Source organism: Vicugna pacos, chromosome 21, assembly GCF_048564905.1.
Source record: "Vicugna pacos chromosome 21, VicPac4, whole genome shotgun sequence".
Taxonomy (NCBI): Eukaryota; Metazoa; Chordata; class Mammalia; order Artiodactyla; family Camelidae; genus Vicugna; species Vicugna pacos.
Window position 1 is genome coordinate 2946449 of NC_133007.1, and position 260256 is coordinate 3206704.

The following is a 260256-nucleotide window of genomic DNA, read 5'->3' on the forward strand; positions in this document are numbered from 1 at the left end:
TGTTTCTACAAACAGATAAATAACTATTATTTGATTTTCAGCATACTGCCTTTCTTTCAAGGAACTTAGGGAAACGTGTTCACATACAACCTGTGTAAAATAGGAACAATTTATGTCCTTTCAGCTGTGAACACCAATCACCATAGGCATTTGCAAATTTGCATGAGATGGAAAACAATTTCAAGGCAGTCAACTAAACCAATAAAAATTACACATGCATCACAGCACTGGGAGAGGGATAAAAGTGTGACTTGACAAAAGGGAATCACTCTGTACATCCCTCTGGCTGACTGGTGCTGGTGCCCTGAACCCAATTATCTGTCTGTAGGCAAATGACAGTGTAGACTGATTTGCTAATTCAGCTTTCAATAGGAAATGCAGGTGTCCAGGGATGCAGTACTATAAAGAAATGTTCTGAGTCTGGGAAATAGGTCACCTGCCTGCTGCTTTGTGCCACATCATAACTGCTAACTGGACACAATTTGGCCTGCTTTCAACAGTTGATTTCATGGTAACAGAAATTGTTTTCATGTGTACCTTTTTTTTTTTCCAAATGTAAAAGGCTTATAAAATATCTATTGCTTTTGAAATCTAATCAAGCAGCCATTCAGGTTTAAAATAAAATGACCAATTTCAAGGCAGGAAAATAAAAGACTAAATACTTTGAGGGGAGTGGCCAAGGCAAGCTGACTAAGAAGACCCTGCCCTGACCTGCTCCCACTGGCACAACAAAGTAACAACTAATTGCAGGGCAACTATTGATGAAAATGATCTGCAGAATAGCCGGAAGGATTTTCCATCCTTAAAGATATAAGTAAGGAACCACAATGAGGCAGGTAAGAGGAGCAGAAATGTGATATAGTTAAGACTCACAGCGGCAGGTAGTCGACTCACAAACAGGAGGATAATCACAGTTTCAGAGGTTCGACCCCAGGAGAAAGGAGTCCAAACCCCACACCTGGCAGCCTAGCCCAGGGATCCTGAGCTGGGGAGACGAGCCCCCCATGCCTGGCTTTGAAGGACAGCAAAACCTACAGATACATACAGTATATAAGGACAGCAGAACTTGCACACAGGAGAACTAGAGCCTTATAAGAGACAGACTTCACTCTTAAAGGGCGCCTGCAAACTCTCACATACCACATTCGAAAGGAGCCTGGGTCAGACACATGTGCTGATCTTGGAGAGACTCGAGAAAGGTAGGAGGTACCTGAGACTCCCCCTGGGGACACAGATGGTGGCAGGAGCCATTTCTGAGAGCTTATTCTGCCACGAGAACAGTGATGCTGAGAAGCTCTATTTTGGAGCCATTGTCTGGCTTTGGTATCAGGGTGATGGTGGCTTCATAGACTGAGTTTGGGAGTATCCCCTCTGATTCAATCTTTTGGAAGTGTTTGAAAATGACTGGTACAAGCTCTTCCTTGTATGTTTGATAGAACTCCCCAGCGAAGCCATCTGGCCCTGGACTTCTGTTTGCAGGAAGGTTTTTATTGCTGATTCTATTTCATGTCCAGTGATTGATCTGTTCAAATGATATTTTTCTTCTTGATTCAATTTCGGTGGACTGTATGTTTCTAGAAAATTGTCCATTTCTTTTAAGTTATCCAACTTATTGCCATATAGTTGTTCATGCTATTCTCTTATGATTTTTTGTATTTCTGTGGTGGTGTTTGTAATTTCTCCATTTTTCTTCTCTTATTTTGTTTATTTGTGTCCTTTTCCTTTCTTCTTGGTGAGCCTGGGCAGAGATTTGTCAATTTTGTTTACTCTTTCAAAAAAGCAGCTTTTGGTTTGATTGCTTTTTTTCTGTTCTTTTAAACTTTTTTTTCATGAGTTATAGTCATTTTACAATGTTGTGTCAAATTCCAGTGTAGAGTACAAGTTTTCAGTTATACATGAACATATGTATATTCATTGTCACTTTTTTTCACTGTGAGCTACCACAAGATCTTTTATATATTTCCCTGTGCTATAAAGTATAATCTTGTTCATCTATTCTGCATATGCCTGTCAATATCTACAAATTTTGAACTCCCAGTCTGTCCCTTCCCATGCCCCTCCCCCTTGGCAACCACAAGTTTGTATTCTATGTCTATCAGTCTGTTTCTGTTTTGTATTTATGTTCATTTTTTTCTTTTTTTAGATTCCACTACTTCAAAAAGATGCCTGTACCACAATTGTTCATAGCAGCACTATTTACAACAGCCAAGACATGGAAACAGCCTAAATGTCCATCAACAGATGACTGGATAAAGAAGATGTGGTATATTTATACAATGGAACACTAGTTTTCTGTTGTTTTAAATCTCTACTTATGTGAGCTGGAGCAGCAGAGGCAGGTTGACTGGGACCTCATAGGCCAGAGTGAAGAGTGTGGATTTAAGTCTAGGGAAACTGACAAGCCACTGGAGACTTTTATGCTAAGGAAGTATAATAATCTGACTTCTGTATTTAGAGCATTGACTGCTTTTGGAAAATTGATTTTGGTGGAGGGGAATACCAAGAATGGAAGCAAGACCACCATTTTGAGAAGCTGTTACATCAATCATGCAGGAGATCTGGTGGATGTGAGCTGTGAAGATAGAAAGAAGTGAATGAATCTGAGATCCATGTTGCCAGTAGAGCTGACTGGACTGGCTGCCTGTGAATATGACAGGGGGTGATGGGGCAGAGGCATCAGAGATGTCTCCTCGGTGTTCAGACTGAGTGATGTAGGAAAAGGGAAATGTTTTTTAACTGAAGCAGAAAGGAGGGGAAGGCATAAATTAGGAGTTCAGGATTAACAGATACAAACTATTTTACATAAAAGACTTAAACAGCAAGGTCCTCCTGTATAACACAGGGAACTATATTCAGTATCTTGTAATAACCTGTAATAAAAAGAGGGAGATCTATTAATTAAGATGTGCAGACAGGTTTTAGTAACTGGGGATGATGTGAATGGAGCATTACTTCTCTTTGGGGTTTGGTAGATTAGAACTGTGAGACATCCAGATAGTTATATCAAGCAGACAGGCAAGCAACTCTCTTAACCTAACTTAGTCCCAAAGAACATTTAAGGTCTACTTCAGTGCAATACTTTCATTTTATTGCTACTAAAAAACAAAAACAAAACAAAAATATTGCCTTTATCATAATCCCTAGTTTCTATCAATTTCTTATTTTGGCACTGATCTAAAACATTTCAGTAGTGATATTTTAAATATGAGAGCAGGACTGGAGACTAAGGAGCCAACTGTAGACTTGACAATTAAGGTTTCAGTGTGGGTTGTTGGACTAGAGTAGGTTCCACTCTCATCCTCAGACCTGTAACTATAACTTCATGACACTGGCCTGATCCAAAGTGACCGCTCCCCGGGGACCTCTCTCTAGCAGAAGTTGAAGCATTTATTCTCTAAAAAGAAAGCAAAGTTTTCCCTCTCAGTTGGTAGAACACATTTTTTTAAGCTTCCAGTATTTAACTCATGTGCTTCCAATGCAGGAAAATACGTAATGTATTAACTAAGCAAGGTGTTAGCCTTTAAAGAAGCCTAGAATTTAGCTGTAATGGAGATCGCTGAACACTGCAGAGCGTCTACCATAGCAAACACTATGTGGGTGTTATGTAAACGGAGCACAGATGTGGCAGCATTTATCCTCCCACTTGTCCAAGAGTGTTAGTCAGTAAAGGATGAAACATCTGAGCTGTATCTTGAAGTAAGAATAGGAGTTTCTACAGAAGGAAAAGCAGAGGAATGGTAAGCTGAGTAACAGGAATGAAGTATGAGCAAAAGGAAGTGCAAGTGAAAATAAATTGACTTTTGCTTAATGGAGAGTCATTGTTGGAAAGGCACAAATGCTGCTTGAAAGAGTACATGGAGATGAGATTGAAACAATCATTAGGCTACCTTGTGAAAGATATTTGGATTGTGGATAATAAGAATAATATGAGAGTAACACAATCATATTTGGGTTTTACAAAGAAAACTTTGTTTCTTCATTTACAATGCAATAAAGTAGAGGAAAAGGCAAGATTTCAAAAAGAGTTGAATGAAATGTCTCACGACAGTAACAGTACACACCATGGACTGAATATTTGTTCTCCATGAAAACAAATTCATACATTGAATTCCTAACACCCAAGGCCTTTGGGAAGTGATTAGACCATGATGGTGGATTCGTCAAAAATGGGATTAAGTGCCATTATAATGGGACCTCCAGGGCGATCCACACCTCTTCCTTCCCATGAGGAGACAGCCAGAAGGCACTCCGGACCAGAAAGCAGGCTCTTGCAGACACTGTATCTGCTGCCACCTTGATCTTGAACTTTCTAGTCCCTAGAATCGTGAAAAATAAATGTCTGTTATTTATAAGCCACTCAGTCCACGGTATTTTGTCATAGCAGCCCAAATGGACTAAGGCAGAGAGATTGAAGAGACCAGGACAGAACTGCTAGAAAGTCCACAAAACTAGAATTTCCACAATAATGTGATTTGTTTTTGTGAATGTTTTAGGTGAAGGAGAGAGAAGTGTCTGAGATGATTCTGAGTCTCTCTTCTTGTGCGGCTGAGCGAATTGTGGTGTTTCTTAACTGAAGAAGGAAAGTCAGTTTGATGAGGGGTTAGTGGTATTACAGGGAGAATTCAGCATTTGGAAAACCAGTAAGCAGATAGGAACACAGCAGATAAATAAGGAGTAAAACCAAAGCTCACGTCAGATCACGGAAAGTCATCAGCAAATCCCAGAAGGTGGCAATGCTGGACTTAAAGAAGTCACCGTGAATATATCATATTGAGAAGGGACCCACGCATAAGCTCTGGGGAGCCTGGACTTTCTAGGGATGGGCAGAGGAAGCCAGAGCGAACCAAAGAGAAGGGCTTGTCAGAGACACCATGGAGAAAAGACAAGGCCAGCCAAGAGGAGAGGTGGTGAGAACAAGAAAGAGCTAGGAACTGACCGCAAAGTAAAGCTTCTGTGAGTAAACTTACTAGATCTATTTTTCTTTTCTCATTTTAATATATTTTCATTTGAGAATTTCCATTTATCCCTGTGTTCTTTCTTTTGCTACAATTCCATGTGTATTTTTCAAAATCCTGAAAAAAATCAATCTCCTTTCTATTCTTGTTACGTGTAAAATAAAACTCCAATAGTAATAAAATCAATGAAACCACATGAAAGAAAAAAATAGGACTGAAAATAGAATAGAATAAAAACACCTATAATTTATTTTTTATAATACTGAGAAAAAATACACGTATATATCCCAAAGATTTCAAGTCATAATTTTTACATCCAAATGACACTTTTTAACCTTCTCTGGGGGCTCCACATATAAATTAGACATCAAAATATAGTGATGGTTTATTTGGAGAGCAGTATTATGTGTAGGGTAATTCAGTCATTTCTACATATTTATTGATCAGGGATGGTTTGCTATAAGGGCGAAAAGACAACCTGAGCCTAGACGAAATTCTCCATTTCCTGGGAATCGGTTAATCATAGCACATGACTAGGTGGTCTGTTGCTGAGAGCTAAAGATCTGGAGTTTTCTGGAAAGGAAAAAATATTGCAATAAACTACAAAGAGGAAAACTTTATGTAACATGTAAATTTGAAAGTGTTGAATTGTTGTGTTTGTCTGTTGAAATAAACTAAACTAAGGAAATGGAGTAAATGATTGTGTTGGTAAGAGTCCTAACTTTTAAATAACTGATTGATGCTATTCCCAGGCCCTGGGTGAGTAATTAGCAATCCTTCTGCAGTGAGAAACAAACAAAAAAATACGACTATGTAATCATGAATTTGTGTAACCTCCTATGGTGCAGATAAATGATTTGTAACATCCCAGAAAAGCAGGACTTAAAGTAAAACATGAGCCCCAACAGGTTGGGGATATTTACAAATAAGGCAACTACCCACAGTTAAGTTGGTGTTATTTCAATGCTTTACTGAAGGGCATCAGGGCTTCTGGAATGATGCCTTGCCTTTTTTTCCATAGGCACCTGGTTTCATGTCAGGTTGCACTTTTAGCTGTAAAATAGGAATGATAATTTTGATATTTTCACAAGATTTTTGTAAGAAATAAGTCAGAGAGTAATTTGAAGGCTGTCATAAACAGCAAAGCATGTAGGTAGAGTTTTAATGTTTACTTCCTTTGTTCCAGATATTACTTGACTCTCAGTAAATAGAGCTAAGCCTAATCCTCAAAAATATCTCAAAATTTCACTGCATCTCAAAAGATAAGACATATGAAAATGAAAAGGACATGGATACTTTCTCTATTATTTAGGTTTTGTTTGTTCCTCATAACAGCCACCACCACACACCACCCCCGCCCCCATCAGTGATTGCTGCTTTTCTAATACAAGGGGAAGGTACAGGAGAGTACAGGAAAATTCTCATTGATTTTTATATCCACAAGTCCTCAGCTTAATTTCCTGGCCCAATTAAATGCTGTGTATTCATTTGTCCAGACATATTCATTTACATAGTTTCCATTAAATGTCAGACACTATCCAATCACTACTGGGGATGCAGTAGTGATTGGATAGAAAAAGTTCCAAATCCTAACAGAGTGTACATGCTGGTGGGGATACCAGGGAATCCAAAAGTACAACATATGCTATATCCTGGTCAGGTACATGCAAGGAAGTGTTTGGAGGTTCACAGACATCTGGTCAGGGATCACCTCTCTGGGGGTGTAGTAACTTGAGCAGAGACCTGAATAAAGTTGAAGGAAGTAGCTATGAGAAGATGTAGGGAAATTGCATCCCAGACAGAAGGACCAGTATATGCAACATGCCTCAGGCATGAAATGGAGTGTTGAATTTGAAGAAAAGCAAGAAAGTCCGTAAGATTTGAGTAAGATGAGCAGGGGAATGGTAGAAGAGAAGAGAGTGAGGAACGTGGACCACTGTGGACCTTAGTATAGACTTTGAATCTGAGAGACCAAAGGCTAAATGAATAGAGGGAAGAATGAAAGTAATGACTGCTGAGAAGAAAAACCAGAGTAAGAGAGGTCACCGAACAATAAATGTCCCCAATATGGGACATACATGTAGGCATGGGCTTGAATTCTTAACCTGTGTTAGTGCTTAAGGACCAACGGACCACATAGTAATCGCATGCACAGTCTCTTGCCTGGTCTCATGATAGATTCGCCGACACACAGTTTCAGTCTGGGTCTTTGTGGAACAGAGTGTTTGGAGTGGTGACATGCTAACTTTCCCATTGGAACACTATTTGTCTCTTCTCATGTTGGGATTTGAAATAATGAGAGAATACAGGGAAGCCTGCATAGTGGTTAAATTATCTCCCTACTTACCTTCATTGACATAATCATATCTGGTGTAATTGGTCCTGTTTAATGATCCCATTTAATAATTCCACTTAAAATCTTGAGGATAATTTCCAAATAATATAAAATAAAGAGAAACAGCATTACTAAGCACACTGGAGGACATGCTCATATTATAAAATCAATTGGCTTGATCTCAAATGTAGGAACATGGGATGGAGGAGGCAGCTTTGTAAGTGTATGGCCACAAAGATAACATATATAACTGTTTGATAGAAGAAAACACAGGAGAGGAAGCAAGAACAAAAAGATAACAGTGGATATAAATTTAAATGTAACTCTGACAGTTGTGAAAATGAACAATGAGTTGTAGCAGGAAGAATATGGATTTTGCCAGATAATATTCTAACATAGATCAAAGAGCTTTTGAATTTATCAAGGGAAGGCCCTAAGTATAAGCTTTTTAAAGAAATAGTTTGTTCTTCTGAATCACAATGGTATCTTCCCAATAGCCCTCCACGTAGTCTCTCCCGTGTCCTACTAATTTACCTATGAAGGCAAACACACACACACACACACACACACACACACACACGACAAAGGATACAGAATGCCTGGAAACTGAGCGATAACTATACTAGCCAGTGTCTAGTTAGAAACACGGAAACTACACCAGGGAATTCTAAGTGAATTTAAAATGGGGAACTGACTACAAAGATACTAGAGGGATCAGTGGATAATAATGGAACTCCAAGGAAACCAGAGATAATGCTTTCACAAATATTCCTATTCTTAAGGATGGGGACCCAGGGCAGAGGAGTCATTATGAATCTTAAAGCGCAGAGGAGCCCCACAGAGTAAGTAGTCAGACCTCCCAGGAGAGGGTGTGTGTAGTTACCTCTGGTACCTCTGAGGACTCCTCCTGTTTTCATATATAAATAGGACAGCAGTTGGTAAGGAAATCTGCAAAATGCAATTTGCAAAGCCCCAAAACTACTATCCTAGAGAAAAGTCTAGAAAACTGACTTTGGATCTGAGAAGGACCAGACAAAAAATTGGAAAACAATCTATTGGCATAATCTAAGAGAAATTTTAATGGAATAAAACTGTTAGAAACTATAGGTCTTAATTTATGAATAAGAACAAAAAAATAAAGGTCCTGTCTGACTGTCCCAGTATGCCTAGTTACAAGATATTTATAGACAGACAAGGCTATCTTTATATATTTTATAACTTTAAGTCTCACCAAAATATTCTTACATTTAACCACATCCATGTAGGTGCAGAAACTACCAGGATTCAGAGGGACAGGAAAAAAGACTGTGGTTTGCTGTTAAGAACTGTGTCCTGGAAAACACAGACACACACGTCTGTTAGAAAAGCAGGCAAGAATAGCCCCAATAGCGATTCAAATTCAGGGTTGTGATCTTCTTGTGTGTGTTCCAAGACACAAAACCATAGGGTCTGGAAGAAGACAGGTCCTACTCAGTATACAAGAACTACACTTAGGTGAGTGCTTGGCTTCCCAGAAACCTGGACTGGGAGCACTGAATGTTAATTCTCCCTCTTGTCTGTATGGCAATAGGCCCAGGCATCACTCAGTGGAAACTCAGAGTAGGTTAAAATACCATCCCAAGGGCAGGCTTGGGCTAAGGTCAAGCCATGATGGATCTTGGTGTCTAATTTATGGACAAGTAAACACCATGTTTATTAAAAAGCAACCTGGTCTATTAAAAGGCAACCTGGTCATGATGACTCACAGAGGGAAAATATTCCATGACAGATGAATAAAAATATCAATAAACATTTGAGATGAAACAGGTACGAAGAGAGAAAGGCTGGAGATGAAGTTATATTACGATGACATTAAAATGGAGATGGGCTATTTTAAGAGGCATGTGGATAATTTGAGCAGTATACTAAGATTCAGCTTACATGGTGTGTAATAGGACGATGATTGGAAAAGAAAGAACATGGATGGAGAAGGCAAGAATCACAGGTGTTTTTCAAGAAGAAGCAAAAATAATTGAAAGGAAAGAAATGTTTAAATAATACTTTTCTTTAAGAAGAAAATGGAAAGCCCCTGGAATCTATATAACACAATTTAAAATTTTACTTACAGCTAAAGAAATCTTAGAACCTTTTGGCCTACTCTTTTGTATTTTATGATCTTTCTTATGGAATAGTCCCTTATCACATGTGACTATTTAAATTTTAATTAGCTATAATTAAATAAAGTTAAAAGTTAACTTCTTCAGTCTGGGAAACCACATTTCAATTGCTCAGCAACCACCTGTGGCTAGTGAACACTGAACCTTACAGCATAGATGTGGAGCATTGCCAAAAGTTCCATCTGCCAGTGTTGTCCCAGAAAAATCACTGTTAGGAAATAAGTGCTGGTCTTGAAGACTGATGCAAAAGGAGTGTTATCTTAGTAATACACAAAGAGGAAACTAACTCATACTATATTCAATCATATTATGCAGCTTAAATGGATGATATCACACCCAGATGCATTCAGAACCATTTAAAACTATGATTTGGAAGAAACTTCCATTAAATTAGAAAATACTCCTACAATAACGTGTAAAATCTAAATATTTGGGATCCTCCCAACTTGGGAAAGTAAACATGGGCTCATATGCATATTTGAAGTAGTTTTAATATGTAGTGTGAATGCTAGTTATCTCTTAGTGGTAGGATAATCCAGTATTTCTCTTCTCAGACTTTCTCATTTGTCCTGATACACAAGTTATTTATGGTCAGACAGGTTACTTTACAGTTAGAAATATACCCTCAATTAAAACAAGATGAGCCTACATACGTACATAACGCAAATAAAGTGAACAGAAATTCTGAATTTATTTAAAATAGTGCTTTGAAAGGCAGAGACTGCTGTCCACGGAACAGTGGTGCTGAAGGAGCCTGAGGATGGTCTCCACCTGCACACCTGCTGCTGCTCTGCAGGCGGCTTTCAGCTCACGCACCACAGTGGCTTCAGGGCTCTTTCCTGAGTATCTGTATTGGAGTTGTTTTTTTGGGGGGGATAATTAAGTTCATTTATTTATTTTTACTGGAAGTACTGGAGATTGAGCCCAGGGCCTTGCACATGCTAGGAATGCACTCTACCACTGAGCTATACCCTCCCCCTGCATTGGAGTTCTGAGAATAATATTCCCTTGTTTTTGAAATAATTTGAATTCAAGTCCCTGCAACCAGTATTCCTACATCAGTGTAGTAATCTAAGGTAGAATTACATATCCAGCATCTATCTATCTATCTGTCTATATGTGTAGTAAAATGTTCACAATTATTAAACTATGGATAAGAGGCCAAGATGATATGTTTAATATTTTAGCTTATGTTTCTATATTTATGTTTTAGATTATACAGTAAGTTATTGTGAGGTTTGTATAAAATAATTTTATACAAATGGAGTGTGTGCATCTCTTCACATATACTCATATAATGAATATCACTCATAAATGAATATTTTCTTAGTATCAATGTAAACATATCACAGAATGTTAATTTGCATAAATGTATAAAAATGCTGCAAAATAATGCTATAAACTGATTATCACTATATAAAATCAATATAGACAAATTATTAAAGATACCCAATAGGTCAACATAAATAACGCTGTGTGAATTTCAAAACACTGTGATGTTAGTATGACTTTGTCATAGTGGTGAAGGCACTCTTTCGCATGAGCGTATTTTGAGTGAAAAACAATGCACAGTTTTAGAAGTGAAATAAGTACATGGTATGAACAAACTTCATAAAATCCAATATAGATAAATAACCAAAACCTTTAAAACTATTACATGGTCAGTACTCAATAGTACCTAGTGTATAGATAATGCAAAAGCATATTCTCTTAAACTGTAATACTTTATTTAGCTCTAAAATATCCTATGATCCTAACATGTATATTAATTATGAATATCAAAATGTATTTTTGAGAATTTCTTTTTGGTGACATTTTTACAGCCTATATATTCTGGCAAGTAAAGATCAAGATCATTTTCTTATTTATCTAAGATGAAACACATATATCTCAAAATTAGTGGAATCTTTATTTGAATAAAAGTTACAGTTAAATGTGAATTGCTGGATCATGTTAATCAGTCAATCAACCAATCAGTCTAGAGTTTATCGAGCAAATGACCCTCAGTAATGATGATTAAGACTTATGGTCCATTAAGCAGGACCAGGTGAGGAAGGCAATCAAAATGCCAGATTTATTTATTTATTTATTTATTTATTTATTTATTTATTTATTCATTCATTCATTCATTCATTTATTTTTATTTAACATTTTTTATTGTTATATTCATTTTACAAGGTTGTGTCAATTTCCCATGCTGAGCACAATTTTTCAGTTATACATGAACATACATATATTCATTGTCACATCTTTTTTCACTGTGCGCTACCACAAAATCTTGTATATATTTCCCTGTGCTATACAGTATAATCTTGTTCATGTATTCTGCATATGCCTGTCAGTATCTACAAATTTTGAACTCCCAGTCTGTCCCTTCCCATCCCCCTCCCACTTGGCAACCACAAGATTGTATTCTATGTCTATGAGTCTGCTTATGTTTTGTATTTATGTTCTTTTTTTTTTTAGATTCCACATAAGAGTGATTTCATATGGTATTTTTCTTTCTCTTTCTGACTTACTTGACTTAGGATAACATTCTCCCAAAATGTCTTAATATTGCATCTAATTAGAAGAATGGTGGATGATCTGGGGTCCACCTTCAACAAAATATTATGCTCCTGGGGAATAAATAAATCTTATGAAATTGTCAGCTAGAATCCAACTTAGATGTATCATTTGAAGCAGACCACTTAATTTATTGTTTTTATGTGTATAAATTTAGGACTGTATCAATTGTAAACAGTTATCCAAATCTAATATCTATGCTCACTTCATTCCATGAAGTCAAGGACATCACAGACAGCAATCCCTCTTTCAAAGAAAAGTGGTAAATCTAAAATGCTGAAAATTGTATTATCACTTTTAATACTGTATTCAATCTTTCAGTGTAAAAATTGCCACACATAATATGAGAGTGTATGTGTGTGTGTGTGTGTGTGTGTGTATCCTCCATGTGTTTAAAAGCATGAATCACTATTAATGGAATCATTCTATCAGCTTGCCACATCCTCCTCTAATTGCTCACTTTCGGTGGTGATCAAAGCAGACCTGGGACCAGGTGAGGTAGTGGACTGCAGCAGTAGCAAAAGAAGGGAGCTCCTTTAGTAAGGACAGTTCTAGAAGGCATTTCTGAGGTGATAGTTCTGTTGACATGTAAGTAACTGATGAGCAAAAAAAAAGTCATGGAAATGGTCATATGAAAAGCCTTGTAGGTCAAAAGGACAGGAAGACAAAAAATCTTCATGTCTAAGGGAGAGAAGGGCAGACAGAGAAATAGATCTGAGCTGGAAAGAGAAGCCAAGGAAATAACACAGAGTCTTCTGGGCTGCGATAGATCATCTATATGCCTCACTAAGGGTGCTGAGATACCACTAGGTTAATAACATTATCTGATTTAAATACATACCCGACATACTCTGACTCCTATGTGGAGGATGGAGAGTAGAGGAAAGACTGAAGACATGGAGATCAACTATGAGATAGTTTTCATTGTCTCAGTTGAGAGATGTTAGTAACCTCAGCAGTGGAAGAGACGGCTAAATTGGAGACTAAAGAATAGCGTGAGAATAAATTTTAAAGTAAGCTGGGTTTGCTGGGGGTGTGTGTGTGTGGGAGCCGAGTGAGAGGACAGCATCAAGGAATATCCTTTATTTTTTCCTTCTGTTTTCAGGTGGAATCAATATATACTTACTATCAGAAGGGACATGAGCACAAGTAGGTAAAAGGATAGTGGTGGCAGATTTGTGGCATCGAGTGTCTAATTGATCTGAAAAACTTATGCTGTTAGAGATATCAAATGAGGTGTGAGATTGGCTTTTAAAGAAATCAATGGTAGAAACATTCATTTTTAATTATTGCCATGTAGATGATATAAGACATTTGATACCCACAATTCTCCTCTCCTTCCCTGATTCTCTCATATTTCACTGAAGTAAGAATATAACTTTGAAATGTATTATTTTGGGTTTGGGCATTCGACTTGCTTTACCAAACAAAATATGGCTGGAAGAGACAGTCCTGAGCTTAGGTCTTAAGAGGCTTCCAAGTATTTCCAGCTAACTTTTTGTGCTTCTATCACTGGCCACGAGAAGATGTCTGGGCATTGGTTGGTTCTGAAATGAAAAATACATTGGCTAACCCTGAAACCAATCCTTATCCTGAAGGCATAACCACCCCAGTCACTCTGGAAGTCTGTGAGCGAGACAAATGTTTATAGTTCGAAGTCATAGAGTTTCAAGGATTGCAGTTTTACAGTAATATATCATTAAAATTGATGGCATATAAACTGGAAATTCAAATAAGATCTTCTAGGCTAGAGTTTAGAGGGAAAATAGAAGAAGAATCAGGATGAGGGCATCTTTTTGAGGTCTGGTAGTGCTGCAGAAATATGTGTTACAGTTCAGTTGTGACAGCAACCTGGATCTGGGCGAGACCAAGCAGCACTAGGACTTGGAGAACTCAGGTTTATCACTCCAGTGGGCCCAGAGGAGTTAACACTCCAAGCTCTGGACCCCTTCTGTAGGTTTACACAAGCTTTTATAGGCTGCCAGTTTACACTCTGCAACATCATATGCAAATAAAGTATAACAAAAGTCGGCCAACTAGGAACAAGATATGGAGAAACAGACCAATCAGGAGGGAGAGAAATAACCAATCAGGAGTGATGGAAATAACCAATCAGGAGTGAGGGAAATAACCAATCAAGAGTGAGCTCAGGGAATCAATAGAATTTTAGGGGTAAGTAAGCCTTTTCAGAGGCAAAAAGTGAGAAAAGAGCTTCCCTGTCAGGGAACCAGATGGTGCTGGCAGGAGAGTAGTGGCCCTGCCTGGGGGTCCCGCTGGTCTTTTTATAGGGCTTCCCGCCTCAGCAGAAGAGAAAGAACTAGCAGAATTTTTTTTAAAGAAGCGTCAGGGATGTAAAAATATGCCTTGATAGAAATTAAGTTAACCTTTTTTCCAAGAAGTAAAGTAGGACGCTTGTAGAGAATGCCAATGAGCAGCAGAGAAATATGAGGACACAGAAGTGTTCACCTCTTTGATTATGACCTCAGTGAATCTTAATTTATGCAGAAAATGGATGTCCAACTTTGCACAAATTGAAGCATATAAAATATTCTAGGGGATTCATAATTTTCAAGAAAATTAGTGTGATATTTATTAAGAAATAAAGCTCTATGGAGTATATCTCTATGTATAAAAATGGAATACACATATAGGAAGCATGGGTTCATGAGAATCCATCAGACTTGATGATGATCCAAATTAAAAGGAGATTTCAGTTGTTCGTAGAGTATAAAGAAGCCGTGCAGAATATGCCCCAGCTTAAGCTGTATTTGTGAGTAGGACATCGTAGAGGGTTTGAAGTCTGCCTGGCAGAGGGATGGGGTCTTAGCAGCTGAAAGAAAATTGATGATTGTACTTTCTTCCACTAAGTTTAGAGAAAATTTTTTTTTCAAAATAAGAAATCTGGCTTTTGACAGGTATTTTTAAGTCTTCCGTGAGATTTACAGTGCACTGTGGAAGGATGGTGCTTTAATTTTAAAAGTGTCACACAAATCCAAGATTAGAAACTGTGACAAAACAGTCCTCCATCGTTCATTCAGCAAGTTTATCAAGCACCTACCACATACTACTAGGCAGCGGGGGCAAATTGCAAACATAAATGAATACAACATTTAGCACCAATTAACCAAGCTAAAATATGAACAAAGTGAAAATATAATGATGGTGAAAGAAATCATATTTAAGTGGTTTGAAGAATAAGAGATAGGCAAGGAAAAAAGACAGAAATTTTAGACAGTAATTTGAATGTTTCTCTCTGAGCAAGAAAAGATTTACAGGGAGCTAATATAGAAAAGGGAATTGTTTGCAAGTTTGCTTGTATTATATACTGGCAGAAAATTTCAACATGATTAAAAGCTGTTAGAAAGGATCAAATTGTTGGAGAAAAGTCAGTCCTATGGAAGAGAAAATGAATTATTAATAAACAAAGTTGCAGAGGAATAGCATCAGAATCCAACACCTTCAGGGAGATTAGACTGATGATGGAGAAGGACGGCGCGTGAGTTTGACCAGAGGAGATGTGTAGGAGGGTGCAGATGTAGACATTCTACTCATAGCTTGATGGGAAGAAGAGGAAACAACACATGGACAATGACTTCCTCTCTTTTTAAGATCGGGGCAGGGTGGCAGAGCAGAAATTAGAAAGGTAAAGAAAAGTGAATAAACTTATTGCAGAAACTGACAAAAAAACCCTGAGTAGACTAGTATGGTATCTGAATATTCTATAGGGTCTACTTTATATTGGGAATCATAGGTTTATTGTAAGATAATTCTACTTTATTCTGAAATAATAGTTTAAGGTAACAGCCCAATTGAAGGCAGAGTGAACAGTAGGATTTTGCTGGAGAACAGTGGCACATCCATAAATTGTCAAGGAGTCTTAGAGGAGTGCTCTAAAAATCATTAACCATAATGTCTAAGTCATAAGGCGAAATGAGAATAAAGGAAAAGTTGACGAGTTGGTGGGAAGTATGGGGGTCAATGAACTATGCAAGGAGAATATTTGTACAATAGCCACTTGAGTAATAAAGGGTGGAACACATCACAGGCTACTTGCAGTTTAAACACTTGTTCTTCTCATAACACAACAGGAGCAATCTAAAGATAGATTAAGTGATCAAGTTCTTAAGAGAATGAGTCATGGTTTTTGCATTTGTTTTACTATCATATAATTTTCTCTGAGATTAATTACACTGTGTTCCTGTATTTTGTTCCATATCTGGACAGATTTTAAATCCAAAGGAAAAAAAATTAATAATTGGTGAATATCAAAGCAATGAGTCATTTACATGGATTTAGCAACCATGTAATAAGATAAATGTATTAATGCAATTAGTCATGTTTTCTTCCAAAAGACTATTTCAATAGAGTATCATGAGTTGTAATACCTCTTTCTAAATTAAATACTGGTTACTGATCTCCATCTCTTAAAAACATTTTTGAGATATCAAAATATATTATTTTGGTTAAAGGTAACTGTCAATGCAAAATTTATTTTCATGGCTCTAACTACAGGGATCCCTTAGAGTTGAGTGGTAAGCCTACCTTCCATGTGGAGTGAGGACTTTTTCACACACCCGGAGTTACAATGTTAACAGTTATGTTCCTTTGAGTCATATATATATATATATATATATATATATATATATATATATATATATATATATATATATATATATATATATATATATATTTTAAGAACATAAGGCCTGGAATTTGAATATCCATCATTTATATAACTAAAAATATAAAAATCTGCAGTAGCAATATGTGTGTCCAAGCTATCATTGTTTTTGAAAAATAGTTTTTTATTATTGTGTAGGTCAGTGGCTTAACTCTTGCAAATGATGTTTCACTTATACTGGAAATATTGAAGGAAATAAAAAATATATATATATATATATATTTCATAGAGAAAACTTTTTAAAGTTTCACTTCAAAACTGCCTCCATGTACGTGTATGTGTGTGTAGTGTGTGTATTCAGACACAAATTATATAAATATGTATTTAATACACATAGACTCATGCATATGTGTATATACCAAATGTTTTAAATATTCAGAAAACAAAAAAGAAGTGATCCCTTAAAACTAAATAAGACAAACCCAAGAAAACAAACAAAACCAGCTCATTTTAATGAAGTCCAATGGCTAAAAGAGTTTAATTCTAAAACTGGCCTATGTAAAGTAAATTGATCCTTGTGCTGTTTCTCAAAGGGGAGAATCGTAGGGTGACACCTCACCTGATTACTGAAAAACATTGCCTTGTTTTGGCAGATAAAATTACCACGTGGGCTCAAGCCCAAAGAAGTGCATGAGTGTCATACATTCAACTGTTTCTGCTTTGACCCTGAATATACAGAAGGATGAATAACAAAGGATGAATTTGTTATTAAGCTGTGAGAAAATTTTATGTACAGTCCCATTTTTCTCCTGCAGTGTTGCTTTATAATTAGACTTAACAATAAAACACTGGTTAATATCTCCTTTGCAGAAAGAGATTACCTCCTTTGGAGGACCCCAGTCACCAAGTATATTTATGATTTTTAGGGGGAAGGGGAACCTGTGAGGTGGCTCAATGTCTGGAGTTGAGGTCGGCACCTGAGAGGCAGAATGTAGAAGCTGGAACTGGGGAGACTGTGTTTGGGGTGGGAGAGCCCTAGTCAGAGAGGCCTGAGTGGAAATGTGGGAGATCAGGAAGGGATGGTGGGGGGGTCTCCCCTGGGTTGCCAAGACCTGCCTTGCACCCATACCCTAGGTCTGCACCCCCGGTCACCAGCAGTTCAGTCCTGGTGCAGAAGTTGGCTTCAGAGGCCAGGAACACGGCGGCAGCCCCCACCTCACCTGGTGGCCCCTGTGGCCCAGGCGCTGGGCCGGTGAGCCCTCTCGGACTGTGGCAGCGGGATCCGGTGTGCAGACTGCCAGCTCTTCCCACAGTGGGGTCCCGATCCTCCCCGGGGAGACGCAGTTGCCACGGACGGCATATCGACTCCGATCCAGGGCCGAGGCTTTGGTCATGGCTGTTACTGCCCCCTTGGTGGCCACGTAGAGAAATAGAGGCTGGATCCTGAAAGCCCGGCCAAGCCTGGGGCCCCTGTCCCGTCTTCCCTGGGGACCCAGGAGTCTACGACTCCAGCTCAACCCCTCAGAGACACCAGTGTCACAATCCCAGACAGAAAGCTATTTATGATTTCATAAAGTCCTTAGTTAGCAAAGAATTGGAAGCTAGCCATTTGATTTAAAGATAAAAGGCGTTATTAAATCAAGAGGAGTCATAAAATGCAAGCGGAAATATGATTAGTACCAAAATGCTGCAGATAAAGAACACAAAGGTTTCTCTCGAGAGTGAGCTGGGAAACACATGCAAACACGTCAGTAAGCCCCATCTTTACGGTAAAGCTGCGAGGCAATGTGCAGGGGTTTAATTACTTATAAAAACGCTCTGTATTCACTTCAGCTTTGTCTATAAAATATACGATGTAAGTAAAGAAGCAGCTCTGTAGAAAATATGGGAAATTACACTGTTTTTCAACTTTTCTCTTTTCAGAGGTTCCAACAGAAATATCCCCAATCAGATATAAATCTGTGTGTGTGTGTGTGTGCGGGTTTCTGTGTGTGTGTATATCTGTCTGTCTGTGTGTGTCTGTGTGCATCAGAACATGATTTAAACTACCAGGACTGTGAACATGAACATAATAACCTGAAAGAAAATACCTAACTATATTAAATTACTACAGATCATAAAACTGTAAGACAAAATTCTTCGATTTTCCATAATTGAGGTAATATAAAAACAGCAGATTTTTTTGAGTTGGCAGAATGGGTGATGATTTAAATATTTTACTGGTTTTTGTTAATTTTTTGTTTTATTCCAATCTGTGTATTTACATTTTCATTCATCTAGTCTTTAAATCTAATACACTATTTACAAGCCAGTTACTATACTAAAATCTGAGTATAAAGTCATGAAAATGTTATATCGTTTACAAGTGTTACATGCAGACTACATTGGCTTTTATTATATAGTATAAGAATGCTAAAATATTTTATTTAATATTCTTTGACAGATCCATAATACTTGATGAGGATCCTTTAATGTACTATATAATTTGCTGCTGTATTTTTAAGTATTTATTATTTGTATATGGATCCCTATAATAATAAGAGCTTAAAACAAAAATGCACCATTTAAACAATGTTTATATGTAATTATGTGTGGAAGTATTTTTGAGATAAAAATACATAGAGTTAATAAACATTCATAATTATTAATAAAATATTATACAATTTATGCATAGTTATACCTAATCAATGTTTATGCCATCAAAAGGACATATCAGTGATCATTCATTCAAAGAAAGGCTTATCCAAAAATACCCAGACAGAAACATCCAAAGTAATTTTCATCAAATATCTAGTCACTATGGCCCAGCCAATATGATGTTTAAAATTAACCACCAGAAAAAATACGAAAGAAAATTCAAATCTAGGAATGAAAGTAAACTATTAATTTACTCCAAATGAAAGTATCAATCTTTACTATAATCCTTTTTATAAAAAATTAGACACAAGTCATTAGATCAGAAAAGATGACTACTAGTATAATAAATCCAGGCGGTATTTCTTTTTTTTTTCTTTTAATGGTGAGTTAACAGGTACTCTTTTATTGGATAACTTCCCCCTTCAGTTCCCCACTATGACTGCTTATTTCTCTTTTTCACGTCTGTCAGTCATACTCAAACTAGCAATTTGATTCAAGTTAAACAATTTTCCTTTGAATCCAGGAAATAAATGCAAAGTCATTATTCTCTCACCCTATGTTTTCATTTACTCTAAGAATTCAGAAACAATCATTGGGATAAACTATGTTATCTTCAAAAGACTCCTCTGTTCAGTCTTCCCTTAACCACACACAGCTTGTACTACCATTTTATTATTTAACATGCATGACAGAATGGTTTGACTTGCCCCTTTCATTTGATGTATGACTTTTCTGAGTACCTGTGTCGACTCTCTGGGTAAAATCTTGATAAACTGAAAGTCAGCTGAGCATAAGGAAGCATATATTTTGAGGTCAAACAAATGTATTAACTCTCTTATAAGAAAATGCAATAAAAACAAAAATAACAGGAAATCCTTAAAGGATTTTCCGCTGTAGAAGCCAAAGGTAAATTACCTATGAATTACATGGATTTGATGTTTTAAATTAAAAGGAAAAAAACAGAAACAAAAACAAAAAAACACGGCTCCAAACACTGTTTTGTGGAGTTTTTTGTTGCTGTGGTCCTGGTACATTTATAGTCAAATTACACTCTAGTAAAGGAAATATGATATTAAAAATTAATCGTTAGGACCTCCAACTAGCTCGAAAGCTCACTAAGATCTCATGACTGAATACTTTAGCTAACAAAACACACTGAGTTTCTTAGTTAATACAAAAAATCCTTCGTTCAATAGCCTTTTGACAGATAGGGCATTCACTCATTCGATCCCCACAGAGCTGGCACGTTCCATGGCCACAGAGGAAAATCATATTCTTCAGATGATCCAAACATACAGAGCACATTGTCTACTCTTTTATGTCCTGTAACTGCTGCTGTAGCTTCTGCACGTCTGCGTTGACGTTGGTGTAATCCTTATCCTTCTGTAACTCGGGGATATTCCCACTTGAGATGTCATCAGTGGCATCCTCTGAACTTTTCCCTCCGCAGCACATGATGAAGGGCACTCTTCGCTCAACCACCTCCTGACACTGTACACACTTCTTCCTCAGGCTGGCACAGTTCTCACGAGCACACATGTGTCCACACGGCTGAAAAAGAACAGCTACTTTCTTGTTGGAGCACACACATTCTTCAATCTTTGTCCTGGACTGAACTTGTTCTTGACTTATGGAGAACATAAAGAATAGGCAGCAATATGTCCACATGGGCCAAAAAGAGTATCTCTCCTCACATCTGAGCACACATACACTCCTCTAAGGTTTCAGAATCATTACTGACCATAGAAGGACTTCGGGAGCCCACCTGACCACTAACATTTTTTTTATAACACTTTGCCAGTGCTTTGCACAGACTCAGATCAGGACAGAGATCCAGTGGAGACTGACCCTTCTTATTTCGAATCCTAAGGTCAGCACCAATGGCAGCCAAGAAACAGGCAATTGATGCTGCACTCTTCTTCTTGGCCCCCTGGGTAACAAGTCCCATTATTAATGTGTTTTTGGGCGGCTCCCAGGCAGCATCGACCTTCCCCACATCTTGCATATCCTGAAGCCCACGTAGCTGAGACAAAGTGTGATGCCTCAGGGCTTCATGCAAAGAAGTATCCCCATCCTCATCCTGAACATCTAACTTGGCATCTGCATGGACCAAAAGCCTCACAATCTGGGTGTGCTGTTGCTCAACAGCAAGAGGGAGGGCAGTCTGCTGGCTCACGTTCTGAACACCCAGGTTTGCGTTACCCTGATGTACCAACAGTTCTGCCACTTCTATGTGATTATTAAGGGCAGCCAGATGCAGGGCAGTATAACCATCATCTTTCTTCTCATCCACAATCCATGGACTTGGTAATTTCTATAGTAAAACACACATAGCACTGGGATTTCCTCTTGGGGCAGCATGGTGCAAAGCATTAAATCCATCATTATTTGTAATGGTAACATCTGCTCCAGCTTTCAGAAGAGCTGCAAGATATCATCATTTTTCTTACTGATTGCATCATGCAGAGGGGTATCACCTTCGGAATCCTGAAGCCTGGGATGACAGCCAAAGTCCAGCAGAGTCTTCACCACCTGCAGGTGAACTTTACTGACAGCAGAATGAAGTGATGCCTGTTGGCACTTGTTTTGAGCATTCAGATCAGCGCTGCCTCAGGGCAGTACTTTTGTGAAAGCGCCTTAGTCTCCAAAAGCTACATGGTGAATGGCTCTATCTCCATCTTTATCCTCTGCTTTTACATCCACATTTTGCTTCAAAAGTAACTTTGAAATATCAACATGTCCATTCTGACTAGCAGCTTGCATATCTGTGTGACCAGCACACTGTCCATTTACATCCACATCTGGTCTTTTTGTCAAACCTTCCACTTTAGCAACATCTCTACGGGCAGTACCCTTAACTAATTCTTCACTGAGGTCACCAGATTCTTGGGTTTCAAGTAATTTCTTCAAGAGTTCAGAGAGTCTTTCACCAGACGCATTGCTACTGGCTGCTGCTGCACGTGCCACCTTGGAAACTGCAGCTGGATTATATGTCTGAGATGTTGCACCAGCTTCCACCTTTAAATCGCTGTCTGAAAAAATCTGTTGTACTTGGCCAGCTTCACCTCAAGTTGGGAGCATAGCTTCAGCCCATTCTCTGTGTCCTCTTTGCAGAAGTTTAATTCTCTCCAGGTCATAACAAACTTGTACCAGGTCACCAACTTGAAACTGCAAGGTGCCTCCTTCTGCACCCTGAGCAGCATCCCCACTTTGGACAATGTTCACTTCAGTGAGAACAGCGGGCTTGAAGGTCCACCTGTTGCCACTTGGATACTGCACAACAATGTCATGGTCTTCATCAATGCCACAGACAGTTGCATTTGTAGTTAAAGTCTCAAACGTGCATCAGTCCACCCTCCATAACCGTGCTGCAAAGACTGTACAATTTCTAGGCCAAAATCTCTATCGACCAGGTCACCAACCTGCAATCCACCAGGATTCCTGTGCCACGCTGCTCACCTAGCACAAGGCAGTGATCTCTCTAGAAAGAACCTCCTCTGGCATCCAGGACACACTTCAGATCAGACACGCCTTCAAAGCCAACTCTGTAAAGTTTCTTAGCACCATCATCCCAAGAATGCAGGCCATGCTGTGCGGGTTCATGCGCTCCAGTCATGGATTTCTGTTACCTTTCCCCCCGTCCCTTCCCTCCATCCTGATCTTCCCACTGCCAGTCCACTTCTCGCACAATTCTGGCACCTGCAAAGATCCCTCTGCCTGTAATCTTCCTAGATTTCCTATGAGACTCCAAATACCTGCTCTCAGACTCAGATATTCCTTATAATAAAAAAATACAACTAAGAGAAAAAGCATCATTGTTCAAAATATAGTAAGATACTATTATAGCATACGAATTAACAAATAACAGAAATATAAAAAGGCCTCTCAAATCAGAATTCCCAGAATTTGAGCTCATAGGCTGTGGCAGCAGGAAGCAGCAAAAATGGCTGGATGGCCCGTCTGGAGGGGCACTGCTGGTAGGCAGGTTCTTTACCACCAGTAGGACCCCTGTCTGTGTGGCACTGTCCCTGTGATGCCACCCATTGGCCGGGCCACTTGCACTCAGTCACCTTCCAAATGCCCTCCTGCCCTGCTGGCGCAGGCTGGCCAGTCACCCGTCTCCACTTTGCGGTGGACAGTAAATATGTCCTGGAGACCACAGCACATGGGTGGTGACATTCCTCTACCTTTCTGTAGATGCATAGCCTCCCACAGACACCGCCCTCGTTCCTGTTTGCAAGCTGTGCCTCACCATCCGATGCTCTCCTTCCTGAGCATGACCCCCCAACACACACTCCTAGTGCAGGAGGCCCGGGAACAGCTCGTGTGTGTGCTGACTCCGAGTGCACCTGTCACATGTATTCTGCGCACAGGATTCAGGCACAGGTGACCAGGAGCTTGGGGGGTCAGCCTCCCTCTGGGGGGTCCTGGTGGAGCCGGGGATGGCTGCTGACCGCTGCATTAGGTGTCTGTTAGGTGACAACAGGACCCTCACCTGTTGGGGACAGAAAGCCTCCTCTCCCTCTTCTTGGTCTTAGCTTTGCTGTCACCTTGGGGGAGCTCCTCAAGGGAAACTCTTGGCAGTCATATGCTTTGACTCTCTGATTTCTGTTTAATAGCCTGCTTTATTATGGTTTCAGGTTAGGTGGAGAGTAGGAGGTGCAGGAACTCATGCTCATCTTCTGCTCTGAGGTGAAGGCACCAGTCGGGGGAGCCCTCCCCTGTTTGTGGGCCCCAGACTCGGGAAGGGCGCCGTGTGCTTGACCATCTGTGGATGCACGGTGGGGCTTTGGGAGTTCTGTCACCCCTGTGATGCTGAAGTAAATTTTCCTCCACATTGGGTTCTCCTGGAGAGTGGATGGGCCGTGTGTGGTGTCTGGTGTCATCACCTCTCTAAAGCAGCTGGTGACCCAGCAGCACGTTCAGGGCCACTGCTCAGAACTTTGTCTGGGGCTCTGGGGACACTGGTGCCATCCCTTCCTCCTGCCTCCTGCCCTGTTTGCACAGGAAGTGCCTTCTTTCTACCTGTGCAGGGACGGCTGTCAGGCCATCAGTGCTGGAAAGCATAGGCCACGTTCAAGTTTGCCTTGGTTTGCGCGTGTCCACATTGAAATTAGTCAAAAGGAAGTAAATTGAAGATTCAGTTCCTCAGCCACATTCCAAGGACTTGATCACCACAGGTGGCCGGTGGCTACCTCGGTGGACAGCAAAGAACATTTCCACCAGCCCCGAGACTCCATTTACACTAAGTGACAAATATGTGCCTTGTTTTCAGCACTGATTTCTTTATCCATCTTTTGCTGTGAGATAAACTACCTAATGTGACCTTCTCTCTTTGTTCTGATCTTTAGAAGTATGTGACCTGATGCACGCAGCCCCTTTCCAGAACATCTTGCCAAGAGTCCACATGAAAGGTGAACCAGTGTCCTCTGACCAGGGTGGGGAGGCACATCTGTGCGGCCAGAGGATTCAAGGTGTTTTGTTTTGAGTTTAGTGCCTGTTCATTGGGATAATGGGTAATTTAATATTGTTAACTGAGTATTGAATCACTGAAGCATTTAGGGCTGAAATGATTTCTTGGATGTGTGTCAGAAAAGCTTGGGTAGGGGGAGACGGTACAGCTCAGTGGTAGAGCATGTGCCTCGCCTACACAAGGTCCTGGCTTCAATCCCCAGTATCTCCATTAAAATAAATAAGCCTCATTTCCCCCACCCCCCCAAAAAAACCCCAGAATTGCATAGAAGCAGGGATGTTGAGTATCTGTCCAACAAGAGTGGCAGGAGCTCATGATCCTTGCAGCAGACAGGCCCAGAGGGTTCACTGTCCTATGCTCAGCTTTTGATTACTTTGGATTTTTCAATACATTGTTGGTTGGATTTGCATTTCACTAATTATTAGCGAAGTTGAGCATTTTTCATGTGCAGTTTAAAAAATAGTGACAATAACATGTACTGGTGACGTAATAGAAAAGAACAAATCTGACTCCACGTTAGATCTGTTCCTTTTCCTTTAAGCCTGTGCCCTGTTTTCCAGCTTAGCCTTGCCAGCTCTGCACCTTTTGGGAAACGATGTTGCCTTTAGCCTGAAATAGACAGGAGAGCCTGTTCTCCGCGCTCTGGCCTTTTAAGCTGTCAGCACTTCTGCACTCCTGTAACAACAAGCTGCAGACTAGAAAGTAACATTTGTTTTGTTGGAGGTATTGCAGGAGCACCATGACCTGGCGCACGTGGACAGCTGCAGGAACAAAGAATTCCTACAGCAAGAAGTTTACAACAACTAACACGCACCCCATCCTTTTTTTTTTTTTTTTTGGTATAGAATGAGCCTGTATTCTGACTGGGGAAGGATGGTTCTCCAAGGCATTAGTCGGCCATCCTCTCAGTCGCTGGCTTTCCAAATAAAGTTGCCATTCTTTGCCCCAACACCTCATCTTTTGATTTATTGGCCTGTCGTGCAGTGAGCAGAGTTTGGACTCGGTAACAGTTTCGCACATACCGCAAAGCAATCAGTTATACATATAAATACTTATATATTTCTTCTCTTCAGATTTTTCTCCATTATATGTCATTATAAGAAATTGAATATCATTCTTTGTGCTCTACAGTAGGACCTTGTTGTTTATTGTATATAGAGTCATGTGTATCTGTTAACCCCAAACTCCTAATTTATCCCTCCCCCGCCCTGTGCCCTTTGGGAACCATAGTTCATTTTCTGCGTGCAGTAAGCATTTTTAGAAGCAGATTCCGGTGAGTTATAGACAATGTACATTTAAAATTCTGGTAGATATTGCCAAATGGCTTTTCAAAAAAGACCGTGCAACTTCACACACCCAACCAACAACATTTGGGGGGAGTGCCTTGCCGACTCGGTACATTATCAACCATTTTTCTTTTTTGACAATCTGAGAGGACAGATTCTCACTGTTGCTTTAATTTGCTTTCCTTTTGTTAGGATTGAGGCTGGGTATCTCTCTGCCTCCCCCTCCCAGAACACACAGACATCCTTGTTCCTTGGAAAATACACACACGGAAAAAGCAAATTTCTACTGTATAACACAGGGAACTATATTCAACATCTGGTAGTAACCTATAATGAAAAAGAATATGAAAAGGAATATATGTATGTACATGTATGAATGAAACATTAGGCTGTGCACCAGAAATTGACACATTATAACTGACTGTACTTCAATTAAATTTTTTTAATTAAAAAAAGAAAATACACATACAGAAACGTGCACAAAACTTTATTTTACGTGTGTGTGCGTGTGTGCGTGTGCGCGCGTGCATGCACACACATTACTGAATAGATACCAAGAAAACACTTGGGCAACCATCACTCAGGTCAAGAAACAGAACACGGAATGTGACCAGCTCCCCAAAGCACACCCTGCCCCCAAGCTCCTCTCTGATCATAAGCCCCTCCCTCCCGCAGAGGTAACCACTATCTTGTGGTCACACCCAAATAATACAGTCTATTTTGGCCTATATTTGAATTCTCTGTGGATGGAATCACGTTACACACGTCCTTTTGCCCCGTGTTGTGTTTGTGAGATTCATGCCCTGTTGTATGGTGATCGGGTGTCATTTCACACGATTAAAAATCATTTCAAATTCTCTCTATACTGGGGGCTGGGGGTCTTCTGTCTCCCTTCAGTGTCTCATGGGTGTTGTAAAATCTCCCCACATTTCTAGGGAGAAAGATTAAGAAGGTGGGAAGGGGGCTGGGAATTGGGAAGAAGCTGAGGCTCGGAGAAGCCACACAGCCAGCAGGTGCCAGCCCAGATTCACATCCACGACTGTCTGATACCAGAGTCCAGGCTCACTGCCCCATCCCAAAGAGATGAAGCAGCTCCACACAGACCAAGGGCGTCCAGGGTGATCTGCGCTCTGTACAGGGCACACCCCAGACAGCGAGGGCTGTAGGGATGAAGAAGAGAGTTCAGGGAAGGCTTCCTGGAGGGGGCAGCAGTTGACCTTTGCTCTGACCCTTCTTCCTCCCCAAGGCCCCTGCGCCCCTAGCCCAGGGTGGGGGGCTCCAGATGCTCTCACCTCTGGGCAGTGTCTTCTCGGAAATGACTTGTCTGCCTGGCCCCAGATGGGACCTGAGACAGGCTAGAAGGTGGAGGCCATGGGCCTGTGCTGGGCCCCTGGGAACCCTGTCGTGACTCACCCTCTGCCCTCCCCTTGCAGACACAGCCCTGGACTGCGACCTGTGCCGTGAAGTCAGGCAGGACAGGGGCTTTGTGGACAAGGCAGGGGATCTCTGGCTGGGTCCGGAAAGGGGGATGGGGTTTGGAGCTGCTCCAGGCTGGGTTGAGAGGGAAGAGGTCCCTCAGGTGTATCCCTGCCTCCCAGCTGATGCCGAGGTCTGGGCGGGGGGGAGGGGCCAAAGAGGAACCAGGCATGCCTGGGGGCCTTTCACTGGGAGAAAGACCATCGCCAAGAACTTTCAGTCACACAGGTGCCCAAACCTTCCTTTGAAGGGAAAAGTCCTTCTGGATTGTCAGTCTAGATTGGGGGTCAGCAAACATTTTATGCAAGAGCAAGCTAGTAAATATTTGAGGCTTTGGAGCCATACTGTCTCCGCTGCAGTTACTTGGTTCTGCCACTGTAGGATGAGAGAGCTGCAGGCAACACGGAAACAAAGGGATGTGACAGTGTTCCAATACAACTCCACTTAGAAAAAGGCAGTGGCTGAGCCAAATGTGGCCCTTGGGCAGTAGTATGTCATGCCCCTTACCTAGGTGAAAAGGGAAACGTACCAAGGATGAAACTACGAGCTTTGGGCTGGACTGTGGTGGCACTTGGAGCATTGGGAGCTCAGGGAAGAAGGGTCAGGATGGGTTTTGTGAGCAAGGACTCACTTGAAGTCCACTTGAGCTGGGCTCCAGGGCGATGCCAGAAGGACGACATTCCAGGTGCGGGGACAGCAAGGAACAAGGCCTGGAGGGAGGACTGGATCTTGCAGTCAGGGAGTTGCCTAGGGAAAGAGGAAGTTGCCTGGAGACGTAACACGGACATCCATGAAAGCCAGCCATGTAGTTGGACTTGACGGTGTGGGCACTAGGGAGCCACTTCCACTTCTTGAGCAGGAGCAGACCTATCCTCAGAGGGTGGGGTGAAGGTGAACAGATGGGGTTCAGAGGCTGGCCAGGGGGACACTGAGGAGGGGTGCTGGTTGGTCTGGGACCCCACCACCAGCTCTGCTTTGTCATTGGCAGCAGAAGTGGGTCTGGGGGCTTGGTGGGTGTGCAGCCATCCTGCTGGTGATCTGTCACAGGGACAATCTGAACTGTGATGACCGGGATAACTGAGCAGCACGTGCACTGCCTGCAAGGTGAAGGGGGCGATGGGGCAGCTTGTGTTCCTGGATTTTCAGCATCACTGCTCAGCTACCCTGCAGGGATTCTGACCCACATGGGTGGCTCTGAAGGCAGAACTCATGGCCAGAGTTTCAGCTCCTGATACTCTGTGATGTTCCTTCAAACCTGCCTCAGACTGGCAGCTGGCCCTCCCCAACATCCCCAGTGCCACCGGGCACACACACCAGGGCAGAGCTCTGGACATGAGCTGACTCCCCTTTCTCCCCCTCTAGGAGAGTAGAGAATGCTGACATGACTTGAGCGCCTACTGTGAGCCGGGCCCTTTCCTAGAAGTCCCTGACCATTCAAGCTGGAGGGCAGCATCTCCTCACTTCAGAGGTGAGGCTGCTGAGGCCCCTGGAGGTAATCCGCCAGTCTGCAGCAGATCCAAGCTTTCCTATTCCAGCACCAAATCCAGCCTCCTCCCCGAGTGCTCTACGTTCCTTGGCCCTAAGTATCACAGGGACTGAGGAGGGTGGTCGGGGGGTGTCCTCAGTTCCTTCCCCCCACTTTTGGCCAAGATCCAAGCAATTGCCTGCGACGAACATCATTGCTGGGGCTTGGCACATGGGGTCTAATAACCACAGGATTTAGGGGCTCCCAGGACTGAGGGGCGTGCGGCCCCTACAAGATCCTGAACCTTCTGGCTGAGATGAGGACATCAGAGCCAGAGAGCTGAGGGACCCACAGCAGGAGGGAATGTCCGTGTGGAGAGCCGGGGGACAAAGGGGCTTTGCTGCAACTGCCTGGAATTGCTTTCTCATCACCCGCATCTTCAGCCTCACCTCCAGCACGTACTGGGTGCCTGCTGTGGGCCAGGCACCATGACAGGCATGTCACGTGGTTCTTTCATTCTCATAGCCTGAAATTAACCCTTTGGAAACGTCATCATCCCCACTCTATAGCAAAGGAAACTGAGGCCCAGTGAGAACAGCAACTGAATTCCAGGGACGTGCCCACCTGGTGGGTTCTGAATCCCAGCGCAGGCTGCCTGACTCCTGAGCTCTGCACTGACTCCCTCTGCTAACAGGAGCTGGGGGTCCGTGGGCAGCTCCTGTGGGATCAGTCTTCTATGTGGATTGTTTCAGAGCTCCATGCCCATCCTCTGAGGTGGGGACCTGTGTGGTCCCCATTTTGCAGGTGAGGAAACTGAGGCAGATCAGAAAGGTGAAGGGACTTGGCCAAGGTCACAGAATCTAAATTTCCTGGGCGCAAGTTAAGGCTTATCTGAATCCCACCGTGAAAAGAGAATCCCTGAAGCCTGCCCCATCCGAACCCCTCATCTCATGGCTGGCGAAATGGAGCCCCAAAGGGGAGCAGAGGCTCACCCAGACCCCACAGTGGTCGTCGGCAGCAACGGGACGCAGGTCTCCATGGAGTCCCTCACAGATAGTTTCCATTTTACAGATGGGGCAATTGAGGCGTGGGAAAATAAATGGCACAGAGAAGGCTAAAGGAAGAGTCAGGGTGGTAAACCCAACTTTAGCGCACAGAGCTTCCCGAGACCCCCCCTCCCCTCCCTGCCAGATCCCCCAAGACCTGTTTGGGGGCAGGGCTCTCGGCTTCAGCCGGCTTGACCCTGGGCCCGTCTCTCTACAAGTTCAGATTTTCTGCCATTCCAGCCCTGAGCCCCTGCCCCTGGCCTCTGCTGTGCTCTGCCTCACCTGTGTTGTTAAGTTGGGGGGTCTCGGCCAAGGGCGGTGTGAAATTGGTGCTGTATGCCTTAAACTTGTAATACACTGCTGCATGTCAACTCTCTCTCAATAAAACTGGAAGAAATAATTTGCGACTTGGGAGACACAGATTTGGGTAAAACTGAGTGTTTCAAGGACGGGAGTCAGGGGCTTATGAAGACAAAAAGCCAAGAGGCTGTCAAAAGCTGCCTGATGAGAATTGTGACTGACACTGACGTGAGCCACTCAGGAAAAGTGTGTCCTTAAGGAATCACAGCTTATTTCAGGGCGGGGCTTAGTAAGTAGCTGAAGTTTCTGGCAGGTGTTCCGGATGACTTCATTAGGGCAATAAATGCTCACGGGGCCGGATTCTCTGCAGGCTGAGAGGTGCGTACGTCACACCTCCTTCGTGAGCCCTCTCGAGCAATGCAGACTCCAGTTTTGTTCTTCTTTCACAAAGGCGGTCTTCTGCTGCCGGGAGCAGTGACCCCAGCTCAGCCTGGAGGACATCCAGGTGAGCTTCAGCTCACTGGCTAGTGCTGGAGAAAGAGCGGCGTTTGCCATCAATCTCTTCCCTGCAGGCGCAGCAGCTCCCACGCCAGCTGTGAAAGAGCACAGCTACCCGTGCTCAGGCTTGTGCTGGGGTGGGGGCGGGGAGCGGCCCTCCACCCTTCTAGGCTCATCTGGCTGGTCTAAGAATTAACCTGACATGAGGTAGACCAACAGGAGAAAAATAAAGATTGAGTAACACGTATACTTCCTGTGCGTACCCATGGGAGACAGCCAGGGTAAACTGAGTGAACTCACCAAGAAGGCTGAAGCCCTCACCTTCAACATCCTCTTCAGCTAAAGACTAAAGAGGAAGCTGCAGGCAGCAGTCAGCTACAGAGGTCAGTTACACGGAGTGCCCGGAGGAATGAGAAGTTCAGTTAGACAAGGGCCGTAAAGGTGTCACTTTGGTTTAGACGTGGGAGTCGTCAGTGACTCGCTGCGTGGGAATGGTGGAAGGGAAGACACACCAGAGTGGGTGGGGACAAACTGCTGGCGGGGAAGCAGGCAAATCCTTCAGGAAGTTTGTCGTCAGAAGGAAGACTGCCTGGTTCATGTGAGAGGGAAGAAACAGAGGGAGGTGTTTACAGAGAGGGAAATTTGAAATCATCACTGCGAAGGAAGAAGATGGAAATTAACTAAATAAAAGTAGCAGGATCGCTGGGCGGTGTGTGACTTTCTTCAGCAGCACTTAGATGCCTGGGGGGATGTGAGGGGAAGAGTGATAATCAGTCTGTTGTGTAGTTGGGAGTTTTGCCAAGTAAGACAGAAAAAAGAATAAAGGATCTAAGTAGGAGTTATTAAAAATTCAGCTCCTGGAAATTGTTGAGAAGGAGAGTATTTCCTTTACTGTCTTACATTCAGTGATTGGGAACCTGCAAATTAAATTGACTAAAGCAGATTACTGTGAGGAAAAAATTATGTATGAATACATGCAAGAGGTTCACAAAGCAATGTGATTTGAAGGGGTGGCTAGAACCGGGGCCTTATATACAATTTAATAAGTGACAGGAAAAAGGCATTTTTCTGAAAAACAAATGACTTCTTGGTGACAGGGGAGAGAAAGGGCACTCATGGTAGAACAAGTGACACTTAGGGAGATAGATGAACGCCTTAGGAGAACGTATGGGAGAGATGGCAGGTTTGTGACAATGTCCGCTTGAGTCTGGTGCTCGGAACTTGTCTCTAATTTTAAGACTGTTTCCAAAAAGGAAATAAGTAAGATGAAAAGCCTGAGGCAGATTTCGTTTCTCCACGAGGAAACATCTGTGAAATCAGTGTTTAAGGTAACATATAGAAAGCCTGATGGCACTGTAACGATTGTTGTGATCCATCAGAACACTGAAACAGCCACAGCAGATCCAAACGCTGTCCGTCTAAATCTTTAGGTCTACAGACAGCGATTGACGCTGGAAAACTCAAAAAGCTATCAATCAACACGGCTCAGTATCAACGACAAGTTTGGTGGGTGGTTGGGTGCTGTTTAAACAGCTGGCATCCGGACTCAGTTTGAGGATGTAATACTCCAAAGTCCTGGGTTTTGTTCCCAAAATCTCCTTAAAAGTCAATGAGATGCAGAGAAACGTGGTTTAAAATACTACATCAATTTTAATCATGCACATATAATACAAGAATATTTTCCTTTAATAAACAGTGTCAGTATCTTACATAATGGGAAGTAACTAAAGTGTTAGGCAAACACCCCAGCAGGTGAATGTTTACTATTTGTCTTGCAGATCATATACTTTTTCTTCAAAATCTCCACATATTCTTCACGTGCTTTTGAAACCAGATCTGGACTTAGACTTGACTCGTCCATCGAGCCTACAAGAGAGTCTGTAGGACTTAGATACAAGTTCAGTAATAGCTGGAAAGAAAATGAAAGAATTAGATTCTTTACTTAAAATACTTCATAGGTAACTAAATGTCAGTTTATTTTTTAAGAAAAGCTGAGACTCTTCTAAGTTTTAAAGAAGAATGAAAAATACCTACATACGATTACAACACAAAACACAAGATTACTACTCTAGACTTTGCCCAGGGCTGCACGTTGAATTAACTGCTCTCGTGGCTAAGGATCAGAGCGCCTGGTTTTCTCACTTTTCATTCATTTACTCAGCAGCCACGTGCTAAGGCACTGTGACAAGCACTGGAATCACAAGATGAAGATGACAGAGTCCACCCTGAAAGATCATGTACCGTAAACTGGCAGAATAGATGAACAGGCAATTTCGGTACAGAGACATAAATGCCATGACAGGTATGAAAGAGGGCACAGTTGGAACACTCAGAAGGGACGTCCAGCTTTGTGTCAATACTGTCCCCCTTTGGTGGCTGTGATGTGTAAGCAGAGACCTGAAGGAGGAGGAGAAAGTGTGGGAGGCAGAGGCAAGAAGCAAACACGAAGAGCAGAGGCAGGAAGGGCGTCCATGGAGCTGGACGCAGTCTGACCAGTGGCTGGAGCAAAGGGGCAGAGCAGGGGAGTAAAGAGATACGGCTGAAGACTTTGGCAAGAGCCAAATCGATGTGGATGTTTTTCTTCCAAGCTAAGGAATTTGTCATTTTTCCTGAGGGCAAAAGGTTAACCACTGACAAAGTGAATGACAGGAAATTAATTGTCATCCACCAGGGGACAGCTACATGAACTGTGATTGCTTGAGTCTGGGTTTTTGGCCTCAGTCACTACCAAACTCGAGAAGCTGATAACCTCCATGCTTTGTGAGAACAGGTCCGTGTGCAGATGACAGGCCCACGGGGACAGCAGAAGAGGAAGGGCACAGCCAGAAATAGAGAGGGAACACAGACTTCGTGAGATTTTTTTTAAAGCTATGGATCATGACGAGTAAGTGAGGAATAAGTACACTTATCATTATGAATGAAATTATGCTTTCACATTTTTCATCAGATATGTGTAAGAAAATAATTTAACATACTATCTGTTATGCAAACAATAGAAAGAGGTGCCATTTACTGTTTACAGTGTATTTCGGACATCCGTGTCTAGATTTAATTCAGAAATGCTGGCAACATACCTTCTTTTAATTCTCTATCTGTATTATTCTCCAACTTCTTCCGCATCTGAAATAAGTCAAATATTATTTTTAATGCTTAAGTTAAACAAGAGACACTATCATAGGAATGACAGCTAGCTTATGAAATGTGGCCTTTAAGTAAGCACTTTTAGAGACTTGACCTAACTTGGGGATTGCTTAAATAGAAAAAATAATCACAGGAATAAAATAAATTCCTACTTACTTTGATTTTAGATAATAGAGAACATAACGTATGTAAGGCTATTTAGATTCCCCTGATGGAAAGCACAGTAAACACTGCCCTGTCGGATACACATAATCTCAAGAGGGCGATGCCCGATCTTACTAGCACAAAGAGTTTAAACAATTCAAGTCATGTTCTACACTGAATGAATGCATTACTTTGCAGTTCTCAGAAAAACTGCCCTTTATAAGAGTTTAGTTTTTTTTAACGTTAATGGATTTTTCCTTAAAATGAGCTTTCCATTCCTGCACTTTAAGAAAACTGAAATTTTAAGGTCTGTTCTTGCTAATGTTTTTAGCACAGAATCGTAGATGCATAAAATGAAGAAAAGGGTTCTGTTATAATAATGTCAAGTGAAAATTCTACTGGCAAACAAGTTTAGCAAATGTATTTTGCTCTCTGTATATAACTAAAGTATTTATATCAGAAAATCTACTTGAAGAAAAGAAAAGGAGAGACTAGTGCCAGTTTCAAAAGTTGGTTTCTGATTCACAACTTCCTTGTGTCAGAAATACATAAAACAATTCGTAATTCTTTAACTGTAACTTTGGTTCCGTTCTAGAAATTAGGGCCAACTTTTTGAAACTTGACTTAATTAGTTACGTATTTAATTACGAAATGTGTGGGGACATTTCAAACGACAAGTGTCCCCACCTAGAGTGTTTTCTTTAAAAATTCTTATAAAAGTCACCCGCTCACTAAACAGGCTCTAAACTAGTACACCAGACATAATAAACACTGTGGTGAGTAACAATGACACGAGAGCCGAGGCCTTTGTAAATGTTAGGTGCAAAGACAAACTTTGGGGCTACCATTTGCCAGTATTTTCAGAGCCTGTTTTCCGTCACACTGTCTGACAAGAGCATTCTAGAGAGGCCTTCTGCCATCAACAACGTGACAACAGTGCCAGGTGGGTCCCGTGAAGTGAAAAACGCCGAACAGATGAAGGGAGAAGACTTTGCTGAAATAAATTCATATAACCGTTAGTAAACACTATGCAAAATGTAGATCGCACTTTCACATGAGCTGAATGTACGAGTACTATCTTTTCCTCTGCAAAGCTATGTTCCTACATAGGTACTTCTGGGACCTTTATGTTTATTTCTAGGTGAGGACCCCCATGTCCAGATGGTGGAAGTGGTCTGAAGTCCAACATTAATAAGGAGAAGGCACCTGCAGCTTTACTTAAACTTTTCCATTTAACAAAAGCACAGAAAGGTGAGAAAACTATACACCGGAAGACAATGTATCAGCAAGCTTTAACTCTAATGACTTTTAATTAGGAGGATTCTCTCATAACTGGCAGTTTGCAGACTACGTCCCATAGAAATGGACGGTCCCACTGGGGACACTGCAGGATTGAGGTCAAAACCGAGGTCACAGGCTGGAAGATAATGCTGCCCTCTCTTTCTGGGATCAATTTGATAGCAACACACTTGCCACACACATATATACATACACGTTCATTTCCAAAGTGAATATATTTTCAGATTATTGATACTTCTCAGTTAAAATTTGGTACATTCTTATTTTAAATCTTATAAAAATAAGCACAATTCCAGAAATGTAATAGAATCAAGTCATTTAACCGCTTTGATTCATCATCCTGTTGTAAACAGGTTAACGTATGAAGGAAATGACACGTGTCAGTTTGTAACTATTAAATACATGTGTTTTGCTGCAGAGAAAAGAAATGAGAAAGAATTTGTTGATCAAGGAGCTAAAGAATTAAGTACAGAGAAAAAAGTGAATGAAAGAAAAAGAACTGGAAGAAGTCGAGTGATTGGCTTTCAAAAGATAACACGCTTCCTCATCTGTCCATTCAGACAAAATGACATGAGGGCAGGAGGGAGTCCACAGCGAAGAGAGCTGATACCAGAAACAAGGTTACTGAACTCTGCCTCTGCCTTATGAGAAGTGAGCTTAACTACTGCCATAGTTTGATTAGAATTAAAATTCAGAGTGGATGTGCCCTGCGCCTTGGAAGCCTACTTTTAAAAGAAACGTGGCCAGGTTCTGCTGAGACGCAGTGCTGTGTCATGTAAAAGGTTAAAGTCTTAGGAATGTTAATCGTTTTAGCTCTGGTGCACTGGTATAATCCCATTTAGAAAAAGGGCCGCTAAACCGAATGGACATTTGAGAAATGTAAAAGTTACTTAAATAAATCATTAGAAAATGTTTGAAAGGGTCAGTAATACACCAAAAGTCCAAAATCAATGAGTATAAAATTTAGTCTTCCTATTTAAAATAGATTTGAAGGACATTTATTAACTATTGTGGCCATGCTTCATGTTAGGCGCACCAACACTTAAAAACTCTTGAACATAAAAAAAATCTTTAAAACAGAGAAATTTTGTCTGTTATAATATTGTCTGGAATCCATTTTTAAGTTTTCAGTTCTCAGAAAAAAATTCTATGTGCAAGAAAATCAAACGGTGATGTATTTATCTGCTCAGGCTAATTTTAACTTTTTGTATTTTATAGTAATATAATTAAACAACACAATTGAGTAAAACTGTAAAATTGCTTCTGACATGTAGGACAAAACATCCCAGAAATCAACTAGGATGTGAAATCTGAGGGTAAAAATTAACAAAACAGATACGGGGGTCCATCCGTTACCGCTACAACGATGTCACGTGACAAGGCTGTTCTTCATGCAGCAGTAAGAGAGGCAATAAACCCAAGTGTTATGAACTGGAAAAAAACTTGCTTCGACAACCAGCACGACTGAAATCACAGACTTAGAGCAATACTTCCGTCAAGTTAGAAAAAAACTGCCGAGTAAGCTGGAACTTCACAGTAGGAACAGTCCAAAATGTTAAAACCTTGCACATAAAGGAGAACGTTAAATTCGATCCCAATGCCATTTTTAACATTTTGCTTTCTAGAGCCATAGCTGAAAGGCTGTTGTTTTGTTAAGCCCCATGCAAAAACCCATCCCTTCCTGTCATTTTAAACAGTATGTTCACACCTCTCATAGCATTACTTCATGTTTTCCCAGCAGAAATAATTACAGCCCTAGCAATTCCACAAGGCACCTTCTTTCTCTAAGTCTAAGAAATCTCTAAGCAGTAACTGTACAGTAACTCCTGTGAGGCGCCCGGCAGCGCTGAGGGAGACGTGTCTCTGCGCCCGGACAGAGCGGGGCTCGTTAACCTCCCTGCTAAACCTAGCATGATTCGGCACCATGGCCCCACAAAAGAACTACGTGTACCTCGGAACTACAACACCGAGTTTAAAATAAACAATTTTCCAGTGTATCTAGAAGTACTGAAAAATAAGACACTTCTTTCCCCCAAAAACATTAAAGGAGAAAACTGTCCTCAGGAGCTTTCTCTTGCATTGCTTTTGCACTCACACTCTTCCACCGTCATCCTGTAAAGTGACCCACTGTCGATTTTTTGGTGATAACTCAGGAAAACGTTTCGAGTTTGCATCATGCTTAGCCACTGACAGAAGTGTTAGCCATGCATTTTTTTTTTTAACACCACGCACTCCGGTTTCATGACTCTGAAGCACTTAGACTCAATTTACCCACAACACTGTCTACGAAACCTGAGCTTTTTTCTTCTTTGATTTATTATGACATGAAGCGAAGTGAGAAGAAACAGGTTGAGACCTCACTTAACAAGGGCCAGTGCTACCCTTCTCTGCATCAAGAAGATCATGAAAACACCATCAAACCATAAATCAACGCACACCGCTTTAAATGGCTATTTAAAAAACGATACACAAGGAAAACTGGGTGTAATTTAAAGACTCCCTATCGTTACCACCTCGGTATTCCTGCAGGTGAGGGTAAGACAGAGACATAAGTGAACTTCATTTTAAAAATTTATGTATTTGCTTTACTTGACTACATATTTAGAAATGTTCTACAATTGCTCAGTAAGACATTTTATAACAATTAAAGTAACAATGCTATCAGTAAATTAGCAGTTAAAGATGTACTCTTACAGAAGAAAATGATAAAAATTTTAAACTTCAAAACAGAACTTAATGTTTTTAGTGTTACAAGTTTACTGAATTCATAAAAAGAATTTATCTTGGATTCCTTTAAATGAAAACCATCTGCATGTTGTTAAGTAGCTCAATGCCAATGATTTACTTATGCTTAGGGGTAGAAAAACTGGGGTGCAGCAAAACTTGAAAATTACTATGAACCAATGCCAAACCGAAATCAATCAGAAACCAAGCCAAACATTGGAAAGTGGATCTCTAGTTATTTGGCACTAATACTTAACTTCTAAAACAGAATTTAAAATGGAGCTTTTTAAGGAATTTAAAATTTGTCAGTTGAGCTGCATTTATTGAATAAAGTTAATGACAGGCTTCTCTTGAAAGTTACAAGTCCAGGGACTTTAAAAAATTATAAAATTTCTGTCTTCTTTCTTTAATAGCACAATTAATAATGGCTTTTACTTAGTATGCATAAGTCAAATAAACAACTCAGAATTTCATCAACTTAACAACAAGAATTGTATCAGAAATCTGAAACCCAAGGGAAAAAAGATAATATAACTAAGCCTGAACAGAGCGCTCATGCTAGTTGAAGGGTCTGAAAAATTCCTGAAGCTCCTCCTTCGAGTAGGACGACTCCTGGGCTCCATGCTAGTACTAGCAGCAGAAGGCGGTCCGTCAACAGGCCGTACGGGAACAGAGCCGAGGAGGGAGCGCTGGTGCTGCTGCTCCAGCTGAAGCTCAGTGCTCACCGCTACCAGCCTCTCATAAGCCCTGCGAGGATCGCAAAGCACACGTTTCATTCATTTCACTTTCCTCCTAAGTGGTGTGTATTTCTAAAGTTGCTATAATAGTAAAAAGATTGTCCCATTAAACTGTGTTTTAACACTAAAAATATGTCAGCGAAGACCTACTGTAAACAGTTCCAGTTTAAAACTGTCCTAAAGAAGGACGTATGTGCCTGGGGGGGCCTTAGCTAACAAGCACTTCAAAGTGGGAAGAGTCAGAGATGGAGACGCCCCCACAGAGGATCCCCGCTGCCTTCTGCACCGGCTGCGTCTAGACATACTCACCCTCAGTAAACCAGTTTAGAAATAAAAAATAAACCATCCCTCAGAGCCATTTTCAAGCATTTGCTTTCACCCCCTCCCCTTATATACACATTTCACGCATTACCTGGGAGAAATTAAGCATGCAGCACTGAGGAACAGTTTAGAGCCACCACCTCTGTGGGGCACCAGGCGGCAGAGTCGATGATGGGAAAGAACTACGACAGCGCTAGGGGCAATTTCAAGTGTCCCCCCATTTCCCAAAGCTCACTTGGTGACTTCACTTCTACCAGAGGCCTACATCAGCAGCTGTTTCCCATAACCAAAAAAATCTCAAGCGGATTTTCACTTTTATGAAAAAAAAAAAGCAAAAAGCCAGAATAGCGCTGGGTGTTTGTTTTAGCCCGAGCCATCAGAGGGGCAAGGAGCACCCCGAGCAGCGAGAGCGGCCCCACCGAGCTCCTTCCCCAGAACCACACTCAGTATCCCGGCATCACGCCGCCACGGCTTTGGACTGTGTCTGTGAGCGCCTGGGCTTCATGCATGTTTATTTTATGCATCCACCAGCAAGATGTGTCCTAAGGTAACTGCCCCTTTGCTTCACACCGACAACTTTCACAGGAACGCTCTACTTTCAGATAGCGGGGAGACCTGTAGCTTGTAACACTGCTACTCAGGCACCGGAGGTGGGACCCGCCCTTTCAGTCTTCCACACACCCCCTCGGGCAGGCCACCATATTCTTCTTAGCCACTTTGTGAACCACTATACTGCCCTTCACCCCGATGTTAATTTCTGTTTCCCAAGCATGCCTTTACGTAGCGGAGACAAACTTAGAAGGGTACAGTACTTCGTCTCAGGGTGCCCACGAGCGGTGATACCAAATATCACAATCAAGAAAGTAAATTCACCAAACACCAGCATGGGGCCCCTTGGGTTTAAGTCGTACTCTTCCAAAACACAGTTAATTTTAAACTCAGTAACATTTCTATATATGACAATTCCAGCTAAATTTTTGTGAGAATATGGCTGTCTAAATTACAGAGTTTGCAAAACCCCTAGCTTAAAGACTAGATCAGGTTAAATATATGCAAATATAAAAAATAAAGTCATGTAAAAGCAACAAAAGGCAGGGAGATGCAAACTGCTCTGGACTGACATTTTAAAGGAGAGTTCATTTACTAACATCATGTCCCAAAATCACACTATCTAGTTAGCTCTCACTTGCTACTCACCTCAAGAACCTGGCTCAATAAAAATCATGCCTTAGAAGCAAATTAATGACCTAAATTATTTTCTATAATTCTATGTTTTGACTTACGAGGTGAGTTGACTTGCCAATGACATTCTATTTTCTAGCTCTTCCAGGTATAGTCGTTTGTATTTTTCCCATTTTTTTTTTCATTAGAATCAAACTGAAAAGTTTTACTTTTCAGTTCAGGTTCCAGATCTTTAACTGTGTTCCATTTGACTTACTGAAGCACGTTTATACTCTCTTAACAAGTTTTCTTGTGATGCCGCTTGTACCTAAAGCAAATTAAAAGGATACAGTTCTAAAAATAATTATAACCTGAGTAATTACAGTATATTTGTTCCCCTTAGTTTTGAGCCAATGATTGAGAGAGCAATTTTAAGTGTGGGGAAAAAAAAGCTGTACATTAAAATACTTATCATCAATGTCAAGTGAATTAAATCTGAATTATGAAATTAAAGTTGAATCACTCTTATATTAGTACTCAGATAATGTGATAGTTCAAAAAATAATAGGATCAATTTAAAATTTTAAAAATTGAACAATATAACCTAAGAGTAATCCAAGAGTGTGGTACAATATTTAAATCACAATATATTCTTTTCCTCCTAGTAGTCTTGACTTACACCAATTGCTCTTAAAAATGATTCTCTAGTGAGTATTGTTCTGAAAGATCAATTTAGTAACAGTAATGATGGAAACTGTATTATTCCAAGGGAGTAACAAATGTGGCCTTCCTTCCAGAAATCTACAAAACAAACTGCTATATGGGAAGTAGAGGAAACACATAACATGTACATATCCGAACTGTAATTCTCAGCGAAGTCAGTTGGAGCACGTTACAGATCAATGCTTCACCTGTAAAAACTGGCTGAGTTCTTTCAGTGTTTCTACTACATCCTGTCTTTCTCACTTTTCAGTCTCCCGTTTGTACTGCTCCACTTGACTGCGCTCCACTGTGTTCATTTCGAGGTGACATCTGAGGTTTACTGCTTCTTCCTCCAATTTCTTCTCCTCTAGCGTTTCACATTTCTTTTGCATCTCTTTCACAGATATAACTCCTTTAGAAGAAGTTGAGTTTCTGCACTCAGAGAGAGAAGCACAGAAGATGTAGATTCCACTTTTGCTGGAAGATCAGCATTCTGCATGAAAAACATAAAATTGTTTGGTAATGAGGTTAGCAGACTGAGAAAAGCATAACTCTAGCCCAGCATCAAAGGCTGAAATAAATTCAGTTACAATAAAATGGTATAACTACCTTGTGGAATGGAGAAACTCAAATTACTCAGAAAATCAAGAAAAAAGTTCAAACCACCAAGAGTCACAAAAATATACTGTTTACTGTCATCATCTTTGTTATACATTTGTACTTGACTTTACACTCTAATGTTTCTCTAATTGTTTCATGTCTTTCCTACATAAAATGCCTATAAGGCACCTCTTAGCAGAAAGTCTCTTACCCCTTCCTCCCCCAAGCCTTAACTCCATGATGTTTAAAGTTTTAGGGAGATCACATTGAGTTACTTAGGGCTGAATTAATAAATGCCTCCCAAAACAAGACTTTGAAAAACAGATTAACTGCAATTAATACATCTTACAAATATGGATTTGGATTCCAATGCCACAAGCCTTTCTCTGAACTACAAATATTTTATGCTAGTTTGAATTGCATTCCGAGGAGCAATGAATGATTCACAGAGTTAAGGAGAAATCCATCTCCTAGTGTAGTGGTTTAGTAAGATGACCCATACACTTTTCTAAACAAACAAAAAAGCCTTCATTCTTGTCATCCTTTGTGGCTCTCCACAAAACAAGAGAACATACTCAACAAAAACAAAACTTGCTGGAATTTCAGTGACACTGACTTGGGAAGAATTGCTTTCCTTCAGATAGAAGGATTATTTGGTGAGACAAGGCAGGTGGATGCGGTGGTTGTAAAACATCTCTACAGATTCCTTGACATTTCCCCTGTGAAATTCCCTCCCCTGAAATACGTGCTGGCCTCAGTCAACTGGTTTCTAGGGGACAGAATGTGGGGGCACTGCTGTGTGATTTCTAAGGCTAAATGGCTTCTGACTTTCACTCCATAGGGATGCTCACCCTTAGAACCCAGCCACCACGTTGTGAATGAAGCCCAGGCCACCTACTGAGACTTTGTACAACGCAGCTGTCCCAGCTGATGACCCCAGGGAATGTCCTTAACCAAAGCCAGCTCCAACTTCCAGACATGAGCATGAACAAGCCTTTAGATTATTCTAGTGCCCGCTTGATGCCAAGTGGAGAAGAAATGAGCTGGCTCCACTGAGTCATATCTAAACACAGATTTGGGAACTAAGCAAATGCTGTTTTGAGTCACCAGGTTTTGAGGCAGTTTATTATATAAATTATTAGCAATAAATAACTGGCACAGATATTGATATTAAAAATGGGGCACAGCCATTAAAAAAGAACTCAAAATGTGGGGATGCCCTTTGCACCTGGAGGTAGGTGAAACCTGAACAGATGTAGAGAAGAGTAAGAGTGAAAACCCAAAGTGTCCACGAGACTGTGAGTGGAAGCCTGAGGGCCCTTGAAGGGCTGAGAGTGAAGGCTTCTAGGCCAGGGAAGGAAATGACACTGAAACCAGAGGAAACGGGACTCTTGCTACCGAACAGCTGAAAGTAAAACTGATGAGACAGAGAAGCTAAAACAAATAAACAAAAAGATTATGGAATATAAAGGAACCAGGACTCACTGGGTTCAAGTATCTGTATCCCACTGAAAGCATCTCCACATGCCCAATTGTCACATAATTGGTAAGCAGAGAAATGGCTTCCGGGCTAAGATCAAATGTAGGGTGCTGCCAGGAAAACAGTCTAAAGATGAAGCCAAGACTTTGTTAAGACCTTGGAAAGATTTAAGGCGCTGCCTCAAATTCCTTGAAAGATCTTAAAAGCATAAGAATTTCAAAGGCATGTTCCCACAACAGCTTCACAGGAAGCCCAAGGTGAAGAGTTTATCTCAAAAAGACATGAGAGTAGCTTTTCCAATGGCATGAGCCCCAATAAAATTCACAGGAAACTCAAAGTTTTAAAGAGAACCGTGGTAGCAAAAATACTGCTTGCTAGCTTGGACTGAAAGAGACAGAGACAGTGCAAAACGGCAAGAGGCACTTTGGGTTTTTCTTAGAAGGTCTACGAGGAGGAAGCTGGCTGGAGAGAACTGCTCATGAAAGGGACAGAACAAAGAGCTCAGAGAGGGCAGCGAAGGAGAACCCCTCCCAGGGCTAGGACTAAGTCCTAATCAAAGAGCCGGCAGCATCAGGCTGCATTTCAGAACTGCTACGGACCAGTGTGCCTCCCATCTTCCATCTGTGAGTGAGGGAGTCCTTAGCAGTTTAGCAGAATGTTGGGTGTGTGGTGGCAAATAACCTGTGTCTCCTTCTCCTCAAGCCTCAGCACTGACAGGAGTGTACCCAAGGGGCTGTACTCCAGAAACCATGCCCAGGAACCTCAGCCCCACCTGGACCTGATGAAAACCTTTGGACGGGAGCCTGAGCCTAACACCACAGTGACCGAGACCTGCTCTGGAACTGAGTAGGGATAAGTGGATTTCTCGTATGGAAGCAGTAAGAAAACATTGTGGCTAGTGAGAAGATTATGCTGGTTTTTGAATGTCTCCATAAATTTTCAAAATTAATTCCATAAAAAAGGTACAATACGGGCCAACCTTAAGCGACCTGCTCCTAGTGAACAGAAACAGTGAAAGTGGCACCGAGTGAACTGCAGGGCTAGGTTTGAAAAGGCAATTCAGCTTCTGCCTTGCTCTTAACCCTGGAACTTAGTCTCAGGTGGGTAAGCTCAGGCCACAAAGACAGCTTAGGTGTTCCAGGGCAGGTGGTCCACCTGCCTGCCCCACCGAAGCCACAGCCCACCGCCAACATCAACCATCAGACATCAATGGATGAACCTTCGAGTGATTCCAGCCGCCCGCCTTCGAGCTGCCCCACCTGAAGCTGAGAGGAATAGAGGCCGGCTGTCTCGGCCACACTTTTCCTAAGTGTAGGTTGTGAACAAAATAAATGCTTATTGAAGCCACTGAACTTTGGGGAGTTTGTTAGGCAAAAACAGAAAAACAGATGAAAAAAGATAGTAAGAAATGTAACTTGAGTATAGTAGAAACTGGTCTCCTATAAACTGGAACGTAACAAACGTTGAGATGAACTTATTAGTGACAAAGTGCTGATGAGAAGAAGCAGATAGCTGAAAGAAAGACCTCAGAACTAGTGAGAAGATACTTTAGAGTTCCCTCCAATGACAATTTCTTACAAATAGGCATGCATTTCACAATTTCCCCTCAACTTTGAGGATCAGGAAGACTGGTAAGCAAGGAGACATAGGATTTGAAGTCTAATAATCGAAAAACAACTAGAAATAGTCAGTTTACCAAAATCAGCCTTTTTACCCTCATTCCAAGAGACAGGCAGGTTTGAGAACTTATCAATCTAGCACTCACTCTTCATTTTCCCTTCCTCAGAGAGAAAATAAAATATTATGGAACCATAGATGTAGTGTCCTTTGGCAGTATTCAAGTACAATTTTTTCCTTTACCTTAAAAGCTTGTTTGTAAGGGAAGGTAAGACTGTCTCAGCTTTATGTTGTAGCACAATGCTTCTCCGTATCACACAGATTGGCTTTGACCTTTTGAAATTCAAATTACTGATCTGTTATCTGTTTCTGGTAAACTGACTGAATATTATTTAATTTTTAACAGCTGTACTCTTGAATAATTTTCCTTAGATGGGATGAAATATTTATTTGATTAATTATGCATTAAGCTATAGAATACAGCTAGGCATCTCTCTTTTTGAGGAAAAGGAGGTAGACACAGGGAGCTGAGAAGGCAGGATCTACACCAAGAACAAGATCGGCACCAGTGTTACACACAAGAACCAAGCCAAAAGAGGACTTCATCGTGAATCACAAGATGATGGATTAGAGAGGCTTCCAAAGAGGAAGGTTGAATTAATCTTCTCCAGATTTAATCTTTTGCCTCTTGATAGTGAAATCTATGGATGAGTCTATGAATTATAATGAATGCAACAGATCTGAGTCAGCAGATCCCGTGACCATGATTTGATGGAAACTGGAGTGAAGTGGGAGGCACTGGGTGAGAAACTAAAGGTCTGAATGAGGGGTGGAAGGAATGGACTTTATCTTCGCAAGCCTACTTTCTGTCATGTCACAGAGTCAGCAAGGCATAAGCTGGCCACAGGCCCCTTCAGGACGCAGCAGATCTCCACAGAAGTGGAGTTGCAGACGTTCCACGACACTGACTTTTTATTACTACGTAAAACAACTGGTAATATGCAAGATGACTCGGAAAGAGTTCTCGTAACACCTGAATTGGTACTGGCATAGGACATAGATCGATGCACCACCACTGAGAATCTAAAAGAAACCCTCACATTTACGGTCAATTGATTTTCAGTACGAGTGTCAAATAACTGAATGAGACAATAATAGTCTTTTTAACAAATGGTACTGGGACAACTGGATATTCACATGCAAAAGAACAAAATTCGACCTCCACCTCATACAATATATATAAAATTAACTCAAAATGAAAGAGCTAAAACTACACAATTCTTAGAAGAAAACACAGATAGGACAATAAAAGACAGAAATAGATTAACTGAACCACATCAATGTTAAAAACTTCTACTCTTCAAAAGACACCATCAAGGAGGTAAGAAGGCAAGCTCCTGAACAGGAGGAAATACTTGAAAATCCTACATCTGATCAAAGACTTGCACCCAGGATACAAAAAGAACTCTGACAATTCAATCGTCAAAAGATAATCCAATTTCAAAATGGGCAAAACCCTGAACAGACAGGTCTTCAAAGAAGATACACAAATAGATAAGAAGCACATGAAAAGACCCCCAACATTCTTAGTCATCAGAAAAATGCAAAGCAAAACCACAATGAGATGCCAGTGCACACCTACCAGGAGAGCTGATGACCAGTCTCGTGACAGGAATGCATAGAAATTAGGAGAATTACACACTTTGGGTAAAAACGTTAAATGGTGCAGCCACTCTGGAAAACAGTATGGCAGTTCCTCAAAAGGTTAAACAGAGTTACCGTATGACCCATACGACAGCATTTCCATTCTTAAGTATGTTCCCCAAAGAAATGAAAACATGTTTACACCAAAACTCGGACAGAAATGTTCACAGCAGCATTATCAACAATAGCCAAAAAGCAGAGGCAACCCAAAGGTCCATCAACTGATGGATGGATAACGGGTTTAGCCCCACAACTGAGTAATGTTCGACAATAAACAGAAATGGAAATACTGACAAGCGCTGTAACATGGATGAACCTTGAAGACGTTTTGTCAAATGGAAAAAGCTAATCATGAAGGACCACACAGCATGTGATTTCATTCATGGGGAACACCCAGAAAAGGCACATCTATAGAGACAGAAGTCAGACTGGTGGTTGCCGGGGGCTGGGGGTGATGGCTGAGGGATGCAGGCTTTCTTTTCAGGGGATGGGAATGTTCTAAAATTGACTGTGGTGACAGCTGCACATCTCTGAATATACTAGGAGATACTAACTATGCATCCTAAACGGGTGACTTATATGATACGTGAATTTTTTTTTTTTTTTTTTTTGGTGGAGGGAAGTAATTAGGTTTTAAGTATTTATTTTTAGAGGAGGCACAGGGAATTGAACCCAGGACCTTGTGTATGGTAAGCATGCACTCTACCACTTGAGTTATGCAATCCCCCCTATAATATGTGAATTGTATCTCAATAAAGTAAAAAAAAAAAATCCAAAGGCATGATCTAGAAAATTTTCTTACTTCTCTATTTTGAGTGTACAGACATGATCTGCACTTCTCCGTGCTTTGACAACATGTCTAAAATGAAGAGAAAAAGAAGGCAATGCCTAACTTCAACTGGTTTGTATAATGACCTTTCTGCACAAGTTACTCTGAAATCCACGAAATAAATACACACAGATTCTATATCCATTCACAAAAGTGAAGACGAGACATGACAATTTTCTGGAACATGCCATGAAACAGTATCCTCTGATTTTATCTAGCTTGCCTCATTGTGGTGAGAGGTCACTAAAAAATACTGTTTAATAGGAAAAAAAAGTTAACTTCTGTGAGGAAAGATGTATAATTTTCAACTTCTCTAAGGGTAAATATTGTAAGAAAAAATATACAAAGAAATGGCAGCATGAAAGTCAAAGTTTAAGAAACAAGTGCATCATAAAGATAATAAAAGTTGCAATTATAATGAAGATACGAAAGAAAGCTACAACACTCTGCACTGTACATTCATGGCTGACGTGCTCAATTTCATACATACTGGATTCGCAGTTGGATGTGATTTCCTCTCTACATCCCGTCTCTTGTTTTCTGAATTAGTCGGATGATGTGCTGTCACCTCCAGGGAAGCTTCCAACATGGACACTTTCTTTCGGGTGTCAGTCAGTTCTTGTTGAAGCTGTCTCATATGGGCCTAAAAAGATAACTCTGTTACTGATTTTTAAGTCACCTTACCATTAAGTTACATTAATAATATATAACTCCAACATATGGACTTTGAGAAGTATACCCACAGACATCAATTCGCCTCCTTTTCCTCATAGGCACACATTCCTGTTTACTGAACTTTATTTAAGACACAGAAGGCATGACCCTCCTGCCTTACTGACAGTAAGTTAACTGAGACAATGGAGGCAGCCCCACCAGCCACTCCCTGCCCCTCCCAGGAAGTGGCCGAGCTTTACCCCCACTGAAGCCTCAAACAGAAACGGGGGTGTGGGTGGGATGAGTGGTGGTAAGTTCTCCCTCTTTCTCATTAGAGGCTTAAGTTCAGAGTTCTTCACATATTCAATCTGGTGTTTAAATCCTTCCAATAGACTCCTATCTCACAGTACAAACGAGGTTATCCCAATGGCCTTTGGGGACCCGAGACAACCTGGTCTCCCCTGCCTCCTGGACTGCAGCTCCTACAGCTCCCCCCACCCCCTCCCACGCACTCCCTTCCTGCCACTCAGAACTCTGGCTGCTCCTCCTCAGTCTGAAAATGGGACCCCACTGCCAAACTCATACATCACAGAGCGCTCCAGTTCCTCTGTACTGGACAAACTTAGAGCAAATGACAGTAACTGAGCCTTGCAATGAGAACTGTGAGCAAATTGTCTGAAAAAATATTCAAAGTAAATTATAAATAGAACAGGGGGACTAAGTCAAACACAGTTTTGCTGAAATTTACATTTGCCCCAAATTATGACTGAATGAAAAGTAGATGCTTTTAAGGAGTGAAGAGGTCAGAACAATACATGATTTGAGATGGAAATATTTCTAAATTTAATTCCAATTGACATGAATAAAAATGAAATTATATCAACTAAATTACAAGTATGTGAAAAGCTACTGAGCGAAAAGTACTGCAAGATACAGCATTTACACATCAGTTCATCTGGGAAATCTGGATTTGACTGTCAAGATAATCCACACAATTGAATCTTTTCTCTTTCTTTTTTCTTTTACTTTTTTTTGTTCACACAACTTAATCCTAATTTCAAAATACTCATTTTAGGTCTGAGCATTTCATTTATCTGCTTCATCACGATACTAAAATGTGGTGACATTAAAATGATTTGGGCACTTTAAGAGTAAATTACTAGGACCTGCCTGTATCTGTCAACAACTTCTAGCTTAATCTCTTAGAATTTCAGGTGACACGGCATCTTTTCTCAAAGCAAAGCACCTCTCAGGCCTAACTTTTGTTTGCTGGATACAAGATATGCTTTTAGGCTGCTTTGCAGTGTATATACTTATAGCCCACACATTTTTTATATTCAACTAGTTTCAATGTTTAGCTTTCATCAGATACTACTTTGAATTTTCTTTGAGGAAGTACTCCTTCTGGGTACTTACTTTCATTTCTGCTCTGTCAGTTTCATACTGAGACAGTCTGTCTTTCAAACATTCGTATTCACTGATTAATTCCTTGTTTCCTTCCTCCAGCATCAGAACTCGTTTGCTCATGGCTTCAAGTTTTCCCATGTGATCAGGAAATGGCTCTGGGATATTAAGTATTGTCTTTTTACTTCTGGCTTCATTCTGAGCAACTTCCAGTTGCTGTCGAAGCAACATGTTTTCACTTTGTAGCTCATATACTCTCTTTTCCAAGAATGCCTGCTTTCCAATGTATCTGTTGACTTTCCCTTGTTTGCTCTGAGACAAGGGTTCAGTTTCCTTGTTTGAACGCTGGGCTTGGCCTCCGTCTCTATGCACACATTGTAATACCAACGTCATCGGTCCAAGAGCATCTCTCCTGGGATGGAGCTCAATTTCTTGGCCACGGAATTGACGTTCAGCTTCAGGAAGTTGCTGAGGAAGCACCTCGCTGCTACCTTTTGGGTCAGACAGCTCAAAATCCATTGTGTCCTGTAAGTGAAACCCCTCATCTCTTACTCTCTGAACTGTACGCAATAAACTGACATATCATAATTTCCTTTGAAGTGAAAGACTAATCTCTAAGTTTACACAACAAAAAGTTTGCAATAACTGGGTATCCAACTGGAAAAACTGAAGGTGGATACAAATCTCAAACTTTAAACAAGCAGAAATCCCCAAAAGTTCCAAAATTTAATTAAAGACAGTGAATCCATGAAAAGTAAAACAGAAACCACAAAACGATGTTTAAGAAGCTCAGAACTGGAAAGGCCTTTCTTTCTCTGAAATACAACAAACCCAAAAGGCTTAAAATAAAAAATGAATAAATCTGACTATACTTAAAAGTTATATCTGACATCTAACCTTTACAGCTACCCCCAAAGTAAGTGCCTTAGTTCTGTATATATTGGGACAGGTTAAATTTCCTAAAATTTTTTTTCCTGAGAATATTCCATAAATATTCTCCCTTTCTAACATTTTTAGAGTGAGTTATGAGAATTACATCTACGGATAAGTGATAAATCTAAGCACTGTACTAAGCACGTCTACAAACATCAGTTAACTCATTTAGCTGTGACAATTCCGGAATAAAGGGTTAAAAACACAAGCAAGCTGCAGGGTTTTCCCCAGGGCTTCTGACTCTCACCAAACCAAAGCTACTTCTCTAGGATAAATATATAAACACAAGAGAAGCCTTCTATTACCCTAATGGTGAATACACTAAAGGTAAAGAAGGTCAAATTTACAGAGCTCTTCTTAGAAAACCAGGGGACTATTTGCTTCTGCAATAATTTTTACTTCTTCTTCATGCTGTTTATAACAGTAATGGATGTGAAACAGCAGGGAAATACAGTGAACTGTTCTATTAAAAATAAAATACTGATCAATAAATTATCACTAAGTACAGATTATGGCATATCTATCACTATATTCAAAAGCTCCTTGTACTGAAATCAGATACCCCATGGAGCAGAGCGTTACTTTTATCACACGCAGGAGAATGACACCCAAACTACAGTTTCTGAACTGGCTATACTTTTCCCTCCATACCATCAGTGGAAATGATAAAGTAACCTCTCCATTCGTCTATCAAAGGAGTGAGATCACTGCCAGAAACTAGAATGCCTGCCGTTAGTAGCAACAGTTTTGAAATAATGGAAAGTTCATCGATTCCTATGGACAATATTAACAGCCCCTCCTTGGATGAGGCCATTGTGAATGTTACTACGTCACTGTTGCCGGCAAATGGATTTGAATTCAAAACATTGCTTTCTCCAATGGGCCAGAAATGAAACCTCCAGAAAATACATTTACATACATAGGCTTTTAAAACCCTCTATACTCTCTGTACCTACAGTATTGGTTTTTAAACTACGTTAAGTATACAAATTCATACACACACACGTTTGAAGATGACTAAAGAAAATACCTCGGCATTCACTTTCTTATTAGACTTTTCTGTCTCCTTTTGTTGGGAAAGACGATGGGCCAGGATTTCATCTTGTATTACTCTGGCATTCTGCTCTCGAGAAAGTTGTCTCTGAGCATCATTTCGCTCTTCTGAAACCTGGAGACATAGTTGATTAGGTTTTGGGTTTTATACTATGAAAAAAAGTCCAAAAAAAGCTTAGGAGGGGAATCTTTAAAAAAAAAAAATTTTAAACCTGTTAAAAAGAAGCAGCCTTTCTAAGCACAGGGATCTCTAATGCACAGAAATAACTCAAATTCTAATATACATGACAGCTAAATTCATCACAGAGCAAAAACACAAGGAATGTAATATTGTGAAAGAAAAAGTTTTTTCACACTTTTTAAATTGAGTTATAGTCATTTTACAATGTTGTGTCAAATTCCAGTGTAGAGCACAATTTTTCAGTTTTACATGAACATATATATATTCATTGTTAACTTTTTTGTTGTCAGCTACCACAAGATCTTATATATATTTCCCTGTGCTATACAGTATAATCTTGTTTATCTATTCTGCATATGCCTGTCAGTATCTACAAATTTTGAAATCCCAGTGAAAGAAAATTTCTTTATAAGGCATTTAACCAGTTCCATCATAGTCTCAAGGCAACTTAGGCTGGATTTTAACTTCAAAAAGCCAAAATTCACACATGGATTTGAATTAGACTTGTTATTTTGTTGAATGGACCAAAACCGTCAATCCTTATGTTAATGATTAAGCTCTATTTAACTTCCATTCCTTCATTCAGAAAAGACACAGAGCATCTGTTAGATGCCGAGAACACCAAGAAATTAGTAAGTTAAGCTCTAAATGTCATGGTTCATATTTAGAATGAGATAACTTTTATTTGTTTTAAATGAAAATAATAGATTAAGTCAAAAGAATATTATAAATAATATTGATGAAACAGTGTTAGAGATACGAAATTTTCACATTAAGACTAATTTACCTGATTTGGTTTATTCCTTATGCTCTTCAGTTCGCATTCTAGTGCTCGGGCAGTGATTTCGAGTTGTTGGTTCACGGAAACTTGCTCATTGTATTGTTTCTCTTTTCTTTTTAAATCATCCTTAGATTTTTCATATAATATATAAGCATTTTTCTTCTTCTTTGTTTCTTGTTCTAATGTGAATCTGCAGTGAAACATGCTTACCTTAAAATTTATTTTGTTAGAAAATAAAAAGTTCATTTTATGATATGGTTCTTCACATGCTGATTTATTACCCTAATGGCGTTTCTATGTTCTCAACTTTTTTTTCATTTCTGAGTCTCACATTTTAAATTCCTCACTTCAATCTCTGCGTAAAGATAGATCTATACACACACACACACACACACACACACACACACACACACACACAAACACAATTTGAAAAGTAGCAATGAAAAGACATAATGCTACTGAGTTTCAGTCAAGAGTAACTCTGGTCAATAGTGTAGGAAAGGAATTTTGCAATTATTCAGTAAGGTTTGAATTGAAAATTACCCTTTTTTCCACACATAGTCATAAATTACTCCCTCCTTCAGTGGGACAGAGAATTGAGTTACTAGTTAAAAGAGAAGCTGCTATTTAGAAACAAGTTTGAAAGCTCACGAGAGAGAAAATTTCAACTTCCTGAAGTATTCCAGGGACTCCTACATGACCTCCAGCGGAAGGTGACATCCGCAGGCGTCTTTCCCAGAGCACAGACCTGCTAACAAGCATCATCCAAGGCGAGGCTGGGGAGCCTACTCCCTGATGCCCTACACTTTGTTTCTTCTTTTGCAACACTTTGAACTTACCTTGTTGAGTATTATTTATTTAGTAAATCATTTTTAAATCCCTTTTGGCACAAGGCAGGATCCATAGTAAGTAATTAAAAAATAAAGAGCAATCCGTGCTTTCAGCATAGACCTTTGAACTAATCTTCTCTCTGTATGAGAGAGATGCTGAATAAACTAACTAGTGATCACTTTCCACTTTACTTTTTAGTCCATCCGTTCGTATGTTAAGAATCAAACTGCAGAAATTTTTTTTAAAGTTTCTGCCTTGAGAAAAATGGTCATTTCATAATTCTGCAAGTGGGAATGTAAAGTAATACAAACTTTCTGGAGGACAATTGAGAGCTAAGGATCAAAGATTTTTTTTAAAAGAAATATAGAATGAGGAGATATATATATATTGCTATATATATATATATTGCTATATATATATATTGCTGTGTTATTTCCAAGAGTCTCAAATTCCACAATATTAATGAAATTTTCTCCCCTGTAAAATCCCAAAAGGTAAGTTAGCAATTATAAGACTTCTCCTGTATACCTACAGTATTAAAGTAAATATAAAGAGTTCAAATATTTCTTTAAAACCAAGAAATTCAGTACCTCATGCGGCAGAGCTCTCGTTCCCGCTCCACATTTTCAAGTTTTAACTGTGATTTTGCTTCTCTTGCTTTCAGCAGCTCTGTGTGTAGCCAGTTCACCTTATTTTCCATTTCTTTAATTTTTCCTCTAAGTAGTGCACAGTCAGATTCTTTAAGTTCTATTGATCTGAATGAATGAACTGGATCCTGAATTTTCAATAACCTATCAGAATCTGCATTAGGAAGAAAACAAAAATAGAAACAAAATACATGAATAATTTTTGTGTATAAAGGACCGCACTTTCACATTCATTCATCCATACATTGAACAAATGGATAGTGAGCATCTATAACGTGGAAGACATTCTTCTAAGCTCTGCAGATATTAAAAGAATGACAAAGTAATATTATGAACATTATGCAAATAGATTTGAAAATTCAGATGAAGTGGGTAAAATTCCTTGAAAGAGAAATTACAAAAGCTCAATTAAGAAAGAACAAATAAGCTAAAAAGCCCTAGATCTTAAAAACCAAAACCAAAGACCTGACGACAAAGAAAATTCCAGTCCCAGTGGTTACACTGGTGAATTCTACCAAGTATTTTAGGAAAATTTGATACCAGTTCTACACAAATTCTCCTCAAAAAACGAAGAGGAAGAAATATGTCCTCATTCTATAAAACTGACATCACCCTGAATCCAAAACCAGACAAAGCTATTACAAGAAAGAAAACTAGTGTCATGAAAATGGAGGTAAAAATTCTAAACAAAACATTAGCGAATTAAATCCAACAATACAGGATAATTCATCGTGACCAAGTCGGGTGTATCCCAAGAATGCAGGGCTGTTTTAACACGTAGAAATCAATGTTATTCATCATATTAACAAACGAAAAAAGAAACCATATGATCATGTCAGTGGATAAAAAGAGGCACTTGCCAAACCTCAACATCTATTCCTGATAAAAACTTCCAGCAAACTAGGAACCAAGGGAACGTCTTCAATATGACAAAGATCTGTGCTAAGCCTACAGCTGACACCACATGCAATGGTGAAAAATGGAATGCTTTTCCCAGAAGGTGAGGAACCAGACAGGAATGGCTTCTCTTACTCCTTCTATTCAGCACTATACTGGAGCCAGTGCAATCAGACAAAATAAAGCAGCAAAAGACATCTAGACGGGAAATGAGGTAAAACTGCTAATCAGTGGGGAATATGATTACATGGTGCGAGTCAGCTAACTCCAACCTGTGGGCTGGGTTGCTTGCTTTGGTAAGCAAAGTTTTACTGAAATACAGCCACATCCATTAACTTGTGTATTGTCTATGGCTACTCTCATTGCAACGGTGACAGAGCTGATTAGCTGTAACAGAGAATGTATTTATTGGCTGCAAGTCTTAAATGTGAACTATCTTTAGTAAGACAGTAGCTGAAGGAAGAACAATCTTGGCCACCTTTGGTTACGTACAAAATCTGAGAGAATCCATAAAAAGGCTACTAGAACTAATAAATGTGTTCAGTCAGGTTGGAGGGCACACAGTCAGTATACAGACATCAACTGTATTTCTATCATCAGAAACTAAAATTCAAAACATATTATTTTAAAACAAACAAACAAATAAAAATATACTACTTATAACCACACTGAAAAATAAGAAATACAGGTAAACTCATAAAAGACGGAAAGACCCAGACACTAAAAACTCTGAAATATTAGTGAGAAAATCAAGGAAGACCTATGTAAACGGAGAAATAAACTTTGTTCGGGGTTAAAAATTCCGTATTGGTAAGAAGTCAATTCCCCCCAAATTAATCTACAGATTCAACATAATCTACATCTAATTTCCAGGACACTAGCAGACTTCTTCTTCTTCTTCTTCTTCTTTTTTTTTTTTTTTTTACATTAACAAGCCGATTCTAAAATTCACGTGGAAAGAAGGGTAATAAAAGGAAACAAGGTGAAGCCAGAGGAGTGTGGCCTTTAACCATGGAGCTGCGAGAAGCAGTAGCTGGATTTTAAACAAGGGGGTAACAAAGATCTGAATTTTAAAAACCATCTAGTAATCATGGTTGTGGTGTAGACCAAGGTTCCAGGAGGTGGACAGCATAGAAGAAAGTCCAGAGGTGATTTCAGTGTTCTAGGAGGGAAGTAATGATAACCTGACCTTGGGTGAAGGCACAGGAGCAGCAGAGTCAACAGAAAGCACAGGGAGTGGGAATGGTCACAGCCCCTGGCTGGCAGCGCACAACACGTCTGATTCTGCTTCAACACAGAGCAGGTTGCTGACACGCAGCGGACTGTAATGTAGCCGTGCTCCCTGGGGCAGTACTAGGTGGGCACACGTTATTTACCACGAGATACTTAAAAAGGCTGTGCAGTCATACGGGGGTCCTACCTTTACTCTCCGGGCCAAGTTGTTCGATTAGCCTCAGGGTATTCTTATAATTAGGGAAGAGCGACTCACAATCCTTGGAAGCTGTTTCCGGTGACAGAGTTAAGCCATCGAGGCCATCCACAGAATTAATCTGCTCTTTGACCTACAAATAAATAATGCTATTTCACAGTGTCTCCAACATAGTTATAAAACATGCTCAGTGTACAGAGGTGATAGATACCCATCTTTTTATGAGAGCAAAAACACAGACACTTCTCGAAAGAACCGATTTTTCTCAAAAGGCTAACTTAATCTATAGTGTTTCTAAATTATTTTTAAGTAAATGTCTCTACAGCAACAGAGGATTTTCTGTTTTTCCACTCTTTTATAAATTTTTTTACTACAGTAAAATACTTTTATAATTAGTATTTTACTCTACCTGGTCCTTTTTAGCAGACGTTTTCTTTGAAGACCTGAAAAAAGAAAAAAGCACTTCATTTAAGCCAAATACTAAATATTGAAAATACAAGAAATATGTACATCTATTATTTTTTATATAAAGTCTTTGCATTGATAATTAATTTTCAATAAAAGAGATTAAATGAAACAGTAACATTAAAGGACAAAGAAAGTATATCAATTATATTATTAACAAAGTATTAAATTTAGATCAAGCGGACAAGCAAAGGAAAAGGAAGAACTAACATTACTTGTATTATTTGATAGGAAAAAATATACCAGGATTTTCTTGTTGTTGTCTTTTTTAATAAAAACTGGCTTTTATGACAATAAAACCCATTTGGAAAGTATTACTTAAGTCCTTATATGAAAGAAACCCTTTCTAATAATCATATAGCTTTTTTGAGGACTTAGTGTGCAACTGCTGTGCATCATTATCAGCACTTTACATGTCTTAAAGACATTTTAATCCTCACAACAATCCTGGGAGGTAGGTAATACATTAGGTACTTTACCCAGGAAGAAAATGAGGCAGAGAAAAGCCAAGTCACTTGTCGAAGCCCCTATGTCTGCCCAGAATTCCAACCCAGGCAATCTGGCTTCAATACTTGCATTTCACAATATGCGAAGAAAGTAATATTTATTTTTAAGTATGTTTAACTAATGGAGTAAATGACTCTCTATTATTATTCCGTATCTAGGTATAATTATAAATAATAATTTCTGGGGCATATGTCCAGAAGGAACCCTACTTCAAAATGACACCTGCACCCCAATGTTCACAGCAGCACTATTTACAATAGCCAAGACATGGAGACAGCCTAAATGTTCTTCAACAGGGGACTGGATAAAGAAGATGTGGTATATTTATGCAACGGAATACTATTCAGCCGTAAGAACCGACAACCTAACGCCATTTGTAGCAACGTGGATGCTCCTGGAGCATGTCATTCTAAGTGAAGTAAGCCAGAAAGAGAAAGAAAAAACCATATGAGATCACTCATACGTGGAATCTAAAAACAAAAACAAAGCAAAACAAATACAGAACAGAAACAGACTTATAGACATAGAATACAAACTTGTGGTTGCCAAGGGGGCAGAGGGTGGGAAGGGACAGACTGGGATTTCAAAAAGTAGAATACATAAACAAGATTATACTGTATAGCACAGGGAAATATATATAAGATCTTATGGTAGCTCACAGCAAAAAAGAAAATGTGACAATGAATATATGTTCACGTATAACTGAAAAATTGTGCTCTACGTTGGAATTTGACACAACATTGCAAGACGACTATGACTAAAGAAAAAACTGTTAAAATAATAATAATTTCTGAATCTTAACACCTATTTTTTCAAAATAAAAAGACTTTAGACCTAGGCAATCCTGGAAATCTACTTTTAATAAAGATTTGCTTTTGCTAAAGACATTACTCAGCAGGCGTTCATTATCCATTCAGCTGTTTGTTCATGCATTTGACATGTCCTTATGGAGCATGATGGCTTTTTTAATTTAGAACTTAGTAATCCAAAAGTAATCATCTGTGATAGATTGTTAATAGTTTATTATTCTATTGTATATAAACAAAACCTTCCCGTTCTTCCTAGAATCTAAACAGATACTGTTAATATAATCTGGTATTTTACAATAGCATACAAAAACCACAGCCACTCATGATGATACTGTCAAGGACACTATAAAGTCTAGAGTCATCAAGGAATGATTAAACCCTATTCAGTATGGCCTAAGTGTTTGTATAGGTATTATGAGTATACAATTTTTAACAATCTATGGATAATGGTGTAACTTTAAAGTCATTATCTGAATATGTTCAATTGTATAAGAATATTATGCTTCAGAACTAATGAGTAAGACCTTACAACAAAACTATACACGAATAGAAGCTTACTACTCCATTTTAAAGATAACACAGTACAATCAATACACTTTCTAATACCAGAAATGCAAACAAGATGAAATTGAAAAACACGTCTTCTATGGAATCACATCCAACAGCACACAGACGTGCTCTACAAACTACCATGTCATCATTAAAAAAAGAAAGGGAACCCCCACGAGCCCCACGTTCCCCTTCAGTTATCGCCCAGTCCTCTCCTGCCTTCCCAGGGAATGTCCTCTGAGGGGCTGTTCACACTGACTCACTGCAGCCCGGCTTCCATGGGGATGTTTTATTGAAACTACTTTTGGTCAAAGGCACTTGTCCCCATCTTAACCTTCCGGCAGAGTTCCTCCGATACAGTTGAGGATTCTCTTGCCCTGGCCTTTGCGCTATATGCTGCGGTTCTATTTCCAGAGAAGGTAATCACCGCTAATAAGTCTTCACCTAGAAATAAAGAATTTGTAGATTTTACCTGCCACAACCTTGATCTCCTTCACTTAAACTGCTGTTGCCATTCACGTGTAGGAGACCACCAGCCAGCGAGGCAGTCTTCTCAAATACACACGAAGTCACAGATGCTTTTAATGTCCGTTTTCCGCTTTCATTCTTCTTTACTTCTGTCATATACAAGCCAGGACAGCTACTGTAAAACAATCCATAAGAAAGCCAAGTTTTAAAAACTAATTCTACTGATATTTTAAAAACCAACAATTTTTGTAAAATTCCAACTCCTACCTATCTTCAATCATTTATGAATTCACAAAATGGTTATCAAGTGCCAACCATACGCAAGGAAACACAAATTCTTGCTTCAAAGACAGATACACAATTACGATACACTGTGATACGCAAGAGCTGACATGTAGCAGCTGAAGTGAGCATAAGGGAAGGCTTTAAAGAAGAGGGAAAATAAACAGGAGGTCATGAGCAGAAGAGACAGAAGGAAACTATTCTACTTAAGAGATTAGAATGTGAGCACAAAGATTAGGCACGTGGCATTTAGGTGTGCCCTGGGAACCTGCAAGGAAGAGTACAAAATACATGGAAGCAAGTAGAGATGAGTCTGGAAAGAAATTCTGAACAATATCTAGGAAAATAATACTTACCTACTGTTGAATACTGATTTAGGCTTACCTATCAGAATTTCCTTTCTGCAGAGCAGGAAACTGCTGGTCATCAGTTTTTCCCCTCTTCCTCTGCTGAGTCAATCCTTTGTAATAACTGCCATCACACATGGTTTCTGATCCTTTCAGTTCACTACTTTTGTTCCTGTTCTCTTGTACTTCAAACTTTAGTGAAAGTTTGATACAAAAGGTAATTATGATTTCATTCATTATAAAGACTTTTTTCATTCATTTTATCACTTGACTCAGAGTTTGCCCTGATTTCAATGATTAAAATATTTTTGTGCTTATTTTAATTTTATCATTTCAAGTCATTGAAATGTTTGTCAATTCTGCTTCTTTCTTTTTGAGGAAAAGAAACAGAATTTCCAAAATTTCAAAAAGGACTTTCCGAGTGTTGTGCTCTTACATCCACTCTTCCCTAGGTGAATGGCAGAGATAAAGAAATAAAAAGACAAAGGCATAAAATTTGTCCTCTCCTGTCTTTACCACCTAGATTTTGTGTTAAACAGCCAGATTTAGAAGATGTCACACCTTGGTGCTTCAGTAACAGAAAGGAAACATTCTGCTTTCTGTGCTAAAGCTATCCTTTCCCCACTACTTTTTAGAATTCTTGTTTCATTTGGATCCTGGGGTATCAAAAAAGTGGTGTTTAATAAAATATATAAACCCAAGTTTACCGAAAGGAGCAGAGTGAAACTGATGGATTCCCAGTAAGTGTGGAATTCTGCAAAAGGAATAATGCTTCCCAATTTCACATTCAATAACCAAGACCATTTTATAGCTCGATGGCATAGGAGTAATGAATGATCTACTTTAGCCCCACTGTTTACTGATAATGAGAACACAACCAAGAAAGGTTAAGCAATTTGTCCAAATTCCCTAAAGCAGTATTCCCCAGCATTTTACGGTGTCAAAAGAGATGATACAATTCTGTAACACTGAATCGAATAAGCTACCAAATAAATTCATCAAGTTGATCAGGTAAGTTAAAAGTGTGATTTTGGCAAAGTTGGGGGCAGGGCTCATCTCCTTTTTCTATTGAAGGAGAACACCTTCAGATTTCTATCTTTAACATTCTTTGCACCTCACACAAAAGAACACACACATTTTAAAAATCTATTACTAGAAGTAAAAAAAAAAAATCATTCAGTGCATCTCAAAACTCAAGTTTTCTCCTTTGGCAATAAATACTGAATTTTTTTTTTGCTGAGGGTTCATACTACCTGTATGGTAAAATCATACATGTCAAAACTTACTTACTACATTTTATTACATAATACAATGTAAGTGTCTGACTCAACAGAAACACCCGAAAGTGTTGATTCAAGAATATGTGGGAGCACATGTATTTGTTCTTAAGAATATGTCAAAGTGGCCATGATGGAATTCTGAGTGTTCAGTGATCAGTAAGACAGATAAGCCCGCACTCACTAAAGCACAACACACAGATCAGTTTAGTGGGAGTGTGTGCTTATATCCCTTCTCTCAGTCACTGCTTTCTTCCCATTCTATGGAAGTGCAACTTACATTGAAGCCAATACATTAAAACAAAAAAACAAAACCCTTGAGCTTATTATATCTCCTAAGCCATTTCACTCGCGTTTATTCTGGCTCAGGTCACGTGGCACACACAGCTGAATTACTTTCCCACTTCATACGAAAGACTGGCACAGAGACTTAGGTTGATTAAAGAACAAAACCCAGGGAAATACTTCCCTGAGTTCCTGTTATTTAGATGGCAGAAATAGTCTTGTTTCTACACGATTACATATTTAGATGACACAGGCTATTTTCATAAGTGGAAAATCAGATCAAATATGGATCAGAGTGGAAGAGATTATTGATAAAGAGAAAAAACAGAGTAGCAGCAAAGGAATCTCTACCTCTTTCTGAAGCTGAATTTTCTTTTTCCAAAGCCAGGAATTCTACTTGTAACATGCCTACCTCATTCTTAAACCTTTGCATATCTTGGTGTAAATCTTTTAGATATACTTTGGATGTTCTGTTACCATTTGATGGAGAAGAACTCACATTTCCTAATTCAGGGTCCATGATTTTAGAGTTATCAGCACCGCTGTTATCTGCAAGCAATGGCTTCTGGAGCTGGTCTTGTGTTCGTTTGGTTTTCTTATAAGTATTTGAAACAGCAGACATATCGTGACTTTTTATTTGAATCGTGTGTTTCACCTCACTGGAGCGGGCAAGCCACAAACCAAAAAAGGCTTTCAGGACCACTTACCTGAGGTGCACGGCCAATGTCTGATTTCCAGTGAGTATTTTGGTTCCTTCTTTGTATTCTTTTTGTACCAAATTCTTGGTCTTCTTTCACTTTAAAGGGAACTCGGTTCCTTACTTCATTTTCTCTATCATGATAAAAACTCTCCTCATTTTTGTTAAAAACATCTTCGGTGTCTGGTTTATCATTTTCATCTAACTTCTTTTCATTTAAATAAAGTTTTGAAGATGGCTGGCAACCATACTCTGTTGACTCAGACTTGGAATAAGATGGAAAAACTTTTTCAAGACTGGGCTCTTTGTGTTCAGAGAATGCCTGGAATCCTACAGAGACAGAGGCTCCAGGTGCATCTTTTTCCCCACTATCAAATATATTATCTGTCATATTGGAAGGTAGTTCCTTTAAATTACCATGTAGTTCAGGGTTGTCACGTGGTGACCCTCCCTTACGATGAAAAATAATTTTGCATTTTCCAAGGATTTTACTGATTTTCTGACTTGACTTCTTTGTGATAACTTCTGAAGTATTTTTCCAGAACAATTTGCCTTGTTTGACCCACATGCCCTCATGCTTCTCCACACAAGAAAGTTTTGAAGATACAGGTATGTCCTTTCTGTCATGTTCCATATTCATTTCTGGTTCTCTAGGCATTTTTTGCAGATGCACAAGTGAAAGATTAATCTGCTTGATTTGATCTTCAGATTTCTTTGCTTTCACAGTACATGCTTCTAAAACACATTTATCCTTAAGTAGTCAAGTATGGATAAAGAAAAATTAGAAAATAATTAAAATTTAACAAACCAATCTATGTTTGGCTACTCACAAACTAAGAAGTGAAACGTAACTTGCCTTAGCCTTGAAATAGGAGTAAAACGGGAACTCAGAAACCTAACTTTGTCACTGCTTGTTTGAACTAAACAATTCACACATGTTAAATCTACCAAGAATTAGAGGAGATTAGATTTTTAACGTTACAAAGATTTCCTCACTAAAAAATATTTCACCTCTCATACCTTAAATAGTGAGCCCCTCCAGTGCATGTAAAGATTTTTTTTTTTTAAAGGACTAGTAACTGGAGAATAAGCAAACTGTAAATTATTAGGTGCCAAAATCAATTAACATCAATCAGAAAGAGGAACAAATTCCTGAATTTTAATGCAAACGATATACTATCATAGTGATTTATCTCAATATGTATTCTCTGCATCCACCGAGTTATATTACACTCTAACATTCGCTAGTGAGAGTGAGTAAAAGAATTTTTAATAATACTTACTGATTTCCTACCCTGAAATGAAATAAGTTAGAAAGTTTTTGTTTGTTCCCTAACAGCAAAGGTCCAATCCTGGAAGGTTTGCTTCTCTTACTAGGCAGTTGGGTTGACTCTATGACCCCTATTCTCTCCCTGATTGTAGATTCTGAAATCGATTACATAGAGACCACAAGACAGAAAAAATCTTTCATCTTGGCATTAATGACTTGCAATTTGAAACTGTAAATTTTGGACCACTGGGAATGACTGTTCCTTACATGAGACTAACTTGGTGGCCATCACTGCTATGTTATTTACAATTTCAACTGTTTCATCACATGATTTAATATTTGATATCACCTTCTTTACTATCATGTGAGGAAGTTATAAGAATGGAAGAAGTAAACAATATTCAGGAAGGATTTCTGCCTCAATTCCAAGGATAAAGTTTAACTATAAATCATTATAGATCCTAACAATACGTTAAGTTTTGTAATTAGATAAAATGCTATTATTGACTTTAAAAGCCTAGTTTGAAAGGCAATTTCTTTTGAACTGTGTTATTAAAGCACAGAAAACGGTATTAAACAAGAAATTCAAATTTACATTTTCACATACCTGTGAGTGGTTATGTTGACTTCCATCAAGTCTTTCTTGCTCTTCCTCAGGTGTCCTTTCTAAGTCTAGGTCTGCTGAAAAATGAATACGCTTAGTTAAAATTCACTACTTAGAACAGCTAGATAAAAGGCATCCTCTTTATAAAAACATAAAACACATTTCATCAATTGACAGTTTAAATTAAGCTTAATCTTTAGCTGGATAGTTACTTCTTTAAGAAATACTTCTAATTATCTAAAACTTCAACAAACTATTTGGGAAATACTCGATGTTACCAGATTAAAGGCATACAAACATCTCAAAGTTCCACTCACAGACTGATTCACCAGACATGAACAAAACAAAGAGAAATAAAACCAAATTTAAAAATACAGTAGAAATATACAAAGTCACAATAGACCCTACTCTCCTAACAGTACCTTTTTAACCACATACCAAGCTTCAAGAGCAATGTTATTCATGGTTTCCAAAATTACTGTTACTTTTTATGCTTTTATCTTTCCTTAATCTGAAACGTTTCCCTCTACTGTTCTGACAAGTTCCTTTTCCTCTTTGAAGACTCAGCCTGCTCTGTGAAGTCCTCCTTGATTGCAGCTGTCTTTCTGCAGAGACACAGGGATCTCTTTCCTTGGATTTACCTTGGTACTTCACAGACTTTTCTAGTGTGTCTTCACCAGCTGAACTGTAAACTATTTCTTTACATGTCTATCCTCTTTGCTCCTATGCTGCAGAGGACAAACTCTTAAAAGTATCTTTGTATAAACAGTACTTATTAGAAAAACTTTGAGTTTATAGCTTGTAGTCACTACTATAGGAGATAGCTGAGAACCTTTTGTAAATATGACATTAATTCTACAGGTAAGGGAAGAAAAGATAAAACTATAGGAGCAGAAAAAATACTGTATGACTTACTACTACAGCTCTGATTATATCACTCATTAAGGCACTAAATTAATTGGTATATAAAGTAGAACACGTATTAGATGTGGTTAATCAACAGACTGGGTATCCTAGAAGAATTAGAATTGATATTCCATATATTATTTTTAAGTGATCAAGCACTCCTTAAAAACCAATATCCTTTTCGACCCATCAATCCATTAAAAATAATAAAACAAGCTGATACACTGTGCGGACACAGTTAAGAAGGAGGTCCTGTGTAGCAAATTCCCAATGTCTGCCACTACCGCTGGGAAAGCCACTTCTAACATACAGAAAGGCAGAGAATATACTAGAAATACTTTGATATTTAGTTGCAGAGGTGCTTTTTCAGTTACACTGAATACAGCTATAACAAATATTTATAAATTCAGAGCTAGATAAAAATAAAGCTAAGAAACCATACTTTGAGAAGGGAATCTTTGGATGTCCACCTAGGTTTCCCAACTACTCACAAAGCTCTAGACATCATCCTCCTACCCGCTCTCAGGAGTGTGCTAAATACTATTCTGAACGAACTTACTTTCTCCTAATTCTCTTTGCTATTTAATATGTTGCTTTGATCAGAGGTTGAATGTAAATGTCATGCAAAAAGGTATTGTCCGGTTGTAGGTTGCATAAAAGGAGTAAACACAAAGGAGATCCTGCCACAAAATGATTTCTGCAAAGTCAGAGTACGGTGAAGCCACGCACAGGTAGACCATGGCTAGCTCTCTGTGCTGCTTTATTACCTTCTTTGCTGCTTCTGTTCTCTGGCAGCTGTGACTCACACAGGCCACGGAGCGCTGCGTTTTCTGACAGAGACACGGCTCCAATATTCACCCGGTCTTTATCTACCAGGGCCGTCTGCCTCAGTTCTGTGGGTGCTGACTGGTTTTTGGTCACTGATTGTGATACCAACGGACATTTGTCAACTTTCAAATGCTTGGCTCTTTGACCAGCCTCATTATTGAGGCTCAAACTAGTAGAAACCCACTCTGAAGGACCTGAAAACAAAGTTTCCACTTATTAGAATGTGAATAACAATACAAACTTGACTAACTTTTACAAATTCTCTTCCCAGAGCAGCAGCCCCATGCCCTCCTCTCCCCCAAACACACTGCTCCTTCCCAGCTGGTTGCACTTTACATGTCATTGCTGTTCATATAGGGAACCACTGTCTCTCTTTTTTCTACCTTTTCTAGTATTACTAATTTGGATTCACTCATCACTCTCTAGAAAACAGTCTATATTCTGTAAGAGCTTTATGAATAATTACGACTCTTCAACATATGAAGTTTTTCATTAACAAAATGTATGCCTAACCAGCCATTTACTGGACGTTTAAATATGCATGACAGTATTGAGTCCTAGAGATGCGGGCTTTAAGAAAACTTCTACTGAATGGTACTACTTAAATTACAATGAGGCAGTCTTTCCTCAATGTACCAATATCTTCAGAATTCTTACCTTAAGCCTTGGATAAACATCATAAATTTATATAAGAAAGGATAGCCTTGAGTGACTAATTTTTTCCATATAAAAATAGGGTAAATCTAGGTACAAACTAGATCCAAAGAGTACAGAGTGCCATCAGACAGGAAATACATAACAAAAATGTTTTCCTTTTTTAAAAAGAATTAAGTTGTCAGATTCAAAATTTTTAAGGCAAGTTAAAGAAAAAAAGGCAAGAAATGTAGACGTGAACTTTAAAGCCCACCTCATCACAAGGGCCCCTTTATTATTTCACACCCATGAACCCTGTTTAAAACAGCAGTTCTCAAGTGTCATCTGAGAAGCCCTGAAGCCCCATGTTCCCTCCATCTAGGGAGTCCAGGAGGTCAAAACTATTTTCACAATAATACTGAATGCTATTTTCATTCTCATTCTCTGTTAAGTGTGCAGTGGAGGTTTCCAGATACATGACATTTGAGAACATCATAGCTCTAATGGCTAATGGAATTTTTGTGCGTGCTTGTTTTTTAAATCTTTCAGTTCTATTTTCTAATATACTAAACATCAATAGATACAACCCACTTAACAGTTCTTCAGAATTTTCAATAATTTTTAGTAGTATAAAAAATATCCTAAACCCAAAAACTTTTAGGATTATTGCTTTAAAAGATCATATCTACCAAACATTAAGGTAGGACTAATTACTTCCATCATTTTTAATAATCAAAGACACCACACACACACAGAGAGAGAGAGAGAGAGCGCTAATCAAAACATCCAGTTGCCTTAAGACCTTTGGGCTAGGGAAATAGCTCAGTGGTAGAGCACATGCTTAGCATGCACAAGGTTCTGGGTTCAATCCCTAGGACCTTCATTAATAAATAAATACAGAAATAAATATCATCAATGTGATAGCACTAGATGAAATAATTAAAGTGAAATATGACTGACATGTTAGCAAGTGAAGCTTTACTCTACATAAAGGTCAGAATTCAATTAAGCATTTTAAAACTCTGGAAAAATCTTAGAACCTAATAATCTCTCAGAATCCCTGAGAAGTACAGGGACTCCAAACTGAGCACTTTGGTGTCTCCCAACATCAATAGAAACATCCAAGTCAAAGCTGACATTTTAAAACTCTATTTCTTATGCTTATACATATTTTTCAAACATGGATACCGATCATAACATCTGCCTTACTTATGTCATCTTTCAATTAAATTAGAAAAAATAAAAGGAATTAGGAATAAGAAGACTGTACTTCATTTCATAGTTAAATTTGTACTGCAAAATTTACCTGATTTGAATCTTTGTAAATTCTTCATTGCTCGTGTTTTTTTAGGAACAGAATCTTTCACTCCAATTGCAGGCTGAATGGTTTTTGAAACAAACTGATTAATCATGTGCATTTGATACAATCTGTAGTAATAATTCAAGGGGGGAGGGTCTAGCTCAGTGGCAGAGTGCCTGCTTAGCAGTGCATGAGGTCCTAGGCTAAATTCCCAGTACCCTCATTAAAAAAAAATTCAAGATAAAAGTATAAAAGTTTTTACCTTCAGGTGAGGATATTTTTCAATAGAACCTAAAAGCCAAAAGGGACACATAATCAATTATAAGTAAATATGAAAGCCAACTATCCAGTCATGCGGTTAGTACTGAGCGCAATCCTCATGCTTGCTTTGGAAATGAACATGTTAGGTTTCGGTGTTTTGTTTTTCAGGGGCAGTTAGGACAGCAACAAGACAGACATATGAATCCATGATAGATACTGAATAAAGAGCAGGAATATAGGTTTAACAAAACATGCAGTTAAGATGTCAAAAGTACGAGTACGTTTCAAATGACGTTATAAAATAGAAACGTGCACATATACGAGTGTGAACATGCTGCCTGAGGAGGAGAAAAGCGATTTTTAATCAGAGGAACAAGTCACGGCTCCAAGAAGACAAAAGTGAAAGCTGATGGTAAAATGCAACAGCACATCTTTCATGCGACTGACACCATTAGACTACAAGTGTTTATCATGCTCTTCAATTTGTCCTGTGATTCAGGAAGTCCACAGTTGTGATGGCAGTTCATTTGAATGTGCAGTTCACTTCTCGTCAGAGAAAGTGTTATGAATTGATCAGCCTGGATACACACTTGTAGAATAATCGTTCATAAAAATAGTCATATTTTCCCATATCCACATGGGCTACCGATATGCCTACATTTCTTGGATCCTCTAGCCATCAAAGTTTCTTGATCCACTCATGCAAGAAAGAATGTATACTGAGTTTTCAATATTGAAATCTGGTGATCAAAAAAAAATTTCATTGCCACAGAATTATTAGACATTAAAAGTCTTTTATGTTTCAAAACCTGTGTAGTATTCACTGAAAATAACAACTTTAGCATTTATGGAATGAATCCTATTAATTTCTTTTATTTCCAAAATTGGTTTGGTAAATCAGGCTAATGTATAAAAGGATTCTTGTGAAATAAATATCTTATCAAAAAATAACATATATTAAAAACAACAACAACAACAACAACACAGCCAATGCTTCATATTCAAGTTAGTCTCATTTGAATAACAAATACCAATACAACATTTATCTTTGAAGCCTGATAGGAGGAGAGGCTGTGGTTTACCCCAATTCTAGGCCCCCTCCTGATTCCAGTATTCTCTGGATTGGCAATGATCTAACCTGGCTTCAGTGCAAATACACTGATGCCATCGAAAAGGAGTTCTCTCAAGTTTCCCCTCAATTCCAAAATCACCTACCTGCGGCTTTTTTTCCTCCTTCCTTCCTTTCACTTTCCTCTTCAAAGGTACCTCTACATCTGTGGTCTTAATTCTTCCCCTTTTCTATTCTTTTGATGGACGATCCCCACCACTTCTTTTCCCTCTCTGCTTAGCAGCAGTAGCTTACACCTCTAATTTCTACTTCAACTCTTTGCCTCCCTCTGACTATGAACGTGCTCAGAAAGAAAAACAAAATCGTGCTTTTCCTTGTTGCTGTTGTCTTTAACTCCCCAGTGGCTCTTCTTCCAGATTCCCTTAAACACAAGTCTACCCTCTGAGCGTGATCTGAAGACCAGCAACATGCGCATCACCTGACAGCTTGTTAGAAACGCAGACCCACTGCTCAGAATGTGCGCTTTTCACTGGGTCCCCAGGTGACTAAAATTTGAGAAACTCTGGTCTATACCGAGCCTGCTTCTATAGCACTCGGACTTAACTGATCCCTCTGAAACAGCCGCACGCGTCTCCCAGTAACACTTCCCCAAAAACTGCATCAGGATCTGCAGACTTTTCAGTGGACTCTTTACCAGGCTCCAGCTCCCCTGACCTCCCCGGAACGCACCCTGCTCTCCACCTCTTTCCCACTCTCTTCTGTTGGCCTATGAGACACCATCCTATAAGGCAGCAACACGCTGCATGACACGAAGGTCCAGACATTGACAGCTGACCACACCCGCCTGTGCTCACCGGCAGCCACACCCAGCTCTGCGTGATCAGGTACCGCAGTCCTCGCCGCCTTCCTAATGGTCAGGGGACGGGCGAGTGGGACATTCTGCTGTGCCTCCCGGACAAGGTTTGGTGCTGGAAGGAGCTCACTTCATACCCGTCTCATTTCAAACACTCTTCCCTTCCTTCTTCTAAAGAACTATTCTACATTACCACCTCCTGCCAGGGACCCCCCTCCTTTTCCTTCATTTACTCCCCTCCTCTCTACCTCCCTCATTCTTCACTCCCTCCTTCCCTCCTCCTGGTTTCCTGATTGTCCTCAGGTCACAGAGCATCTTGAAACAAAACTAACAACTGAGCTCCTTAAACAGCATTCTAGTTTAATCTGTTGCTGACACCTGGTAAGATATACAGTTTACTTCCTTTTCTCCTCTTTTTTCTCACTGTATGTTCAACAGGTGATTTTCTTTGGCTGAGAGAATAGATCCAAATCCATGTTTTAAATCAACATTCTGTAAAATGACTTTTTTTGGAATAAAATACAGTACTTACTTTCTATTTGTCCATTTAATGTATTTTTTTCTCCTAGATCTGCAGCTCCAGATAAATGATCAACACAGTTCGGTAGTTCAATCTCGGAGATACTCTGTTAAAATTAATATTAATAATGAGTTGCATAAAGATTTCCTGATCCCTTTCTAAGAAAATACCTGCATTTCCTATCTTATTATTATTTTTTTAATTTCCTACTTTAAAAGCAATTAGACTCGAAAACAAAATAAGCATATCCTGGAAACCCAAACATTTAAATAGAAAATTTCATATGCACTCTTTAGATCAAGTCTATCTTTTATCTTCAGTTGGCTTTTGATCTTCTGTAAACTGAGCATGGAAAGCTAGAGCAAATATTTTCACAGACAAAATACTGACTTACATGCAGATTTCAACAAAGAATTAACTTCAAAGCACCTCATTCCATTTTGTATTCCTCGACAAAAGAAGAGGACGTTTAAAAAACATATGTATTTTTATACATATAACTGAATTGCTTTGCAGGTACACTTGAAACTAACATTATAAACTGACTCCACTTCAATAAAAAATTAAAATACATATTAAAATATATTCTTTAATAAGTATGCTATACATTTAAAATGTTTCTTAGGACAGATATTGTTTTTAGCATTAAAATAACATACACGGCATGAAAACAAGCCTTGGAGCCTGTCATGTTGAGTATTAACAGAACACTGTGGAAACTGCTACATTTCAGTAAACAAAGGCTTAGCGAATCTATTATTTGATAAAACTTTTATTGATAGGGAAAATAGTTGAATAAAGTACCAAAGTAGAAAGAAAAACATTTATGTTTAAATTAACAGCAGAAAAATTTTAAAAGTAGCTATGCAGCTCTTCAAAGAAGTACCATAAGCTTTACTTCACTGAGGGAAGAATAAGAACACCGTTTAGTGACCACCCGCATGTGCCAGGCCCTTATGATGCACATTTTCTTCTCTACACACAACAATAACAACAGTGACTCTAAGGACGGTTACCCACTTGCTGCTTCCTGGCCGCTCCAAGATGCTGGAGTACCGTGATGAGCAGATGTCACCCACTGTTCTGTCTGGAACGTCCCTCCCCTGGACCTTCGTGCGACTGGCTCCTTCCTGTCCGTCACCTGGCAGCTTTGGTCACACTCAGCTCTTTCCTGACTACCTAAATTCCAGCCTTACTCCACCCCCGTCCTAACTACAAACTCCCCCACTGTTGTCGAACCTCACGCTCTCCACGTTCCTTATGTGAAGGACTTACTGTCCCTGATACAGGGTTCCTGTTTACTTGTTCTTCTGTTCCTGCCACTACAGCCTAACCCCTCAGCTGCTACATTCAGTGTCTTAACTGCCTGGTGCTAGTTGGTGTTCAGGAACAGGAATTTATTTAAGGTCAAAACATGGAAAATCCCCAGAAGGCGTCAAGTACCAAAGCACTACGTACCTATCGGAGATCTCCGATAATAGCCTACCGACACTCAACATACCCCAAGTGAGAAATCCCCGTGCCCGCTCTAACTTTCCCACTTTATTGTCCTTCAGATTTTAAAAAGGTGTCCTCAACATTTCAGTAGGTCACTAGTGGCCACTGTGATCATTCTTACATTTCTATAGCACCCTTTGCAGTTGACAACGTGTTTTCAGATTTGTTACCACATTTTTGTTCATGACTCATAACCTGAGAGGTAGGCATCAGTACCATGTTTTTGAACGAGCTCACTGACATTCAAACAAGTCAGACAAGTTTTTCCAAGATCTCACAGTGGGTCAGAACCAGGATGCTACCACGTCTGCTGACTTCAAGTACAGGACCTGCCGAGATCCAAGAGTTCAGGCTCTTCTGACCTCTTTCCACGGCTATCACCTTGCAATAGGTCATCACTACCTTGTACTTAGCTTCCTTCAAGTTCGCTCGCCATAAAGGTACTCAGTGCATGCTATTTTCTACCCAAAATGGGCTGTCCTCAGTAAAACATCACTAAACCAAACTGGTGGTATTTTAATCCCACATATTTATTACTAGTCCCCATGCTTTTGCTTCTCCTGAAATGTTCGCTGCAGATCTACTTGACAATCCAAATATAAAAATACTTTCAAGTCGCAGGCACTGTCTTTCCAAGGTCAAAGTGGTTAAACAAACAAAAACACCGGTTTTTTGTGTTTTTTTTTTTTTTTTAGTACAACCTGTTTCTCTCTGAATCTAAGAGTTTTACACATTCATTTATAACAAAGAAGCAAACATCTGGTCACAGGCCGACCAAGAATTATTTTCTTCAGTTTTTAGAAAATGTAACTTCAGAACCCAAACCGATTCCCTGTGACTTCTAAGCCTTGGCTTTTGCACTACATACAGCAGTTTCATTAGGCGAGTCTGGAAAATTAACACAAGTGCACTCTGCAGTGGCATGACATGTAGCACGGAATGACTTTACTAAGTGAGGGTTAAAGTGAGGAACCAAAATTTTGCTGGGCAAATGTAAAAGTGAGAAAGTGAAGTCAAAACATCCCTCCATTTATGTTTCAACATCACGCAATGCTTACATTTGAACATAATAATAATAGAAGACGGTACCTCAAAAGCCCGGGATGATTCTGCATCTTTCTTTCCTTTGAATCTTAATGCTGGTGTTGCATCTACAAAATGCAGTCACAGATACATTAATGAGAACACATACCACTGGGAAGTTTAAATACATATATAAGTCTATCTTGATTCATGAATATGTCAATAAATTGAAGTGGCAGAAAAGAATTTCAGAGGGCTGAAGCATTTTCTGGAAGAAAACTTGGTCGTAGTTGGGATATTTATGAAGGAAGATGGCAAAAGAAAAACACTTAAGGAGAAATGGATATCGTATTTGGATTTACACACTTCAGATTTTTTATACTAGCTTTTTTTTAAATGGAGGTACCGGGAATTGAACCCAGGACCTCATGCATGCTAGGCATGCGCTCGCCCACTGAGCTGTACCCTCCCCCCTCCAACCATACTAGCTTTTAAGCAGAGAAGAAAATCCACAGATGCTCATTGACTTCCCACCTTTGTCACTTTTGTGTACTCCACCGACAGAAATCAATTTGCTATGATCTGCTCGCCCCTTTAGAACACTGTTAATTGTCCCAGTGCCGTTCTCTTTTCCCCCAGTTTGTGGCTTTGTTGCCTCTTCCTATAAAAACAAAACCAAGTGTAACAAAAACCCAACTTCAGAAAACATCATATTCCTACACTTGGTCATTCAATCAATCAGTCAGGAAGACAACATATATTTACTATATCCATCAGATCATAGGCATTATCCTGGGAGAAGCTGGCAATAAATACACAAGACAGATTCTGCTCTATATTCTAGGGGAAGCAGAGACACATGAAAATCAGTCAACACAGACAAGTATCATTCAACGGCTCTACACCTGAAGTGAACAGATACAGTAAGGGCACAAAGGAGAGAAGAGACTTGCTGCATGTCAATAGCTCCGGGAATGCTGGGAAGACCAGGCTGTGTCTTAAAAGACAGACCCAGTGCAAAGAGCAGATGTGAAGGGGATTCTAAAAAGGGCAGCCTGAGCCCAAGGTCGAGGTGTGAAACAGCATGGTAAGTCACATGGAAAACTAGAACTCAGTTACTGGGGACAGAATGGAGAGACAAAATTTGCTAGATTAAATATAAGACATTGCTTCATTAATTTAAATATGAGGATTTCTAAAAACAGAAATAACTTCAAGTTAAAACTAACTTCCATAGGGAACTATATTCAATATCTCATAAAAAACTATAATGGAAAAGAAAGAAAAAAAATTAGATATGTACATATATATGTATAACCAAATCACTTTACCGCACACCTGTAACTCATACAATACTGTACATCAATTACATTTGAATTAAAAAAAAAAAAACTTCTATAACCAAAAAGAAAAAAGGTGAGGATCACATTTTCTTTCTGTTGTTCATAAAATCAGCTCTATGTCCTTCAGAAGAGTCTGAGCACTTTTTTCCATGACCTGACTTTTCCTTCTTTTAATTTGAATTTGAGATAATTTCTATCATAATCTCACTTAACCCCACTGTTTCTGCTGTGTCTGTATAATCATCTCTCTCATTTTGACACTCGTTTATCTTTATATTCATCTTGTCCTTATTAGAGGAACCCTTCCCCTTTGTACCCCTGCCCATCTTCATATTCATCCAGCTGTTCTTTCCAGTTGCTTCCTTATTCTTTCTTTTCTTCATGGCGTATTTGAGAACTGTTTATTGCCACCAACCTTTACAAATCTCAGTCTTGCACGTGTACCCTCTCGTTATCACACTGTTTTCTATTGTGATCTTGAAGACTTCCATTTCTGTGTAGGATCCTTTTCATCCCCATGAGAATCAGGGGGATGCTAAGTGAAAAAGCACAGGAAGGAAAAGTGGAAAACAAAACGACTTGCCTCTGTAACACCAAGGACCGCTGAAGACGCGAGAGGTTCCGGTGCTGGGAAGGCAGGATGAGAAAAGCCTGGAACTTTGGTTGATGGTTGGGAAAAGGTTGTAACCGCATCTTCATTTTCATTATTAGAATTATTGTCCTCAAAGAAGGTGCTAGTTCCTGGTTTCGAAACACCATCTTTTGCCTCTGCTGTAGTGAAAACAAGGTATGGTAGATGAAATTGTCTATAATTTCTCATCAGTGAAAACGCAAAAAGACAGTCTTCAAATAACTTACTGTTTGTCATGGGTTCTTGCCTGGCCTGAACTGACTTTGTGAATCTTGGATGTCGGACTTTCTAGAGAAGAAAATAACAGCTTTAAGAACAACAAATATGAAATTGAACACAGTAATTAGAACATTTCCCATTCCCAGATGATCTAACACAAAGAGTGCTGGCTTTGGAGTCATTCAGATACGGATTCAAGTCCTGGGTCTGTCATTTACCAACCTACATCTTCTCACGGGGTGAGGATTATGAGAGATGACCTCAGGGGTCCTAAAATGTTACTTTCTTTACCCTCCATTGATTATTATACAAGCACTATGGTATCCATTAGATGACTTTCTTGACCAAAATGACCTAGAACAAAAACATACCCCTGATAGTTTAGAATCCTATTGAAAAAACTAACATTAAGAAATTTGAAGTAGTTGTTACATTTTGAAATGTGCTTGCATGATTTATATATGTGTGAATGATCTCTCATGGGGGAAATATGAGAGTTTACTTTTTAGCAGTATCTTATTTGGATGAGTTAGAACAGCAAACAGTATAAGCTACTTCTATTCCATTCGCCAAAAAGCTAAAGACAAATGATTGTTCAAATTCAGCTACTTCTAAGAAAGAGGAATAAAAGCAAAAGTAATTCTGAGGGGCAATGGCTCATGAGTGAAAGCCACACACATAGTAAACAGAAAGCTGTAACTAATATACATTCATACATTCACAGAGGCAGAGTGAGACGGACTGAAAGAACAGACACTGAAGAAGTGTTTTCTGCAAAGAAATATCAGGTTTGGGGTAAATCATTAAAAAAAAGTGGGGAGGAGGAAGAAAAGAAAAAATGAGACATGACTAGTCAAGTACAAACTTCACGCAAGAAAAAAAGGAAAATGTAAGTATAACAAGGCATGTGGAGAAATACATATAGTTCAGCATTTGTATATAATAGATCAGGGATGTATCAGTATTGTCAGGGATGTATATACTATGAGCGAAAGCCTCTGTTTTACCTTTTTATTATATATGTAAAAATATATAAATTATATATGAAAGTATATATATTCTTCTTCAGCAAGTTTTATAAAAATATCAAAATACATGATATATAAAACATATATATAAAACAAAGGCCTTTGTTCATAGTATATCCCCAATAATGCTGACTTGTATTACTCTACAACTGTTTGTTTGTAAATACCACTATAAGTAAGAGTTAAATTTTGTCACCCTAAGTCACTCAGTTGAACGTGGTCTTCTCTCCCTACCTGAACGCTGCAAATTATTACTAGAGAGAGAGAGAAAAATAGATTTTAAAAGTTCCTAACACATCAGCTTTCCACCTAGAGAAAGAACTGGTGGTCAGGATTCTAAGGATAATATACAGCTTGAAAAGATATATTGAACAGAACATTAGAGGGGGCTAAAAGAAGGTTAAAAAGTTTTCATCTCAAATTCTAAGCTCACAGTTGGTGGACACTGAAAAACGGACTGTAACCTTTTCCTATTTCTCATATACTTCTTATCTATTTCCTTGGCATTTATGACATACTTCCCCTCGTAACAACTGAACTTTTACAGCCTAAGCAAAGGGAATAGAAATTTAAGTCGTATTTTTAGAATCTGAATAGATTTCACTATGACATAGTATGCATATTATATTACCTGTACCATCAAATAGATTTCATTATGATAGAGTGTGCATGTTATAGTACCTGTAGCATGATGCAGAATTCCATGTCTCTTCATGCATTCACATTCAAAAATAATAAAATGCTTCTTACATTTAAGACCTTATTCTCGGTGCTCCAGGAAATGCACAATTACGTTCCCTAATCTCTAGCGGTGTATGCTGATGCAGGGGCTATAAAATGAGTATGTAAATAACTATACTACAAAATATCTGAAACTTGAAGTTTTAGAATGGGACACGAGGATTGCACATACTTTTTAAAACTATAATACAAAAGAATTCTGAAGTAGGTTTTATCATATGGTTGTTATTAGGAGTCTACTTTGAGAGCTGGCTGTTATTTTAGGGAAAACATGTACTCTTCAATTAGATGAAGAGTTTTGAATATACTCGTAATGAGATAATTTAGAAAACACAGAGGAATCTCTTTATATCGTGGATTTTGAGAAACAGAATTTTAATTTCTAAACTTCTGTAATTTCAACTATTATTTTAGTCTTAACACAGAACCAGAGATAGAAGTAAAGGGAAAAATAACCCTCTTTCCTCACAACTCTCTGATACCAAAATAAAAAGTGTCCAAGGGGGAAAAAAAAAGACACATGCCACGTTGTTTTGGAACTGAAAGGCCCCAGGAAGAGGCCATGATGATCACAGTAAGTAGCTGGGTGCACTGAAGATGTCCCTGAGGCACGAGTACTATACAAGTGCCGTCAGCGTGGTTTAAAAGTCAAAGAATCCTTATCCTTGGCCAAGCTTCACACTTCCTCTGCTGTGGGGAAACCTTTTCACAGTAGTTTTCCTGTCACAATCTATTTTCTAGTCCATTTTGCTTCAGCCTCATCTTCAGTATTTACCAAAGTAAAAAAGAAGAAAAAAATTCAACCTGTCATATTTTTATAAAATGGTTTACTCTGACCAACTTTCTAATACAAATGTTAAACAATGATACGCAGACCACTGCTAAATTTTAAGAGTAAATACTATGCAAAACTAAATTCAGAGCAGAAAAATTAATTTCACAAGAAAACACTTTACCTTGGGAGCAAGGTCTAAGTCACCATCTGATGGAGGCCTTGAATCATCAACATCACGTTTGGGTGAAATACTTTGGAGCAAAAATACACATCCAAAATGAGTGAGTTCATTTCTTTCAACAAACAAAAGTGACAAAAGTCTATGCTAAGGGATAAGAAAGCAGATTTGGGAGCCAGGCTGCCTGATGGTTAAGTCACAGGTCAACTACTTGTTAACCATGGAATCATGGCTCAACTAGTCACCTCCTTAAACCACAGCTGCCTAACTAACTAACAGTAAGCTGCAACAGCACAGCTACTCTGCAAAGCTGTTGTGGTGACTGTACGAGGTAACAAATGTCAAGTACACAACACGGTGTCTAACCCAGAGTAGGACACTCAACAAACCTTGTTTCTTTTCTCTGTGTTCCCTTAGTCAACATATTTTGAAAAATCCATAAAATCCTACCCGATGACAGAGATGTCTTCAAACCTCGGTGAAAACTCAACCACTAAATCCGCTATTAAAGAAAAAAGTAAAATAGATTCTATATCAGCAATAGAAAAATACAGAATATTAAAAGTGTAAGACCAATGTTTTGTTAAAAAGCATTCCTTTGGGACCACACCTGGAGACTACACACTTCAGTGAATATTGAGTATACTCCTGGAAGGTAATTAATGCATAAAAGCCACTTCCCCTCCTTCATATTTATCAAAAAAAAGGGTGTTTATCCAAATTTGATATCTTAAAGTGGACTGCTGTTTACAAGGACCAAAATCCCAACCAAACTTTATGAGACTCACAAAAAAATGGTAATCGTTAGTAGAATCAGCATCATAAACTGACAACGTCCAGCTCACACAGCATGCAGTTTCTGGACGACACCCATGGGACTAACCCACCCTGCCATTTGGCTTTGTCGGCCTCGTGTTATCTGGGCACGGTCATCCTTATTCGCTCACATACGGTCTAGGGCTGCCTTCACACTGCACTGGCAGACATGAGTGGATGTGACAGACACCACATGGACTAAAATATTGACTCTCTGGCCCTTTATAGAAAAAGCTTGTGCATCCCTGCTTTATGTCATAACAGGAAACCCTAAGACTCAAATCGAATATTCTTACTCTTCTGCTCAACATTCTTCGGTGAATCCGTGCAGCTGCCATTGCTGGTTCCCAACTTGACAACCATTTCTTCTTCGTCGTCCTTGCCGGACAATTGCAACTTTTCTTGGATATTCTCTGCTCCAGTATGTGAAGAAGGTAAGCTCTCCTCAGCTGCAAAAAGAGAAATGATTATTCTACAGTCATCACAGTAACTTCATCTCCTTCCCCAGTGGCTGGTTTAGGAAGGAGCATGTGATGTAACCCAGCCAATAAGATGCTAGGGGAAGTCTACCAGAAGCTTCTGTTTTCTTCCTAGTTAACAGAAAACATGCAGAGAGAAGCAGCCCTCCTTGCCTGCAGATACTGTCATGCGAGAATATGATGCTTGGAGCTGCTGCTAATCAGCAGACCAGGAAAGGCGACATCAAACACCAGCAGCCTCACAGCTGAAGGAGGGACGGCATCTGGGATCCTGATGACATCACCGAACCTTCTAAACAATCCTGACTCCTGTTGCTGTAGCCACTGTTACTTAGGGCTCCTATTATTATTTGCAGATGAAAGCATTCTGACAAATTTCCCAAGGTCTACAGCAGACCTCCTCCTTTCTACAGTACTAGAAAGGCTTTCAGAAGTGTGCCTGAGCTAGGTAGTCACCTCGTTCCCAACCATTCCTACAGCATCCTTTCTGCACCAACAACATGAAACTCACAGATCCTGCAAAGTTCACTAGCACATCTTAGCCTCTGCACCGCTGTCCTTTCTGCCAAATGTAATCTTCAAAGATGTTCCACCCACCAAACACTGCCCTTCTGCCTCCTTCCCTGGCAAACTTCTACTCGCTCTGCATGGCTTACCTGACATCCTACCCACTTTTAAAAAACTTCTTTCCTCACCATGGACTTAAAGTATTTGGCACATATTAAATACCAATAAAAAATACAGAAAGACAGTTACAAAGTCCTAGTGGGCTCTGGGACACAGTAGGCACAGAATAAAGCAAAGCAAATCATAAAAATGAGGATGACAGTAACAACCTCCCGGAGGCCAGGAACTGTGCTTTTGACCTGTTTGCATTCTGTAACGTCAGAGTGGTGCCTAGTACCTAAAAGACACTCGATAGTCATCTGTTAAGTGAATCAATTAACAGATAAGAATGTTTTCTTTGAAAGTCCTGTTTAAAAAAAATACAGGCATTAACCAGGGACAACTCTGTTGTGTTATGAGCACCTTGAAGACCAAAACTCTGTCTATTCCATCTTTGAATTTCCTACAACAGAAGTTCTTTGCTTGATCCAGGTCTACCAAGTTAAAGGTGCCCTCATACAGTTCAGACTGAACAGCATGCTAGGGGTCACACCTAGGCAACACAGTCTTTTTTTTTTTAATTTTTTTTTATGTGAAGTACTTCTGTGCTTTTATTACAATTTGTTAAGTCCTGAGTTGTGCTATTTGAGTAATTATTACGACAATCCTTTAACTAATGGCAACAGAAACTCTTGTTCTATCTAACAAAATTATAGTTTCATGACAAGTATCCCAAAAAAGAGAAGAAAACATCTGACTCTCACGAAGGCAACATGTCACATTCTGTTTGCACTTCTGAGGAATGCAATCGGTGAGAGTGAGACCTTGTTGGTATAATGATGTGAAAAATAACCAGTGCTTCTCAACAAGGCACTGCTTTCCTGACTTCGGCACTATCACTAGGTATCTTTAAAAAACAATCTCTTGTTAGTATGCTGCACACTGGCCCAGCTGTGCAGCTCTAATTGTTGGCCATTTCTTTATAGCACCAGGAAGGTATTGCCGAGCTCCCAGTTTTAAAGACAATCACTTTTTAGTGAGGCTAATCACTATGCAATAACTACCATTCATTTACCCAATGGAATCCATTTGCTGTAAAAATTAAAGATTCCGTTCTGTAACAAGGCCAACTTGTTATAATGTTAGGGGAAACGTACAACAAAGTTAAAAACCTGTTTTTCTTATTTACACAAAGATGTAATATGGGATTTCAGGGGCCATGATTAAATAAATGAATTTCTTTTCAGACAATATTGTCTCAGATTTTAAATTACCTACAATTAACTTCTTAAATAATTCTGAATACTAGACCATTAAGAAAATATTAATTAAAAAAAAAAACAACACATGAAATTTACACACTGGCTTTTTTCACTGCTCTTTCATTATCAGAAGTTCCTCAATCTTACTTTCTTTATCTATGGTAGGCCCAACAAGAGTAACTTATTACCAGAACTCCGTCCTAGGTCGCTATTTTGAGGGGGAGTATTCGGTATCTTTCCGCCTCTGTAGTCGACAATCAGTTGGTAAATGCTACGTACAAAAACAGTGATAAATAAATATTACTACTTGAATACTAATATGAAAAACAATTACCAAATATATTAAATTCTTAGATTATTTCAGACAACATCAGAGGTAGTATCAAACCTTCAATTGTCCCATATACTTCAAATTTGTACAATCTACAAACTTTTAAATTTAGCATGTACAATTAAAAAAGAAAAAAACGTTAAGGTGAAGTAGTCATGGGCTGAGGGCAGTACAGCTCAGCAAGTTAACTAGAGCAAGCCTGACATATGGAAGGTATCTCAAACTCAGAAGTCCCAGCTCTATAACCAACAGCTATTTGTTCCTGGAAAAGTTGCTTCTCTTCAGCTCAGTCTTCCTTTATAAAACTGGGATCTTACTGTCAGGCAGTTAGCTATTAATACTCATGAGTATTACGAAGATTTAATGAGATAATGTATCCCCCCGATGCTCAGAGAAGTAGTGGAAGAATGGAATAATTTCTTCCTGAACTTAAATGCTGGAACTATTTGAGAATCCCAAATAAAACCCAATGTGTGTTTTCTTTCCTAGGTGTAACATTTAAATGTGGCAGTTTTCAGAAAATGTTACAAATTACATTACGGTGATTAGCTGTTCTTCGTGGTTTATAATTCAGGGCACCTCGGCTACTACATAATTTGTAGCTACGTTTATTTATAAACGTATGACCTCATACAAGCATATGTACGAGAACTAAACAAGCCGTCACGCTGAAGTTTACGTGTCGATCACCATGAAGACCACGGAAACTGGATCAGCACAGGCATCCCGGGAGCAGAGGTCAATCACGACCCGACTGCAGGACCAGTTTCTTTTTCCTTTTCTTCTTTTAAAGTTTTATTAAAGCTCTTTAGAGAGCAACATCCAGACTCCAGACTCAGCTGCCATGGAGATCCTGTTAAAACTAGTTTTAGTACCAACGCTGCAGCAACAGAATCAAGGGAAACAAGAGAACGATTAGAATGCCCTCGCCCTGCCCCAATGCCTTGTTGGAGAGGACTGTCACTGTGATCTTAGGGAATCCCTTAGGTTCCTGGAAAATTCAAGAGGAAGATTATAGAAGAAAGTCCCCAAAGGAAAATACAGGAGTTTCTGCTCTGCTGAACATTTCAAGACCCAAATAACTAGTTAGAAAAATCAGATCTGTGACATTATTTGGACCCCATGCATAGGGGTTACACTGGAACGAAATGGAGACCAGGAGGACCCTAAGGGTAAACGTCTTACAAATCCTGAGATAAAGAACCCTGTGCCCACTGCTCCATCTCACTAGTCCGGCCTTTTGCTGGTTTCCAGCTGATGACGTGAAGGGTCTCACTGCCAACCCCAAAGTGCCTGCTCCCAACTAGGAACTCTTACCTGTCACATAACAAGTAACAGGTCACTTCCAACCTCAGTTTAGAGATAACTGGCACTTTAATGTAAACACTTACTGTTTAAAACCATAATAACAAGCGTATCTTTCAGCAGGCCATCCTTGTGCATCTTGAGAATCGGCATTAACACGTTTCTGAAACAGCAGCTTGACTACGTCCGGTGAGTCATGATATGCAGCAAGCATGAGTGCTGATCTAAAAGAAACAACTTCACCCTTAGGAACTTAGTTAGCTTAACTTAAACAGTTCATCTGATCTATTTTACCAAGTTAATATTCTGCCCACCCCTGGAGAACTGACCATTTACATGCTCGAGTGCTCATCTTTGCAAATTACCTCCAAGGCCAAAATGGACAAAACAGAAGCCTCCTGTCCTACTTGGGTAGCACATAGTGGAAGTGGCTAATTTAAAGTCCTCTGATGGACAAGAAAGGATGCTGAGGTCACTTATCTGGAGAAGGTAAAGATTTAAATAAAGGATTCCCCATTTCTTTCCTAGTCTGAAATATAATACTTTAAAATCAGCTAGAGGTCGGGTAAGGTGAAGCTGTTTGCAGGCTGAAAACAGTAATATGAATAAAAATGGCAACAAAAATAGTCACGGCTGCAGTGAATCACGCTGAGAAGCATGTGCCCGGCACTAACCTGAATAGTCTACGTATGGTCTTTCTCAGGCACAACCACCCTTGAAGGATGTACTACGACTCCTTTACGTGACAGGAAACATACTGGTTGGTAATAAGTCACGTCCCCCAGGTAACACACCTGGCCCAGCAGGAGAGCTGGGAATTCAACCTCGTCTGACTCTAAAGCCCAGCTCTTTCCTCTTTATCATCCACCAATGACCTGTCTTCTTTACAGGGAATGTTTATTCAATATTTAAAGCTATTTTTCTTCCTTCTACCATTATCAATTAAAAATAAAAACAAAGTGTACTAGAAATTAAAAAGGATAAAGCCTGATGAGCCCACAGTATCTGGTAATAGTTACTCTCTTAGTGATAACCTAATAACATCAATATCCTTCAAAGAAAGTAATGTAAAGCAGAGTCATCCAAAAGACAAAACAAACTTCTCTCTGTTTGATACGCATCTTTTAAGGAAAAAAAAGTACCAAGAAGAGGTTAAAAAAAGCTGTAAAAGAATGAAGAAATTCAACACTGTCTCATAAGGTAAATTAAAATTAGAGCCCATACTAACAAGACTAAAATGAAATCCCTGAACTACTGTAAGATCGTATGACCAAAAAAATCAGGTTGCAAATGACATCAGTCGCTATCATAAAGGAAGATGAATCCTGCTGCATACTGTTCTTTGTGACACCAGGCAGAATAATTGCTTTTCTACCTAACTGATGATGTGTTGATTCTAAGTTACTCCTCTTCTTATTAAGTTAATCTTTCTGATTGGCTGTTACTACTCTAGAACAAACTATTGTACCTTTGCAGCTTGTCGACTGCATGTACATTTGCCCCATTCTCTATCAAAAATTTGACCATTTCTTCTTTGTTCTCACTAATGGCGAGTAAAAGTGGTGTGAAGTTATCCTGTAAAATATTAAAAACAGTTGACAATGTGTAAAATTACGTATAAATTTCAAAACTGAATTTAAAAACGTAAGTCTCTTAAAGAACTTAAACATATACTATAAGGTAAATAACAAGCAGCCCCTTCCTCCTCGCCCCTTTGTGCCCCTTCTCTTTAAAAGGTTCCTCCTTGGCCGCCTCGAAAGTTTCCCTGTGAAGTCATTCTCTGAAACTCACTTCAGACATTTGCTGGTTCCAAGAACTTTCGCTTCTATCGCAGTGTGTGTCAGGCATTCTCTAGTTACCTGACTGCTCAACTACTACTCCTGACACTCTAAACACTGCTCCAGAGAGAGCCATTTAGCTGCTGAATCAACTACATTTTTAAGGAGCCACGCTGAGGACAAAGATACCATACTGTCTGCAACATGCATAACCTATCCAGTTACAACAATGAGTAATCTCATAAAGCTTGCAGACGTTCCAATGGGAATATGATTATTTGCATGTAAAGAAAAAGTTTTTCTTAAACCAACTTATACATTCTAATTTGAAAAATTCCATCCCACTCTTAAGGGATTATTATAAAATATGAAATAGACTATTAATTAATATAGACTGTCTTTAAAATCTTGAAATATTTATCAAAATATACAACAGGAATTGTACATTCAAATGCTTACAGAGACAACATAGGTAGCCCGAGTAAGTGAAGGTCACAAGTGAGGAGAGCAGACTGGAGAACACATGCCCTACCGAGAAGGGGCCAGCTCTGCAGAGCAGACCACATAGGAGCCTGGGCTCAAGGGGGACCAGATTTGATTCTTTAGGAGAAGTTCTGAAGTGTAGATTTCTGCACAAGTCTCCTAAATTTTAAATGTTGACTCAATGTGTGGAGACAAACTGAACATATCCAGGGCCATGTTTAGTCTATAGCCCACTTGTGTTTTTATGTTTGCTGTGTTTCCAAACAGTTGGGTATAAATCAAGTATTTGTGTGTAAAACCGTGCCTTTCTTTAGAATCGTATGTCTTACATACAAAAACACTGGGCCCCAACACGTAATAAAAATTGTGATTAAGACTCACAAGAGTTTTTCCAATGCCTACTAAAACTACAATCTACCTGGATCTAATTCTCCCCAATTGTTAATCAAATCGATTATTAGTTCAGAAGAAGGCCGAAACTAAATTATTACAACAATTCCAATTTGTTACTAATGTCATGGGTCTTGATGTTTAAAACTGCCATCTTACATGGTATACTTACATATAATGGAATACGACTCAGCCATAAAAAAGAATGAAATAATGCCATTTGCAGCAACATGGAAGGACCTAGAGATTACTGTACTGAGTGAGGTAAGTCAGACAGTGAAAGACAAATCCTATAGGATATCACTTAATATGTGGATTCTAAAATACGATACAAATGAACTTATTTACGAAACAGAAATAGACTCACAGACATAGAAAACAAACTGATCGTTACCAAAGGGGAAAGGGGGTGGGAGAGGAATAAATCAGCAGTTTTGGACTAGCAGATACAAATTACTGTATATAAAATAGATGAACAACAAAGTCCTACTGTATATACTACAGGGAACTATACTCAATATCCTGTAATGAACCATAATGGAAAAGAATATGAATATATATATAACTGAAAAAGAATATATATATATATAACTGAATAAGAATATATATAACTGAATAAGAATATATATATATAACTGAATCACTTTGCTGTACACCAGAAACTACCACAACACTGTAAATCAATTAGACTTTAATTAAAAAAAAAACCGTCATCTTGATTATGCTAGGGCTCAGTGAATCTAACAGCTTTAACCAAAAGAAGGCTCATGACTTCCTATTATTGCAATCAGAAAAACCCTACTGTATAGCGATACAGGCCTTCCTCAAAAAAGAACAATCTGAAATAAACAATTTAACCCACCACCAGAATGAATTAGAAAATGAAGAACAAAAAGCCCCAAAAAGCAGCAGGAGGGTAAATAAAAAGATCAGAGAGGAATTAAATACAATAGAGATTAACAAGACCATAGAAAAAAATCAACCAAACCAAAAGCTGGTTTTTTGAAAAAGTAAATAAAATCGACAAACCTCTGGCCAAACTCACAAAGAAGAAAAAAGAGAGAGCACAAATTAGCAAAATAAGAAAGGAAAATGGAGAAACTACAACAAACAAAATAGAAATACAGAATATCATACGAGAATATTATGAAAAACTATATGGAACCAAACTGGATAACCTAGAGGAGATGGACAAGTTTCTGGAAACATACTGTCCACCAAGACTGAATCAAGAAGAACCTGAACACTTGAACAATCCGATCACTAGAAAGGAAATAGAAACAGCAAATAAAAACCTCCCTACAAATAAAAGTCCAGGACCAGACGGCTTCACCGGGGAATTCTACCAAACATACAAAGAAGAACTCATACCAGTACTTCTCAAACTCTTCCAGACGATTGAAAACGAGGGAATACTCCCAAACTCATTCTATGAAGCCACCATCACCCTGATACCAAAACCAGGCAAAGACACCACCAAAAAAGAGAATTATAGGACAATATCACTGATGAACTTCGACGCCAAAATCCTCACCAAAATTTTAGCAAATAGAATCCAACAACACATAAAAAAGATTATACATCATGACCAAGTAGGGCTCAGCCCAGGGACACAAGGGTGGTTCAACATGCACAAGTCAATCAATGTAATACATCACAGCAACAAGAGAAAGGACAAAAACCACATGATCATCTCAATCGATGCAGAAAAAGCATTTGATAAAATTCAACATCCATTTATGACAAAAATTCTCACCAAAGTGGGTATAGAGGAAACATATCTCAACATAATAAAAGCTATAGATGGCAAACCTACAGCCAGCATAGTACTCAACGGTGAAAAACTCAAAAGCTTCCCACTAAAATCTGGGACAAGACAAGGATGCCCACTATCACCCCTCCTATTCAACATAGTCCTGGAAGTCCTAGCCACAGCAATCAGGCAAGAGAAAGAAATAAAAGGGATCCAAATTGGAAAAGAAGAGGTAAAAGTGTCACTCTATGCTGATGACATGTTACTATATATAGAAAACCCTAAAAGGTCCACATAAAAGCTACTAGAGCTGATTGAAGAATTCAATTCAGCAAGGTAGCAGGCTACAAAACGTTCAAAAATCAGTTGCATTTCTTTACACTAATGATGAATCAATAGAAAAAGAAAGTAAAGAAACAATCGCCTTTAAAATAGCACCCAAAGTAATAAAATATCTGGGAATAAATCTAACCAAGGAGGTGAAAGAATTATACACAGAAAACTATAAACCACTGATGAAGGAAATTAAAGAAGAATTTTAAAAATGGAAAGATATTCCATGCTCTTGAATTGGAAGAATCAATACTGTTAAAATGGTCACACTGTCCAAGGCAATCTACAGATTTAATGCAATCCCTATCCAATTACCCAGGACATATTTCACAGAACTAGAACAAATCATAATAAAATTTATATGGAACCATCAAAGACCTAGAGTTGCCAAAGCATTACTGAAGAGAAAGAAAGGCTGGAGAAATAACTCTCCCAGACTTAAGACAATACTATAGAGCTACAGTCATCAAGACAGCATGGTATTGGTACCATAACAGACATATAGACCAATGGAACAGAATAGAGAGCCCAGAAATGAACCTACAAGCTTTTGGTCAACTCATCTTTGACAGAGGAGGCAAGAATATACAATGGAATAAAGACAGTCTCTTCAGCAAATGGTGTTGGGAAAACTGGACAGCAGCATATACAAAAATCAACTCAAAATGGATCAAAGACTTAAACATAAGACAAGATACAATAAACCTCCTAGAGGGAAACATAGGCAAAACATTATCTGACATAACATTTCAAAAATTTTCTCCTAGAAGAAATAAAAGCAAGAATAAACAAATGGGACCTAGTGAAACTTGTTACAAGCTTCTGCACAGTAAAGGAAACCAGAAGTAAAACAAGAAGACAACCTACGGAATGGGAGAAAATTTTTGCCAATGAAACCGACAAAGGCTTGATCTCCAGAATATATAAGCAGCTCATACGACTCAGTAAGAAAAAAAATATACAACCCAATCCAAAAATGGGCAGAAGACCTAAACAAGCAATTCTCCAAGGAAGACATACAAATGATCAAAAGGCACATGAAAAAATGCTCAATATCACTAATTATCAGAGAAATGCAAATCAAAACTACAATGAGGTAACACCTCACACCAGTCAGAATGGCCGTCATTCAAAAATCCACAAGTGACAAATGCTGGAGAGGCTGTGGAGAAAGGGGAACCCTCCTACACTGCTGGTGGGAATGCAGTTTGGTGCAGCCACTACGGAAAACAGTGTGGAGATTCCTCAAAAGACTAGGAATAGACTTACCATATGACCCAGGAATCCCACTCCTGGGCTTGTATCCAGAAGGAACCCTACTTCAGGATGACACCTGCACCCCAATGTTCATAGCAGCACTATTTACAGTAGCCAACACATGGAGACAGCCTAAATGTCCATCAACAGGTGACTGGATAAAGAAGATGTGGTATATTTATACAATGGAATACTATTCAGCCATAAAAACCAACAACATAATGCCACTTGCAGCAACTTGGATGCTCCTGGAGAATGTCATTCAAAGTGAAGTAAGCCAGAAAGAGAAAGAAAAATACCATATGAGATCGCTCATATGTGGAATCTAAAAAACAAAAACAAAAACAAACGAACAAAAACAAAGCATAAATACAGGACAGAAATAGACTCACGGACAGAAAATACAGACTTGTGGTTACCAGGGGGGTGGAGGGTGGGAAGGGATAGACTGGGATTTCAAAATTGTAGAATAGATAAACAAGATTACACTGTATAGCACGGGGAAATATACACAAAATGTTATGATAAATCACAGAGAAAAAAATCTGACAATGAGTGTGTATATGTCCATGAATGACTGAAAAATTGTGCTGAACACTGGAATTTGACACAACATTGTAAAATGATTATAAATCAATAAAAAATGTTAAAAAAAAAAAAAAAGCCCTACTGACCTAATGACCTGGATGGGAACAGAAGGTGCAAAATCTTTAAAGGGTCTGACTCTACTTACTGAATCATTCACCACAAGCAAGTTTCTAAGACTGTCTGAGTGCCACTGAGTGATCAGTGGTTAGAAGGGAAAAGGAGCTATTCTTCAAGGCAATCGATACTGCCAGTAATATTGCCAATAAACTCCTCAATCAGAGGAAGAGACGGATAAGTCAGGCTAACACGGCTGGAAAGGAGAGCACTGAAAGCAGCAGCATCTATCAAACTCCCGCTCTTCCAGAAATGTCTTATTTTTGAGATCTGTGAATTTACATGTATTACATGTATCCATTCAATAGTCCTTAACCAAGGGTTGTATCAGAATCTCAGGGAAGTATTTCTAAATACTGTGTCTAGACCTGAGTACCTTTATTCAATCCAAATCTTCAGGGGAGAATCAGGAGAAAAAGCAGGAGGACCAGCTTTGCCATCACTTGCTCCCCACTTACAGCCACAGCCACTGCCCCGCAGGGGAGCTACATCAGGCTGAGCATGGAAGACCCCAAGGTGAAGGTGTACATGGAGGGCCATGTGGCCACCAGCACAAAAGCGAATGCCCCATGACTTGACCTCACTTGCCCAGATTCTAGAACCTGGGATCCTGGGGTGCTCAGGGCCTGTGGCTTGCTGCCTCCCCTGCCCAGGTGCAGTCACTCAGCTCCCCCTGCTGGGTACTGGGTTCCTTCCTCCTCCCACCCATGCCCAGGCAGGCAGCCAGCCCTTGCCATCACTTCACTCCCCGCAAGCCTTCATCTTCTGCAGGCTCTGAGCCTACCACCCACTCCCAGGCACTTCCTAATGGGAAGTTGTTCCTTCTGGGGGAGAAGTGAGGCTGGGAGACAGAGCTCTGCCCTTTCTGTGGGCACTACCTCTAGCCCCTGGCCTTGGCTTTGGAGTTGTTTCCATGATAACAGGGCTTGATGTGTTGTATTCAGTATACATATTACTATAAATAAAACACCTGTAGCTAGAAAAGACCCTGTATTTCAAATAACTTGTAAATAAAGTCAGTTGAGCTATACCTTGTCTATCGCCTCGATATTTGCATTATAGCGGAGCAGCTTTGCTGCAATTGACGTATCTCCAGCCAAGACGGCGTAATGGAGAGCAGTGTTTTGACAGTTGTCCTCAAGATTTGGGTCAGCTCTGTATTCCAGCAGGACGGTGACACATACTTCTTTCTGGCATTGTACAGCCTGTTGGTATCACGCCAAGAAACAGACTGTAAGTGCTAGGCATTCCAAGTTAACATTCCTCAAGTTCCATTAGTTCGTTACATTTAAAACAGATAAATTCATTTTTATTCTAAGTAAGTACATCGAATCCATCTCACGTGGACATGGTTGGCTGCTACACACCTTCATGAGAGCTGTCTTGCTTTCCTCGTCACGAGCATTCAGGTCACAATCCCAATGTATGAGGAGACTCACCACTGCTGACTGGCCGGTGGTGCAGGCCAAGTGCAGGGCAGTCCTGCGAACATGAGGACTTTTTAGGAAAGTAGAGCGTACTAGTTCAAAGACACAATTACTCACGTAATTGTAAACATTCAACAGCATGCTTTTCCTACCCCTTTAAAACTAACATTTAGTCTTATCTCAGTTCTTTCTACGGGGAAAGAACAATATTTATTAGCTCTTATTATTCACCACATTAATGGAAGAACTACTTGTTTGAATAGAAAGGACATGCCATTGAGATTCAGCTCACCTTGGGTCTGACTTCTACTTTAACACTGTCCCTTATTAGCTCTCACTTAGCCTGTCTGTGCCTCAATTTCCTCATCAACAAAATGGGCATCAAGTAGTAATCTTACAGGACACCGCTGTGATGCTTAAATGAAAAGCTATGCAAAGTGTCTGGCAGTTCCTTGCACAAAATAACAGCTCGATAATTGTTAGATAATGTTGTAACTGTTACCGTTACTATTTTACAAAAACAACATTTCAATTAAGTAAAATGATAACGTATCTACTTTGCTGCTGCAAGGATGAGAGAGAACACTGTACTTCAATGATTCTAACATGCTCATTTTCTCACTCTTCAACATCTCTGACATGGGAAGGCAATTTAAAATTCATGTCTTAAAACCATAGTTGGCAGCTCCTCCCAGGCCTGCCCCGCCCCGTCCCGCCGCTGTTACCTGTTCTTCCTGTCTCTGCTGTCTACGACATTTTTGTTATGTAACAGCAACACCTCCGCTGTGTCCAGATCACCAAAATATGCTGCTTTGTGGAACAGACTTAGTTCGCGCTTACGGACGTGATACCCAGGCACGGGGTGCTCATGATCCCTGCGCTCTCTCTGATGGATGCTGAAGCCCACGCAGCCCGCGAACTCAACGAGTCTCTTCTTCATCTGGCTTATCGCCTTCCGACACCGCTCACTTCCCTCTTGGCCTCTTGCCGCCTCCCGATCTCAGCGCCGGCGCTATAGAAGAGCCACAGAGGTCTCGCTGCCACACCTTGGCTGCAAAGCTCAACGGCTCGGAATGTTTGGTCCGGAACAGTCGTAGCCTAGCAACAGCACTGCCCCTCAACTGTCCCTCCAGAGCCAGTGTCCCTGTGAGTGCGCACAGAGACCCGGAGGCCCAGTGTGCCTGGTGTGCACTCGGGAGCCTAAGGCATTTCAAATCTCTGCAATTGCTTGTGGGCCATTTTGGATTCCTTTCAAATGTCGGTGCTAGCTGGCCGAGTGTTTTGGGACATTTCCAGAAGTGAGGCTTGCCCCTGGCAAAGCCATGTTTGTATGCGACTGTGGTTAGAGTGGGGTGGAAACACAGGATGCTGAAGGCCTAGTCCCCCAGAGAGCTCCCCACGGAAAGTCTCTGTATCTCCTTATCCCTCAGTTTATTCCTTTCCCCATCCCTCTGCGCCCCAGCCAGTCTCCAGGGAATTTAGTAGATGCAAACAGCAGAAAGCTGTTTTCATGGTTTCAGAGATTGTGGCAATATGTATCATTAAGCATAAACTTGAGAAACCAATACACGCTCTCCAGATGAAACGAAAATGTGTTTCCGCATGTCTGCTGACCCTGCTCTGTGGCTCAGCCTTATGTTCACATGCCTTCTTCACTTTATTTTTTGCTTTTATTTCCACCAATTAAATCTTCAATCAATCCAAGATTTATGTGGGAGCATGGTTTAACATTTGAGAACTTTTTAACCACGTTAACTATGAAAACATCACATCAGTTACTCAGCGAGGCCACGCTGCGGGCTGACCACTTGCGGGGGGGGGGGAGGCAGAGCAGGCCTCTTCTTCCTGCCTAACTCCATCCTTCCTCCCTCAGCTGGCTAATTATGGCTTCTGGCCCTGCCAGGATCAAAACTGCAGGGGGCGCTAGAGTTCCTAAGGGGCTGACACTCCTGGGAGCTGGTCTTGAGTGGACTGGACCTGGCAAGTGTTTTGAAGCTGACTCTCTCAGGGGCATTTCTGTGCCCCCCACCTGCCCTCACCTGCAACTCCCCTGACCTAAGGGAATGTGGTGTTACAAACTTCCCCATTTAATCTATCTTCTCTATTAGCATACACTGTTACTGCCCTCATCTTATTAAAAAAAGATGTGTTCACCCTCCAGCTGCAGCCCCATTTCTCTGTTCTCCAGCACACATGCCTCCTGCCCCTGCAAAGGAGCTGTTCCCATTCGCTGCCTCTGATTCCTCTCATTTTCCATCCAAGCCAAGTGTGTCCACTCACTGCAACTGCTCACAACAGGGTCACCCACCACCCACCAGGTGCTGACTCCATGAGGAGCTCTCAGTCCTCTCTTCTCACAGCCCAGCAGCCACACTTCCCACCGCTGCTCTCCCCAACTTCCTGAAGCCCTTTCTTCACGGGGCTTCCCGGGTCTCAGGCTGCTCTGGTTTCCTCCCACGGCCCTGGCCGGTCTTCTCAGTCCCAGCCCCTGAGTGCTGGCACACAGCACCCCTGAGGCTCAGTCTTCTGGCCTCTGCTACTGTCTGCTGCCGCCCCCAACAGCCTTAGGGCTTTATGTATTCTCTACAAGTTGGTAACTTCCAAACTGCTATTTCCAATCCAGACCTCCCTCCTGTATTCCAGACTCAAATACCCATTGCCTCTCAATGTCATCTCTTAGAAGTTTAAGAGGACTTCTCCTGGGCTGGCCCTCCCCTGGGCCTGACCTTTCCTGATCGTACCCTCTCCTGGACCTATCCTCTCCTAGGCCTGCCATGACCTGGGTCTGACCTTACCTGGACATGCTGTCACTTGGGCCTGACCTCTCCTGTTCCTGCCCTCTCATGGACCTACCCTCACTTGGACCAGCTTTCTCCTGGGCCTGCCCCCACCTGTGCTGAGCCTCTCCTGTTCCTGCCCTATGCTGGTCCTGCCCTTTCCTTGGCCTGCTCGCTCCTGGTCCTTCCCACTATCTCCTGGGCTTCGCCTCACCTGGGCCTGCCCTCATCTGGTCCTGCCATCTCCTGGGCCTGCCCTCACCTGGGCCTGCTCTCACCTGGGCCTGCCCTCACCTGGGCCTGCCCTCGCCTGGACCTGCCCACTATCTCCTGGGGCTGCCCTCTCCTGGTCCTACCCTCACCTGGGCCTGCCCTCTCCTGGCCTGCCCACACCTGGGCCTGCCTTCTCCTGGTCTTGCCCTCTCCCTCCTGGGGAAGTAAGCCAGAAAGAGAAAGAAAAATACCATTTGAGATCACTCACATATGGAATCTAAAAAAAAAACAACAAAATATAAATACAAAACAGTAACAGACTCATAGACACAGAATACAAACTTGTGGTTGCCAAGGGGGTGGGGGTGGGAAAGGACAGACTGGGAATTCAAAATCTGTAGATACTGACAGGCACATGTAGAATAGATAAACAAGATTATACTGTATAGCACAGGGAAATACACACAAGGTCTTATGGTAGCTCACAAGGAAAAAAAATATGACAATGAATATATGTATGTTCATGTATAACTGAAAAATTGTGCTCAACACTGGAAATTGACACAACATTGTAAACTGACTATAAGTCAATAAAAAAAATGTTAAAAAAAAAAAAAGTGCTCCATGCAGACCTATGGTTACATGCTGATCTTTTAGGGACAGAGAATAGGTTGGAACCTAAATGTACAGACTGGGAGAGAAAGGGATTTCAACTACTCTGACCAAGCCCTCCCATTTCAAAAGTGCCCAGTTGGTGAGAAGACCCACCGCAGGGCAGGAGACGGGAAGGAACCACCTTAACAAAGGTCCCAGATGAGAAAACGGCCCAGTGACACTCAGCCCAGAGGGCCTTCAGCCTGAATGTCAACATGGAGAACCCGGGCAGAAGTAGGTGTGAGCCCTTCCCTCACCTGCGCAAGGTGGAGGCAGCTTTCAGCACCCTCCTCACCACCCGCCTGCCCAGCCTTCCTCACTGAGACACAAGGGAACTGGGTAGAAAGGATTTCAGCCTCATGTGTTTGGCCCTGGGTGGGGCTGGGACTCCCCTTCCATCTGAGTGGATGGCAATGATGTCCCCGGAACAGGGTGTGTCTGGAATCAGCTGCTCCAAGTGCCCCGTGTGGGTGTTTCCCGGCACCACAATCTAGAGGGGATGACCTGACAAATCCTGTCTGATGACAATCCAAAGGCTTACCGAGTCTTTTATTAGTCAGCGTTATAACGTTTATAGTAAAGAGTTGAACCCAGACACAGCAGAAGTCAACCTCTGCGCTATCTCGTGAGATCTGCCCAGGCCACAGCACTGGATGTAATTTACTCTCATAAATTCCCTCTCCATTGAATGTGAGCTCACACTTGACCCTTAGCTACTTCAACAACCTCCCATTTAGGTTCCTGGGGAAGGTTCTCACATACAACATCCAGGGATTATGATAGTGACCCCAAAGCATCCCAAATGTTAGAGACATGTACACCTAAGATACACTTCTCGGGGAGAGATCTCTCTATTCAAACAGCTACTCCAGGTAGTGGATAAGAGCAGTGTTGTCTGAACACGTCCTGCCACACACAGGATGCAGGTCAACATTCGGATAGGCTCAAGCTGTGTTTATCTTTGGTCATGGTCCCTGCTTCTTTTTGTAAAGTCTTGTAAGTTTACTTTCCCTCAGATGTTCTGATAGTCTTCTTACTCAAATTAGTAATTTCTGCTCTCTGTATTATTAATCTACTTAGAAAATGGAATAGTACTAAGACAGATTGGCAATCTGTTACGAGACAATGAATGCAAACTTTCAGGTAGGTTCCTAACAAAGATGTGTCTGTTACAATGAAAGCCCATATTGACAGGGTCTATGAATGATTTGCATTTACTACTGGGGTTTTTTTAACTCATATATAGCTAATTTGCATTTTCCCCAAATTCATTTTTGCTTACTAACCCTACAGTTGATACCCTTACGATTTAATTCATCAAAAGCAATCACTTAAGCACTGTACGCAGGCATGTTTGTGGCCTGCGTTCTCACAGGCTGCCAAGCACGACACAAACATGAGACTAAGCTCATCAGGAAATGAGTGTGCACGTGACCCAGGGCCACACCAACTCATCTACTGCCCTGCGCCAGCAACCACAGCAGGAGGTGCCATAAAATCTACGAAATTCTTCTGCCAGCTCTGAGCTGACAACAGTACTTACAGGTTCCACGGGCCTCATGACAGCCAGGGGAGCGCACACACGCGGCGCTGCTGCACCGGCCAGGGGCAGGGTTCGGCCAATGTCCCCGCTGTTCGGTGGATTGTACACTTGGACATTTCTGGCCAGTCCTCTCACCACTGAGAAAAGAAAAGGCAACACATATTTCTTACGCCTGTTTACACATGGCAAGCTATCACTTACCCTGAACTTCTTCTCTGTAGTAGGAGAAATACTGACTTCCTTAAACTTTGAATTATCTACACACAAAAGCACATGAAAACTCTCCAAATCCACATTTAGCCAAACTCAGCCAACTAGGGCCTTGGTCTCTACGGAAGCTAAGTTGTTGTCAATAAAAACAAGGGAGGAAAAGTAGTAATACTGGGTTGGCCACAAAAGGACAAGGGACGAGGGGCAAGAGCGAGAAACTGGAAAAGCAGCTTCAGTTTTCCAGCCCAGGTCATGGAGAGAGACACAAAAGGATTCTATCATCTCTGCCTCTAAATGAGAACTGACAACATGGAAGACGCCCATCTAATCCGGGCAGCTAGATTAGCTGGTTTCAATCATTCATTTCTTCTCATTCAACAGACACTGAATGTCTTCTGTGATTCAAAGAAAAGGCAAACATAGGGAGAAATCAAAGATACACTCAGTTCTCAATTAACTGCCCCAATAGGGACTTAGAAAAACATGCAAATTAAATCCATGTATTATCTCCAAACTCCACTTTAGCAATAACATCATTTCTCTAGACCACTAATCTTTTGCCAAAAGATGTCATCCACACTTGCTTTCTTTGAGCCATCAGCACGTATATTTTTAAGCCAAAAAAAATATTTAGAGGTATGCACCGAAGCCATTAAACAATACTACAAAGAATTGTAAAACCACTATAAACTGGTTTCTTAACATATTAATAGCAAATGAAAGCACAGAGATTTCCAATGCCAAAAAGCACTTCATCAGCAGAGGAATGTGCTATCAAGTAACACGACCAGCAGATTTCAACAACCAACGCTGAAAGCTAGTGACAAAACACTGCTTCGTAAAATTTACTGAGCACAAAGCAAAGCTCATGAACTTTTGTCGGTGACAGAGAACACTGATAACTGTAAACACATTTAGAAATCCTGAAGTTATCACTTCAGAAGAATGTCATTTTTAGTTCATACACTAAAATATTAACAATTGGTGGGGGTTGGAAGGTAAACTGTGCAATTGTTACATTTTTATTCCGTCATTATGTATTTCCCAAATTTTCTTTCTACTTTAAACTTAACGCTATACTAAAAAGCAAAATGCATCATGAAGATGCTAAATTTGTCTGCCTTCTTACTTCCATGTTCTTCCAGTGTCTGGTGTACACCCTCCATCACCCTCAGGATAAAGGGGAACCACTGTAACGGTGTCTGGGGCATCTGGCTGCAGATTCCTAAGAACGGCATCATTGGAAACAAAAAAGACAAGAGAGCAGCATTGTGTAATCACATTTATAATTAAGGCTACAGGTAAACAGTATGTTACCTTAAAACCAAGACCACCTTTTAGCCAGGTAAAACTGTGAATTAACATCAGCGATCTTCTAAATCACGGTATTTCTCACTTTACGTGGAAAAACAATCTTCAGTAACAATATTCAGTGATGGTGCCTCTAAGTCATACTCACACTATAGGGTTAATTTTCTATAAAATCAATCTAATGGTATAGTTCCCTTGCCTAAAAAACTTTAGTAGTTCTCCAGTACACAGAAGATTCAGTACATTATTTTTTAGCTTTACATATTAAATTGTTCACTGTAAGCCCCCAAACCCTATTTTCCAGTCTCTATACTTTTAACTCCTCCCCCCGACACACCATGTATAGCTTAATCTTCTGCTATCCTCCCCACCACGTCACCCTCTGAAGATGCAAGTTGCTTTGTGCCTTTAAGTCTCTACACACCCAGGACCCTTCATCTAGAACCCCTTTCCAATTCCCTGCCTAGGAAACTGACATCAATTATTTAAGCCCAGTTCACACGTACCTGAGAACTTCTGTCTGACTCTCTCAGTCTATCTCTCTCTCCTCTTGTTCCTGCAGCACTTTTTTTTACTATGTCTGGTGTGCTTTTAACACTATACTGCACTTACATAAGTGCTTCTTTGCTCCATATGAGAAAATTAAACATTATACACTTATCTGTGCCCCCCAGAGCCTACCGTACTGTGGTAGGCGGGGGGGTGGGGGGCACAGTAGTGGGAAAATGAAGTGTGTCAATGAATGACCTCTGTATCTCTGTCTCTTAGGCCAGCTGCCTCCCACTCACTGCTGTGGTTTCCATCCTGTGTAGGTGTCTCCTACTATTATTACTGCCACGTGGGAATCCTGGGTTGTGCTACGTGTCACTGTCACTGTCCTATTCCCTATCTCTATCACTTGTGGCCATAATGGTAGTGAGCAAAGCACTCTCCCAGCAGTGCCGTGGTGGTGACGAGTGGAATACTAGCTACATGACACAGTACTTTCAACTGAGCATCTCACTACTCAACATTAATATAGCTGTATTCTAGGGAAGATTTCCCAAGAAAAATTCTAGTCATCATTAACCCATTCTGAGGATGACAGAAGTCTGAACAAATAACATGAAGCCCAAAGAGAATACAGTTGCATCTACTACAGCAGAAGGTATGGGGGGAGGTGGGGGGAGCCCCTGTGGTGATAATGTCTAGGGTGAGTGTAGGTTACAGCTCCAGAAATATCTCTGTGATCTTAGTATTTCTTATGTACAAAGATGGGCACCCTCATGTCCAGACTTAGAGATCCACAACTGCTCCCAAATTTAAACACAAACACACACACACACACACACACACAATGTGTAGAAATTGCTATTAAAAGGAACTATCAACTGAAGAAATGATCACAATCAAAAGTTCTTAAGTGGATGTTCAATACTTGTCTCTCAGCTAGATGTTTCTTCCCAATATATTCTGCAAAATTTACCTGAAGTTCCTTAATGACTATTTCAATCGGTTCAGGGAAGTGAGTGGAAACCAGCTCTGCAGCTTTACCAGTCTTCAGGGACACAAGTTCCTGGAATGAAAGACAAAGATAAAATGATCTTTAATGCTAAATTTAAATACAATTTCCACAGATGTGAAGCATGAGCACCTACTTCAAAATTTTCATGAGCTTCTACACTGCCTTTCAGGAGACCTCAATACACAGCCTCAATTTTACTGAAAGGCATATTACAAATAAGCAAAACTTTAAAAGTACCATTCAAAAAAATCAGATTTTGATATAAAACATAACTCAGAATTCTTAGAAAATCAAAGCACTAAAAATTCAGGATTTAGGCAATGACTTCTACAGGATGAAAAGGAAAACACACCTCCCTAAATTCCCCTTCAGGGAATTTCACCCTTGATAGCAAAGCAGTAACTTCAAAGAAATGAAAAAAAGAATAGAGTTGTGATTTCTCTGACTAAGAATTCTGAAATTTTACTTCTGATGCCTGGTGGACTTTGAAATCAGAATTGTCTTTAAGAAACTAAAGGTCCTAACTTGAAGAGGCTGACCACTCTTCGTAAGGCCTATTTCTGTCGAATCGAAGACTTTCAATCTGCCCCCCCATTGAACTTTCCTACATACCACTGGCTCTCCTTTTCTTCTTGAAACTCTCTGCATACTTGGTTTCTGTGATCCTATTGCACCTTTTCAATTGCCATGTTCTATTGCTAAAATGCAAAGATTGGCTACAGATCAACATATTATATTGTCAAGTAAGAATACGGTAAGTTACTGTGGCAGCAAAATGTATGACATAAACAGTAATTTTGTGATAGTATCTGTAGATGGATAATAATTAGCTGACAGAAATAACTGTAGTTTACACCACTTTTATGCAATACACCTCAGAACAGAGAAGGTAATATCCCAAATGAAAAAAAAAGATACTACTGATCTTCAGACATTAAAAAGAAACTATTATGAATTAATTTGTGTTCAGAATTTGAAAATTTAAACAGAACGGGTAAATTCCTAGAAAAATATAATTTACTAAAGTGACGTAAGAAATGGAAAACCTACGTTGATTTTCAACCACTAAAGAAACTGAATAAGCAGTCAAAAATCTTCCCACATGGAACACTCTCGGCCCAAACAGCTTCACTGGTTAAGTCCTAGCAATCACGTAAGGAAGGAGTATTTCCAACATTAAATCTCTTACGAACAATAGAAGAGAAAAAACTTCTTCAGCTCACTGTATAAGGCTAACGAAGTTCTGATACCTAAATCCAACAGAAGGTAAGAAAGAAAAGGAAAATTACAGATCCATCTTAATCGTGAACAGATACAAACATCCTAAATAAAAACAAAATCCAAAATGTATAAAAAAGATCAAGTTACAGTTACCCAGAGTTCAACACATAAAATTTACAACAAAAATATAAGCGAGAAAAAGGTAATAAAATTTACTCTTGAGAAAAAGTTAGCATACTAGAAATAGAAGACTTCCATAATAAAATTTATAGTAAATACCACACATATTAGAAATAACATTTATTAAATATTAACAATAGCACTATTGTGCTAAAAAATATAAAGTTGTGACAGTAAATCTAACAATCTAGAGATGAAAAATCTTTACAGAGAAAATTATGAAACTTTATAGAAAGATAACTGAATAAAGGGTTATGCTAAGTGGTCACTGAATAGGAGACTCACAATGTAAAGATGTCAATTGAAACTGAAATTGAATGACACATTCAATGCAATCCCTAACAGAATTGTAAGGTTAAAACAGTTTTTGGGGTGAACTTGACAAGTTGATTCCAAAATGTGTTTGGAAGTATCAAAGGTGAAGAATAGCCAATACTCTCCTAAAGATATCACGACTTACAATAAAGCAACAATATTTAGGACAGTGTGGTACTGATGTAGAGACGAAGATCAAATATAACAGGGCCCAGAAAAACTGACCGAGCATGTAGACCCTTGATATACTCATGGTAAGGTCGCACTGCTGAGCATGGGGAAAAGCAATCTTTCAACACAACTGCTGCTGGGAGAACCAGGCATCCATTATTTCCAAAAATTAGATGAACCTCCTCCTCAAACTATATACAAAAGCTGCTTTCAGATGGATCTAAGAATTAAAGATGAAAAAAAAAAACTTCTAGATAATAAAGGAGGACTTCTCCTTTGACATGGAAACAAAACAATTATTTTGACTACTTGGGGGAAAAAAAGGTTTATTAAAAAGAACCATAGAAAAAAGCCACAGAGAAGATATTTGCAACAGGTATCACTGACAGAAAGACTTAATATCCAGTTACATAAAGAACTCCTACAGATCAATGAGGACAAGAGACATTCCACCAGAAAAATGGGCAGGAGACTTGAATCAGCACATCACAGAAAGGAAATTTAAATGGCCAACAAATATAACAAGGCTACCAATCTCATTAGTAATTAAGGATATGTGAATTTAAAATATAATGAAATGATGTATCATTACACATACACTAGATTGACAAGATGTTTAAATCAAGCAAGAATATAGAGCTAATGGCAGGGGGAGGCGGGCTGCCCTACTGAGCAGGTGCATTTGCCCCAGGCTCCCATCCCCCAACACCTGGCTTGCGGGCAGCCTTTGCTGCCCCCAGTGGCGGGACACACATCTCCCAGTTTGCTTACTGGAGGCTGGTGAGATGTGGTTAGCTGGTAGTGGTCAGGTGGCCCCTGCACCCTGCCTCCCACCTCCACCGCACTCCGCCACCTCCCAGGAGCAGGCAGACTGGGACACGTGGTCCTGCCACCTGGGGCAGCAGAGGCCACCCCCAAGCCAGGCCACAAGGGAGACTGGAGCAAAGAGGCCAGCTCCTCCAAGGCAGGCACCCTCCCTCAGCTGCCCCCTCCTCCCTGAATGCACCATGCCCACCTCCTGGGAGCTTGCTGACCTGGGGACCTGCCTACAGCGAACTTGAGGCAGCAGAGGCCACCCCCAGGTCAGGGCACAGGGGAGATGGGAGCAAATGACTGGTTCAAAAGGGGCAGCCCCCCTCCTCCAGCCGCTGCTGCCACTGCTGCTACCATCCTCCCAGCCCCCTGACTGCACTGGGCCCATGGTCCTGCCAAAGTGGGTACAGAGGGAACATATTTCAACATAGTAAAAGCTATTTATAGCAAACCTATGGCCAGCATAATACTCTACAGTAAAGCTGAAAGCCTTTCTGCTCAAATCTCAAACAAGACAAGGATGCCCTCTCTCACCAGCTCTATTCAATAGAGTATCAAAAGTCCTAGTATAGCAATTAGACAACACAAAGAAAGAAAAGGGATCCAAGGTGTAAGAGAAGAGGTAAAAGTGTCATTGATTCAAGGTGGAAGAGGAAAGGTAAAAATGTCATTATATGCGGATGACATGGTACTTACTATACACAGAAAACCCTAAAGGTTCCCCACAAAAACTGTAAGAGCTAACGAAAGAACTCAGCAAGGTAGCAGGACACAGCATCAACATGCAGAAATGAGTGGCTTTCCTTCGCACGAAAGTAATAATCCCTTTAAAAACTACATCCAAAAACATAAAATACTTAGGAATAAATCTGACCAAGGAAGTGAAAGACATATGCAGAGACCTACAAAACACTAAGGAAATTAAAGAGGCCTTAAAGAAATGGAAAGATATCCCATGTTCTTGCATTGGAAGAATTAATATTGTTCAAATGGCCACACTGCCCAAACCAACCTACAGATTTAATGTGATCCCCATCAAGTTACCCAGGATATTTTTCACAGAATTACAACAAATTATCTTCAAATTTATATGGAATCACAAAAGACCCGGAATTACCAAAGCATTACGGAAGAAAAAAGAATGAAGATGGAAGAAGAACCCTCCCAGACTTCAGACGATATGACAGAACTACAGTCAAAACAGCCTGGTATTGACACAAAAACAGACAAACCGATCAACAGAACAGAACAGAGAGCCCAGAAGTAAACCCACAAACTTTTGGTCAATCAATCTTTGACAAAGGAGGCAAGAAAATACAACGGAGTAAAGACAGTCTCTTCAGAAAATAGTGTAGGGAACACTGGACAGCTGCATGTACATTAATGAAGTTAGAATATTCCTTCACACTATACACAAAAATAAATTCAAAATGGCTAAGACTTAAACATGTAGACAACACACTATAAACCTTAGAAGAAAACATAGGCAAAACATTACCTGACATACATCTCAGCAATGTTCTCCTAGGGCAGTCTACCCAAGCAACAGAAGGAAAAGCAGAACTAAACACATGGGACCTAACTGAACTTACAAGCTTTTGCACAGCAAAGGAAACCATCAGCAAAACAAAATGACAACCTACAGAATGCAAAAAAAATATCTGTAAATAATTCCACTGACGAAGGCTTAATTTCCAGAACACATAAACACCTCATAAAACTTAATAACAAAAAACAACCAACCCAATCCAAAAACGGGCAGATCTAAACAAGCATTTCTCCAATGAAGACTACAAACGGCCAATAGGTACATGAAAAAATGCTCAATATCACTAATGAGAGAAATGCAAATCAAAACTACAATGAGGTATCAGCTCACAAAGTCAGAATGGCCATCACTCAAAAGTTCATGAACATAAACGGAGAAGGTGTGGAGAAAAGGGAACCCTCTTACACTGCTGGTCGGAATGTAGTTTGGTATAACCATGATGGAAATTCCTCAAAGCACTAAAAATAGACTTACTCTATGATCCAGCAATCCCACTTCTGGATATAAATCAAGAGGGAACTCCAATGCGAAAAAGATACCTGCACCCCAGTGTTCATAGCACCACTATATACAATAGCCAACACAATAAAGCAACAGATGACTGGAAAAAGAATTTGTGGTGTATTTATACAATGGAATACTACTCTGCCATAAAAAAGGATAAAATAACGCCATTTGCAGCAACATGAATGAACCTACAGGTCATCATTCTAAGTGAAGTGAGCCAGAAAGAGAAAGAAAAATACCATATAATATCACTTGTGTGCAATCTAAAAAAAAAAAAGACACTAAGAACTTATCTACAAAACAGAAACAGGCTTGCAGACCTAGTAAACAATCATATGGTTACCACGTGAAGGGGGTGGGAAGGGATAAATTTGGGAGTTTGAGATTTACAAATGTTAGCCACTATATATAAAAACCGATTTTAAAAAAAGTTTCTTCTGCATAGCAGAGAAACCTACATTCAGTATCTGAAAATAACCTATAATGAAAAAGCTGCTACAGCCACCAACTGAGGAAGCAAGATAAGAAAGGAGAGTTAGTTATCCTGGGCTACAGTCGGGTCCTCAGACAGTCCTTACCCAACGCTGACGCCGCCCCCTGACTCCTGCATGCACTGCACCCTCCTCCCAGGAGAAGGCTGACATGAGGACAAGCACCCTGCGAACCTGTGGTCGCAGAGGCCGTCCCCAGGATAGGCCCCGGGAAAAGTGGGAACAAGTCACCTGCTGGAGGAGGACAGCACCGCTCCCCGTCGCCGCCCTCTAACCTCACTGCCCCTGCCTCCCCGGAGCCCACTGACCTGGGAACAAGTGTCCTGCAAACCTGGGGCAGCGATGGGAAAGGGAAGCTGCCCATGGAGACTGGTTGATTTGCCCCCATCTCCCCCGCGACAGGGCCGGTGGGGGGGCGGCCTCTGCTGCCCCAAGCACGTCCCCAGGTCCGCCTGCTCCTGCGAGGAGGGCTGGCAGCGGCGACAGAGATGCGTTTAGGGGTCTGCCTATGCGAGCCTGTGGATTTGCTTCAAACTCCCCTGCGGCCTGTCCTGGCCTCCACCTCTGTCTGCTGCCCCAGGTTCGCAGGACTCGGGTTACAGGGCAGCCTGCTCCTGGAAGGCCGGCGCTGTGCTGTCAGGGGTAGTCGAGGGCGGAGGCGGCGGCTGCGGCATTGGGCTGCTTTGTGCGAGCGCAGGGGTTTGCTCCCGTTTACGTCTGTCGCTGCCGCCATGCCTGCACACTGACTGCACCGCGACCGCCTCTCAGGACCAGACTGACCTGTAACCTGGGTCCCGCAAACCTAGGGGCAGCAGAGGCCGCCCCCAGGACACAACGCGGGTAAGATGGGAGCAAATCAACAAGATACAAGGGGCAGACCTCCCTCCCTGCCGCTGTCGCCGATGCCACCGCCCCTGCACCCTCATAGCACCGCGTCGCCTCCCAGGAGCAGTGACCACGAGAGGTGCCTCCTGCGAACACGGCGTAGCAGAGGTCGCCCCAGGCCGCGGGGGAATAGGGAACAAATACAGGGTCTCTCATGGGGCAGCCTCACCCAACCGCGGCCCCGCGAACGCACCACATCCGCCTCCCGGAAACAGGCCACGGCCAGAGGGCCGGTCGGAGGGGCTCCAGGGCCGTCCAGCGCCCTACCACCTCCCAGGGTTGGCCTGCTCTCCCAAACCCGGGTACAAGCGGCAGCAAAGAGGTGGGGTTCAGAGAGTACTAACGGGGACAGAGGGCACCACGAACCATGGCGGCGGTCCGCACTGCCCTCAGGGTCCTAATGGGCGGTGCGGCCTGGGCCTCACCCACGCACCCCTCCCTGCGCGCCTCCCCAACTGCGCAGTCCAGGCCCCACCCGCCGGCTCCCGGACCTGCGCGCCCTCACCAGCGCCCCCTTACCTGCCCCACAGTGGCAGCGGGGGTGAAGGCAAGCAGCGGCCAAGTCCCCAGGCCACCTTCTTCCTTGGGAGCTGGTCCCAGGGGCGCCCGACTCCCGCCAGGCTTTCACAAGCTCTGGGTGGGTCCCACGTTCGCACGTCTGTGCGTCTGCACATGCGCGCCCCTCCTCCTCCCGCCAGAAGCGCGGACCCTCGGGCGGGGGCTCCCGCTATTCAGGATGTGGCGAGTGGGGCCAAGGGAGGCCAGGTGGGGATGAGCAGGGCTGAGTGGGGTGGTGGGGTGGTAGGGCACCCTCTGCCCGCCCAGCCGAGTCTCCATACCCAACACCCCTACTCTGCCACCAACCAGGTCCTGGCACTCAACCAGAACCACCACCGCCAGCTCCAGGGACAGGCCACACCCCCCAGCCCCACTCCGGCCGCTTGCCTCCTCCTCTCTGTTACTGACCGCCCCATCCCTGGCCAGGCCCAGTCGCCGACCAGACCCCCTAAGACGGGGATCCTTTTCCTTACACCAAGGTTCCAGCCGGCACACTCCACCCCGCTAGGTACTAACCTATGGCCCCCACACCCCAGGCTCACCCCTCATGCATCACTGTAGGACCCCCAACATCCCGAGATGGTCCCCCTCACCCCTCAGGTGGGTCAATTCCACTCAAACTGGCCCCTTACCCCTCAGCCTGTCCCCCCTCACCTCAGGATGCCCCCTCACTCCAAGTGGACCCCTATCCCGAGCTGACCCCCTCACCCCTCACCCTGCAGGTGGGGCAGGGAAGTCCAGGCTCCCGTCACACAGGACTGCACCCAGTGGGGGATCTGGCACAGCTAGTATTGGAGGCTACAGGGCTCTGTGTGCCAGGCTGAAGGCACTTCCAATTCCCACCCAGGCACCCTGATCCCAGACCCGAGAACTAGTCAGAGATCTAGCAGGAAAACCCTGGAAGTCAGAGAGCAGAGAAGGGCTCAGTGAGGACACCCTGGAGGCTTTGATGATCCAGGGCATATGAAATCAGGAAAACAAGAAGTTGTCAGAACACTGACTTCCACACCCTCCCTGCCCTACCCATGCAGAGATCTGACCACAGAAAGGAAAATGCAGCGAGCTTCGGCGCTATGCCAAGCAGATACGGAGCAAATCCTTGAAGTCTGGCTAGAAAACAAAAATGAAGATAGAAAAGTGAAGCCGTGACATCAGCAGCTATGTGACATCGACAGGGAGATTTCAAAGTCATTCCGGGGATGTTACAAAACAAACATACAAAACAGTCAAAGAACTGTAGCAACATTTACAAATCTTAAAAACAAAAGGTCAGAATCCAGACGACACATCACAAACTAAAGTGCCCAGTTTTCAATAAAAAATTATGAGCTGTACAAAAACACTGGAAAGCGTGAGCAGTACTCAGGAAGAAAATCGGTTAACAGAAACTAACTCTGATGGGCCAGATGCTGGCTTTAGCAGACAACAACTTCAAAGCAGCTGTAATAAGTATGTTCAAAGCATTCAAGAAAACCAGAGAAAACATGGTTAACAAAGGAAAATATGGTAACAATGATTTAATGATAAAAGCACTAAAAGCACTAAAAGGAGGTTTTGGGGGTAGAAAATACAATGACCAAAGTGAGAAATTGACCAGCTGGACAAAACAGCAGCTCTAAAATGGCAGAAAAAAAGAATCACTACAACTTTAAGACTGTGCAATTTCTATTACTCTCTATCCAGAGCACAGAAGAAGAAAGACTGAATAAAAATAGTCTCAAATACCTGGGAGACCATTAAGTATAGAAATACGCAGAATGGGAATTCTGCACCACCCCCACAAAAAAAAAGAGGGAAGAGAAAAATGGGTCAGAGAAAGTACTTGAACAGATACAGGCCCAAACTCCAAATTGGATGAAAAACATTAATCGACAGCTCCAAGAACTAACAAACCCCAAGTAGGATAAACACAGAGATCCACATCCCAGACACATCTAGACTGAAGCTGTTGAAAACCAAAGACAAGGAGAAAACCATGAAAGCCACAACACGAAAAAAAGACATAAAATATGATTATGACTTCTCCTGAGAAACAATGAATGCAAGAAACCAGGAGGGTGACAAATTTAAAGTGGTAAGAGGAAAAAAATTCTATCAACTAAGAATTCAACATCCAGCACAACTATCCTTCAAAAATGAAGGCAAAATAAAAACATTCCCAAATATACGCATACTAAGAGATATAAATCCACTCACATCTATACTTACATTAAGTGTGAATGGCCCAAGCATCTCAACCAGAAGACAAAGACTATCAGGCTGGTTTAAGTAAAAGCAAGAGCTAACTAAAAGGTGCATAACAAGAGACAAACTTTAGACTCAAGAGACATAAAAGGTGGGAAGTAAAAGGATGGAAAAAGATCTACAGTGCAAACAGTAACCATTAAGAGAGCTGGAGTGGCTATACTAATATTACACAAGATAGACTTTAAGAAATGTTAATAGAGACAAAACAGAGACATTTCACAGTGAAAAATGGGTCGACCATCAGGAATATGTAACAATTACAAAGATACGCACACCTAATAACAAAGTCCCAAAACACGTGAAGGAAACACTGATAGAAAATTAAAAAGGAGACAGATCCACAGTGACAGCTGAGGATCTCAAAACCCAACTTGCAGCAGCTCATAGAACAAGTAGACAAAAATCAGTAAAGATACAGGTGATTTCAACAAGACCACCTACACATTCACCTCAAAGACGTTTACAGAACACCCTCCTGTGCACCTCTTCATCTGACTGTTCACTGCATCCTTTTTCCTATACTTTGTAAGAAACCAGGAAACATAAATAAATGTTTCGTTGAGTTCTGGGAGATGCTCTAGCAAGTTCATCAGACCCAAGGAGGGAGCTGTGCAATTCTGTAGCTTTTCTATGAAAAATGACAGTTGCTTCTATTGATGCCATGGCAGAAATGAAGCTCTTCTACAGGCAGGGACCCCCACATTTCCTCCCTGGGACCAGCCCTGAGTACCTGGTATCTTCACTGTGCCACTGGAGGAAGTGTCATCTGCGTAGGGACGGCTGCTCTCCACCACCACGGGCTGGGAGGACAGGCGGCCACTCTGAGTCTGTGGTTACATCCTCCAACTCGGTGACCCAGAGCGCCAACCACTTTATCAGCCACCTGTGGGAGGAAGTGGGGGACAAAGCAGGAAGATGTCAGGATGCCCACTCTGATCCAGATCTTTCTGCAGGGATGAGGCAGAGTGAAGCATGTGGGAGTCTGAGAAGTCTACTTTTAATCAGGGCTTGGTTTCCTCACCTTTACAATCAAGACAGCCCAGAGCTCACAGAGATGCTTGGAGAGATCTAGGTACAAGTAGCCAGGAGGCACCTGACACACACAAAACACCCAACACATACCAACTGATGAAACAAAAGGCCTCTGATTACACGAATCTCTCTTAATACACAACCTGATGAGGAAAGTCGGCCTCAGGAACAAAACTCTCAAGCGAAGCAGCAGCACGGTGATAAAGATGACCCAGATCCTAGAAGGCACTGGGGTCAAGCAGGAGAGGAGAGGCGCAAAGAGGAATGATCAAGCCATCCAGGTCAAACAGCAGCGGACTGTCTGAAATGAGGGCTACAAATACGAGCACACCTGGGGGTGTCTCTTGACCAGAGATGTTGAGGGTCAGCTCCCAGAACCACATTCTCCCTACAATCCATACTTGATTGCATTTTAAAATTTTAGTTATTCACACCATTGAAATGGTTAATAGTGCTGACTATAAACTCCCTGACTGCTATTTTTAAAAACAAATGAGAATGTTATTACAGCAGTAACACAGTAAATGACAAATTTTTTAATTTACAAAAATCAATAACACTATTTTCTAGTCTGTACTTTTCAGAAATAAATGATTGTTTTTATCTATTTTTTTCTCACAGCATATCAGGTAACAAATAGATTAGCCTAGTAAGTAGTTTTATTAATGACAAACTGAGATCGCTGCCATCTAGGCAATATTGTTATAAAGTCAAATGTTCCTCTGTTTTAATAAAGTCCCCCAAATTAGGTCAGGGTAGGACACAGGAGTAGCATCTTGCCACTGGGCCAGGAAAGTTGGAAGACAATCCCATCTTTGTTTCTCTCTCCCCCTGAATCTGAGACACTGACATCATCAAACCTTAATGCACAGCCCACCAGGGCTCTTCTGGGGTTTACAAACTTTCTCTGAAAGCCAGTCAGTCCCCCAGGAGAGGCGAGTAAGCTCCGAGGAGAGGGTGACAAAGGGGTCACAGTTGTGGTTCTGCCCTAAGAGTGCATAGGATCTGACATCATTTCTCCCATCCACCAGCAACCTGAGTGTCTTTGAGGCACTTAACAACCTCTCAGAGCCTCAGTTGCCTTATCTGTAAACAAAGGGAACACCTGTGTTCCATACTGAGCAAACGCACAGAGAACCAGGCCTCGTAGCTGCGTGTGCAACGAATACGGGGCATTACTACTTTAGATCCGAGTTCTTCTCATTCCATCCTTTCCTCTCACAAATGCAGTAAACTTGTGAAAACAATAGTTTGCTTATGGCAGTCTACCTTGATGTAATCTCAGAATTAGCCTCAAAAAATTAGAAGTAGGAAACCTACCACTTTTTAGTTCTTCCTGAATACAATTAAGAAATAACATGCCCCTAAAACAGCTCCTAAACCAGAACTATGATTTCAAAACCACTCAGCCATACTTAAGTATTTTATGGTGGCGGTGGTGGTGGTGATACGGAGCTCAGAGAGACACTTGACAACACACCTGCACAGAGCACAGGGCATCGGCCTCCCTCACACACCCAGCTCTGAAAAGGCAGAGAACAAGGCCACTGATAAGCAAGAGCCCTTCGGGAAGCCCAAGGGCTTCAGGACTGGTCAGCTGTTTCTAAGAGATATTAACATAGCACTGACCGTACACCCTAGACTAGCCCCATGAGACTACTGAAATTTAAATCCATTAAGAAGTTAAGTAAAATGAAAACTTCAGTGCCTCAGGTGCACCAGCTACATTTCAAGTGCTCAACAGCCTCTGTGGCTGGAGGCTGCCAGGCACAGAACACCACCACGGCCGGAAGTCCCACAGAGCCCAGAGCTAGTAAATGCTGAAACCTATTTTAAATAGTTCATAGTTAAAACACTGTGGTATTAGAGCATAAAGAAATTAGATTAATGGAACAGAAAAGAGTCCATAAAGAAACCGAAATGCACACAGAAATTTAGAATATGATAAAGTGGTCTTCAAATGACTGGGGAAAAGATGCATGATTCAGTCAGTGATGCTGCGGCAGTATGCTTACTGCCTAGGAAAATAAAGCTGAATCCCTACTTTATCTCTCAAAAAGGTAAATATAGTAACAAATTGTCATAAAAATGATTAGAAGCAACCTGGGAGAATTCTTTAAACAGTATCACGTTGGTAGCATATTTTCAGCAGAATACAAAATCCGGAAGTCATTAATGAAAAAAACTGGCAGATCCGACTCTGTAAAAATTAGACATTTCTAAATTCGAAAATATCAAAGCGATTTCAAAATGTAAAGCTAGAAGCCACTGCAGCACAGGAGACAGAGAGGGGATTCATTTTTCCCGGAGCCCTTCAAGCCCAGGATGGTGGCAGCACCTCCCGCCCGCCTGCCTGCCTGCCTGCCCGCCCGCGGCTCACCTGGGGGCAGGCAGTGTCCGTGCAGGACAGCACAGCCAAAAGCACGTCCCTGCCTGTGTGCCCCGCCCGGCTGCACACAGACAGCTTGAGCAGGTCCAAGGTACGCGTGCTGTCTGTGACCAGCAGACTGGCGAACTCATCCAAGGACTGAGGTCCTGGGTCTGATGCTTTAGTTTGGCTTTCAGCATCCTAAAAAGTCCAACAAATAAAATGAGTAAAGATGTATCCAGAGACAAACAGTCACCAGTTTACCCATAAACTCCAAGGATACATCACAACTGCTGAGGAACTAGGGAGCTGATAAGGCATCTAAGACCATGAAATACTGTGAAATAATAGATGACAGGCCCCTAAAATCTCCACCACCATGTACTGCGCTCTCAGGACCAAGTAACTATTTTACGAATTACCCACAGCAGCTGTCAGAAGGAACGACGACTTATACTGCGATCAAGTTCACACGACAGGTGCTCCTTATAAGGGGAGACTTGGAATGAAGTCACACCACATAAAATCTATCCCCGCTCCCACTCACAGGGGATGATTGGGAGTTTTCTATCAACTAAACTTGTACATTGCACTTTTACATATTTTTTCTACATCTTCCTCATGATTCCTCCCCAGGGTCTTATTTCACGGATGCACTGGTGTGTAACACACTGCCCATAATCTCTTGTTCCCGGAGCTCTTTGAGAAAGAAAAAAAGAAAGTATGAGAGTCTTCTCTTCCTTTTTCTCTCCCCCTTTTACTTCCCATTCACAGTGTCTCAGTTAAAACACACCACACCTGCGGTCACTGACCTCCCTTCCACATCAGCAGAGGAAATGGGCCGCCTGCCTGTATCTCCGCCCCCTCCACCCCTCCTCCTGAGGGTGCCCCGCCCGGGACAGCCATCCCCAGCCTGCTGCCCACCACACGAGAGCCTCTTGGACGCTGGCAGTGGGACTCGGCCTACAGAAAGGAACAGGGAGCCATCAGAGCTGGGAAATCCCGTAGCTTTTGAGCTCAGGAGTGGGAATCACTGAGACCCCATGCTGAACAGGGGAGGACCTGGTTCCTTTCAGTCCCACAGGCAGAGTCCAGCTCGCCAGAGGAAGAACACGATGGTGGAGATGCCGCCTTCTCTCCTCCCTTGCTTTCGGGATCTCAGTGAAACCTGCCTGCCAAACACAACTGAGCCGGGGGAAGCACAAGCCCCACTTAGGAACCTCAATCAGAATGGGACCCATCTGATGTGCAAATGCCATCAGTGTCCAAGTTGGCCCTAGAAACAAGCGCTCTCTGAGGTGGGAGCACAGTTTTTTCCTGTAAACAAACAGACCCTGCTCCCACCTCTTAGTGAAGACCTAGGAAATCAGCAAGTGAAACTCACCAGAAACAATGACATTCCAGAATCTCACTCGCTGAAGAGCAGCAAAACCATTTGGTGGAATATACAAATCGTATACAACAAGAAAAAGTACCAACATTTTTTTGGTGGGGGTATGGGGGTATTTGAGGGAAAAAAAGAGAGAGAGAGAGAGAGAGAGAGAGAGAGAGAGAGAACAAGTCTAAGGGAATTGCTAAAAAATAAAATCACTAGCTATATCTCCTTGAATGTGAATTATAGCCCAAAGCTAACATGAAGATTACTTTGTCATAATTTATGAATCAAACCAAAACTTAAATGGGAGGAATTTAGGGGAATACTCTGGATAATGCCTATGTCTCATAAATTGGTAGGAAGTAAACGACACCATCCCTCTTCTCCCTAAAAGCAAAAATTTCCCATAATTCAGAGTAACTTCTGCATTAAACCCTCATCGTAGAAGACTGCCAAGTATCAGAAGTTCAGTTCAGACACCTAATTTATAAATAGCAATTATTACCACAGGTGGTTATGAATAATTCCCATAGGACAGATTTCTGTCAGCAGTAACACCACAGTAAATCAAGAGTTCCAAATGTAATTGAAAATAATGTGTCTGTTCCCAAGCTGGATGTGCCGGCGGGGAGACAGTGTGGGCAGGGAGAGGGGGCCTGGCACAGGAAGCACCTGAGCAGGCTTGGGAGGGCACCCGCTGGGAGGGTGGCTGGTGTGACAGAGCCAAGCTAGGTGGAAGGTGTCTCTGCTCTGGGCCAGCTGGCCTGGGGGGTAGAGTGGGGGAGGTCACAGGTCAAGCAGGGTGAGAGGTCATCCCTGCAGAGGGCAAACTGGTTCTGAGCACCATAAGCTGTGCAGGGGAAGGAGGTGCCCATGTGGGAGAGGAGAGGCGGCCAAAATGGGAGGCAGGCTACCTAAGGGGAAGCTATGGAACCATCTGTAAGGGGCCAGGCTTCTCATTTTCAGAGAAAAGTTATACATACAGAGGGGTGGAACGCCAGAATGAATCCTGTGCACTTACTGGTATTGACTGTACTGCTAGGAACCAGTGGTTTCCAATACATGTAGATACATAACAAAGCAATCATTAATATGATCCACTAACTTAATTACGTGAGTACATCTGTGCACACGAAGAATTGTGACCAGCAACCTCCCAACAGCAATGAGCACACGAAGGCCCAGACCTTGGCTACTAAACACCCTCCCCACTGCAAAGAACCAAGGCTTCTTGGAGGAACACCTAATTTCTGAGCTGGAGCATAAAATGTATTGTTGAGCCTAGAATTTTGTGTTGTGCCAGGAAACAAGGAAATAAAAGAATAATGGGAACATGTTAAAAGAATAAACAAAATTCTACCAAATATTTTAAAAAGTGTCAGCAACAAGCACTCACAAACTCTTTTAAAAAACAGAAGAGGAAGGAACACTGCCTAACTCATTCTAGGAGGCCAGTGTTAATTAGGTACCCAAACCAGGCAAAGACATCATAAGAAGACTACAGCTCAGTACACCTTATGAATACAGGCACAAAACTCAGCAACACAGCAAAGCAATCCAGCAACATACAGAAGTACTATACACCTAAAATACAGAAAGGGAGACAGCAAGGATAAACCCTGTGGTGTTGGACTGAAATTGAAAGTACCGGTTTGAACCACTCATGGTTTTCATTATACAGATAAGATACCAAGGGAGAAATCCTGGGTAAGTGAGTGTGTGTGCATGTCCGTTTGCTGAGAGGGCCTAAACTCAGGACACCCAGGGGTAATCAGCTTACCAAGCTCCCAGATCTTGTTTCTAAATCCTAACAATCCACCAGTAGGAACCAGGGCTCCCTGGGGAAATGGTTGATTCCGGGGCAGGGCCAGGGCAGGTGAAAGATGAGACTGGAACACACTAACGTGCCAGAAAGGAAGGAAATGCTCAGAGAGTTATGGGGAGACGTCAGATGGACAAATAAGCCGAAAAGGGCTCCCTATGGCCAAGTCTGGGACAATTTTGAGTGTCAAATGATGAGAGTGACGTATGTCATTATTTGAGTAAAATAGGATCCCATGAATCTACACCAGTGCAGACAGAGGAAACAAGAAGGGAAAGTCCTCCCTTACAGAAGAATCACAGTCCACAAAGAACGATGAACGCTGAAAAACGACCACAGGACAACTACCACAGCAATGATGCACTCGGCTAGAATCATCACAGATACTACAAACTGGTAGGTGAAAATACGGTGAGGGACAAGATATCTGCACAGGCTCAAAGTGTTTCCCCATGAACACTTATATTACCATTCTCCTAATTTCCAGTGGAGAAACCTGGCAAACACTCCTGACCTAGTGGTAAGACCTCACACCCCCAGTGAGGCAGCACATCGCACATCTCACTAGGATGCGCTGGAAAGCACTCTGCATCATTCCTGTGGGGTTTCTGACAAAAAGGAAGGACTGAAAAAGTGTTCCATACTGAACACCAAAGAGACCACATTCAACCCTGGGCTGGGTCCTACTGATAAAGGACACTACTGGGACCATGAGCAAAACCTGAGTAGAGTTAGAGAACGTAGGTGGACGGCACACAGGAGGGCAATGTGCTCTATTTCTACATCCTACTTCTGCAAGCTGTGTGTACATCTAAGATTATTTCAAAATAAAGTGGTAAAGAAGAAATCCCCTTGACCTCTTTGGTTTTGGTGATGGTTTCTGCAATGATGCTGGCAGCTCCTGGGTCATCCGTCACCGGGATAAACAGCCGAGAAGCTGAGGAAGCGGACGGGGTCACTGTGGAGGGGGTCACAGCATCCTCAGAAGAGACACTCTAGTACAAAAACAGAAGAGGAGAGACTCAGCAACATGGCACACTTGCCACCCACCTCCAAAAGCCTTATTAAATAAAGCCCTGTGGGCCAGCTGGAGTATTCCAGATTTTATAGATGTAGCGAGGCATTTACACCACCAGTCACCACCTCCAGCAGGGTCTGGGGCAGCCCTGCAAAGCCAAGCACATGCATACTCCAGGAAAACCTATTAATATTCACAACAGGTCACATGAAGACGACTGAAATGAGCTCACATCTCTTCCTCCAAAGTAAGTTACAAAAACCTTTAGCTTTCAAAGCTTTCAGGTTTCAGAGCTGCAGATAAAGGACCGTGGACTAGAGAGGAGGATATAGCTCAACTGGCAGAGCGCATGCTTAGCAGGCACCAGGTCCTGGCTTCAATCCCCAGTAATTCCTCTAAAAATAAACAAATTAACCTAATTACCTAATCCCCTCAAAAAAAGTTTTTTAAAAAAGGACTGTGGACTTGCATTTAGCAACTTTTAAAAAGAAAAACCTATTTCCACTGAAGCACTAAAAAAGCCTCCTGTTAAAATGGAGTATTTTCTCATTCAAGCCAAAACTCAGCAGCAGCACAAACACTCTGCATTAAGGGAGAGAGTGACGTGAAGCAGCTGCCTCCTCCTTCCTGATCTAAGGCTGCGTCACCGCTCTCCCGTGAGCTTTTACCTCCCCTCTCTTTTCTTGCCGTGGATTGGGATCCAGCCTGTCTTCAGTATCAACAGCCAACACACATACCTCTGCATTCATGGGACTGGCCATGGCAGACATGTAGGAAGGGGGTGCCGAGGAAGAGAACGAGGGACACTACACTGGGGCAACCATGCTGGCGGGCATCAGGGCCCCGACCACAGCGTCTCTGTCAGGAGAGAGAGCCAGGCCTGGGGGAGCTGCCCGTCACCACCACGGGGCAGCAGGGTCGGGGCAGGACAAGCACTCACCAGAGCACTCACTTATATAGGGTAAGTATAAAGGAGTTTTAGAGAAAAAATGGATGTTACTACTACGTATCCCCTGGCTAAAAGCTAAAGTATTCAGTCCTGATTGTATTTATTGACTCACCACAGTGAAGACAGGAGAAAAACTGCCAACATAAAAATCCAAGCAGAAAAAGCCTCTGACTGTCCCCGAGAAATCTCCCTGGGTTGGTGGAGGTTGGGGGTAATTTTGTGTTTACTGAAAGCCAAAGACCAAAGGCGCCTCACGCGAGGCAGCCAGGACTAGCGCGCTCTCAACGACTGAGTCAAGTTCCTGTGTGAGTATTTCTTTCTGTGATCAGACCCGTAGCCAGGATACAAGGACAGATGGGGTGCTCTGCCTTATCAAGACTAAAGGGGAGAACAAGGGCCTAAAACCTTACTGTGCATCAGTACCATCTAACTCTTCCTCTCAACCCCCCAAATCAGTTTAGAGGGTTTTGGCCATAAAGAATAATGAAAATGTTCTTTAACTTGATTTTCTAATTCGCATTTCAACTTCATTTAAGAAAGCACAAAGATACCATCATTCACGAAACGGTATCTGACCTAAAACTCACAATATTTAGAGACATGAACCTAACATTCTCCTAGACATTTGATCAATCAAAACATTACAAAACCCTGTGCTTACATAATTGTGGGATTTCAAAACTCAGCAAACAAGCCTACCTGGCACACGTGACTTGCAGGGCCGTCAGTACATGAGACAAGGCTGCTGTCTGGCCAGATCCCCATCTAATGACAGGAGGATCATGGCAAGAGAAGGGCGATTTGGTTTAGAATTATTTGCACCATTGATTTTACTACCGGCAGCAGAAGAATCAGCACCTGAAGGCACACCTGAAAAAGAAAAATAAAGCTTGGGTTCAATTCTTAAGATTACAGTTTGCTCTATTTCTATAATTTGACCTCCTGTAATGTGTAGAACACATTGCAGTATGCATTTTCCTATTTCACAGATTAAGTATCAGGTTCATTTTTATCTTTCAGAGTTAAAAAATATACTTCTCCAAAGAAGCCACTTTCAGCAGAGGTTCACAGTAACTGCAAAAAGATGTAAATCCTTCTGCAGAAAGCACTTACAGCAATTCAGCTGTACAGACATAAGCTGTGAAAACACTACCACAATAAACTATTTGTGTGTTTGCCTGTCATTGAAATGCAAGACAAAAAGTAATCTAAAGCAATAGCAAGAAGACAAGACTTTACAATATACAGTCTTAGTGGATACGTGTTCCAGCTCAATGCCCTCAGGGTTCCCAGACTTCAGCAGAGGGAAGGAACCAGGCGGACCCAGTGGTCTCCCTGGGCACAGGAGGTAGAGCTCAGAGCCAGGGAGTCCAGCGTGGCCAAAGCTCATACTGGATGCAAGAGGAAAGAACTGCCCAGAGAGCCCCCCAGAGACGTGCAGGTGCCCCGTCACCCAGCTGAGGATGCAGCAGAAGCTGATGGGCGCCTACATGAGAGGGCACTGCCCCAAGCCAGAGAACCAACTGCAGGAAAGGACTGTGCTGGGGCGCACCGGCTGGGAGGGCACAGAGGGCCCGGTACGGTGCCTGCTCCCATCAGCCAGGTGGGAAGACCTCACCGTTCACCAGGCACTGAGTAGAACAACTAACCCCACACTAACTTCAGGACTGAACCCACTTAACAAATCTAAACCAAGATCCAAAGGGATTACACTATTTCAGAGTAACTTAATTATATCTATGCTCAAGAAAGTTATAGACATACAAAAAGCTCCAGAAACATTCAGAGTAAAATTTACAATGTACACCACCTAATTAAAGTTACCAGGTGGGCAGAAAGGCAGGAAAATATCTGTGATTCAGAAATAAGAAAAATCAATAGGTCTGAACAATTCAGAACTGACACGTATCTTATAACCAGCAGGCAAATTAAAATACTTATTATATCGGTATTACATATGTTCAAGAAGAGAACCAGAGACATGGAAGATAGAAGAACACTCAAATCAAATTTCTAGGGGAGGATGGGGGGGATGGGTATAACTTAGCGGTAGAGCACGTGCTTAACATGCATGAGAGGTCCCAGGTTCAATTCCCAGTACCTCCATTGAAAACAATAAAAATAAAAATAAATTTGAAAAATAATAACAAATTTAACTATACTTCAATAAAAACAAAGAGTTAAGAGGTGACCAAGGTTTAGCTCTTTATAAAAAATTCTAGAGAGGAAGCTACAATGTCTGAGACCAAAACAGTTTGGTAACCTTAACAGCGTATTAGAAAATGAAGAAAAGACTAGTTTATTTGGAGATACAGCATAGAAACTATCCAAAGTGAAATACAGAAAAAAAGTTAAAAAATGAACAAAGCGTCAGTTATCTGTGGGATAACTTCAAGAGACCTAACATACATGAAAACTAGACCTCCCAAAAGAGAGGAGAGAGAGAGGTACAGAAAAATTTTTTTGAAGAAACAATGAAAAATTTTGCAATTTGATGAGAATTATAAACCAAAGATCCAAGAAACATAATGAACTCTAAGTACACCAACCATGAAGATAAAAACCAGGAAAATCAAGAGAAAATCCTAAAAGTAGTCTGAGATAAAAGACATGTTAGGTACAGAAGAGCAAAGATAACGACAGCAAATTCTCAATGAAAATAATGTCAACCCCAAATTTCATACTCAGCTAAAATACACTGTGAACACAGAGCAAAACAATGACTAGTTCAGACATAAAAAGCTGAAAGGATGAACCCCAGATCTGAGCTAAGAGACATAATGAAGGAAGTCCTTCAGGGAGAGCAAAAATGACGCCAGATGGAAGCCTGGGTCTCCACAGGGGAATGAAGAGCACTGGAAAAGGTAACCACATGAGCAAATGCAGAGACATTCTTTTTATTTACTTTATTTACAGAGATAACCTAGTGTGTAAAAAAATTAATTAAAAAATACTATCAAGTTTACAACAGACACAGAAATATATAATAGCACAAAGGCGGGAAGGGAAGAAATAGAAATGCACTAGTGTATGATTCACTTACTGTATGTGAAACAATGTAGTATCATCCGAAGCTAGACTATGATAAGTTACTTGTGCATGATTTACATCCTAAAGCAATCACTAAAATAATTGAAGTCAGAGCTCAAAGAAAACAAAGTCATAATGAACAATTAATTCAAAGGAAGAAAAAGAGAAGAGAACAATGAACACTTAGAACTAACAGAAAACAAATAGCAAGATACTGATAGAAAACAAATACATCAATAATCATATTAAATGTAAGTGGAATAAATACCCCAATAAGAGACTGTCAAGAGAAAAAGATTAAAAACCAAAATCCAACTATACGTTGCCTACAAGGAAGCTTCTTTTAACGTAAAGAGATAAATAGGTTAAAAGTAAAAGAATGGAAAAGATGTACCAGGGCTTGTCATGGTATATGGAATATCATGGTTTAAATGCTATACAGCATTGATCAAAAGAAATGTTATTGTATCGTATTATCTGTACTAGTATCAGACAAATTTGATTTTAAAGCAAAAATTTCAAAGCAAAGGGATAAAGAGGGTAACTGGTCATGATAAGAGCAGTCAATTAATCTAGAAAAGAAAAATGTCTCCTTAGAAAAGCAGGAAGAGCCTAAGCCAATGACCGAAGCTTTTAGAAACAAAGACTTAATACAGATGAGAGCAGAGTTCAGCGAGATAGAAAACAGAAAAGCAATGGAGAAAATCAAGGAAACCATAAGCTTGTTTTCTGAAAAAAATTTAGTAAAATTGATCAACCTCTAGACAAACTGGAAAGAGAAGACACAATTACCCACATAAGGAATGAGCGCTGACATCACTACAGTCTGCAAATGTTAAGAGGAAAATAAGCAAACATTGAGGCCAACCTGATACCAATAACTTCAACTTCCATCAAAGACAGAAACCTTACTAGAAAAAGAAACAAGATAACCCTGAAGCTATTTAAAGGAACTAAATTTGTGGTTAAAAAATAATAAAGAAACCACACGACAAAAACTCTAGGCCCAGATGGCTTCACTGGTGAATTCTATTGAAATAACGCCAATTCTACACAAGTTAAAAAGGAAAACTGAAGTTGGAACATTTACCACTTTATTCTATGAGGCCAGCCAGAGAATATTAACAGAAAATTGCAAATATTTATCATGAACAGAGGTAAAAGTTCTTACTCTCTTTTTTTTTAGCAAACCAAATACAAGGTACAAAAGAATAACCCATGAGTCAAAATTAAAGTCTGAAAAGAAATTTTTAAAATACATAAAACTGAATGAAAAAGAAACTATAACATACCAAAATTGGAGACATGTAGCTAAAGCAGTGGTGAGAGGGAAATTCATAGTACTGGAAGTTTACGTTAGAAAAAAGGTCTCAAATCAATTATCTAAACTCTCACGTCAAAAAAACTAGAAAAAGAATAGAAAATAAACATAAAGCAAGGATAAAGGTGAGACTATAAACCAATAAACTGAAAACAGACAAACAACAGAGAAAAACCAAAGAAACAAAAAAGCAACAAAACCAAGAGTGGCTTATTCAAAATACGGAAGACTGACTCAAAATGCTGTACACGAATATCCATAGCAGGTTTTATTGGTAACAGCCAAAAACTAGAAGTAATCCAAATGTCCGTAAAAACAGCAGTTCTATTTCTACACACTAGCAAGGAGCAACTTGAATATTTCTAGATAACAGCAAAGAATAAAACAAATTTTTAAAAAACCATTTGTAACAGGATAAATAATGTGAAATATTTAGGAATAAATAAAACAAAAGATATGCAAGATCTGTACACTGACACTGCAAAACACTGCTGAGAAATAGGAAAGATTTCAACAAATGGGGAGAAGTACTACATTCATGGGTTGCAAGAGTCAATACTGTGAAGCTATTTCAAACTGATACACATTCAATGCAATCAAAATCCCAAGTAGGCTACTTTATAAAAATTGACAAGCTGATTCTAAAAGTTACACGGAAAATGCTAAGGGCCTAGAATACCCAAAACATGTTTTAAAAAGAACAAAGCGAAAGAATCAGCAAAACCCGAATTCAGTCTTTTATAAAGCTGCAGTAATCAAGACCCTGGGGTAATGGCATCAAAACATAAAAGTAAATCAATGAAACAGAACTGAGAATCCAGAAATACATCCACATATACACGAAAACTCATTTTTGACAAAAGTGCAAATTCTTTCAATAGAGAAGCAATAGTTTTTGTCAACAAATACAACTGAAACAACTGAATACCTTTACACCATAGATAAATAAATAAAATTCAACCCATACCTCACACCATATATGAAATTTAACTCAAGTTCAAGCATATGCCTAAATATCAAAAACTATAGAACTTTCATAGGAAAACACAGGGGAAAAATTTTTATGATCTTGAGTTAGGCAAAGGTTGTTTAGACACAACACCCAAAGTACGATCCATAAAAGGTAAAAATGGATCAACTGACTTTATCAAAATAGACATTTTCTGGCCTTTAAAATTCACCCAACAGAATGAAAGACAAGCCACACTGGGAGAAAATATATGCAAATCACGCATCTGATGAAAGACTGGTACCCAGGATACATAAAGAATGTTCAAAACTCAATAATAAAAAAACAAACAACCTAGGTTTAAATACAGGCAAAAGATATGAACAGACACTTTAACAGAAAACATATCTGGATGCTAAATAAACAAGATGCTCAGCTTCCTAAGTCATTAGGGAAATGCAAAGTAAAACCACAATGAGATACCACTACACATCTATAAGGAAGGCTACAATTAAAGACTGGCCAGACCACGTACAGACAGAAATACGGAGGAGCTTTGGAACAAGCCCTTTGCAAAGCAGTTTGTACGTCTCTTAAGAAGGTAAACATGCACCTACCATGTGATCCAATCATTCCTCTCCTGGGCCCTTGCCCTAGAGGAGCACAAGTGCAGGTCCCTGTGAGACCTGTGCACAAACGTTCCCAGCAATTTTGTTGGTACAGCCCCCCAGACTGGAAACAACCCAAGAGTCCGTCAACTGGCAGATGGAGGAACAGGCTGCAGCGCACCCATAAGTAAAATACTATCCAACAATTGAAAAGAATGAACTTTTGATGCAACGTCGATGAGTCTCAAAATAATTATGGTGACTGAAAAAAGTGAGATTAAGGAAAGAGTACACACTGTATAATTCCATTTACATCAAACTCTAAAAAGGCCAGCTGATCTACAGGGACAGAATGTGCTTGGTTTTCAGGGCCTCTATCAGCCAGGGCTTGTCACAGTTCCTAGAGAAGATCGAATAATCTTCCCTACCATCCATTCAGCCTTTTGGAAAGAAGAAAAATAAGGACATTTACACGGATCCACATTTAATCAAGACAACGGCTACAGATCAGCTGAACTAGCAAACCTTAAAACAGAACCTGTGAGGCCAAATCACATTCACAGAGATTATTAAAAATATATTTTTCACTTTCATTTTCATAAATGACTTCCATTCAATTTTCTACAAAATAACTTTCAAAATGCCTTCACTCTTTTTATCAGTAAGTTTCTTATTAGCACGTAATGAAGTTTCTTACATTCTGCTGAAGTGTCCGAGTTTGCCATCATCACCTGCACCCCAAGAAGACACTTTCCCATCGACGGTTAAAGCCGCAGCATGCCGTCCACCTGCAACATTCACACAGACAGGGGCTGCCCGAGCTGGCTGATCAGAAGTTAACGGCATAACTACACACTGTGCCTCGCAGTCAGTATGCACTCAATGAATCTGTGTTGAATAAGTAAGTGAAGAGGATCAATATTTCAGGGCAGCAAATACATAAAGTAAGCAAATGATTATTAAACTACGAAGTGGAAACCCCAGAAAGAATTTTACTTGCAAAGAAGTGGCAAAATAATGCTATTTATTAATGGGTTTGCTATGTTAAATACAGAAAAGATAAAAATTCAGGTGGAAAAAGTAAAAATAAGTATCTTTGGGATCAGGCAAATTGTCAAGTGCAGTGGCAATCAGGCTTTAGAGAAACGCACCTCCACAGCGGGATTATTTAAGCAAAACTACCATCAATTGCATTTAGGGCACTACGCTCACTCTCCCCAAAGCAATCTGCTCATGTCCCTCCCCCAGCATGGACCGTCCTCCCAGGCCGTCCGCCCCGCTCAGGACTGAGGAGTGTTTCCTCTGTGACTGGTGTCTGCCAGCTCCTAGGCTCCCAGCCCCCAACACTCTTCCCACCACTGATGGAGCCCACGTGATCGAGGGCCACGTGCTCTACTCACCTCCAACTTGCTCACACACCTTGGTTGCCTCCAGTAGTAAACCGGGAACAGACGCATGGCCTCCAACTGCAAGCCCAGCCAGCACAGAGCCGGGTCACAGCAAGCGCTCAGGTGCCTGGAGCGGAAACATAACACCCAGTCATCTCGTGACTCCAAATGCTATCTTCCTCAAAATTCTCATTTTCAACAAAAACACTTGTCTGTCAGGTTAAATGCCATGATCGTTTTCAAAAGAAAAAAAACTTCTGTCACTACGCATGGTGATGGATGCCAACTAGACTTACTGTGGTGACCATTTCACAGTATCTACAAATACTGAATCATTATATTTACCTGAAACTAATACAATATGTCACTTATAAAGAGGGAACTAATACAGGGGGTATAGCTCAGGGGTAGAGTGCGCACTTAGCATGCACAAGGTCCTGGGTTCAATCCCCAGGACCTCCATTAAATAAATAAACCTAATTACCTCCATCCCCCCAAAAAAGGTAACTAATGAGTCTTAAATATACTAATAATTTTAGCAACCTATGACTGGATTAGCTTCAGCACAATAGGCTAATTCACTGCTACCACACTTGCAGAAAGCAAATCATTTCATCTTAGTTGTTTATCAAGTACTTATCCTAAGTCCAGGGATTACCACCTTTTCCCAGTTTTCCCAGCAGATGTAAGAGTTACGAGGCACACCGACTGGTAACGGTGGCTCTCTGATGGACCTCCAAAGATCAGCAGACCTGCTGTTTGACAGATACTGGGCTGGGCTTGGCGGGGATCACTGTCAGCAAGAACAAACCTTATTCCTACACACACGGGACTCACAGCCTCAAGAAGCAACATGCACAACAAATACAGACACACTCCCAAAGCGGCTGAAATGTCTGGGTGTGCGGACGTGGGCATGAGCTTGCATTTACTGTGCGCTCGCTTTGAAACAGCCCAGTGACTCCGCCCACCTCCACTCCCACCCCCATGGAACCACACACCCCCAGACTGTGAACCACTGTGTTAAGCGCTACAAGAGAATTAAACTCTGTAATACTCCACAAGAGAATTTTTCCAAGCTAATTCATTAGTCATTGACATACTGTAAGAAGAGCTGTCCAGGCAGAGATTAGGAGGCCTAAGTCCCAAATGTGGGACCAGCTACATAATTTGTGAGCACTGGTGCAAAATGAAAAAACGTAGGGCTTCTCATTCAAAGATTATTCAGAATTTCAAGACAGTGACAGCAGAGCATTTAAATTAAGCCTAAGGCCTGGTATGGCTGCACAGGCCATACCCCCATGAAACCTTCGCGGCTTCCATGTTTACTGGGTGTGCAACCTTTACCCACTTAACCTACCTCAGCTTCCTTACACCTGTAACATTAGGGGAGGGAAGAAAAGACTTCCAGCTTCTCCCCATAACTAACATCTGTGTTTCTCTGTGAAGGAGCTGGATCATTCATTTGGAGAGAGTTCTTTTACACTGCTATATAACCATTAAACTTCGGACCAAGACTCAAAGCTAATATTAAAAACTCACATATAATATACTGTTTCACATTCAATCATACTAATGTTTTTTACCTCTATACACCACCTTAATTTGGCTAAAAGAAAAAATCTCCACAGCAGAGTTCCAAGTTTACTATTTTCCCATGTATGCCATTTACATCTGAAATTCCCAATTGACGTCTCTGTCTATAAAGCAATTTTGCCCATAGTAAAATGTCTCCTTGCATAAAATAGATGTTTTCTTTTTTTCCTATCCCTGAAAAATTATCTATTCAGAATTAACTTCCACATACGGTGCAGCATCTAGATCTGATCCAGTTAAAAGGAGGCAAAACGTCAATCTGAGAGTCAGTTAACCCTTTTATTCTTCCCACTCAGCATTTAGCTCAACGTAACTGACAGCTATCTAAACCAAGGGCTCTGAATTTGGAGTTCATGGAAAGAATCTGGGGGAGTAATTAACTTGAAAGGAAAAACATTCTATCTTTATTTTCATCACACTGTAACTAAAATTTAGCATTTTCTTTAATTATGAATGTAGGCAACAAACCACAAGAGTATTAGCAGTAACTAAGGATTTTCGTATCATATCATAGTATCATATTGCAGATATTTAAAAATATCATTTATGCCCAACACTACCTCAGAATTGAAAGATGTTGGATCCATGAATAGATCTGGTTTAATGTATTAGCAAAAAAATCATGTATGTTATTATGACACAAAGTTGGTTTTTACACCGAAATGAGTATATTTCAATGTAATTGGCTACCTTTGTGATCCTAAGTATCTCATCCTATGCATTTAAAAACTTAATTGTGAGGAAAGATTCACAGACTTCACCAGACTACCCGAAGGGTCCACAGCATGAAAAAAGATGAATAAGCTTGCGTAAAAAGAAGTCACAGAGTTCACATGACAATCAAATAGAAACAACTGTACTCTGTCTGAAAAACTGTAACAGACCTACTCAAATAAAAGACAGTCTTTAAAATTTTTGGTTCAACTGCAATGTCTGCATTATAACAAAATTTTTGTGGTTTTAATAATTTTAATTTGACAACACCAAGAACCCAAAACAGAACAGCTTTTACTGCTGTCGGCTGGGGTTGGGGTGGGTCTTGCTGTTTTGGTTTTGTTTCTGCACATGTGACTGTGGGATTTGACATGAAAAAGCATAACACAGATACATGTTTTTACCCCACTATCTAAACTGTCACTTGGGTTGGTACCTGGGATGACAGTAGGTTACAATCAAGGAACAGTCCTCTTCCAGTTTTAGATCTGTGTATCAATCCAGCCATAATGGCTCCACATGCATAAAGGCCAGTGGCAAGATCTGTCATGGCCACTCCTGGAAGAACTGGATCTCCATCCTGATCCGAGGGGTGGGATGAGAAAAACAAGAGGAATTGCAAATTAAAACCATCTGATGATTTCTCAAATATGCTAACGTCAAGTAGAAGAAAGAACTGCATCTCATGTGCACACACATGCATACACATGAAATACAACAAGCTGCTCTTACAGATACCTGTTGGTGGTGAGAACATATTTAGATTAACTGCATATTGATCATATTTCTCAACCCACTCCCACCAACCAAACTAAGCCAAACTACATGAAATAAAAGATTTTTAAAAACATGTCTGAAGTTCCTTAATATATTTAACCTTATTCATACCAAAAAAGTTAATAATTGAATTTGAATTTAAATGAGTTAATCTGTTAGAGAGGAAAGAGTCAAAGAAGTTTTTTGTTTTGTTTTGTTTTTTTTCCCCTGTTGGGTAAGAGGCTCTCCCAGGAAAGAAGAAGACAGAAGACCTGGTCTAATTTCCTTATAAGTGTGCTAAAAACTGGCAAATATACTAATGGTATTTGCTTTTTTGAAAAACAAAAAAAAAAGAATATTTATCTATAAAGGCTTTTAGCAGGATACTCCTGGTTTAGAATGACGATGGTAAACAAACCTAGAATCTACAGATTTATGGGGCACAAGGCATGAGCTATGCAACTACCTGGGTGTAAAATGGAAACATGTCACAGTCCATCACTTCTGAGTTACAAGAGGTAACCCGTGAACTTCCTTTGCGATTGTATCTACTGCTGTGGGATTGAGAACTTTGTCACTGTGAGAAGAAAAGCTCTGGGGGCCTCTCTCAATGTCCAGAAGCCCTTTCTGCTTCTCCCGGGTCTTTTGATTGCTTGTATCCTTAAAATTACAAGTAAAGCTTGAACTGATTAACGTCTCCAATTCATGTAGGTCTGATTTGACAATCCAATCCTTCACCACATGTAAAGATATTAGAATAGACAGTTTCTATTTTTCATTACCTTGAATTCTGCTAAGTCTTTCATTGCACGTAATACCTAAAAAACCTACATTTCACGTTTCATCTGGTTGATACATTCATTCATTCACTTACTTATTCATTAACTCCAGCTGCTGTTCAGTCATTTTCAGAAGCTAATTTTTCCTTTTCTGAAGCTCATACATAAACTATGTTAATCATCTTACAAGACAGCTAAATATGTTAAAATCAATAAGTGAGACTATATAGTGAGTAAACTTATTTCCCTGCTTTTCAACACAATTTCAAAGAACATATTGACATAAAAATTGGAAACTTCTGGGAGGCTTCTATTTTTATTGGCATAAATGTAGTGGCTTGAACCCATAAGTTTAAAATTAATTCTGTCATTTGGATTTAAGATTATTTTATGTATTAAAAGTGAGAGTCAAGTTCAAATTTGTTTAAGACATCTGCTGTCTTACTGTAATAGAAATGTAATCCTCTTATCTGCTATAATTCTCAGACCAATAGGAATAAATAAGATAATAAATCCTTTAGATTATATTGTAAATTTCCTGAGAAGTGGAGACTATACCTAATATTCAAAAAACATCATTACATAATGCATAATATTGTGAGATGTACAAATATTAAACAAACATTGTCATCCATCTTTAGAGACAACATTGTCACTACATGACCTTTTGTGCCAAATAATTTTAATGAAATACTAATTAAAAGAGGCTTTTTAACGCACTTCAGATTCAAAGACACAGACAGGCTGAAAATGAAAGCATGGGAAAAGAGGCATCCTGCAAACAGCAACCATGAGAACGCCGGAATGGCTATACGAATAAGAGACAAAAAAGATTTAAAACAAACAAACAACAAAGTTGGGAAAAAGAGAGTTTTATCATGAAAAAAGGGTCAGTGCCTCAGGAAGATATAATAATTATAAGCATACATGGACACAATAATAGAGCCACTAAAAGTGACAGACTTGAAAGGAGAAATAAACCCCTTAGGAATAATAGTAGGGACGTCAATACTGAAATACGAATAGTGAATAGAACCACTAGATAGAAGACTGAAAAACAAATTAAAAATTTAAACAACACTATAAACCAAGTATACTTAATGAACACAAAGTGCACATTCTCAAGTGCACATAGAACATTCTCTAGGACTGACCATATTCTAGACCATAAAACAAGCTAAAATAAATTTTAAATGAATGAATTTATACAAAATATGTTCTCAGATCACAATGGAATGAAATTTAGAATCAGTAACAGAGGCATATCTGGGAAATTCAAAAGTATGTGGTCAGTAAACAACATTCTCCCAAAATAACAATGAGTAACAGAGAAAGTCATATCAGAAATTAGAAAATACTTTAAGGTGAATGAAAATAAAGGCACAACACATCAATATGTATGGATATAGTTAAAGCAGTATTTGAGGGAAACTGAGAACTGTAAGTACCTATATTAAAAAAGAAAAAAGATCCTGAATCAATTACCTAGCCTTCTACCTTAAGACATGGAGAAGAGTAAACTAAACCCAAAGCCAGTAAAAGGAAAGAATAACACATATTAAAGCAAAAAATAACACAATATAGGAGTCCAATAGAGAAAATCGACAAAACAAAAAGGTGGCTCTTTGAAAAAGATTAATAAAACCGGTAAGCTTTTAGCTTAACTGTCCAAGAAAAAAAAGAGAAGATTCAAATTACTAACATCAGGAATCAAAGAAGGAACATCACTAACAATCTTGCAGAAATAAAAACGATCATATGGGAACACGATGAAAAGCTGTTCACTAACACATGACCAGGGTGAAATGGATAAATTCCTAAAAAGACATAAAATACTGAAACTGGCTGATGAATAAATAGAAAAACAGAATAGATACATGACAATTACAGAAACTGAATTCGTAACTGATTTAGGAAACACAAAGCTTCCAATGATAACAAAAAAAGACCTTTTTTTAGCTTCACTCTTGAATTCTAGCTCTTTACAAAAACTTACAAAACCTGGATAAAGAGGAAACACTTTTCAAGTCATTCTATGAGGCCACTAAAAACTGAAGTCAAACCACACAAAAACATCAAAGGAAAATAAAACTACGGACCAATATCTTAGGAATGTGAACACACACATACAGAAATCCTCAACAAGACACAACGAAACGGGTCTCCTGCCAGAATGTCGCGTACAATTTCATGCTCTTCAAAGTGCTTCAACATACGTTGTTACATTTAACTCTCAACAAAAAAAATTCTGTAAGTACCGTTATTATCCCTATTTTACAGATTATGAAAGAAAGATTTACATGATAAATTAACTTACCGAAGTCACAGAGAGCACATGATGCAACTGGAACTGGGACGCAGGAATTCTGACCCCAAAGCTTCTGTTCTTTTCACTACCATCTTGCCTCCATGTATTATTCTAATTCATCATCTCTCCTTTTCAGACAACCACAGGAAGCAAAAATTGTAAATGTGTGAGTTGACTTGTCATTTCTACAGCTACAATTAAGAAATGATCAGTCCTGATACGAGATGGCTTGTTCTATACAATTCAAGTGAATAGCAAGCAATCTAATGCATCTACAGAGAAGCATGCTTTTACCACTCTGAAAAATGTAAACCAAAATGCTTTTCAGAAAATAAATGATAGTATCCATTCATTGGGAGCCCACTAAATCAAGAAGTGGGTAAAACTACAAACTTTCGGAGATCCCTTAACACACCAAACATACTATTTTCTTGTCCAGTGATTAAATACCATGTAAATCATCCTGAGTTAGCTCCCACAGGGAGATGCCCCAACTCTCATCTAGCCTGGCTGTCCTCTTGATTTTAAATCGGGCTAGACTGGGAGAAAATGGAACGGATGGTTGGGGAGTTGTGGTATTTTAAGGGGTGGCCTAAGAAAAAATACAGAAAGTTGTTTTATTTCTTTCCACGTTGTTCTTCAAGAAAAGGTTTCCTAGTGATAGTCTCTGTGCTACAACTTACAGGGCTAATGGATCAGAGAGAAACAAAAATAAATCTAAACTAAATGTCAATGTCTCTAATTCCTGAGACAAAACAATGTTCACATCCACTAAGATCCACATATAATCATTTCTCTGTGTAAGAGGCCTCCTCTGAACTCATTTATATATTCCAGAAGGCAGCTCCAGACCACTACTCTTGACCTTAGTCAAGAGTTGTCTGCATCTTGTAGGATTTAGCTAAGTTAAGCCATACGCAGAAGTAACGAAACAGATGAACTCTTGAGGACTGTCATTTAATTTTGGCCTATTTGGTTTAATTTTCATTTCTCATCAATAAATAATGTCTCAAACAACTACCCTATGGACTTGGAATGCAATTACTTTCAAAAGAAAAATCTTTCTACACCAGTGTTACACGTTATCCAATATAATTCTTCCTGAAACCTCCAAGATAAACCTGATAGAAACACTCTATGTACCTGTAGGGACCACATGCCCAGAGCTTCTATAATAAGCCAAATAAAATCAGGAGATAATATGGTTTTTAAAACGTTATTTTAGCCTTATTTAATTATGACAAAAATTAGATGGAAGCAGTGGCCAATTAAGACAATCCTGGAACATGGTAACAACCCATCAACATGTAGGAGAACATTAATCTTTTCGCTGTGTATGGCAATGCATTAGTTTTATCCAAATGGATTCTCAAGTCACTAAGATACATGTTTTTAGAAGTGTGGAATAAATGGTGAAAACATCCTTTTTACCCACTCAAAATTGCCATCTCATGTATCAAGAAATAGCTGTCCTGTTCCTTTCATTCTGGTCTTTTCTTTGATAATTAGTTTCTGACACTAGTAACACAGAATATTTATATTGAGATCATGTAAGCTTAATCCATAACCATTTTTTACCACAGACAGAGCCAAGAAAAGATCAATTAAAGCTACAAAAAGTCCACTGTTACTAACAGATTTCTCCACAAAGTGGAAAGACTTTGTCCAAATCCCAAATTCTCTTTACACAGTACTGCAGCATGTTGAGAGATTGTGACAGATTATATTTTCCAAAGCTGGCTGCAGTACCTCCCATCCCACATGCCCTTTGAGTACCTTGTCTCTCCTGCCATCAAGAGGTGGTGTCTAATTCCTTTCTCCTTGAATCTGGGTGGGCTTGTGACATGCCTGTCACCAGTAAAATGCAGAAGGGTTAGAGCATGACTTTCATAACTACGTTACAAAACGTATCCAATGGCGACTTTGCCTTGTTCACTGAAACACGTGTGTTAGTAGAGCCCTGAGCCCCCACGTACCCAGCATGACTGCTCTGTGGCCACACGCTGTGAGGAAGCCCAAACTAACTCTTTCAGAGACCACATGCAGAAGCCCTGAGACTACATGGAGCGATGCCTGGGAGCCCCAGATTGCTCCAGCCCCCACTGTTCCTGCTTTGGCTGCAACTGCTTGAGAAATACCAAGCCAGAACCACCCACCTGAGCCCTGTCCCAGCTCCTGACCATCACATGGAAACTCAGAGAGTTAAGAAAATAACTGCTCTTGTTTTAAGTCCCCGAGTTTCAAGGTGATTTGTTACACAGTAATTGTTAACAGAATAGAGATCAAGGCTTCCACATGACCCAGAAGAAAACTCATACAAAGGAGAAGAAATACCTGGGAAACAAAAGGATATAAAGTATAGTTCTTGCCCCAGTTTCAGGTGTTCCAAGATCCTTCTTAAAATATAGGCAAAAATTCTGTATGTTTTCTAGGAAAGGTTCAACAACCTTCATCGAATTTTCAGAGAAGCCTATGACTCCTTTAAAATCCATTTATAAACTTGGAGAAGAATTTGCAAGTAGTTTTGATGACTGAAGCAAAGAATGAATGTGAGGGTATGATAAGAAATGAGGCTGGATAGCAACTTAAGATAAATCATGAAGGCCTGGTACCACATCTAATGAGGTTAGGTTGTTTGTTTGTTTCCCTAATTATGATAGGAAATAACTGAAGGATTTTTTTTTAAGTGTCAAGGTCAGTTGTATTGAATACAAATTAAAATTACTACTGGTATCACTCTGTAGATGAGACAAGAGTAAGAATAGTAAGATTTCAGATTAGAGGCAGGGAACCAAGTAGGAAATCACTGCAATTATTCATGAGAAAAATCAGGGGCAAAACTAAGTCAACAGCAGTAGGAAGGAAAAGATGGAACGAATGGTCACAGGAGTTGTAACTAACAGAACCAATCAGACTTAGTAACTGTCTGGGTAGAAGTGTAAGTTTCTGGGTTTGGGTTAATAGTTCAATTGAGATAGGATGAAAGGAAAGAGAAGTAAGTTTGATGAACTGATTTTTTGTTTGTTCAGTTTAAAGAGCTTAGAAAATATCCAATCAAGACTTGAACATGCAAACCCAAAAATTAAGGGAAAAAGAACTGGGCAGAAGATACAAATTTGAGCAGCAAAACACCTTACATGGTAGTTAAAGCCACAATACGTTTGAGACATTCCCTAGGAAGAACGTATCAAACACTCCTACCCAATAGAAATATAATATGAACAGGATAAAAATTACTAAAGTTTTACTAGCCACACTAAAAAAAAGTAAAAGGAAACAAGTCCAATTAATTATAATATACTTCATTTAACCTAATATATCTAAAGCATTATTGCAAGTGTAATAAATTTTTAATTCATTAATGAGAAATTTTACAAGATTTTGTTCCGATGGCTTTGAAATCCAACGTATGTTTTACACTTAACAGCACATCTCAGTTCAGACTCCCCACATCTCAAAGGAGTAGAAGTCACATGTGGATGATGGTTGCAGTATTAGACAGTATGAAAAAGTGAAAAGAACAGATGAGGTCAAAGCACAGAATTCTGGATGCAATCATTATTTTAAAAGCAGGCTGAGGAAGAAGAGGGTATGAAGGAGACCAAGGAGAGGATGTATGTGCGAGGAAAACCAGGGAAGACGGATGCCGTGGGAGACAGGAAGGCAAAGCGCACTGAGGAGGGACGGCCAGCACTGATGCTGCCACAGCGGTGAGACAGGAAAGGGAAGTGCCCACTGCAGCGCCCAGGTCAGAGGTCATGGGTAACCCGCCCAAGAGTGACTGCGCGGATGAGGTGGCCGTGGAAGCCAGCATGCAGTGGACTGAGGACGGAGACAGGAACCACATGCCCTTCTCTCACGAAGTATTAATAGAATCTCTTATTACTTAAACCAGCGATTCCAAAACCGGGTGGATCAGCAGAATCACTCGAAGGATTTTCAACAATACGGATAAACAAAGTTCCTGTTTCACTAGGTCTAGAGTAAGGGACTTTACGTATTATTTAGAGTTCTCTAATTCTGAAGACTTCCGGCGCACAGTAAAATTGGTGTCAGCACTCCTAAACGTGAAAATCCTCAACTCAGTCAGGCCAGGCTCTGGAAAGTCTGTAGGACTGCATCCCCCGTTCTGTAGTGAAGTTTCTCAACCTTCCTTACCCCCTCAGGACAGGAATTAGGATTTACTAGCACAGATGTGAGCTTTATTAAAAGTTCAAAGTTCTTTTCTAGTGACTATGACTGCAGGCCAATTATTCATTGTTTTTGCCTTGCTTATCCTCAATATATAAAAGGAATGACTAGAGAGGACTAAAACGTATACTGACTCTACTTAAAGTTATTGTTTTTACACAAATATTAATCCTCCTAATAGTTTAAAAGTTTTCATGCCAAAAGTGCAGTCTCCTCCTCCTTGAACATGCAGTGAAAGTCGGAAATTAAACTATTTTCTCAAAAGTTAATGTTAACGTTCAGTTACAGCTAAACAATGTTCTCAGCAGTCAGTCCGGGGGTAACAACAGGTGATGAGGTAGTGGCTCAGAACCAAGACTAATTGAGCTCAACCTTACTTCCCTCTATTTCCTCAAAGCTGCACGCTGCCCTTCAGAAGTCTCTTTACGCTCCCCCTTTACAGTCACTTTACCTTGAGTTTACTTAGGTAAAAAATGCTGGAGTGCAGAGCACACGCTGTGACTTGCCGTGCAGTCCAAGCTACTAGGAAGATGCTAACTCAGAACTTAAGCTCTCATTAACTTCCCACGAGAATTCAATGCAGTTCAAATAGTAATTCAAGACACTCTGCATCTTCCTTTTTACTGAGCAAAACCACAGTATCAAACACTGCATCCCTGACTAGACAATCTTTCCCATAAAAAAAAAATTGTAAGAAAAGAAATTCTATTGTATTACTCAGTCTCCAAGATAAAACAGTAAATAGAGACTCTTGAGGCTGAAAAACTCTCCAAGGATCATTTGGTCCAATTTCCTGCCTTTAGGCAGGTAAATGTCTAAAGCATCCAGGAAGACGCCATCCCTCTGTGAGGACCTCCCAAGGGAAGGGAGCAGTTACTGAGTGCCTAGCACATGCCAGGTGTGCACCGGAGAGGGAAACGGAGCCAGCACCATTCCCCGGGTGTTTGCCTACACATTATTCATTTAATCTGAGTACATTTTTGAGGATTTGTGTTGGTATTCTCACTTCTATAAATAAATTTAAAAAAACCAAGGCTCAGAGACGTTAAGTGGGACTAGGATTTAAAGCCAGGAGCGTCCTGAGGCTCAGGCTCCTCCCCCTCCCCCATGGAGGTGGGAAGCGGTCAGATTCCGGTCACACGGGGAAGGCACAGGCAATGAGCTATGCCTCTGGAACCAAGGTGGCAGGATGGAGGAGAAGGAAAACGGTCAAGGAGGCCTCTGGGTTTGGGGCCTGAGAATCTGGACGGATGGAGACTGGACACCGAGGGGAGGAACAGACCTCAGAGGAAGACGAGGAGTTCAATTCTGGCCACACTAAGTGTGTGGTGCCTGTTAGACATCCAGCGGGTGTCAGGGAGAAAGACAGGGCTAGGGTCCGGGGCTGAGGCTGGGCTAGAGAGACGTGGGAGCCCCTGGTGGGCAGAATAGCAGTCCCAGAATGATGCCCCATCCCATCCCCAGACCCTGTGAGCACGCGGCGTTACCTGGCTAGGAGGGATTGTGGCTGCAGCTGGAGAGAAGGTTGCTGATCAGCTGCCTTTACAACGAGGAGAGGAGCCAGGAATACCCAGGTGAACCCAGTGTAATCACAAACGTTCTTCTGTCCCTCTGCCTGAGTTGGGCTGGTCTTCCCCTCTGGCCCCCTTGCCATGGGGGTCCTCACCGTGGGCCTCCTGTGCAACCTCGTGGGTGTGACAGGCCCACTGCTACAGGCCTTGTGAGGGGGAGCAGAGTAAGAGGGGCGGCCACCACGCCAGCAGCCCAGGGAGGAGGGGACAGGCCGAGGTTCAGTTTCCCGATTCCAAAACTCAGGCTTTTACCCTTTTGGTGACACCACCTTTGGACAGCCCTCCCAGACTTCACTCTGGAACCTTCCTGAGGGACCTTCAGTCACAGTCAGTGCTCACCCTCCATAATCTACACTCTGCACAGAAGCCAGGGAAGTGGGGAGCTTTTGAAAATGGAAATCAGATCCATGGGAGCAGAAATCTTGTCTCCCCTAGGGACCCAGGGCCTACAAATGTACCAGGCACACAGCAGGCGCTCAATAAACACTTATTAAATGAACCAATGAATGGGATCACGCCCCACAGAAGCCCGGCCACAACCCAAGTATACGATCAATTTTTACAATCAACGTGACTATTTGCCCAGTGTGCCTGCATGGTAAGAAAAGAGGGTCTTTTTAAACCCACTTCACAGCTGTGAAAACTGAGGCCAAGAGGTTTAGGGAGGCAGAGGGGTCATAGAACCCAAGCCCAGCTCAGCCCACCCAGGTAGGCAGCCCCACCCTACCCAAAACATTGTGGTACCTTCCATCTTCTCCCCAGAGAAAGGAGGGTGGCCCTCATTCTCTCTCCCCAATGAGCAGGGCTTCCCTGATCCCCTTGGTCGCTGGGTAGCTCACAAGAGCCTCTTCCAGGTGGCTCTGGAATGCCTGGAGGTGTTCTGGGACCTCTGGCACACCATCACTCACCACGTTGTTGCCACTGACCTTTGAATGCACTGGCCAGGACATAGCCCTGCGGCCGCAGCCTTGGAGCCTGAAGGGGACGGGAGTGCTTGAGGCGAGGAGAGGCTGGGGCAGTGCCAGGCAAGGGCCAGTAACCAGATGAACACTGTCCCCCAACCTCCCCACCACCCCAACTCCCCAGACACCACCCTGGAGCCACTCTCCCCGCACTCCAGTGGGCATGACAGGAACTGGTGTTCCTATTTCGCAGAAGAATCTGAGGCTCAGAGAAGTAGCAGCTCACCCCAGGTCACACAGCCAGGAAGGCGGAACTTGAGCCCAGGAACACCTCACTCCAGAGACCTAGGAGAAGCCAGGTTTGAACGCAGGTCTCCCAGGCTCCAAGGGCATGTTTTTCCAGCTATCCCATGATTCCCAAACTGTAGGTCTTGGACCCCGGGGTTTGTGTGGGTTACTATGAAGGGACTAGAAATGCAAATGTGTGTCAAGCTTTGTGCACAGGAGACTGACAAACAGGTGGGCGTGCTGTGATGGGGAAAAGTATGGGCCTGAACTCCAGGGGCCTGGGTTCAAAACCTGGCTCTGCCACTAACCTCGGTGTCCTCATCTGGAAAATAAAGACACCAACAACATCTACTCGTGGGGTTCTTGAGAGAGTCAGTAAGTTACACACACAAAGCATTCAGCCCTGTGCCCAGCTCTCAGAAAGGACTCCAGAAGTATAAGCTGTTTCGGTATCTTTGTGGAGTTCGCCCATAAACACCTCTCCTTCCCTGTGGATGCTCTAAGGCAGGGCTTCTCAGCTCAGCACCACTGACATCCCAGGCTGTCCTGGGCACAGTGGGATGTTTAGTAGCATCCTGGTTTCTACCCATGAGAGGCCAGAAGCACCCGCACCCCAAGTTGTAACAACAAAGGTGACTCCAGACATTGCCGGATGTCCTCTGGAGGGTGACACTGCTCCCAGTTGAGAACCACTGCTTTACGGACAAATACAATAAAAACCCACTGTATTAACACATTCTCAGTAGCTTTCTGGCATGACATGCATTTTCAGTCAATTTAAAAATATAACTATGACCACAAGAGTGGACAATGAATCTTTAAGCTTTAAAAGGTGGGCCCTCAGATGGAGAGAGGATTGGGAACCCAGTATCTAAGGTCTATTTGCTTTCCTCTCTGAGACAGAGTAACCCCTCAAATGGCACGCCAGGAGAAGGCAACACAGAAAGCAGAGGTCTCAAATGCTTGACCTATGGGCTGGATCTGGCCAAAGAAATTTGGCCAAAATTCCTATTTCTGGCTTCTTTTTAAAAAAACAAACCTGACCAGAGGAGGCCCACATTCCTGCCTAGCAATAATGAGCTTGAGCAGAACAACAACTTCCCCTTTTCAAATACACATGGACTGTTTCACTTTGTCACAGTCTTCACCACTCCCTAGTGCCTTCCATTCAGTTATCCACCTGTAATGGGCCTGACCCACAAGCATCTGCATCTGCATCTGCAAGCCTTGGGTTCAAGCAAAGGAAGGTTAAGTGCTGACAGTACACCAAGAGGCTCGGGCCAGGTGGAAATGGTTTGGCTGCTTCTCAACTCCTACCACACACACAGACCCATCTCCCAAAGCTCCCCTCTGTCTCTCAGGCTCACCTCTCCTCACAGCATAGACGTTTGGTGGGGCAGCTCCAAGGATCTGGAAGCACAGAGCCTCTGGATGGTTGTGGACTTTGATGACCCTGCACCAAGCAAAAGCAGCCGTAAGGTGAAGCCGTATCACTCCCCATAGCCCAGGGGGCCACCCTGGGGGTGCCCCTGCTTCCCAGGCTTCTGGGAAATCCAGCCCCAAACAGCAGCAGCACCAAGCTTTCCAAATGGATAGAGAAACTGATCTAACCAGAGCCCACGGCACCAGGATCTTTGATGAATGGAACCACTTGGCCTGCTCTTGGAAATTCAGGCCCTGAACAGAAATTCCTGATCACCCTCCTACACCTTCTCCTTCATTCTCTTGGTGAGGGGAGGCCTCATGGTGGCCAGGCCAGCACCTAAACCAGTGAATATTTTATCCCATAATCATAGACTAGAGTAGGGTGGGGGGTGACGAGTGACCTAGCACATCTTGGTGCTGACTCTAGAAAAATGTCCATGTGTCCCCTACAGAAAATGGTTTGGAAGCTCAGGTCTTGGCCATTCTGTGGGTGGGACACCAGAGTAGCACAGGTGACACCTGCCCAGGGATGGACAGTGGGTGTCATTAATCCAGGGGCTTCAATGCAGCCATCTGCATTGAAGATTGCCTATTGAGGGCATGCCCCCCAACAGTGGGCCTCAGAATCGTCCCCACCTGCCAGATAAAGCCATCCTGGGGGCTTGTCCTCAAACCGCAGATATTTCTGAAACTTGAAATAGGTACATTCCTCCTGGGTGATTTCTGCCACTGCCACATACCAACCAAACGATCTCATTTTCCCTAAACTGAATTGCCTTTCTACTGAAATAATCGTATTTAAAACATTCCATCACTCCCATCAATAGAAAACCCAGAGCATCTGCCTTAAATGGAAGGGAGAAGTGAAAACCAAATGCACATATTTTAAAATAGAAAAGGCTTCTCCCTGTGCCTGTATCTGGTACCCAACCACTTCTCACCACCCCCACTGCTGCCACCCTGGGCTGGGCCACCAGCCTCCTCCTCACCGCTCCCCCTCTTCCACCTCTGCCCCTGACAATCTAGACTCCACCTGCGGCCAGAAAGGTTCTGCCAGAACCTCCATCAGATCATGTCCCGCCTCTGCGCAGAGCCTCCCAGGAGCTTCAGGGTCCTCACTGTGTGCACCAGTCATTGTCAGGCTGACATCATTGCCCATCCCTCTTTCACTTATTCTGTTCCAGCCCCATCAGTTTGCTCACTGTTCCTCAAATAGACCAGTCACAGCTCCACCCCAGGGCCTTTGCACTTACCATTTCCTCTGCCTGGAACCCTCTTCCCCCAGAAGTCCCCTTCACTCCCTCCCTTACCTCCTCCAGGTCTTCACCTGGGTTTTCAGTGGCATCTTCCTGACCACCATCCTTCCACACGGCTCACCCCCTTCCCTAGCCTTGCACTTGCACACTGGTCCGCACTTACTACCACCTGCTTCTGGATGCCTCTTACTTCTCTGTTTTGCTTTCTGTCTCCTGCTCTACCCTCCATCTAGACTGAGATCTGTGAAGAGTAGAAATCAATGTATCCAGACTGAGCTGGCTCCCCAGAGCCTAAAACTCCAGTGCACACAGAGGGCACTCACTAAATGTCTCCTGACTGAACGAAGGCATGTGTCACAGGCCTGCAGAAGGAGCCCAATCCGCAGGGAACCATGATGGCTCAGGCAACTCCTCAACCTGAGAGGAAGGTCACCAGATATCTCTGCCCCTGAGGACACTCACTCTTTGGCCTTGGTGGCCACCATGAGGCGCAGTGGGTGGCAGGAGCAGGACTGGTTGCGGATGGACTCCACCTGCGCGCACGGCCGCAGACACACCAGGGCCTCATTGATGGAGTAGATCTTCCTCCCCACCTGCAGGCCGGCCATCTTGGCGGGGAGACATGCACATTATTACTGGCCCCTTCTGTTCCTCTTGAAAGAGCCTTGAATGCCCTTAGGAAGCACAGAAGAGCCCCAGCAGCCAAGAATAACCACAGCGAGCCCACCGGGACAACCCCATCCCCCTCTGTGGCAAATAGTTACAAGGCTGGTGAGACCCACTGTGGCCAACAAGCTATGGAGGGAGGCCTGCAGGAGGTGCTAATGGGAAATATGCTTTTCCCTGAGGAGAGGCTGCCACAGTCGGCCCCTGCTTCCTGCCCTGCCGTGTGAGGACACGAGGTATTGGACTGGGGTGGCCACCTTGTGACCACGAGGGCTTAGCCAGGACAGTCGAAGAGATGATGACCCCAAACCAAGACCCACAACCACCTCCTTATAACCACTGAAGTCACTAGACAAATGAAGCCCCACGGCTCCAGTGCATTCCTAATCACTGCCCAGAAGCAAGCAGAGCACCTGGACGAGGTGCCAGGTGCCTCTCTCTCAGCCACCTCCACACTCCCTGGGAAGAACTGAAAGGCGGAATCCCTGATCTTCCTCCTCCAGGCCTTGTATCCAAGTCAGAGCAACAGACTTGTCTTATTGAAGCCACTGAACACTGACCAGCAATTTTGTCCGTTACTAGAACTAATGCAGATTCTCGGGGCGTTTCCCTGCACACCGCGTCTAACACAGGGCCAGCAGAGGGAGCTGGTGGCACGTGCTGGGAGGGCACCCCGGAGCCAGGGGCTGTCCCAGCTCCCCAGGGACTGCAGCCCAGATGGCCCTGGACTCAGTTTCCCCACAAGGGCGATGAGCAAGGAGGAATCACTCACATTCCTGGAGTTTGAGCTGGCCTGCCTCGAGGAATGAGGAGAAATGCCCCACTCTCCCACCACACACAGCCCACCCGGGGGTCCCTCTGAGCGGCCTCACCTCAGCCAGCGAGCCTCTCTGGACTGACTTGACCACCACGGCCCTGTTCTTCTCCTTGATGTCAAAGCTGCAGTCTTCCTCCTGGGGCAGGATCTGAGGGCCCGAGGCAGGAGAGACCGGTGAGGCACAGAGGGAGGCCTGAAGCCCTGGCCCCCACAGGACCGTGACTATGCCAGCTCCTCATGCCCCAGAGGTACATGGGGTAAGGGTGGGGGGAGGTGCAGCGGGATGGGGAAAAACAGAGACAGCGCCCGGGGACATGGTGGGTGCTGTATACCTATCTGTCAGCTGAAGACACACCACCCGGTTCGAACCTCGGCCTGGGGCTGACCATTTATTAGCTGACTTTTCGTTGCCTGTCACCCCTTCCTCCTCCCAACCTAAGGACAGAGTCTCCTCATTTATGCACCACTGTCTCCCCACCTGCTGGCATACTATAGGTGCTCAATAATGGTTAATGAATAACATAGATCCACAGATGTCCAGCCACTGAGAACTTGGGGGCAGGAAAGGAGTTCAGGGAGGAGCCGTCCCTCCCCAGCACAGGACGACAGGAGGCTGGGAGGGGCTGAGGGTCAGCGGCGGTGGGATTAAAGGGAAACGCAATCATCCATTCAACAAATACTTTGCCAAGTGGCTGCCTGTTATATGGGCCAGGTATTTTACTGGGCTCCAGAAAAAGCACTGAACAAGACAGATGGTTTCTGCCGTCGTGCAGCTGAATGTCTAGTGGGGGAGAGAGACTATAAACAAACAAATATAGAACATGATGCAGGGATTGTATGCGGTTTGCGTTAAAATAAAGCACTTAAAGGGACAGGATGTGGCGTTGCAGTGGGGCCAGAGGAGATGATAGCTGAGCCGAGGTCTGAATGAGGTGGGAATAGAAGTTTATTAGGAGTAGAGAAAAGTGCTTGAGGCAGAGGGCACAGCGTGTGCAAAGGCCCTGAGTCAGGCTCCAAGGTACTGGAGGATAAGAAGGAAGATCAGAATGGCTGGGATGGGTGGGGCCAGGAAGGGGCGAGCACACAGATGAAGCTGGAGAGGCAGGTAGAGTCTTGTAGACCATGGCGAAAGGCTGGGTTTTACCCCAGGTGTGATGGGGAGCACTGATGGGCTTTATAGTGGGGGAAGTGGGAATCAGAACAGCAGCCCCCACTAGTACCAGAGGAGAGAAGTTAATGGAGCCGTCTTCATATTAGGCAGATTTTGGCCCCAACTCTGGCTCTGGCAAGAGACCTAACCTCTCCAAGCCACTCTCCTGACTGCCTGCTTTGGGCCAGGAAGATGGAGGCTGCTGCCCACCAAGAGGCAGAAAAACAGGATTTGGTAGGTGAGGCTGGTAAAATACCCGAACAGGCTGGTAAATCTATGCTAACTGCAAGGCTGTTTAAAACAACTGAACAAGGACAGGGTGGCGGCCCAGAGGACCCATGCCTCTGGTATGCAGGAGCCATTTCAGGAGGCCACCCTCTCCGCACAAGGCTGGGCTGGGAGCGGGGCGGACAAGATGAGAGGGAAAGGGAAGGAAAGGGAGCCCACTAAGCCCAGTCTCGTCTGCGAGCAGCTGGTCTCGGCCAGGACAGGGACCTGGCCTCTGGGCGGTGTTGCCGGCCACCTCTCAGAATCCCCCATCCTCTTGGGTGCTCAAAGCTGAGCACAATTTCTCGAGCCATAACCGGAAGGCAGCCCGGTTTCCAGGCCTGCAGGCGGGTCTGGGAAGGAAGAGGCCACAGCTGGGCTCTGCACCTACCAGCAGACGCTTGGCCAGGATGCTCTCCACCAGCTTGAAGTTGCTGCGAAGCTGTTTGTTCTTGCTGCTGGCTCCCTCCATCTCCTCGTCTGCGTGGAAGCAGAAGTACTGGGACTCATCCTTCAACTCGCTCTTCTCCAGCACTGCAAACCCACAGACACACGAGCATGGGGTCAGGCCCACGTCGGGGGCTTTCGGCAGTGTTTGCCAACTGGCGGGTACAGGCCGGAGCCAGCCCCTGGATAACTCTGGTTTGGTCACCAGAGTGTTTTATTGAATGGAATCAGGTGCCAATGCTAACATAAGGAAATGTCACATAGAAGTCTGGCTTTCGGACATCTCTTGAAAAATCTCAATCTGCCCACCTGCTACAAAGGCATATTACAAAGCCGTCGTAACCAAAACCGTGTGGAACTACAGCAGAAATAGATTAAAGAACCAGCGGAAGAGAACAGCAACCACACCAGAGGACACTGTGTTTATGGGAACTGAGTACATGAAGGAGGATGGATGGTCACGTGCAGGAGAGTCCACTGACCGTACAGGGGAAACTGACCCACTCACGGGAAAAAACCCAAACTGGATCCCTGCCTCACATCATACACAACAATGAACTCCTGTTGGATTAAAGACCTAAACATGAACAGGAAAACTAAAGCTCACAACAAAATGCAGGAGAGATCTGTCCTAGAGCAGAGAAGGAGTTCATGTACAAGAGCCCCCAACAAAGACCCCCAGGGTTAAGTAAGGACTTCCACTCAGCAAGGCCACAGGCAGGCCGAAGATGCAAAGCCAACTCTGCTGACTACAACCAACAAGGTAGGAATATCCGGAATAGGCAGGAAACTCCAATAAATCAATCACAGAAAGCTGGGGAACTCACAGATAAATGGGCAAAGGAAATGAATAGGCGATTAACAGATGGGAAAACTTAAGGGGGCGGCAAGCACATGAGAAGGAGCCCAAACTCACTCATCGCCAGGAAGAAGACCCTTTAGCCCAGGGAGCGGTGAACTCGGTCCCTGTGGGCCAAGGGGGGCCACCCCATTTTTATTAATAAAACTTTGCTGGAACACTGCCACACCCATCTACTTATGTATTGTCTAGGGGCTGCCCTGGGGCCACAGTGACAGGGTCAGATAATCCCAAGAGACTCTATGGTCCACAAATATCTTACTATCTGGGTCTTCACAGAAAAAGCCACTGGACCTCTGTTCTAAGACAAGCCAGGAAAATGAATCAAAATAGCCAGTAAGAACCAGTACGTGATAAGGTCCCTGAGGATTACAATTTAACTAAGTACCCACTAGCACTGCGCACACTGTGGATACAGGATTAGGCCCATTTACTCCACAGACAAGGAAGGATCTGCTGCACCCCTTTCACAGATGGGGAGACTGAGGCCCAGAGAGGCTAAATAAACTGTCCAAGGTCACAGAGCCCAGGCTCCTCCTCTTCACCCTACTCCCCATCATGGCCTGACAATGGGAACAGGAGTGACTTATATAAAGGGGGCAAATCGAGGCAGCTGTCCGAAGTCAGCGGGCCCCGGAAAGAAGAACAACCAGCTGTCTTAGCTTCAAGCCGTCTCCACTGTCCCTGAAGACAGGCTGCCCGCTGATTTAGTGACCACACAAAAAGCATCAGAGGCCGTCCTTTCCTTCTCCTTCCTTTCCTGGGACAGCTAGCTTCCTCAGACCAACTCTACTACCTCCTTGGAGAGAACAGACACACAAAGTGCTGCTCTCCCCAGGGCTGGGAGCCAGGCCCGGGGAGGCCGGCTGACTCCCCTCCACTTAAAGGTCAGGCTGAGGGTCAGGGAGTCGGGGGGAGGGAGCCCGGTGTTGCATCTCAGCTGAAACGTCTGGGGAAACAGCCGGCATCCCTGAGCCCAGGAGCTCAGCTGGGGGCCGAGCACTCCCAACATCCACTCGAGGCCCCTGGCCGGCCGTTTAGCCTCCTGGAGCCGCAGTCTCCTCACCGGCGGGGATGATGGCACCAACTCCCCGGGTGGCTGTGAGGACTCAGTGGTCACCCAAAGTGAGAGGGCTGGACCGCCTCCCTGGAGACAACGTCGGGCCCCTCAGCTCGGGTCAGACGCAGAAGGAGGCGCTGCTGGCCCCACCCCCACCCTGCCTCGCATCCTAACCTGCATTTTGCAGCAGTCACAACCCTAGGATCTGGCCCTTTCCTATTTTAGTCTATTTCTGAGTTTGTGGCAGGGAACAAGGGGGCAGGGCCACGGCCTGCAGTCTCTCTCCAAGCGGCCCCGACAGGGCTGATGTGGCCAGGCGTCACCCCTGCAGAACGTCCTCAGCCTACAGCCCTCCTGCAACAGCAGCCAGGGGGACCCCTAATTACTGTCCCCCACAAATGAGAGCTCCTGCCCAGCTGATTGGAGGGAGACAGAGCTGTGAGAGGGCCCACCTCAAGGCACCAGTCACATCGTGTTGTAATTACTTCTTTAATTTCATATCTTCTCTAAAAGATTAGAGAATTCTGTGCGGGTAGGCACCAGGCACCTTCTCACAGTGAATTCTCACAGCCTACAGCAGTGTCTTGCATGCAGCAAGGGCTAATTATGTAGTAGTTGTTAAAACAAATAAGTGAATGAACAGTCGAATATACCACATTTATGCTTCATCTGCCTTGCAGGCCAGCTCTTCCCCAAGCCCACCATTCACAGCGCCCACACAGAAGCTGTGTCAGTGCAGTGCTGGATTTACCATCAGGGGCCAAAAGGAACTATTTAGAAAACCAACTGCTGTTCACTGGAGATCCAAGAATCATTTTCTCTTTAACTTCAAAAGAAGTCTGCTCCTTCTGGGAGTCCTATCTTCTCTTCAGAATTCCTCAACTAAAGCTCCTCACACACAGAACTGGAAGACGGTTAGTAAGACACAAGAATGACTGCTTGGGAAACTAACCTTCTGTCTAAAGCAACAGTTTTCCTCATGTCACAGAGCAGAGAAAATGACAGGATTTGTCTGGCCCATCAGAGTGAAGTAAGATTGATTACAAGGGACTCTGAGTGCCCTAAAAGCCACCCCCAAGGGCTGAGGGGCTCAGTCCCCAAACACACCTGTACCCCGGGTGCAGCTTGTCAACAGGCACAGGGGGGAGCCCCTGGGCTCCAGAGAGAACGAGCTGGGGTCATAAAGGTGGTGAAGAGCATCCCCATTTTTACTGGAAGAGGCTTCAGTTGCAGGAGGAGGGATTACATCTAAGTAAAGGGAATTTTCCCCAAATTAACAGCTTTGTGACACAGGCCTGACCAGAGGCTGGGCGCTCAGCTCACTAAATTCTGATGCTGGCATGCGAAACTTGAAGTGTTTATCCCAGTTAACTGAGGCCATCACAGGGACGATCAAGTGTGAACATGCATCAGAGTCACCAGGAAGGCTTGTTAAAAACAGACTGCCAGCCCTACCCCTGTCCCCAGAGCTCCTGATTCAGATGTTCTGAGGTGAAGACTGAAACTGCACTTCCATCCCCTTCTCAGCGGATGCTGCCCTGCTGGACCAGGGATCAAGTTGAGAAACACTATCCTAGAGAAACGCATCTCTATTCAATGTAATTTAAGAGACAATCAAAATTTTAGCAGCTGTTCTCTTCCCTAAGACAGCCTGCAGCCGTCACAGAGCCGCAGCTGCGCGAAGAAGGGCTCACTGTTGTTCTATGTTCTTTACCTGAGTCTCATCCTCCCAGCCAGGCACTATTACCACGAGGAATCAGCACAGCTCTCAAAACACTCAATTTCTGTAGCTTACTTACCTGACACAGTCTGGCTAGCAATCTTAAAGAGACCAGCTCTCTTAGTGCTCACAATTACAGTGGGTAAGCTTTTAAGAAATCCTACTCCGTGAAAGGACCCTCAAGAACGAGGTATAAGCCACAAGTAAGTGGTAATCAAAGCTTCTTTCTCACAGTGATTAGTGGAGGCACTGAGGACTCTAGTCTGCAGAAACGGGCAGCCCTAGTGCAGGGGGACTATCTATCAGGCACTCTCCAAAAGTGAGCGTCCCACAACTCCGGAGCCTGGAGCCTTTCTGGCTCATGACCGTGACAGCTAGGAGTGGTGACCAGATCCACGACACTGGTGGGGAAGCAGGACACAACAGGTGCCGACTGCTGCTACGTAACAGAGGGCCGCACGCATTCGCTGTGATGTCCTGTTAACGCAAGACAGGTCCCCGGCTGCCCGGGAATTCAGTCTGACACAGGCTCAACCTGACAACCAGCCACACCACTTTCTTGCTGCCACTGTCTAGCTTAGTACTGGGGTCTGGCGTGAGTCATTTCCCTCTTACTTACGCCTGGTGAGGTCTAGCGCTCAGGGTCTTTCTGGTCTCTCCCCGCTTTCCAGCTGAGAGCTCCAGCAGTTCACACCCGCCGTCTTTGAGAGCGCCACGAGTCACCGTCAGGACGACAGAGGGGTTCAAGCACCTGGGCAAACAAAAAGCATTTTTTATTAGATGTCAGCATCCATGCCACACCACCGTCATGGTGAAAACAACTACCCTTCCTATGCCACACCACCGTCATGGTGAAAACAACTACCCTTCCTATACCAACTCCTTCGCACTCGGCCACGAGGACCACACGTGCGCGGCTTCTTCCCCACTGACGGGCCTAGTGCAGGGCACGCGCGCTCAGGCAGGCCAGCAGTATGCTGTGCACCTCACACGCACGTCCCTCTCTCTAGAACACGACGAGAAGAAAGCCTCATCTACGTGCACTGACTTGCAGGTCCCCGACACCACGGACCAGCAAAGCTGGGGCTTTGGGGACAGGCCGCTTGAACTGGGCCCGGTGCAGTCAGGGGCGGCGGCCACGGAGGCAAGGGAAGGGGGGCTGCCCTGAGGGAGCCGGCGGATTTGCCCCAGGCTCCCCTGTCCCCCCTACGCCTGGCCTGGGGGTGGCCTTTGCTGCCCGAGGTGGTGGGGCACACATTTCCCACTCAGTTGGCTTACCACAGGCTGGCAGCGTGGGTTCAGCTGGTGGTAGTCAGGTGGCTCCTGCACCCCGCCCTCACCTCTACCGAGATGTGCCCACGTCCCAGGAGCAGGCTGACTGGGACACCTGTGTCCTGAGACCTGGGGAAGTAAAGACTGCCCCCAGGCCAGGCTTTGAGGGAGACTGGAGCAAACAGACTGGCACCTTCAAGGCAGGCCCCCTCCCCCAGCTGCCACCCCTGCTCCCCCCACTCCTGTGCACCCCCCTCCCCAGCTCTCTGACACATAGAACCCACCTCCTGGGAGCTGGCTGACCTGGGGACGTGCCTACAGGGGACCTGCCTACAGGGAACATGGGGCAGGAGAGGCCGCCCCTAGTCCAGGCCGCAGGGGAGATGGGAGGAAACCCACAGGCTGGCTGGCACAGGGCAGCCTCCCTTGTCCCACCCTCGCAGCTGCCACCACTGCAGTCTTCCCCACTCGACCAAACCGCACAGGCCTCCAGGAAGCTGGCTGACCTAAACGTGTGAGTTCTGCAACCCTGGGGCAGCAGAGACTGCCTCCAGGCCAGGCCACTGGGGAGACAGGAGTAAATCCAAGGGCTTGCACAGAGCAGCCCCCATCCTGCCACTGCCGCCCCCGCCCCTGACTGCACCATGCCAGCGTCCTGGGAGCAGACTGACCTAAGGACATGGGTCCAGTGAACCCGGGGCAGCTAGGCCGCCCCAAGGCCATGCCCTGGGGCAGATGGGAGCAAATGACTGGCTCACAAGGGGCAGCCCCCATCCTCCCAACACCTGTAGTGCTGCTGCCATCCTCCCAGCCCCCTGACCACACTGAGCCCGTGGTCTTCCCAAAGTGGGTATATACAGTGAACATATCTCAACATAATAAAAGCTACTTATGACAAACCCACAGCCAGCACAGTATTGTACACTGAAAAGCTAAAAGCTTTTCCACTAAAATCTGGAACAAGACAAGGATGCCCACTCTCACCACTTCTAGTCAATATAGTATTGGAAGTCCTAGCCATAGTAATTAAACAACAATTAAGAGATTCAAATTGGAAAAGAAATAAAATTGCCAGTATATGCGGATGACATACTATTTATAGAAAATCCTAAAGGCTCCACACACAAACTGCTAGAGCTAATAGAATTCAGCAAGGCAGCAGAATACAACATCAACATACAGAAATCAGTGGCATTTCTTTTCACAAAAGTAATAATATGTTTTAAAACTGCATCCAAAAATATAAAATACTTACAAATAAATCTGACCCAGGAAGTGAAAGACATAAGCAGAGACCTACAAAACACTAAGGACTTTAAACAGGACTTAAAGAAATGGAAAGATACTCCATGTTCTTGCATTGGAAGAATTAATATTGCTAAAATGGCCATACTATCCAAAGCAATCTAAAGATTTAATGTGACTCCTATCAAATTACTCAGGACATTTTTCACAGAATTAGAACAGATAATACTAAAATGTATATGGAATCACAAAAGACCTAGAATTACCAAAGCATTACTGAAAAAAAAGAATGAAACTAGAGCAATAACCCTTTGAGACTTCAGACAATACAGAACTACAATCAAAATAGCATGTACTGATACAAAAACAGACATATACATCAATGGAACAGAACAGAGAGCCCAGAAGCAAACCCACAAACTTTTCATCAATTAATCTTTGACAAAGGAGGCAAAAATATACAATGGAATAAAAACAGTCTCTTCAGCAAATGGTGTAGGGAAAACTGGACAGCTGCATGTAAACCAATGAAATTACAATACTCTCACACCATACACAAAAATAAATTCAAAATGGCTTAAAGACTTAAACATGCAGACAAGACACTATAAACCTTTTAGAAGAAAACATAGGTAAAACATTACTTGACATACATCTCAGCAATGTTCTCCTAGGGCAGTCTACCCCAGCAATAAAAGCAAAAAGAAACAAACAAATGGGACCTAACTGAACTTACAAGCTTTTGCACAGCAAAGGAAACCAAAAGCAAAACAAAACGGCAACCTACAGAATGGGAGAAAATATTTGTTAATGACTCGACTCACAAAGGCTTAATTTCCAGAATATATAAACAGCTCACAAAACTTAGTAACAAAAAACAAACCACCCAATCCAAAAGTGGGCAGGAGACCTAAGCAAGCATTTCTCCAATAAAGACTGCAAATGGCCACTAGGCACATGTAAAATTGCTCAATATCACTAAATATCACAGAAACGCAAATCAAAAAACTACAATGAGGTATGACCTCAAACCTGTCAGAATGGCCATCACTCAGAACTTCTTGAAGTTAAATGCTGGAGAGTGTGGAGAAAAGGGAACCCTCTTACACTGCTGGTGGGAATGTAGTTTGGTGTAGCCGTTATGGAAAACAGTATGGAAATTCCTCGGAAAACTAAAAACAGACTTACCCTATGATCCAGTAATCCCACTTCTGGGTATTTATCTGGAGGGAACTCCAATGCGAAAAGATACCTGCACCTCAGTATTCAAAGCACCACTCTATATAATAGCCAAGACATGGAAGCAACCTAAATGAAGCAACAGATGACTGGATAAAGAAGTTGTGGTATTGTTATACAGTGGAATACTACTCTGCCATAAAAGGATCAAATAACACCATTTGCAGCAACATGGATAGACCTAAAGGTCATCATTCTAAGTGAAATGAGCCAGAAAGAGAAAAATACCATATTATATCACTCACATATGCAATCTAAAAAAAAAAGTCACTATGAACTCATCTACAAAACAGAAACAGACTTGCAGACTTAGTGAACAATCTCATGGTTACCAGGGAAAGGGGGTGGGAAGGGATAAATTTGGGAGCTGACGATTTACAAATATTACACTATATATAAAAACAGATTTTTAAAAAAGTTTCTTCCGTGTAGCACAAAAACCTATGTTCAATAGCTGGTAACAACCTATAATGGAGAAACCACTACAGCCACCAACTGAGGAAGCAAAAGAGGAAAGGAAAATTAGTTATCCTGGGCTACAGCCCAGTCCTGGGAAGTCCTTGCCTGTATCTGACGCTGCCCTTGACTGCACTGTGTCCTCCTCCCAGGAGCAGGTTGAGATGAAGACATGCGTCCTTCCAACCTGGGGCAACAGAGGCCGCCCCCAGGACAGGCCAGGGGGAGGTGGGAGCAAGTCCACCTGCTCCGGGGGGACAGCAACCCTCTCCGCTGCCGCCCCCAAACCGCACGGCACCTGCCTCCCTCCCAATAGCCAACTGACCTGGAAACAAAGGTCCCGCAAAGCTGGGGTAGCGGCATGGAGAGGGGCACTGCCCCTGGTGAACTGGTCCACCTGTCCCCATCTCCCCCACGGCCTGTCCTGGGGGCAGCCTCTGCTACCCCAGGTTCGCGGGTCACAGGTTACAGGCCAGCCTGCTCCTGCAAGGCGAGCGCTGTGCTGTCAGGGGGCGGCGACAGCGGCGTCGATGGCGGGATCGGCGCTGCCCCGTGCGACCGCGGGGATTTGCTCCCATTTCCCACTGCTGCTCCCGCTGCCCCCACACACTGACCGCACGGCGCCCGCCCCTCAGGAGCAGACTGATCAGTAACCTGAGTCCCACGAACCTGGGGCATTAGAGGCCGCCCCTAGGCCAGGCCGCCGGGAGATGGGAGCAAATCAACAGGCTGGCAGGGGCAGACCCCTTTCCCGGCAGTGGAGGCACAGGCCGCCGCCCCCCCCAACCCCCCCGCAACCTGACAGCACCGCACCCGCCTCCCAGGAGAAGGCTGCCTGCCACACGTGCACCCCGCGAACATGGGGAAACACAGACCGCCCGAACCCAGGCCGCGGGGGACTAGGGTACACATCCAGGGGCTCGCATGGGGCAGCCCCCATGCCCCCGCGGCCGCAGCCGCCTCGGCCCGAAGACTGCACGCACCCGCCCCCTGGGAGCAGGCCACGGTCTGAGGGCAGGTCGCAGGTGCTCCAGGGCTGTCAGGCACCCTCCCACCTCCCGAAGCTGCACCCGCTTTCCCAAACACGGAGGGGTTCAGGGACTACCAAAGGGTGGGGGGCAACACGAACCAGTGACTGGCCCTGGACCCACCTGAAGATCCTAAGGAGCCGCGCAGCCAGGGCCGCACCCACGCACCCCTCTCTGTGCGCCTCCCGAAAGCATGGCAGGCCTCACCGGTGGCTCCCCGGCCCCCAGGCCGTGTTTCTCCTCGGGGAGCTGGTCCAGGAGAATCCAGCTCTCGCCCGGCTTCCACTCGCACTGGGCGGGTTGCGGCGTTCGCGCGTCTGCGCATCCGCGCGTGCGCGCCCCTCCCCCTCCGCCTGGCAGCGCAGACCACCGGCCTTGGGCTCAAAGTGTAAGGGATGAAGATGGGCCGGGCCGTGGGGCGGGCGCAACCTCTTGCCCTCCCCGCCCCGTCCCGTCCCGTCTTCATCCCCATAGCCCTCACCCCACCACCGACCAATCACCACCAGCCTGTGCCAGGCCACACAGCCCAGCCCCACTCTCAGTCTTTGTCTACTGCCCTCTCAAGCTGCCCGCCAGGCCCAGTCTCTGCAGGGACCCCCAAGACAGGCCTCCTCACACCAAAGTCCCCGCCCCAACACTCCACCCTTCTAGGTACATGGCCCCAACGCTCCAAGCTCACACAACATCCCAAGATGGTCCCCCTCACCTCTTAGATGGGTCAGTTCTACTACCGAGCGGCTCCTCACCCCTCAGCCTGTCCCCCTCACTGTGGCATCCCCTCTTACTGAGAGTGCACTCCTACCCTGAGCTCACCTCCTCACCCCACAGGTGGGGCGAGGAAGTAGGGCTCCGATCACCATGGCGATTGCCACCAGCAGGGATCTGCAGGCTGGGCTGAAGGCGGTTCTAATTCCGGCCCCGGCGCCCTAACCCCCGCACCCTGTACCTCATCTAAGCAGGTGGGTCAGGGTGCTCTCGGGCTCTCTGCCACTGGCCTGGGCCTTGGGTTGTTGATGGCCCTGTTGGTGATACACTGGGCTTCCGGACCTGCCGGGTAGGGGCAAGGGTGCAGCTGAGCCCTGGGATGGACAGCAGGCTGTTGGCTGTGTGCATGGGGCTCTGTGAGTAGCCTGGGCCCAGGCCGGGTGAGTGCAGGGATCCTGTTCATTTGTGCCAGGGGGAAAAGGGAAGAGGGATGGTAACTCTAAAAGTTCCACGTTGGGAGCCCAAGGCTGGAGAGCAAAGCAGGCAGCCCAGGTTGGCCAAGACACCTAGGAACCCGCCACAAAGCTGGTCCCTTGTATCTGGGGAGACTGACCTTCGATGGGCCAATGAGATATCCCCTGCCAGCCTCCCCACACCACCCCTACACTTTACAGGTAATTCAAGGGACTTTGACAGGTAATTTTAATCAATGATGATTGTTACTTACTCTGCAGGAGATCAGGTCCACGGTCTTGGTGAATGAGGCAGGGCTCCTGCCTGATCCGCAGCCTTTGGGAGAGGAGGACCTGCCTAGAAACATCCCCTTACCCCTCACCAAAAGGCTCTGTGATAGAAAAAAAGCTATCTGACTCCGTATTAGATCTATTCCTTTCCTTTCACTCTGTATCCTATTCTGTAGGCTGTCTTCCTGGCTCTGCACCTGTTGTAAAACAATGTTGCCTTTAGTCCCTCTGGGAAACAGGAGAGCCTGTTGTGAAGGCTCTGACCTTTAAGGATATTAACACTTTTGCACTCCTATAAAGTTAACAACTTGCAGAGTAGAAAATCACCTCTGTTTTGTTGGAGGTTTTACAGGGACCTTTTTGTCTGACCCATGTGGACAGCTGTAAGAACAAAGCATTCAAAGAACAAAGAAATCCTACACCAGGAAGTCTGCAACAACCAACCATACCCTCTCCCCTTTTTAGTACAAAAGGAGCTTAAAGTTTGATTTGGGAAAGATGGTTCCCCAGGACATTAGTCTGCCATTGTCTTGATCTGCAGCTGTCCACGTGGGTCAGATCAGGGTGCCCCTGTGAAACCTCTAACAAAACCAACATCATTTTCTCTTCTGCAACTTCTCTCTATAGGAGTGCAAAAGTGTTAATATCCTTAAAGGTCAGAGCCTTCACAATAGGCTCTCCTGTTTCCCAGAGGCACTAAAGGCAACATTGTTTTACAACAGGTGCAGAGCGAGCAAGACTAAGCCTAGAAAATGGGGCACAGGGTTAGAGCCAGAACAACAGATCAAATATGGAGTCACATAAGTTCTTTTCTATTACACTATCACCTTTCGGACTTTTAAGTTTATACTAATATACTTTACACTTTTCCCACTTTAAGTTCTACAATCGAGGAGCATTAAGTGCACTCACAACACCGTGAGACCAACACCACTGGTTTCAGCCTACTTTCTTCCTCGAACAAAAAGCTTGTATCCAAAGCACATCACACATCCTCGCTCTCCCGTAACAAACCCTAATCCTGTTTCTCCCTCGGGTTTTTACCTATACTGGGGGTGCCCAATAAATGAAATCATATACAAGATGGCTTCATTTGCCTGCCCACATGGTTCAAGCAGCGGCTGGTGATGTTTTGTTTTGTTTTCACTTGAAATAGCATTTTCATTATTTGAAAGGGAAATCCAGGTGGGCTAAAGATGTGATGCACAAAATAAAGCCCTTTCAGTAACTCTGTGCATAACCTCGGGGGAGGCACTGCCCTTCCCCCTGTGACACCACAGGCAGAGACAGAAGGGAGATGCTTAGCTCTTCCCTGGGGCAAAAGCAAAACCAAGCAAATCAAGAAACCAGCAGAAGCCCAAAAATATAGCCGGAAAGACCAACCACGACCCGGAAGAAGCGTTCCTCAGAACCCAAGGTTGGAGAAAGGCTACATATCCCCGGGGTCCAAAAACCTCTCGAAACCCAGTGCTCTGAACAAACAGAACACACACGGGCGGTTCCAACGAGAGGCAGGGCAGGTGGCCAGTGTGTGTTAAGACGTGCTTGACCTCTCGGGGGAGGACACGGGCGGACGGACACACTGTGGAGGGACAGCACTGGTCACCATGACACTGGCAGGTCTTTAGCCTGGTGACAGCCAGCCCTGGTGACAACGTGAGGAGGCAGAGGCCCCAGCAGATCCCCCGGAGGGACGAGAGAACAGAAACTCCTCTCCAGGGAAACTGTGCAGGACGCATCAAAGGGACACAGGCGCAGCAGCCTTTCCCCGGCAGTGCCGATCCTTAGAGCTGACCCCACCAAAGTGCTCGCACAACTTGCAAAGAAGTTTTTTTTTTTTTTCAGTAACATGAAAAGAATCAGTATGTCATCAAGGCACTTTCACAAGTGACCTGCCCTGGGCCCTAACAATATAAACACGCAAATACACATACACGCACGTAAATGTATAAGCACAGACATCCAGGAAAAGAGAGAGACTGAAACACAGTGAGGCAGAGGGAGAGAGAGAAACAGAGAGAGGGAGAGAGACAAGACAGGCGCAGAGAGACAGACAGAGGGAGAAGGAACGCTGGAGCTGGGAACGAGCAGAAGTCACGCCCATTTTCACACGTCACTCTGCACGTCAGAACCCGGTCCCGATGTCCATCCACCCTGCAGGGGAGGGTGCGTGTGTGTGTGGGGGGTCACACACGGACACGTGACCAGAAGGCATAAAAGCAGAGAGCACTGTGGGGCAGCCCACCCTAGAGGCCGAGATGAGACACTGGGCCTGAATCTAAACATGACAGAATGACCCAGGAGGTGGTATGCCAGCGAGAACGAAGTCACAGTTATATGCAATTTCTCACCCCCCCGCCCCCCACGCCCCGACAGGGAGCTTGGAAGCAGGCGGCAAGGGGAGTGACTTTCTCCGGACCCCAGAGCAGACCCCAGCCTGCGTGGGGTGTGCTCTGCGCTCCGCAAGCCCTCTGTGGGGCCCTCCCTTTGCTGAGTCTGTGCACGAGCTCCCCGTGATGCCAGCCCGCGGGGCTGACAGGTGCAGTAGGTGTTTGTGGCTCTGGAGACACGATGGCTTCCCCAGGAAGGAGGGGCCAGGATGATCCCCACCGTGCCGACAGGGGACCGGGGAGACCCTGAGGGGCAGGCGGCTCGTCCAGGGTGACAGCACTGCTGACGAGGGGGGGCGGGGTCCGAACCCAGCCGCGTCCTCAGAGCTGGCGCCCTGGCTGCATCCAGGCCTCAGCAGGGTCCTGGGGAGGGGGGCTGAGTTGGTGTCACTGTGTGTGGACATGGCACGGGCTGGGAGGTGAGCAGTCAGCAGCCCAGAGAGGCCCTTGGGGAGCTTTGTGTAAGGAGGAAGCTTGGGGAAGGGGACCCCAGGAAGTGACCTCTCTTCCCTGGCAGCAGAACCCAACAGAACTTAGAACCGAGGTCACCGGGCACCCCCTCTGTCGAGAAGCCCCTACTCAGCTCACTCGGTTGGTGAACTCAGCTCAACTCAGTCACACATGTTCTGCTGCGTCCCAACACCCCGAGGCCGCGGCCCCCGGAAGGCCCGCAGCGAGGGGCTGGGCCAGCGGTGCTGGCGCTGGGTCAGCTCTCACCCCAGGCGCCTCTGGCCTTTTGGCCACAGGGACCCAAAGGTAACCCAGGGAGGCCCGGGGCAGGCCCGCCCAGGCCGGGCCACCACTCAGACCCCACCCGGGTATAGCCCCACATCCCCTTCTCCTTGCTGGTGGGGGTGGCCTGCCTCAAGCACGAGCAGGTCAGAGGCCTGGGGGGGCCGGTCGCGTCCGCACCCCGGGTCCCAGCTGGCGGGCTGGGCTGTGGTAAGCCGGGCAGGGCCCTGCCACCCGAGTCGAAGCCCATGCCCTCTGGCTGTGTCTCTTCCCTCCCGGGTGGCCGTCTGAGCTGACCAAGGTCCCAGTCTGATCTGGCAGCAGAGGGTCGAGTGGGCAGAAGCAGGCGTGGTCCTGGCCGGGCAGGGCTCTGAGACCTCCGGGCCGGGCCGGCTGCCGGTCACTGTCATTGCAGAGCTGGACACTGCAGGAGCCGCTGGATGAGGACACCCGCGCCGCCTCCCCGACTGAGGGGCCGGTGCACGCTTCTCAGGGCCAGCACCAGCTCCGGGTGAGTCTGCACACGGAGGGGTCCCCGCCACCACGACGGCCTCCTCCTCAGAAACCACCCAGGCGTTACGCCAGGGTCCCACCTGCGGGTGACAGGCAGCTCAGCAGATCCGGCTCTGCCCTGGAGCACCTCCCTGGGAGTCAGGTGGAGAACCAGGAGCCCACCGAGGCAGAGCGTGAAGGTGAGAAGGGCGGGGCTGGTGCATGTGCATAGGTGACGGAGGGCCCAGGGCTGGGCCACACAGGGAGGCGTCCCCAGAGGCTGCTGCTGGCACCAGAGCAAAGATTGGCCTCAGACCACCTGTCTAGAAGAGTTCAGTCACAAAACACATCCTGTGGGCACTTGCTGGGTGGGAGCTGTCTGGAAAGCTCTGGGAAGATGTCTGTCCTTGAAGAGGCCCACGGAAAGGGAGGCACGTGGGTCAAGTTTTCCTCTCTCACAGCATGAGCGAGCACCTCCTCAAGACTGAAAGCTCTCTCCACTTCCAACAGTCACAGATCCAGAGCAGGCGGGGGCAGGGGAAGATGCCACAGACCAAAACCAGGACCATCAGGATCCAGCAGGAGACCCCGAGCTCCCTCCTGTTGCTCCTGCTGCTCCTGACAATCCCGCAGCTCCTGCTACTCCTGAAGGTCCCGCAGCTCCTGCTGCTTCCGAAGGTCCTGAAGATGCTGCACCTGCAGCCGGACCGCTGGGCCACGGACACCCAGTTCAGGCGTCACCAGCCCCTGGGGCTGAGCCCCCTCTGCGCCCACCTGCACCTTCTTCTTCAAAATCCCACCATGAATCCCCTCCCGCACCCGACCTTGACTTCCATTCCCCTGAAGTGGTTTGTGTTTGGTTTTTCTTCACTTCCCTCTGTTTCTTTCATGTCGGTTATGGCATCCTTTATTTTGCCTTTTTAAGTTTCTTTTAATAAAATATAGACTTTGTCCCTCTGAAATTGTGCAATTCAGGAGCACTAGGTGCCTTCACGATGCCGTGCGACCATCGCTACCATGCAGGCTCACACTATTTCTTTCTTCAAAGTAAAACCCTGGATCCAGAGCACGCACTCCCCCCCAGCCCCTGACAGCCCCGAGTCCTCTTCCCCTCTGGGTGTCTTTACCTCTCCTGGGTGTTCCCTGACACGGGCACAATTACAGCTGATTCAGAGGATTGGGCAGGAGCCCACTTGGGCTCATCTGTGAAGTGGTATCAGATTCCCTGGCACAGGCCAGACCTCAGAGATGACAGGGATCGGTGTTATGAAAAGTCAGTCGTGAAGAGGAAAAGAGCTCTCCAAGGCACCGTGTCCCAGCTATGGCGTGGGAGTGCATGGTCTCCCTTCAGTGAGTGGGAGGGGGGTGACAACAGTAGCCAGGAAGGCCTGTCTTTGACTCCCAGATACCTGCCTCTGCTCCTCCTGACGCTCAGTCATGCTGTGTTGGGGGATGTGCGGTCCATGATGCCAGGTGGGGTCAGGCTGGTGGGGAATGGGCTGTTCACTGAGACTGACCTTGACGGCTTACAGCCCAGTGCTTCGATCCCTGGCCCGACTCAAGCCCACTATGACGCTGGAGGAGGGACTGCAGCGGGCCGAGCAGGAATGGGAGCGCATGACCAACTTCGACCGAATGATGTATTACGAGATGGCGGCAAAGTGAGTCCGCGTCCTGGACCCAAGGGCTGCGGTGGGTGAGGGCGACACCCCAGGGCAGGATCTGGCTGTGGTCAGAGAGGAGGAGGGAGGAGGCAGCTCTCCCAGCACAGGGTCCCCGCAGCCCAGAGGCTGGACTACATTCCAGAAGCCTCTCCCACACCTTGACAGCTTGGGTCTATTAGTCCTCTGCCCAGGGCTCCGCCCTTCCCTGATGTGGCCTTCTTTTGTCTTGATGAAGGGCTCACTCGGGGTGGAGTGGGGAAACTGTGAGCCCAGTGCGGTCAAACTCCAGCCCTCACGGCTGTGCAGGGAAACATGTTCCACCCACCAGCCTGCTGCCTCCTTACTGCTGGGGGCCTGGAGGCCACTCACATGGCATTTGGGACCCTCTCTCCTCCTGAAGTGTGGCCGGACTGGGTAACCTGGTGTCCCTCCCAGAGAGGCTGGGGAAGCCAGCGTGTCTCTTACCACAAGGGTCACTGGCTCTTCATGAAATTTCTTCGGGGTAAACCTTTCATTTGAAAAGCCAAAACAAACAAGCACTTCTCAGAGGAAAGGAAAGCCTCTCCACTAACCTTAGGGTCCACATCCTACAACCTCTCCTGGGCCCAGTTTCCAGGTTTATGTTCCAGGACTCTCAGCATCAGCCCAGGATCCTGGATCCGGGCAAGGACCCCCGTGGGGAACACCTGCCTGATCTGGCCTCTGGCTGTCAGCCCTTCCTGTGTTTCTGGACACGGGCAGGGGGCAAGTGGATGGTCCCCTGTGGGCCTTCCATGCAGGCCTGGTTCAATTCAGTGACCTGGGTCTATGCCGTTGAACGCCCTGCAGTGCTGGGGAGGCACAGGTGTCCCCAGATCTGGTATTTGCCCCAAGAACAGCTCCCCGCTGGGGACACCACCTCACAGGGCCTTGACCGCCCCCAGCACATCCTCTCCTGATCCCTCCATCTCTGCACCCTGGGTGGCCTCCAGAGCCCAGGACTTTTTCTCAGCATGGCCTGGGCCACCCTAATCCCTCAGGTTCAAGGAATTTGAGGCAGAGGAGGAGATACAACTTCAGCAACTGCAGTGCATGAAGTGGGTGCAGTGCCTGCCTCCTCCACCCCCACCGAAGCCGGAACCTCAGGGGCCCCCAGACCCAAAAGTGGGCCTGCAGCAAGGTACCCACGTGCCCACTGGAGCCGGACGCAAAGGTAACAGGGACCTAGGGATGGCCACTGTCCCCACGTCAGTCCTCTTCCCTCAAGGGGGGCACTGGTCTTTCCACCTCAACAGCCACCCAGAGGGGGTCTCGGCTGCACTTTGTCACTACGGGGTATTGACCTGGTCTGCTGTTCAACTCCTCTCCCACTTCCCTGTCTGAGGGCCCCACAGAAAGTCTTCCTCAGAAGAGGGCAGGATGGGGAGACCTTTGAAAAAGTTGGAGGTTGCACACTTCCTCACACACGTGGCTCTCTTAGCTGCTCCCACTTACCTCTCCCTCCTCACCCCCATCACAGTGGGGGAAGACACAGGTGGTCCTGACCCCACCCACACCCACGTCCACGTCCCCCAAACACGGCGCTACCCGACAAGCGCACTCCATGCTCAGGCGCTGGACGCGGGAGCCCCTCACCCTCCTTTTCTCCTCCCGCTCTGCCTTAGCCTCTGTGCCCAGGAAAGCCGGCCCCAGGGCCAAACCCGCCCACCCACAGCCACACAGATCCCAGCGGCCCCGGGAGACCAAGGCACCCAAGGAGATTCCCCTGGAGGCTGTCAAGGAGTATGAGGACATCTTGGAGGAGCTGCTGGGGCCTGTCCACTCGGCCACTGGGGAGACAGATGCAGAATGCCCAGAGGACGGGACCTACCCGGACTCGAGTCTCCTGAGCTACATGGACCAGCTGTGTTCCCAGGGAGACTTTGTCACCAAGGTGAGCTGGGCCTGCAGCCTCGGGGCTGCAAGATTCCACGGACTGGCACTCTCAGCACCCAGGAATGGGGTTCAGCCCAGGCCTTTGGGACTTAAGCTCGGCTACTTGTCCCTGAGCTTTGTGTGTGTGAGTGTGTCTCCGTGTGTAGCTGATTGCCACGGTGGTTTGAAACATGCCACCTTGTGGAGGAGAACAGAGTGGGTCTCTGCTGTTCACTTTCGCTGCAGGTATTTGTGCCTCACTGGTTACTCCTGGCCAAGGATGCTCACAGCCTTGTCCTTCCACCTTAGGTGGAAGCCGTCATTCACCCTCAGTTCCTGGCACATTTGCTTTCCCCAGAACCACAGCTGGATCCCTTAGCCCTAGCTGAGGAGTTAGAACAGGAGGAAGGACTCTCTCCTGAAGAGGTGAGCCAGAGGAGGGAGGGACACTCAGGGAGACTAGGGAGGGAGGGATCCCAGTTACAAGAAGGAAGGCAAAGGACACCGAGGGAACCAAGGTGAGGCAGGACCCAGGTGAGCCAAGGAAGGGATGGGACGCCAGAACAGGAGGCCCACAGCGCTCTACTCAACCCTCCCCTGCCTGGAAGGCCTGGCATTGTGGAGGGCCTGCTAGGGACTGGGGCAATGCAGGACCGTAGGAAGGAGAGGATGGGGGCCCAGAGAGAAAGGAAGGACACACAGCCGGGAACGAGGCCCAGGAGGACAGCAGGAGTGCCAGTGTGCGTTCTTCGATTGGAGTCCTGGAGGCATCCCCCCTACAGCCCCTCACCGCCATCATCGGCTGCCCGGCCCTCCTGCTGCCCTCACCCGTATATGCGGGGCCAGTCACTGACCACCGCCCTCCTATCAGCTGGTGTAGAAATGACTCCTGGCCCTGAAGGAGGAGTTGGGTGCGCGGGCGCCCAACACTCACCGTGCACCCCGATTGGACTCAAGTCCTCATAAGTCTGATGTTACACAAGATGCCCAGAGGCATGACGAAGGCCCCCAGCTGGGGGTCAGCAACGAAGATAGCCCACCAGAGATTGAGTCTGAGGAACTTTCAAGGTGCAACGAAACAGAGAGTGGCCTGAACACGTCAAAACACTGTCTTCTCTCTCCAGGACATGAGGGTTTCCCTCCATCCCGGGCTGGACAGCCCCTCTCTCCTCCCCAGGGTCAAAGGCACACTGCACCGAGTCTGGGACCCAGGGACACCTCAAATCTCAGAGAGGCCTCTCCTCTAAGGGAGGATGCAGGACCAAGGCCAGAGGATGGGTCCAGTGAGGCCAAGGTGGCGGCCCCCAGCCTGGATTTTATCTTGGCTACTCAGTACTGCCTGAAGCCCTGGGGAGGGAAGTCCCACAGCTCTGCCCCAGGGCCCTTAAGATTTCTCTGCCCTGCAGCTCAGGGGGCCCCCCAAGCCCCCTCTCCTCATAGAATCAGCCTTAGCCCAGCTCCTGCACCAGCTGCCAAGTCCAGGAAGCGGGATCTGTGTGCAGGCCAGGTGTCTGATGACAAGCTACCCCAGACCAAGCCTGACCTCGGGATCTCTGGGAGACCAGCCTTGACTCTGGGGCTGGTGCGACCCTCACAACCAAAAAAGAGGAAGTGTGACCCATTTGTCGCAGGGAATGTGAGGAGGAGGAGGAAGAAGAGGCACTGCAACAAGTAATAACCCTCCAGTGCCAGCCCCCCAGGGGGCCCTCATGGGAGCTTAGGGGCTCTTTCTCATCCAGTGCTGATCCTGGCTGATGTAGGGGGTGGGGGGGGTCCATCAGGGCCAGGGTGGGGTGGGGTGGTGGGAGTTGGAGGGTTGGGGAGGTGGGTGGGAGCAGCACCTTGCGGTGATATATGTAAAACGGGAATAAAAATAAGTTTTGTTTGGAAATGTTCTAAGACCAGTTTAGTCTTATTCGTCTGTGCTGCTGCACAGAGAGGGCTCCTGAGAGGGAGGAGGAAGAGGCCCCAAGAGCTATGGATCCACAGGTGGCCGGCTACGTCTTCCTCCACATTGACACATGGTCCTCAGATGCTCCTGGGAGCCCCCAGCTCCCACGTTCCCCAGGAACCCCCACATCATTCTTTTCACTCAAGTCTGCTTGGCCACAGGCCTGTGGGACAGCCCATCATCATCAGCATTCCTGAACAAACTAGGGATGGAGAGCTGTCTTTGTGCCTTTCAGACCTTTGGACTGACTAAGCAGTTCTCTAGAATGGAGCCTCGAGACAGCCCTGGTCTTTGGGGAGCTTCTCTCTGCTTCCCTGAAGCAGCCAGCCCAGAGAGCCTCCTCTAGTCTCCTGGGATTCCTGTAACTGGTGAAGTGGTGGAGGCAGCACCCTCTTAACCCCAAGGACACATGGGGGATGGGCTGAGAGGGAGTTCATGGGCGCCTGTAAAGGAGTGTAAAAGGGGAATGACAGTGGGCGCCGCTGTGGGACTTGTGGGATTTACGTGCGGGGGCAGCACGACCAGCTGAGGGTTTGTAACATGCTGGACTTTGACTGCCGATCCGAGCACTGCTTAGTTGCATGGTATGTTTAGTTTGTGAAAGGTTATCAGGCTGTAAGCTTGATATCTGTACTGTTCTGCATATACATTACACTTCACTTCAAGTCAAAAGTTAAAAAATAATAATTTTTTAAAACTTTTTTGAAGTAAAGCAAAAAAGAAAAGCAGAGAAGAGTAATTATCACAAAACTGAGGATTGTGGTCACCTCTAGAAGGGGATTTGATAACACATTTCTAAGGTTCTCACAATGTTCTATTCTACAATTTATACAATAATCACATTATTAATTTACTTTTTAAACAGGTACGTTTTACATCTGTTTCAGTACGTGAAAATAAAATTAGAAGTAGTAAAAAAAATACAATAGTCCAGTAAATGTAAAAGCAACTAAAACAAATTCCTAGAAAACTAAAAGTATCAACAAAAAACAGAAAATGAAAACTCATGTAACCATTTGTTAAAGAATTTCTGAATCAGTAGTTTAACATGTTCCTATCAAAACCAGACAAACAAAATTCAGGTTCAGATGGCTTTACAAACAAGTTCTACCAAACTTTAAAGGATTCAACCATTCCAATTTTTCAGAAAGAGAAATAGAACACAGGAAAAGAAGGAATACCGCCTAACTAATTCCCTAAGGATGGTCTAATTTTGACACCAAAACCACAGGACAGCATGAGAAAGGGAAGACTACAGACCCATTTCATTCACGAACACAAGGATAAAACCCCAAGGATTTATGAGCAAACCAAAGGCAGCAGTACACAGCAGTGATGATGACCTAGCTGGGCTTAATCTCAGGAATGAAAAGCTGCTTCAGCATTAGAGAAACCTTTTCATGTTACCTGAAATTTGTAACAGATGAAAGAAGAAAAATCACATGAAAATTTCTAGAGAAGCAATGAAAAAGCAATGTGGAGATGCAACAATCATTCAGGACTTTGTAAAAATTTGAAGAAGAGAAACTCATAAGGAAAACTACATGAACACCGACAGAACTGACAGCCCTTCTCATTCAATGAAAGCTTTACTTTTAACATGAGCAATACCCACTCACCACTGCTCTTAAGACAGGGAAAAAAAAAAAGTCTAAGTAATGAAAATAAATAAAATTGTCATGATTTTCAAATGCTATGCTTGTCGTAAAAGAATTTCAGCACAAATTCTTGGAACAAGACTTTAGCAAGGCTGCAGGATATCATAAAATCAACTGGTAAAAGTCAAATGCCTTTCTCAAAACCAGAGCAGACAGAAATTACAGTAACAACAACAAACATCAGGGAGCAAGGAATCGATTTAACAAAAGACATATAAGAGGAAGCGCATAAAACTTTACTGGAAGAACTAATTATGAAAACAATGTGGCATCACCTAGTGAACACGCACGTGCCCTCCCACCCAGCAAATGTACCCCTGGGGGTGCGGTGCGTCCAAGGAAACTCTCCTGTATCAGGAGAGATGTACCAGGTTATTCTCAGAAACACTGGAATAACAAGAAACAACCCAAAATGTCCATGAATAGTAGAATGAATAAACTGTGGTATATTTATATATGGAAGTAGTGAAAATGATTAACTATACTCAGGAACATGATGAGTGAACAAAGCTACCTGAAGAACACACACAGTGACTCCACGTACATAAAATTCAAACCAGGGAGTGCTAAGCACGACACTGCTTAAGGAGCATCACAGGAGGGGGATATACATGAAGGTGCCTAACGGACAAGAAGCGCTGAAGAAACAGCAGTCCCATGGGGGCTGTGGGGAACCACCTGGAGGGCGGGCCAAGAAACACAGACCAGCACAGCCAGTGGTCACAAGGGGACACTCTCCACTGCACAGTGAGGTCGTCCCAATACTACCTTACAGAACAGAAGAGCTTCCAAATTCACTTTATGATGCAAGTGTAACAATAAACCCCAAACGAGACAGCCTGCACACACACACACACACACACCAACAGACATGATACCACTTATGAAGAGCAACACAAAATATTCAGCTTCTAGCAAACAGAATCCAACAGCACATTATAAAAGACAATACAAAAACTACCAAACACCAAGCGGGGTTTACTCCAAGAATGTAAAGGAGGTTCAACAGAAGGAAACCATTAATAACATGATCCTCATGTTCATAACTCTGAACAGAGTGTTAACCTCTCATTAACGATCATCTTCATGGAGGCAAAAAACACACTTGACAGAATTCACTCATTTATGTGAAAATAACCTAAATGGCAAGTGCTGGCTACTTCCATAAGTAAAATACACCTCAGCTCAATGCGAGCATCTTACTTAACAGGGAGACACTAGAGGCTTTCCTCCTCAAGCTAGAAATCATGGAAGGCCAAAGTGTTCGCCAATTTATGTTAGAATAGGTAAGCATTAAATTCTAGGGTGTGAGAGAAACATTTACCAGCTCTTGAATGCTACATCCTGCCTGCTGGGGTAAGCAGAAACACTCCTGAAGTTTCTATGAAACTCTGGCCTTCTTACACCTAATTTCTGTAAAGGGCTCTTTCTAGCAGTTATGTCAGAGTGGACAGAGACTCACGAATGTCTTTTCTTTCCAGCTCACTTGGGACTAAAGAAAGAATTGACAACGCTCCTAAAGAATATCACCTTTATCATCATTTGAATGCTAAGGGATCAGAGCTGTCCTGAAAGGATGCTTGAAGACATTAGCAAAATACAACACCAGTGGAATGGCTCAACATGCAATACCACTTAAAACCTCTCCAGGCGGGAGAGAATCAAAATGAGGTGTTGGGAAGGAGGTGAAGAACTGAAACACCTGACACCTGCTGACAGAGGGTAAAATGGTACTCCGGAAAATGGTTTGGTGGTTTGCTAAAAGATTAAAAACACACCAATCTGCCGAAGTGTTAAGGCACTAAAGCCAAAGGCAGTGTGAGGAACTGCTCTGTCCTGAAGGGGAACATGGAGACAGGGGCTAAGTGCACCATGCGCCCACCAAGCAGGGTCTGAAGAGCAGGAAATTGTCCTTGGCTGGCGCTCACTGCCCGACGGGCACGGCTGCGTTACGGTTACACAGGAGGGCCGTGTGTGGTGTTCTGGGGAGACGGGGCACTGTACCAGTGATTTACTCTCAGATGATGCGGAGGAAAACCCTCTTTGTACTGTCCTTACGCTATTTTTATACATGTAAGACGGCTGAAATTTTTGTTAAACATACAGCATTTAAAACATCCTAATTTATTACATAAAAGGAAATCATACCCTCCCCTTACACTCCCTCCCCTTTTAATTATTTCGGTTTTCTTCACAGCACCTACCAGTAGCTGAAGCATCGTGTGCACAGGCAGCCTGCCTTCCCTTCTGACAGTAAACTCCTGCAAGCGCTGGGACTGGGTCTGGTCTCCATGCTGCTCCAGGGCTGGCACAGTGGCCAATGCACAGTGTATTCATATGTGTTCAATACGTTAACCTGTAGTCTTATTATGGTTTACAATAAAATCATTTACCATCCCCTCCCCCAAAACACGCACACATCACTCGCCCACAGCAACTCTACCCCTGTGTACCCAACAGAACTGAAAATGTATCTCCACTTCAGAACGAGATGGATGTTCATTGCAGAATCATTCACAGCAGACAAAAACTGGACACATACTAACTGTCTATAATCTAGTGAAGCCATCCAATTAATTGCTATTTGAAAACAAAAGCAACAGAACTACTAGTCCTGGCAATAACATGGATGAATCTCAAAATATTTTAAGTGAAGAAAACACCAGAAAAAAAACTTTTTGGAATGATGAAAACGTTCTAAAACTGGACTGTGGTGATGACTGCACAACTCTGTAAATTTGCAGTGAACTGCATATTTAAATTTTATGAATTTTGGACTATGTTGATATAGCTGCTTTAAAATAAAAAGTAGAAAACAAGGGACAGCCTCCTTTTTCTTGCTGTGTGGTCAATTTTTTAAAAATCAGGATGGTGTAAAGAGAGGGATGAGCATCTGAAGGGAGCCTGTAAACCTGAACTAACGAAGTCCAAACTGCAAGATGTGGGACCCTGACAGTCAGCAGCAGCGGCAGTCTCATGCTCCCTCCCTGTGCCCGGCCCCTCCAGTCTGCCTCAAAGGCAATTCTCAGAGTCTGCCTTGACTCCACCACCAGCACACCCCAGGCACCCGGGCAGGTGGCTCTGGGAGAACCTGGGCTTGGAGACACAAATCCATCAGTGCCACTACTAACTGCACACTAGAGAGACAAAGTTTGAATTTGTGTAGAAGATTCTGACTGGCTGAAAAAGAAACTTCAGTTTCTGGGTTGGGATGTGCCATCAACTTCTTATTCCTCAACCACAGCTTTATGTCTCACAACAGACTATAGCATTCTTAAACTTGGGGGACAATCATTCAACGGTTTCAAAGTCTCAAAAATTATTTTAGGGGGCATATGTAAGAAAAAAGAAAAGTATCTGCTAACTCCAGGAACTGCTCAGAGGTCGTTTATCCTTATTTAATAACAATAAAAAGAATAACCCACTTTAAAAATAGGTTTGTGCATGGGCCACCTTTTTCAGTTTTCCAAAGGCAGAAACATGGACAGGGCCACTTAAAATTAAGTGATTAATGAATAAACACTGAGTAAAAAAGTATCTTGGACCTGTGTTTGTGTTAAGTGCTAGAAGAAAGACAAGAAGAAGGAAACTCTTTAGAAGGAACCTAAAGCCAAGGCTTGATCAAGCCTTTTCAATCCTCTCTCCAAGCCAGGCATCCACCGACCATGAGCTGCCTGGGGACTAGGTGTTTTCTTCACTGAAGCAGCTGAACAGCTGCTCTGTGTACTACTGCAGACAGACACCACTTGCTGAATTAATCAGTAACTGGGAACCCCAGGTGGAGTTAGTGGCTCTGTCCAGAATGATCTCCTATCAGTGTTTTCACACAGTGACACAGTAATCTTATTTCCTTATCAGTCTGTCTCCAACAGGACCTGGAGCATCCCTCAGGGAGGGCGGGGACTGGACCAGGGCCTGGCAGAGATGCTCTGACTGTTAAATCTAACTGGGAGGGGGGCTGCCCTAGACCACACAACTGTGTGACCCAACTCTAGCACACTCACTTCCATGGACTGGGCTTTGCACTCCAGGACGATGTCCAAGAGACTGAGGGGAAGGAGGACGCTGGCCCCGAAAGGCCCATTCTCTTCTAGGGAGTAACAACCAGAGCAGTAACCCGAGGCTAAGGGCTCAGCGCTCAACCTATGTGTCTCATCCAATCCTCCCAACACTGAGGTAGGTATCACTACCCCCTCTCTACAGGACAGAATAACAGGCTCAGGTCACATACAGGTGTCCAGAGCCCACACTTTTATCTGCTCTACTGTATAGACTCCCAGCCACGGATCAGAACATGGGCCTTAAAATGTCTGTTCTTAAGTCAATCTGTGGGTGCTGGGTTCCTGGGTGATTACTGTTAGGCTGCATAACTCACATGTTACATATGTATCAAAACTTAAATGAGCTGTAAAGAATGCCACCCAGTTTGGCTGCCACGCCCATACTGCCAGGGACAGGAATGCTGAACAGCCCTAAAAGCAACCCAAACCCCTGTTCTGTCTATTTTACCCCCCCTTCCTTCCAACCCGCCCCCAACAGCAGGCCTCGGCCCAGCACACGAGCAGGGGAAGCAGCACCAAGAACTAACCTGGTTAGTCAGAGGTCAGCGGGAGACATCTCATGCCCACCCCCACCTCACTGTGCCACCTTAGAGAGGTCTAGCCTTATCAAATGATGCCGCCTGGGCCTCAGGTGTCCTGGATCCACTGGTGGACACTAGCCCAAGCTGGATCAGATTCTCTCCCCCAGGAGTCAGAGTGCTCTGAAGACACATACCTCTCTGGGAAGCTATGGTCAGCTCTCTTCTGCCAAGTGCATGGGGATGTGGTAAAAAAAAGTGAAAAGAGAGAAAATACAAAAACACTTGTGCAGAGATGCAGGATGCAAGAAGATTTTGTAAATGTCAAGAGGAAAGGGAGTAGCTGCCTTGGTCTCGCTTTTAGTTCCTGGTTACATCCATACCTGAAGCTTTAACTGCTCTTCCTGTCCCTGCAACACCATGAGAATCATCCCTGGATCTGAATCACAAATTCCCCAATTTCTACAACCCATTTTCTACAAGTCATGCCCGAAACGCTTTGGCACCCTTCCCCACCTTTCACTCAGCTAGCTTCAAGTCATTCTCCAGGTCCCAGCTTAAACAACACTTCTTCCTGGACACCCTCCCGGACCACTCCGCGAACCTCTGCCCCCACTTTTTATGGGTGTAACAGGCAGCACTCTGCGCCCCGTCATGTTCAGTACATCTGACTGCTTTCCTGTTAAGACTGTAAACACCGAAGCGTAAAACCCACTTCCATCCTACTGCTTAGCACACAGGTCAGGTCCACGATCAGTAAAGTTTCTAAATGAATGAAGATTAAGAAACTGCTGGAGGTATGCAGGGGGAGTCGGAAGAATCAACGCTGATGAACACCCTACTGATAAAAACGAAGCTGCTTTGACCCTACCTCCCTCACCCCTTCCAAGTTTCTGGCTCCTCCTTCTTCCATCTCCACAACAGGCCCAAGTTGCTCATCACGATCATCATTTTACCCCTTGGTGCCAACACATTCAGGAACTCAGACTGCAGGAAGCACGCTTCCAGGTAACTCGCTGTAACAGAGGAAAGTCTATAGCAGTTCATGGGGGAAAAATTATACGTATTGAGGTCTAGAACAAATCTCAGTTCTGCTATACATTTACCACCTGTGAACCCTGGACAAGTTACCTGAGATCTGGGTTCCTTATCTCTAAGTGAAAAACATAATACCGCAAAGGTGAGGATGAAAATGACTCTGAAACCATAGCACCTAAGGCAAGCTTGCAACTAATGCTAGTCAGTTGGTCACGGTGAAGTCCATGCAGACCTCACTCCCCACCTCCCACCAGCCACAGATGGGTTCAGAGCCCAGAGCATGCTGAAACACTGAGCATCTGAGACAGACCATGGACATCATCTATCCTGCTGGCTTTCAAATGTACGGGAGCCCCAAGAAGTGAAAGAGAAAAGAGAAGCAAAAAGGAAGAAAGAGCATCTCAGGGTCAGGCCGGTGGGCGGGCAGAGCAGGCTGGACGCGGGGTGGTGTAGATGGAGATGTTTCTTTGGAAAGCCATCGTTTTGTACTTAGTAGGTACATTACTGTCAGCAAGGTGAGGAACAAACTATACATAGTTCCCAGAAAACTCAACGTGGATGTTTTCCATGAAAATATTTTTATTAATGCTTCAGAACTGAGAACATACAAAATAAATTCAGCAGAATGGCATATCAACTACAGTCACCACCAGGAGCACATTATTAGGTATGTTACTAATACCAAAATGAATTCTGTTTGCATTTCACTTGCACTCAAAACTGTTCAGAAACTCTGGATTTTCTGTTGCTCGTGTAACATGGTCTCCTCATATCTTTGAGCTCCAAAAACCATACAAGACACTTCTTTATTAGAAGTTACATTAACGAGTTAAGCCAGCACAACTAGGAATCTGGTCTGGAGCCTCTGTAAAGGATTTATACTACTGCTGGTCCTGCCTTTCAAACAGGTGGTACCAAAACCCAGCAAAGTTCCAGGGAGGGATGGGCAGAGAGCTAGAGCCCAGAGTCAGAAGGAAGTTCATGGAGGAAACGACTCTCACAGGAAGGCAGGACCTGCCCAGGGCCCAGCCCTTCTTGGGGATGGGCTGGAGGGAAACACCACTGGCATCTTAACAGGACAGTCCTCCGCTGCAGGGATGGACTGTGCTGCCTGCGCGTTGCATGCAGGTCATTCGGCACGTCCACCTCCACCACATACACGCTGAAGGCCATTAACACCTCCAATCGATGTAACGACAAAACGCAAAACTAAACTCACATACATTTCGAAATGTCCCTGGAGATGCGGTAAAAATCACACCCACTGACTGAGTACCCCTCAGTAAGCAGAAAGAAGAGAGAACAAGTACAGTGGGTAGAAAGCCAAAGAGAGACAATGAGGGAAGCACAAAATTTGATGAGGAACCAGCAGAAAAGGGCATCCTTCAGTGAATTTCACCTATCCTCTCAAGTCCCAGGTCCTTAGAAAACAAAGTCCTTCAGAACTCGATCCCGCCCATCCTAGCGCCTCCACTCCAGCCTTCTCCACAAGGTATCCACCCACACCCCCCCTTCCCAGACAACTCCTGGTTTTCCCGACCAGATGTGCTGAGCTCAGACCTCTGTGCCTTGGCATCTGCATTCTGCTCTACCTGGAGTGCACTTCTCAAGGCAAACTCCCAGCACCAAGGTTTATGAAGCCAGACACAGGCAGCCCCACGCCACCCCGGCCTTCTGCCCCCACAGCGCTCCCCATGGGCCTTCTGTGCTCCCGCCCAACTGCACCCCACTGTCTGGAGCAGAAGATACTGAAGGGCAGGTGCCCCTTGAGTCCTCGCAGGGAACTGGTGCTCAATGAATTCTAAGGGAATGACCTTTCATGAAAGGTTTTTGTAAAAGGCTAAAAAAGCAACCCACGCGGAAAGCAGACAATAGATATTTTTGACTATGGAAAGCATGTGTTTTCGCAACTCTGATCTTTGGTTGAGTATCACTCAGGTACCAGGCAGAGGTGCTCTATCACTTCCTAGCTCGGTAGCTGTGGGCAAATTAAGTAACCTCGCTGTGTCTCAAATTCCACTTAACTGAAAGCAACCAGCTCTGCAGTGTGGTTACCAGGACTAATTAATATATGCTTAGAAACAAAGAAACAAAAGTAACAGAAAGCGTTGACTAAACAGTAGTTCTTACTAGCCGGCCGGAATCACAGACACATTAACAGGACCGGATACTGTACCCTCAGGAATATGAGCACGACAAAATTTTGGTTAAAACTATGTTTCTTTTAGGAGAGCTGAAAGTCAGAAAATTCAACAGCTTGTCCTCCAGCTGCACTGCTGCTCTCTGCAGTCCTCAGTACCGATCCCTAGTGACCACTATGTCCCCTGGCTCCGCTGACAATGTGGACTCCCAGGTCTCTGGTCTCTGACCACACCTCCTCCTCTTCTGTAGCTTGCCCGCTATGGACACCTAAAGTCAAGCATTCCTTCAGCTCAGCTCACACATTTTTTCTCATCTTTTCCCCTCTCAAGGCTTCCATTAGGATCGCTATGGAGATGACCTCACGACCTCTCAGTCACATTCAGAAAATGTTTCAAGCTGAATTTACCCAACAGAGATATTTACTTTAAATTAGATTATGAAGCATACAGCTTCAACTTCTCTCTTTCACAACATTTTCCCCTTTTTTCCCAAGTCTTACACATCTCACCAGTCCTCAACTTCCTCTTCGTTTGCCCACCTCTTAAAACTACTTGCTTGCCAAGGTTCCGTCTTTGGTCTTTCTGTTCTGTCTCACTGGTTCTTAACCTCTCTGGAATAATGAACCCTTTGAAAATCTAATGAATGCTATGCATTACTTACTAAAAAGATAAACACACGGGATATATGCATGCAAATTCACCTAACCAATGATCTCAAATAAAAATCTATGTTCATCCACACCGGACTACCACTTACACAAATTTTCATCTAGATGCTATGTCCCTTTTATTTCCAGGATACAGCCTAAAGGGCCTCATAAACCAGCATCATGAACTTAACAAGTACAAACCAGAACTCACTATTTCTTCTTCAGAAACTTCCTCTGCCTACAGTATTCCTCCTCTAATAATGGCACCACCATGCCCCTAAGCTAGAAGCCTTGGAATTAACAACCTTCCATACCACATCACCAGGTCCTGGCTCAGAATCTCTCCCAATCCAAATTCCTCTTCAGCCTCTTACCCTGTAAGATCTCATTATCCTTTGCTTCATCTCATACCTGCCATGATCAAAAGTCCACCACTCCTCTGACAAGAGCTCGTTACTGACTCTTAACAGCTCCATCTTCCACGCCACTACATCACTTCACCTCTAGAAGATCACATAGCCTGATTCCCCATCTCAGTTTTCTCCAGTCACTGAGAGCATCTGTGATCTACATTCTCCCAAAATTTCAAAACTATTCATGTGCCTGTCTCTTCTCAAAAGCGTTCATTCGTCTAAGGGCCCAAGGACGGGATGGGCAATACCCAGCCTCTCACCATGAGACCTGGTGACTTGCACACTTACCAACACGTGAACAGGAATCTGACCTACGACAGAGACGAGATGCTGTGGGCAGTAACATCTCTCCGTTACCTTCTAGGACCTTATTTCCTTTAGGTCTGACCTAATTTAATTTCTCCCATGGCTCCTAACCCTCTGAGTTAAAGTGAATTTTCACAACTGTATACTGTGAGGCCCTCTGTTCCTTAAGAGAATGAAAACATTTAAGTCTTTTATTTTGTTAATGAATTTTAACTATACTGTGTACCTAGCCAGCATACTTGGTAAAACATTCCCTCTATACATTTCTAAACGCATGACTACTTCTGAAATAATGACGTTACTGATATAAGTTTGTTTGGAAGAGTAAAATGTGCTAAAATTCCAAATTTACTGATAACACTAATTAAGGAAAATAGGAAGTAATGAAAAGGGCTCCGGCCTCAGAAACCGGATCTGAGTCTATAATCTCAAGTCTGACTCTTCAGTTGTGAGACCTTAGGAACTGGCTTCACCTGGAAACACTTTCTCTTCTGAAGAAGAGAGAGCACTGCCCTGCCCTCCCTGCAAGGTGGCTGTTCAGGTAACATGAGGTAACAGTACCTAGCACAGTACCTGACACCAAGTGTTCAGAAATAGTTTGCTTCCTTCACTTAACACAAAGGACACACTCACATGGAGAAGTTTAGGTGTAAGGGAGCCTACACTTCCACAACTCTGCCAGCACTAAATACGACGTGTAGTTCGTTCTAATAAAACAGCAACACCGTCACCCCCATTCCACGAGCGCTTCTAAGGGACCTGGAGCCAGACAAGGGAGTGGGCACGTGGTTCTGCAAGAACTCCATCAGGGCTGCATACACACCGAGCACTAAAGCAGTAACAGGGAAAAGTCCACAGTCATTGTGCTAAAACGTATGGCTGCCTTTATGCTAGTACTGGAGCTCACGCGGGGTAAAAGGGGGGAAAGTCAAATTAGGCCCAACTCCAAACGTCTCCTTAAGAAATCAAGACAGCGATGCTGACTTACCTTTCCTGAAACGCCAACAGTACCATCCCAAAATCCATTTAAAAACTTCAAGATTGAAACATGCCACACCAACACTGGTGCCGCTTCATGCGCTTTAGAAAGCCTGTGCAGGAGAGCACCCCTGGCAGCAGGGAAGGTGCTGAACCAAAGCCGTTTGCGGTAAACGCAGGCGAGGGGGGCAAACAAGATGATTTAGGGGATGGGCACACATGCCGCTGTGGAACCCTTTCCAGACCAGAGCCGCCTCCATGAGCATCTTAAGGAATTCGCGGCTTCCCAATTCCACGTCAAGCGAAGGCCGCGCGGCTAGCACAAGGAGGTGAGGAGAGCCCGTCCCCGTCCTAGGGGTCCCTGAGTGCCGGGTTCCCGGCCTCCACCCTCCCCGCACGGGCCCCTCCCCCACTCCCCGCGCCCAGCGAGGCCCGCTCAGGACAGGGCCCTCCCGCGAAGCGCCGCGAGCAACGCCCCAGTCCGAGCGGCCCGGCCCCTCCCGACACTCCCGGCGCGCGGACGGCGGGGCAGCCCCTCTGGGGTCGGGGCCGGGCTCGGGGTTGGGGTCGCGAGGCCGGGGCCGACGCCGCAGCTGCGCCCGCCGAGGCCGGGCGGGGGCCCGGGCGGGCGGGCGCGGCCTGCATCCGGGGCGCGGACACTCACCACACGACGCCGTGGGAGCCCTCGCCGAGGTAGCAGGTTGCTGGAGCGCGGCCCCCCGTCGCACATCTGCCCGCGGACCACCTCGGGCGCGCGCCCGCCGCCACCGCACCGGGCACTGAGCTCCGCGGCCGGCCCTCGGCCAGCGCCGCGCTTCCCGGAGAGACCGCGCCGCCGCCGCTGCAGCCGCTGCCGCTGTGGAAAGGACCAGGACCAGCAGCGTTCGAGAGACCTGACGAGCCGCCGTCAGCTCGACCAACTGCCGCCTGCCCGCCTGACGAACTGCCCGTTGGGCCGGCGGAGGGAGGGGCGCCGCTGAGAAGGGCGCTGGGGCGGGGCCGGAGCCGCAGAGTGCGCGCGCGCGGATTCGCTCCCATGGCCTCGGGGGCGGGGCTGCGTGCTAAGGGAGGAGACACGTGTGTGTAAACTAGTGTCCCCTGAGATTTGAGAAAGGAACAGTGGGTCTATTACAGAATATTGAATATAGTTCCCTGTGCTACAGAGAAACCTCTTTCTTCCCACCCTTCTTTCTTCCTTCGCTCTCAACATCATCTCCTGCCTGCCCCTTCCTTCTTTCCTGATGTCATAGCCCAGTGCAAGTGGAGGAGGAGGCAAGCAATTCACAACTCTCTGTAGTATGATCAGAGGAGGATGCTCCGAGGTGGAAACATTTAAGCCCAGATCTGTGTGGAGTGTAAGGGACAGAGAATTGAAGGTGTACCGAATGGAAAGACAACCGTGGACGTACTCCACGAGATAGCAAATGGGGGGGGGATGACAGATGAGGTCATAGAGGGGCCAAAGCCAGAAAAGGCCATGGAAAACCTCACCTGAACTGTCCGGGGAGGCGGGTGTGTTCCATGGCTTAATGAGGAAAAAAAAAAAAAAAGGAGAAGGAAGGAAGAGAGAGAAGGAAGGGAGAGAGAGAGAAAGTGAGCAAGCAAAGAAAGCAAGCAGAAGCAAGATGAGTCCTGAGGCTGAGAAGGTGAGAGTGAATGAGAAATGGAGAAGCTGGATGAGCCTGAAAGAACGTGTCTGGACTGCCTCTCTCAGCTGAGGCTCTACACCTAGACTTTGGATCTTGTCAGCCTCCTCTTCCCACATACTTATTAGTTCATGTAAGTGGAGCTATTTCTGCAGCACCAAGGTCTAGCTCACTTCAAACAGTGCAGGACAATTTTCAGTGTCTCTACAACTTTGTTAGGGCTGCCAGAAAAAGCACTGCAAACTGGGTGGCTTAAAGAACAGAAGTGTGAGATATGCAAATAGTAACTACTGTATATAAAATAGACTAAAACTTTTCCATGAGTTTTATGATTGTTCGTTTGAAAATGATGTGTTTTCTCCTCCTCTGGGTACAAAAATTTCTCCTTGATTTTGAGTTTAGCAGCTTATCTATGATGCATTTATGTTTTTTTATTTTTTTGTCCTTGAGATTTATAGAGATTCTGAATGTTTTGCTTGACCACTTCTCCGAGATAAGAAAACTCTCAGATATTATTTCTTCAAATAATAGCTCTATCTCTATCCCACTTTTCTCTCACTCTTCCTCCCTCCTGCTTCTCCTCCACCTCTCCCCTTCTCCTTCTTATCTCTCACTCTCTCTCTGCATGTTACTTCAATAGTATACATATACGTTAGTGACTTCATTACATGCTTATGTGTTACTTATGTTCCTTTTATGTTCTTATATATTTTCCATTATTTTTGTTTCAATAATTATTTTATATTGGTTTATCTTTCAGATCACTAATTCTCTTTTATGCATTCTCTGCAGTTTTACTTATTGTATTTTTAAAAATTTCTAATTGAACAATTTTATACACTAAGCATTGTAATCATATTTCACTTGAAGTCAGTGACTGATAACTCCAACATATAAGACATATTTGATCTGTTTCTATTGTCTTTTTTTTTCATAATTTCCTAATATTTTGGCCTGGCTCCAGGCATGCCTGATAATTTCTTATTTAATGTTGGATACTGCTTATAAAAATACATGCAGAGGAACTGGAAAACATCATACTGCTCCACAGAGGATTTAATTTTCTTTTGGCAGGAAGATAATGGCAGACAGATCTTCTGATCCTGTCAAGACTGGTCCATTTTTATACGTTTCCTACTCCTAGGGATATAGCCTCCTGGTTGCAAGGGTAAGATTGGGTCTTCTTATTTTTCTGGGCCATGGCTGTAAGTGGCCATTAGTCTTAACAGTTTTAGCCTTCTCTTGCTCTGGCTCACAGAATGAGGTTGGTTCTAACTTCTTTTCTTCAGGATAGTCCTTCAAGTCACTTTTCCCACATGTGGAGAGTGATGTCTGCTCACAACCCTGGAATGCTGCTGGCCAGTGTCCTTAGCCTCGCTCATGATTTCTCCTCTGTTTCTGGGACATGAATAAGGATATCTTCTTTTCTTGGAAATATCTTCCTGATTTTTCCTCTGTGTATTTTATATGTCATTACTCTGTATTTTGAGTAAATACGTGGTCAATGATGTTTTGTACATTTATTTTCCTACTCCACCCCCTTTCTGATCTTCTACACTTTGGGGATGAATTCAGATATAATTTACAAAAGTTTATGTATGATTATTCATGATTTATATTATACCATTAAATAATACCTTTTAATAATATATTTATATAAGCAAAATACTAGCAAACAAAATTCAATGGCATATTAAAAAGATAGTCTACCATAATCAAGTAAAATCTGTCCCTGGGTTTCAAGGATAGTTCAACATATGCAAATCAATCTGATGTGCCATATTAAAAAAAATGAAGGCTAAAAATTATACAATCATCTCAATAGATGCAGAAAAAGTGTTTAACAAAATATAAAACCCTTTGATGATAACTCTCAACAAATTAGGTATAGAAGAAAAGTACCTCAACAAAATAAAAGTTGTATATGACAAGTTCACAGCTAACATCATGCTCAATGTTGAAAAACTGAAAGATTTGCCTCCAAGAGCTGGAATAAGGCAAGGATGTCCATTTTTACTATCCAACATAGTACTGGAAGTCACAACCAGAACAATTAGGCAAGAAAAAAAATAAAAGGCTTCTAAGTTAGAAAATAAGTAAAATTATCTCTGTTTGCAAATGACAAGACCTTACATGTAGATGATTCTGACTACACACACACACACACACACACACACACACACAAACCTATTGGGACTAATAAACAAATTCAGTAAAATTCCATGATACAAAATCCATATTCATAAATCAGTTGAGTTTCTATACACCAAACTATGCAAAAATGAAATTACAAAAACAACCTAATTTATTACAGCAACAAAAAGAATAAAATATTTAGAAAAAACTTAACCAAGAAGGCAAAATACTTTTACACTGAAAACTGTAAATCACTGATGACAAAAATTAAACAGACATAAATAAATGGAAAGACATTCATATTTATAGATTGGTACAATACTGTTAAAATGTGTGTACTATCTAAAGTGATCTATAGAGTCAATGATACCTCTTTTAAACTTCCAGTGGCCTTTTTCAGATATGGAAAAACAATTCTAAAATCTAAGTGGAACCACAAATATCCCAAATATGCTCTTGAAAGAGAACAAAGCCTAAGGCATCACACTTCCTAATGTTAAGCTATATCATAAAGCTGTATTAATCAAAACAGTATGGAATTGGCATAAAAACCAATACGTAGACCAGTAGAACAGAATAGAGAGCTCAAAATAAATCTACACATGTAAGGCCAACTAACCTTTGACAGGAGCACCAAAAATACACAAATGGGGAAACAATAGTCTCTTTAATAGTTTGGGGAAAACCAGATATCCACATACAAAAGAATGAGTGTAGACTCTTATCTTAAACTATATACAAAAATTGAACTCAAAATAGATTAAAAACTTAAATGTAAGACCAGAAACCATAGAACTCATAGAAGAAAACATAGGCTAAAATTCCTTGACCAAAAAAAACCAAAAAAAACTTGTCATGCGTTCCCTACTATGACACCGAAAGCACAGGCAAAAAAGCAAAAATAGATAAATTTGATTCCATCGAACTAAAAGGCCTTTGCACAGCAAAGCAAATGATCATCAAAGTGAAAGGACAACCACGTCTGGAATGGAAAGAAGCATATTTGCAAACCATATACCTGATAGTGTGTTAATAACCAAAATACATATAAAACTCCTAAAACTCAATAGCAAAGCACCAATCTGATTTCAAAAAATGAGAAAAGGAACTGAATAGACATTTCTCCAAAAAAGACAAACAACTGGCCAATGGGTATATGAAAAGGTGCTCAACATCCTTAATCAATAAGGAAATGCAAATCACATCACAATGTGGAAAAAAAGGAAACCAATGTGCTATCACTTCATACTCATAAGGATGGCTATTATAAGCAAACAAACAAACAAAATGAAGAAACAAAACAAGATACTACCGTTTGTAAGGATGTGGGGGAAATGGAACCCTTGAACACTGTTGGTGGGAATGTAAACGGGTTATACCTATTACGGAAAACAATATGGAGATTCCTCAAAAAATTAAAAGCAGAACTATTGTATAATCTGGAAATCCCACTTCTGGGAATATGTGCAAAGGAACTCAAATCTGAATCCCTAACAGGTATCTGCACTCTCAGGTTCACTGCAGCATTATTCACATTAGCCAAATATGGAAGCAACCTAAATGTCCATTGAGAAGCAAATGGATAAAGAAAATGTGGCATACATATAGCTAAATAACGGAATACTATTCAGAAGAAAACACAGACATTTGCCAACAATAGGATGAACCCAGAGGACATTATCCTACGCGAAACAGGTCAGACACAGCAGAACAATAGATTGCATATTTATTGAACAAGGTAAGGCTTGCTGATTGAGGGAGAATTTGAGTCACTTGAATGAGACATGACGGACATGGCTGGTTTTTAAACATGAGAGGCATGGCAGAGAAAAGGAATTGAAATGAGAATTGACAAGTCTAAATCCTTTTTCAAATTATATGAAGCCTTTTTAAATCTAGTTTCTGCTACTTTTTCAGACTCACCTCTAACCATACACTTCTTTATACACTTTTGCAAGTTTTCAAAACACGTAATGAAGGCTAACAGAATAATTCAAATTAAATCCAATTATAAAAATCTGCTCGTAGTTCCCAGAACACATCATACTCACTTAACTCTCTATACACTTTCCACCTAAGGCCTTCTGTCAGCCTTTAAGTATACTGTCTTGTGTCAGCAAAAATGCAGCCTCCTTGAAGCTGTTCTTAACTCATTCAGTCAGATGTGGGAGCTTTCTCTTTTATCTCCATCCCATGCCACATTTATCACTATTCAGACAATAATGCTAAGTAACTGAGAAAGCTGACATGATTTTGGAGGAATTTCTGTGAGGATTATGAGGAAAGAATAGATTTCGGAAATCTGCAAATATAAGCATTTGATTTCTGAGGAAGAACGAATGTTTAAACTCTAAGCAAATTTGAAGTACCCTGTTGAGAGGACAGGTTAAATATATCAAGTCATAATAGCATGTGCGGTAGGTGACAAGATCGACTGAGAAGCACGTGTTCTTGTTGGGATTCCAGTTTTTACTTGGATCTGAATCATGTTATCCATTTCGCTTTCTAGTTCTTCTGGCTAATGGGAAATACATAAAAGTGTGCATAATCCTAAATGTACAATAGAAACATGAGGAAGGTTCAGGATAAGGAGATGAAAGGGAACAGATAGCACTGTGAGGACCTCGACCGTGAAAGGGAAGAGAAAAGACAGTGACAGCTCGAGTGGTGTCAGCATTAAGAGCTGCGGGTGATTTTATTTAATTTTATTAATTACCATTATATGTAGTAACGTATTTTTTATTTCATTAAAGATTATGTGCCATGTCATATAACAGGATATAGTATGTTATTATTTATTAAATAATACACAATAGTACTATATATACTAGCATATTATGTTCTGATTATTTACTAGCAAATAGTATATACTACATATGTAGGTGCTTATGTGCATAATATATTATTCATGCATCTACATAATATATAACACATAACTTACGATTATGATTAATATATTTAATAACAAGATTACATAACAATAATGATGTAATATTACCCATTGTATGTCTTGGTTCATGACACATTCTCATCTTAGGTGCCTGTCAGAGGTATTTATGTATTAAAATTAATATTATAAGAAACAGTTGTGAACGCATCACCCAGCATCAGAACAGGACTATTGATAGTGACATACTGTGTCCTCTTTCCCTAGCCTGCTCTTGGCCTCTTCTCACAGGAAGTAACCAGCATCCTGAATCCTGGCTTACCCTTCTCTTGTGTTATTTTCACACACACAATGTTTAGGATCAGTTGAAACAAATGAACTGCAGGTACATGCAACGAAATGGATGAATCATACACTCTTATGTTAAATGAAAAAAGTAAGCCCTAGAAGGTAGCCTATAGTGTGCTGTGCTTTTAACTGTGTATATATATGTAAACTAAACTCACTAAATTAAGAACTACAGCTAGAGTCCAGGTGGGAGAGGGACAGATAAAAGGTGAGGTGAGCAGATTTGCTGCAGGTGAGCGAGTTCCTTTCCAGTAACATGTCATTCTCTCTGAAGCAGGAGGCAAGACCATCTGCTGGGAGTCAGGGAAGAGACAGAGGGAAGGTTAGAGGTGTGCAGAGAGCAGAGAATGTTGACACCACTGAGTGATAAGTGGGGAAATGTGCTCACTAGAGAAATCCTGGAGGACTGCCTGGCAGTGGCAACATGGTGGACATTGATTTGTAGTCGTAGTCTCCACCTGACCTTACAACAGGTCTCTGCATTGTTCTCTCTGTGTCCACACTGGGGGCTCATGTACAGCACCTCTGAGGTCCCTCCTTCCTGCTCGAGTGGGGCCCGAGGGAAGCCCGGTGGAGGGAGAACACAGGCCTGGGCATCACCCCCACTCCCTCCCTGAGAGTTGCCCCAAGTTGATCTGTCCTCCCCTGAAATCAATCCTCTGCGTGGTTCTCACCCTCATCATTTTGGGTCTGGGGATGGGGGAAGCCCCTGGGGATGCAGTAGCCCTTGGGGTTCCCCGAGAGCCCGTCCCTCACCTTGTAAAAGATTGTATTGTTGTATTTCCCCTCAGTATTCTAAGGACAAATGAGCATGTCCGTGAGCAGCTGGGGCTCTCTCTCCATCTCTCTCTCTCTGTTTCTGTGTCTCTCTGTCTCCATCTCTGTCTCTGTCTTTCTCAGCTCCACCTGTGACCAGCCCCTGTGCCCTCCCCCTCTTGCACCACACACACTTCTCACCTCATGCTGCTCTCAGCTGAAAATCTGGGACATCAGGTGATACAAAACCCTCGCAGTGAGGACCAGATGCAGTTCCTCCAGTCCACCAACACTAGCTCAAAAGAGAAGACCACCTGCCCTGCCCACACGTCCACTATGCTCGGGGGAGAGGAAGTGGGAGCAGGACCAAGTCGCACGGTGAACCCTCAGTCTAAACATGCTGCAGACACTGGCTCGTGGCCCCCATCAGCCCGGGCTGCAGAAGATGCTTCCTCTAAGAATGGGGAAGAGCAAAACCCTCCATCTGAGGCAGACAACACGTGACCACGGCGGACTGTCCAAAGAAATGACATCCTTGAGCAGCTGACCAGCCCCAGAATCCCCTCCCAACTTGTGTGTGTGTGTGTGTGATGTACATACATACGCATGTTCACCTGTACACGCACTGCACGTGCCTATTTTAAGCCACCTGTGAGTTTTCTGTTACTTATTACAAAAATCATTGCTAATCGTTCATCCTCAACTTTCAGGTCGGCTGCAGCCAGAGCCTGACAGGCTCCCTGGCGGTTTGAGCAGGATGAGTGAGTTATGAACCTTGGCGTGAGCAGCAGAGTTGGAGATGCCGGGGGTAGGGGTGGGGAGAGTAGAAGAAAGAAAATGCCTGTGGGGAGGAAGGTCAGGTGATGCCCGTGACAAGTGTGAGATTAAAGTGCGCGTGTTAGGAAATGTCCAGTGGATCCAATGGAAAAGCAAACAGAGAAGTAGCTGCATTTGTACTGGGCGGAGGGAAGGGTTGGTGACGGTGCAGAGAGCTCAGACATCATTGACATGACTGAGAACCTTCTAAAGTGTTTAAAATAATGTAAATTCATGCCTCTAAACTTTAAGGTGCACGAGAATCGCCTGGGGTCTCACTGAAGTGCAGGCTCGGGTTCTCCAGGTGTGGGGGGTCTGGAGGGGCCATGGAGCCAGCGCCCAGCGGAACCACCGGCACCTGGTGGCCAGCACTGAGTCGTGGGAATGGCTTCAACGGAACCATCACCCAGGGAGGGAGAAGGGAATCAGGGCCCGCGTGTGGGTTTTTTTCTGCTTGAGGCTTGTTTACTTGATCTGACCATTAGATGTCAACTTTTTGGAAAGGACAGTGTACACGCAGAGAATGTGGACATGCTGCAAAGGTTTCACGGAACGTGACGATGATGAAGATGATAATGACCCTAATAAAGCTGCATCTTTCTTGAGTGGTGGTTTTACTTTCAGATTTTTCCAAACCCGTTGCCCTCACCCCACACTCAAGTGTAGCCAGAGTCCACTTGTCGGTAACAAGGCTCCGAAACGGCATCCTTGTTTACCTGCGAATATCACACTGTTCTTATGGAGCTTAGTATAACTTAAACATTAGCATTAAAATAACAATGGTAAAAATGAAAAATAATCAAAATAATTCTAAAACACCCAAGATTGTTTTAAAAACCCTTTTCTATGTAGTGACCGAAATTTAAGTGTATGAAAAGATGAACAGCAACTTTCCTCATAAAATGCTTATTTGCTTTAAAAATAAATTAACCAGATTCTTTAAAAAACATACACCTTTAGCACATTAACGAATCAATTCAACTTAAATCCCACCCACGTTTGCAGGGACGTACATAAGTAATTACAGGCGCCTTCTCAGGGTCAGCTCTGAAAAATGCTTTCTAAGAAACTGAGCTAGTCATTTAGATGGAATTTCTACAGGTGCCAAACATCTGAAGCATCTGAATGATTGACTTCATTTTTCACTTTTCATCTGAATGTTCTTGCCTTTTGTAGAGTACATACTGACATGGCATATATCAGTTTCTCAAAACTGAGTGCATCTTAAAAAACAGAGGAAGTTATAATTACCAAACCCTTACACACGGGACTATCCTTCACAAACCTGATAATCGGAAGGGTTCAAATAACAGTCAAAAATGTAAAGAGTTCTTTTACTTCTTGTACGTACAAATAATATCAGAAAAAAGCTGGGCCCATGAAAGCTACAACTTGGGAACTGATATAAATTTGTCTACTATTTTCTATCACTCTGATTTCAACATGCAGACAGTAAGAAAGAAACTTCTTCATATTGTGGTAATTACATGAAATTCATCATTAGAAACATTTATCAACATTGGAGTGAGAACACAATCCGGGCGTTAAGAAGAGCTGTCAACCATTTGTCCCTTGGAAACTTCAACAAGAAATGCTTTTAAAATTACGTCGATCAATTCCAGGTTGTTTTGACACAGATCAGCGTTAGGCTGGTTACATCCTCATCGATGTCACCGTTACTGGTGACCTTTTGTGAAGGCCCACCTGAAGGAAGTCGCATGGCCAGGATTCTGAACAATGTGAACTGCATGCACTTTCCTCTACTGATGCCCAGAGACTGTTTTATAACACGAATGCAACATAATGTTGAAATAAAGTGCCCCTTTTAAAGACAGTGTCTCCTCTCAAACTCCAATGTTCCCAATCTCTGGGGAGAAAACTGCCTGCCCACGGCCCAAACCCTGCCGGGCAAGGCATCCTTCTCATTGTTGCTGCGACTCAGGAGAATGGGCTCGTGTGTTCCTGCTCTAATTTTAAAAGACTGTTTCTGTAACAATGCAGTAATGATCACAGATGAAATAAAAACAATACATTTGCGAGACTCAAACGTGCAACTCTTCGGTAATTCTTGTAACAGAGGAGAACAGATCTGACTCTGTGTTAGATCTGTTCCTTTAGTTTTAACCTTGTGCCCTCTTTTCCAGGCTTAGTCTTGCCAGCTCTGCACCTGTTGGAAAACAATGTTGCCTTTAGCCTGACATAGACAGGAGAGCCTATTCTCGGAGCTCTGACCTTTAAGGATGTTAGCTCTTCTGCTCTCATGTAGAGATGGCAAGTTGCAAAATAGAGAATAATCTTTGTTTTGTTGGAGGTTTACAGGGGCACCATGGCCTGAACCACGTGGACAGCTGCAAGAACAAAGAATTCCTGCAGCAAGAAGTTTGCAACGACCAAACACACCATATCCCCTGTTTTTGTTTTTGTTTTTGTTTTTTTTGTATGAAAGGAGCTTGTATATTGACTGGAGCAGGATGGTTCTCCAAGACATTAGTCTGCCATCCTATTGGTCTGTCGGCTTTTCAAGTCAAGTCATTTTTCCTTGCCCCAACACCTCGTCTCCTGACTTACTGGCCTGTCAGTGTGGCGAGCAGAACAAGTTTGAATTCGGTAACGTTCTCAGTAAGGAAGAGTTGGGACCCCCAGGGTAGGGGCGTCACACCAAGTAATAAACTGATGTCGAGGAGGACAAGTGAAACCAGTGACCTTAACTCTTTAGGTCTTTAAAGCATCCAAAAGGTCTTTAGCATCCACAATAGGGCATAATAATTACACGACGGTGGCCACTTATTTAGAGACACAGGGAAAAGGTAGGAATAAAATGGACATTTCCTGAGTCCCTGAGTGTATGCAAAGAGGTCCCAGTACACTGGCCACAGATTTTGAATTCACAGGCCGACAGCGTGAGCGCATCAGGTTGCAAAATACTAAACTCTCAGGAAACATCAACCAAGGCTTCTCAAAACTGAAGAAAAAATAATGAATTACAGTTTGAACAAAAAACGGGGGAAACATCTGAAATGCGTCTGGTGCACATTATCGATTTTTAAGAACGCAGCAGAGAGCCAGGGGTCACTGCAGGGTGTGTTGAGAGAGAGATGGAACCACATGCTCAGGGAGCCGGTCCAACACTGCAGTCAAGGTGAGGGTGGCACGTGCAGTTATAACGCTTTGATGAAGTTGTCAGGGCCACTCCGTCTGACAGATTCTAAGACAGACAACAAAAAATAAATATTGCCATATAAGGACAGTTGCCAAAAAAGTAGGATTCAGAAAGGACAAATGTCAGGAGTGTATTTGGTCAAAGGCAACCAAATCATGACTAGCATGAAAAAAGCAACACTGCCTGCTGCTGAATTTACCAAAAACGTCCACATCTGTTACCCAGGTAACGCGTGAGCAGACCCGTCACTACAAAGGAGAGGCAGGAACCCCATTCTGCAGACGGGAATTTAAGTGTCAGGGTGAGTGCAGCTCCGCTGCCCCCGGTCCCTGTGGCTCTCAGGCCAACACACGACTCGGTGCTGGATTCTGGGAGAAGAGGACAGATTTGGCCAGGCAGCTCCAGATCATGCTCAAGACGAACCAAGAAAGTACTTTAATGAAAAGTAAACTTAGGGAACTCACTGCCACAAGGTGCAGCATAAACTGCAGACTTAAATGTGTCCAAAGGCATCTGTGAGAAATCCTTCAAATGTTGACAGACATCCTCAGGGGTGACAGAGCAAAGTGAGGACTTCAGAGGACACCTGAGATGTGCATCCAACGGGCAGCAGGTGCCTTCACAGTGGCCCCTGCAACCCAGAGCTGGAGGGACCTCGGACCCTTCCTGGAGGGTCATAGCCTTGTGCTCTCAGCGCAAAGCTCCACACCCAGCGTCAGGTGGGCTGGGCCACGCCCATGCCATCCACCCACTCACAGGTGCTCAACACTGGGACCACCTCACAGACCAGCTGCAGAAAGCGGTCCGGTGGGCGGCAGCATCCTCCTTCCCACACAAAGTAGGATAGAGTAGGTTAAGACTTTTACTTAAACTTCCGTTTTGCAGTTGTTTTTATGTTGCCTGTGTTTTTCCTAAGGATGCTAACGTTACCTCTTAAGCCAAGTAATGAGCACCTACTGTGCACACTGCAGAGACTAGGTCGGCACACGCTGAGCACAAGGCCAGGACTGGCTGAATGGAGGAACGGAGGGTACAACTGCTCCAAGTTCAAGTTCAAAATCGTTCTTTTCCCTGTATTTGTAAACGCACACACAGAGCCACGCGGCACTGGGAATGCTGCTCTCAGGATGAAACAATAAAGAAACCGTCTCCAAGCCTTAGCCTCAGCTTCTTCCCTTCTCACGGGCATTCCCACAAAAGCAGCCTCTTCTGCCCTGTGGATTTCAGCTCAGATGACACCTCTTCAGGGGCGACCTTCAGGCCACTCTGTGAAATGTAGGTTCCCCTCCACCTTATCATCCCATCTCCCTCTCTCAGCGTCTCCTTATTTCTTTCTTCTGTGCTTTTTATAACTTGCTGGTCTGTATTCAGTCACCTATTTGCTGGCGTGATAGCACAGGGCGGAGACAGTTCCACCCGCTGGACACCCTGCAGGTCCACCGCCTCTGTGGAAGGACAGGGTCTACCTGGAGGGAGGGATGGGCTAAAAGCCTCCTCCTGTCACCCGCCGCTGGCAAACCCCTTGGGTCCGTTCTCCACCTCTGCCCCCAGTGACCTGCATCAAATACAAATCTGAGCCACCACCACCACACGTCACAGAGCCCAGGAGACCGTTCGCAGAACTTAGGATGGCCTCTTCTAACGTTCTCCCTCACACTCTGCTCCAGAGAGGAACTCCTCACATTTTCCAAATACACGATGATCTTTAAACTCAGATAACTTTTCCTCCTTATTCCCTGTCTCCGTCCATAAACCACCTGGACTCCAGCCCAACACACATACACTCCACCCGCCCTGGTCTAACCAACTGACGTGCCCATCATCCCAACCCACACGGAGTCTCAGAGGCAGAAACTCTTCCCTCTGCACCCCGCACATCCACAGACTTAACAACAGTGGCAGCTGCATGTGAGTTAAGGCTTCTCAACAGGGACTCACACTTCCTTGGTAGAAGTATTGCAGTGTTTCTGTTTGATGTCATTTAAACTCGGAGTTCCATCAGCCCCGGGAATCAGCCTGGGTTTGATGGGCACTAAGTAACCCAAATCGTCTTTGTCTGAAAGACTGCATTATAAAAGTGGTAAGTGTTCAGAGGAAGCAGTGCTGCCATGTTCAAACGTTCCCATGATTATAAGTAAGAATCGGGTGAGCAAAAATAGACCATTCGTACATATTTATATCCCTGGCCAACCATACATACACATCACCTAGAAGCAGACTGTGTGCCACCCCCGAGTGCAGCAGTGGCCCTCACCCACTGAACCAAACCCTCACCCGCTGGTCTGAGTGCTGGCTGGTCATGTGGACACTTAGTAATTGAGGATATTTCAGTCCACTTTCTAACTATAGATTTTCCGTGCAGCTGTGAACAAGTCACAAAATTCTGCTGCCCCACACACTATAGGATTTGAATGATGTGCTTTCATGGCATTTTATAAAACATAATAAAATATAGAAAAAAGGCTTTGAGGCCAGGACATACTATGAAAGAAATTTTTAATCAGCCTTTTAAAAATTTTTTAGACACTGCACTACAAGGTTAACATATATTATCTTGTTTTAATGTTCACAAAACTCCTGCAGTCACAGGGTCCTCTCGTGTACCTGTAGATGTGAAGAAATGAGGTGCAGAGGGGAGTCCAGCCCGTTCCACACAGCTGGGGAGCTGGGATCGGACCTGAGCCCAGGACGGTGGCCTTGCAGCCCAGATCCTTTGCCACCCACCTCGGCGTGTCGCTCAGGGAGCTGCCCCCTCTCCACCTGCCTTCTCACGGCCAGGCTTGCTGAGGGTCTGTGCTCCCACCTCTGAGCCACGCACACACCTACCCCAATGTGATGACCCCATCATTGCAGTGCACTTCAAATATCTCCTTTCCTATAAAGTCTTCTGAGATAGCTTCAATTGGATACCACCTTTTATTATTAGCAGCAAATTGGTCATGACTTTACTCTGTGATCAGAGACTTTCTAAACAGATCGCCCATGTTCAAACCACCTTGGTAATTCTAGTTTCATAGAATAGGCGCTGGTAAATATTTGTTTAAATCATGTTTTGTGAGCATCTGTCCAAAAAAATACATTAAAATACTATCTTTATTTATCTTTTTAAGAATATATACTCAGTGTGCATGACATTCCCTGCGTGATACGAAGCATTGGAGAACTAAAATCGCTCCTGGCTGCAAACGGTCCTCTAAGGGGAGACAGAAGAGTCGGTCGGGCACCTCCGGTCGGTGCCATGACAGGAAGGAGCATGAATGAAAGGGTTCAGGAGGTGCAGGCAGGGGTTCCCAGAAGATCCGTGTCTGAGTTGAGAATAAGGATGAGTTATTCAAGGAAAGCAAGGAGTAGGAGGAAGGACAGGAAGTTGTCCTGGACAAAAAGAGCAGTTCGGGTGAAGGTTTCAGAGGTGAGGATCTGTGAACAGCTCCGTGTGGCTGAGGCAGACCCTGCCACTGGGCTTGGCTTCAGGGAGGCGGGTGAGCCCTGTGGTCCCGTCTTTCTGCCCTGAGCGCCCGGGCATCTGGCTGCTGAAAGGAGGGAGATGGGGCCTCCCAGCCCAGGGCCGTCTCTGACACGCGCCTCCCTGCCCAGCCGTCCTTGAGATGGGCCAGTGCCCAGCCCTCGGCCAGGAGCTGGGAGTGCTTTCTTCCTGAGCTGCTCAAGCGGGGACAACATACCAGGTGTTAGTTTTCTGAAGAGAGCCTATTCCTCTTACATCGATTTGAACCACCCACCATGAGAGCACAAGCTGGCACGTCTGGCTGAGCGGTGACCAAGGGAACAAGGAATGCATTATGACAATACCAAAAACTGAAAAGCTCGGTAGAGATTCTAAATCAGTGCACTTTACTAAGTTGAAAAAGTCTGTAAAAATGGCTCATTCGAAAGGAGCCCACGAAGAGTCATTTCAGTACAAGGCTTGCAAAAAAGGATGAATTAACCCATGAACCGCCTGATCTTTAATTGCTAGATCTCATGAATCTAAATGCCAACCAAGTCCCAGTTTTGTCACTGTTGTTTACAGATCTAAGTATGTAGCGATTTGGGCTGAAGTGCTGGCATGTACGGCCCGGTGGTAGGAGGAGTCACTCAGGACTGCATCTGTCTGTCCCACTGAAAACTGCAAAATAAAAATGGATAAGGTCATTCCTAGCAAGTCGTCTTTGATTTGTATAACTTGGGAGAGGGGGTGGAGCATAGTTCTTACCAGTATTTTTTAGGGAAAAAATATCTAGTTTTTGATGTGGTAAGATACTATTCAGAGGGAAAGATTTACGTAAATTTAAAATAATATGTGGTTGGGCTAATTTCTTTTCTTTTTTCCCTGCAGCAAAATGTTTTTCGAGAAACAGATTTACACCCGTACACTTTACAATGGAAGCTTCTCATTTGTCTAGGCCTAGGGTGTTTTAGTAACTCGTGAAGGTCTCAAGCTAGCAAGTGGCAAAATCAGGATCTGACTTGGGGCATCCTTGCTCCCAAGCCTGTGCTCTTTGCCAGCACTTGATGTGACGGTCAGAGTAGGTCCTGCAGGCCCGAGTCCAGCTGTGCTGCTGTCCCCACACAGCAGGATGCTGGTGCCGCGCCATCACATGTCCCCTCTCTTCTGAGGGCAGGCTGAGTTCAGTGGAGTGGAGGCCAGGCTTTCCTTTACTCTCCCCAAACCTCCTGCCTACCCCTCCACGCCTACTTTCTGCCCTTCCATCTTCAACAAGTCAGCGCTTCTCCGGCTTCTCCACTTGGTGGCTGAACAACAGGCCAGAAATGCAGCTCACCCCTGCCTCTTGCTCGGGGCTCCTCCCCGGAGCTGTAGGTGCCACAGTGCCTGGGAAGACATTCCACACACGCCAAGCGCACCCCAGGCCTTTCTTCCGAGGGTGCTGTGCCAGGAAAGTCTTTAAAGCCCACGTGCACTGGCCCTGAACCTCCTGTGTGCCCAGGGTGGCTCTTCAAATCCCTTTTCAACCTCAGTGTCGCAATACCCACCCCAGCTCTCCTATGTTAACCGACAAAATAAATCCACTCCACTCAATTAAAGCGAGGATCTCAGAGAAGAGTCAGGGGAACAAGTTTCCAAGAGGCTCTGCGAGGCTTACGCGCAGCCGAAGCAACCTTTGGATCAGTCAGCAGGCAAGTTTCACGTGGAGTCCCCTGCAGGAAATTAAGGACACGGTCCCGGCTATGGTGGTGGGGACTCCCAGCCCTTGGTCTGGGAAGCGTTGGCCCAGCCTCTGGACCCCTGGATCGTTGTCAGGGCGGTGGTGTGGGTGCCAGACTGTCAGCCCCAGAAGGGGTTTCCTTGCGGGCCTGTTTGAAACGCCTGGCTCAGGCTGTCAGCCGCTGTTACACCCACTTATCCTGGCCTCTATTCATCTTCAACAAGCTCTTGCACAAATGCATTCAGTGTACCAAATTCTCCATGAGGCATCTAAAGAGGCAGAGTGCAAGTTCAGGACGATAGTTAAATGTAGCTGGAGATGCCCTCGGCGTCCTCCTTGTAGTTTGAATGACTCCCCGGAGAGGCCAGGCTGATGGGAAGAGGCCCCCCCCCACAGGAAGTGGGGAGAGGTTATGGGGTAGGAGGTCCTGCTCCGATAGGAAGCGTCTTCTCAGCACGGCTTCCCTCTCCCTCCCACACTCCATCCCTAAATAACAATTCCTAATTTGGAAGTGCTGTTCCAGTGGGACGCCTGCTAGCCACCTCCTGAGTGGTCAGGAGCCCCTTAGCCTTACTTTCCGGCACCTGAGACATCTTAGGAAGGGAAGCGTTTAAGGCAAACAGTGGCTGGGCGGGTACAGCTCAGTAGTAGAGCTCATGCTTAGCACTCACTAGGTCCTGGGTTCAATCCCCAGGGCCTCCATTAAAAATAAACAGACAGACCTAATTACCTCCCCGCCTCCAAGAAAAACATAAATCAAACGACATCGTAACGTTCAAGAGCTGTCTAGATAATACAAGGGAGACATAGGGATCGATCTTTCTTTTTCCCCTAAGAAAAGAAAAACACTAAAGGCTCCACAAACAGCCCTCCAAGACTAATTCCTGGCAGGGTCTTTTTAAGACCCTATTTTCCTATAATGTCTAGTTTTGCTCTACAAGAAAACCTTTAAATTTTGCTCCAATAATGACAAGTTAATTATTTTTTTAACCTAGAATCTATGCAAGAGAAAGCACAGAATTTGCTAGAGAATTTGGGATCTATTCTTATCTACATGTGCTCCCTGTACCTGCACTAAAATGGGGAGAGCTACAGAAAGCCGGAGAGGAAAGCCGAGTTGTTTGAACCTGCTCGTTTCCATTTCGTGCCTTCTGTAAGCATTTCTGTGATGCCTGCTCTGCTGGAGAGTTCTTGAGTGTCTGGGAAACTGGAAATGTGGTCCATCCTCCCGGCTGGAGAGAGGAAGTGGCCGCTGTGAGGAGGCGGAGAGAATGTGGTACCAACAACACAGGACGTGTGCAGACCTTGACCCTCCTCCCCTCCTGCCTGCCAGTCTGGCTCTGCCCACAGGTGAGGGCTGCCACGCTCATGTCAACAGGCTAGGGCTTGGTAGGTCCCCATGGAGCTAGGCTCAGTGGAACAGGCATCAAGAAAGGAGTACAGGTGGGAAGTCACCCCCATCTGTCAGAGGAGAAGGGGCAGGTGACAAAGACACCAAGAAGGCTGTGGACAAGGACTGGAGTTGAGAGGACACACAGTAAGCCCTTCACATTCGTGATTTCTGCATCTGCAGAGTCAACCAACCATGGGTCAAAAAATATTTGGGGAAAAAAAATTCCACAAAGCTCCAAAAAACAAAATGTGAATTTGCCAGCCACAGGCAACTGTTTACATAGTTTTTACATTGTGTTTACAGCTATGCACATTGTATTAGGTACTACAAGTCATCTAGAGATGATTTTAAATATGTGAGAGGGTGTGTGTAGGTTTATACAAATTCTGTGCTATTTTATATAAGGGACTAGAATTTCTACAGCTTTGGGGGGAAGGGGAGGGGGCCCCGGAACTGATCTCACAGGTACCAAGGGACAACTATACATCGGAGAATTCACTACATGTTGGGCACTGTGCTGGGTGCTTCTCAAATACTCTTTCTTCCTCTTACAACCTTGATTCTAATTACAGCAGAATTGTGGAGGCAGCCAGGGAGGGGTGGGGAGTGGCACTTTGTAAAGCGAATTCAATATCCACATGACTTCAACTGAAAGTTGAGAGAGAGAGAAAATAAAACAGGACAGAACCTTCACTGGTACTGAATCCTGTAAGACAGTCCAGGAAAGCATGAAAGAGAGGGTTCCCAGCCGTGAGGCCAGGGAGGGCAGCGTCCCAGATGCGCTGGCACAGGGAAGGCGAGGCCAGGCAGGTGGCAGAGGGTGGTCCGGAACCAGGTCTCACCCCAGCCATGAGCCTGGTCTGGCCTCTTCTGCTTGCTTCATCTGAGTTTGAAACCTGAGTAACTGGACGGAGCTAAGTCAGTAAGTCGGCAGCTAGTCATGCTTCCTCTCTTCACTTTCCGTCCATGGAGCACTCACTAACGTTACATGGTGCAACTTGCTGTGTCCGTCAACGGATGTCCCAGGAGGGGCTCCAGCGCCTTCCCTGGAGAGGAGGGGCTCCAAGGCTGTTGCACACATGACACTAAACCCTGTACTGGGGCTTCCACGGTGACTCACCCTGCCCTCTGCTTGACCCTGCCCAAGCTCTCCTGGGGTCCGTCCGCCAAGCACCCCACTCCCTCACCGTGCGGCCCCGTTTCAGGGCATGAACTACCTGGAAGACCAGCACTTGGTGCACCGAGACCTGGCGGCCAGGAACGTCCTGGTGAAGACAGCGCAGCACGGCAAGATCACAGACTTTGGGCCAGACTGCTTGGTGCTGAGGAGTACCACGCAGAAGGAGGCAAAGTAAGGAGCTGGCAGGTGGACGGGCGAACATCCGCGTCAGCAGACTCACTGCGTAGGGGCATTCTTGGGATTGTCACGGTGAGGTCACAGCAGCTGTCACTGACACCTGGGTCGAGCCAAGCCTTTTGTCCAGCTCAGCCAGAGATGCTTGGGGAGCAGGATTTGCTGGGAAAGTGAGTAAAGGTATTTCAGACACATCGAGAAGCCAAAGGTAGTGATCACGAGTACAGTTCTGTCTCTCGGTGACCATTTGCCAAGGTTAGGGGCCTTGAGAGCAGTGCTGAAAGCCGCCCTGAGTTGTTCCAGGAGCTCCCAAGGGGCACTGGCCATCATAGAGGGATAGGCCCAAGGGTTCTCCGGGGGCTCTCGCAGCAGTGAGGGGCGCCGGCCTCCTATTAGGCCCTCCAGACACGCTGGGCCAGCCGCACCCCCTTCAGTTTCACTTGGCCCGCATGGCTGCAAGCAGCCAGTCCCTGCAGACACCCACAGACACTGGGCCCAACCCAGGCCCCCAGCTCCCAGCTCAGCAGAACAGCCCACAGAGCAAAGGCCTTCAGCTCGGAGGCTGAACGGACCTGTTCTCTGCCAGACTAAAAGCTCTCCTCCCACTGGGAAGGAGCCCTGGGCCTGGGGGTCAGGGTGGTGGTGGCCCCAGCTTCCTCCCCTCTGTCACTTGTAGTTTGTCCCAGTGTAACTTACTGCTTTTTTTTTTAACAGAGGGAAGCTAATAGTTGCCTTATTACTTTCACCTTTCATCATCCCAAGGTGCCTATCAAGTGGATGGCTTTGGAATCGATTTTACACTGAATTTATATCCACCAGAGTAGTGTCTGGGGCTACGGTGAGTCAAGCCCCTAAGGCTGATGGATGGTGCCAAGGCTCTGCTGGCTTATGTTGTGGTAGGTTCACATGACCCGCTCCATCATCCCAGACAGTGACTGACAGTGACACCACCGCGTTGTCTGTCTGTTACACTAGAAAACGTGAGAAAGGAAACTGGGCCTGACTACCGTACCGAATGTCACCGGAGGTATCAGTGAGCCTGTTAGGAGAGAGGGCAATGGGGGGGGGACTTGAACTGAGGAAATGCCTGTACCCACAAAATCAAACCCATCGTGACCTCTTGCCGTGAATTTGAAGTGAACCAAAGGCAGATTACAAGCGAGGTTTCATGGGCAGAGAAGTGTGGTTTTAGGAGGGACTAACCCCGTGGCTGTTGTTCAGGTGGTGTGTGAAGTTTGTGTGTCAGAGAGGAGGAGCTTGACAGAGATGCGCTGTGAGGAGGTGCCTGCAGGAAAATGCAAGAAAGGGGAAAGTTACTGCTTCCAGCTCTAGTGAGGACCATCTCACCAGGACCTGATTCTCTTCCTTCTTCCACATCCCCCCAGCCCTGTGCTCCGTGCCCTGAGGTGCTTCTCTCTCCTCAAACACGCCTTTCACATCCTGGCCTCATCCTCCATGGATTCCGGATTCTGGAGCCTGCGGGGGCCTCGCCTTGTGGGAGAGCGGCCCCGGTACGTCCACTGAGTGTGTGCTAGGTGCTTCCATCTGTGTTATCACTGCCAGCTCCCCGTGTCACCCGAAATCTGCCAAAAGCTTGCCAAACACCTGATCCGCATTGATCTGTGAATTTTCAGCCTGTCCCAGCTATTAAGGCTTTGGAGGTGAAGTGGGGAGTCACCCCACCCCCATTAAAAATGTGTATTTGGGGAGAGCAATATTGAAAGGAATTTCCAGGAGGAATGTAGTCATATCACAAAAATAAAGTCACATATAAACGAACTGACTTCTAATATTTTAGTTGTGCTAATCTATTTTTAAAAATCCCCCTTTACTAACATTTTTCTATAAAAAATGTTTATGTAGTCAAATTAAATTTTTCAATACTTCAGATTGCTTTGGTAATTTTAGTTTAAGATTAAGTTTAAGTTTAAGAATGCTTCCATGAGTCTCCTCTGTTAAGTGAATGTGGAGTATCATTCATAGGTTTTAACTGTTAAATAAGACTTATGTTGTCTCATGAAGACACCAATTAACCTGAACTCCCTAAAGTTTTCATACCAGTTACCTGATCAGATAGGGTAATAGTTCTTGCACACCATGTTCAAGATAATGAAAAACACACAACAGTATTTAATACCTAGAAATAAATTTAGCCAAGTAGGGGGAAGATCTGTACACTGAAAACTACAGGACAGTAAGAAACAAATTAAAGTAGACAAAAATAGATAGATACTCCATGCTCATGGAATTAAACAATTAACAGTGCTAAAATAGACCCATGCTACCCAAAGCATTCTACAGATTTAATACAATCACTATTAAAAATACAGATAACATTCTTCACAGAACTAGAACAAAAAATTCTAAAATTTGTATGGAAATCCAAAAGACCCCCAACAGCCAAAGCAATCTTGAGAAAGAATAATGCTGGAGGCATCATGCTGTCTGATTTCAAACTCTATTCTAAAGCTGTAGTAATCAAAACAGCATAGTATTGGCAAGAAAACAGACACACAGATCAATGGAACAGAACAGAGAGCCCAGAAACAAACCCACACATATACGGTCAGTTCATTTATAACAAAGGAGCCAAGCATATACAATGGGGAAGGGGCAATCTCTCCAACAAATGGTCCTGGGAAAAGTGGACAGTCACATGCAACTAAATGAAACTTGACCACTATCTTACACCATACACATAAACTAACACAAAATAGATTAAAGACTTGAACATCGAGAACTGACTTCAAAACTCCTAGAAATAAAAATAGGCAGTAAGCTTTTTGACATTAGTCTTAGGAAGACTTTTTGGATTTGACACCAAAAGCAAAGGTAACAAAAGCAAAAATGAACAAGTGGGACTACATCAAACTAAAAAGCTCTGCACAGCAAAGAAAACCATGAAAAAATGAAAAGGCAACCTACCCAGTGGGAGAGGACATTTTCAAACAACGCATCTGATAAAGGATTAATCTCCAAAAACTTTCATCTAGCTAGCTAGCTAGATCAAAAACTCATACAATCCAATAGCAAGAAGAACTTGCAATCGAGTTAAAAAACGGGCAGAAGATCTGAATAGACATTTTTCCAAAACAACACAAACAGATGGCCGACAGATATGTTAAAAGGTGCTCAACACCACTAATGATCAATGCAAATCAAATGGAAAATGCAAATCAAAACCACAATGAGATACCAACTCAAATCTGTCAGAATGGCTATTTTCAAATGTACAAGAAAATAACAAGCGTTGTCAAGACTGTGGAGAAAAGAGAATCCTTGTGTACTGTTGGTGGAAATGTAAATTGATCCAGCCACTATGGAAAACAGTATAGATGTTCCTCAAAAAATTAAAAATAGCTCTACCATACAATCCAGCAACTCCACTTCTGGGTATTTATCTGAAGGAAACAAGAACACTAATTCAAAGAGATACCTGTAGTCCCATGTTTATTGCAGTATTATTCACAATAGCCAAGACAAAGAAGCAACCTGAGCGTCCACAGATGGATAAATGGAGAAAGAAGGTATTTTATACACACACACACATATATATAAAACATACATAATGTATATATAATTCATATATATATGATGGAATATTACTCAGCCATAAAGAATGAAATCATGCCATTTTTGATAACACAGTTGGAGCTTGAGGGCATTGTGCTTAGTGAAACGTTAGGCAGAGAAAAGCAAATAAATACCATATGACCTCTTATACGTAGAATCTAAAAAGTATAATAATAAAAGTTAAAAAATAAAAACCAAGTTCATAGGTACAGAAAATAAACGGGTGGTTGCCAAAGTAGGGGTGGGGTTCAGTGCGAGAAATGAGTGGAGGCTGTGAAAAGGTGGAAGGAAAGAAGGAAGGCAGGATGGAAGGAAAGAAGGAAGGAAGGAAATGTTAAGCTTCTAAATTAACGAAACTAGATTTTTTTTTTATGTGAGCTAATCAATGTCCTTACATTTAAGCCATTTTGGTCGGTATTTTTGTTATGTACAGCCACACTGTATCTAAAAACTTACCAAAAAAAATGTTAGTTAAAATAGAAATCTATCAGGAAGTATTTGCCAAAAGTTTACTGTAGACCATGCACAGTACATAATGGTTCTGTCCCTCAAATTTAGTTTAATTCAGTGTGTCTCAAAAAGAAACTGAGTTAGTATCATGGGGCTGGGAAAGGGAAAGAAGTTGCAAAAATCCGTATTCCTTGGCTTTGCTATACACCTACGAACCCAAATCTTGGGAGTGGTGGGGAAAGCAAAAACGTGCATTTTACATAAGGACTTAAGGGATCCTAATGTAGTCTGAAGACTAAACGTTACTGAGTCGTTCAAGACCGGTCACGTGAGTCAGTGAATGTAAGGCAGATATATAACGAAGCGCTTAAGTGTGAAATGCGGAATATGAGCTCTCAAGTCATGCAGACATTCAGAAGCAGCTCAGCAAACTGGAAGGCAAGGCTGATCCCACCACTTATCAAGCAAGCATTTCAGTTAATTCATCTATAAACAGGGTTAACAAAGCGACTACTTCGCTTTGTGGTCCTGAGTTCTGAGATAACATGTGAGAAGCATGTGGGAGGTGGTAGTGAAACCAAATTTTAAAAACTGTATTCAATTAAATTGAAATACAATTCTGACACACTTATTTTAGCAATAGTAATTGTATTCACTGGCAAGTCTGCTTAGACATAATTTGCAAATCTTTTAGTTAACTTTAAAACCCTGCATTAATGTGACATTCTATTAAATAATGGATAATCATTTAATATTTGGATAATTTCTACATAAAATACTTGAAATATTGGTCAATATTTGCTTACTATTTTCATACGCTATGAAATGCTTTTACTGAACATTTTATCTTTGCCACTTTGAAGCTGTAAAAATGGTGATTGTGTAGCTATAGATAATTGTTTTATGTGTGCTCATGAAATTTGCTGGTATGCTAACAAGATTGTGTATGAAACTGTTATTACTTACTTTTCAACATTTAGTGAAAAATAAATTAGATATTTTGGTTAAAAATGAGTATTGAAGCTATCCTGGGAACAATGGTTTCAGAAAAAAGACTAAATGTGTTGACAAAGTAATGGAATGTATTTTCATTTATCAATGGGAAATGACAGTAATTTCTTCTTAAAGCAAAGATTCTGTACAACAAGTTAAAGAAGATAGTGAAAGAAAAGAAATCTTGTATGGACAGAGAAAGTTCAGAAGGTTTGCAGAAAATTAACTTTACTTGTCTTAGTTTATAATAATGCAAATAAAGAATCCAAGGAGAAGAAATGCAAGCCATTAAAATGTCTGCAGAGTAGACTCAGCTTTTACAACTGTATTTGTAAGATAAGAAGAAAAACTTCATGAACTTAGTGCTAAATATTACATTAACACAGCACTAGAATGTCATTTTCCCTCTATGAAAATGACAAATTGGTGTAGGAGTGTTCAGTCTGCTCTACAGAAGACGTAGTTGTTTGTTACCTTTTGTATAATCTGCCCAGACAGTTATTTTTCTTACCAAATTAGGGCAGCATATAGCTGGGTCTTGTTTTTTAATCCATTCAGCCACTCTGTCTTTTGACTGGAGAATTTGGTCCATTTATATTTAAAATAATTATTGATAGGTCTGTACTTACTGCTATTTTGTTATCTCTCTTCTGGTTGTTTTGTAGTTCCTCTCTGTTTCTCCTTCTCTTTCATTCCCTGTTTGATGCCTTTCTCTACTGTTACGCTTACACTCCTTTCTCATTATCTGCTGTGTATTATAGGTTTTGGCTTTATGGTTACCATGAGGCTCACAGGTAACAGTCTATATAGTATATAAATAACAATTTACTTTAAATTGATAGCAAATTTGAATATATTCTACAAGTCTGCATTTTTAAAAGTTTGGTATAATCTAGCTAACTTATTAACTATTATAGTTACAGTTATTTTCACTACTTTTGTCTTTTAACCTTCATACTGGCTTTATAAGTGATTAATTAATAACATAATTAATAAGTGTACTATAAATTTACATTTAATAGTGAGACTTTGACTCTCTTATGTTTTCCAGTTACTAATTAGTGTCCGTCCTTATCAGCTTAAAGAAGATCCTTTAACATTTCTCGCAGGGCCAGTTTAGTAGTGATTAACTCCCTTAGCTTTTGCTGGTCTGGAAAACACCTGCTCTCTCTTTTAATTCTGAACGGCAATCTTGCTGGGTAAAGTGTTCTTGGTTGGAAGATGTTCCCTTTAACCATTTTGCATATACCATGCCTCCCTTCTGATCTGCACGGTTGCAGCTAGAAAGGTAAAAAGCTGTTAGGCTCAGGGGGGTTCCCTTATACATAACAAGTTGTTTTTCTCTTGCTGCTTTTAAGATTCTCTCTTTAACTTCTGGCATTTTAACTCTAATTTGTCTTGGTTTGGGTCTCTCTGGATTCCTCTTGTTTGGAATTCTCTGGGCTTTTTAGATCTGGATATCTGTTTCCTTACTGAGGTTAGGGAAGTTTTCAGCCACTACTTGTTCAAGTAAGTTTTCTGCTCCTCTCCCTGTCTCTTCTCCTTCTGTAACCCCATATGAATATTATTTAGCATGATGTTGGCCCACAGGTCCCTTAATCTATCTTTATTTAAAAAATTTTTTTTTCTTTTTGCTGCTCTGATTGGGTAAGTTCCACTGCTCTTTCAGATGAGTGACTTTTTTTCTTCTACTTTATCTAAGCCCACTGTTGAACCCCTCTGGCGTATTTTTCAGTTCAGTTACTGTATTCTTTGGTTCTGTGACTTCTGTTTGGTACCTATATTTTCTTTGCTGAATTTCTGAGTACATCCAAACTCCAGCTAAGTTCAGCGAGCATTTTTATGACCATTATTTGGAATTCTTTATCAGGTAAGTCACTTAACTCCTCATTTCATTAAGGTTCCCCCCAACCTTGGGATTTATCTTGTTCTTTCGTATGGAATATTTTCTTCTATTTTTTTCCTTTTTCTTGGCTCTTTGTGTCTGTTTCGATGTTAGGTACAACAGCTACCTCTCCCAGTCTTGAAGGGGTGACTCCATGTAAGCACTGAGCCGTATTTTTTAACTTTGCCCTACTTCCTGGTTGTTTCTTGAAGTGACTCTCTGTTGCAGACCCATGGATCAGAACTGCAATCCCGCCATCCATCAGAGCCTGGCACTCAAAGGACATCCCCTGTGCAGGCTGCATTTGCCCACTGGCTTTGGGGTTTGTGGGGGAAGGAGGATACTCACTTGCCACCTCCAGTGAAGCAACAGGAACATGGAAGGAGAAGTGGGACCCCTGCCCACCACCTCCATCAAGGATGTGGCAGCAGTATGCAGGATGGGGTGCTGAACCTTTGCCTCTGGTAGGGTTGCGGCAACGGTGCAGGTGGGGTGGGATGTGTGCCCACGGCCTCTGGTGGGCTGCGGCAGCAGCATGGGCTGTGAGTGCTAGCTAGTTAACGTGAGAGTACAAAAATGGCACCAGCTGGCACCTCCGTCCATAGAGAAAATCCCAACAAGCTTCTGTCCCTCTAGCACATGTTTTAAGAGTGGCAGGTAAATCTTTACATATGGTTTATGCTCTTTTTAAATTGCTGCTCTTGTCCTGGGTCCTGGGTGAGTGAATCTGTTCATGGGCTCTTTAGAAGCAGAATCTCCATACCCCACAGCCCTATGGTTCCTCAGGATACAACCCCTATTGGTTTTCAAAGCCAGATGTTTTGAGGGTTTGCCTCTGCAGTGCAGGTGCGAAGGGCTGGGTGCCTGTGTGGAGAATCATCTCACCCTCCCAGTAGAATTTCTGTAACCGTGAGATCCCTCCCAATTGTGAGTCTCCATGCCAGGGGTAGAGTTTTTGGTGCGACTGTGTCTTTTCCTCTCCCACCTATGTTAATGTGGCTTTTTTATTATTTGTTGTGGAGTAGCTGTCCATCTACTCAGGTCCTTCTCAGAGGGAGCTGTTTCAGGTACAACTCATCATTTCCAGGCCTGGTTAGCAGAGGGCAGCAAAGGGTAGTGGAGCAAGGGATCACTGAGATGGCCTGGGCATCCCTCTCTTGTCCATCTTTGTGGAGGTAAAAATCAGCTGGCAAGTAGTAGAAGGTCCAGAGTGCCAGAATCAGGAGAGAAATTACTCACAGGGACAGTGACCCAGAATGAAAATTAGGCTGAGGCCAAGTGGAAAGGTTTAGCCACAATTCACAGCCTGGTATCTGTGTAGAGATGTGAGCAACTCGGCCTCAGGAGGGGACTCATCATGAGAGCACGTTCACATCCTGACTGCTCCTGCAGCCTGTCTGAAGCCCGAGGTCTCGCTTCTTAAAGTGAAAGCGGTCTCAGACACTGGCTCCTTAAGTTTTCCTTTCCTCCAAGGCAAACACAGAGCCTACATTTCCCAGGCTCCCATGCAGTTAGGTATGCCCATGTACCCAAGTTCTAGCCAGTGAAATGTGGGGAGGAATGATTAAGCCACTTCTAGCCCTGGCCCATAAAAACCTCCCACGAATCTTTCACATTCACTTTTCCCCTTTGCCAATGAGATGGTGAGCCCACAGTAATTCTGCGCGCCACTTGCTAATTCCACCAGCCTCGGTCCACGAGTGGAGCACAAAACCCTCCACTCCCACACTGGCTACCAAATGAGCTTTGCATTAGCAAAAAATAACCTTCAAATGTATTTAAACCACCGTGATTGAGGATTTACTGGCTACTACAGCTTGTATTACCTGGCTAATATAACAGGTTTAAAGTGGGCAACTGAATTTTCTACTCCGACTGAAGACTGACCAGCTCAGTCAAAAAAACAATTCATTCAGCTACCCAACTGCCTTGAGAGAAGACCTGCTGGTGGTGATGGTTGAACCGGCCAACTGACTGAAATGGGATTAGGCACACAGCCTGAGGGAAGGGCAGAGGATAAGACATCAGGCAACATGGGAGACCAGCGCTGCAGGATTTTATCAATGGCTGTGCCCTAAGTGATGGGCCACTTGGGAAGAAATGCGGAGACCTGATCAATGGAACATGGAAACCTGAGTGACTCAATGTGTCTTAAATGAGATGCGGCCCCTCCAGCACGTATATACATCAAATATACTAGGTATAATGGCCATAGTGGTATTAAAGACTAAATTGAGTAAACATACCCAGTGGGTAAAAAAAATTTTGTTAATAATTTTAAAAAACCAAAGTAAGTGTCTACTATCCAGTTTGGGAGCTGACAAAACTTCCTGTCTGAGAGGTGGTCCACGCATGCAGCGGTGGCTCGGGGTTCCAAAACCAGCCATTTTGAAGAGAATGGGGTCTGGGCACCAAAGGCAGATGCTGACAGTCAACGAGAACACACAGATACATGCCAATCAAACCCTCTGAGCCGACCTAAACATGTGTGGCTTTACATTTTTCTTCTCTCCTTCAGAGGGGAAACATTGCTTAGTAGTGAAACACTGTAGCACTTTGAAATTAGGCAAGCCTGACTCTAGGAATTGTTATGTGGCTCTCAGTTACTTAACTTTACTGGGCCTCAACTTCTCTGTTTGTAAAACTCTAAATAATGACTCTTAACTCACAAATCTGCTGCAAAAAAAATGAGATGAGGTCCTTAAACTGCCTGGCAAAGAGCTTGGCACCTTGTAGTTACTCAGTCAACACCACTCCCTGTTCTGTCTCCCTCTCCGGTCAGGGAAGACCACCCGTGACGCCGCTGGTTATTTTTGAATATAAAGTCTTACTGTCTCCTAAAAGCATAACTAACATTAACTGAAGGATTGCTGTGTTAGGTACCATAGTAAGTTTTCTGAAGTATTAGCTCACTTAATTCTCGTAATAACCCTGTGAGGAAGGCACTTTTATCATGATCTCTATTTTACAAATAAAGACATTGAAGCTCTACAAGTTGTCCTGGCTTTCCCAGTCTTCTGGGAAATAATGAATGAAGAGGGATTCAGAACTAGGTAACTGGGTTCTGGAATGTACACACTTGACACTACACACTCTGTTTTCCAAAACAGATATTATTCCAAGATTTAAAAATTTAAGGGAAAAAATAGAACTAAGAAAACTGACTTTGCAATGTGCTTAAATGTTGGTACTAGTGGCACAGGATCACCTCTCCTACTGGGTATTTAGGGCAAAAGTGCAATGTTTAATGAAATACGTAAAAAGAGACCCTGTCACTGTTATTCCATTCACAGCACTTTCATAAATGGAAAAGAACAATGGTGTTTTGGAACAAAGAAAGCTGTTACACTTAAAATTAACTATTACATGACTAAGGAAAGCTCCTTTAATCTTTCTGGGAAAAGTTTTCTCCCCTTTGCTTCACACCAAAGGGGAAGATGGCATAAGAACCCCACTTCTTTCTCACTGGATACCTAAAACACAATCACAGTGCTGGTTATATGTAAGAATCTTGCCAAGGCTTTTTATAAATACTGGTTTTCTAGATCTGGTGACTCAGAACCTCTGGGGGAGGACTGCCTCTCCCGAAAGCAATTCTCATACATCAGTCTCGATGACCAAGTGACTGGATTCCAGAAGGGGAGATGTTCTCCTGGCTCTAACCTCCTTCTCCAAAAGGGAGAGGCAGAGAGTGGAGACGATCTGGGAATTGCGGAAGGTGCGGAGACATGTCTGCCTACATTTCTTGCCTCAGACACGCTCTGGCAGATGCTTGATGAGGGGCCAGAAACTGCTGTCCCGTGAGCCCCCACGGTTGTAAAGACAGGCAAACAGGTGCAGACCAGCACTTGCCTTTACAAGTGGGGAGAAGGGTCTGGAGGACACTATCTAGATGCCACTTAGGCTAGATTGGTTTTAAAATGAGAGGCCTGCACAAGGTCCAAAGGACTAAAAAGACCTATGCTTCTGGCCTCCACCTACCTTTTCAGACTTATTTCACTTTCTAGGAAACTCTTTCACATCTCTGAAATTTCATAAGCTCAAATTCTATCCCTTTGGCACGAAAATATGAAACCTCCCCTCCCAACACACGACTGTCTCTCCTTTTTCTTCTTCTTTCTTTTCCTCTCTCTCCTCCTGCCTTTCGCATCCTCTCCAAATAATTCAAAATTACCTTTTAAAGTTCACTTCAAATGAGCTCTTCAAAGAAGCCTTCCTTGCTTGTGCGCCACACAGTCAAACACAGGTGTCCCTCTTTTAATTACTCATCTCACTCTTTAATTTTTCTTTATACCTAACAGTCTAGTGTTAACACATCTACTGGTGGGAATCTGTTTAATTTCTGCCTCCACCGTGCAAATCTGTTTTCTGAGAGAGCTGAGTCTCAATCCCTTTGCTCCCTGCTGTCCAGACCTAACCAGGTGCCTTTCTTTAAATACACGCTCAAACCCTCTCTGCTGAGTGAATGAAATTATTAAAGAAAGACTATTTCAGAGTACCCCATTTTTTCTTCACCTATGGCAGAAATCTATTTCATTCATTTATTCAATAAAATGTTTTGAATTCCTCCAATGTGTCAAGGCCTGTGAGAATTAAATGATAAATCAGATAGAGACTCTTTCCTCAAGGTCCTTAGCAGTCACTGAAGAATGAAAGATATGTATTCAGGTCACTATTACAGGAGCCTACAAAAGAAACCGCACACTTTTTTTTGTTACTGTGATTGGGTTTCGGTCCTCTGCAGTTGTCAAAGTGCCTGCTCCTGTCAGAAGATGTTAGGGGACCTCCAGAGTCAGCTGGACTTGAAGCCTCTGGTTCCATCACAGCGGCCTGGCTTGACAGCGTCTAAACTACCCGGGCAGCAGCCTCCTGATCTGAACACTGGTCAGTTTTCGAGGGGAGAGAGGATGCTGTCTCTACATACAATGTTGGTAGCAGGCTACTACAGGTCCCACAACACTAAAGAAGACACACAGATGGCAAATAAGCACAAAAGGATACTGAGCATCATTAACCATGAGGGAAATGCAAATTAAATCCACAATGAGACGGCACTACACAGCTATCAGATGCCTAAAATAAATAACGACACCCCTAAATGTGTGTGTGCAGGTGGGGAAACTGAATCAGGCATAGAGCGCTCGTGAGGATGAGAAATGGTGCCGCCACTTGGGAAAACAACTTCTAACAGTCTCTTTAAATCAAGACACACAGCAACAACAGCTACACCACCACCCAGCATTTGCCCAGGGAAGTGAACACTTGTGTTAACACAAACACCTGCACGCACACATCTGTTGCCGCTTGGTTTCTAAGAGCCCCAAACTGAAGACTGACCCAGACGTCCCTCCACAGTTGGTTCAGCAAACTGTGATACATCACCATCATGGAAAACTGCTAAGGGTTACAAAGGAACCAGCTATAATACCCACGACAATTCTGATGAATCTCTACTCATGCTGAGTGCAAAAGAGCAAACCCCAAATGGTTATGTAATGTATGATCCCACTGACACAACATTCCAGAAACAGCAAAATTAAAGAAATGGGGAACATATCACAGGTTTCCAGGGATTGAGAGATGGTAAAGTGGGAGGGAACTCTGTGCGGCTGAGAAAGAGAAACATGAAGGATCCTCAAGGGGATGTTCTGTGTCTTGACTGTACCCATGTTAACATCCTAGTTGTGATACTGCAGTAAAACCTAGAGAGAGGTTACCATTGGGGGCAACTGGGTAAAAGGTTATAGACGCTCTTTATTATTTCTTATAGCTGCATTGCACTGTATCTCAAAATGAATAGATTGATTTTTAAAAGTCAAAAGATGGAGGCAAAATCTGGGAAACAAGTATGTCAGTTGGTCAGTTACGGCATGAGCCTCAGAACCCTGACATCACAATGGCCAGAACCCTGCCTGCAGCAGAAGCGCAGGCTTCCTGGAGGAGTTCACAGCACTCTGCCAAGTGCTGGAGACACACTCGGTTTTCACAGAGAAGAATTAAAAAGACAGGATGTTCACGGCAAGCAATGAGCTTGTAGGTGATCATTCAAGGTTTCACTGTATAAGGTAATCTTTTAATACACTATTTTGTCAGTGTTACCATTCCATTTCTTAATTACATTATATCCTGTGCAACTTTTTAATTGAAGTGGAGTCAGTTGACAGAGCTGTGTTCGTTTCTGGGGTACAGCATAATAGTGCGGTCATACATACACGTACAGACACTAGTTTTGATTATCAGAGCAGACTGGTGGTCCTAGGAGGTGCTTTGTTGCACCTCTAAAATATAGGAACTCCTTTTCACCTTCAGCACTGGTTTCATGAAAAGCTACCTGTGTCCGTAAGATTCAGCGCTGCTGAGCACAAGGCAGCAGGCTTGACGTTCTTGGTTGGGGATGGGGCTCACTTCCTTGACTTCCTGGGAAAGAATTTTCTGTAGATTTACAATAATGTCTGGTCTATGTATCAGTTTTTAAGCTCAGTTCAATTCAGGTGTTTCACCTATTACGACCGGAAGCTCTGTTAGAGCTTAGCTGTAGCTTAGCCAAATAACAGCGAAGTACTTCCTCGTGTTTAGAAACATTTTAATGACTCCGGTATCATTTGCTGAACTTTGAGAATGTTTTCCAAAAATCTAAATATTGATTTACATTACAATTTACCAGAATCCTCAGTTATTTAAACTTTTGTGTTGAAAGGAAACCAAACTGTAATTACTTCTCTGTAATCTTCAAATAACTTTATCTATGTTAGGCCAAAAGTTATCCTATTTGGGTTTTCGTAGGTTTTGACTAGTTTTTTACCTTCTTGTAATACACTCTTCACTTAAGTCTCTGTTCCTCTTCCAGTTCACAATCAACTTCGCTCTTTTCTCCTCTTCCCCACCTCTAAGAGCGCCATGCCTTGGCACTTTGTTCCTGAAACTCTTTTCCATCCACATCAACCCCCTAAGTGACCTCATTTCTTTCAATCGCTTTCTGTAACTTACTAACTCCTGATTTGGAACTGTGGAGCCCTGTTTGGGAGATTGAGGCTAATTTTTAGTGTCCACCTTGACATTTAACATAAACTCCATCAGATATGGGACCAATGACTTGCTGTTCTGTGGTGTCTGATGTTTTGCAGGGAAAGCCCTTCTACTGCGGTGGACGCCCACAGGGACAATGCGTCACCGTATGAAGGCACCCAATAGTATTGTGATCATGTTCGGCCCGGCCAAGCTCCAAACAGGCTGGAGGAAGGAGAAGAGGCAACTGTTCCTGTACAGGGATGAACTATTGATCTCGAACACCAAGTACGCACATACTATGCTCTCCCGATAATCATAAAGTTGTATTTATGCTGTTCAACTCAATAATCTGAGTTTACCACCTAGTTTTTCCAATTAGCCATAAGAAGGGTGGGTGAGGGGAACTAAACTTCCATTCTTCCTCAGCTCACCTGCAGTTCAGCTGGAAACTAGGTCATCTTGGGATTTCTACTTCAGAAACCAGCACAAATGGAATAGCTGACTAACTGCTATGTTTGTACTTGGTCGCAAGAAGTAAATTTCAGTTTGTGTGTAATAATAAAGGGGGCTTCAACGTTTCTTTCTTCACAAATGTTTCTCCAGTTGTGAGAGATGCTAAAATTCCGTGAAAATTCTTTTGAGGATTTTGTCATCGTTTTCCTACTACATACATTAGACACTTCTGTTCTCAAGACTTGCAGCCAGATACAGCCTTCAGTATCACTTCTGATATTCACTAGAATGCTCAGTCAGTTATTTTCTACCGAACAAGTAGTTTAGTTTTTGAAACAGGATCTCCATGATAAACGTAAAGATATTAATACTAGTAGAGGCCCATGAAGAACTTGCAAATGGGGACTGCACAGAGCGGACCCCATCTTTACACATCACTATCCTCAAATTTAGTTAGTAAAGAATACAGAGACAATAAAAGACACATTTTATCTAACTCTCTAAAGATGAAGGTTACTGAAAACTTAGCAGTGAAAGGACAGATACTTATAGAATACTTCCCGACCCCAGCTTCCAAGCATCTCAGGGAACACCTCTACCTTAGAAAAGGGGAAGCTTCCTAGGACCTTATAAACCCCACAGCTCACAGGGCTCACCCTCTGGTATCAAGGTTAAGGGGCAGGAGAAGGGAGGGGCACCTGTCTTGTTAATACATCGTAACAGGGGACACAAGATAGAAATGGAAACTTGAGTCCTCTTCACCCTTCTCTTCCTGAGCCACTTAACATGAGATTCATCCTCTAATTCCTACTGAGAAAATCTCAGAGCAGGTGATTAGATGTGAAGAAACAGTCAGGCCCTAGGAGAATCCCCTAGACCAGAAAGCTTCCTTGTGGTACATTTAAAATATTTCCATGCTAACATCTGGCTTTTTTGATACAATGTCATGAGATTTATCATCTCACTCCCCAAATCAAAGAACAGTCCCATCAAAAAACCTAGTGGCTCTGGGAAAAGAGGAAAGAGGTGGAGGTGGGTACTTCAGGGAACTACAGGACAACACCCATGGATGCCAAGTGGTTGTCAGAACAGGCTCCTGAGTTAGGCTGTCTGGGTTCCAACCCCTTTTTTGTTGCTTTTGGCTATTTACTTAGCCTCTCTGTGAGTTCCCTCACCTATAAAATGGGGCAAATAATGACTATATGGTGTGGTTGTTTGGCAATTAAGTGAAATAACGTTTATAAAATATCTACAACAGTGCTTGGCATATGGTAAGTGCTCAGTGTTACAGAAGAGTCATTTGTGAAGCCATGCTCTGGGTTTTTGGATAACTTCTCGGTTTAGGTTCAAGAGAGTGCATAATCTTGGTACCTTATTGAACTAAGGAGAGAATTATGGAAGTAAGTTTTTCCAGGTCAGTATATCTGAAAGTTCCCACATGGTACCTTGAGAGTCTATACACATAGACGCCTACATTAGAAGAAGAATGTAGAATGTAAAATCTAGCAGATATGTATCTATCATTCCCACCACCACATATTTTTATCTTGATAATGACTTCACAGTTAGTCTAGAAACATAATTTTATCTGACAGTTGTGTTTCATAAAAATCTTCAAACACGCAGACATAGAGTAAAACTGATGAAACAGAAAGTAGCAAAAGAACATCTTGTATCAGAAGGTGAGTTTCCATCATATTTACACTCATGGCGCCCTGAGCTTTGTATCTAGACCTTTCAGGTGGGCTTCCTGAGAAATTATTTTCATTCCACAAACCCCACTGAAGAGCTGTAGCTTAACTGTTCCGTGTATCGGTGGAGTCATAGAAATTCCTGCACATGAGGGGTCTCTGAGCTCATTTAACCTTGAGTATTTCTATATGTGGTTCTGAATAGCAGGGCTTTCCAGAGCGCCAGGCCCAAGTTCTCTGGGCATCCTTCACAGGGCGTGGAGCTATGATTACACCCTAGGCCTACGTGAGCATTACATGTGTGAATTAACCAACAGATATGGTCATTTGATGTCAGAAGTCAAAAGGGAATAGGCAGAAACAGTCAGTTCAGTCCCCCCAACACTTTTTGAAGAAAGACATGAATGAATGAAAAGTTAATTATAACAATTATAAAAATTACATATATAATAACAAATATAAGAATAAATGACTTAACGGTTCTCTGATCTCTACAATATAAACCATGGTCCATTCTCAATTCCCATCATTCAGAAAATGCCTATTTGCTACCATCGAAGTATTTTCAGGGCCTTCCTGGACCAGCCTCTGTTCAACACACACTTGGCAAAGGCCTATCTAACCATTCCCTGTGCTGTGCACAGAGGGTCAAAGAGATAAAGGAGCCATGCTTTGCCTAGAGCAGCGAGGCAAGCATTTCAGCATGAACACAGTGGCTCCATTACGTTTAAGAAACAAACTAACAGAAGTCTTATCTGGTTACCTTCGCAGGTACAAACGGAACTTTAAGATCAAATACGAAATCCCACTGAACAACATGTGGACTGGCGACTGCACAAAGCAGGAGAAGCCATCAATGCACCTAAGTCTTTTGTCTTGGGTTGGCCCATGGTGAACTTTGTGGCCACCTTTAAGTAAGACCTATAGCTTGGTCCTGTCTATTACATGAGTTAAAAAGGAATACAGTTTATTATATATTAAGTCAGTGACTCATGCTCTGAACTCCCGTGATGACACTTGTATGCCGTGTACCCCACCCCTCAAAAAGGCTTTTATGTGCAATTGATGGTAAGTAGGGGGAACTACTGGAGGACTTTCCTTTAGTTTTGATCTGTGGTTTTTCAAGTGGGTTATAGGAGCCCCTTGGGGAGCGGCAGCTCACGTGTCTGTGGTGTTCCTGTAAGTGGAAGGAGGATGACGACGTCAGGTCTCCAGGGCCCTCTCTCACAGCCTGTCCCCGATGCCCAGAGAGCACCTCTGTTTCTAAATCCCCAGAATATCTTTCTTGAGCAAGTACTATCGAGTAGTCGAATTATATTTGGAAAATTGTCTTTGCACTCCCAAGCTAATTCCTTTAAAGACAGGATTTAATTATAGAAATGAAATGAATCATCAAGTATTAGATTGTCCTAATTGCTGTGCACGGACTGTCTTCTTTGGTGTCTACAGACAGGTGACAATCTTAAAACAAAGGTGTGATTCCATGGAGGGCAGGTCAGTTAACCAAGACACATTCTTGGTTGGACTGAGGATGGGGAACGTGGCCATCCTGAGTCAACATTTCTCGGTTCACAGGGGTGATGGAACTTTCACATCTGCCACCTGGAACAACCACAGGCCAAATCTCATTCTCCTTATGCACACAGAGTGTGCATCACACGCACTCAACTCTTCTGTCTTGTCCTCTTCACCCCATGCTACCAAAATCTCACCTATCATCATAAACATAAGACAACTGAAATGTTACCATGCTGTTAATTTGTGAAATTCAAGACTGCAGCTGTTGACTTCAAGAAAATTCCCAAAGCTGTTTGGGAAGAATCATGTATTTGTATCATTCTCTACATATTTTCTTTCAATGAATTACTTCTCTAAAGATTAATGGTTGCTATTGTTTAATACCTTTTCCACGTTGCAGGTGAAAGGAAGCAGTTTCACTTGGAAATATACAAAGGTTTGGTAAGGAAGTGTCCAAGAAACATTTTTTCTAGTGACGGGGAAAATGTAGAAGTCAAGTTCACACGTTATACTGGTTCAAAGGCTGCATAAACACATATAAAGCAGTAACTCTGCCTGGCACCTAGTGCCTGGCTATTTGCTGTTTTACTCTTCTGCAGACTGGCCTGAGTAATTACAAGCTGTGTCCATGGATATACACGGGGTGGGGAGGTCAGTGGGCATTCTACTTTCCTGATGAATCGGGTCCTGACATGGTGATAGGGAAGGCAGGAGCAGTGCTACTGGTAGGAAGAAAACATGTGGCAGCCCCTTTACAACAGCCACGAGAAATAAAAACATACATCCACACAAAAATTTATACAGAAATGTTCAGAGCAGCATTATCCATAGTAGCCAAAAAAAAAAAAAAAAGTAGAAACGACCTAAGTGTTTACTGAGGAATGGATAAACAAAAGGCGGGGTGGAGGCTGAGGATGGGGGTGGAATCAGAAGTCAGTGCTTAATGGACACAAGAGGTTTTTTTTGCTTTTGGGTGATGAAAACATTCCAGAATGAGATCATAGTGATGGCTGCACAACACTGTTAATGTACTGAAGGTCATGAATGGGCAATCTGATGCTACATGTAATTTATGACAATAAATAAAAGCCTAGTAAGTGGTAAATCCAAGTGGCAATGGATGTTAAAGCATTTCAGCTTTGGAGATTAAATGCTGCAGAGACTGTAGAAGAGACAATATGAATCTTTAATAATTTAGCAATAGGCACATTGATCTTGATCAGAGGGTTATAATCATGAAGCACTAATTTAATGAATTACAACTGGCTAGATGCTATACGCATCAAGGAACACAATAATGGTAGGGTTTTTTCCTAAAAAGATCCTTTTGTTTTGGGGACAACAGAGTTTCATTCAAAAGCCAATTCTTAAGTATGATTTAACTCAAATAGTACAGCTCTTTATCTGTAAATAGCACGTCCAGCTGAGGGAACACTCTGGGGTATGATTAACCCTTTTTCAGTGTCGGAACTTGAAGCTCAGAGTGGTTAAGTGACTCGCCCACGATGACACAGCTTGCATCATACAGAGCTGCACTTCGGTGTTAAGATTCCAAACCAACTGCTCTTCCACTTTAAGACCTACTTCCCATCGCTGTAACACTGCTTATAAAAGAGCAGGGCCCATCACAAGCCCAGTTATGAGGAGGATAACACTTACACATGCAGCCCCATCAGTAACCACGGGACGCTGATATATTTATCTGGAACAGTGTTGAACATGTTAGTACAAGTGTTTTATGTAGTTTAATTTCTTTCTCCCAATGTTTAACATTGCAGTTCTTCAGAAAGAAGGGACAGATGGCGCGCCTTCCTTGAGAGGTACTTTGTCAGTAAACGTATTGTACATCTTTTATCCATGAGGAAAAAGTGCAAATCCCTTCCAGGCAGGGCCCCCCACACTCTCTTTCCTCTCCTTGGTGGGAACTGTTACACTGTCCTCAGACACCTGGAGCTCTGCCCTGGCCGCTCCTGTTAACTGATGCGCTCTCCCTCACATGCATGTTCTGCTTCTTTGCTCCTTCTGGTCATCACTCTCCTCTTTCCCGTCTCTCCGTCCTAATGCTTGGCACTAACACGATTTTCAACGTATATACTGAATTCCCAGAAATCAAGCCTACATACTGTCCTGATTCTCAAAGCAACTGCGCTTTCCTCCCCCTGAAACCAGGAATGTGCCGGGGTCCCTCCGATCTACACAGGAAAACCTCTGAGGACTGCATCTGCTGCCCAAATCTTACATGACAGAGCAACCTGTTCTTTTCTGGGTCATATCTGATTTTCCTGAAATATTTCTGCATCTTTTCTCCCAGCCCCTGATTTGATTCTGCTGAATCTTTCCATACTCTTTTCAAAATAACAAAGTATACTTCAAGGATTAGCAACATACATTGACTTGAAACAAGCTAAGAGTTAATTCACTGACTCCGCTTTAGGTACATCTATCTGGCCAAGGAGAAGGAGCAGCCAAAAAGCATTCCCCTCAAAATCTTTACCGAGGACATCAACAACTGTGCCTGTCTAAGTGTTTTCAGGATCATTAACTTAAATTCCAGGTCCCTGACTTAGTAAAATCAAAGGGATAGAGAAACAGAGAAAGAGAGGACGGGGGAATGGAAGGGACAAAGTAAGAAAGGGGAGGGAGACAGAGAGAGTATTTAGAAAGTACTACATGGTAACATGGATTTTCCTGGGAAAATGTGTCCTTGCATATACAAAAAGTGAGTCCTAGGCAATATGAAGCAAGAAGAACCCACCAGAGAGAGTGCTTAAGCATGGGAAGAACAGTGTCTGTAAAGTGTCCATACTATGTCTCCGGTTCCTTCTAACAGCATTTACACTGGCTTGTAATACAGTGATTTTCACAAACAGGTATTTCCTATTGGTATTAAACATGGTCTTCTAACTGTACCACCACTTATATAATTGTAGTTTGGGTTGTTTCCAGTTTTTATTTTTTCTGTGATATAATATCTAGAATAACTGAAAACTTGCAGAGAAGTCACAAAAATAAAAATAATACAAAGACCACCCCAAATACCCTTTACCTAGACGCACCTATTTAGTAACGTTTTGCTTGATTCCTTGCTGTCCCCTCTATTACCCTCTGTACGTGTATGTGTCTAAGTATTTCTGAGGCTCGTATACACACCATGGCCTGTTATCCTTAAACACTTAAGGGTATTCCCTCAAGTAACAGCCAGACAGCTATGACTTACAAATTTAACACTGACCATTCACGTCCCCTCTGTGTCATTAGCTGAACCAGCTGATGTGCTGCGGACCAGCCCGTGTGCCCTCTTGGAATTCTCAGCCTTTCTTTCTAGCTTAAGCTGTTATATTTTGTGCACCACAAATCCTTTCAAAGAAACACCTATTTTACTGAAATGCTGTTAACTAAGTTCGTGTTATAGAAACAAATGAACGTCAGTTGTAATTAGGGGGCTGGGCTTTACATGTGCTGCACTGTGTCACTGCCTGAATGCAAGCTTTGCCTGTAGAATATGGATCATAATTTTACAGTAATTATTTACTCACCTGTTTTAATTTTTTTAAATTTAGAGCAATGTTTCTCATTTTTTTAAACAGTCTATAACAATAAGAATATTGAATACACACACCGTGAATGATGTCATCAACCTGTCACTCTCCAAGCTAGGAATCACTGTAAGTTACCTGCAAGTTCTTTTTAGTTAGAAACCAAGTTTATTTTTGAGAGGTGTGTGTGTGTGTGTGTCTGTGTGTATGGTGTACCTCCCATCATGAGACAGCAGACTATTACAAACAGGCAACTCATATTCAGTCCCCCTGAATTTAGAAATTGAAAGCAGCAGAGCTAGATTATCAGCCTGTACAGTAGTGTTAGTCTTGTATCCCCGTTAAAATTCTGTGCGAGTTTAAAGTGACAGCATAACGAATGCGGGCGGTAACTTTAGAGAACTAGTACCACCCTCTTTACTGTACACATTACATATCAGATGGGAAAACATGTGTATGAGTCCAGATAGTTCCTACTCCACTGGACGGTTCTTTCTGTATCTTTGTCTCTACACCTCCACTCCAATCCGCATTTATCCTGATTCTCACCTGAGGACTCAATCTTGCTATGATAAATCCTAAATGAGGTGCTTTCCTGTAAAGTTTGACATGAAGATTGCCGGCTAGAAGTGACATCCCCTTGAGGCAGGTCTTGAGGAGGAGATGGTTAATGCCTCTTGTCAGCTGGTAAAGGAGACAAGTTGTGAAATGAGACCATGGATCTGGGGACGTGTGTGTACACACTGCTTTCACCTTGTCTTGCCTTCCAGTGCCTGCTCCTTTATGTTTTGCTAGGTCTGCTGTCACTTGTAAAATTTTTCTGGTGAAAGACATGGCTATACTAGAGGATGAAGTTGCGCAACGGAAAAACGGCAGGGGGGGCTGACATTCAGATGGACAGAATTGAAGTAAACACATCTGCTTACATACAATTCTCTGTAAATGGGAAAACATCCCGTTACTGTGACATGACAAGCACAGGACCTGCGACCAACACCCTTTCACGCCTGTTTTGCTTTATGTTCCCCTGGAGGACTCTTAACAATAATGCAGCAGCCCTTATGATTTAGACTTGTTTCAAATGGCACTTCTAGCATTTCTAGGCAGTCATTCTGCTGGGAGTGAGTGTTTTCTGCGTCTCACTTGTGCTCTAGGTCAGAGTCCTTGTCCCCCGTCCCCCTGGCGTGGGGCTGGATGGCACCAAAGCCCCTGGGCTGACTTTTCTCTCCCGTCTCAAGGCCTCTTGGGCACTTCCCTCCTTTCGCTCACAGCTGCCCAGCCGACGCTGCCTTCAAGTTTTTCTTGCACAAGAACAGAATGGCAGAGTACGTGGCTCTGGACAACATGCTTGTCTCGGCAGGGGCATTTACAGGAAAGGCCAACATTCTCAAAGGAGTCTGGAGACAGTAAAAAGGAAGACTCTCGAGATTAGACTTTCCCTCCACAGCAAAGGGGCACTGCCGTGATTTTCTTATGTCATGGACCACCCACAAAGGACAGGGCCGTTCACACTCTGGTTCCCTAGATCCTCAGCCTTTATCAAAAGGGACAAAAAGCTCACTTGGCCTGTTGGAGGCTGCAAGAAGGACCAGGAGTTATTACTGGTATCAGGACTGTTAACTCAAAACCTGTTCCACTCCCCTGGATGAGATACCATTTCTACGGGCCCAAATTCTTTCTTTTTGGAAATATATAAGCGCTGAAGGAAAGTGCTCAAGTACCTACTGGGAAAGATCTGCAGTGACGCATAGTTCTTTTCTGTCTCCAAGGGCTCTGAGAAGGACTACCAGCTGTGGGTGACTGCTGGCAAGAAAAAGGCCTCATACCCACTCACTGGTAAGTGTCAGGGACACCTAAGGTGGGCTGACTGCAGAAAAAACTGTAACCCTAAACTCTCAAAGTGACAGTTAATCAGTCTAAAGCTAAAATACCCTCAACAATGAAACTCTCATGCGATACTCATTCTACATTTACTTGACAACCCCAGGCACTTGCTCTACCAGCATGGATATTAACATCTCTCCATTCTCCAGCTTATAGTCTAGTTGGAGAGAGAAAGTGAATTTTTCTTCACTATTTTCCTTGACAAACAGAGCTATCTTGGAAAACTTTATTAACTTACCTACTCATTTCCTTCCTTCATTACATAGGCAAGGAAACAACACAAATCGGAGTATCTTTCCCTCACACATTATTTTCCATATTCCAGTCTTCAAGTTCTCTGTTCCACTTCCCAATCACTAAGTAGCCTCTACTTCATGAGAATCTTCTAAGATCCAGCCATGCCTCTGAATCCAGTATTTAGTTAACACCTGCTCCATGCCCAAAACTTCTCTCAGCATCAGAAAAAAAAAATGACATAACCACACTCAGACTCTTCAAGCCTTCATGGCCCGAACCACCTGCACTTGGCCGTTTCTCCAGCTGACTTGACCAGCATTCCTCTTGAGCTTTTTATAAATACATCACACTTCCCCTAAAACAGTTACTAGAGCAAATGAGCTCAAATAATGATACCTATCCTTGGATCAGGAAATCTGTGCAGTGTGGTCCATGAAAATAGAGGGATTAAAACAAGGGGAAGGGCAGGATCTGCAACAGACCCTGCAATACAGTAACGGAACAGCGACTCCTGCTAGAAAACCTAGAGCCCTCCATCTTACAAGCAGTGTCTTTCTTCCTTTTTTTTTTTAATGCATTTAAAAATCCTATGGGGCTATTACTCTTTTTCTAGTGATCTCAAGAACATTTTCAAATGATCTGGAAAATCCAAACAACCAAGCTTTTCCTATGAAGTGTACATTCCTAGTCTTAGACTATATGGGGTCACCAAGCACATAGCTGAGGACTAAAGCCCCCTCCACTATTCATGATTCTTTTTAATGTTGGTATCTTTGTAAATGTTGGTCAGCAATAAAGTAAAAAAAACTGAATACTGAGATATATTTAAATAAAAGGCATTAATTACATAGAATCATGTAGATGCCAACTTGCAGCCTGAGGACGGCTTCGCACAGCACGGCTGCTCTAAGAATCCCTAAGAGCCTGTCATTCCTGATGACACCTCAGCAGTCACTCCGCAGGCCTTTTGTACACACTCCGAATTCTCAATGCTGGTCTGTTGGTTGTATTTTATTGATCTCACGGAAGCTTCCTTTCTATTAACAGTTGCAAGTCACTATGACTTTTGTTCTGAACAGAGCACTGAACTTGCATCTGCACCACATGAAAAGCAAAGGCAAGAGCTCCTCATGTTACATTCAATAATAAATCTGAAATCAAAGACAAGGAACATTCATTCTATTCTTTAAAAATGAAATCCACATCAATGCACAGGGGCCTTGAGAATTCTATGGAGCCTAAGAAATTAAAGCACGAACAAGCAAAACAAATCACTTGGCAGCACCCAGTGACTTACTGGGAAGTTCTCCATTCTGTCAACACTGACTTGCACTTTGCTTTTGAGTTTCCAACAACGTGCAGCCTCATGTCTAATCCTTCCCGGCAGGACCCCTTGAGGGGAAGGCAGCAGTGGGAGGGAAACTAAGAGACAAACCTCCCTGCTGCTGTTGAGCAGCTCTGGCTACTGAGCTGACAAAACGAAAAATCTGTTTGTTGAGTTGACATGCGTGAGACAACAGAGAACACAGCAATCCCTAACACACACAGTCCCATTCTGTAAAGAACATTAAGCACCAATGATTACTGATGCATTAGTTTGGCCCTTACGAGACTAAGTAGGGGTAAGCAGTTAAAAGCAGGGATGTAAGGCCAGCAACTTGCCTAAGACGTGCAGATCTAGTGCGGCTGTCAAGGGAGAAACTAGGAGGCCATCAACACCCTCAGAGGGAAACACAGGGCAAGTTAACGCTGTGCAATGCACTGACACAGCTACACATTCCAAGTAAAGCACCGTGTCTGAGAAGAGTTTTCTCTTTACTTTTCAAACTCTTTTGCTTCGGCACCTTGCTTTTGCAGGGGGTCCTTCAGGTCAGCCCACTTCACGCTCATTCAGGAGGCACAGACCTCTTTGCCCAGAACCCCTACAAGAACGGCAGCCACATCAGTGTGGTGCCCACGCTCATGGTAAGGTGGGTCTGACCACACCCATCGCCAGCAGCCTGAATCTATATTTACTTTATCTCCACACAGGCCATGAACATCCACACGGCATTAAAATCAGCCATCTTCCAGCTACTGCGCTCCTGCCACAGGGACTGGAGGACTCCACCTCTCCTTCTGCCCTCCTGGAGGCCATCCTCTTGGAGAAGAGGTCCCCAGAGATTCAAGGCCAATTCGTCCTGAAGCCCAGGCACCCAGCCAGGAGCCAGCAGCGGAGAGGTGAGCCCCTTCCCTTCCTCAGGTGTCTTCTCTTGGCTCACATCTCTGCTCCTGACACCAAACTCATGCCTAGAGCTGCTTCTCCATGTGGGGGTGCAGGCACAGTACAGGTGAGCACCCAGTACCTACACAAGATCAAGCTCAGAGAAACCCTAAAGGTCTGAAATCAAGACCCAACTCATGTCTAGGAAGGTTGGGTTTTTGTGTTTGTTTCCATTCCTCCAGGCTGACTGTCCTCTGTGTGCCAGGAGCTCTTCCTACATAAAACTGTGTGTGTCCACTACTGTATGTCTTAATAAAACACGAGCTTCTTCCAGCCTGGGAACACACTGTACTTATCCCAGTGTTTGGTCCAGAATCTCCGACCCTCACAAGAGGTGGTCAGATGACTGTATGACTTACACGCAGCTGCCTTGGAAGAACCCCAGTGGCGCAAAGTCATGGAGTTGAATTGGATTCTATTATGGCCTTAGCCTGAAGTGGCCTCGAGGATTCTAGGGTCAGGCAGCTTGTGTTACAAAAGGCAGATCCTTTTGATGGGAGGAGGCTGACCATCGTTGGCTACTCAGAAAGCCAAACAGAAAATCTCAGAGTGGGAAGAAACCTCTTATGAAAGTAGGTGATGACCTAACTGCTTGTTAGGGAATATCAAATCTTTTTAGCTTTTACAGTGACATCTGACACTAGAATCCGCTGACAATACTTGTCAGGAACCTTGTATAACTACAGCTTAAGTGACCCATACGACGCAGGGAAGAGGCAGGAGAGAGCGCTGTCCGGGAAGCGCTGTCACTGGGACCCTCACCCCGGAGTCTGATCAAGCCTCTCGGCTTCACTAGCAGTTTGCAGGGCACGGGGAAGAAGGACACATGAACACCACAAGAATCCAATTAGCCAATGTCAGCCTGTGGGAAATTCTATACAACAAGGGGCTCAGTTTCGGTCCCTTCTAGCCGTGACAAGAAACGTGCTGTAAAATGGAAATACTGGGAATAAGTTTCAATGAATTGAACTACTACTAGTAATAATCTCTCATCTTCATCGCATTCAGGTCACGAGATAGCCAACAGAAGTTCTGTGAGGAACTGGGCCTTGTGGCGGCGCCCCAGCACTCAGCAGGACAACCAGCGCCAAACTCCGCCATCGGCAAAGCTAACACAGCTCTTTGGAGTTCCTCCAGGGGACGTGTGCGAGGAGGACAAGCTGCCCGCCCCAGTTCTGGTTGGTCTCCTTTAGATCTGTAGCCCTCCTGACAAGGGCAGTGATCAGAGGTCATGTGTTCTCACCCAAACCCATCCCCAAGTGGAGAAGCCTTTAGACAGCCCCTGCTTTTGGCGGAGAAGTTTTGTTAATATTACTTCAGAGAATAAAATCTGATTTCAATACTGCAGAGTCAGAAAGCACATACAGCACGAGAAACTACTCTTGTCCATTCCACTGGTTTCAGCAAAGACCCACATCCACTTGCTCAGATCCATTACAATGGGCCCTGCGTGTATGAAACTGCGAGTCCCCGTCACCCTCACCATCCCCCTTTGTCTCCTTCCTTGAACTGAACTGCACACTAGTCTCAAGCCTCCTCCATCTGAGTCTACTCAGTCTCACAACTCAACTCTTACATAGGTTTGATTTGCAACCCGAGGGTTTAAGCAAAAAAAGACTCATTCTTCGGCAAATGTGAACTGTTTAATCCTGACAGAATGTGTCAAGTGAAAGTCACAGAATTTGGTTTGTGTTCTGCACAATTCGTATACGGAAATGTCAGGGTTGACGTTTATTCACCATCCACTATTTCTCCGAGCACTACACCAGATGTCAGAAATTTCACGCTAGAAATGAAGAAATGTATCATATTAGTTACATGTTACCCGCCACCCCAGTCCTTGCATCTTTCGCAGCAAATTTACAGAATAGCTGTGATTATCATCATCCCCAAAAAGGAAGAGTAAAAAGTCCTCAGTAAAGTATGTCCTGTGCCCAAGTTCAGATAAACAGCACAACAGATTCCAGATTCCTTGACTCCAACACCTGTCACCGGTCTGTGCTGCAAGCCACACAGCAGAAGGACAGGAAAGACTGATGGGCAGGGGATGCACCCAGAGGCGAGGAGAGGGGTTTGAGCCCGATTTAAAAGAGGCGAGGAACACAGGGAGCAGAACTGGGGTACACGGTCACCGAAAGGGGGATAAACACACAGAAAATGAATGCGGCAAAGATGTCCATACTTGGGGAAAAGCATCTGTATCGGGGAAAAATGAGACAGGACCGGGGAAGGAGAGGGTGATTCTGCAAAGGCCTCAATGCAGAGACGTGTGACATCACAGTGTACATTCACTGAAAAGGAAAATCTGATGAAACAAGTGTTTAAAATGTTACAGCGTAGGAACGTTAAATGGATTGCTGGGTAGAAAATACATGTAGAGACACTGAAAACAAATTCTAAATTGGCATTAGTCCTTCCAGCTACAGCACTGGGCCCTCACCCCCCCACTAAGTGTCTCCAATAGAGGAGAAGTCTGTGCTGTGGGCTGAGAGATATGAAATGCCACATAGTTTCTTTTCCTCCCTTTAGGAGATGCTTTCCATTCTAAATCAAAAAGGGCCACTCACGAAACGCATCTTCAAGAAATCTGCGAGTAAAATATCATGCAGAGTCCTGAAGGAAAAGCTGAACTCTGGGGACACAGTGAACATGGAGAATGAGTCCATTCTGGTGCTGGCATCCGTCTTAAACGTAGGGAAATGTCTAGCATTATCCGCACACAAAGGAACTCTGAAGCTCTATGAGGGTCCTTCATCATGACTGCCCAAGAGGAACAGGTGTCATAGATGAAGGATCTGAAAAACTGGAAAACACTGCACAGAGTCAAAATTTAAGGAAGCTACTTTGGGTGTTACAAGTCCCATGTTAGGTATACTTTCCTTCTTCATCACAACCCTCTCCCCATCTTCACTCCTGAACAATCCATGCAAATACAAAAATAAACAATAAATGAAAAAGCACACACCTGTACAGAATGTACCAAAGCAAGCTTTCTGCCTTTGAGGACTTCCTTACCACCTTCCTAATGCAGCCAAAGTCTCCAAAACAAAATTCACATTAAGCTTTTGAAAATATTTATGTAACTTATCAAGTAAGTAAACATCTACTTTACAATGAATCAAAACATGCTCAGTAAAGGCCATCGAAATCTGTGATCATTTCATCGTCCTCCCTTCCCCCGTCTCCTAATGCATTTACTTGAAAGCTAGTGTAGGGAGGCTGGCACCGTGTGTGCCTCCTTTCCCCTCCTCTGCCACCTTTGGCTTCCCTTGTTCATGTTTGTCATCTTTAACCCACCACCTGTGGTTACAGTTCCATGGTAACCAGCTCCTACCACATGCCTCATTTCATGAACCTGCCTTTTAAAGTGGGTGCAGCAGTCAAAGGTAATTTTGAACTCTGAAAATACAATGAATGTATAGAAGAAATACACTGATTTTGAAATGATCCAGCTAAGTCAGGTATCCAGCTACATTTCTACATAGGGAATCGCAGAACAGAAAAAGAATATAATCAATCCATCTTGGTATTTGTTAGCAGCTCTAAACAAAAGTTTATCAATGTAGTAATGACTACAAACAGGTTATGACAATTATCTTAGAAACTCCACTACATGTGGTCTTTCCTTGTCCCCTATTAATGTTGGATCATAATTTGATTGTGGGATAAATAGCAACAGTTCAGAAATGACTTAGAGCTGACCCCGACCACACTCGCACCATCATACTACATACTAGGTGTGCAAAGAGCAAGATGAGTGTTGCCATATGTAAGGGCACATGGAATGAATGTGATCATCTAGTCAGAGTGAGGCTCTTGTCTATTTCCCATTATAAGCACAGACTAGCAAAGGCTGGCTACCCGTGGGTACACGTCTTGGACACTCCTAAAGTTCTTGCTTCCTAAAGTTGACTGCTCTTCATGGGGAATCAGACTTTGCAAACTTGGCCTTCATAATACCATGTGTCAAATAACCAGAGAGTTGGTCTAAACCAGAAATTAATATTTATCAGCACCACACTGAGTTTGCCATTAAACTGTCTGTAGACAGAGGTCCAACAGCAACACCCTTGGCATATCTGCTTCAGTCATGTTCAGGCTTCACCGCACGCAGCCTCGCCCGTGGGCACCACAGCACAGGGTCCAGGAAGGAGGAGACACGTACTCCCAGCGCAGGGAGTTTGTGCACATGAGGCACAGGCCCTGCTGTCTCCTCCCAGACTCCCGGAACCAGCCAAAGCCGGAGCGCTTCCTCCCTCCAAATACACTGGGGTCACTCCAGAGGGAACACGGAGGAAAACCCTAATGACAAGAGAGGGTGCTGCACACCAAGAACACAGTACACGGATGAGAAGACAGAGACCCTGTCCCCTGCTGTCACTGCTCCGTCGGCAGTGCGCAGGAGAGCGCCTAGCACACAAGGCAGCTCAGTAAGGACTGGAGCACATGAACACCGACCGCATTATAACCATCATAGTTGCCTACAGGCATTTTCTGAACAAGCTCCTATTAAGAGAAGCCTTGGGCTGTGGAGCGAGACCAGCAGAAGCACGGCGTGCCTTTGAAACTAGCAAGGTGATGCAAAACTTTCCCCAGTCTGGCACAAAACATGACAACTTCAGGGGTGAGGAGGGTACAGCTCAGTGGTAGAGTGAATGCTTACCATGCATGAGGTCCTGGGTTCACTCCCCAGAATCTCCATCAATAAATACATAAATAGGCACAATTACCACCTTGCTCACCAGGGGGAAAAAATTACTACTTCATAAATTTTAGTAGGCCCATTTCTATGATTTAAGGCTTGTGCACCAGAAATTGGACAGAAATTGACTTACTGTCTCCGACTATAATTCAAAAAAAATTTATTCATCAGCCCTCTAAAGTGACACATTTTCCAGGCCCCCCCTTAGGTAGCTTCCATTTGTGTACCTCTAGCCCTCACACTCAGAGGTATGAAGTTCCAATATACCTAAATTTTAAGTGACACACTCGGGAGGATATGTTCCATTCAAGGAACTATAAGGGGGAACATGCAGGTATCCACTGGGGATTTTGGTATGTTTTTAGCACCTGCTGCTTAAAAGGCTGCAAACTGAACTTTTATACCGTTTCAAAAAGAAGACTGAGCTATTATGAGTAGTTTTTCCCCTTGAAGCAGGCACACCTCACGTCAGAAAGCCCAGCTCTCTTGTAATATGTGTGCAAGAGTGTGAGGGGTGTGTGTTCTATTTCAGAACCGCTCTTCCTTGAATTAAGAGCAAGCACTGTCTGAAGTCAACAAGGAACGTGGGTGTGCACGTTGCTTCTCAGACACTCACAGGATTCGGGGTGGGTGGTCACCAGACCCTGTCAGCTGGGACTAGTGCTGACACGGACACAGAGAGCAAGGCCCAGCTGGTGGGGGGGGGCTTTCTCATCACGCTCACTGCCGTCCAGACTCTGCTGTGATGCTTCTGATTTTAGATGGAGAGAGTCCAAGCTCCTCCTCCTGGGTGTGCGAGTCTGCAGTCACAGCCAGCTCTGCCCGGGTCACACACTGGCTGTTGTGAAGGAAGTGAGGCCTGAACGGAATTTTTCAACTTAATGTTTTCTGTTATTTCTCCAATATGTATTTATCATAATAATATATATCTTTTTTATTTAATCTACGGAAGGATTATCTTCAAAATATAGAAGGCGGTATTTTTACAGCCAGTCTCCATGACAAATGGCTTAGCGTCCTTGATGAAGGGAATGCGGAGGGAAAAATAACTGCAACCCAGAGGTAATGACGGTCACACCCCGAGAATACAACCAACATCTTCTTAGGAAAACATCAGCTTATACTTTACAGCTTTGTCTACTAAAGTAATGACCAGTGTCGAAGGGCTGCATTTGCTACCCACAGAAGCCACTTGAAAAACAGATGCAGGCACTCCTGCTGTTACTGAATTCTTGTTTTTATCCTTATTAATATGGACTCCATGACCAGTTAACACCTGCTGAAGACACGGAACTGCTGCAGATGAAATCCACCGGCCAAAACAGAGATGCTAGAGAACCAATCTGCCGCTGTTATGATCTTAATTTTTCAAACACTTAATCAACCACAGAAGTTAGTATCTCGTCCAGAAACTGAAATCAATGAAACATTTTTGCGTGCATTCATGCTTAGAACTCTGCGAGAGAGGACTGGGGGCATGGTTTACCATCACGTACTCTGTTTCTGTATTTCCACTTCCTAAGCAAAATGACATGCTTTGTTTAAAAGTGCATTTTTCTGCCTGTAGGCTTTTGGACCAGCTGCCAAGAGCCACCTGAGACACCTTTTTGGAATGCTCCACAACATTGAGCAACACTCCACATTCAACCAGATGACGGCGTATAACTTAGCACGCTGTATAGCCCCAAGCGTCTCGGTCCACCTAATGCCACCGGCTCACAATTACAAGAGGATTTCACAAAGAAGGTAATGAGACCTCTCATTTTCATGCCTTGTGAGGCACGGTCCCCACTTTGAACCTGAAACCTGAGGTACTAACCGTGATGTACCAGGTTTTTCAAGTGCACATTTTAAACACGCTCCCCTGAAGGGGCAGAGTCACTGACCTGGTGGGGTGAGGGGAGGTGGTGGGTTGATAAGTGGGAAACTGAGAGCAGTGGAGGCATTTCTGCTTTCCCACCCAGGACACTCAACCACAGAGAGATAAGAGTAGGATGAAGGGACAGAACAGAACCTGAGCTTTGGGGTCTGGCAGCCGAGGTTCAACTCTCAGCCTAATCACTGAGGGAGTGTGAACTACGGCGAAGGTCCCATGGTTTCATCATCACATAATGACGACACCACCCAGCTCCTCTGCTCACTGCTAAGACATCTCAGTGGCTTGGGCAACATGAGCACCCACAGCTCCTCACACACTGGCCTTCCTCTGCCAGCTGTGGTCCCTCACAAGGACACTCGGCTCCTATGTCACCCCCACTGCAGGGTGAGGGGGCTAGTAAAAGATTCCAGAACATCCGAACAGAGCCACAACAGGCCTAATCAGATCACAACCCTGCCCCAAGCTCAACCCGACAGCCAGCATGAGATGAGGCAGTGCAGTCAGACAGACACGCCTCCTCTCCACTGCTTCCTTCCTTCACAAGAAAAAATCACAGAAATCTCTGCTTCTCAACTCTCACATATTTCCTCACTTCAGAAGTAAATTTCTGAAGTTTTTGTCTTTTGGATGCTTTATTAATTTTCATAAGATGTTACATGCCAATTTATCTCAATAAAACTGGAGAAAATCAAACAACAACAAATGAAACTTAGTAAGACAATACATAGATTCACCTCAAGCATCCTTCATGGGTCACTTGAAAATTGTCCTAGTTTTAAAGTTCTAATCGTCATTACAAAAATGTTAGCTATTGAACGAGGCGACAAATTATAATTTTAACCCACTGATTAAAAGTTTTAAAATCTGTACCCAAAGTACTCTTGAAAGTATCACTATTTCTTACAGAAAACCGATTTGTAGACTCATTTTTTAATCAACTCTGAATTTTTCTCAGAATTCTCTTACAGTGTTTAGATGCAAGAGTTAGATATGAAATGATTTGTAACTATGCCATATGGAAAAGAACACCCCGTTTTGCCCTTATGTGTTTCAGATTTCGCTGGTACAGTTTCTCCTCGAAAACTGCCTCCAGCTTTGGGGAGAAGACGTCCCTTCCCTCTGGGGAGAGCGCGCTGTCATTCCTGATGAAGGTGACATCACTAGTGACAGGGAGGAGGCTGCAGGGTGTGAGAACCATGTAACTGGCTTTGGTGAGAAAGGCAGCAAGGCTGCCAGGGCTCATGGGAGACGCTCACACAGTGCAGTTCTGGAGCCCAGATTACATCCCAAGAGCAATGATTTCCATCTGCTCCAGGTCAGGGTGGGTTTCATACTGTCGTGAGACCAAAGAAAGGATCAGGCAGGTCTGGCTTCAGGAAGTTGCTAGTACAGCATCAGGAGATATCACGGTATAATACAGTGTTTGGAAATTTTTCCAAACAAAACTTTAAATGGGACTCATATATATCAGATGTGCTCAGGCTGAAACTAGAGTGAGGGGCCCAGAGCACTGCCTTGTTTGTTCCCCATCCCGTTTTCCTGCTTAATGGTACCTAAGGTACCACAGGTTTCCAGTGCCTTTGAAACAGGTTGAAAAGAACCTGCATCAATGAGGAAAAACAGGACTTGGTTTGATGTGAAACCACCTTTCCAGATGCTAGCTCCTGGGCCCCTGTTCACCAGCTGTGTTAACTCTGGCCAGTTATTTTAGCTCGCTTTCAGTTCCCTCATCTCTAAAATGGGAATAAAGACAACATCTAAATTTTAGGACTACTGCCAAAATCAATCATGGATGTAAACTAAATATGTAAAAAACCAATTGCTGGAGCCAGCAGAAGTTCCTCTGAGAACTCTGAGCTAGGACTGTCTGAGCCTAGGTCATCAGCTAATTGGCAGCAGTGCATTTCATAAGGATGAGATTAGATTCAGAACCTGGGGACACAGGTCATGAGACTCTTTGAATTTGGGGGGGGCAGGTAATTACATTTGTTTGTTTGTTTTTTATGTTAATGGAGGTACTAGGGCTTGAACCCAGGACCTCATGGGCAGTAAGCACGCACTGAACCACTGAGCTATAAGCCTCTCCCAATCGCTTTGCAGTTTTGACATTTTTTGGTTTTAAGACATTTATCTCACTGCTTTCAGGAAATCTTTAGGAAAATCTATTTTATCAGGAATTTAGTTGAGTCTAGTACCTGAGAATGTGCTTTACTAAGATAACTGTTTTGAATTCATCATTGACAACAGGACAACCCCGTGAATCAATGAGAATGACAGTGGCAGTCATTCTCAAAAATCCACAAGGACAGTACAAGGCCAAGTGCCCATCTACCACGGGTCTGCGCACATGCCTGTCCACGATTTTAGAAGTCCCCGAAGAACAGAAATGGCCCTAATCACATTTCACCCTTCCTCTCTTCTATCTTTATTCCGCACGTATTGTTTCACTTTTCTTCCTCCTCTACTCTGCATGTTTACCACGATTTATTAAGAATGCATTAGAGAACCACTTTATTTGCTTATGGCCCATGTTAACCCCTTGGTGGAGGCGCATCAGGGCAGTCTGCGGTCTCAACTAAGGTCACTTCTGCACCTGCAGCCAGCGGGCGGCGCAGCTGGGGCCGACTCACGTGTCTGTTGCTTGGCGCTGGCTCTAGGTGGATCCCCATCTCTTCAGCAGGCTAGCCCGGCCTTCCTCATAGGGTGGAGGAAGACTTCCCAACAGCAAGACGCTTTTCGTGAGTCCACGTAGGGGAGGACTGCACAAAGGACCACAAAGACAGTGAGTTACTCATCACTTCCTGAGGGCTATGACTGTCATCAACCACACATGATACTCAAAACTTGAGACAGCATTCCTATCACACACCTACTCTTCTTCATGTGTTGTTAACCCTCTGTTCTTTAGATCAGCATTTTCCATAGGATATTAAGAAGTTTGGTAGGGAGTATCTTTGACATAATCATTGATTTTTTACCCCCACATATTTCTTGCCTCTTTCTCCCTGTTTTAAGCTGTCTTAAGAGACACATCATTTCCTCAGAGAACAGAAGCTACAAAAGAATATGAGGAATAACAGAGCTGTTTGTTGCCTATGAGCTTTAAACATTCAGTTTTGTAGGAAACAAAAACAATACATGGTATAAAGATTTAGGTGGAGATCTCATGGGGAAAGCTCAAAACGACGAGATGTATAGGACATGTGCATCATTTCCTGCATAGAAAACAAAAGGAATCAGGAAGCCCTCACAGAACTGCTAAATCGCATGTCTAAGACCGAGCCTGGTAGAGTCACACAGAACTTCTTGCACCTCAGCATGGAACAGATCAGTGAAATGATTCCATCAATCTGAGTACAGTAGGGAAGGAATAAAGTCACTGGATTTGATGAGACAGGTCTCAGCAACAGCTGTGCAGGCCAGCTCCCCAGGACCAGACAGCAACTAGGACAGCTCAGCAAGTGCCCAGTGTACGCAGATGACACAGAGGGCCAGGGAAGCGTCATTCCACATTCCACCACCATCGAACTCCTTGGCAGTAGAAGACTGCAAAACACAGACACACTCATGGGGAAAATGGAGAGACCTTGCATTGCTACCAATTTGGGAACAAAGAATTAAGCTGTAAATCACGTAAGTTATTTAAAATTTTACACCAGTACCCATCTTACATATATCAGTTTGTAGACAGACTGGCCCAAGTATATGGAATTCGTGATCCATGCCTTATTTTCCTAGAAAGGGTTCCATGGTCAAATAGGTTTGAGAAATGCTATTTTCCTTTTGGACATCAAAATGCCCATAAACATACTAATGTCTTAAAGAACCACAGTAAAGAAACCCAGTACTTTCCCCGTTGATTTGACCTGGGAGATTCTTTTGAAGAAACTCTGTTGATGAATGGTCCTGGGAACACATAGTAGTAAACACTGCTCTCAATTTATCTTAAGTCATAGATTTTACTCTTTCACTCACCTGCTCAAAAACCTTCCGTGAGTTTCCATGGATCTTTAGGTTTTGTGTTTTTTTTTCAGGAAAATTTCTTTTTTAAGAGCCTCCACAATGAAACCTGCCCTAGTCATCAGTTTTCACTATTTCCCTGTGTAGCTCCTTTCCTTGAGCTAGGTCAAACGCTTCACTTTCCTGAACAAGACACACTCATGTTTCTAAGTACAATTCTCAACTCCCCGTGGTCTCTACAGACCCACAAACTAGGTGGCCATTTGGGTTCTACTCTCCCAGAAATATCACAAAGCTGCCTCTGACTGTTCCAGTTCAAATTAGCTGTTCTCTTATAATGCACGAGCAGTTCGCCCTGTTAGAAGCTGGTTCCCACGGTGCTTTGCACCATCAGGATTACCCTAGTATGCTCATACACCATTCAACAAATCCAAATTCCTGTGGTAAATGATTGTATTTGTTAGTTTTATGTTACTTTCAGTGGCTGGCTAAATGCCTACCCCTAAAAATGGATGAATATGTGCACTTTTCTGAGTGTAAGAACTTTACATACATCGGTAACGACTGCAAAGTTCAAAGCTAAAGGGGTAGAACACAGCACAGATGGAATTTCACCGGGGGACAGTAAGACATCAGTTTCACTAAATAAGTTTGTTAGAGAGCACGTCACAGTATTTACTATTCACAAGTCCTGGAATACACTATTTTTATTCATCATGGAGAAAATGAGGTATTGGTGTGATATACTTGGGAAGAATTGCATGCGTGTGTGAAATTTCTTTTAAACAGCAACAATTCCATGATTAAAGGGACAAAAAACATGGCTGGACAATGCACCTGTCAGTTGTTGAGCCAAGACAAGCAAAAGTCCCTCAAATTTGAGAAGGAGATAGAACAGTAGATAAAGAAAAGCTGAAATTCCCCTAATTTGTCCAATGCAACACCTACAGGACATTCTCGCCATGGGAAAATGGTTAAGAAATGTTCGTTTCACCCTCAGGGTACTCAAGAACATCATTGAGAAAGTCAATTTACTACTTTTTAGAAAAGACGGTTGGAACCGATAAACTGTAAAAGGACCAAACTGTCTAACCTAGAATGACTACAAGGCAGTTAGACTTTCTGATATCTGTCTGTATCACTGCTGGGAAGATCTGTGTAATCGTCAATCAACCTGCACTTAGTGGTGTGAATAAGGTTAAGTATTTTCAAAGGTAAAGCAAAGATACTGAGGATGAAAAGCTTATTTTATTTATTCCAGAAAGAAAGCTACTCATAGGCTATCTTTATTTGAGAAAACTAATTCTCTCCATGGTCATTAATTACGATGATATATTGAATGGAATATATACATGTTCCATTCAACATATACATATTTATATGCTACAAAACATATTATACATAAATATATATATTTACACACTCAATTTTATATTCCATAAAGGCAACCTGAAAGAATTTGAAGGACAGAGTATACAGTTGTACAAAAAGCCACCTTTCAGAACACATTAGGCGATGTCTTTCCTATTTCTCTGTAACTCCTATGCTAGCCAAACGAGCCAATAAGCACCCTGAAGATCTGTAATGAAGGGTGCCTCTCTTTGCTACTTTTATGCTTTTCATGTCCACAGCATAATCGGTGCCAGGAAGAAACTGATTTTTCTGGCCTTGGACCTAAATGTCACTATGCATTTGGTGGGCTTAGCCTTTCCAAAGAATAAAATCATCCCTTTGTCACGTCAAAGAAACTACTAGAAAACAAAATTGTCAAAGGAGAGTTATAATTTCCTATAATGGAAAAATAACCTACCTTGTGAGAATGGGAGTTTTTCTAAATTATAAAGGAGTCAGATCAGTGGGGGGGCGGCGGGAGGCCCGGGCACCAGCCCGCTCCGGCCCGCAGGGCGCGGCGACTCCGAGTCTGGGCGCAGGGCGGGCTAGGCAGCGGCCCGAGGGCCACGGAGGCTTCCGCGCCCGTCGCCGGAGAGCCCAAGCGGCGGGGGCACAACTTTGGGGCCGCGGGAGGGGTGGGGAGCGACAAGGGCTCCGGGGTGCTCACCGCGCCCACAGCCCTGGCCCCCGGCGCCCAGATTGCCGGCGCCGGCCCTTCCCGCCCCGCAGAGGCCCGCGCGGCCTCCCTCCCCACGCGGGGACCCGGGGCGGCAGCCGCCGCATCCCCCCTCCTTCTGGCGCCCCGCGCCCCGCCACCGCCGCCGTACTCACCTAAGGGCGCAACCGGCACAGCCGGCCGTCGGCCTCGTTTCCCCGAAGCGTCTCGGTGCGGTACTCCCTGCGTGGGCGGGCTGTTCCCCGGCGGTGGCAGGGGGTTCAGGGGTGGGGGGGCGAGGAACGGCCGTCACTTGAGCAACGAACCGAAGCGCCGCCTGGTGGCATTTTCCACAGGCCGGCGCCACCGCAGTCGCCTTGGGTCCGCATAGCCCCTTGCCGGCCGCAGCTCCTGCTGTCTCGCCGAGCCCACAAGCCTCCACGGACAGGCCAGGGAGCCGCGGCGCGTGACGGAGGCCGGGCGGGGATGTGCGCTGACTCTTTCCTGTGGAGACTGCGCGCATGCGCACCAGCAGGGCGGGACCAGCGGGGACCAATTGGAGTAGGAATTGTGTTCCTCTTTAACCAACTAGAGAGACAGTAAGAGAGAGAGAGACAGAGAGAGAGAGAGAGAGAGAGAGAGAGAAAAAGCCTTTTATGGACTGAGATCTAAGAATGCCCAGATTCATGAGAAGTTTTGGACAAAGGTGCTAATCAACTTATCCAGGCCTTCTTGTGACCCTTATACCCTCAAGATGTGTGATCTTTTAAAAATAACTATCTATACATTAATCAAAGATGAGAATATCTTGGTCTCTATCACTTTTTTTGAATCAACAATATTTTGCCTCTCGTTCTGTTTACATCTTCCAGTGCTGTCTTAGCTCTCCAAAGGTAGTCAGTCAACCCTGAAACCCTTCCTTTGGAAGCAGATTTAGGTACGAAATGATTTCTTGATGCTGTTGAGACCTACCTCTCGCCAAGAACTTTGGCTGCAAATCAAGGAAGCAACTTCCCATGTGATCGTTTCATGCTTTGGTTCTACTGAATTTTCTGAGCTCTTTGAACTCTTGTTTGGAATTGAAATTCCACTTTTTTTGTAGTAGGACTGACAAGGGAGAATGTCTGGAAATGCATTTGTGTTTAAATCAGAGGCCTCCAAGTTGCTTGATGCTTTGGTCTTGGACTTAGGAAGAAAATGAAAATTAACATGAATGCCCTGGCTGCCACAGCACAATCAGAGTCACCTTCACTCCTCGCCTTCCAGCCTCGACTTGCTCTAACGTAATCTTGTCTGCTGAAGCAAGAGGTGTGACCACTGTGTTATTACCTGCATTTCAGCTCTAAACTCGTCTGGCCTAACAGCACAGGGGCTCTCCCTCTCCAGCATCCTTCTCAATCTGAATATGCCACGCGATGAAAGTGAGCTCCGGCCTCTCCACCTGCCCCTTTCGCCTCTTCAGCCTATAATCTGCATGTTCTAGCAACCTCTACCCATGCTACTGTTATGCCACATTTTTCTGCAATGGAAAGGTAAATAAAAGTTACATGCCTATCAGAGAATCAAGGGTTTCAAAGTAAATATAAGTTCTCTCATCATCTCTAATTGTCACTTGCTGTGGATGTCAAACTGACAGAGTAGTAGAATCTAATTTCCTTGTTTGATTCACCATGAAATTAAACTGAACTGACAATTTTTATTTTCACCTGGCAAATTCATCCGACACTATTTAAATCTAGCTAATCAAGGAGAGTTATCTGTGGTGCACACTCATCTCCCCTACCACACCTCTGATTTGCAGTATCCCACTTCCTGGACTCCCTCTGTCAGCTGTGCTTTGGATTACTGTTACAGTTTTAGAAGGTGTAAAGGAATGCATCAACATAGTTAGCCAAGGTGCCAGCAAATGTATCATGTCACAAAATTACTACTGAAAGGTGAAAAAATGAAAAAAAAAGAAGAGTGAAAAACAAAACTCCCGGACTGCAATGCTGTTCAAAAACCCAACCAGTCAGATGGTTTGGCGAAGCCTGTGCTCAGCAAAGTAGAAAATATAATTCCAAAGTTAACTGACTTATTTTTTTTAAATATTTAACCTATGTAAGAAATAAATATCACCATTCAGAAATAATACTGTAGCAGGAAGTACCAGATACATATTTTTCTGAAAAAATGAGGCCATCTGGCAGGGTGGGAGTGGCCACCAATAGATGAACTATATATAATTTGAGCTATCAAAGATAAGGAAGGATCCTCATCCTAGAGTCATTATACAATGTCCCAAAGCAAAGATGTATGACATTGTAGGGCACCAAAAAAGGCATAAGTCTTGGCATATAACCATCGGCCATTACCAGCAGGGGTAACTCCGAGGATCATAAATGAAGGAAAGAACTTCAACTTATTGAGTCCAAAGAACATTAAATGGGTGTCTTGATGAGTCCACGAGGAGGTGCACATTAGCTGGACCCAAAGCTAGGAGTTATAACATGTCTTCACCCTGAACATCTCTTCCGTCCCATGCCTGTTTCTAGATTTTCACAACGATTTATCACAGACATGTGTCTGACCTTTATTTGCTTTGAAACTGAAGTGTAGTTTCATGGATTTAATATCAGTCCTGAAACATATTTAAAGATGAACAGAATCTCTGGGTTGATTCTATATCTGAGACAGAAGCTAAAATATTTCTACATAGTTAATGATTATGATTCATGTAAGAATCTGAGTAAATATGTGCTCAAACCTTAGAAAAATGCATACAATGCATAAACACCAGCATGCAACTTCAGAAGAGCATCTATGGACTCCTTAAAGCCCTTACATTAATGAGACATAATCATAGGTGCAGTTTTTGAACATTTTCTACATGCCGGGCACTGCACTAACACCTTAGAGATATCATCACACCATCTGGCCTGGCCTCTTCAGCCCTGTTGGAAAGAATCATTCAGTTAAAAACTCTTGGCCAGTCACTCTTGAGGAAGTCACATGAACCTGCTCTTGTGCCAAGCCACTCAAGTACAAAGAAGTACCTGCAAAGTTGGAGTGGCTTCTGTTGTGTCTTTAACTTAGGGCCATAACTTAAATCACTTACTGTCTTCAATGCTCTCAATATCTTAATACATATAACATATTTCTCTTCATAGGGAGTCAATCAGGCATGTTCGCTGAATCTCAGTAATGGCTGCTCTGAAGAAAGACTGGCTGAATCTGTGCATCCCCCAGGTTTCCCCAGATGATTTTTGTATCTACCATATAAACTTGAGTTTCTTTAGAACCACACCAAATACATTCCTTGAGTCATTTTTTTTTTTTAATAGGAGGTATGGAAACTTAGGTTTATTTCTATGGTTTAGATCCTTAGAGCCCTAAAAGACACTATTATCCCCTTTTGATATAGTGGGAAACAAAGGCCCAGAGAGGCTGAATAACTTCCTCTTATCCACATAGTTCATGAGAGGTAAAGCAAGATGTAGAATGCAATCTGGCCTGACTTTAAATCCAAGTTCTGAGTTTCTGTGCTCTATTGCTCTAGACTTCAGGGTAAGAACCCCTAGTTAACAACACTGGTGTATTACAAAATTGATGAGACATTTTCCAACATTAACTAGAATAGAATAAGCAATAAGCATATAAGCATCTCATAAAGTATCCCATTTATTTCAGGCTGAGAAATAAGTTTAGACATTTTATGTCACAAATACCACCCTACCCACTGCCAAGAGTACCTTTCACAGATCTCCACCCAGTCAGAAAGTTCCATTTTTGGGGAAGACTTTGTGATTACCTATGGCCAAACCCAACAGAAAAGATGGATCCAGGGAGAATCTGAATCTGGAGTCTTAAATCTGTATTTTTGCACAGCATCCATGCTATTTTTAGGATCAACTTGAACTATGAAAATACTTCCTCCTAGCAAACAGGACAGAATGGACTGCATGGAAACCTAGTGATCTAACCTTAAGACCAAGTTCAGGATAAAATCAAGAACTTACACAGAAGTAAACTGGGTAAGTGCCAATAACATTACAGAAGCAAGTGCTAAAAAGCAGAAGAGAAGCATTGAAGCCAGTGCCATTGAGTGGTGGCAGATGATGGAGATCTTGGAGAAAGCTGAGACCTGCAGGAGCAGGAGAAGAGTTGTCAGGGTGATTCTGAGGAACTGAAGCAAGATAAGGTGATCTGCAGGAAGAATTAAAGGAAGGAGGACAAGGAAGGAAAGAAAAAAGTCAGGACCTCTTGATATTCTGTTCTCCTGCACTGTACGTTATGGCTGGGGAGGAAGGAGAAGCCGTGACAAGGCTTTAACAGAACATGTCACTCCCAAGATCATTCCCAGCAAGAAACAAGTGGACACTTGACTGCAGACGCAGGTGCAGTTAGGGAGTGAGCCCAAGGACGCTCTTGCTCAAATACTGGCATGCTGAGTCGTTAGTATTACTTTCTCATCCAGGTATGGATGTTGGACACGGGATTCTAGAAAGAACTGTATAACAAGGATTCATTAAAAAAAAAAAACAGAAATAACTCTGTTTTCTCCATTGAAGAGACTGATACCCAAGAACTCTTCCCATTTTTTTAGAAAAAAATTAAAACATTATGAAAAGGCATATTGTAGCATAGTGCAGTATACTTACCATTTCAGTGAAAGCAGTGAACAAGTCCAAGCAAGGCCCAGGGAGTAAAATGTGAAATCGAATTACCGAGGGGGAAAGAAATTTGATCATCTACTACATGTTTTAAGAGCAGGCAAGAGCTACATCTGGCAAAAGGCTCAACACAACATTGTTTCCAGTGGAAATTATGAGAAGACCAAAGAGTGTTTCATGGGCAGCCATTGATATGTGGAATACTACTCACAGTTGGAAAAGGATACAAGAGAGTGGAGGAGATGCTCACAGGATAAAATTAAATGAAGAAATCAAGGAAGCATCTACTTTTAGGAAGTAGAAGAAAAATAAAAGCAGAATAAAAGAAACAAGATTGTTGGAGTGCCAAAGGTAAGGCAAAGCCATGGAATAAAGGAAGTAAATAGAATGTTGCTCAAAGTACCAGATCTTGATGCCAGAATGTAAATCAATCCACTGTTTCTGTCTCTGAGAAAGTTTTGCTGCTGCTGCTACTACTACTATTTAAATAATAATAAAAATACTAGCCAAAGAGCCACACTAAAGAATGGGTTTGGTGATATAGTTAATTTACATTGTTGATAGCTCCTATCTTCTCATGCACTGGCAACAAAAACTAGTTACAAACAATTCTGGGGACCCCATGTTGAGAAGGACTGGTTTAAACTTAAAAAAAGAAGAGACTGTCAACAAAAGTCTGAAAGGGAGAGCAGAGTGCCAAGCAGAGAGCAAACATTAACACCTGAGGCAGGAGAGAAGCTACAGCTCCCATAGGAGGATGCTGCAAGGGAATAAAGTCATCAGGAGAAAGGGACAGAGAAAAGATGCTTAAAGAGAGACAGGAGAGGGACAGCAGCTTCTCTGCTCTTGTAGGGAGCATGCGGGACAGAACAGAGCGGAGGATGTCACGGCTGAGAGACAGGGTACCTGGGCCTTTGGATGTGATCCCAAGTATCTAATGCAAATTGGTAAGAAGGGTTTCTCACTTTCAGGATGAGTCGGTAAAGGAAAACTTGAGGCCTATTGAGAAGGGTCCAAGTATGTTCTTAGAGTAAACCATTGTTCTAAATACCACTTTTAAGATGATCAGTTAATATAACTTAGACTCAAGTATCATACTGAAGGCTTTTATCACTGATCAAGCACAGCTTTCATTAGTTGAGGAGCACCTACACTCTGAAAATGATTCTTGGCACAGATGATATGAACTGATTCTATTCATCTGCTGGGGCTGCCATAACAAAGCACTGGAAACCAGACAGCTTATACAACGGACGTTTATTTTGTCACAGTTCTAGAGACTCGATCAAGGTGCCGGCAAGGGTTGGTTTCTTCTGAGACTATTCTCTTGGTTTCTTTCTTTTTGGCTTATTCTCTTTGGCTTACTCACCTTATTATCTGGCTGTTTTCCCCTGTCTCTTCACGTGGTACATGTCTATGTTCTAATCTCCTTTTCTTTTAAGGACACCAGCTGCATTAGATTAGGGCCCATGTAACAATCTCATTTTAATTTGATTGCCTCTTTAAAGATCTTTCCCAAATACAGTCATTTTCTGAGTTACTGGGGGCCAAGGCTCTTGAATATATGAAGCCGGGTGTCACAGCCCATAACACTAATAAAGCTCTAACCCATAATGAAACACTAAGCACACCAGGCCACGTGCAACCACGTTCCCTACACAGTGACTAGCACGGCACATTCTAAGCAGAGTGAGAGGTAGGCTTGAGGGGCTGCTCATATCATATTGGTTGGGTGGATGGATGGTTTTGAACCACTTCCCCATTCTCTTTCAAATTCTCTTTGAATAAAGTGTCAATTTTATGTACTAATATTTCCCATTGAAAATGTTTAGAATAGGGATCCACATATCCAAAGAGAAAAGCTGGATGTGGTGGTGAACAGAATCTAAAGTTGTCAGTGGCATAGCTCAGGTCAAAACATCTTACACTGGATCTCATGGTAAATTGGAGGGACTTGGGTTTTTTATGCCCTTCTTAATCCGTTGCACAGTACTCTCTAAACACACGGCAACATCCTCTTCAAACAACCCAAGACACATTTTAAAAAATTCAGAAATTGCACTCTAATTTAGACGTCAAGCCACCAAAATCCAATGCACTTTCTTCAATGAACCCAGATATTTGCAGCTTTTTATGTCCACCCTGTCTTCCACTGGACTAGCATGCTTATCTTTTAGAGTCAATTAGATCATGTCATGGCTTTCCTCTACCTTTGGGGTACTTCTTCCCCATTCATTTAGTTCTCTTCTGCAGGCAAAAAACTTATCTAGGTATCCCAATCACTGAAAGACGTTATTTCACTTAAAATAAGTGGGAGCAAGAGCTTAAAGTGATCAGTTTGGATGAGACCCATCAGAATTGGAATACTTTTGCAAGACTTGTGTGCAGGATTTTATTTTATTCCATTCCCTTTATAGAAAACTACCCAACCTGCTATGGTTCTTTGCTCATTAACAGCTTAAATCATGCAAAATGTTAAAAGTCACTGTTGCAATGGTATTTGATAGAGAATTTAAATTAGACCACAGAGAAAAATGACAGTACTCCTCTGAGGCTGTATGATTCATTTCTTGGTACCAAACCAGAAGTTGAAAATGCAATGCAATTTTATAATGAACAGAAGCATTGCCTCTGGCCCTCATACAACTCCAAAAATAGTTAGAACAAGGCTGACCAAAAATCAGAAGGGTCTTATGCATATGTATATTATATATATGTGCATATATAATACGTATATCACTCTCTATATATTTTCTCCCTCTCTCTCTCTTCCTCCCTCCCTCTGACTCTCTTTCCATCTTTGGGACTGTATCTCTCTGTCTCTTGATCTTCTCACTCCCTTTCTCTTTGCCTCTCTTTTTGCCTCTGTCTCTATTACTCTAACTTATTTTCTCTGACTCTGTGGATCCCTCCTCTGGATCTCTCTCAGTCACTTACTGTCTCTGTCCTTTTCATTCTCTTGCTGCCGCTTGGTCTGTATGCCTCTGTGCCTCTCTCTTTGTCCCACCTGTCTTGCTTTTTTAACCACATATTTAAGTCTCTTTTTCCATGGGAATCTGTCTTTGTTCCCATAACAATCTTTCCCTCTCCCCACTCTCTGTCTCTCTCAACAGTGTTTAGAGCAATTCCATTTTGATATCTTGCATTTTTATAGAGAAGCTTTTTCTCCAGAGGCTTGCAACTCCCCTCTGCCTGCTGAAACATGGAGGAGCTCTTTCTTGTCCTTCTCTCCAAGGCTGTGCTATCATCCAGCAGAGGACATGCCACCAGTGCTTCTGAAACCTCTTCATCCTGGATGCTAAGTATATGTCCTACTTTCAGACTTAGCTCAGCATGAAATCTGCCAGGAGGGTTTCAGATCTTCACCCTAGGTGGTTTGTCCAGAGCCAGTATGCTGAAGCCACCCTCTGGCTTTGCTATTTTTGTCATTCTAAGTGACTTCTGGGTTACTTAACATAAAGCCCTACATAGAATTTAAGTTTCATGCTTCAGTTCTAAACCTCGTGATGGAACTCTGAAGGATGAATAGCTTATCAGGTTTGAAGAAGAGAGAATATGAAAAGGATTTAGGTTTAAACTTTCAAATAGTGTAAGGGGCTTGATGTGGGAGAGAGGAAGTGAGGGACTAGAAATCCAAGGAAGAAACCCTTTGTAGACCAGTGTGTACGTTAGTTGAGAAATGGTGTGTTTTGTACTTTTTAACTGTAGTTAATTGCAGAGTTCTTGGGAAAAATAAAGCACTATCATCACGTTACTGTATAATTACCATTGTTTCCTAAGAAGTTAATATGTAGTTACTACATTATTACAGAAAAATCAAACATGTTATTTCCTGGTAACTATGCAATTAGTTCATGTCACTAGCAAATGCACGCTTACTGAACCAACAAAGAAATAAAATGTTCCATTTTTTTCCCTCTGTGCTCATGAGTCATAATATTGTCCCTCTTTTAGAAATGACATAATGAATCAATGTACTAACATGGGAAGTATGCAGATTATGCTTTTTCCTCCTCATTTTTTTTCTGGGAAGCAAATGAATACCTTGGAAACTACAGATGCAAAAGAGTTAGCACACCAGATAGGCAGCAAACAAACAGATTCTATCAAGCAAATCTACTGCATTTAATGAGTTGGGAACAATGAGTCCATTTTTGGCTGTGGTTAGGAAGGGGTACCTTGGCAAGCCAAGTGCCTCAGTGGCCAAAAGGAATGAGAAAAGGATTAAACACATTTCATTCTATGTTGCCTGCAGGCATAAGCATAGCAAACAAAAACTGGTACCATGTTATGTGTACATTCACAGACGAACTTCAGTTTCTGTCGCACATACTGCGAAGGAAAAATGCCGTGTTTCGATATTTAAATCAGTTCTATAAAAAGCAGACCACTTGGGAAAAGTTTGAATTCCCTAGCAGAAGTTGATCTCATAGAACAAAAGCGATTTAGCTTTAGGAAGAAGGGGTACACAGTATTCTTTGTCAATGCCAGCATGCATTTATACTTACAGCCCTGTGTACAGTCATCTTTCTATGAAGCTAATCGCAAACTGCTTCAGATAATGAGGCCAGGTCCGTTTATTGTAGCTAACTGATTTCCAATACTTCAAAATTAATTGGGCAGAACAGGTCATCCCAAGCGTTCTTTGAGGCATGTTTTAATAGGCTATGAATTTAAGGAATTAATGGATAGATTAGTATAATTTATTTTCACATTTGTTATTTCTCTAGAAACAGCTTTAAAATTCTCCCAGGAAGAAACCATATCCTTGCTCCTTTTCTCAACCCTCTCCCTTTTAACTGCACAACACTGAATTCACACCTTCTTTATGTTTAGCAGGAAAATGCCTCAGCTCCCTAGCTACTCTGACCTTAAATTCTGATCATGAAAGTAAAAAGTTGCAGGGATCACCTGAACTCACTAAAGTCTTCAAAATATACTAGCCACCCTGTCCAACTGACAAAGATACCTGGGGGGAACTGTCTTTGTCCTCTCATATATACAGTATTTATATTTATATGTAGATTTCATAATTAATGGCTGATGTGTTATTTTTGAAAAACGTAGGTTGCATTCAACACCAGTTTTCAATCTGCCTATTAGCATATACTTCTAGACTGTTCAAAAGGAGGAAAGCAAATAAAACTTTGATCAATGATGAAGTTACCTAAATTCCTGGTGATCCAATTCAACAACTGTCAATCATGAAAATATATATGTACCCTTTTAAAGGCAAGATCATCAAGTGCCTGTGATCTTCTTTATTCAAGATGGGTCACAGAGATTCAGATTCCTTAAAGGCAGATGCAGATGGAACTAAACCTAATTTTACCTGTGATTAAAGCAGAGCTACTATGTCTTTCTCATCTTTCACCTAACCCACCCTATCCTGGACCCAACCTTTAGGACTTTGATTATACATGAAGCACAGTCATTCAGTTGATCTTCACCCTCAAGCCTTTCTTTGCTGTTAAGTATTAAGAAAACATCTCATTTCTTTAAAATGAGAAGTGTGGTATTGTAGGCAGAATTCTAAAGTGGCTTGCAAGATTTCCCACCTCCCTGAGGTACACGCCCTGCATAATCCCTAGGACTGAGAGTACAATGAGTTTTACCATACTTGGTTTTGTTAAAATAAAGAGACTATCCTTATTTTATCTTCAGGTGGGCCTGACTCAATCACATGAGCCCTATTTAAAAGATAAGACTCTTCTCCAGCTGGTCAGAGAGAAGGAGGTCAGACAGATGTGCTCCCATTGGCCTAGAAGAATGCCAACATCTGTGTGTGAGCTGTATAAGGGTGTCACATGGGAAAGAACTGCAGATGGTCTCTAGCAGCTGACAGTGGTCCCCAACCAACAGCTAGAAGGAAAATGGGTACCTAGAGTCCTGCAACCATGAGGAAATGAATTCTGCCTATAATCAGTGGGTTTGGAAGAAGACTGCAAACCCAGATGAAAATGCTGACATGGCTGACACCTTCATTTCAGCCTGGTGAGACTCTGAACAGGGAATCCTGTCACACCATGCCAGATACTTGACCTACAAAGAATGTGAGGTAACAAATTTCTGTTGTTTTAAGCCACTATATTTGTAGCAATTTGTCACACAGCAATAGAAAAATACTACAATTGGAAAGAAAGCATGTGACCTTTGTATCTGGAAGACTTTTTCATACTTATAATTTTCATCCCAGACATTTTGGAGATACACTATTGAGGATTTGGCACCATATTAGTTTTTCTCTGGTAATGCTTTAGATACAAGATTCAATATTAACTGGTCATAACTCGTATTTAAAGACTTTGTGACCGAGAAAAAATTTTTAATAGAACCAGAGTTCCCCCAAGAGTATCCATATACTCTGTCAATGCAAGTTCTTTAGTGAAAGGAGTCTGTTTCCTCTCAAACCATCATGTTTCTTCTTTAGAAGAGTCTAAACAAACACTTCATGAAGCCCACTGCCAGGGTTTTGTTTTGCTGGAAGCACACACTAGACTGAGAGTGTAAATGATTGCACTCTCTGGGATGGTATAATTCACAGAAGGAAGGAGAGGAAAATGCAGCTTTGCATCAGCCCACATCACATTTGTGAAAGTCACAAAAAGGGTAAGGTTTCAGCTCACACGGTTAATACTGCTTTGTTAAAAAGGCTATTCCATCAGACTCCCACACAGGAATCCCAAGAGGAAGTCTGATGTTGGCAAACATACAAAGTCACACAACACTGTGTTTTCATGTAATGAGTACCAATGCAGATAAAGACATTATAACAATCTCTGTGAAAATGAAACTAGAGATAGACTGTTGTTTAAAAGTACAACGAAATTGCCTTAAAGGCAAGCCCTACTACTGTACGTGAAGCATCCCAAATAGAGTTGTCACCTAAGTAAGCATTTATGTGTGTTCAGCCAGGAAGGCTGCCTGTCACTTGTCATCAGGTCATGCTTCATTGAAGAATTTGGGGTGGAGGGGAGCTTCTTGTTCTGTGGTGGTCTATTTAGGTTTCTGGTTTTTTTTACACATCAACTAAATAACATTTATAATGCATCTGTGTTTTGTTTTGCTTTATAGTGAAAGCATCTGCTTTTTAATAACACCTTCATTGAGATAAAGTTAAAATATCATACAATCCATCCTTTTAAAGTATAAATTCAATGGCATTTGTATATTCATAGAGCTGTACGATCATCCCCACTGTCTAATTTTAGAACGTTTTCATCACCCCATAAAGAAAGCCTGTCCCCACCCACGCCTTAGTAGTCACTCCCCACTCCCTCCTCCTCCCAGCCCCTGGCAACCTGTAATCTACTTTCTGTCTCCATAGATCTACCTATGCTGGATATTTCATATAAATAACCCTATCATAAAATACGTGACCTTTTGTGTCTAATTTCTTAGTATATTTTCAAGGTTCATCAATGTCATAGCATAGATCAGTACTTTATTCCATCTTAAGACCCATTGCATGGATACACGACATTTTGTTTAACTATTCATCCATGTATGGACATTTAGGTTGCTTCTACTTTTTGGCTGTGATGAATAATGCTGCTAAAAGCATTCATGGACAAGTTTTTGTGTTGACCTATGTTTTCATTTTTCATGGGAGTAGAACTGTTTGGATCATATGGTAATTTCCTGTTTAGCATTTTGAGGAACTGCATGACTGTTTTCCAGATTAGTTGCACCATTTAAAAATCTGACCAATTTATCTGTCTTCTTTCTAGACATTCTAGAGTGTATGAAGTATTGCCTATTATGATTTTAACTTACACTATAATTATCAGTGATGTTGAGAACCTTTTCATATGCTTACTGGATATTTGAATCTTCTTTGACTTAATGTCTATTCCAATTACTTGCCCATTTTTTAATTGGGTTACTTGTCTTTCCACAGTCGAGGTGTATGAGTTCTTCATATATTCTGCACATAAGTCCTTTATGAGATACATATAATTTTCAGATATGCTTTCTCATTCTGTGGGGCTGCTTTTTTATTTCCTTGATGCACACAAATTTTTATTTTGATGATATACAATTTATTTCTTTCTGTTGTTGTTATTGCTTGTGCTTTTGGTGTCATATAAAAGAAACCACTGACTAATCCAAAGTCATGAGGATTCCTGCCTAGGAAATTTCATAGGTTTAACGTTTATATTTAGGTCTATGGTTCACTTTTTGCTTATTTTTGTATGTGATATGTAAAATAGGGGTACATTTTCAGTCTTTTGCATGAGGATACCCACTTGTCCCAGTGCTACTTGTTGAAAAGACTATTCTCTACCATTGATTATCTTGGCACCCCTATCAAAAATCAATTGAGTATAAATGTATGGACTTATTTCTGGACTCTAAATTGCATTCCATTGATGAATATGTATATCCTTATGCCAGTACCACACTGTCTTGATTACACTATCTTTGTAGTAAGTTTTGAATAGGGAAATGTGAGTGCTCCAAGTTTGTTCTTTTTCAAGATTGTCTTGGCTATTCTGGGTTCCTTGCATTTTCATATGAATTTTAGGATCAACTTCTCAATTTTTGCAAAAATTGCAGCTGAGATTCAGATAAAAGTTGCATTAACTCTGTAGTGCAATTTGGGGAGTATTGTCATCTTAACAATATAAATCTTCTAATCCATGAACATAAGAAGTCTTTCCACGTACTAGGTCTTCTTTAATTTCTTTTAATGATGTTTTATAGTTTTCAGTGTACCTATATGTTAAACTTACTATAAAATATTGTATCCTTTTTTATTATTGTAAGTGAAATTATTCTCTTAATTTCATTTTCTCATTGTTCACTGCTAACGAGAGCAATGTGTGTTCAGGACAATATGACTGGTGAATTCTTGGACACTATAGCCACATTGAAGACATTCTTCACAGCTCTATCAGTAGTTGTGTTATACTTGTAAAGAATTTTGTATCTTTCTATCTCTGTTTGTCATATAAAACACCTCTGGGTTGTTAACTAGTAGGGACGTTTTCTTAAAAGTATATATATAAATTTAGTTGCAACTATCTATAGTTTACATTTGGATAACAAAGATTTATTGATGATTTTTTTTATATGCCAGGCACTTCTGTAGGTGCCTGAAATACCTAAGTGCTTGAGATACATTGGTGAACAAACCAGCAAAGATCCATGCCTCAAAACCGTTTTTATGCCCAGCACTGGTTCAGAGTTTGAAGAAGAAAAATAATTGTTAGAAATTTTATCTTGTCCTTGAGAAATCTGCAATGTGGTTAAGATACTGAACAAAGTAATAGGCTGATATTTGCCATGTACATAATTGCATTATGCATTAACTCATTCCAAGTATATTTACTAAGGAGTAAGATCCAGAACCCATGCTAAGTGCTGATTAAGACATGGCCCAGACCTCAAATGGCTTACATTTTAAAGTCAGAGCTATATGGTCAAGGTAATGCTAGTAGATGATACAGGATAAGCCACAAATAAAATGCCAAACAGTTTTGGAGATGAGAGCTCACATCCAGCTATACTCATAGAGGTAGTGAAATTTAATTTGAGATTATATGATTCAGATTTGGGTAAGTGAGTATTATGAGGTGAAGCTGCATTATAAATAGGAAATATACATATATATGTATATATTTCCCCCTATATTAGACTACTTGTGTAGTCTAATTTAATCCGATATGAAGAGATGAAGGAGGAAAAGAGGAAAGAAACAGAATAGGATTAGAAAAACCAAGAGGAAAGAAAAAGAAGAGGTTAAGGAAAAGGAAATGATGGAGACACATGAAAGGGAAGAAATTAGTGGGGAAGGAACTGAAGGAGAAGGGAGGGACTAAAATTTTTTTAGAATATTCTACATGGAAGATGCCGAACTGGGCATTCTACATGAATTGCCTCATTTTTTGTTCATAAATGTCCAATAAAGAAGGCATTGTTATAATCTTCAGTTTATAGATAAGGTAACTAAGGCCTAGATAAGTTAACATGTAACTTACTCAAAGTCTTATATTTGGTAAATTAAAAAGGCAGAATTCGTCTGTGAATTTGTCTACTCGTTTATACTTTCTTTGGGTAGAAAGATCACTGAAGGTTAGAGTTAAAACAAGAAGGAAAATAATCTTACGAAATCTTGGGCAGTCCTTACCAATCATGTTAAATTCAGAAGCCAGTGAATGAGATCACAAAATGAAGCACTTATTTCTCATTCTTCTACTCTCAGCACCTAGTTCAGTGCCAAATACAATGTGAAGATCTAGTTATACTTGAAAACCAAGGATACTTTGAAAAATATTAGAAAAATGATAAAGATCATGGAGTAGCGTCACAGAAACCAAGAGAGCCTCAAAGATGGTGAATTACACCTAATGCCAGAGAGACCACAAGAAAAATAAAATTAATGAAAGATGGCTAAATTCAACAATTAAAAGCTTTTTTAGTCTCTTACCGGTGTCATTATTGATTTATTTTTGTTTTTCTTTAACCAATTTAATTGAAGGATAATTTATATACAAAGCTAGATCTCGCTAGAGGGTGCATTTTGATGAATTTTGAACAGTTGTATACTGTATAAGCCATCATAATCATGATACAGAAAAGCTCCATCACCTCCCAAACACTCCTTACATAATGATGTCTTTTAATGATCATATTTCTTAGTTTTAACATACTTCAGTTTTGATGAACAGAGTTTCTCTTCATGAGCAGAATTTCTTAGTTTTAATGTAGTCCAATGCACCAATTTTTTCCTTTATAGTTCAGTGGATCTTGTGTTGTATTTAAGAAATCTTTTCATATCCCAAATTCAGAAGAAATTCTCATTTATTTTTAGAAGCTTTGTTGTTTTGATATTCACAACAATAACGTGGAATCCAACTATACATCAGCTATAGAAACTGAGTAAAAATAAAACGTGTACACCTATTAAAGTGTCTAAAATTAAAACAATTGATCGTACCAAGCATTGGTGACCATATAGAGCAACTTTCATACATTATGGATAAAAATGTAAATAACCCCCATAACAACTCTGGACTGCAGTTTGCAGTTTATCAGATAGTTAAATATACACCTACCATTTGTCCTAGCCATTCCCTCCCAGGTATTTACCTAAGAGAAATAAAATTTCATTTCTTGACAAAAATCTTACACATGAATGCTTATAGCAGCTTTAATCATAATACCCAACCACTGGAAATGACTTGAGTGTTCATCAGCATATGAACAAACGAATCTGGTCTATCCATAAAATGGAATATTATTCAGAAGTAAAATGGAAATAGCTTCCCACTGAATGAATCTTAAGATAATTATGTTGTGACAGAAGCCAGATACAAAAAGTACACTTGCTGTGTGATTCAATTTATATATAAAACAAGACTGTTTAATGAAACCTCTAGTAATAGAAAGCAGATCAGCTGTTGTTTGGAGATGGCGTAAGGAGGTTGGAAGGAAAGAATTATAGAGGAACACTAGGAAACTTTCGGGAGTGTTGAATATGTTCACTATCTTGCTTGTGGTGACAGTTTTATTAATGTATTAGTATGTTAAAACTCATCAAATTGTATCTTGAAAACATATGCAGTTTATAGTATGTCAATTATGCCCTAATAAAGGTGATAACATAATTGTGTATAGTCACAGAATAGAACATAAAACAGAAATGAAAATTTAAAAACTACAGCTCTCTGTGGCAACATAGGTAATTCTTAAAGCATGAAAGCAAAAGAAGCCAGACAATAAAAAATACATAGTCTGACTCCATTTAATATAGAGTTCAAAAGCAAGCAAAACTAATCTACAGCATGAAAAGTTACAACAGTGAAAAATCTTGGGAAGAAAAGAAGAAGTAGAATTTGGGAAAGAGCATGAGGGGAGCCTCTCAGGAGATGAAAACACTCTACTTCTTGAATGCAGTGGTACTTACAGGGGTGTTTACTTTATAATAACTCATTGAGTTGAATGTTTATGTTTGCTTTGCACACTTTAGTCCATTATACTTCAATTACATTTTTTTAAAAAATATATAACACACAAAAAAATTAAAAAAGAAGCTATGGGTGAGCTTTGATAAGACTATTTCAACAGAGTGACATGAATGATGGTTACATCAAAAGGAGTAAGGCAGTAGTCAATTGTAAATGGCAAATGTAAGTAACTGTTTCAAGAAGTACCTGAAATAAAACAGCAAAATATGGGACAAGAGTCAAGGATATAATAGCACTGAAAAAATTAATAGTAAGTAAGTACTAGTACTAGAGATTCCAAGACTACATGATATAGTAGTTAACAGCACGTAGTACATGGCAATCAGGCATTCTTCACTTCAAATCCAGGCTCTATGTCTTACTAGGTAAGAGTTGGGGAAGCTATTGAACTCATTTTTCTTCAAATATACAGTGAAATGAATAGTACTTAATTCTCACAACGGCTGTGAGGATTAAATGAGACAGTATAAATACAGTTTAGCATGTTAGATATTTAACACAGTATCTACTAAGCTCTTAAAAAGCATCAGAAATTATTTGATAATAATGAAAAGTATCTGTAGTTGGAGAAAAAAGGTCACAGCAAAGGAATCATGGGGGTTTTAGGTTTGATCCTGCCAGAAGGCTGCTACTGTGAGACAGAGTAACTAGTACAGATGGTGTCTTCATGAAGGTCTGCAATGACAAACTAAGAGACTGTAAGGGCTTCACATGTGGCTAGTTTCTCTCTCAAAAATGTTGAGGGGCAGGAGGTTAAGGCACTAAACTGAAAACCTCTTGAGGGAAGATCTGAATCTTTCCATTCTTCCCCATTTTTAACGGAAGACTCATAAGGCTCTTGGATGAAAGCTCTGGGTTGCCACACACTAGGATATGGGATAAAGAGAAGCATACCGGGTCTTATCGAAACTGGAACTCATTTCAGACCCAGTTTAATCCCCAACTGAATCCCTGATAGCATTCATTCTGATAAAAAGAAAAAGCTATACTGGAAAGATAAAAACTGAGAGTTTTCCAATTTTATGCAAAAAAACCCAAAGTTTACAGATCAATAGTGCACTCTGAAAATGAAAAAAAAAAGAATAAAATGTAAGTATACATTTAGATATGTTGTATTAAAAACATGAAGCATATAAAGACAATATTAAAAACTACCACAGAAAAGGCATATTTCCAATGAAGAACTGATAAGCTAACAGCAACCTAACAGCAGTAACAGATGTCTGAAAGCAAGAATCATTTTCAAGTGCAGAGGGAAGAATATGACAGCTTAGATAGAAGAAGACCTAAGACATAAGTAAGAGATTTTAAGACACACAAAGACTAAGAATTATGAAGCAGAAATACAAATTAAAATATATTGTTTTCATATATACTTACAACATTGAAAAAAATTACCATATCCTAGGTCACAAAGGAAGTTTTAATAGATTTTATAGAGTGGATGCCATAGAAATCATCATTTATCATAAGGCAATTTAAACAACAATAAACAACACATACTTGAAAGTACTCTTTATATTTCAAAAGTTAAATGAATTCTTAAATGCCTTATAATTGTAATGAGAAAATTATAATGAAAATTTCTAAATGTTTACAAAGCTTGTAGGATGCAACTGAAGCAAAGCTATGATGGAAAGATCTTAGACAAATACATTTACTTGAAAAATTAGAAATATTTAAATTGAATGAGTTCATTGTTCAATTTAGGGGATTAGAAATTTAACTTAAAAACTAAACATAAATAATAGAGAAATAATGAAAAAATGAAATAGGAACACAGATTTCAAAAAAAGCAAAACAAAAATCAAATAATTTCACATACCAAAAACTATTCCCTTGAGGAATTTCATAAACACAAAGGGCACAACCCTTAAAAGAATAGGATGATAAACTCAACTAAGTGAATACTAAATTTTTCTATTAAATAATGGCATCACAAACAAAGTTTAAAGCTAGTTATTGACTGGGAGAAAATATTTGCAAGATGTATAACTGATTATAAAGGTTTAGAATACAGAATAAATAAATTTACGTATCAATAGGAAAATTACTTCCCATGTTTTAAAATGTCCAAAGCTCAAGCAATTACACAGAATTGACAGAAAAAGAAAATATACTTTACCTCACTAATAACCTGTGAAATACAAATTAAAATAACTAAGAGCTACTGTTTCACTTATTGAAATAGCAAAAAAAAAAAAAAAAATTAAATCTAATAAAATCACTCCATGAAAGCAGCGATCTTTTTCTTTTTCCCTTACTGCATCTTCAGTACCTAGGACAGTGCCTAGCTCAGGGGAGCCACTTGATAAAGATTTCTTAAATGATTAAATACTCAGTATTGTAACTGTTTTCTAAGGGGAAAACAAACTGGCTTTTATTTAAGTAGTCTAAAAATTGATGCAATTCCATTGGAGAACAATCTAATGAAGCTGGAAGGTGTGTGCATGCCATTTAGCCCAGCTTACCCACTTCTAGTCACACACCCTGAAGGTATTCTTCCTTGTATGTTGAAGAATATTCACTGCAACATTGCCTTTAATTTGAGATTAAATTTGAGATTAAAAACTCTTAATTTCCTTCAAAAAGGGATTGGTTAAATAATTATAGAAGATCATAGTATGGAATGTTATGCAATAATTAAGGTGAATGAAACAAAGCTATATGCAACAACACGGAATATCCTAAGTATAAAAGTAAAAAAAAAAAATCAATTTAGAAAACCGTGTATCCAGCATGATACCACTTACATAACACAGAAACAGTACCACATATTGTTTAATGAAACACATGAACATTTTATATGTAATAAAGTATGCATGGGGATTTTATTTGCCAGGTCCAGCATAGTCATTACTTTTGCTAGGGGAGGTGAGAAAAGATTGGAGAGAACACTGAGCTCTTCCATGGTACGTGTCATTGATGTTTTTATTTAGATGAAAGATCTGAGACAAATATGATGAAATGCTAAAATTAGCTGAAGTTGCTTGGATAATAAATACATCAATGTTGTTTAAATTATCTTTATATTTTGTGTGTGTGTTTCAAATACCTTTTACTTAAACTAAAGGAATAGGGAAAAAAAGATACAAGAAAAAGTCTACCTTTGCCCTGAGCTAGGTGAGTACAGTGTGTCTGTGATGTGGGGAGCCATGTCTGCTGAGGGATAGAGAGCTTGCAGAGCAAGTGGGCTAGATGAGGGCAGTAATATACAGCCCATAACCTCTGAGAATAAGGTAAGAATTGTGGTTAATAGTATATGAAACACCCTAAGTTATACAGACCAGCATATGAAATGCATAACCACGGCAGCCATGGAATTCATAAAAAGGGTACAAAATCTGGAGATTGGATTAGGATGCCATGTACCAAAAACAAACAAACAAAAACAAAATCTCTGGTTACTAGTAACTTCAACACGTATTTACTGACAAATTGTAAAAGTTTCCAAAATAAGGCTAACCCTGGTAGTGCTATCTTGAAGCTGAAAACTAATAAATCTGACTACTACCAGAGAAAGTATGATGTCACTTAGGACCCAAACAGGATCTTGTAATAGGGCCACACTGAATGCCAAGGACAGAGTCAGCACAAGCATCCAGTCTTTTCAAGCCCTTTCCTCCCTACACAGGGAAATCTGTGCATCTGCAGCCAAATGAAGATTTAAGCTCTGGCAGCCTTGGCTCTGCCCCCATCAAACTAGAGCTCACTGAACTGTTTGATCATAAGTAGCTTCTTTGATTTTTAAACTGGTTAAATATGATGAAACTCTGTGCAGCAACTTGCAAATGAACCCCCCAGAAAGACAAAGGCCTTTGAAATGGACATTTCAAATGAGCTAAGTAGGCAGAGAAGCCTGCAAGTAATTCTTCATATTTCATGGGGACTTGGCTTTTCACGAATTCATCTCAGTGTCATCGTTCATACATATTACAGTGTCGGTTCATTAAAATTCTTGATGCAGTGCTGAACCTGGTCAGACTGAAATGGGGCTGACAAACCTCATGTCTGCCGCACAGATAACCAGACCTTATGACGGTGAAATTAGTTTTCAGGAGCTGTACTGCTCACTTGATTGATTCCGTCTTAGAAGTCATATGACTTAATGTTTCCTGCTTGGGCTGCCTCTGTCATGCAAACATGACCTGATAACACATTGTCAGGAGTGCTCCAGAGAGCTAACAGCAATCTAACATCTTTCTACTGAGTGTGAAGTTCCATCTGAAATGTGCATATTTGATAAGCAGCTCGTCTTCTCTGTCCTTTTCATTTTCAGAAAGTTAATCTTCTCTGCTCTAGTGAGTGCAGTGGGGAGATGAGGTGGGCAGACACGCCGCAGGTGGCCCCAAACTCTGGCAAGTCAGGGAAGCTTACTGTCTGGAGGCCATCCTATCTGGACATCACTTCCAAGAAGCAGCCAGGCAAGGAGTGACAACACAGGTCCACTGTCATGTTCAGAAGGATAGCATTTTCATTTCAGAAGGACTCAGGGGAAGAAAATGAAATAAGGGCGTTTCATTCCTGAGTGTTATTTGACTTTGTTGTCACAGATTCATTTAACCATCTCTCCACCATGGCAAAAATCTGTATTGTATATTCAGGCTAAAATATACAATGTATTCTTCTGAATAGGAGGTGGCTGACCTCACAGAATTTTAATGCTGGAATTCATATAGAAGCCTCCTTTTATATCCCATTTCATAGATGAGCAAATCTAAGCTCAGAAAGGCTTAGTGGTTCATCCAGTCACACAACTACGTTAGTGGTAGATCCAGGACTAGGGCTCAGATCTCCAGATTCAGCTTCATTCTGCTGGCACTCCATTGCACTGACCCTCACCAGAAATCTGACATGAGCTTCAAAGTGATTCTAAGCAGACAGTCACATTTGGATCCAGGGTAACAGCTTCTCATTCCTGATCGAGGCTTCAAATTTTCTCACATAATAACATCATTTTACACTAAACTTTACACATTACAAAGTGCAACCACAGACATTACCTCATTGTCTTTCACAAAGAAATGTTATGTGACACAGCAAGCAAAGCATGGTTCTCATTTCACCAGTAAAGAAACTGAGAACGACAGAAGTACCTGCATTGTCACTCGTTGGCTAGTTGCCTTTTGGAAGTGATATCCAGACACACTGGCTTCTAGACATTAAGCTCTCCCTCAGAGTTTGGGGCCACCTGCAGCATGTCTGCCCAACTCATTACCCCACTGCACTCATTTGCTCAAGGTCAACTAGAAGGTACTTGAAGGAGTTGGATGGAGATAACCAAAGAAGAGATAGACATAGGAATCCAAGAATCAGAATATCCAACACTGAAGAGTGGCCAAGTGTCAGCTATGCTACCAAACTGGAGAGCAACCAAGCCAGACAAAACCAAGAGGACAGGTGGCTCCAGAAAGAAGTCTCCAAGAAAATAATAAAACCAAAATGATGAATTATCTGATATATTTGATCACTGATAAAAGAATATGTATTTGTGGCCAACAGATCTGAAGGAGAATTTTGAAAAAAAGAAAAAGGTACATAGAAAGATAAGTGAATTTTAAAAAGAGACAGTAATTGTCCCCAGGAAAAATTCAAAAGGAAGCACTGTTCTGATTGACTTCTTAGTTTAATTAAATAACACTAAAAAGTCATAATAATTTGATCACTGACTTTAGATTAACCAAGAGATGTAATATAAATACACCGAGAGGATACTGGAAGGTGTAGTTGTAGCAGAGATGGGAATATATGAGAGCCAAATTCTCATTTCCATAAAAGGAACTCAATAAACGATATTTAAAGTTGATAAACCTGTTAGTTTTTGCTGCACAGCAAACAACTACAAATGTTAATGGCTCAAAACAAGAAGCGTTTTATGTGCTCAAGATACTGAGGGGTAATAATTTAGGCTGTGCTTAAATGGGATGATTTATCCCTATTCCATCTGATGTCAGCTAGGCTCATTCATCTGTCTGTGGTCCGCTGAAAGCCGATGGCTTCATGCATGTATGTACTTGGAAGTTGGCTGGCTGTCATCTGGGTCAATGGAAGCAACTGGGCAAGCCTGGGCTTGTATACATGGTGGTAGCCACAGGGTTCTCAAGTGCAGTAATGAAACAAACCCCAATTTCAAGCCTCTGCTTGCATCATGTTTGCTAACGTCACATTGGCCAAAACGAGACACACAGCCAAGTCCAGATTCAAAGGGTACAGAAATACATGCTACCTCTTCAGGAAGAAGCTATCAAATTACACTGAAAAATTGATTAAGTTCAAGGGTGGAATGAATTTGTGGCCATTTCTGAAATCTGCCACAACAGAAACTGAATAGATAATTTTATTTTAAATATGAACTGAAAAACTAGAATTAAGCAGTTCTACTGTACAAATCACAAATACATACCAACAGGACAACTTGAGACAGAATGGCTACTTTAATATTACTTGAGTGAATACATGTAGTCAGGATGAAATTTCCAATGATGATATTTGACAGAATTTCAAAAAGCCCTGCATTTAAAACTACTCAGAAAACAAGATAATGTGCTCCAGAAATCATGTTAGGTAACACAGAACATGGATCTAGGAAATTCCAGTGACAGTTGCTATGGACTGAATATGACCCTAAGAATTCATATGTTGAAACTCTAATCCTCAATGTGATAGTATTTAGAGATGAGGTCTTTGGGAGGTAATTAGGTCATGAGGATGGAGCCCTCCTGATGGGATTAGTGGTCTTCTAAGAGATAAGTGAGAGCTTGAGTTCTTTTTCTCTCACTGCCAAGTGAGGATACAAGGAGAAGGCTGTCTACAAACCAGGAAGAGTGCTCTCAAGAACTGAACTGGCCAGCACCTTAAGCTTGGATGTCTCAGCCTCCAGAGCTTTGAGAAATAAGTATTTGTTGTCCACGTCACCCAGTCCATAGTAATTTGTTATAGCAGCCCAAGATGACTGAGACAATAGTTCAACTATTTCAGGAAATACGTGTTTAGAAAAATCAGTATTTATTAATTAGTATGTTATTTTACGTGATTTAAACATGTATCTTAAATAAATTATAAATTAAATATCACCATTAGGCATTAAGTATCTACAGGTAATCAATTTGACCAAAACCTTTTACTTTAATCTCCTACTGAAAAAGTGTTAACTGCCTTCTATTTGGTGGTATTTGGGTTTTCGGATGCATTATACATATACATACCAAAATATTAATAGAAGTTATTTCTTGGTAACCAAACTGTCAAGAACTTTAGAAATCTTTCATTGGGATTATCTCGTTTTCTAAAGTAAATATATATTATGACTTTAACAGTGGTAACCAATGCTCACTGTACCAGCTTCAGGTCCTTAGTTCAAACCCCAAGCTTCCATGCCAGAGAAGATTTTTCCCTAATTTCCTCAGTCTCCAACATCACTAAGATCATCACCATCTCATCAGATTATTTCAGGTCACCTTTGTTCTGTCAGTTTTCCTAAAGATACTGAAGGGAGGCACTGGCGGTGGCTGAAGGGTGATGTGTGTTGATTAGTTATCGTGAGTAGTGATTACTGACTCCTAGGTGTCAGCCCTGGAAGCGCTTGGTGTAGACAGAAGGAAGAAAGCCCTACTCGTGTAAGATGAAGCTATCTACTGTCTCACACCGGGTCCTGGCAAAGTGAAGTGTCCTCTCACATGAAGACTGAGTGTTTGAGGTTAGTTACTGAGGATCAAACAGTGCCCCTTGTGGAGATTCTTCAAACCAACCAGAGAAAAAATTAGGTATGAAGGTCATGAAACATTTGTGTGTTCTGCTTGTGGCAGTGGTTAAAATTCCTAAAACTGAACACAAACACAAAAACTCAATTTTCCTATAGGATCATTTAAAAATAAAATTTAAACAACATATTTGTCATAGAAAAAACTAGGCCCACATTCCTCTAGGATAGTAAAGGCTCAACGTCTTTAAAACCAATACAAAGAGGAACTGTCTGATTTTCACTCCCTGGGAAGAATGTTTGTATTACATCCTGAATAAGATATCCTCCCTTTAGAATAGACCGAAGTGCCACAAACAACAAAAATCATAAAGCCACTGAATATCCATATCAAAAGAAAACGAACATCCCTATCTTACTGCCTATAAAATAATGTTAATTTTTAAATTCATTCCATTATTCCCATTGGAATATCAATTTCCTGAATTTTGCCTTTTTAAAATACAACTCCATTAGCAACCAACATCATACCCCACACCGAGCTCATTGTTTAGCACACAGTAAGCAGGCAGCAAATATATGTTAAATTAATTAATAATTTATATTTGTTCCCAAATTGTCATATTCTGATGAAGTCAACACACTAAAATTTCTCTATCAATCACCCAATAAATTACTTATCACTAGTGTCATCAGTGACCCTGTAGAGCAAAGGCAAGCAAAACAAGTCCACAATTGTGTGCATTCAGTAGCCTCTACCCATTCATCTTCACATATATTGGGTATGGGCTGGTGTCTGGTTCTACCGCTCCAGCCTCTTGGAAGAGAGATAAAAGGTTCGTGTATCAAAGAGAGCATAGCGACATTACGGGCTGTGTTTAAGAATTCTGAACATTTCACATTTCACAGTCTGGACAAAGGAAGTGGAAAATAATATCTTAATTACCAAACACCTGTCTTTTTCTCTTGCTTCTTCTCCAGTGTCACCAGTTCACAAAACCCAAATCTACTAATATTATTTAGCATCACTCAGGATGCTTTGTTTTTATCAGAGCACCAAGCTTACCTCCAGAGAGGAAAACAGGAGAAGCCGTTCTTCAATGTAGTCACATCTCAGAGGACAGAAACCTGAAATGGACACAAACTTTATAACCTAATCCACAACTGCAAGAACTCTGAACTCTGACTATTTTACTTCTTTCTCTTTCAGCTTAGGGAAAATCATGTTGCTGACTTAAGGTGAGGAGTGATGAACGAGTGGTCCTGGTTAGTCCAGAGCCTCATCAGCCCTTCCCAGGGCAAACTGCTTCTTGCTTGTCCGGAACCAAGCCTAGGCTGCAGCCACTGGCAGAAGATTTTTATTACAGGTAAGGCAATCAGTGGAATGGGGTTGAAATCTCCAAACAGTTTTTCCATCTGTGACATCAGTTCTATTTGGGAGCAGAGGTGATAGGCCTGTGTGTTTGCCTGAGTGTTTGCTCTGATTCACGGAGCACAGGCATTCCCAGTGCATCACCCCACCTACTCACCACGCACTTTCAGCTTGCTGAGGTTCATGTCATAAATGCAACTATAAACCTGGCCATGTTTATTGTGTGTCCCAATTCCCTTCTCTTTTTAACAAGAGAAACTGTCCTTTATTGGTCCCTCTTCCCTAACACATTTGAGAAATTTCCTCTAGGTTTGAAGCATTCATTCATTTTCCTTTGAAATCCTCTAGATGCATTTTTCAGATCAGCCACTAGATGCCCAGATGCCAAAATAAAACTCTCGCAGGTTTTCTGAGGAAAATAATGGTTTTGCAATTTAACAAAAGTGGATTTTTCTCAACCATGTTATCCAGAGGCCTGGGCAAAGTTTTCAGGTACTTAAGGAGTTTGTTTGTTTGTTTTTTAATGTACTGAGCAATGTAATTATATAGATTAGGGGGAAAGTTCTCAAACCAAGAATTATCAGAAATAAAAAATCCCAGGAGCTGACTACTGTCACTGACTTCATTGACAATATAGAGCTAGAAAAAACTGCCTTAGAACCCAGGGCCCAATTTTCACCTTCATGAAAAATTTTCCACCTGCCACACTCCCTGGCTTACCTGTAACAACACCTAGAACACCAGGGTCTGAACTCTAGCAGAAATCAAGGTGGGAAACCAGGACCTCGAATCTCCCTAACACAGGTAGTTAATATCATAATTTCATTGTCAGCGTCCTTTTTTATTGGCATTTTCTGCTTTTGTTCTTTTGCAGGATAAATGAGTTCCACTCTGGCTAGATTTTATGTGGGACACCGTCAATCTACCATGCATCTAGACACCAGTGATGGGCTGCAAAAAACCTCGGAATCACAGCCTCAGAAGTGCTAGTGAAGGAACAGGGTTGGATTTGCCTGATGCATCGAGGTGACTTGGAAAGGGAGAGAGAGAACTAAGCACACTATAAAATTTTCAACAAAGCTTTAATGATGGTTCAAAACAATGGAAGAAAAACACTGTGCAGATAAATTAAAATCACCCAACCAGCCTCAGGCCCATCCTGGCTAAAATGAACCATCTGAATAAGATATTTCCTGCCTCACTCACAGCCTACCTCCACGTGGCCCGGGGCATCTCACCTTTTGCCAGGGTTAAGTCTCAACACTTTGCGGTCCAGGTCAAATTTCCTCCTTGGTCTTAGGGAAAGGAGGAAGCTGTTTAACCCCTTCCTGCTAAGACTGCTTCTGCCAAACTTCCTTTCTGGCTCAGGAGAATTTGGGGTGACTATCAGGTACAGGTGACCTACACATCACCCCAGGTTCTGATCTAGCTATATGGCTACAAGCCATCAAAAAATGAGTCGAGATACTTAGATTTTTCCACTGTCGCCTTGGCAAGAAAGAAAGAACTTGGCAAGTGAAAGCTGAGCACCAGCAAGATGTGTGAATTCCAAAGTAGCGAGCGCCCCATCACGGAAAGTGTTCACGATGAGGCAGTGTAGCCCCTGCCCAGGCTGCTGAGGAAGTGGTTCCTGAATTGGGGGAATGATTAGCCCCCGAGACCTCATTTAGTATTTCCCCTCCGTGTCTATGTTTCTATTATTTTTGCAGACCACATTCTGAGAAGTGAAAAGGGCAGGTCCAGAGTTTGGAAGCCATAAAGAGTAATGATATACAAAAAAAAAAAAAAGAGAGAGAGAGAGAGAGAGATTTTTCCCCAAGATGGCAAGTGGTTGTACAAGGTTACTGAGGTTAACTAGTTCCCTAACAAGTTCCTATATAAGCCTGAAAAACATTTGCTTTAAAAAACACCTGGGGAGAATGACACCACATTTTCTTTAGTAACTGTTCCTATACAGAGCAATGCTTCCTATCAAATATTGACACTTAAGTCATCCAGACAATTCTAGAATCACTTATTTTAAGAATTAAGTAAATTGCCTGACTGGGAAAGGGAAACTTAAGTCAAGCTTCTTGCTGGCGAATGCTAAACCAGGCGTCTGACAATGCTGACCCTACTATTCAAATATTCTGTGTCTTCTAGAAATGCAATCCATATATTCCCACCACATGTCAAGGAGGAGCTTCTTCTGTGTCAGCAAAGGCAAAGGAATGTGTGGAGTTCCCTGTCATGTTGCAGAGGCAGAGGGTGGCCAAAAGGATAAGCCACCTGCACACATCCCTCCCTAGAACAAGAGACCTGGGCAGAATGCTTGTGCTACTTACTCAGTATCATATGTCAAGTAGTTGGAAGACCCTTTACACTCAGAGGGACTATGGAGATTTGTCCATTTACCAACCTATGGTGTTTGCTACATGTCATCCAAATTCAAGGCTTATGGAAAAGCCACCTTCCCTGAGTGACATCCATCCAAAACAGGATCAAGGTCTGGGACTGGAGCCATGGTCACCCCAAGATTCATTCATGCCTCAACTGGCTACAAATTCCTCTCCAACAGACGGCTGTTTTTTTACAGCAGAAAATTTCAGCCATAAAATCTGCCTGCTCTTTCCTTCCCTATGAGAGTCTTATAAAATGCCCTATGGCCTGTGTATACAATTGAACTTTCACTCAAGTAAAAAATCATTATCACTATCCTCCTGAAAGGTATTCTGGGAGATTCTTGCCATCATGACGTTATCGTTTCTCCAACAACATATTTTCTCACAATCAAACACTGATATGAAGGAAGCCTCAATGAGAATGATGCTGGGGATAGCAGAATGATGCTGGCTCCCCTGTAATGTGTTCATTCGTTTACTTATTCCTCCATGCATTTGACCTTGACTTATCAAGCGCTGACTATGTGTGGGGCACAGTGTCAGTACAGAGATGAGCAAGGTCCACAGTCCCTACTTAGCATAGGACTTTGTGTAAACTCAGCCTAGCAAGTGGTACAGTGGAGTCAGGGACAGAGTATAATGGGAACAAGGAGCATGTGCAGAAAGAAATAGCCTGTCTCAGTCTGAGGAAGAACTGTCATTTTCAGCCTAAGAGCTGAG

General features: G+C 42.8%; 2 protein-coding genes, 2 long non-coding RNA genes and 1 pseudogene across 8 annotated transcripts; 2 read left to right on the forward strand and 3 right to left on the reverse strand.

The window, feature by feature from the left end:
- Positions 1-20433: 20433 nt before the first annotated feature.
- Positions 20434-41434, reverse strand: LOC102527202 (E3 ubiquitin-protein ligase MIB1-like; annotated as a pseudogene).
- LOC116278878 (coiled-coil domain-containing protein 144A-like) lies at positions 32467-126196 on the reverse strand. Of its 5 annotated transcripts, none has more exons than XM_072945856.1 (41): positions 126125-126196; positions 123391-123505; positions 122688-122878; positions 116782-116952; positions 114973-115110; positions 110931-111119; positions 108249-108401; positions 98543-98632; positions 96896-96991; positions 95557-95693; positions 91095-91381; positions 90310-90424; positions 89974-90147; positions 83715-83821; positions 82333-82470; positions 80799-80881; positions 78560-78712; positions 77898-77949; positions 77451-77520; positions 74734-74794; positions 74459-74646; positions 73067-73193; positions 72599-72660; positions 70025-70118; positions 67572-67600; positions 67316-67388; positions 65316-65570; positions 63646-63719; positions 61779-62519; positions 59547-59701; positions 58885-59055; positions 56492-56525; positions 56074-56215; positions 53700-53910; positions 52285-52468; positions 51294-51431; positions 49343-49855; positions 47763-47915; positions 41307-41535; positions 33888-33933; positions 32467-32722 (listed from the first exon to the last, which is right to left on the reverse strand). In XM_072945856.1, the coding sequence occupies exons 11-39, from the start codon at positions 91307-91309 to the stop codon at positions 41440-41442; spliced, it is 4608 nt and encodes a 1535-aa protein (XP_072801957.1). In that variant the 5' UTR covers positions 91310-91381; positions 95557-95693; positions 96896-96991; positions 98543-98632; positions 108249-108401; positions 110931-111119; positions 114973-115110; positions 116782-116952; positions 122688-122878; positions 123391-123505; positions 126125-126196; the 3' UTR covers positions 32467-32722; positions 33888-33933; positions 41307-41439. The 5 variants fall into 5 exon arrangements, with proteins under 5 accessions (XP_072801957.1, XP_072801954.1, XP_072801955.1 ...); XM_072945853.1 differs by having other exon boundaries at positions 41252-41535; XM_072945854.1 differs by lacking the exons at positions 32467-32722; positions 33888-33933 and adding exons at positions 37682-38868; positions 40463-40668.
- A 55-nt stretch (positions 126197-126251) lies between these two features.
- On the reverse strand, positions 126252-231772 carry LOC140687921 (phosphatidylinositol 3,4,5-trisphosphate-dependent Rac exchanger 1 protein-like). The gene is made up of 10 exons (XM_072945857.1): positions 231637-231772; positions 228084-228212; positions 146766-146901; positions 142456-142598; positions 140703-140795; positions 139627-139772; positions 137851-137936; positions 131308-131379; positions 129541-129659; positions 126252-126268 (listed from the first exon to the last, which is right to left on the reverse strand). Coding segments are annotated over exons 3-8 (525 nt in total). The 5' UTR covers positions 146767-146901; positions 228084-228212; positions 231637-231772; the 3' UTR covers positions 126252-126268; positions 129541-129659; positions 131308-131323.
- On the forward strand, positions 206009-211281 carry LOC140687924 (uncharacterized). The gene is made up of 3 exons (XR_012062548.1): positions 206009-206347; positions 207407-207575; positions 210206-211281. It is a non-coding gene; the product is annotated as an uncharacterized lncRNA (long non-coding RNA).
- Positions 211398-220219, forward strand: LOC140687923 (uncharacterized). Its single transcript, XR_012062547.1, has 5 exons — positions 211398-212772; positions 214540-214617; positions 216258-216324; positions 218641-218829; positions 219881-220219. It is a non-coding gene; the product is annotated as an uncharacterized lncRNA (long non-coding RNA).
- Positions 231773-260256: the final 28484 nt, after the last annotated feature.

What these genes read in the sequence shown, in the direction of transcription:
- LOC140687921 (XM_072945857.1), bottom strand. An exon ending in TCCTGGCCAAGCGTCTGCTG is followed by an intron (nt 140,796 to 142,455) that starts GTAGGTGCAGAG and finishes TCGGGCCCTCAG; the next exon opens with ATCCTGCCCCAGGAGGAAGA. An exon ending in CGTCTATGCTGTGAGGAGAG is followed by an intron (nt 131,380 to 137,850) that starts GTGAGCCTGAGA and finishes TACTGGTGACAG; the next exon opens with GCATGTCACAAGCCCACCCA.
- LOC116278878 (XM_072945856.1), bottom strand. Translation starts at nt 91,309, where the DNA reads ATGAAGAAGAGACTCGTTGAGTTCGCGGGCTGCGTGGGCTTCAGCATC. An exon ending in CGGTCCTTGGTGTTACAGAG is followed by an intron (nt 73,194 to 74,458) that starts GCAAGTCGTTTT and finishes TTGTTTTTATAG; the next exon opens with GAAGAGGCAACAAAGCCACA. An exon ending in GGAGATCAAGGTTGTGGCAG is followed by an intron (nt 56,526 to 58,884) that starts GTAAAATCTACA and finishes TTCTTTTTTCAG; the next exon opens with GTCTTCAAAGAAAACGTCTG.